This window comes from Chlorocebus sabaeus, chromosome 3 (assembly GCF_047675955.1).
Source record: "Chlorocebus sabaeus isolate Y175 chromosome 3, mChlSab1.0.hap1, whole genome shotgun sequence".
Lineage (NCBI taxonomy): Eukaryota > Metazoa > Chordata > Mammalia > Primates > Cercopithecidae > Chlorocebus > Chlorocebus sabaeus.
The window spans coordinates 92,168,985-92,456,642 of record NC_132906.1 but is presented as its reverse complement, the minus strand read 5'-3'; the positions used below and the strand labels follow the sequence as shown (position 1 = coordinate 92,456,642).

The 287,658-nt window shown below is 46.9% G+C and overlaps 4 protein-coding genes and 2 long non-coding RNA genes across 26 annotated transcripts; 2 read left to right on the top strand and 4 right to left on the bottom strand.

The window, feature by feature from the left end:
* Positions 1 to 60,250: 60,250 nt before the first annotated feature.
* LOC140711432 (uncharacterized) lies at positions 60,251 to 74,529 on the bottom strand. 3 transcript variants are annotated; one of them, XR_012092624.1, is made up of 4 exons: positions 72,612 to 74,529; positions 70,284 to 70,394; positions 65,064 to 65,159; positions 60,251 to 63,334 (listed from the first exon to the last, which is right to left on the bottom strand). It is a non-coding gene; the product is annotated as an uncharacterized lncRNA (long non-coding RNA). The 3 variants fall into 3 exon arrangements; XR_012092623.1 differs by having other exon boundaries at positions 60,251 to 65,159; positions 72,612 to 72,732; positions 73,437 to 74,529; XR_012092622.1 differs by having other exon boundaries at positions 60,251 to 65,159.
* Positions 74,530 to 102,408: 27,879 nt separating this feature from the next.
* On the bottom strand, positions 102,409 to 109,785 carry ING1 (inhibitor of growth family member 1). 2 transcript variants are annotated; one of them, XM_007960886.3, is made up of 2 exons: positions 109,159 to 109,785; positions 102,409 to 104,248 (listed from the first exon to the last, which is right to left on the bottom strand). In XM_007960886.3, the coding sequence occupies exons 1-2, from the start codon at positions 109,292 to 109,294 to the stop codon at positions 103,545 to 103,547; spliced, it is 840 nt and encodes a 279-aa protein (XP_007959077.1). In that variant the 5' UTR covers positions 109,295 to 109,785; the 3' UTR covers positions 102,409 to 103,544. The 2 variants fall into 2 exon arrangements, with proteins under 2 accessions (XP_007959077.1, XP_007959078.1); XM_007960887.3 differs by lacking the exon at positions 109,159 to 109,785 and adding an exon at positions 107,389 to 107,661.
* Positions 109,786 to 111,002: 1,217 nt separating this feature from the next.
* On the top strand, positions 111,003 to 175,545 carry CARS2 (cysteinyl-tRNA synthetase 2, mitochondrial). 6 transcript variants are annotated; one of them, XM_073014492.1, is made up of 15 exons: positions 111,003 to 111,264; positions 117,739 to 117,789; positions 121,854 to 121,971; positions 132,241 to 132,312; positions 132,434 to 132,539; positions 137,436 to 137,519; positions 143,927 to 144,056; positions 153,493 to 153,626; positions 156,981 to 157,048; positions 166,050 to 166,116; positions 169,849 to 169,987; positions 170,896 to 171,019; positions 172,481 to 172,579; positions 174,430 to 174,636; positions 175,352 to 175,545. In XM_073014492.1, the coding sequence occupies exons 3-15, from the start codon at positions 121,918 to 121,920 to the stop codon at positions 175,421 to 175,423; spliced, it is 1,356 nt and encodes a 451-aa protein (XP_072870593.1). In that variant the 5' UTR covers positions 111,003 to 111,264; positions 117,739 to 117,789; positions 121,854 to 121,917; the 3' UTR covers positions 175,424 to 175,545. The 6 variants fall into 6 exon arrangements, 5 of the variants coding, with proteins under 5 accessions (XP_072870593.1, XP_037863811.2, XP_007959082.3 ...); XM_038007883.2 differs by lacking the exon at positions 111,003 to 111,264 and adding an exon at positions 111,276 to 111,459; XR_012092619.1 differs by lacking the exon at positions 111,003 to 111,264 and adding an exon at positions 116,998 to 117,439 and having other exon boundaries at positions 156,461 to 157,048.
* NAXD (NAD(P)HX dehydratase) lies at positions 173,886 to 202,568 on the bottom strand. Of its 13 annotated transcripts, none has more exons than XM_007960897.3 (11): positions 202,445 to 202,568; positions 195,724 to 195,874; positions 193,822 to 193,867; positions 192,801 to 192,889; positions 190,412 to 190,520; positions 182,340 to 182,390; positions 182,159 to 182,263; positions 181,322 to 181,442; positions 179,692 to 179,812; positions 178,452 to 178,623; positions 173,886 to 178,232 (listed from the first exon to the last, which is right to left on the bottom strand). In XM_007960897.3, exons 1-10 carry the CDS (start codon positions 202,488 to 202,490, stop codon positions 178,473 to 178,475), a joined length of 990 nt encoding a protein of 329 aa, XP_007959088.3. In that variant the 5' UTR covers positions 202,491 to 202,568; the 3' UTR covers positions 173,886 to 178,232; positions 178,452 to 178,472. The 13 variants fall into 13 exon arrangements, 11 of the variants coding, with proteins under 11 accessions (XP_007959088.3, XP_007959087.3, XP_007959085.3 ...); XM_007960896.3 differs by having other exon boundaries at positions 202,318 to 202,481; XM_007960894.3 differs by lacking the exon at positions 202,445 to 202,568 and adding an exon at positions 202,318 to 202,438 and having other exon boundaries at positions 178,452 to 178,759.
* A 4,190-nt stretch (positions 202,569 to 206,758) lies between these two features.
* On the bottom strand, positions 206,759 to 245,043 carry LOC140711431 (uncharacterized). The gene is made up of 3 exons (XR_012092621.1): positions 244,717 to 245,043; positions 208,652 to 208,831; positions 206,759 to 207,603 (listed from the first exon to the last, which is right to left on the bottom strand). It is a non-coding gene; the product is annotated as an uncharacterized lncRNA (long non-coding RNA).
* Positions 245,044 to 245,071: 28 nt separating this feature from the next.
* RAB20 (RAB20, member RAS oncogene family) lies at positions 245,072 to 281,422 on the top strand. Its single transcript, XM_007960880.3, has 2 exons — positions 245,072 to 245,494; positions 280,298 to 281,422. The coding sequence occupies exons 1-2, from the start codon at positions 245,323 to 245,325 to the stop codon at positions 280,828 to 280,830; spliced, it is 705 nt and encodes a 234-aa protein (XP_007959071.3). The 5' UTR covers positions 245,072 to 245,322; the 3' UTR covers positions 280,831 to 281,422.
* Positions 281,423 to 287,658: the final 6,236 nt, after the last annotated feature.

Genomic DNA, 287,658 nt, shown 5'->3' with positions numbered 1-287,658 from the left:
GAAGTGGCCGCACAGACTAGTTCCAAAGTCAACATCAGAGTGAATGGCAGAGGATGGGGCCCCTGCTGTTCGTGCACCAGGGTTGTCTGTGAATCAGAGCTTTGTGGTTTGGGGAGTGAGCCTGCCACACATTTTTGGTGAATTTGACAGTGGAAATGTTCCAGCGTAGACCCATCTTGTTTTTGCATGATTCCCCCTCTTGCCTTGATTAGAAGATGCCCAGCTGGTCCAAAGGCCCCATGACCGCTGCTTCTGGGATGCTATTTAGTCACTTCCCAGAGCAATATTTATTCCTTAAGTACAGAGAAATGGATCCATTTACACGTTTGTAACCACAGGAAAAGGCACCTGTTGCTCAGGAATAGCGCTCTGCCCTCTCTTTTCACCAACAAGGACATAGAAGGGTCACGAAGCCATGAAATGCACTCACCCTTCCTTCTGTCACACCGTTCGGAAAAGCCTTCTTAACCGTAACCTACCCTATAGGCCTCTCAAAAGAAGTCGATGGAAAATCCCGTGCAGGACGCGAGATATTGCCTAATGTTGCAAAAACACACCTACTTCTGAATTATCTGGTTACCAGAAGACTTTTCCCTCTGGAAATTCTCCGAGGCTGCCCGGCCCCCGGGCGGGGGTGAATCGTAAAGTACCAAGGAGCCCAAAGCCTTAGAGCACCTGGCTCAGTGATTAAAGCAAGCAAGATGGAGATGACAGGTTTGAGGCTGGGAAAAAGAGGGAGAAATTAAAACAAACAAACGAACAAAAAACGCAGACGCCAGAAAGGTCAGAGACCTAGGAGCAGCTGACAGAAAAGCAAGCTTCAGATGTGAGCAGCAGGGCAGATGCTTCGCCAGGAAGCCCCTTCTCAGACACAAAGCCCTCCACAAAACGATGCTCTAGGTGGATTTTCTTCTGCAAACCTTACCCCATCCCCAATTAGAAGGATTCAAAGAATTGAATTAAGGGTTTATGAGCAGAGTAATACATTGAATATTTGGAAGAAAACTAATAAAAACTGTCTCTTACTATTATTACCCATCAGAATGAAATGCACATACACCACTGTCATAGCAGGTTCTCTAGAAACAAGCACAAACAAAAAACCAGAACCAACAGGATATGTGTATACGTATGTATAGATTACTTTTAAGGAATTGGCTCAGGTGACTATGGAGGCTGGTAAATTTGAAATCTGCAGGGGGGGCCAGCAGGCTGGAGACCCTGGGAAGACCATGTCTGCAGCTGCCACTTGCTCAGGGAGGTTAGTTTCTGTTCCATTCAGGCCTTCAGCTGACCTACTAGCAAGCCCAACCACTAGCAAGGGTCGCCTGCTTTACTCAAAGTGCATGGGTTTAAATGTTCATCTCATCCAAAAACATCCCGACAGGGTTATCTAGAATGAGGTTTGACTTCACATCTGGGCCCAGCCACGTGGACACATAAAATTAAGCATCAAAACCATGGAGACGTGTGTTGTTGACACTGAGAGGAAGGCAGAGCTTGGCGCACAGCTGTGACTGCTGTTCGTGGATTTAGTGTGCTCCAATGTCATCTAAGCTTCATGAGGACAGAGATTTTTTTTTTCTTCACTATGTTTCCAGTGCCTAGCATTTAATAAATAAAACAAAATAAAATAAAACACTGTTGACCACATGACTGTGTTGCTGTTGTTTGGAATTAGTGTGTTTGGCTGTGCGTGCACTCATTTGGGAATTGGTCCCCCTGCTGGACAGACTAAGGTGGCACCAGGGTCCCCACCTCCTGGCGTGTTCATGTCTTGCTGGAATTCTCTGTCCTTGATGTGGGGGGACCTGTGACTTGCTTCTGACCCACAGAATATGGTAGAGGGATAGCATGTCTCTCCCATGATCCAGGGACCTTCCCTGGCCTCCACCCACAGCCGACTTGCTCTGCTGGCTGATGAAGTAAGAGGCCGCACTGGAAACTTCCATGTGGAGAGAGACTGAGGGCAGCCACTGACAAGCATGGACCTGGGGCCCTCAGAGAGAAAGTGAACTCTGCCAACAGCCTGTGGGAACTTCCAAAGAGGTGGATTCTTCTCCAGCCCATCCTCGGATCCTCCACATGAGAACGCTGCCCAGCGAACACTTGACCCTGCCTAGTGAGAGCCCGGGCAGTGGACCCAGCACAAGTGCCCGGAAACCATGAGTGAACACATGTATGTCTGGCTCCAAGCTTCTCAGCTGGTTACGCAGCTACTGAAAATGGATGCAGCCCCCATACAGTTGCTCCTGTAGGAGTGGGAAGACAGCCGGCTGGTGAAAGAACCCAAAGATCCATGTCTGAGGCCTGGGTTTGCCAATCCGTGTCACCTTGGGCAGTTCCCCGGTTGATTTCTCTGGAGATCTGCCCTCCAGTGGATCTGTCCGAAACCGCCCTCACTTAGCCGGGCAGGAGGCAGCAAGTGCGCACTGTGGGCAGGAGGGAACCTGCCTGAGCTAAACACAGAGAAGACGGCAGGAGGCAGGAGGCGAGACGGGGAAAGGAAGAAAATCCGGAAAGTTCCACTGCAGGAAAGACAGTCCTGGTGGCCAGATGGCCTCTCAGAGGCCCCTTAGTACACTGAGGACCTGAACCCTTACGGAAATGGCATTGAGACAAGCACTAAGCAGAGTGGAACGAAGCAGAACAGGGGAAATGCGGGCACAGGGGAGTGCAGAGGGATCTCTGGGTGCTTAAGGAATGGAGACTGCGGCAGGCCAGTGGGGGCTAAGTCCCGGGGGCGCAGATGCCTGTGTGCGGGGGCAGGTGCTTGCGTGCGAGGCTGACAGAGGCTGCTATCCCGGAGCTCCGTCTCCATGCGTGCTGACTCGTGGCTTAGGCGGAAGCGACCGCCCCAGCCCCTGCTTGGCAGAAAGCCCCAGCATCCAGGGGCCTCTGACCAGAGGTGGTCTCGTCATGTGTCAAAGGACCAAGGCGAGGGCGCTGGGCTTCCCTGTGCTTTGCTGTGGGCCTGGCCATGGAGGGAAGGGCTCGGAGAGTAAGTGCACACTCTGGGCACTGTCATGCATGCAGTGGCCCCAGCACCCGTGAGTGTGTTGGCCAGGCCGTGCGGCAGCAGGGAGCACGTTTGCAGCTCTGGCTTCAACCGACCTAGGCTTCAATTCTGAGTTCCACCTCTTTGGAGCTGTGTGGCCATGAATAATGGCTCGACCTTCCCGAATGATTTTTTTCATCTGCAACTATGGAGAAAATTTTAACAGCCACATGAAAGGATTGTTGAGGGCTTGCAGTGAGTTTTTTCAAAGCACTAAGTAAACATCCTACACAGTTCTCAAGCCCCGGCTAAATGGGAAAAGCCCCTTAAGGATGGGGCCGTGTTAGTAGGTTACTCTCAGTCCTCAGCACTTCCGCATCCATCATTTCTCTTAATGAATATCTGTGAGGCAGGTGTTATATAAATAATATTCCCTAAATGCATTCAAAAGGAGGGCATCCCGGGAATTTCAGGCTTTTGAAGGAGTGTGGCCCTTGTCACCCCGGGTACCAGGGCCGCTGCCGCCAGAGGTGTCAACCAGGGTAAGGATCTCTTTTCTTTGAGATCAGGACTAAACTGACGAGCTGAAGCCAGCTTACCTTGGATGTGGATCATTTTGGCAGTGTTCAACTCAGAGACAAGGAAGTCTGCGACATTGTTGTCAGGGGAGGCTCCAGGCAGAAGGTCACTTCCTGAGATGTCTGGGGAGCACTGTGGCAGGAGACCCCCATTTCCCAGCAAATGCTTCCTTACTCAATCTTTCGGCTACCTGGACTTTACTACATCTACAGAGCCATCATTGGCTTCTAATGATGAGTCTGAGGCACTGGAGCGCCTTCTGAATCATCAGAGCCAGACGAAATTGTGTGTTATTGAGACGTGCTGTTCCCATCTTTGTAAAGAGGCCATGGATGCATGCAATGAAAGCTTTTGCTGAGCCAAATACGCTGTTAGCACGACTATCTTCCCAGCCCTGACATATTGCACCAGACAAACACGAGATGTCAACGACGCTGGGAAAGCACGGACATGTTCAGCCAGGCAGTGTGGGGACAGACCCCTGGTCCCGAGATGAAAATGTCCAGCCAGGAAGCTGGAGAATTTCCCAGCAGGAAGCACAGAACACCATGAGGCCTCAAGATGTTGCTTTCCTAAAACAGACCAGCATGGCTCATGGATTTGGGGCTTTAAGTGCCCCCATTTCCCTTCTCCTAGACCTCATCCCCAGCACCGCGACGCTATTCGGGCTTGAGCACCCAGTTGGGAGGTTAAACTTTCCCAAACTGGGCTCAACCTTGGTTTCGTCTCTCAGTCTTAATTTTGCTTCAGCTTGGTCTGTCTTGCTGGTTTATGCTGTCATCTAATAGACAGCCAGCAATGAAGATGCTTAGTAAAAGCTGTTGAAAAGATAGTTTTTAATTGTTTTATTTTACTATTTTATTTTTGTCATTTCTTGAATACGTAACATGCACTGGCACACCCCTCTATTCCTCCAGCATATTTCTACCATTCAGAGATGAGCACGCTTACCAGTTTCTTGGCAATGCAAGTATTATATAATGCATTATCTGCATAAAAATGTCATATATACACATACATGTGTATACACATATACATTATATGAGTGACAGTATCCTAAATATACTTCACATTGTTTTCGTTCTTCTTTTTTCTTTTTACTTCTTCACATTAGCTTTTTAAACTTTCTATATTGGAAATTGTCTCATTTCAGCACATATATGCTCACTCTTTGAAATGGTTTCATCGCATTTTATCGTATGGCAGAACCAATATTTGTTGAACCATCCCCACTAACAGACATTCAATTATTTCCATTCTCTTGCTTTGACAAATACCACCGTGCTCAGTGCACTTGTGCAGGAGTCGTTCTGCACCCTTGGGGTAGATCCATAGGCTAAACACGTCGAGTTGCCGGATTGAAGACTTCATGCATATTAAATTTTGTTAGCTGTCGTCAAAGAACCTTCCATGGAAATTTTACCTGTTTATAGTTCCAGTAGCAAAGATAAACTGCGATTCCCCTCCCCCTGCCCCAAGCATCTTTACAAATACAGTGCGGGAACAAACTATTTGTACTATTCCTTGCCAATCTGATAAGCAAGCAAAATTATATTTCAGTGTTGTTTTAGTTTGCATCCTTACTGTAAGGAGTTTGAGCATCAAGGAACTGGTTATGTATGTGTGTACAGTCTTCAGGTACTTTTCCCATCTTTTTATTAAGTTATTGTCCTTTTTAAATATTGATTCCTAAAAAATATTGATTTTTAGGAATATTGATTTAAATATTGATTTTTAGGAATCAATATTTAAAACATTTTTAGGATTTTTAGAAATCAATATTTAAAACACACAACACAGTTAACCGTGTTGGCCATTTTCCTCTGATGTGAAGTACATGTATTTTTCCTAATTTATTATCATTTAATTTTGTTTCTGGTGGTGTTTGCCATTCAGGAATACTCAGTTTGAGAGTTTGGGGAGTTGATCAAATTTCTCAATCTTTTCTTTTCTGGCTTCAAGATTTTGTGTCAGAATTAAAAAGGTCCTTTCTGAATCAGAGATCATTTAATAATTCTCCCAGTTTTTTCTGTTACTTTTAAGGTTTCATTTTTTCATGTGTAAATTTTCCATCCATATGAAATTTACTTTGTAAATGTGAGTAGTTGGAATCCAGCTTTCTCTTTCAGATGATCACACACTTCTCCCACCAATTTCAAATGCCACTTTATTACATAATAATATGGCATCATTTTCTGGATTTCCTAGATAGTTCCAGCCTTCTATTCATGAACTAATGCCACATTATGTTTTAATATATGGGACTCTTTATTGTTTTAAGTATTTTCCTGGGTTTTCTTGATTGCTTAATATCTATATTACTATTTTAAATGATTTTCTATTTTCAAAAATTATATACTCATATAGTTCAAAACAAAAATAAATCAAAATGAGAGCCAATGAAATAAACCTCCCAGTCTTTCCCCCAGTCATCCTATTTCATTCCCAGGGAGCAGCCAATGGACTGCATTTCTCCTGCATTTTCCCAGAGACAGTTCATGTAAATCTCATACTTATGTGTCTTACAAAGTTTATCATTGGTTTTTCTCATTTTAAAAAATCCTCAACACTTCTCGTATTTCAAATGGGATCATGCTTAACTTATAAACTACAGAAAAGAGATTTCTGTATGATGAGGTAGATCCCTACCCGTGAACATACTATGTTTATCTTGTTTTATCTATCTTCTTCTTTATCCTGAAGTACTTTGAAGTAGTAGCAGTATCCTGTAGTATCCCGAGTAGTTGCTGTTATTATAAAAGCTGTCCTTTACTCCATCAGGTCTTCTGTTTGTAGTTGGCATAAATGGTTATTAATTTTTCCATATTAATTACACATATAATATATGAGATCCTACTAGCCACCTTATTAAATTCTCTCAATTGCAAGAAATTCTAATTAAAACAAGCTGCCCTTGTAGGGCTCTGATGACTTCTGTGTAGGGTAGCAGGAACAAATAAACAAGGAATGATTACATCTTGGACAATGCAGCACTTTACTGACAGTCATATTCTGAGAACCACACACCACACACAAACCAGGAGACCCCTAGGGACCCCCTGAGATCAAGCCCTCTCTGGCACACACAGCCCACTGCCCACTGTATAACGGGATTTGGTTTTGCAGTTTAACCATGGTGTGTCTAGATTTCTTTGTATTAAGGCTGCTTAGGTCTTGTGGAGTTTCTTAACAGACCTGCAGTGATTACAGCAAGGTTTGAGAAGAAACAGAAACGGGGACTCTGAGTCATTTTGGAAAAGCTTACCAGGATCCTCTAGTTCTTTCCCTAGAAAGGTCTTGAAAAATCAATATAAATTCTTGGCCACGTTTTTGGGTTATTTCCAACTGGAAAATCAGGTACTTTTTCCGGGCTCTACTGACGCTTTGCTTATTTTATGGCAGTTTTTTTGTCTCTCCATCTGAACCTGTGCCAAGCCACCAGGCACCACTGCTCTCCAATGTCCACTTAACGAACCCCCCACAGCTTGGACGAGATTCCACAACCATTTCTTGGAAAGCGTATCATGACTTCTGCCTAAAAGTAACTTTTTTTGTGTGGGGAAAACTTAAGCATATGGCTTGTCATTGGCACAGCTTTCCTTGGTCATGGTCTAATGCAGACCAAACTAGAAATAACCAAAGTTAAATGATTCTATTTGGTCATCCTCAAATGCTCAAGTGAATTAGGTCTTTTAGTGACAAAACTGCCCATGGAGGTAACAGCTACTCGCACATCCTTGACCAACACAGGCTTCCTCTGTCCCTGGCACTGTCATCCTCATTGACTGATTCTCAGCTTCAGGAGAGACTTCGGTAGCAGAAGAGGAGAGGGGGACCAGTCAAGCCAGGGCACGGCATGGGTTGGCAAATGGAGTTGAACTTGGGCTGTCTGTGTGTGGACACTGGCCTCTCCCAGCCACATGCTCACCACCAGTGGCCCAATGCCCCCACCTGCCTGGGCCTAGGTCCCAGGTTCCCCTCCAGGTCCTGATGTAACCACTGTCCAGCACCACGTGGGGCAGCCTCCCCGGATCGGGAGGGGGCTCCACATGCACTTGGGAGCCACACACACTCTGTCCTCCTGGACGGTGTGGGGCTTGTGTGCCAAAGTGCCAGGGCAGGTATGCCTGTGCTTGTATTAGAGTTTCAAAACAGACTTAAATATACTCCCTGAGCTGCTCGGAATGGTAGGCATTCATTTATTTATTTTTGTTTATTTTAATCTAGGACAGCTGCAGAAAAAAAAATATATTCTCAATGCTAAATATACTCTTCCTGTTTAAATATGGGTTAAGTTACAGGAAGCAAACTAAAGTCCTCCTTTATCAGAAAGAAGGGAGAAGAAGAAATGAAAGAATCAAATGGAAATGGGCCCATGTGCTTTAAACACACATATGATCTCATTTAACTCTCTGGATGGCCAAATGAAAATGGCATTTTACTCTATTTTACAAATAAAGAAACCAAGGTCTAGCGTAGTTTAGTGACTTGCCCAAGAAGGTAGGAGAACCAACATATGAGGTCAGGTACATCCAATCACAAAAACTTCCCAAGACTCCGTGATAGCTTTTTAATAAGTACTTTTGCATGTGGGCAGAGAGATAAAGAACAAATACTTCCAAAGCAGAAGCCGTCCCAAGGCACCACTGAGAGTTTGGAAAGGGACCTCCATCCACTTCCCAGGGGAAGTTTGGACCCTGGCACCACTTCACAGGGAGGGTCTGAACGCTGGCTGTGCATCTTGGAGAGGGGGGCTCTGAGCGCCCTGCTGTGTTGTCTGTCGCTGAACCTGGGTGCGGCTTTACATTCTAGGCTCAAATACTCACAAGCACAAGGTCGAGTCATTCTGCATGAATGTCCAGCTGGTCTTTAGGAAGCTGGGCAGGTGCAAGGCAATTCTTCCTGTGTGGAGATGCCTGGCACATTCTAAAACCTCCATCACTTCTAGCCCTGCCCACCAGATATCCTACCTAGATACCAGCAGCACTGCCAATAATCAAGATGGCAAAAGTGTCCCCACAGACACCAAACAGCTCTAAGGAGGCAGAACTACCCCTAGTAAGAGCCACCGAAGTGAGGTATTAGCAACAGAAATGAAAAAGTAGACTGATGGCTGGGCACAGTAGCTCACGCCTATAATCCCAGCACTTTGGGAAGCTGGGGGATCACTTGAGCCTAGGAGTTTGAGACCAGCCTGGGCAACATACTGAGACCCCGGCTGTACAAAAAAAAAAAAAAAAATACAAAAATTAGCTGGGTGTGGTGATGCACGCCTGTGATCCCAGGTACCCAGGAGGTTGAAGCAGGAGGATGCCCTGAGCCCAGGAGGTCGAGGCTCCACTAAGCTGTTATCACACCACTGCACTCCGGCTTGGGTGACAGAGTGAGACTCTGTTCCAAAAGAGAAAAGGGGGAAAAAAAGTAGACTCAATGTTTGTAGGGACCTCTTAAGAGTTGTGTGACCTTGAGAAAGTTACATTAGGTTCCCTTCTGAGCCTCAGTTAATTTATCTGTGAAATGGGGGCCAAGAATCTTCTCCTCCTTCATTAGGTTGGTATAAATACCAAGAGTGACTTTTGAACTTTAAACCCTGCTGCACCCTCCAAATCCCTGCAAGGCCCCTGAGCCCTGGCCCACTTTCCCTCTCTGCCCACAAGATCATAGGCATGGCTGCTGTCCCATTTTCTTTGGCACAAAATTCTATTCATTGGATGATTTGGAAAGCAACCTAATCGGTTAAATAACACTTAGGCATAAATGGATGATGGCCACCATCTCTTCCAAAGTGTACCTGCATTCTAAGAGATGACTCCCAGAGGCAAATCTTCTACACGCAGAAGGAGATTCTCTGAAGTGGCTGCGCAGAAGTAACTAGGTGTCTGCTGCACCTTGGCTCAGGAGATACACCATCCAGTGGGCAGAGGTGAGATCAGGGACAGAGAGCTCTAGGCTTGGCCGCTCAACGGCAGTCAGCTTCTCTGTGCCTGGGTCTCCTCTTCTGTAAAATGAGGGTAAGCAACGTTCCATCTAAGAGTACCTGTGATGAGATGAGCCAGTCATATGAAGGTGCTCTACAAACGTGAAGCAGTAATTAGGATTCATAATGCTCTCCTGCATGAGGAATGAACTACTTCACATGCTAAGAGGAGTGGCCTTGCTTCTCTAGGGAACAGCTCAGAGGAGGATTGTGTGCTGTTTATTTGTTGATGTAAATTTACAAGTACAACTTCTATCTTTTGGACACCCAGCATGTGAAGGCGCATTGGCAAGTATTCCTTTAAGGGTCACTGCTGATTTTACGATTTCAGGCTGCATGTTAAGCAGAAAGTCCTTTTTAGAACACACCGTGAAGCCCTGAGGACGGTCTCCATTCTGAGTCACAACCATGACATGAAAAGAGCCACAAGCTTTGGTTTCCAGTCCTGGCAAATCCCTCACTGCTTTGAAAACATAAATACATTTCTTAACTTCTCTAGGTTTCAGGTTTCCTGAACTAAAAACTAGGCACAACTATTGCCTGAAAAATAGTACCTGCATCTCATTGTTGTGAGAATTAAATGAGATAATGCATGTAAAAATTCACTCTGCGATACAGTCAGATAGTATTTGGTTTACCACCTTCAGTGCAGTGGTTTATCATGTTTTTTTATCTTACACCCCATCTGTGAAAATGTTTGAGCAAACCCACCAGTGCACACATAGGTATCTATAAACTATACGTCCCACCATGCTGGCACATGATGTATATTATAAAACAATAAAAGGTCTAAAGTATGATTTAAAAATTAAACTAACAGTACTCTAAAGTAATTTTAGATTATTGTCATATTAAAACCTTTTACGCTTACTAAAATAGTACTGTTCTTCATATTTTTAGTGGCGAGCAGTGTGATCGAACACACCTCACTATTTTTGAGAATCTTACTTTAACATTTTCTGATACAGCATCTGAAGGTCTGATTCTCAGTTCTGTTCATTTCAGCACTTGATTTTAGTGGCTGTCAAACTGATCTAAAGCACTTCTCCAAGAAGCACAGATCCAGATACTAATGCATCATGGACTTATTGAATCGTGTTACTCATGTTTCAATTTCATCTTCCAATTATGTAAACATTTTTTGTTGAAACTCAGCTAGTAAATGTTTTTCCTGATACCAATTAGCTTTTCTGGCAAACTAATCAGAAGGTTTACATTTCAATATGGTCATGTACCAGCTAATGATGTTCCAGTCAACGACAGACCACATATACCACGGTGGTCCCGTAAGATTATTACACTCTATTTTTCTTATTCCTTTTTCTATGTTTAGGTATGTCTACATACAAACTTACCACTGTATTACAGTTGTCTACAGCATTCAATATAGTCACATGCTGAACAGGTGTGTAGCCTCGGAGCCATAGGCTGTACCATCCATACTATGTCTGGTACATACTAGTGCAGTGATACACAGCCTACTGCACACCTGTTCAGGTTCGTGGCCTAGAAGCCATGGGGGCATACTAGGTGTGCAGTAAGCTGTATCACTAGGTTTTTGTAAGTACACGCTGTCATTTGCACAATGACAAAATCACCTAAGGACACATTTCCCAGAATGTATTTCCATCATTAATGCATGGTTGTATTTTTTAACAAATGGACTTAAACTCGCCGTTGTTGGGAGGATTGTTAGATAAGATAGAAAATGATAACGCTATTTTTTCAAGTATGCAGACAGGAACATTTTCACAGGTGACATCATTTTTGGCAACAATAAAAATTTTAGCCCATCTGCTTTCAAGAGGTTCTCTCGTTTTTGTTTTTTTTTTCCCAAAAGTACTTTCTTACTCATTATTTTTTTTAATCACATATTTTGAAGGAATAAATTAACCATTTATTGTGATTTTTTTTTTTGCATTTGCCAAGAAACATACTTTTAACAAACATTGTTTTCCTAATAATAGGTCACAAATTTTGAACTGGGTTTTTTGTAAAAGGAAACTGTGTAATTCATCTTTAAGTTCAACACCTTTCTAACTACCCTGTTACAATGTATCCAGAATAACTGTGTGTGGTACAAAATATTTTCATGGTCATTCCCACCTCATTACAAAGTATTATAAATATTTTTATACTTTAATATCTGTTTTTTATCTTTAAATCAACATATTGGTGAGCTGTGGCACCTGGCTCACTTCTGCTTGTTGTAACTTCAGGCAGCACACAACGGGTGAGTTTCACGTGTCTTGTAGCAACTGTGATCTCACCCCAGATTCATTGTTTTGTTAACTTCAGTCCATGAGGCTAATAGTTTTTCCATCAAAAACTTGTTGTAATAAATATTGGTAAGAACATATGTTCTATGGCACATCTTTCTTTAGATACACAGGGACAAATATATCTTTCTAAAATTTTGCTTTTTAAACAAAATACAGCAAATATCATGAGTCAAGACACATTGGAGAGATATATATACATATATGGCCTTGATTAGAAACAAGATTATAAGATATTTGCAGTCTCAAAGTGTTTCCCCACAAGATACTTATTAATTACAAAAAGAAAAATATTAACTTTATAGGAGAAATCTGCCAGACAGGCCCTTACCCCAGAGATCAACATCACCAGCAGATCATATCAACCTCATGTACCCGCCACCTCCATGAGAGGAGCTGAGAATGACTGTCCAAGTCGAAGAAGTCAAAGGAAGCCCTATAACCAAACACCATGTGGGATCTGGGATGGGGTCCGGCTGGAAAAGGACTTGAATGGGAACCTGTTAAACTTCAGATAAAGCCTGAAAATTCATTCATAGTGTGGTGTCAGTGTTAATTTCCTTGTTTCAATTGCTGTACTGTGGTTATGTAAGTGTTAACATTAGGGGGACTGGCTGAAGGGTATGTGGGAACTCTCTGTACTCCTGCAATTTTCCTGTAAATCTGAAATTATTTTTAAAATAAGAAGTTAAAAAGGGAACATCTATACTTTGCTCCAAGCATGTGGCCAATCTCCCACACGATGTAGCTTGTTCTATCCTATTTCCTTCAGTCTGCAGCGACGTTTCCGACATGCGTTCCAACAGTATTTTATGACAAGGAAATGCATTTTGGTTTGCCACTCTGTTATTTTCTTTGTATTTCAGCCATTTGAACCACAGCTGGAAGCGTTTCCTCAATAGTATTCGACTAAAATTGCTACTAAGTCCAAAAACTCAAAAGAGGCTTCTGGAAATTTATCACATGCTTCCTGAATTTTTATCATGTACTATAGTGAGGATCTTACAAATGATGAGCTTGTCTCCATCTCCAAGTGTCTAGTACTAGACTGTCTTGTTTATCTTGATTTGAGACAGTTAGTATTTCAAGACACAGCATATAATTACGGAGTGGGTCACCCTTGGCAACTGGGCATGTAAATCCAGAACTCAAATAGTCTTGGTCATTGTGATCTGTGCGGCCTTCTTGTCAGACGTGATGAGATTGTCACCGTTGAAACCTGTAGAGCGGCCATCACCAGCTCGTGGGAGGGGTAGAAAGGCCATCTTTGTCGTCCAACATTGTTTGCTTAAGTTTGCATCTTCACAAACGAGTCGGGCTGTGATTGTATATGCAGGTTTCTGTTTAGGTCAATGCTTCCCTTAGCAAGGATTAGTTTTCCTTAAAACCAGATAATTTGTAAATCCAGTAAAACAAGTACCCTTCAGCTATTTATGAGACCCCAAAAAAAGCCACTAAGGCACCACTGCCCCTCTGTGGCTGGGGACTTTCCCCAGGACACCCGCCCATCCGCATGGCAGTGACCACCGAGACACAAAAGCAGCAAGGGTCCCAGTGTTGCTCTGGACATCACGTATTGGTAAAGTTAATTTCCCCATTTCTTAGATGAAAATAAACATAAATAGTTCAGATTATTTTCTTCCCATTCTCCAAAGCTGTACTTCCAATAAAGTAGCCATCAGACACATGTGGCTATGTAAATGTGACTGTAAATTAATCAAAAATAAATACAATTAGCATTCAGTTCTGCATCCACACAGGCCACATCATGAGTGCCCAACAGCATAGTCCCAACCTGAGGGCCACCACGTTGCAGAGCAGATGTGGAACCTCTCCACTGCTGCAGAATATCCTGCTGGAAACTGAAGCTCCGAAGCTTGTCCTGCGCATCGCCCTCTGTTGCTGTGACTTGATAGTAGCATCCCCTCAGTGGAACACTGGGGTGAGCTGGTGACCACCAAGCACTAGTGCACAGGCTATACCCAAAAGCCCCGGGCTGGGGAGTCTGCCATGGCCAAGGCACTCCTGTCAGCCTCCCTGGGCAAGGTGTTTCATGGCTTTGCTTCTCCCCGCTGCTGGAGAACCCAGGCAGGCCCTAGGATGCCCTTGTCACCCTCTGCTGTGCTTAGCATCATCTGAGAAAAGCATTACCTCAGGCCTAATTCCCCATAAAGGTAAATAATAGCTCAAACTGTCAAAACAGATACAGTATTATTATTTGCCCTGTCTTCTGGGGCAGCTTATAAGAATGTCAAAGAAATACAATTCTGGGTGAAAATCCTTCAGAAGGTGTAACTATGTCCACAAAATGGGAGAGAGAGAGAGTGTGAACACCTTGAAGGAGAGGGGAGGGGCATCCTGGTGGGTGGGAGGAGGGCTGCCATTGTAGGGGACCGGGAGGCGAGGAGTGAGCAAAGCACTGCAGACAGATGCTGCCCACTGCACAGGGGGCCGCCCGGGTGGCTGAAAGCATCGCGTTAGCATCTGCACATCTGTATTTCCAGCAGCAACTCTTGTTTGCCTGGACAAAGAAGCAAATGCCACTTGCCAACACTGGACAAATTACATGGGTGGGAGCTGAGATACAATCAATCAATCAGCCAGCAGCCATGACCCCCTCACATCTAATGACAAAGAAAGTCCTTCTGTGAGGCCGGGCGCGGTGGCTCAAGCCTATAATCCCAGCACTTTCGGAGGTCAAGGCAGGTGGATCGCGAATTTAGGAGTTTGAGACCAGCCTGATCAACATAGTGAAACCCTGTCTCTACTAAAACAAAATACAAAAATTAGCCGGGTGTGGTGGTTCACACCTGTGATCCCAGCTACTCAGGAGGCTGAGGCAGGAGAATCACTTGAATCCGGGAGGCAAAGGTTGCAGTGAGCTGAGACAGTGCTACTGCACTCCAGCCTGGGCAACAGAGCGAGACCCTGTCTCAAAAGAAAAAAAAAAAAGAAAGTCCTTTGGTGAACAGCCTCTCTGTGCTCTCTGAAGCAGAGAGGAGTCTTGGAGGGCACCGGCATGACATTTCCAGCTGCTATGGCGAAGGGAAGGGAAACAATGATGAAATATAGTGCAGCAGGAAAAACATGTTTTCTGTCCACTTCTCACAAGGCGAATGACAGAGAAGATGAAGTTGGAATTCTTTCCATTTGCTTTTGCCTCATGGATTGGATCCTGGAGGGAGAACGAAATGCGTAGGCTGCCAGTGTGTGTGTGGAAGATCTACAGCTCATTTCTGTAACAGGAAACAACATCTGTTTCTACTCAGGGACCAAATCATATTTTTCAAAGTCTGGCTGAGCAACTGGGTTTCCTTTTACTGGCAGACCCAGTGTGGCGCCTCATGCGCTGGAAGCTCAGCCTTTTTCCTAACGTGCCCTTTCTGCTGACCTACCAGGAAACAGGGAGGCTTCTACCCTTCCATCCACTCACGGTCCCGTGGTTTCCTGAGCCCTGGCCGGGACTGCAGTCAGCGCTGGGAGGGAGGACTGGGTGCCTGCCCAGCCGGTCTGCCTCTCATGCTGAGCCCGACAGCGTGATCCACTCTCTGTTCTGACGCTACGCTTCCCTTCCTTGGGTGCCCAAGCTGAAAGAGGTCTTTGTCCATCCAACAGGGAGAGAAAAGTGCGCTAAGTTAGTTTTCTAAACGGAGCGCCAGCACACATACCACACAGTACAGAAGTGCATGAATCTTAAGCGCACAGCTCTGTGACCTTCCCATGTGTGCCTCAGGTCCAGACCCAGGACATGCCCAGGGCCAAGAGCTTCCTCTCATGCATCTCCTCAGCCCATGACCCATCCACCCAGAGGCAACGCAACTGCGATTCCCAAAGAATCCATTCTTCCTACGCAACGTTTTGCATCTGGCCTCTCCATGGACCTCCCGTGCAGCCTGTGGTGTGGGCGACTTGTGAGGCTAAGGAACCTGCTCAATGGACCTCTAGGTGACCCCTGCCAGAGCTGACTAGGAAAACGTTACCAGCTGTCACTTACTGAGTGTCTCTATGCACTGGAAACGGCACTGAGGGCTCTAATCTTTCTAACAGCCCCCCAGGTGGACACCGGCTATTTCTCGTGGCCAGGCTGCGTAGCTAGTGCGTGATGGATTCTGACTTGACCCAGGTCTGTGGCTCTTTACTCTGCCCCACCAGCTCCTGCACTTGCTTTCTCCTTCCCGCCTTCTCCCCGTGCCAGGGCTGACCTGTCCACTGCACTTCGATGGGTGCAGAGTGTTCCCAGGGAAGTGAGAGGTAGACTTGAGAGCCCAAACCCTGCCAGGGCACGCCAGCCACAGTTCCCAGGATGGCTAGAGCTGTTAGCCCCGCCTCCCTACTCCAAGTTCAGTGCCATCAGTTTGGCAGCTTGAAATCAACAAACACTATCCCGCAAGGCTTCTATTTATCTCAGGACAAAGGTGAACCTGAGGCTACGGGATCCCGATGGCCACGAGGGGATGCCCCAGCTTTGTCTGAGGATTTGCAGTGGATGCCTGCTCAGCAGGACTACCCAATCGCAGATTCTTCTTTCTTCCATTTTAAGCCTCTGTTCTATGCTGGGCCACATCCATACAAATGCTTTTCTTCCCTCCACTGGGAAACGTACTAGTATTTGTTCCAGTGCAATCTGATCTCAAGACACGGCCCAGTACTGCATCTTTCTCCAATCTCCTAGGCTGGCTCTGACGCCCCCACCCAAGTCCCAGCCTCAAGGCTCCTAGCGTGGCTCTGGACCCATCGAATCCACTTTGGGCCCCTTCAGTTTTGCAACCCCTCTGGACTCACTTTCAAATGTTTTTCCATCTCAGCACCCACCTCACTCTTCTCATCCGAGAGGTTCCTAGTCCTTAGAAGAGGATTTGGCAGCAGCTCTAGGATGACCCCCAAGCCAGTCTCTGAATCCTCGCCACGGCAAGAGGTCATAGGGCTTGGAACAGCAGAACAGAAAGTGAGTTTGGGAGGCTGGCATGTCACAAGAACAAGCTTGGGAGGCAAGTGCAGGTGGGCTGGGATCCAGGCTCTACCACTTTCCGGCTGTGAGACCATTGGCAACTTATGTAACCTCTCTGAGCTCTAGGGACTTTTTTTTTTAATTTGTTAAAAAAAAATTAGAATAACTGTTTCATTGGATTCTTGAGATGATTAAGATCATCAATAGGATATGTTTAATATATTCTGTATTTTTAGTAAAAGATAGCTATTTTTTCTACCATTGACTTCTCTAAATGTATGTATTTCCTTTCCTATAAGACAGGAATAATACTCTACAAAGAAGTCCCAGATGAGGAGTGAAGTAAGTCTGCAGTGGGTGGGACTGGGTTCTGTGGTGTAAAAAGGATGTCTTCCTCCCCATGTGTGGCTTTCACTGGCACGAGTTTAAACACTCGATCACAGCAATGGACTAGGAGCTAATCTCTCAGGGCAAGCACATGTTAACTAAGTTCATGAGGCAAGTATATGAAACTGTGATGCCAGTTTATTCATTTGCAAATGCAGTTTCCATGAGAACTCGCTCTCCGCTGGCAGAGCCTCTCTCCTGCCTGGAGGACAAGAAATACAGCCCATTTCCTAAGCCGATTCTCCTGAGCAAGGTCAAGGTGAGCATCACTCGCGTTTCTTCAATGATTCTCCTTGTTGTAAGCTTCCCTACCCCAACAGCTCTAAAAATGCAATAAACCCTAAACTAACATAAAAAAGACTGACAGTGCCAAGTGCTGGTGAGGAAGTGAATCAGCTGGAGCTGGCACACGCTGCTGGGGAAGTGCAGATTGGCAAAAGGACTTCGAGAAACTGCGTGGCAGTATCTATAAAACTGAACAAATGCCTATCTATGACAAGCAAACCAGTTCTCACATTTCTGGCTAACAAAAATGTCACATGTTCACCAAAGAACATGGACTAGAATGTTCACAGCAGCTTCATTTGTGATAGCCAAATGCTGGAAATTGCCAAAAGCCCATCAGCAGAAGAATGGATAAATATAATAAAATACTATTCACCAGCAAAGCACCTAGATGACAGTGACACATCTAGCGAGTGGCAGGGCCAGGGTTTGAACCCAGGCACAGCAGGGCCAGAACCTTGCTCTTAACTGTGAGATGACCCCCGCCTCTGGTGCAATGTGCCAGCCACAGTACTTACAGCTGTGAGCAACAGAAACTGAAGCTGGCTCTAATCAGAGTAGAATTTATTCTGAAGAGAAAAAGATAGAAAAAGAAAAGAAAGAAGAAAATTTTAAAAAGAACAGAAAGAAAAAGAAAAAGAAAAGAAAAGAGAAAGCAGGCTGGACCTACTGGGAAGTTGGGTGTGGAAAACCATCCCAGGGACCAAGGAGGTTACTCTGACCACACTGGTCCTTTAGCTCTTCCCCGCTGGCCACTGCTCCCTTTGCCTCTCTGTAGATTCTGTCCCTCCCCTGGTCCTATTTCCTGCTCCCTGCTCACAGGCTCCCAGCAATGCTGGCCCTGGCTCTGAACTTCCATTCATTCAACTAATGGCAGTTCTTAGGACTGACTGGTCTCAGTTATAGTAATTTGTAAATATTAATTTACCCACCTAAATAATTCATACATGCACATGATTTTCTTTAAATCAGAACGGGATACATAAAGTTTCCTATCTGACCCCAAGACACACCTCCCTCCTCCAAGGTCACCCTTACGTTAATGCTTGTTATACCTTTCTACAGGCATTCTGTATATAAAGAGTATTTTTTTAAGCATCCAGGTTGGTGAATAGAAAAAAATCCAGAATAGCCAATGAAAATCCAAAGACGTGCCCAATCTCACCAGTAATCAGGGAATGGTAAATTTAAAATGTAAGAAACCAGGCCGGGTATGATGGCTTACACCTGTAACCCCAGCACTTTGGGAAGCCAAGATAGGAGGATCACTTGAGGCCGGGAGTTCAAAACCAGCCTGGGCAACATAGCAAGACTTCATCTCTATAAAACATTTAAAAATTAGTTGAGTGTGGTGGTACGCACATTCCTGGCTCAAGTGATCCTCCCATATTCAGCTTGGAGGCTGAGTATGGGAGTATGGGAGGATCACCTGAGCCTAAGAGTTTAAGGCTCCAGTGAGCTGTGATCATACCACTGCACTCTAGCCTGGGTGACAGAGCAAGACCCTGTCTCTCTATATATACATACACATATACATATACATATACAAATACATATACATATAATGTCATACCTTAGATTTTTTAATGTCATGCATTTTTTAGTGCCTTGGTCATAAAACCTAGAAGTTTATCCACTAAGATATACTCTGACCAACACTCACAGTTTACACAAGAAACGTGTGCAAGCGCAGTTGTAACAGAAAAAGGGGATAAACTATCACATAATTATAAGATAGAATGCCACACAGCCATTTAAAAAAATAGGTCTACATGTATCTATTCAACATATAAAGAGGTTTCTTTCTTGATCTACGAGTTCTACTCAAAAGCAGAAGTAGATTTCAAAATCCAAACGCCATCCCAGTTTCTACTTGTGGATGTCGAGAGCTGGAAAGAATATTTATTGCTTTCACCCTTATAACAAGAAGAAAGGCGAACTCCAAATTTATGACTCTTCTTGAACCCATAAGAACACTGAAGTCAAAGGACATGGCTTCACTAGGAATTGGAGGAGAAATGGGGGCCCAAGGCAGAGGCAAGAGACAAGATACAGGTACCTGCTTACCAAGGGCAGATGCAGCCAGACACCATGAGGAGAAGCTGGTGGGAGAGCACAAGCCCTTAGGGGCCACAGATGTAGACTGCTCCTACCATTTTGTAGTTTTTCCTACATCAGACCAATCAGACACTCAGGCAGAACAAGGGGAGTCTTGAGCAAACTTCCCTCACGGCATAAGCCTAGAAAACTTGTACTGAAGCATAATCAGAACATCAGCGAACACATGCTCTTGGCCAGCATAGGCTAAAAAAGCGCTAAATAAAGGCCAACACTGGAATACTTCTGGGGAGCGGGGGAGCAGCCTCTGCAGGAGGAACACAAAACTCCACCCAGACCCTTCCTGTCTCCTTTGGAACAAAAGCCTTAATCTGGGGAGGGGAGCACCAAATTAGTTATATTTTAAAGCATTTGTCAAATCCACTGCACCTGGGCTTAGAGGGAGGGAAGAGAAACAAAACAATCTACCTTTGGGAGGACAGGTGTACATTCTGGGTCCAGAACGACACCTGCCGAAGGGCGGAAGCACGTCTGAAAGCCACACCCGTGAGACCCAGGCATGCAGGCTCTGGATTCGGTCCAGCCTAACACTGAGCATGATGAGAACACTGCGGGGCACATTCTTTTCCCTTTCACCAGGTAGCAGGCATCAAGTCAAAGTCACAGTGGGATACTTCCGAGGGAGCTGCAAAGACAGACTCTCACTGAGACCCAGGGCCAAGAAGTCCCGCAGCTGAGGGTATAACAGACACAGACAAAAACCCTCTGGAAAACCAGCCCTACTCTAAAGACAAGCTAATGTCACAAGATCTTTTGGGTGTCACTTTGCCAGCCGGAAACCTCTGTGGCCAGCAGCACCTCTGCTTGGGTTTTGCACACACCAGCTGGGCTTGTCTTACCCACTCAGCCTAGCAAGCTGCGCTCAGCTCATGATACCAGCCCAGATTCCACACCTGCCAAAGGTGAGCCAGGCGCAGAGTGGCGAGGGGTGTGTGGGCGAGCACGTGCAGGGTCCAGCCACTGTACACAGCCAGGCATGTTGGCTGCTGTGGCAAGGCAGGCAGTCCCAGGCGCCGGCACAGGTGCCAGCTCTGTGAGAGGCTGAAACTGGACCAGACGTACCACAAGCAGGTTCCATTGCAGGCACCAACATCTGGACAAGGGGAATGTGATGGCACCTTAGCAGGGACACCAGGAACTCCAGAGCCCCAAAGAGGGTGTTACAGCATATCACAGCCCTCAGTCAGGGAGCCCTGAGGTCTGGGCTCCCAGAAGAGCCACAGCTCTTCTCACCTTCTCTTTGCAACATGGTAAGCCGGGGACATGTTTCAGCCCTGCTTGTGCTACAGCCCATTCAGTCCCGCCATTTGGTTGGTGCTGAGTTCTTGTCTCACATCCAGGAAGAATGAGGTATGAGAATAATTGGAGGGTGAACAAGGCGGGGAGGAGCTTCACTGAGCGACAGGACAGCTCTTAGGAGACGTGGAGTGGGTAGCTGCTATCTGCAGGCAGCTCATCTTGATGAGTGTCCAGCTCTCAGTGGAGAGGAGACCCAGAGTGGACAGCTCCTTTCTGCAAGTGGGTCATCTCAACCAGTGTGTAGCCCTCAGCAGAGAGGAGGCCCACAGAGGGTAGCTCCTTCCCACGGGCCAGTTGTCCTGACTAGTTGAGGAGACCTGAAGTGGGTAGCTCCGTCCCACAGCTGGTAGTCCCAATGTCGCTGAGTCTGGCTGAATCCAGGGTCTTTATGGGCTTCAGAAGGGAGAAAGCACATGCTGATTGGTCTATGGGTGGCCATGGGTGGGCAAGAAAAAGCACCATAAGTTCTCACTCCAGGCTGTGGACTCCACTCAGAACTGACAGCCAGCCCCCATGCTTCAGGCCATCCCTGGCTTGAAGGTAGGGCTTCACCAGGGACCCACCCCTTTCTGCCAAGGAGCCTGTCTGCCTCCTGCCACCATCAACGTGTTGTCCACATGCTCACGCTGTTTGTGCTGAAGGGATGCCCAGAGGCCCATATTGAGGTGCCCTCAGCACCTCCTCAGCCTCCCTCCCATACTCGTTGGCACCCAAAGCTCGGAGGAGGCCAAGACAACAGGGCTGGCATGTCAGCACAGCCCTGAGTGTGTGCAAACCCAACCAGGTTGTAACAGCACCCAGGCTTGGCCACAACTATGCTCCAGCCCCAAGTGGGTGCTGGGAGCAGGGAGAAGCCAGGTGGCAGGAGCAGGAACCTTAGAGCCTGTGGAGGAAGGGGCTTCCTGGGCCCCCAAGAGGTCAGCAATACCTGGGTCTGGAGCCATGGCTGGCAGGTGCAGTTGCGCCCAGGAGTGCAGGGCTCCCACCCTGCCAACTTGGTAGGGGGAAGGGCTCCCGCCAACTTCACAGAACATGCAACCCTGGCCATGCTTACCCCTGTTGCAGGTGGTGTATCTTTGCAGGAGCCACTCCAAATGGGCCACTGCTGCCATCACTAACACTAGACCAATTTGAAGCATGCAGCACACCATGGATAACCATAGCAATGACAAACCTCAACCGCAGCCGAACTACTGACTAGACTAACCCAAACCACCACCCTAAACACCTAGCCAAAGTAAAGACATCGTCATTTTCTAACTTTAAAGTACTTTCCTTAGTTTCTGACCTCCTGTTCAAGATGTCTAGAATTCAATACAAAATTATGAGGAATACAAAAAGGCAAAAAAAAAATACACGCCTAAAAGACAAAGCAGTGAGCAAAACCAAATAATTCAGATATGAGTGTCGTATGTTGGATGGATGTTGGAACTAAATGATGGGGAATTTAAAGTAACTGTGATTAACACGTTAAAGGCCCTGATGAAATAGGAAGACAATGCAAGTTCAGAGAGGTAATGTTATAATCTGGGTGCTTTCATTCCTCCCAAATTTATATGTTGAAGCCCTAACCCTCAATGTGATAACGTTTGGAGAGAAGCCTTTGGGAGATAATTAGAGTGGGGCCCTTGTGAGGGATTATTGTCCTTATATGAAGGGAACAAGATCCCTCCCTCATTTCCTTCCTCTCTCTCCATGTGCATGCACCAAGGAAGGCAATGTGAGAGTGCAGTGAGAAGATGGCCACAGGCAAGCCAGGAAGAGAGCCTTCACCAGGAACAGAACCAGCTGGCATCCTAATCCTTGACTTCCCAGCCTCCTAAACTGTGAGAAATAAAGTTCTGTTGTTCAAGTCATCCAGTCTACGATATTTTGCTATGGCACCCTGAGATGACTAAGACAGGTAATTTTAGCAGAAATAAAGAGGGCTGAAAATTGAATAAGTGAAGGTAAAATAAAATTCATTTTTTCTTGTTTTTGAATGCTCCAAAAGATAATTGATTATCTAAACCAGAAATAGTAGTAGTGTATTGTGTGCTTATTTATGAAATATAATAGCACCAATGGTGGGAGAGAGGAATTTGGGACAAAGAATTACAGATTCTTACACTACACATGAAGTTGTAGACACTATAAGAAAGGATCAATTGGAAATGCTAGATATGAAAAGTGTCATAATAGTGATGACGAATGCCTTTGAGGACCTCAGTAGTAGAACTGACACAGCCAGGGAAAGAATCAGTGAGCTTAAAGACAGGTAGAATTACCCAAACTGAAACACAAAAGAAAAATGAGTAAAAGAAAAAATTGGACAATCTAAGAGCTGTAGGAAAATGTCTAACAAATATATTATTGAAATAGTAGAGGGAAAAGAGAAAGAAAATGAGACAGAAGAAAATTCAAACAAATAATGCTGAATATTCTAAAATTACTGACTGACAGTAAGGCTTAGTTCCAAGAAGCTCAGAGATCACCAAAAAAGATGGAAAACAACAATAACTAGGCATATGCTATCCAAATAGCTGAAAACAAAAGGCAAAGAGAAATTTGCAAAGGCAGTGAGAGAAAAAAGAGCTCTAACATACAGAACAAGCAAAAATGCAGCAGACTTCTCATCAAAAGCCATGTAAGGCAGGAGACAACGGGTGATATTTTTAAGTGCTAAAAGAAAGAAAACTGTAAACCCAGAATTCTATACCCAGCAAAAATATCTTTCAAAATGCAGAATAAACAAAAACTGAGAGAAATCATTGACAGTGGTATACACCACAAGAAATGTTAAAGGAAGTTCTTGAGACAGAAGGACTATGATATCTGTGATTGACAGAATGTCCCCCCACCCAAGATATCCAGGCCTTAATTCCTGAATCTGTGAAGAGGGTACGTTACATGGCAAAAGGGAGTTTGCAGATATAGTTAAGATTGTGAATTTTAAAATAGGAAGATTATACTGCATTATCAGGGTGGCCCAAATCTAATTACAAAACCCTTTAAAAACAGAGAATGTGGCCAGGCATGGTGGCTCACACCTGTAATCCCAGCACTTTAGGAGGTTGAAGTGGGCTTACTGCTTGAGTTCGGGAGTTCCGAACCAGCCTTAGCAACATGGTGAAACCCTGTCTCTACAAACAGTACAAAAAATCAGCCAGACATGGTGGTGTATGCCTGTAGTCCCAGCTACTGGGAGGGCTAAGGTGGGAGGATCGCTTGAGCCCAGGAGGCGGAGGTTGCAGTGAGCTGAGATGGGGCCACTGCACTCCAACCTGGGTGACACAGCAAGACCCTGTCAAAAAAAAAAAATGTAACAGAGAACTCTCTTTAGTTGAGGGCAAAGAGATATGGCAAAAAAAAAAAATAAATAAGGAAGTCAGAAATTCAAAGCATAGGAGGAGCTTGATCTTTTATTGCTGGACAGGCAACTCACGGCAAGCAGGAGAGAGAATGTGGGCAGCCTCCAGAAGCAAAGTCCATCCCCTGCCTGACAGCCCACCGGGATCTGGAACCTCAGTCCTACAACCACAGAAATTACATTTGGCCTGCTACCTGAATGAGCTCAGAAGTGGATTCATATGAACAACAGCCTTCTGAACCTGCATGGAAAGCTGTGAAATGTTACACGAAGCCACACTCTGAGTAACTAGGGATGTGCATCGTAAGCCCTAGGGCAACCAACCACTAAAGATTTTCTTGAGGGTTTATAAATAATAAGTCAACAGTGAAGATATATTGAAATTATAAAAGAGTTAAGACAGAAAGAGAAAAGAAGAAAAGACAGATGGAATGAGTGAGTAGAAAATAGCTAACAAGATGGCGGATTTTAATTCAAATATATCAATAATGATATTCAACATGCACGGTCTAAGCACACCCATTAAAAGACAGAGACTGCCAGCTTGGCTAAGAAGCAAACCACAACTATATGCTGTTTACACGGCCCATTTTAAAAGTAAGAATGTAATGTTGAGAAGGAGAAAAGCTATTGGCAGAGACAAGATACACTTGTTGTAAATTTTTGTGAACACAAAAAGAAGACATATTGTGTGTAATGCTATATGGGCCTGTGTGTTTTTACGCAGTAAAATTATGATAATATTGACTGAACAGAGATACACATGAGGTTCATCATAGTGATTCCCTCCATGGAGAGGCGGAAAATGAGCTTGGAAAAAGTCACTAAGGAGATTTCAACTATATAATTACCAGTAATGTTTTATGTGTTTTATTTTTAAACCAAAGTAAATATGATTCATCATTCACATTTTTTAATATTCAGGGTAGTGAACACAAGAATATTTATTACATTTGTTGTAGGTTAAGTTGTGTTGATATCTTTTATTCATACACATTTTAGTGTATATTTCAAAAAGTAAGAACTCCTAAATATAAAAATATGATCATCAAACTTAAAGTAAGAATTGTTCCTTAGAATCATCAAATATCTAATTAGTGTTTGAATTTTCAGTTGCATCATAAATGTTATAACTTCTTTTAACAGTTTGTTGTTTGTTCGTATTAGGATCTTAATCAATTCCAGATATTCTGAATGGTTCTTAGTCTTTCAATATGTAAATCTTTCAATCTTACAATTTATTTTTTCCAGGAAACTAAGTATGAGTTATAGTTTTGATGTATCTTCACTGCTGACTTATGATTTATAAACCTTCAAAGAAAGTTTTTTAGTGGTTGCCCTAGGACTTAAAAAACACATGTGAGGTTCTAACTCTTGGAACCTCAGAATGTGTCCTTATTTGGAAATAGGTCATTGCAGATAAAGTTAGTTAAGTGAAAATAAGGTCATACCAGAGTAGGGCTATGTCCAACCCAATATGACTGATGCCCTTATGAGAATAAACATGGAAACAGGCAGCACAGAGCAAAGGTTATATGAAGAGACAAGGGAGGAAGCCAAGTGACGGCAGAGGCAGAGACTGGAGTGATGCATTTAAAGCCAAAGAATGCCAAGAGGGGCCATAGCCACAGAAGGTAAAAGAGGTGAAGACAGGGCCTCTGTAGAGCCTTCACAGGGAGCGCAGTCCTGCGACGCTGTGACTTCAGACTCACGGCTTCTAGAGCTGGGAGACAACCCATGCCTGCTGTTTAAATGTTTTTCTCCAAAATAAGAAAACAAAGAAAAACAAATGTTTCTTACTATACATGCTCTTTAGCACTTTTTAACATTGAAGAATGTATGTTGGAAATGTTTCGTAAGTGTGGCTAGAGCTCCATCATGTCCTACCATATGGAAGCACCATAATGATTTAGTCAGTTCCCTATTGGTGGACACATGATTGTTCCCTAGTTGTTGCCATGTGAAGTATTTTTGTACCTCTGGATGGAAGCATGGCTTATTCTTATGTAGCCTTCTCAAAAAATAAAAACCTGCATCTGAATCTAGCTACCAATTTACAGAAAATCCCAGGGACAAAAGAATCCATCAAATGAAAGATGAAGATGCAACAAGCAAAATCTAAACTGTGGGAAACTCCATAGGGCAAATAACTTAGTTTCCTGAAGAAAGTAAAGATTTATGGATTGAAAGACTAAGAACCATTCAAAATATCTGGAACTGATTAGGATCCTGACACAAACAAACAACTGTTTAACAAGTTACAACATTTATGATGCCATTGAAAATTCAGAATCTGATTAGATATTTGATGATACTAAGGGATAACTGTCACTTTAAGTTTGATGATCATATTTTTGTTTTTAGGAGTTCCTACTTTTTTGAAATATATACAAAAACACATGGATAAAAGATGTGAAGTCTGTGATTTGTTTCAAAATATTACGATGCACTAGGAGTAGTGAGGAAATCAACAAACCGAGATTGCCTGCAAGTTGATAATTGCTAAAGTTGGGATACAGATACTCACAAATTCATTATTATTTTTTCTATTTTTGAATAAGGTTAACATTTGCCATAATAAACAGGTTTTAATGTTGTTTCAGTGAACATCCTTGTGTTCATACATCTGTTGCCATTTGTGTGATTAAATCTGTAAGATAAATTTCTGAAAGTGAAAATGACAGGTCACATTAATTTCAATGTTTATAGATTTTGTCAAATTGCCTCCACAAGAGTAAACAAATATGTATTCCCACAAGGCACGGGCATGGGTGAGAATGGCAGGGCATGCAGGAAATCTTTATATATCAGAGACACTAAGCGTTTGTCTGTGACACTACCTTTGTTGTATAGGGGTAAATGCAAAACAAAAAAATATTTAAAAATTAATTTTTCCTGCCACAGAAAGGGATGAGATTCCTCTCTCCCTTTTCTTAAAGCATTCACTTTAGATAATTTGTTATTTTATATTCTGTCTGTTTCAGAAGTGTGTAGCTATTTTTTAAATCTGTGTTAGTCATTTTGCATTGCTATACAGGAACACCTGAGGCTGGGTAATTTATAAAGAGGCTTATTTGGCTCACAGTTCTTCAGGCTGTATAGGAAGCATGGCTCTAGCATCTGCTTCTGGGGAGGCCTCAGCGAGCTTCCAGTCATGGCAGAAGGCAAAACGGAAGCAGGCTCATCACCTGGTGAGAGCGAGGGCAAGAGAGATGCCAGGCTCTTTTAAACAACCAGCTATCATGTGAACTACCAGAGGGAGAACTCATTCAGTACCATGGGGAGAGCACCAAGCCATTCATGAGGGATCTGCCCCTAAGACACAAACACCTCCCACTAGACCACACCTACAACATGGGGGACCATAGTTCAGCATGAGATTTGGTGGGGACAAACATCCAAACTATATCAAACCTAAATAAGCTTCTTGCCAGCATTACAACACAGGAATGTCTTTCCCAAGAACATGGAAGCCATCTCTTTGAAATGCATCAAGGAAGAGAGCAGTCCCTCTCCCAGTTTCCTTGGGAGAGCAGGAGCTGACGGGTGGGTGCCTGGCTCCCAGCTGCAAGCCTCTCTCCTGTCATGAAGATAGTTTTCTTTTTCCTTTGGATAACTACAATTAGCAAACAGTTGGCCACCCGGTTACCAGGTGAGCTGAAGATGAGCTAAGTGTGACAAGTGGTGCTGTCAAATCCTCCTACCTTGTCTCTCCTGTGAACATGAATGTGCAGGTGGTATCGCCTAGAAGGAAAGGGGGAGATTTCTTTCCATCTTTGCCATCTCTTGGCGAAAGCCTGTGATGCACATCACATTATGGTTTCATGCTTATTCAATTAAAAACAGTTTTTCTTCTCTTCTACTTTTGTGGCACAATCTTCTGGGTTGGCAGGATACTTTGTTTTCATTACGTTTTCCCATAAGTTGATGATATTTTTCCATGAAGATCTTTTTAATTTTTTATGAAGTTGACTTATCTATCAAAGCTCCTGCTATCAAATCTTATTTTTAAAGAGAAATTTTTTTCTGTCTCCCCTCAACAATTTTTTTCTACTTACAAAAGTAATATATACTCATGGAAAGTGCAATCAACAGACGTGATATATTGATGAATGATACAACATATGAGGATAGAGGGCATCTGCCTCGTGTCTCAATCCTAGAACCACAATGACCAGCTGGAGGAAAGGCTTCCCATCCTCTGTCCTACACATTTTTGAAAAAAATTGACTGTACTCTTTGTATTATTTAATAATAGCTTTATTGCAATATGCTTTATTGCAATATTATTCACCTATGATAATATTCATTTTAAAGTTTGAAATTCAGTAGCTTTTAGTATATCCAGAGAGTTACGTGATATCCCACTATCTAACTTCAGTACATTTTCACCCCACAAAGAACCCCCTTACCCTGTAGCAGGCATTGCCCTCTCCCCCTCACCATCCCAAGTCCTAGGCAGCCCCTAATCTGCTTTTCTGTGTCTATGTATTTGCCTATTCTGGACATTTCATATGAATGGAGTCATACAACACATAGGCTTTTGCCTCCGGCATCCCTCCCTGAATACAATGTTTTCCAAGCTCCTCCACACCATGGCACGGATCAGTGCTCTATCCCTCTTTGTGGCAGGTAATATTCACCAGATGGACAGACCACACTTCATTTATCCACTCACCAGTTGATATGGTTTGGCACTGTGTCCCCACCTAAATCTCATCTCAAATTGTAATCATGTGTCAAGGGAGGGAGGTGACTGGATCATGGGGGTGGTTTCCCCCATGCTGTTCTCATTATGAGTGAATTATCACAAAATCTGATGGTTTTATAAATAGCAGTTTTTCCTGTGCTGACGCCAACTCACTTTCTTGCCTGCCGCCATGTAAGATGTGCCTGCTTCTCCTTCCATCATAACTATAAGTTTCCTGAGGCCTCCTGAGCCATGGAGAACTGTGAGTTAATTAAACCTCTTTCCTTTATAAATTACCCAGACTGGGGAAGCTCTTTACAGCAGTGTGAGAAAGGGTTAATACACCAGTTAACGGGCATTTGGGTTGTTACCACTGTTATGAATTGGGTTGTATTCCACTGTTACAAATAAGGTTGCTATAAACATTCATGTGCAGGCTTTTGTGGGGACATGTTTTCAATCTTTGTGGGCACCTAGGATTGGAAATGCCGGGTCATATGCACTGTGAGTGTAGCTGTCTGAAAGCTGCCAGCCAGCTTTCACAGCAGCTGCAAACATAATCCTCTCTAGCTTTTTCTCTTCTCACAACTGTTCATGTCAGGGCAGTAGATTCTCCTCAATCTTTTTGACAGCTGAGCTGTATGCCATAGTGTGAATATGCTGTACATTTTTCAACAGTCCTTGAGTCATAGATAGTTTTTTAATTGCTTACTGCTATAAATGATGCCTCAGTGATTTGAATACACATTCTTGGACAGTGGTGCAATGGTTTCAGCAGGACAGAAACCTAGAATTACTGAGTTAAGGGTGCATTTACAATTTTGATAGCTACTGACAGATAGTTTTCAAGTTCCTTATGACTTAAAAGTTTCAGATGGCTTGAAAATTCTCTATGATACAGCCCAGGCTTTAATCCTGAGAGTGCATTCAGATTAATCAATTGTCATGATCTGACCACCATGGTTATTCAGAAACTTTGAATAAGTTCATGAGGAGATCATTCTGATCTGAATACAGGTTTCAAGAAACTCAACCAGAAGCTAAAATGTTATGCAATTCGAATATTTTGATATTAGGCTGTATATTAGGTGAGAAAATAGTTGTTTTTGAAGAGAAGTTACAGTGCTTTGATTCTGAGTTAAAAAGCTAGAGAAACGGTGAGTCCATGACGATGAGCCTCTCAGGCACGGAACATGTGCACCAACAAAACCTGGCTTGCAGGACAATGTCGCTTGTTGTCACACATCATCTGTCTGACAGGCAAGACAGTCACACAGCACTCTGCACTTACACACCCAACCTGCCTGAAGCACATTTGGGATTTTCCACCAGAAACTGTATTTTGGACCCATGAGGTATTCTAATAGTTATAAAGCTTCTTTCTTTGAAATTAAGTTTTAATTTTTCAAAGACTCAAAATAACTAGAAACAAAGACTAATAAAGTCATTTATTGTACAGAATGAGGCATTTTCTTTGGGACAGGGGAGGGACTCTGATAATAGGGGAGGCTGTGCACATGTGTGGGGAGTAATATGGGAATTCTCATATACCCCCAAATACACCTCGATTTTGCTGTAAACCCAAAGTGCTCTAAGAAACTAAAGGTTTTTTTTTTTTAGAATAGTGCTTTGAAGACTGGCCGGAAAAAAATTTTCCAAGAAAGAACTCCAAAAGCATTGATCCTGGCAGCACCATGAGGTAAATATTCACCTTGCAAGCCAACCACCTGGACAAGAACACAGTGACTTGGATGGGTCTGTACCAGTACCTTTGTTCAGAACCACCTTTACTTTGTGATATGGTTTGACTCTGTGTCCCCATCCAAATCTCATCTTGAATTGTAATCCCCATGTGTCAAGGGAGGGACCTGGTGCAGGTGACTGAATCATGGGGGCGATTTTCTTATCATAGTGAGTTCTCATGAAATCTGATTGCTTAAAGTGTGGTATTTTCCCCTATTCTCTCTCACTCTCTCCTGCAACCATGTGAAGAAGGTCCTTACCTTCTTCAAAGTGTGGAAATCACTTTGGAATTGGGTAACAGGTTGGAACAGTTTGGAAGGCTCAGAAGACAGGAAGATGTGGGAAAGTTTGGAACTTCCTAGAGACTTGTTAGATGGTTTTGACAAAACTGACCATAGTAATACGAACAATAAAGTCCAGGAAAGTGGTCTCAGATGGAGATGAGGACTTTCTTGGGAACTGGAGCATATGTCACTCTTGCCAGGCTTCAGCAAAGACACTGGCAGCATATTGCCCCTGTCCTAGAGACTTGTGGAACTATGAACTTGAACAAGACGATTTAGGGTATCTGGCTGATACGTTTCAACTGTGTCTCCACCCAAATCTTATCTTGAATTTCCATGTGTTGTGGGAGGGACCGAGTGAGGGGTAAGTGAATCATGGGGGCAAGTCTTTCCCATGCTGTTCTCATGATAGTGAATAAGCCTCATGAGATCTGCTGGTTTATAAAGATGAGTTCCCCTGCACAAGCTCTCTCTCTGCCTGCTGCCATCCATGTAAGACGTAACTTGCTCCTCCTTGCCTTCTGCCATGATTGTGAGGCCTCCCCAGCCATGTGGAACTGTAAGTCCATGAAACCTGTTTCTTTTGTAAATTGCCCAGTCTCAGGTCCGTCTCTATCAGCAACATGAAAATGGACTAATACACTGGTAGAAGAAACTTTTAAGCAGCAAAGCCCTCAAGATGTTACCTGACTTTTTCTGAAAGCATACGGTCATAGGCATTCAACAAAGCGATGATCTGAAATTGGAACTTACATTTAAAAGGGAAGGGGAGGATAAAAGTTTGAAAAATTTGTAGCCTGACCCTGTGGTGAAAAAGGAAAACCCACTTTCTGGGAAGAAATTCAAGCCACCAGCTACAGAAATTTGTGTAAATAAACGGAAGCCAAATGTTAACAGCCAAGACAATGGGGGAAATGTGTCTAGGGCATTTCAAAAATTTTCAAGGCAGTCCCTCCTATCACAGGCCCAGAGGCCTAGGAGGTAAAAATGGTTTCATGGGCCAGGTCCAGGGCCCTACTGCTGATCTGTCCAGCCTCAGGATTTGGTGCCCTGTGTCCCAGCCACTCCAGCTACAGCCATGGCTAAAAGGGGCCAAGGTACAGCTTGGGCCATTGCTTTGGAGGGTGCAAGTCCCAAGCCTTAGCGGCTTCCACATGGTGTTGGGCCTGTAGGTGCACAGAAGGCAAGAGTTGAGGTTTGGGAGCCTGATGCATGGAAACACCTGGATTTCCATGAAGAATTCTGCTGCTGGAGTGGAGCCCTCATGGAGAACCTCTACTAGGTTAGAGCAGAGGGGAAACATGGAGTTGGAGCCCCCACACAGAGTCCCTACTGTGGCACTGCCTAGTGGAACTGTGAGAAGACAGCCACCATCCTCCACACCCCAGAATGTTAGATCAACCAACAGCTTGCACCGTGTACCTGAAAGAGTCACAAGACACTCAACACCAGCTCATGAAAGCAGCTCCGAGAGTTGTACCCTGCAGAGTCACAGAGGTGGAACTGCCCAAGGTCTTGGGAGTCTACCCCTTGCATCAGCATGCCCCAGATGTGAGACATGGAGTCAAAGGAGATCATTTCAGAGCTTTAAAATTTAATGACAGCCCCACTGAGTTTCAGACTTGGATGGGCCCCACGGCTCCTTTGTTTTGGTCAATTTCCCACTTTTGGAATGGAACCATTTATTCAATACCTGTACCATCATTTCTATCTTAGAAGTAACTAGTTTCTTTATTTTACAGGCTCATAGGCAGAAAGGACTTGTTTCAGATGAGACTTTGGACTTGAAGTTTTGAGTTAACGCTGCAATGAGTTAAGGCTCTGGGGGACTGTTGGGAAGGTATGATTGGTTTTGCAATGTGAGAAAGACATGAAATTTGGAAGGGGCCGGGGTGACATGATATGGTTTGGCTCTGTGTCCCCACCCAAATTTCATCTTGAATTGTAATCCCTGGCCAGGCACAGTGGCTCACACCTGTAATCCTAGCACTTTGGGAAGCCGAAGCAGGTAGATTGCCTGAGCTGAGAAGTTCGAGACCAGCCTGGGGAACATGGTGAAACCCCTGTCTCTACAAAAAAATACAAAAAATTAGCCAGGCGTGGCAGTGTGTACTTGTAATCCCAGTTACTCGGGAGGCCAAGACAGGAGAATTACTTGAACCCAGGAGGTGGAGGTTGCAGTGAGCTGAGATCGTGCCACTGTACTCCAGCCTGGGCAACAAGAGTGAGACTCTTTCTCAAAATAAATAAATAAATAATTTAAAAAATAGAACTGTAATCCCCATATGTTGAGGGAGGGACCTGGTGGGAGGTAATGGCATCATGGGGGCAGTTTCCCCCATGCTGTTCTCATGATAGTAAGTGAATTCTCATGAGCTCTGATGGTTTCAGTGTGGCACTTTTCCCTTCATCCTCTCTCTCTCTCCTGCTACCATGTGAAGAAGGTCCTCACTTCCCCTTTGCCTTCCACTATGATTGTAAATTTCCTGAGGCCTCCCCAGCCATGTGGAACTATGAATCAATTAAACCTTTTTGTTCATAAATTACCCAGTCTCAGGTAGTTCTTTATAGCAATACAAAAATGGACTGACACACTTTGTTCCTTTTTTTATATTGAATATGGACAGTAGAGTCCTAAGTAATGGGGATTTAAAATGTGTAAATGAGTAATTTCTGTTTCCAGTAATGACTGAATGGGTAATTGGGACCAGGCTGTCTGTGGAGCACAACTAGAAAAGCTGGCAAAACATGCAAACATCTGCTTTATGGTTCGGGAGAAGTAACAAGGTGTGCAGAATGGCCAGGCCAATGAGTAGGCCTAGGAAGGGGAAACTGGGGCTCAGGAAGTCGAAAAAACATAAACACAGAAGTTAGATGGAAGAACATAATAAAGACCTTAATAAAAATTAATGAAATATTAACACACAGTAAAGAGAATCAAGAAAACTAAAACCTGGTTCTTGCAGAAGTCTAGTAAAATAAATAATCCTCTGGCAAAAGTGACCAAGAAACAAGTGGCAGGGAAGTAGGGTGGACAGGGCACAAAAAAATACTCAACATCAAGAATGAAAAGGGAGTATTTCTACAAAGCCTGCAGAATTAAACATGGCAACAAGAGGATGTCGTGTGTAATTTTATAATTATTTGAAAATTAAATGAAGTAGACAAGTTCCTATAAAGTTACAAACTACTGTTGGTACAACTTAATCCTTTACCGCTCGTCTGAGAATACTCGCTGGCTATGCTTGCAGCTGCAGCATTTACCCCGAGATAACTCTCCACAAAATATCTCACTTTTACTATGATCTTTCACACCTCGAATACATCAACTTCGGAAACAAAATACATCATTCTACTTATAGCATTCTGCTTTTAGTAGTGGTATTTTCCATTTACAAAATACAGTAATTCTCAATTGCTGAAAATGTCAAATCCTAGAAAATGTAGCATTCCTACACGTGATGTTAACATCGTTCTCAAAGAGTTGTTGCTGAAGATTCATTTGATACATGCGATTTCTCTGAAATAGATTATCCTGATGATTCAGACGATTCTGATGTTAGTTCTGTTTAGAAATAACTCCAAGAACAGTTTTTTTATTTTATTTTCACATTGAAAATCCCTCAGATTTGCTCCAGCTTCAAAGAGCATGTTTACGTAAAAGCAAATGAGTGCTGGCAGTGAGCTGGACTTCATTTTTCTAAATGGGAAAGGGGTTAACTTACTTATGACTTCTACTGAACATTTCAGGAAGAAGCTAAAGCCAATGCTAGGAAAAGAGGGGCCCGATCTCAGCTCATTTTACGAAGCCACAACAGCTTTGTTACTTAGTTCTTACCGTAAACTAAATGTTTGTGTTCCCCCAAAATTCACGTGTTAAACCTAATCACCAGTGTGAGAGATAATGTTCAGAGGTGGGGCTTTTGGGAGGTCCTGAGCTCATGGGGCAGATTCCTCATGAATGGGATGAATGTCCTTATAAAAGAGACCCCAAAGAGCTCCCTCACCCTTCCACCATATGAGCACACAGCAGGAAGGCTCCATCTATGAACCAAGAAGCCCTCACCAGACACCAACTCTGCCAAAATAATTAAACCTCGGTCTGGGACTTTCCAGCCTCCAGAACTGTGAGAAATAAGTTTCTGTTGTAAAAAGACCCAGTGCATGGTATTTTGTTACACCATCTGGAAGACATTTAGACAGTCCTATAAACAGTATTAACAAATTTAACTCAGCAATAAAGAAAAAGCATAACACATTGTGATCAGCCATTGCTTACAGCAGGAATGCAAGGTTGTTTTAGTATTCGGCAATCCAGCTGGGCATAGCGGCTCATGCCTGTAATCCCAAAACTCTGGGAGGCCAAGGTGGGAGCATCACTTGATGTCAGGAATTTGAGACCAGCCCGGGCAACACAGCAAGACCTCATCTCTACGAAATGTTTTTGAAATTAGCCAGGTTCAGGCCCGGTGCAGTGGCTCAGCCCTGTAATCCCAGCATTTTGACACGTCGAGGTGTGAAGATCACCTGAGGTCAGGAGTTCAAGACCAGCCTGACCAACACAGTGAAATCCTGTCTCTACTAAAAATATAAAAATTAGTTGGGCATAGTGGCAGGCACCTGTAATCCCAGCTACTCGGGAGCCTGAGGCAGGAGAATCACTTGAGTGTGGGAGGCAGAGGTTGCAGTGAGCCAAGATCACGCCATTGCACTTTAGCCTGGGCAACAAAAACAAAACTTCATTTCAAAAAAAAAATAGTAATAATAATAATAATAAAATTAGCCAGGTTCAGTGGCATGTGCCTGTAGTCCTAGCTACTCAGGAGACTGAGGTGGGAGCCCATGAGTTCAAGGCTGCAGTGAGCCAGAGAGCTATGACTGCACCACTGCACTATAGCCTGGGTGACAGAGTGAGACTCTGTCTCCAAAAATAAAAAGACAATCAATATAATTTTGTACAGTAACAGAATAAAGGAGAAATATCATATGATTAGCTTAATAGATGTATATATAAATAGATGCCTTTATTAAAAGTCAACATTTATTGATGATTTTTAGAAAATCTCTCAGTAAACTTAAAATGGAAAGAAACTTTTATAATATGACAGTAAGTATTTACAGAAAGAAAGCCTACTGCAGACGTACTCAACTGTGAAATGCTGAGAGCTTTCCCTTGGAGACTGCGAGAAGGTAAGAATGCCTTTTCTCTCTCTTTTCAGCCTTGTTCTGAATGTCCTGCTGGTGCAAGAAGGTGTGAAAAAGATGCTAAATGTGTAAGTACCGGAAAGGAAGAAATAAAACTGCCTTCTTCTCAGGAAATATAATAGTGTGTGTAGACCATCCAAAATCATCTATAAATACATCAGAACCAATAAAGTGGTTTATTAGACATAAGACCAACAGGCAAAAATCAACTATATTTCAGTACATCAACAACAAACAGTAAGAAAATCAGTTTTAGAATAGCTAAAACAAGCTAAAATAGTATTGAAAGAACATTAAAAAGTTAGAAATAAATCTGACTGACACATAGTATCTCTGGACAGAAAACCATAAACTACGAGTGTGACAAATGGAAGAAAACCTAATAAAATGGAGAGTTCAACAAGAGGAAGCCTCATTTTTGTAAAGCTATCAACACTCCCTAAAGTGTTCTACAGATCACTGAAATCCCACAATTCGAACAGATCTATTTGTGGAATGTGACAGCTATTTCAGAAGGCTTATGTGACTCACAGTGCTTGGTTTTCGAACATCATTCTTCACTCTCAGGAACCTGGACTCTGTGGGAAAGGGGCTGACTTTAGGCCAGGTATGGAGAGAGAATAAAGTGGACCTGACACACCCTGGACAAAAATAACAACAAGGCAGGTCCAGGGGACACGGCACCAGTGTGTGGGACTCTCCTGCCTCATCTAGGACAATGCAAGCAGCAAAGTCCCCTAAGTTCACACGGATCAAAGTAACGAAACCAATAAGGGAGGCCGAAGAGCTCTTCCTTATCATAGAAAACTGTTTCCTAGGACAGCTGTAACAAGAGATCACAAACCCAGTGGCCTCAACAACAAAAATGTATTGTCTCACAGCTCTGGAGGCTGGAAGTCCCAGATCAAGGTGTCCATAGGGTTGACTCCTTCTGAGGCTAAGGGATTGTCTGTTCAAGCCTCTCTCCTTGGCTTGTAGATGGCTGCCTTATCCTGGGTCTTCCTATCATCCTCCGTGTGTGTGTCTCTCCACCTAAATCTTCCCTTATTATAAGGACACCTGTCTTATTGGATTGGGGCCCACCCTAATAACCTTATTTTATCTTGATCACCTCTGTAAAGACCAAACTCCAAATCAGGTCACATGTTGAGGTGCTAAGAGTTACGAACTTGGGTGCTGGGGTTATGAACACACAATTCAACCCACAACAGCAACAAATAAATGTAGGAACAATGGGGTTAGCAAAATCATCATTTGAAAACCACCATGTTAACAACCAACTCAGATTAGAATCATCAACAAATGCTAAAACTAATGGATTAAAGAACGATGTGTAACAGGGTATTTACATAGTATCAAAGTATCTCCCCCTCAGAATAAATACTAATTTACAAAAGGAAAAAAATATTACCTGTACAGAAAAGAGGACTGTCAGACATCTCCTTAACTGTGTGGCGCTGGGAAGTATGTGTTCCATAGTACAAAATTCTTTGTACTATTCTTGCAAATTTTCTGTCAGATTGAAATTATTTCAAAGTAAAAATTTACCAAGTTTTTTTAAGTAAGTTATTCAAAAATGCAAAGGACTGGAAGAGCCTTGCAAGATCCAGGCAGGAGCTTGCTCTGCTGGGCAGTCACACTGCTCAGAGCTGAAGGTCACAGATGCCGTGGTGGAGGTGGCAGAGCGTCTCAGTGTGTCCTAGCTGTTATAACACACCACGACAAACTGGGTGGCTTCTAACAACAGAAGTGTGTTTCTCACAGTTCTGGGGACTGGGAAGTGGAAGATCAAGGTGCTAGCAGACTTAGTGTTGAAGCCTGGTTCCTGGTTCAGAGACGCCATCTCTTTGCTGCAACCTCACACGGCAAAAGGGATGTGGGAGCTCTCTGGGGCCTCATTTACAAGGGCACTAATCCCATTTGTGAGGATCTACCCCCATGAGCTCCTCCCTCCCAAAGGCCCCAGCTCCTAATTCTATCACATTGGGAATTAGATTTCAACATATGAAATTTGGGAGGACACAAACATTCAGACCATAGGGCAGACAAATAAAACACTGAAACAGAACAGACTCAAGAAACACGCTGCATGGATGGCCTCCTGCGCTGTGACAAAGGTGACCCCACAGAGTGCAGGAAACGCAGGATTTCTAGTACGTGAGACGGGAAAATTAAGTATTTACAGGAGGTGAAAGGAGAAAGAGAGAAGGAGAGAAAGAGAGAGGAAAGAGGAAGGAAGGATGGAAGGAAGGAAGGACGGACGGACGGACGGACGGAAGGAAGGAAAAGAAGAGGAAGGGAGAAAGATTTAACCTCCACTCACCACCATACACAAAAATCAATACCAGCTTACCAAAATGTGAAAAGTGAAACAACAATGCTTTGGTAAGAAAACATAGCAAAATACCTTCATGACTTCAGAGTAGGGAAAGACACTTTAAGCAGACACAAAAAACTCTACCACAAATGAAAAAGAGTATGTTTTGAATGACATTTTAATGAACAACTCTGTCCATTATAAGAAACCTTAAATGAGCCAAAATCCAAGCCATAGAGTGGGAGAAGATATTTAACTGAGAAAGAGATTGTATCTCAATGATACAAACAACACCTACAGATAAGAAAAAAAAACAGACAACCCCCCAGAAAACCAAGCACCTTAACAGGTGCTTTGCCAAAGAGAGTATCAAAGTTGCCAATAGCATATAAAAAAGTTCTCACCCTCATTAAGATGAAAATGATTACTTTGAGATACTACAACACACAGAATGGAAAACATTAAAAAGAATGACAGTAGTACATTGCTGTGCTCCAAATGTATTTCCCACCAAGTTCATATGTTGAAATCCTAACCACTAATTTGATGGCATCTGGAGGTAGGGCCTTTGGAAGGCGGCTAGGTCATAAGGGTGGAGCCCTCGTGAGTGAGACTAGTGTCCTTATGTAAGGGCCGAGGGCCAGGCACAGTGGCTCACGCCTGCAATCCCAGCACTTTGGGAAGCCAATGTGGGTGGATTGCCTGAGCTCAGGAGTTTGAGGCCAGCCTGGACAACATGGCGAAACCCTGTCTCTACTAAAAATACAAAAATCATCCAGGTATGGTGCCATATGCCTATAATCCCAGCTACTCAGGAGGCTGAGGCGGGAAGATCACTGGAACCCAAGGGGTAGAGGTTGCAGTGAGCCAAGATCATGCTACTGCACTCCAGCTTGGGCAACAGAGCGAGACCCTGTCTCAAACAAAAAAAGGTGGGAGGAGAGTGGGGGTGTGCTTGAGGGAGCCTGTTTGGCCCTTTATCACTCACGCCATGTGAGGACACAGCAGTGAGGCACCATCTGTGGAGCAGAGAGCAGCCCTCACCAAATGGCCTGCTGGTGCCTTGATCTTAGACTTCCCAGCCCTCCAGAACTGTGAGCAATGTTTCCATGGTTATAAATTACCCAGTCCAAGATCCTTTGTGATAGCAGCTTGAATGAGCTATGACACACCTACGGTGAGGTTGGAGGGAAACAGAAGCTTTCAGGCACTGCTGGTGGCCTGTAAATTGGACTACCACCTTGGAAACTATTTGACTCTATCTACAGAAGTTAAAGATACACACACGCACTTTCACAGCAATTTCCCGGCTAGGTAAATGCACAGCCAAGATTCATGAACGTGTGTACCAGAGAAGGACACTTCACCTCTATTGTGTTATTTCCAAGAGCCCAGAACCCCACTTCAGTGGTGAGAAAACAGACAAACCCAGATTGAGGGACATCCTGCAAAATACTGACCTGTTCTCCCAACTGTCAAGGTCACTTAAAAGCAAAGAACATCTAGAAAACTGTCACAGACCAGAGGAGGCTGGGGAGACATGGCAACGATACATGAGGTTTCTGAATGGGACTGTGACACAGATAAAGGATATTTGTAAGAAGCTGACAAAACCCATGTAACGTGCAGAGTGCATAGTCCATAGCAAGGTGCCATTGCCGGTTTCTCAATGCACGATGATAACATAAGATGTTGCCAATAGGGGAAATGGGGTGTGGGCTCTCCATGCGGGAGCGCTCTGTACTATCTTTGCATTCTCTCTGCAAATCTAAATTCATTCAAAACCTAAAAAATTATTTTAAAAACAGGTTAGTGAGCATCCACCTGTGTATAATTGGCTGTTCTCTTTGGGTCTAACTTAAGGAGATACTTTCTTTTCTCTCTCCACCTCCACCAATGTTGTGGATTATCTATTCAATGAAATTTCATGGAAATATATTCCTCATCTCACATTGGAATCTATCCTAAAAGTATGAATCTATAGAAGGGATTTCCTACAGGCTTACATTGAGCTGCCATTTCTGTTTCTCTTACCCTGGTGAACCTTCAGAACTTGAAGGAAAGGGGCAGAAACATTTATGGTGAGACTAGTCGAGCGTGTGGGGATTAGAGAAAGAGTTTTCCAAATGGAAAAGGTCTAAGAATTGATCAGTAAGAAAAAAAAGTAGAATTAAGGATGTGGACTATAAAGAAAGCTATAGCAATCTGAAGGTTTAAGCCATCTAAATTATAATTATTTCCCAAAGCAAAAAATGTAATAGACAGCCCCATCTGTCTGAATCGACTTTTACAAAACCCAGGGAAGGATTTCCGGTCTGGTTTTTTCTGTATGGAATCTCATCCACAGATGCTCAAATAATTGCAGCTCCCAATATTGTAATCCTGCAGGGGGCCATTTGGGAAGTCCCTTCCAGTCACAGAAACAACAAATCGGGCTATATATTGAATCCAATTTGCTTTCATATGTGGTCATTTCCGAAAGGGATCAATCAGGCTCAGAAACGGCCACAGCTGACTGGGCCATGCTGAAGTCTGACCGGTCATCAGCACAAGAAAGGCTCCCTGTGCTCCATCCCCGACCTTGAGTCCCAATCCCCCTCTGGTCCAGCAGCCCCTGTTGGAGGTTTAATAATCAAATCCGACAGATACCGCACCTGAGCAAGCTGGGCAAAGGCGCTATCCCCAGCTCACTTCAGAATGAGGAAACTGAGTTCAATTTTCAGTTCGGGGCCAGACAGAGCAAAGCATAGCCAAGAGGGGCGGAATTCTCTTTCCACTATTACTTGAACTTTTTCACCCAACGAGGAGGATCTGGTAAATTAATTTGCATCACGTGCCCTTGCAGGGGTACAGAAGTGAAGGATTTTCCTTGATTTCTGTCGCCATTGAGATACCTTTCATTAAGTGCTGCTTAAAGATTCACAAATCTTTTACAGTCACACGACAGTGGGTGAGGAGCCTTCTGTGGCTGATGTGACAACTGCACATTCCCGGAGAGGGCAGCTGCAAACCTGAAACTGGACTTGCTCCAGTGGTTCCCAACTGTGTGCTAAGGAACAGTGGTGGGACCACAGACTCCCAGGGGTCCCACAGGACACTTTCTGCTTTCAGAACACACAATCACATTCCCAGAAACTAGTAGATGATGCCATATCTTTGTGGAGTTTTCTTTAGCTGCTACAAAAAAAGCGAGACTCAAGCAAAAGTCAAGGTGGACCAGGAAATGAGGGTGACTGTGTCCAACGATTCCAGAGACGGGGAATTGTGAGTGTCCAGCAGCTGTGCTCACTCATGAGCAAGCGGCCTTCGCTATTCAAGGATGAAACGAAATATTTTATTTTGATGTACGTGTTATTTTCGTAAATTATACCTAGTTGTGAGAACATGGATATTTATTAAGTTGTCTGAGCATTACTACTTAATAAACAAAACTGTTACGTATTACTTTTATCCAAGGGGTGCCACGAAAAAAGCTGCCATGCACTACAAGGGTGCCCTGACTTAAGTAAACTCCGGAACCTCTGGAGCAAGCAATGTTGTCCTCAAACAAAGAGGTGAAATGACTTATTTCCTTTTGAAATTCTTCCTATTATTTTCTACAAGTTGAATGACTCATTGAGCTTTAGCCGTCTGTATCGAAACCTCAAAAACATACTTTAAAATGTTATTAAAGAAAAACATCTTTTTAAAATAGAAAACATTCCCCATGACTAAAGAACGATATTCAGTATCAGATTTGCAATTTCAATTTCCCAGTCCTCTATTAACTGATGGGTGCCTTGGCTGGCCACTTAACCGGAAGTTCCTTTTGCCACAGATCAGCACATCCTTCTCCTTGTCACATTAACACTCCCTTAGATGTCAGGGGCAGCCAGAAACTCCCCTGTACGGGCAAGGTTATAAATGAAAAGCAGGCACACACACACAAAAAAGCAGTCCAATGGCTGGGCACAGTGGCTCATGCCTGTAATCCCAGCACTTTGGGAGGCCGAGGTGGGTGGATCGCTTAAGGCCACCTTGGGCAACACGGCAAATGCCATCTCTACCAAAAATATACAAATTAGCCAGGTGTGGTATCGCGCACCTGTAGTCCCAGCTGCTCAGTAGGCTGAGGCAGGGGGATCGCTTGGGACCACGAGTTTGAGGCTGCAATGAGCCGAGATTGTGCCACTGCACTCCAGCCTGGGTGACAGAGAAAGATACTGTCACAAAAAAAATAAATAAATAAAAAAGCAGCCAGAAACCATTTAGTGACAACTCAATTAATGAACTGTTTGGGGACAAAAATCTACATAAAAACACTGTCTCTGATTTAACAAAAAGAACCAGAGAGGACAGCAGACACCTCATGTCACGTCCACAGTCCTGCAAGTCATGAGAGCTGGGGCTGAGCAGGGGACTGACAGCTCCTCTCCCACCTCTAGCCTCCACACACCCTGAACATGAATGCGAGCAAGACTGTCACCTCACCTGCTGAGCCCGTCCCTGTCAAACTCACACACACATCTGCGCCAACCACGAGAACCTCAATTTTCAGTACCTTCTACTCTACACTACTACTGCCGACTAAAAGCCCTCTGAATTCAGTCATGCAGGCTGATAGATTCTCTCCAATTTTCTAGGCTCTTGTGTTTTTCTTGCCAGAGACATAAGCCAAACTTCTAAACACCTGAGCCGCTCCTCAAACCATCCTGGGAAGGGATGAGAAGCTTCCACAGCCTACCCCTTACCCCTGAGCAGCTCCCCTAACCACCCCCTCTTCCTGAACAGCTCCCCGCTAACCACCCCCTATTCCTGAACAGCTCCCCGCTAACCACCCCCTATTCCTGAACAGCTCCCCTCTAACCACCCCCTATTCCTGAACAGCTCCCCTCTAACCACCCCCTATTCCTGAACAGCTCCCCGCTAACCACCCCCTTATTCCTGAACAGCTCCCCTAACCACCCCCTATTCCTGAACAGCTCCCCTCTAACCACCCCCTATTCCTGAACAGCTCCCCTCTAACCATCCCCTATTCCTGAACAGCTCCCCTAACCATCCCCTTATTCCTGAACAGCTCCCTTCTAACCACCCCTTATTCCTGAGCAGCTCCCCTAACCACCCCTTATTCCTGAACAGCTCCCCTAACCACCCCTTATTCCTGAACAGCTTCCCTAACCACCCCCTATTCCTGAACAGCTCCCCTCTAACCACCCCCTATTCCTGAACAGCTCCCCTCTAACCACCCCCTATTCCTGAACAGCTCCCCTCTAACCACCCCCTAATTCCTGAACAGTTCCCCTCTAACCACCCCTTATTCCTGAACAGCTCCCCTAACCACCCCCTATTCCTGAACAGCTCCCCTCTAACCACCCCTATTCCTGAACAGCTCCCCTCTAACCACCCCCTATTCCTGAACAGCTCCCCTCTAACCACCCCCTATTCCTGAACAGCTCCCCTCTAACCACCCCCTATTCCTGAACAGCTCCCCTCTAACCACCCCCTATTCCTGAACAGCTCCCCTCTAACCACCCCCTAATTCCTGAACAGTTCCCCTCTAACCACCCCTTATTCGTGAGCAGCTCCCCTAACCACCCCCTATTCCTGAACAGCTCCCCTCTAACCACCCCTTATTCCTGAGCTGCTCCCCTAACCACCCCCCTAATTCCTGAACAGCTCCCCTCTAATAACCCCTTATTCCTGAACAGCTCCCCTAACCACCCCCTATTCCTGAACAGCTCCCCTCTAACCACCCCCTATTCCTGAACAGTTCCCCTCTAACCACCCCTTATTCCTAAGCAGCTCCCCTAACCACCCCCTATTCCTGAATAGCTCCCCTCTAACCACCGCTTATTCCTGAGCAGCTCCCCTAACCACCCCCTATTCCTGAACAGCTCCCCTCTAACCACCCCCTATTCCTGAACAGCTCCCCTCTAACCACCCCCTATTCCTGAACAGCTCCCCTCTAACCACCCCCTATTCCTGAATAGCTCCCCTAACCACCCCCTATTCCTGAACAGCTCCCCTCTAACCACCCCCTAATTCCTGAACAGTTCCCCTCTAACCACCCCTTATTCCTGAGCAGCTCCCCTAACCACCCCCTATTCCTGAACAGCTCCCCTCTAACCACCCCCTATTCCTGAACAGCTCCCCTAACCACCCCCTATTCCTGAACAGCTCCCCTCTAACCACCCCCTATTCCTGAACAGCTCCCCTCTAACCACCCCCTAATTCCTGAACAGTTCCCCTCTAACCACCCCTTATTCCTGAGCAGCTCCCCTAACCACCCCCTATTCCTGAACAGCTCCCCTCTAACCACCTCTTATTCCTGAGCAGCTCCCCTAACCACCCCCCTAATTCCTGAACAGCTCCCCTCTAATAACCCCTTATTCCTGAACAGCTCCCCTAACCACCCCCTATTCCTGAACAGCTCCCCTCTAACCACCCCCTATTCCTGAACAGTTCCCCTCTAACCACCCCCTATTCCTGAACAGCTCCCCTCTAACCACCCCCTATTCCTGAACAGCTCCCCTCTAACCACCCTTTATTCCTGAACAGCTCCCCTAACCACCCCCTATTCCTGAACAGCTCCCCTCTAACCACCCCTTACCCCTGAGCAGCTCCTCTAACCAGCCCTTACCCCGATCAGCTCCCCTAATCCAACCCTTACCTCCTGAGCAGTTCCCTAACCTGCTCTCTTAACCCTTGTGTAGGAGTGGCACCTCTTTAATTGTGAAAGGTAAGCAATCTCCCAAAATGAGATTTTCTTTTCCCTAGGGAGATAGACTCTTACGAAGTTTGCAAAGACAGGCGTAAAAGATAGAAGTCAACTACAGAGCAAGGAAAACGTTAAAACAGCAAGATCAGAAAAAAAAAAAAAAAAAAAAAAAAAAAAAAGAGTGATTTGTTAGGCCAGGTATAGTGGCTCAAGGCCTTAATCCCAGTGGTTTGGGAGGCTTGAACAAGAGTTCAAGGCTGCAGTGAGCTATGGTTACACCACTGCACTCCAGCCTGGGTGAGAAAGCTAGACCCTGTTTCTATTTTTATAAAAATAAGTATGGGGGCCTAAGCTATGAGGATGCAAACCATGATGTAATGGACTTTGGGTAATAGGGTGGAAGGGCGGGAGCAAGGCGAGGGCAAAAGACTACACATGGGGTATAATCTACTCTGCTGGGGTGATGGGTGCACCAAAATCTCAGAAATCACCGCCAAAGAACTTTTCCATGCAACCAAACACCACCTGTTCCCTAAAAACTATTGAAATAATAATAAATGTTTTGTTTTAAGCAAAAAAAATTTCAAAGATGAAAAGTTATTAGTCCCTCCCAAGTATAGTATTTACCAAGGGGAAATGAACAACTATGTTCATACAGTAAGTTTTACATGACTGTTCATAGCAGTTTTGTAATACTTATCTCAAATAAATATTTGAAAACCCAAATATCCAACACCAGGTGGTGGATTCAGACAATGGAATACTATTCCACTATAAAAAAAAAGAAATGGACTAGGATGCATGCAGTAACATCGACGGATCGCTGGAGAATCATACTCAGTGAAAACAGCAAAAACGAAGGGCTATGTACCGTGATTCCATTGATGAGAACTCCTAGGTAGGTAGAATTGTAGTGACAAAGTGGATGAGTGATTGCCCACGGCCAGGTGTTGGGGAGAGGGACTCTACCACGGAGAAGTTAACAGGAATTACTCAGAGGCATAGAACCATTCTTTATCTTCACTGGGATGATGGGGACATGACTGTATCCAGCTGCCAAAATTCATTAAACTATTCACCTAAAATAAGTCCATTTTAATGTGTGTAAATTATGCCTCCAAAAATCATTTTTAAAGTAATTGGCTAACATTTGTTAAAAGAAAAACCTTTTTAAGATGATATTTATTATTTTAATTAATAAGCTTTATTTTTAGATTGGCTTTAGGTTCAAGGGTGAACTGAGTGGAAAGTACAGAGTTCCCACATGCCTACCATCTCCGCACACACCCCACCTCCCTGGCATGGTCAAGATCTCGCATCTCCGTGGCATATTTGTTACGATCCATAAATCCACACATCATTAGCACCTGAAGTCCATGGCTTACATTCGGTTTCACTCTTGATGTTGTGCATCTATAGGTTTGGACAAATGTACAATGACATGTACCCGCCATTGCGTATCGTGCAGAACAGTTTCACTGCTCTGAAAGGCATCTGTGCTCGGTCTGCTCACCCCTCTCTCCCCCATAACACCTGGTAACCACAGATCACTTTATTATCTCCATATTTTTCTTTTGCAGAATGTCGTATAATTGGCATCATACAGTCTGCAGCCTCTTCAGATGGGCTTCCTTTTCTTAGTATGCGTTTAACTTTCCTCCATGTCTTTTCAGGGCTTGTCAACTCATTTCCCTTTGGTGCTGAATAGCATCCCATTGCCTAGATGTACTACAGTTCATTCACTCACCTACTGAAGGACATCTTGGTAGCTTCGAAGGTTTGGCGATTATAGATAAAGTTCTATAAATGTAGTGTGCAGGTTTTTGTTTGGACATAAGCTGTCAATTCATTTGAGTAAATACCAACGAGCATGACTACTGGATCCTGTGGTAAGAAATGTTTAGTTTTGTAAAAAAGTGTCAAAGTGTCTTCCAAAGTGGCAGCACCATTTTGCATTTCCACCAGCAATAAATAAGAGTTCCTGTGGCTCCATGTCCTTGCCAATAAAACATAAATAAATATATAAATATATTAAGAATTAAAAAACAAAATAAAAAAAGAGGTAGAAAACTGAACTGGCCATTTTAAACAGAGAAAAAAATGTATCTTAGAGAAAGATATCAAATTTAATTAAAATTAAAAGGAGAAAGTCAAGATAAAACACGTCATGAAATTTATATAAATAGAAAATGAGCCCCTTTGTGTATGCATTTAAAAAAGAATTACATGTAATAGATGAAGAAATGCTGGCATGTAAAGTGAAAAAAAAAAAAAAGTCACTTATAAAGTATTTTAACATTTTATCCCAGATGGTATTATGGAAATAAGCTGAGGGGAAAGAGGCTTAACCTAAAGAACAAAATCAAAATATACAAGGATTGAGCGAAAACAACCAGTGTCCGGGACGTGCAACGGACGCTCACCATCGGCTAGCATTTTGTTGAGGGTTTTTATGTCCCTATTCATAAGAGATACTGGTTTGGAATTTTCTCTTTTTGTAAAATATGTGTTGGTTTGGTATCAGGGTAATGCTGGCCTCAGAAAACGAGTGGCGAGGCATGCCTCTCTTCTATTTTCTGGGAGTGAGTGAAGAATTCATACTAATTCTTCTTTGAATATTAGTACAAGTAAAGGGTGAGCCATCTGAGCTTTTCTTGGGAAGTTCTTAGATTCCTGCTTCCATCTCTTCCTTTGTCCCCTGAAAACCCCCGGACCTCCTAACCCTCCTGTCCTCCATCAGCCAGCCCTGCCCCAGCTCTTCATCCCAGCTTGGGCTATGTCCTTCTCCATTTGTGATGGAAAGCCAGTAATCTGAGTATTCACGTGAGCAGGACTCCGTGCCTTGCTGTCACTCACATTTGCATGCTGCTGTTTCTGGACCCCATACACATAGGGAAAAATTTAGACATCAACACAGAACAGTCCCCAGGGGCATATGCTCCCTGGCTTTTAGCAATGTGCTTATCTGTCAGTGGGCCCTGGAGATGCCGCTTTTTGGTTTGAAAAAGCCAGATGGGCCTTTTCACAAGAACCTTCAAGAAATCAGAACATCCCTGAGGCCGAAACCATAGTGGAGAAACTTAGAATCAGTTCCCATTGTCATCCCTCAAAAACTGATTAGTCAAAGAGACAAAAGACTGCAGGCAACAGAGATGAATCTGTCTCTCCCTAAAGACACAAACTAGACAATATCTGGAAGGACTGCTCTGGTCTCATTCTGGACATCCAGATGGCTCCTGCTTTGGTCACTAGGTTCATAAATGGCTTACACCAGTAATTAGGATGTTAGCCAAAAACACTATGTAAATTAGCAAAATGTTCCTCTCTCTGAAATGCATGCACTGGGCCAACAACATGAGGATTCCATTGCAGAAAAAGTCAAGTAAACACAGTGCAAACTAATGGTTTCACAACTTAAACACTTCAAAGAAAACAAGCCAGGGCAATCTGTTCCCTCCAAACCCCCACAGATAGAGATTCTTGAAGATACTGTACAGAACTGTAGATAATGTAAAGAAAGACTCTGGATTGCCTAGCCTTAAGATGCAAAAAGGAATGTGTCCATCTCCCCACTTTATTTTTTCCATGGGAACTTCCCCTGTGTGTCCACACTAACCAGATGCATGAAAGGAATTCATCAGCCCATTGATGGCCACACACCACCTTCCTTGTGGACTCAGGGGCAATGTTCCACCATGAGTGCCTCTTACTTTCCGACCATGCTTAGAGCACAAAAACCACATTTGGTCATCTCCTACATGACTTGACTTTACCTAAACCTCTTCCTTTCTGACTAGGACCTCTGAGTGCCCACCACAGCTTCCTGCTCAGCTTCACGATCCTGAGCAAACCTTCTGGGAGGAGAGCTACTCCCCAACCTGAATTCCAGTATTCTTGGCGCTGCCAAGGGCCCGCCCCTGAAGTCCCTGACTCCGTGACTGTGCGCCTTTGTCCTTGTGTAACTCTCATTGACCACCTACATTTTCTTGCTCCTGTTCAAAGCCCCTGAACCCCCTTTTAAACTCTCAAATACAGATTATATTCACTGCAGATTATATTCACTACGACACCTGACTTCCTTTGGGCTACTTACTCACCTGATATAGGCCAAATTTGAGAGGCTGAAATAGATCTTTCCATGCCCTCCCAACATGTTTGCATAAATCAAGGCTTCCTTGACCAGGGGCTCTTTGTCCCCATGCCCAATCCCTGGAATAACACCATCTTGGTGAGGGAAACTACCTATTCCCAAACAAAAACAATAAGCAAAATAGTCAAACCCAGAACTCCTCCAGTTCCTAACTTCAACACCACCCTGGCCTCTAGCTCACCTGGCCACTCACTTCAGTCAGTGATACTCTTCTGACTTTTCGGTATACTTCTTCACCTCAGCTTACAAGACTTGCTGTCTTCACATGGAAGAACCAACAATGCAGATGGACTTTCGTGTCTCAGGGGCTTACTGAGCCCTACTTACTTCTCTTGAACCCTAGATGCAAACCTGAGGGATTTAACCTTTCTCTAAAGCCCTGTCCTCATCCAGTGTGTAGATGTCTTAGTCCATTTTGCGTTGCTGTAGAGGAATACCTGAGCCTGGGTAATTGATGAAGAAAAGAGGTTTATTTGGCTCACAGTCCTGCAGCCTGCACAAGAAGTATGGCACCAGCATCAGCTTCTGGGGAGGCCTTGGGAAGCTTCCACTCAAGGTGGAAGGTAAAGGGAACAAGCATCACATGACAAGAGGAAGGGAGCAAGAGAGAGGGGGAAGAAAGGACCAGGTTCTTTTCAATAGCCAGATGTCATGTGAACTAAGAGTGAGCACTCACTCACTACCGGGAGAATGCAACTAGCCATTCGTGAGGCATCCACCTTCATGGCCCAAACACCTCCCCCCACAGGTCCTGCCTCCAACATTGGGGATCACATTTTAACATGATATTTGGAGAAGATAAACATCCAAACTGTATCAGTAGATGACTATCTTCTCTGCTTTCCTGATTTTGGCAGCTTGCAGTTGACACCCAGCATTTACTCCAAGCTCTTACCCACAAGGACCACAAGGTCTTTAAAGACAAAATGCAATCATTCAGCCTCCACTGCATTACCTGGGACACGATATCTTCCCTTCAAGGGAGAGTTTATTCCCTAAAGAAATTAACACTACCACCCACTCCCCTCTTCCTGAGACCAAACAATGACACAGGGGGTTTCTAAAATCGGCTACTGCCAGAATTGGATCCCTGACTTTCCCCCATCTTATCTTCCTTGGATGCCATGACTAAGGAGACTGTCACTGAATCCTGTACCTGGGACTCTCCTTCCATGTCTACATTTCAGACCTCAAATCCTCTCTGCACTAGTCTGTTCTTGCAATGATACAAAGAAATACCTAAGACTGGATGATTTATAAAGAAAAGAGGTTTAGTTGGCTCATGGTTTCACAGGCCGTACAGGAAGATGATGCCGGCATCTCCTCGGCTTCTGGGGAGACCTCAGGAAACACAATCATGGTGGAAGATGAAGGAGGAGCAGGCACATGACACGGCCAGCATAGGAGCAAAAGAAAGAGAGCAGAGAGGAACTATACACTTTTAAATGACCAGATCTCACAAGAACTCATTCGTTATCCCAAGAACAAAGCCAAGAGGATGATGCTAAACCATTCATGAGAAACCCACCACCATGATCCAATCACCTCCCACGAGGCCCCACTCCAACATCGAGGATTACAATTGCATGTGAGATTTGGTGGGGACACAGATCCAAACCATGTCACTCTCCAGACTTTCTTCCCCCAGTTAGACTTCCCATTACCCATGGCCAATCTCCCTTTCTACACATGAAAGGGCACGACCTGCCTCAGTGGTCCTCACTGAAGAATGCAATGGCGGCCCAGGGCTGATTAATCAGGCACTTCAGCCTTGGACTCTGTGGCTCTGGCATCAGCCTCTTGGCTGTGTGCAGTTACCAAAGTCAGTCCAAGCCACTGCTGACCAAGTTCTGAGCCATTTACTTGGCCTCAGCGTTCCCCATGTGGTTCAGACCTGGGAACACCCAACACTTCTGCTTCCAGACTCACTTGCTATGAAATCCCAGTATGCCTCCCTCCTATTGCTGTTCACCACCTTCCCAACCTCAGTGCAGCCCCTCCCTGTCCCCTGAGGGATGGCCTCCCCATGCCTCACCATCCGTCTTCCACTCATCCTCACCCCAGCCTTGCCAAAGTCCTCTCAAACACCACAAGTCGCCCTCTTAGCAGAAGACTCCAACCTCAGGAACACAAAGAGGGAGTGTCAGACAGGACACACCCCACAGCTCCCCACACCCACAGAGGGCCAGTTCCTGAGGCTACATTAGCCTGAATGGCCACAGACACAAGCTCACACCTAGGCATAAGGTGAGAGGGCCAACAGTTACTCAGAGGGCAAGCAGATGCCTGGGCTCCAACTTGATTTGGTATGCTAAGGAAACAAAGTTCAGGACAGTGCCAGGGAGTCCTCGACACAGAGCCCAAAAGGAACCGAGAACAGGACTCAAGCAGGTAACTGCATCCCCACGTCCATAGCAGCGTTGTTCACAAGAGCCAAGAGGTGGAAGCAACCAGTGTTCATCAACAGATGAATGGATCAACAAAACGCAGTGTGTGTGTCAATGGAATATTACTCAGCCTTAAAAAGGAAGAAAATTCTAGTACCTGCTACAACCTGGGTGAAGCTTGAGGACGTTATGCTATGTGAAATAAGTCAGTCACAAAAGAACAAATACTGTCTGATCCCACTTATATGACATCCCTTATGTTGTCAATTCGTAGAGAGAGGAAGTAGAATGGGGCTGTCAGGGGCTGGGGTCAGGGGAGGGAGACAGGAAGTGAGTGTTTCATGGGCACAGAGTTTCACTTTGGAATGGAGAGGTTCTAGACATGAACGTTGGTGCTGGTGGCACAGCAAGGCGAATACATTTAATGCCACTGAAGTATACACTTAAAAATGGTTAAAATCATCAATTTTGGCCTTTATAGCCAGGACCGCCATCTTCCAGTAATTCGCCAAAATGACAAACGCAAAGGGAAAGAGGAGAGGCACCCAATATATGTTCTCAAGGCCTTTTAGAAAACGTGGAGTTGTTCCTTTGGCCAAGTATATACGAATCTGTAAGAGAGGCGATATTGTAGACATCAAGGGAATGGGAACTGTTCAAAAAGGAAGCTCCACAAGTGTTACCATGGCAAAGCTGGAAGAGTCTACAATGTTCCCCAGCATGCTGTTGGCATTGTTGTAAACCAACAAGTTAAGGGCAAGATTCTTGCCAAGAGAATTAATGTGTGTATTGAGCACATGAAGCACTCTAAGAGCCAAGATAGAGATAGCTTCCTGAAACATTTGAGGAAAGTAATGAGAAAAAGAAACAAGCCAAAGAGAAAGGTACCTGGGTTCAACTGAAGTGTAAGCCTGCTCCACCCAGAGAAGCACACTTTGTGAGAACCAATGGGAAGGGCCAGTGCTTCTGGAACCTCTTCCCTATGAATTCATGGCATAATAGGTGTTAAAAAATAAAAAATAAAAGATCTCTGGACTGTAAAAATGTTTCTTTTCATTGAGTAGAAGTGTGGTGTCCTCTCCCCCAAATAAGTATTTAAAGCAAATTTTAACTGTGTCCTAATTCATATGTAATGTCTTTACTACTCACGCTTAATGTATTTCTTGCTGAAAAATGTGATGTAGCTTATTGTGCAACAAATAATTGGTTAGAAAATGGCCAGATATTATTTATGAAATATTTGTACTGGTTTGAAGATAATCCTCTAAATCATCATGGAAGCAATAAAATAATTTATAAAAATTAAAAATAATAAATTTTGTGTTATATGTATTTTGCCACAATAAAAAACAATTTAAAAAATGGAACCCAAGAGGCTAATTTACAAGAGGTTTTACTGTTACTCAAGAGATTAGCTATTCTCAAATGAAAGTTCACACTAACACCCTGAAGCACAAGGAAAGTCCTTGGCTGACAAGTATGCTAAGATAGCCAATTCCTAAGATGACTCTTCCATCAATTCACCACCTGCCTCCACTGCCCAGTCTCCTCTAGGGACAGAAGCCTGGCTTAGGAGACTCAAGGCATAGTGGCTGCTGGCACTGAGGCTGAAAGAGCTCCTGGAAACCAGACTAGGTATTTTATCCACTCAGCTGGGGCTTGGAGATACCCAGATGACTGCTCGGTCCTCTCCCAGGTCCCTCCCCTGAAATACGGTTGTATCAGGTCAGTCTTGCATTGCTATAAATACCTGGGACTGGGTAATTTATAGAGAAAAGAAGTTTAGTCCAGGTATGGTGGTTTAAGCCTCTAATCCACCAATTTGGGAGGCTGAGGCAGGTGGATCACTTGAGGTCAGGAGTTTGAGACCAGCCTGGCCAACATGGTGAGACCCCGTATCTACTAAAAATACAAAAATTAGCCAGGTGTGGTGGCACATGCCTGTAGTTCCAGCTAGTCAGGATGCTGAGGCACAAGAATCACTTGAACCCAGGAGGAAGAGGCTGCAGTGAGCCAAGATCATGCCACTTTACTCCAGCCTAGGCAACAAAGTGAGACTCTGACTCAAAAAAATAAATAAAAACGAAAAAGAAAAGAGGTTGAATTGGCTCATGGTTCCACAGGCTTTACTGCCGGAAGCATGATGCCGGCATCTGCCTGGCTTCTGAGGAGGCCTCAGGAATTGTACAATCATGGCAAAAGGCTAAGGGGGAGCAGGCTTGTCACATGGCCAGAACAGGAGCAAGATGGTGGGTTGGGGAGGTGCAGGAAGTGCCACACTCTTAAACCAGCAGATCTCCCAAGAAGTCATGATCACAGAGACAGCATCAAGCCATGAGGGATCCACTCCCCAGATCCAAACACCTCCCACCAGACCCAGCCTCCACCATCGGGGATGAAAATTCAACAAGAGATCTGGGTGGGGACAACATCTGAACTGTTATCAGCAGTCCAGTGGCCTCCACAACGTTATACATCCCCGCAAAGGAAATCCACAAGTACTGGTGGTCCAGGGAACCTCAACTTGCCCCGACTGCCAGAAACAGTCCTGGTCACAAGCAGAGATGGGGCAAGGGTGAGGGGGACGACAGCCAGTTCTCCAGTCCCTTTCCACTGGCAAATGGATTTGTTCACCTCCCGAAGTTTCCTGGGCATGAACACATTCCAATCTCAGCCTGCACGTTTTCAGATGAGAGGAGCTTTTCCCTGCAAACAAGCTACTGCCATCACTGAAGCCAAGCTGTTGCTGGAGATAATTATCTCCACCAGGGGAATCTCTCCGTTCCTCTCCAGCAAGAGAGACTCGCGTCTCCAATACGGCCATTTGAGTGCTGCCACTCACAAGAGCAGCACTGTCCTCACCCACTCAACCCTCTGGAAGTCTAGAATGAGCCAAGGGAGCTCTTCAGCTCCAAACAGCCAAAATCCCAGGACCTTGGCCCGCCTTAGCCCTCCATCTGCCTCTAGTCCTGAAGATCCCCCAATCCTCCCCTCAGTCAACACTGACGATCCTCTTATGAAATAACTACCACCCACCAGTGCAAGTCTGACTCCTCCTGGACCTTAGGATACCTGAATCTGAACCAGTCGCACCCTCAGTACCACCAACTTCTCATACAGTGCACTCATGCTTGTCCCCCCATGGTCCAGGCTGCCTCTCCCCAGATGTCCCACCACAGCCTTCATACATCTCAAGGTTAGAGACCTGGCCTTTCAGAAAAGACACCAATCAAAGATGAACCTTGAACCCAAATGGAAGGGACCCAGTGCTGTCCTGCTGTACTGGCTTCCTGTGGCTGCTCTCACACAGTCCCACATGCTCTGGATTAAAACAACTCAAGTTTATTTTTGGACACTTCTGGAGGGCAGAAGACTGACGCCGTTTCTTTGGGTGAATGTAAAGGTGTTGGTTCCTCCTGGCGGTTCTGGAAGGAGCTTCTCCTTGCCTCTCTCCAACCATCACCTCCTCCTGCCTGCTGCTTCCTCCTCTGATCTCCTCCTGTCCCTCCCTTGAGGACCCTGATGACTAGGGCCCACCCAGATAATTCATGACAGCCTCCCCATCTCAAGACCTTTAATTTAATCATATCTGCAAGGCCTTTGGCAACGAGTACAGAAACATCCAGTTAAAGGGGATTCGAACTCCCAAGGTCTCCTGGGAATCAATTTATTTCAATCCTAGTCTGCACATTTTCAGAATGGGGGGAGTTTTCCCTGCCGTTGGTAGGAGGCATTACTCAGCCTACTGAGTCACTAATGACACAGCAAAGCTACAAGAAGTGCAACCTTGTGTTCATGTTTCACAATATCAAAAATGCAAGTCTTCCTCCAAGTGGAAATCCACCCCCAGCAGAAAACCTTAAACTGAGGTTCTTGCAAGAGCCTCCAGACACAGATGACAATACGAAGTAAACTGACCTCCAAAGACCGGCAGAAGCCTCAGATGACATGAAGCGGTCAGCTTCCACCCAAGACACTGAAACAAGGCCCTCCAAGATTCCCTACTTAATCCCTAGGTCTCCCTTCCAGTCCTTCAGCCTCTGACCCCACCTTCCCTCAACACCCTGCACCCTAAGATGATGTTGCCCTGTACGGGCCTCGGTGTCTTATCTCCCAGGCAATCCCACCCACGCAAAGAGGAAACAGGCCAGGTGCAGTGGCTCACGCCTGTAATTCCAGCACTTTAGGAGGTCCAGGCGGGCACATCATCTGAGCTCATTGAGTTTGAGATCAACCTGGCCAACTTGGTGAAACCCCGCCTCTACTAAAAATACAAGAATCAGCCGGGTTTGGTGGCAGGTGCCTGCAATCCCAGCTACGTGGGAGGCTGAGGCAGCAGAATCGCTTGCAGCCGAGAAGTAGAGGTTTCAGCGAGCCGAGATGATGCCACTGCACTCCAGGTAGGGCAACAAGAGTGAAACTGCGTCTCAAAAAAAAAAAAAAAAAAAGAGGTGAAACCCCCGGCTTCAGATTCGCCGAAGTTGCGCCTCTCATCTCCTGTCGCTGGATGCACTCCCCATCCCCCTCAGCGTATTCCAGGCAGACTTGCTCCTTAGCGTCCCCCACTGGCTTCTAAACTACCCCAGATCAAACACTCACGGAGCCTGAAGTCCAACATAATTCACTTCTCTTGAAGTCTGCAGGGTCCCCGACCCCACATCCTCCGGATTGGGTGTAGAAGGCAGGGGCGCTTTGATGCATGATAACCACCACTTTCTCCTCCACAATTCTCTGTCCCGCTCATAGACTAAGTCCACACACAGACTCTGCCCTCCAAAGGGTCCACCATCGGACCTGCCTTCCACCGTGGTGGGCCGCGTGGAATCATAAGTCTAGGAAGAAAAGGGCAGGGACCTTCGGCCTCCTTTTGCCCGTCCTGAGGCCTCGGCGGTGACAGCACCAGGTCATCACAAGAAACCGTGGCCCAGGAGTGCCAGGAAGCAAGGTGCAGGGGGCTGGATGGGGGGTGGGAGGGGGGTCTGGGGCATGGGTGAGACAGCCCTCCTAGCTCCACAGGTACCCTGGGGAGAGGCGATTTAGCATGGGTGGGAGAATATCGATATTGGAGTAATGACAAAAAGAGACCGAGACTTACCATTTTTTCGTCCCTCCAGGCTATGGGAGACCAATTCGCTGGTGGTGATGTGTCCGGAATGGGTGGGTTCTTGGTCTCACTGATTTCAAGAATGAAGCCGCGGGCTCTCGTGGTGAGTGTTACAGTTCTTAAAGATGGTGTGCCTGGAGTTTGTTCCTTCAGACTTTCATAAGTGTCTGGAGCTTCTTCCTTCTGGTGGGTTCGCGGTCTCACTGTCAAGAGTGAAGCTGCAGACCTTCATGGTTACAGCTCTTAAAGACAGCGCGTCTAGAGTTGTTCTTTCTTCCCAGTGGGTTCGTGGTCTATGCTGGCTCCAAAAGTGAAGCTTGCTAGACCTTTGCGGTGAGGGTTAAAGCTTATAAAGAGAGTCTAGACTCAAAGAGTGAGTAGCAACAAGACTTATTGCAAAGAGCAAGAACAAAGCTCCACAACCTGAAAGCCAACCGGAGTTATTTACCGCTGGCTCGGGCAGCCTGCTTTTATTCCCTTACCTGGCCCCACCCATATCCTGCTGATTGGTCCATTTTACAGAGCGCTAATCGGTCTGTTTTACAGAGAGCTGATTGGTCCGTTTTGACAGAGTGCTGATTGGTGCGTTTACAATCTTTGAGCTAGACATAGAGTCACAGAGTGGTAGTTAGCTAGAAACAGAGTACCAAGTAAGTGTATTCACAAACCCTGAGCTAGACACAGAGTACAGATTGGTGTATTTACAAACGCTGAGCTAGACACAGAGTGCTGATTGGTGTATTTACAAACGCTGAGCTAGACACAGAGTGCTGATTGGTGCACATTCGATCCTCCAGCTAGATAATAAAAGTTCTCCAAGTCCCCATCCAGTTCTGGAGCCCAGCTGGCTTCACCCAGTGGATCCTGCACGAGGGCTGCAGGCGGAGCTGCCCGTCAGTCCCGAGCTGTGACTGCACTCCTCAGCCCGTGGGCTGTCCATGAGACCCGGCGCCACGAGGCAGGGGGCGGCGCCCGTCGGGGAGGCTCAGGCCGCGCGGGAGCCCACTACAGGGGGAGGAGCTGCAGGTCCCAAGTCCTGCCCCCGCCGGGAGGCAGCTAAACCCGGCGAGAACTTGAGTGCGGCGCGGCGGGCCGGCACTGCTAGGGGACCCGGAGCAACCCCCGCAGCTGCTGGCCCGGGGCTAAGCCCCTCACTGCCCTGGGCCGGCGGTGCCTGCCGGCCGCTCCGTGTGCGGGGCCCGCCGAGCCGCGCCCGCGCCCGCTGGAACTCACACGGGCCCACGAACGCAGCCCTGGTTCCCGCCCGCGCCTCTCCCTCCACACCTCCCTGTAAGCAGAGGGAGGAGGCTCCGGCCTCAGCCAGCCCAGACAGGTGCTCCCACAGTGCCATGGCGGGCTGAAGGGCTCCTCAAGCCCTCGGCCAGAGTGGACGCCGAGGCCGGAGGCCGGGGAGGCGCTGAGAGTGAGGGCTGCTAGCACATTGTCACCTCTCAGTGAGATCAGTCAAGTTCCCTGAGTGCCAGGGCTTAGTGGGCACGTGTGCATTCCAACAAGGCCACTGTCAGCCAAAGGCGGGAGCAAGCTTGGATCGCCCCAGAGGGACTCTCTCCCTTGCTGTCCTAGTGCACGAGCAGGGCTCTATGAGAAGGAGATTAGGCCACCTGAGGAGCTCAGTGTTCCTGACGAAAGGTGATCAATACAGAAGCATCAGAGGGGACTGGGCTACTAGGTGAAGGCAGTAGTCACAACCCCTCCTGCTGAGCTGACCTTCAGGTCTTGGGGTCTAGTTATGCATGGACAGTCTGCCTCTGGTTTTCAGGGGTATGTGTCCATTCACTTCTCCTCTGTCATGTTCAGCATGTTTGATGGCACCCAGGGAACACAGAGGGTCTTCCACGGCGACATTCCTATCTCTGAGCTTGGACTGCTCCTAACCTAAGACTCTGTGGTCTTAAGGGAAAAGGCTTTGCGTCAAAATTCAAAGCCATTGAGTTCCAATCCCGTCAAAGTCAACTTTTTCATTAAAAGTTCTATTAATCTTTTCCCATAAGAGTAACTTTAAATTGATTCTTAACCCATTTTGAAATATTGAAAAAGTACGAATTTGAGCCAAGGTGTTTCACGTACGTGAGGCCATCCCTGCTACTCTCAAACCCTATCCTAAGGAGCAGTTTCCTCTGCAGAGAAGCCTGCAAGCGCGTTTTAAGAAATGGGAAGCAACTTTGAGCATGGAGGAGCAACAAGAGTCAGACAGATCACTCCTACTTCTACTACTTACAAGAAAAATCTTGCTTACAAAACCGATTTTGTTCAAATCATTTCATCTCACTGTCCCTGAGGTTTTCTGCAAATTGCGTTGTACTGATGAACTTACAAAAGGTTAAGGTAATAACTTAAAAATATAATATTGATTGTTTCTCTCTGATTATAAAAGTAACATACATTTATTTTATAGGCAGTTTACCTGTAGAAATGACAAGGAAGACTTTTACTTTTTATAGAAAATTTGTGGATATTGTATTTAAATTTTTTCAGCTGAAAGAACCGCTAATACACCTTTTAAAAACTCATAAAAGCAGCCACAATTGAAACATTAACACACAAATGCAAATGAAAACGAATGATAGTTAGATTTGCCAGCATGGTGGCATGGTACTTAATGTGACATTTTCTCTGAGAACAATCTGACACTTTACACCAACAAAAATCTGAAGAGCAGCTTGAAATAAAATGACTTTTGGATAAACATGTGGCTACCCATCTCCACATTATTTCAGAGACAAAATACGTTTCATTATTTCAGAGGCAAAAAACGTCTGTGGCCCAGAAACAAGTTGCCCAAACTGGCTGGTAGAACGGATCTTGTATGTGTATGCTGACACACCGATGTTTCCTGGCTTTGCTTGCTAAGAGGGCCTGGAAACAGTGATTACCAACAGCAACAGGCACACCCAGCACCCAGATCTTGGTTTCTAAACATCACTCTCAAATAAAAGGAAGCAGGCCCACAAAGTGAGACTCCCTGTGCCCAGGACACCAGAGTGGGAGAATGTGAGAGGAGCACTGGCGCCAGCCCCCAGGAGCAATGGGTGGTCAACACGGGAGCGATTTGAGCAGTAAATAAACAGCATAGTCTTGGGATACAACCGGGAGTATACAATATTTACATGCTAACATCTCTAGGCTTCCAGTTTTTTCTCTGCACACAAACACTTCCATGACACACAAACACAAACACACACGCACCACAGATTGGTTTTTATAGATTTGGAATAACACACAGTATTCTGCAATGTATCTTTGAGATTCATTTTGCAATTTATCTCTGAGATCTTTCCATATCAGTAAACAAAGATTCCTTGCATTCTTTTAATATGTCTGCATATTATTTCAATGTATGGACATTCATATTGCATTAAATATTTTGTTATTGCAAATAATGTACATGTACATCTACATGGTAAATTCCTAGAAGTGGGATTGCTGGCTCATATTTCATTTGAGACTGTCATGGTGATTTTTTTTTTTTTTTTTTTTGTAACTACTTGCTTTTGTTAAATTTAGCATAAAAAGGCTGGGCACGGTGGCACACACCTGTGGTTCCAGCACTTTGGGAGGCCAAGGCGGGAGGATCACTTGAGCCCAGGAGTTTAAGACCAGCCTGTGCGACATGGCAAAACTTCGTGTCTTCCAAAAGTACAAAAATTAGCCAGGTGTGGTGGCTTGCCCCTATAATCCCAGCTACTCGGGAGGCTGAGGTGGGAAGATCGCTTGAGCCTGGGAGTCAGAGGTTGCAGTGAGCCAAGATTGCGCCACTGCACTCCAGCCTGTACGATAGAGTCAGACTCTGTTTCAAAAATAAATAAACAAACAAACAGCATTAAAACAAATCTTTTCCTGTGTCCCTGAAAATACTAATTTGAGTTTGTACAGATTCTCTGCTGGATTAATGCTTCGCGCAGCTGTGGCCTCTGCTCGCTTGCCTGTTCCCTGAATGTCTGCCTGATGGTTCATCTCACACAGCCAGCACTCTCTCATTGTCCGGTCACTTTCACACATGAAGGCTACAATTCTATTTTAATTTTTCTTTGGTCATTTAAACTGGTTTTCCAGAGAAAAGAAAGAGATATACAAACCAAAAATTCCATCTTGGAACTGAAATGTTTACATATACTTTTGCCATTAAAAAAGCCTGTAAACAGGCCGGGCGCGGTGGCTCAAGCCTGTAATCCCAGCACTTTGGGAGGCCGAGACGGGCAGATCACGAGGTCAGGAGATCGAGACCATCTTGGCTAACACGGTGAAACCCCATCTCTACTAAAAATACAAAAAAAAAAAAAAAAACTAGCCGGGCCAGGTGGCGGGCACCTGTAGTCCGAGCTACTCGGGAGGCTGAGGCAGGAGAATGGCGTAAACCCGGGAGGCGGAACATGCAGTGAGCTGAGATCGTGCCACTGCACTCCAGCCTGGGCGACAGAGCGAGACTCCGTCTCAAAAAAAAAAAAAAAAAACCTGTAAATTATGTATATTTGCGTATGTATAGTATTCCCATTATCCTGCTAAGCATAAATTTTTACATCATTTTCCTATTATTATTTGGTTGCTAATTTTTATTTAAAATAATTATCAATAGTAGTATAAATTATAAATAAAACTACAATGTAAACATCTCTGATTATTTTCCTACGAAAAACTTTTGGAAGTGATATTGTAGGGACAAACAGGAAGTGCATCCTAAGGGTTTGAAACACAACAGCAAATCGTCTTCTCCATTGATTACATCCATTTACAGCCCACCCCTCTCCATCAGAGCAGAAGGTGGAACCTAGAAGTTTCTCTAAGCTTGTTAAAATAGGATTCTAGCAAAAGATTTGGCTAACAATGGGTCCTGGTGATCCAGAGGGGCTTCTCGGAGTCCAAGGTCTAAGGAAGCTGACGTAGAGCCACTGAAAGGCCAATGAAAGGTCACACTCTCTCCCTCACACTCATCTGTCTTTCCCGATCTGGAACTCTATTGCATTTAAGCTATGCTTTGGGTGAAAAATCTGAAAATAAGACTAGAGGGTAAAGATATTGAGAATGACAAGTTTCTCGGGGTGGGGAGATGCTAGTTGGGAGGAGGAAGAGGGTCTGTGGGGTGGACCTTGCTACTTGGAGAGGGCAGATTTGGGTGAACAATAACACAGTGACCCAGGAACTTGGAATTCCCTGCTGAGGGAATTCCCTGGGAAAACTAGGAGATAGTGAGGAAATGAGAGCTCTGAGGCTTGTCAGCTTCATGAAACTGCCTGAGGTTAGGTGCCACCCAAGCAACTGAGCATTAGAATTTTTTTTTTTTAATGATCTTGATGTTTTAGAATTATTTGTGCTTGATTGTGATCCAGCACACAACTGATTTTCATAAACATTTCACACATACTTGAAAGGAATCCAAAGCCAGGCATGATGACTCATGCCTGTAATCTTACTATTTTGGGAGGCCAAGGTGGGGGGGATTGCTTGGAACCAGTAGTTTGAGACCAGCCTGGGCAACATAGCAAGACCCCTGTCTCTACAAAAAAATGAAAATATTAGCCTGACATTGCAGCATGTGGCTGTGGTCCTATCTACTCAGGAGGCTGAGGTGGGAGGACCATTTGAGCCCAGGAGGTTGAAGCTGCAGTGAGCTGTGATCGTGCCACTGCACTCCAGCCTGGGTGTCAAAGACCCTATCTTAAAAAATATATATGTATGTATGAGTATGTCATTGTTGAGTATAGTTTTCTATGAATGTCAGGTCAAATTAGTTAATTATCATATTATGATCTTCTATTTTTTTTAGATTTTAGGGGTACATGTGCACATTTGTTACATGAATATATTGCGTGATGCTGAATTTTGGGCCAAGTATTCAAATTTAACAAAAAATTAGCTGGGAAAAGGCATCTAACTTGAAGTACAATAAATAGCAACTTGAGATTATAAACTTTATAACATACAATGTTTGTTTACACCTTTGTCATTTAGTTTTCATAACAACCCCATTAGATTAAGCATGGTGGGTATTCTTAGTCATTATTTAACCCATTGTCAGGTTAAAACACAAAGTCTTTGGCAAGAAGCCCCTCTGGGAAGTGGCAGAGACCCAATCCCATCAGTTGGTTTCAGACTTCACGCTGTGATTCTTCACAGAAGGGCGACTGCTTCAGAAAACTGTTCTGAGTAGATCTGATGGAGACTCACAGCCTGACTAGTTACAGCGACTGGTGGCCAGCATCTCCAGGCTCCTGCATCCCACTGTCAGGACCAGCCCCTCCTACCCAAAGGTCAGGCCTCATGGCTGAGCCATAAAGAGACACTCATGGGTTGACTGAAAAACTGCTCTGGCTTCACTGAAGGACCTAGCAATGGTGAAATGAGGAGAGATTCACAGGCGATGAAAGCCAAGCAGCTCCTTCCTGGAGGCGCACTGGCACCTGCAGGTGTTAGCAAGGAGTTGGGGATCAGGCAAGAAGATGAAGGGGCATGGGGCAGAGGAACCAGGCAGTCACAGGGCCCATAAAGTTTGCCACGTCCTGGGGTGGCCACACTTTCTTACCTGTAAAATAAAAAATGTGGAAATACGCAAGTTACGTTTGAAAGATCAAAAACCTTATTCAGGAATGACTTGTGTTAGAAAGGCACCTGAACCTAGCTAACTTTCCTTAATTTGACGCAGATTCCAAATCATAAATTATCAAAGGGCCAAGATTCCAAGACGTCTTTTCCTCGGAACAGCAGTGTAATGGGCTTCGGCAGACGTTTCAGTGTTTAGCCCATTTTAAAATGTGATAAGAGAACTTCACAAGAAACACAAGAGACCTGTGACCCTTTGGATGAAGTGAGCCTCCATCACCCATGCTGGAATCTATAAGGAGCCACAAAACTCATTCTGAATTCTGAATAAGGTACATGTAATACAAAAAATTAAACTGGACATTAAACTTGTAAAATGTAGTTCATTTCCCACTGAATTGGCAAAGAAAAGCAAACTAGGCTTTAAAATTGTTCAAACTTTTTTGTAAGTAGAGGTGGGATTTTAAAACTTCTAAGCCCATGAAATGATGGTGTAGGCATTTGTGAGGTTTTCAAAGAGGCACTTGATTAACTCGAACTAATTATCAGGGCAGAAAAAGGCTTCACCCCCGAGGTCTGTTAGTCAGGAAAGACCCTTCAGCTCCAAGGCAACAAGGAGTCCACATCAATAAATGCTCAGATGACGTGATTTGAGGAAGGAACTGCCAATTCATGCTTTTCTCAAAGTATCTGCCCCACCACCTCTCAGGAACCTCCATCCTTACTAAGCAGCTCAGAAATTCTTGGCATTAGAAAACACATTCAGAAAGACAGCAAAACTCTTATCACTGAACAAAACATTAGCAAGATAAAGCTATGTTTATGATTCAGATTTTTCACCCTTTTAAATCTTATGTTAGGCAGAGCTGCTGAGGGGATTACGGAATGGGGGCAGTTGCCTGGTGGAACAGTCTCTAAAACCAGAGGCATTTGGCTTGAGAACAGGATTCAACAAACCAGTCCACCCCACAGCAAGTAATGTCTGGGCACGCACCCTAGCTTAGCATATTCGCTTATAAATTATGCCCATGAACTATACTAACATATATCAGAAAACATGCACAATAGCCATTCTAAAAGGATAAGATTAAAAAACTACTTTATAAATATTAGTTCTAATATTTTCTTCCTGCACGCAAATGTATAATTTTGGAGGGTCTACCAAAATACTATAGGAATTAATGGAAAAATATATGCAACCTGCGTTTTAATTCAGAATATAAGAAATGCAAGTTGAAGAGAGGATGGGTAAGTGAAAACAGGAAGCATGCTCTTGAGGGACTAGAAACATGTTTCTAGCTGGGGACACTGTAGACTGGACATTCATATTGTGTTTTCTCTTGGTTTGTATTAAATTTTATCACTTATGTTTCTTAATTGAGACAGGGCAATTTGAATTTACATTTATTTAAAATATTACGTTTCGACTTAGCTCTCATAAGAAGAGAGCTATAGCAAAGGATAAATTAAAATTCCATATGATATTAAGAGAGAAACGGAGGGAGGAAGAAGTAGGAGAAGAAAGGACACCAAGGCCAGAGGTATGTGAAAATGCACACTATCTAGGAAGAGCGAAGACAGGAGGCAGGCCATCTGTTAAGCAACTGTCACCTTAGAAGAGCCAGTGAACACAGTCCTGGGAAATTTTCAAGAAAAATTAGGACTTCTTGAGTGGTCGACAACATGGGAGCACTGGCCGGGCGCAGTCATACCTGTAATTCCAGCACTTTGGGAGGCTGAAGCGAGCCGATCACTTGAGCTCAGGAGTTCAAGACCAGCGTGGGCGACATAGTGAAACCCCATCTCTACTAAAAATACAAAAATTGGGTGAGTGTGGTAGCATACACCTGTGGTCCCAGCTACTTGAGAGGCTGAGATAGGAAGATTGCTTGAGCCTGGGAGGCAGAGGGTGCAGTGAGCCGAGATCACACCACTACACTCCAGCCTTAGTGACAAAGTGAGACCCCCATCTCAAATAAATTTAGAAAAAGAACATCTGGGCATGCATGAGCATTAAGCAGCTTTGTCCGTCACAGGAAGGCAACTTGGGACCCCTAATGGGGAGACTGGGCCAGACACTGCTTCCTGCCTCCCTGGTTTCACATTTCTCCAGCTTCAACAAAGGACTCTCCTCTCCAGGGAAACCTTCCCAGCTGCTCCTAAATACAGTAGCTCACTCTCTCCTTTGTGCCACTGTTGTGCCCAATATGTACTTCTACTGTTGTTTTTTTAATGGTATTGCGATTATTAACATGAGCCTCTGACTGGAAGAACATTGAAGGCAGGGAATATGCATGACCTTTGTAGGCCCAGTGTTTAGCACAGTACATGTGATGCACGCTGCATAAAAGTTGATTGAAGAAATGAACACTGAATTATGAAGGAATGGACCAATGGGATAATCCAATGATCATGGCAAATATCAACACCAAGGATGAAATGTAAAATATCATTGGAAAGTAGAAGAAGTAAAAAAAAAAAAAAATTATGCCACGAATACTTTTCTAACCTTTGCAATCTGATTCATGTAATTGGGCAATTTAGCTACAACATAAACTTTTCTACTGTCCTATTGGAGTGAATCCATGTGATTCAAATTGAAGTACAAATTGGGCATATTCCCAGTTAATTTAACTAAAACAGATAGCTCATAAGGATAACCAACTTCCCAAGGAATTCTGTAATCTACATTATGGTGTAGAGTTAAAGCCTTGAGAGTTTTCAGAAAGGAAATTGCTTTGATTGTGTTTAGAATTTCAAACCAATGGCCGGGTGTGGTGGCTCACACCTGTAATCCCAGCACTTTGGGAGGCCAGGGCGGGTGAATCACCTGAGGTCAAGAGTTCGAGACCAGCCTGACCAACATAGTGAAACTCAGTCTCTACTAAAAATGCAAAAATTAGCCAGGAGTGGTGGCACATGCCTGTAATCCTAGCTACTTGGAAGACTGAGGCAGGAGAATCACCTGAACCTGGGAGGCAGACATTGCAGTGAGCCAAGAATGTGCCATCGTACTCCAGTCTGGGCAACAAGAGCGAAACTCTCTCGGAAAAATAAAATAAAATAAAATAAAATAATTCAAACCAATTTCTTGAACTTGAAATGATTGGTTTTGGCATTTATTCAAATAATACCTGTGCATCCACTAATGTGTGTCAGGTCCTAGGGTATAAAGATGAATCAACCACAGTCCCTCGTCTCTAGGAACTCAACATTTATTGGGCAGGAGGGAGTTGATAAAAGACTTCTATATACAGCAATATAGCAGGCTACATATCCTGAACAACTCTCAGACTAAAGTGCTTAATATGCTAAAATATGTTTTTTTCATGCATTGCTGAAATGGCAGGAGGTTAAAAAAATCCATAGGGCTGAAACTTTAATGAAAACAGAAATTCTTGTTAGTACCAAAAGTATCTTTCATCTTAGGCCAAAGTCAGAGCTCCTGGGCTCCTTCCTGGATGGCTATGCAGGGCCCAAGGTGCCAAGGGGAATGGAGAAGAGGTCGAACCCCAGGCAGAGCTTCCCACCCTTTCTCATGGCTCACAAAGGCTGAGGAATATCACTTGCAAGGCTCTGGCACAGATCCTGCATCAGTTGGAAAGTCTATGGTAGCCCATGCTCACAAAGCTAGAACTTTACTCCAATATAAGGAAAATGAGAATAAATTTGCCATGCAGAAAAGAACAATAAGGAAGCTTTGTCTTTTTCAACCTCATCACAACATACTGTGTGATGTGGAAAATTTTAAGACACAGCCAACTTTTATGTGTGTTTACAGTCTGCATTTATACTACTTACTGAAAAACCCCAAGCTGAGATTTTAACTTGGTTTCCAGATTGTTAGTGACCTCAATCAGTTGGTAGAATAAAAGCAAATCCCCAGTGAAGAAATTCACTTTCAACTGAGACAATAATAATCCCTACAGGTGAAATTCCAAAGATATTAGGTTCTCACAATACAAATAAATAAGTAAATACATTTTAAAAATTGCAAAGCATACAAGGGAACAAGGTACTACAGCTGAGAACCAGACAGACAGTAAAGTAAAATCCTCAAAGACTTCAGAAATTAGAACTAGCAAGGATTATAGAATAACATTTTAAATAGGATTTTTAAATACTAGAAGCTCAACAACATGATCAAAGAAGCAGGAAATCTTAAAAATAACCAAGTAAGCTTTAGAAATAAAAAACATAATTGAAAATTTTAAATTGGTCGGGCCCAGTGGCTCACGCCTGTAGTCTCAGCACTTTGGGAGGCCAAGGCAGGTGGATGAGTATTTTCTAATGCTGTTGACAGCTTCCAATCTTCAGATCAATGAAGCTCAGTGGATCCTTAGAAAAATTTTTTTAAAAAATAGAGCAATCAAAGTAAAATTACAGAATTCAAAAGGTAAATAGTTCTCAAAAGCTAGCAGAAAGAAAAAAATAGATCAGCATAAAGGAAGAGCAATTGAATGAACTATTGACTTCTGTACAGTGGCAATGGAAGTCAAAAGCCAGTGGAAGACTCTCTAAAAGTGTTGAAAGAAATAAAATATGTCACTCTGGAAATCTTTGCCACAAGCAACTGCCTTATAAAAATGAGGGTTTTATATATATATATATATTTTAGACTGAATCTTAAAGGGTAAACTGATAGATTTTCATTAAAGAAAATCCTGAAGTCAGTACTTAAGGCAAAAAAAGCACTTCTGAGATGCAAGAAGGCATGCTAAACAAAGATGTTATTATAATAAGTTTTAATGAAAGCCAAAAAAATTGGCTCTATAAAACAATGTCTGATTTATGAGAAAAAAATATCAAAATACTGGATAACAATGCATATAAATTGCTCTTTATATTATTGGGGAGCGTAAAGATATTAATTTCAGGTCTTGCAAGGTCAATGGCTACAGTAACTTCCAAAAAAACAGAGAGTATGTATGACTTCTAAACAATAAAAATTGAATAATAAAATATTTTTAATTTTTTGAAAGAAAGCAGGAGTGATGGATAATATTTGTTTAGCAACATTTTTTTCTTCCATACTCCTCTCTGAGTATAGAAGTGGGAAGCCAGGCTCCTTGTTATCTGGCTTTCTGCTAAATTTTGCCAAAGGAAAGCACTTTTGGGGATTGAAGAATAGGAGGGAAAATTCATTTTCCCCCTAGTGTTTGGTGGCAACAAGAGTGGCAACTGTCAGCTGGGTGGCTCACACCTGTAATTCCAGCACTTTGGGAGGCCAAGGTGGGTGGATCACCAGAGGTCAGGAGTTTGAGACCAGCCTGGCCAACATGGTGGAACCCCATCTCTACTAAAAACGCAAAAATTAGCCAGGTATGGTGGTGCATACCTGTAGTCCCAGCTACTTTGGAGGCTGAGGTGGGAGAATCGCTTGAACACAGGAGGAGAAGGTTGGAGTGAGGAGATGGAGCCACTGTACTCCAGCCTTGGCAACAGAACAAGACCCTGTCTTAAAAAAAAAAAAAAAAAAAAAAAAAGAGTGGCAACTGTCAAGTGTAGCAGGCAGCATGGTTTCAACTTCATTTTCTCTTTGGCCTCTTTAGCTCTAGGAATAACAATAATCATTTTTAGTTACTAATTTTGGGGTAACCTCATACTCCCTTTCTGCTCCAGTACTTCTAATACTTTTATAATAATTTCCCTTTATGTGAAATATGTATGGTATTTTCTGTTTTCCTGACAGGACATTTAAATGATATAGTAAGAAAGAAAAAAATAAACAGAACAGAAAGAGCAGGATAAATAGCACATAAGCAGATGGCATACATAAATACAAATCAGAAATCACAACAAATATAAATGGACTAAACTCTCAAGTTAAAAGACAATGCTAGACTGGATTTTTAAAAAATAAAGAACATGTAGCTATATGCTGTTAAGCAGAGACATACCTAAAACAAGAAAAGGCTGGGCGTGGTGGCTCACACCTGTAATCCCAGCACTTTGGGAAGTCAAAATGGGAGAATCACTGGAGCCCAGGAGGTCGAGACCAGCCTGGGCAACATAGTGAGAGCCTGTCTCTCCAAAAAATAAACATTATTTAAAAAACTAACCAGGCATGGTAGTGCATGCCTATAGTCTCAGCTACTCAGGAAGCTGAGGTAGGAGGTTCACCTGAGTTCCAGAGGTCAAGGCTGCACTGAGCCATGATTGTGCCACTGCACTCCAGCCTGGGAGGCAAAGCAAGATCCTATCTCAAAAAATAAATGAATCTCAAAAACTAAAACAAGAAGATAGAGAAATATTAATAAGTGTAGGATGGTAAATCATATAATAGAAAAACAGAAATTGAAAGAAAGTCAGCTACTTGTATTAATATCAGAGAAAATTGATTTCAAGGCAATAAAAGTACGGAGATGGATAGGGTTGACACCTAATGATAAAAGTTTCCATTGAGGCTGGGTGCAGTGACTCATGCCTGTAATCCCAGCACTTTGGGAGGCCAAAGCGGGTGGATCACAAGATCAGGAGATCGAGACCATTCTGGCTAACACGGTGAAACCCCATCTCTACTAAAAACACAAAAAAATTAGCCAGGCATGGTGGCACACTCCTGTAATTCCAGCTACTCAGGAGGCTGAGGCAGGAGAATTGCTTGAACTCAGGAGGCGGAAGTTGCAGTGAGCCAAGATCACGCCACTGCACTCCAGCCTGGGCGACAGAGCGAGACTCCATCTCAAAAAAAAAAAAAAAAAAAAAGTAAAAAGCATAATTTAAAAACAAAATAGAAATAAACTAATCCACAAACATAGCGAGGAATTTTTCTATCTCTTAGTAAATGATAAGCCCCCCCCCCAAAATAGTAATGATATAAAATAACTGAACAGCTTAAATAACAAATTTAATCCAGTGGATTTATGAGAAAGTTGCACACTTGCTGGTTATTCTGTGTTCTTCAATCTCAGATCTGTTGTCTGCCCTACCTTCCATGCTCTGTGTCCTGGGGGTGCTAACTCCACAGACGGCATCACCCTGATTTCATTAAGCTCCGCTTCCATATTGAAATCCATGTTGAAATCAGCCAAGGGGAGTCACTAGTAGATGGTCAGAGAATGGAGAAATAGAGGCCGGGCGCGGTGGCTCAAGCCTGTAATCCCAGCACTTTGGGAGGCCGAGACGGGCGGATCATGAGGTCAGGAGATCGAGACCATCCTGGCTAACACGGTGAAACCCCGTCTCTACTAAAAAATACAAAAAAACTAGCCGGGCGAGGTGGCGGGCGCCTGTAGTCCCAGCTACTCGGGAGGCTGAGGCAGGAGAATGGCGTGAACCCGGGAGGTGGAGCAGTGAGCCGAGATCCGGCCACTGCACTCCAGCATGGGCGGCAGAGCGAGACTCCGTCTCAAAAAAAAAAAAAAAAAAAAGAGAATGGAGAAATAGAAAGGTCAAAATACATCCTCCATTTCCGGCCTACTTCAGCAACACAATTCTGGCAATGTAATGTCTCTATAACAATGGTTCCATCCTTTCACCTCAGCCTTGCACGTAGCTGGGACCACAGGCATGTGCCACCATACCTGGCTAATTTTTGTGTTTTGTGGGTTTTTTTTTTTTTTTTTTTTTGTGGAGATGGGTTTTTGCCATGTTGCACAGGCTGGTCTTGAACTCCTGAGCTCAAGCGATCCACCCATCTCGGCCTCCCAAAGTGTTGGGATTACAGGCATGAGTCACCACTCCATGTATTAATTCTGAAAAGGCAAAACATAAGACTCTAGGAACAAAGCTAACAAAATATGTACTAGTCTATTGCAGGGGTGGGGGAGGGGGGAACTAGAAAATTAATAGAAGACCAAAGTAAATTAACAAACATTATAGGTTAAGAATGTTTGTCCAATTTATGTATACACTGAATGCAATTGCAGGTAAAATCTCGACAGGGCTTTTCATGGACTATGATAAGAGATTCGAAAATATATATAAAACAGTCAATAACCAGGTGACATAGCAAGCCCTGAAAGACAGAAAAGAAAAGAGAGAAAGAAAGGAAAGGAAGAAATGAAGGAAGGAAGGAAAGAAAGAAAAGACAATAAAATATCTAAATATCAAGATTTTTTTTTTGAATGTGGAAAAAAAAATTTCTCATGTAAGACAAAAGAGAACAAACTATAAATAAATTTGACCACATTAAATCTGTAAACTTGTATTTCTGAGTTAGGTGGAAGACATATGCTGTTTTAACACATTACTTCCTCTACCTCTGATATGTTTCAATTAATTCATAGAAAAAAGTGAGGCACCTGTATGCGGAGACGCATAGTGTGGGTGCAGGATCTTAACAGAGAACAAATAAAGGCTGTTAACTTCAAACACCTACAAAGGAACATACCCAAGGCAAGATCAGAAAGACACCAGATTTCTCCCCAAAACTCCTCAAATACATCTCTCATTACATTTATAATGTAATATATAATAATAAATCCCTTATTACATTTACATCATTAAAAATGTAAAAGCTAGCCAGGTGCAGCCATTTTACGTTTTACATTAAAAATGTAAATGCTGCCGGGCATGGTGGCTCATGCCTATAATCCCAGCACTTTGGGAAGCCGAGGCTGGCAGATCACTTGAGGTCAGGGGTTCGAGACCAGCCTGGTCAACATGGCGAAACCCTGTCTACTAAAAATAGAAAAATTAGTGGGTGTGGTGGCACATGCCTGTAGTCCCAGCTACTTGGGAGGCTGAGGCAGGAAAATCGCTTGAACCCAGGGAGCAAAGGTTGCAGTGAGCCAAGACTGGCCACTGCACTCCAGCCTGAGTGACAGAGCAAGACTCCATTAAAAAATAAAATAAAAGTAAAAGCTGGCCAGGTGCAGTGGCTCATGCCTGTAATATCAGCATTTTGGGAGGCCAAGGTGGAAAGATCACCTGAGGCCAAGAGTTTGAGACCAGCCTGGGCAACATAGTGAAACCCTGTCTCTACAAAAGATTTAAAAATAAAAAATTGGCCGAGCATGGTGGCATATGCCAGCTACTTGAGAGGCTGAGGTGGAAGGATTGCTTAAGCCCAGGAGTTCAAGGCTGCAATGAGCTATGATCACACCATTGCACTCCAGCCTGGACAAAAGAGCGAGATCCTGTCTCTATTTATTATTTTTTTAAAAAATTTTAAGTTACAATATTACGGTAGGTAATGGTAAAGAACAAGTAGGGGATATGGAAAATATAATTGGAGAAATCTTCCAGAATATATAGAGCAGAAATAAGAGAAAATATAAAAGATAAGTTAAATAAAAAAGAATTATTATTATTACTGGCTTCTGATAACAGTAGATTAGGTAATGCAGATCAGGTCTCCAACTCCCAGGCTGGATGAAATATAAAACAACATCCACTCGAAGCCTTGAGAGAGGCCTAAAGAATTACAGGACCAACCTGGAAGAAGTAAAAAAAAACAACATAAAATATATATGAAACATAACCGGGTAACATAGCAAGCCCTGAAAGAAAGAAAATAGGAATTAAACAAGAAAATAGGAATAGGAATTCCAGAAGGAATAATTTTTTTTTTAATGGAGGAGAATAAACAATTTCAGACATGCAAGAAATTGAACCACCCAGCAATCATCTATTCTGAATTAACAAATGCAACTGGGAAAGTCAATCGTATGAATTGGGTTATTCCTGTCATGCCCAACTAACCCAGAGTCAAGAAGCCCGGGGTGGGCAGCTCTAAGCACACATGACATTGTTCCAAGAACGGAACTCTTCTCACGCCTGGCTGCTGAACTTCTGCTGTAACCTGAAACCAGTTTTGCCTAATAGCTTCTGAAACAACATGCTGCCCCTCTAAGACTAGTTTTACCCACTTCTGTCACTCACCAATCAGAACTTGCCAGCTCCCCAAAGCTTAACTAGTGACAATAATCGAAGGTAATACATAGCATTTCTCCTTTTCATAAAATCTCCAACCTCAACTTTATTCTTCAGACATACCAAAGATCATGTGGTCTGTGTGTATGCCCCAAATTGCAATTCCCATATCCCAAATAAAATGTTAAATTTACAGATTTTTCTCTACATGCTTTATCTGACTTTATCATACACAACGTCATCAGTAAAATCCAAAGCTGACTCACCTCAGCAAGAATTACTGTCTTGGAACAGCGGCGTGAGGTACCCACAATGGAGCCTTTTGAACCCTGCTGCATCTGCAGGTGGCCTCTTCTCCCCCACGATTTTGTTTGAGTTCCGTTTTCTTCGTGATTTGGTTGAGAAGGTTTGTCCCACTCCTGTTTGAAAGATCTCCTGTTGGGGAAAGTTATTTTCTTCCTTGACCTAAGCTCCAAAGTTTGGATGAGAGGATTTTCTCCTTCATTTGGAGAAGGCCTATCGTCCTTCCTGGGAAGTACATACTTTATTTTCCATCTGCACTTGCCTTTTTTTGGCCTCTGCATATTCAGTGCTTGCATTTAATTGGCTTTGTGTATTTGGCATTAAACTAGAGCACCCATAAAATGAGCTCTCAAAGTGCAAAGGCATGCCAAGATATTTTCTGAGGTTCCAGCTGGTAACATGTTCAAACATTATAGGGATCATTCAAACAGTCTGTTGTTCTTAAAATTAAACTAAAAGACTATGGATATATGATCATACACTACAAATAGGATATGCATATTTCATTGATATCTTGAGGCTAAAAGAAATTCAGGACTCAAAGATTCCCTTGCTACAAAATACTATCAAAGCTAGCTGAGGCTCTTTCCAGAGCTGTCTTTTTCCCTTCTTATAATTCCTCCTCTTAGAGAATTTACCTTCTCTAAGCTAAAAGCTTTTCTTTTTTTTCAAAATTCCTCAGCTATTCTGGCATATTGACTATTTAAGTAAAAACACTTAAAAATCTGCAGATATAAAAGAAAATCATTTTGACCTTCATGCTGTTTCTTAAAAGCAAAAGATGAAATTCCCATCTAAAAGACACCTTCCCTACACTAACATGATTGTCAACATTCTTATCTTCAAGGACAGGGAATTTACTCCAAGAACACACTGTACAAACCTTGTTAGAATTAATCTTATCTTGTGGGCCTCCTTACACAACTCAGTCACATTTTCTCAGTTAACTATTCTTTCTCCGATTCAGTATATTGGTAACTGACTCAAACTGCTTTACCTAAATTTGGTCACAGCCTTTATAAGATTGCCTATTTTGAAAAATCTTAAACTGAGAATCAATTGAGACCAGGAGTTTCAGACCAGCCTGGGCAACATAGCAAGTCCTCCCTTCTATAAAAAATAAATAAATAAGAATAAAAATCTTAATATTTAGCCTTATCTCATTTTGTTAGAAAAATAATTTGGATCCAATTGTCTTTTATAAACTGATGAACTTATATGTTTTACTATCTTATGATTAAAATTCTAAAATAAAAACTACAAAATCTTCATGTGTGTTTAGACATGTTTACGCATATATATGTATTATATTGCATGTTGTGTCTATGTAATAAAATACGGGTCAGATGCAGTAGCTCATGCCTGTAATCCCAACACTTTGGGAGGCCAAGGTGAGAAGATGGCTTGAGCCCAGGAGTTCAAGAGCAGCCTGGACAAGATCTCTACAAAAATTGTTTTTAAATACCTGGGCATGGTGGCATTTGCCTGTAGTCCCAGCAACTTGGGAGGATGAGGCAGGAGGATCACTTGAGCACAGGAGTTCAAGGTTGCAGTGAGCTGTGATCATGCCACTGTACTCAAGCCTGGGCAAGAGAGGGAGACCTTGTCTTTATAATTAATTAATTAATAAAAATCTGTTGTCAGAAATGTCTCAAGAAATTTTATTCTGATTAGTTTAAGGAAATGAGCACTCATATAAAACATATAGTAATTAACCCAAATGGTTTTCTTTTTTTTCATTCATGTGACTTAAGTAAATATTTGATAGATTAATTGGTTTTAAAATTGTCAGTAAAATAAGATTAGAAATGTCTTCAAAATTGTCAATATACATTTTTTTGCTTGGGTTTATTAATCAGACAGTTTTACATTTGCCTCTACTAGGTGTTTTAAGGACAAAAAGCTATAAACTCAGCCTAAAATAAATGGTCTTTGTTTATATAATTATTTAATAAGTAAGATTAATTTAATATTGTTGATATGATTAAAATGGCTGCAGTTGTCAACAGGATACCCTTATTTTTAATCTTAAGGTTTTTATCTAGGTAAACACCTGATATTAACAGGTAATCTAGGTGTAACTGTTAAAAAATAAAGAAATTAGATAATTATAAATAAAAATAAATATTTATAAATAAACTTTTCATGTAAATGTTAAAATTATGTTATCTAAAATTAAATAATACTCATTAAATATCTGGATTATAGCTAAACAAGATTTTTTAAAACGGAAACCAATTGCCAAAGAAACATAACGTCATTTTTGGCTTCTTAAATTTTATAAAAAGAGTAAACATATTTAGATCTATTAATTAAAATATGAATTTAGGAAAAAATAATTTTGCGTGAGAATTTTATGTGGCAAATCTTTGTCCTATGACAAAATAATTTGTTGTTTAAAAATAAAATTATGAGACTAAGACTGGAAGTTTTAAGAAAAATGATAAAAGGTCTAAACAAGTCAGAGGATTTATAAAAGATGGGCCTAATGCAGTAAGTTACATGTATAATCAGGTTGTCTGGGATTGGAAATAAATTAGGTATTTTTCTAAAAATTAAACATTGGTGTCAGTGGTACAGTGACACAGGACCAGAGTCTGTACCTCTATATTTAAAATGAAAGTTTTCTTAAAGTATTGATCTGCTCTGAATTAAATTTCAAGAGATTTTGATTTTTAATTTTAAAAATCTGTTTCTTTAACAGCCATCTGCTTTTTGAGATTAATTTCCCTAGTTTTAGATTTAAAAGGCTGTCCTCTTCATTTCACATAATTTTTTCATGAGCTAGAGTTTTGTTTTTGAAATTTTTCAAATTTGTATCTCAGAAGTCTAACTTTTGCTGTATTTGCTGCACATAATTTGCAGTCACACATCATTGCCTCCAACTTACTCTCCTCTTGAAAAGTCCTAGGATTATAACTCTTTCCTTCAACTTTCTTGCCAACTCCTGTAACTTTTCCCCCTCTGTTCTAACTCTGTTGCTATGGCCTGACACTGAAATGTTTATCCTGAAGACCCAGACAAGCAATGTTTTGTTTAGCATAACTTGATTCTGTACTCCTGGCTTTTCTTGATATGTCTGAATTGTTCCATTCAACCAAAAAACTTCTCATGCTGTTACTAAAAGCCTTATATTCCTCTGCTTAAGCTTCTGGTTTTCTTGTTTACATTCCTGCATGATGTAGTGTACACTCATAATCTTGGACACATTTTTCCTCTGTCTAATTAAATTCAAGTACCCTTTTTTTCTTTTTTTTTAGTCAAGTTTGACTTCCAGGTTATCTAAATGAGCTTTCCACAAGGAGAAATCATCACACTGTACAAGGTTCTTTGTCTTTTTGGTAGCTGACCTAAGAAACAAAGACTTTGTGCTTTACCAAGATAATTTCCTGTGTTGCCTTTAGTAGGTTTTTGATTACTTAGGAAAAGTAAGCTTGGAAGTGTTAATATTTTTACATTCATGTAACTTTCCATATTGCTTTTGAAGTCTTTCAATTGTCACTCTGGTTAAATGAATGACTATTATTTTATAGTGACCTCTGATTCTGTTTTGATCAAGTGTTTTGAGCCTTTTTTTTTTTTTTTCCTTTTTGAGACAGGGTCCCACTTTGTCGCCCAGGCCAGAGTGCAGTGGCACAATCATAGCTCAATGTAGCCTCAAATTCCTGGGCTCAAATGATCCTCACACTTCGGCCTCCCTAGTAGCTGGGACCACAGGTATGTACCACCACACCAGGCTAATGTTTTAGTTATTTGTAGAGACAGGGTTTCATTATGTTGCCCAAGCTGGTCTCAAACTCCTAGGCTCAAGTGATCTGCCCGCCTTGGCCTCCCAAAATGCTTGGATTACAGGCGTGAGCCACTACACATGACCTGTTTTGCACCTTTTGACATCTTTGACAAATGTCCCTAATATCAAATACTAAATTAAGGTTTTTTTCACCTTGAATTAACTCTGAGATTTTCCAGTCAGACCTGTGGAAAGCTTCGAAAGATATACTTCTCATCTTCTAGAGATATTAAATGATTAGGCTTATTTGGGAAATTGTGTGAAAAACATTGTCAAATGATAAATGATACCAGATCTTTTAGTTACATTTATGGGTATGCTGTTTTTATGTTTCTAAAATTATATAGTCATAGAAATCTAATATGCTATCAGTCAGAATTCTGGTTATCTTAAAATATTATATGTAATAGAAATAACTAAATTTCCTTGTTGATTATAAATGTTTATCAGATTTTTAGCCATGACTACTCTAAGTTTTTGTCATCCACAGTTATTCTTTAAAATTCTTCTCGGCCAGGCGAGGTGGCTCACACCTGTAATCCCAGCACTTTGGGAGGCCAAGGTGGGCGGATCACCTGAGGTCAGGAGTTCAAGACCAACCTGGCCAACATGGCAAAACCCCATCTCTACTAAAAATAGAAAAGTTAGCCAGGTGTGGTGGCACACACCTGCAATCCCAGCTACTCAAGAGGCTGAGGCTGGAGAATCGCATGAACCCAGGAGGCAAAGGTTGCAGTGAACTGATACCATGCTGCTGCACTCTAGCCTGGGAGACAGAGCAAGACTCTGTCTCAAAAAAAATAAAATAATACAATTCTTCTCAAAAAATATTTATAATCAGATTCGTGGAAAAGACTCCAGCAAGTACTGTTAAATATAGGTTTCTGACACACCTAAGATGAAGATTTCCAGAACTTTAATAAAGAGATGGAGAACTCACGATACTACTAATGGAGATCAAGCAGAACAAAAATTGACTACGTGAGATTGAATAACTGATGAAGATAATGCTTTTATGAGTGTTATTTGAAACACTGTTCTCTACTTAAATGTTTTCATTTACGGATTTAAGAAAATTTTCTTTCTTAAACCATCTATAATTTATAGGAATTTGGTGAAGTATTGATATGATTTGGCTGTGTCCTCACTCGAATTTCATTTTGAATTTTAGTTTCCATAATCCCCACAGGTCATGGGAGGGACCCAGTGGAAGGTAATTGAATCATAGGGGCAGTTACCCTCATGCTGTTCTCATGATAGTGAGTTATCACAAGATCTGATGGTTTTATAAGGGGCTTTTTCCCCACTTCGCTCTGCGCTTCTTCTTGCCACCACATAAAGAAGGGTGTGTTTGTTTCCCCTTCGCCATGATTGCGTTTTCTGAGGCCTCCCCAGCCATGCTGAACTGTGAGTCAATTAAACCTCTTTCTTTTATAAATTACCCCGTCTCAGGCATGCCTTTATTAGCAGCATGAGAATGGACTAATACAGTAAATTGGTGCTGGGTAGTGGGGCACTGCTATAAAGATACCCGAAAATATGGAAATGACTTCGAAACTGGGTAACAGGCAGAGGCTGGAACAGTTTGGACGGCTCAGATGAAGAAAAGAAGATATGGAAAAGTTTAGAACTTCCTAGAGACTTGGTGGATGGCTTTGACCAAAATGCTGATAGTGATATGGCAATAAAGTCCAGACTAAGGTGGTCTCTAATGGAGATGAGGAACTTTTTCGGAACTGAAATAAAGGTGACTCATGCTATGTTTGAGCAAAGAGACTGGCAGCATTTTGCCCCTGCCATAGAGATCTGTGGAACTTTGAACTTGAGAGAGATGATTTTGGGTATCTGGCAGAAGAAATTCCTAAGCAGCAAAGCACCCAAAAGGAAGCAGAGCATAAAAGTTTGGAAAATTTGCAGCCTGATGATGTGCTGGAAAAGAAAAACCGATTTTCTGGGGCGAAATTCAAGCCAGCTGCAGAAATTTGCATAAGTAATGAGGAGCTGAATGTTAATCACCAAGACAATGCGGAAAATGCTTCCATGGCATGTCAGAGACATTCACAGCAGTCCCTCTCATCACAGGCCTCAAGGCCTAGGAGGGAAAAATGGTTTCATGGGCTGGGCCCAGGGCCCGTCTGCTCTGTGCAGCCTAGGGACTTGGTGCCCTGAGTCCCAGCTGCTTCAGCTCCTGCCGTGGCTAAAAGGGGACAATGTACAGCTTGGGCCATTGCTTCAGAGGATGTAAGCTCCAAGCCTGGGTGGCTCACATATGGTGTTGGGCCTGTGGATACACAAAAGTCAAGAACTGAGGTTTGGGAACCTCCACCTAGATGTCAAAGGATGTATGGAGACACCTTAATGTCCAGGCAGAAGTTTGCTGCAGGAGTGAAGCTCTCATAGAGAACCTCTGCTAGAGCAGTGCAGATGGGAAATGTGAAGCTGGAGTCCCCACACAGAGTCCCCACTGGGGCACTGCCTAATGGAGCTGTGAGAAGAGGACCACTGTCCTCCAGACCCTGGAATAGTAGATCCACCAACAGTTTGCACCATGTACCTGGAAAAGCCACAGACACTCAACATCAGCTCATGAAAGCAGCTAGGAGGGGAGCTGTACCCTGTGAAGCCACTGAGGCAGAGTCACCCAAGGCCATTGGAGCCTACCTCTTGCATCAGCGGGGTCTGGATATGAGACATGGAATCAAAGGAGATCATTTTGGACTTTAAGGTTTAATGACTGCCCAATTAGATTTCGGACTTGCATGGGGCCTGTAGCCCCTTTGTTTTGGCCAATTTCTCCCTTTGGAATGGATGTATCTTCCTAATGCGTATACCCTCACTGTGTCTAGGAAGTAACTAAATTGCTTTTGATTTTACAAGCTCATAGGTAGAAGGGACATGCCTTGTCTTAGATGAGACTGGACTTGGACTTTTGGGGTAATGCTGGAATGAGCTAAGACTTTGGGGGACTGTTGGGAAGGCATGATTGTGTTTTGAAATGTGAGGACATGAGATTTGGGAGGGGCAAGGAGCAGAATGATATGGTTTGGCTATGTCCCCACCCAAATCTCATCTTGTAGTTCCCATAATTCCCATGTGTAGTGGGAGAGACCTGCTGAGAGGTAACTCAATCATGAAGGTTGTTACCCTCATGCTGTTCTTGTGAAAGTGAGTGAGTTCTCATGAGCTCTGATGGTTTTTATAAGGGGCTTTCCCCCAACCTTGGCTCTGCATTTCTCCATCCTGCTAGAAGGGCATGTTTGCTTCCCCTTCTGCCATGATTGTAAGTTTCCTGAGGCCTCCCCAGCAATGTGGAACTATGAGTCAATAAAACCCTTTCCTTTATAAATTACCCAGTCTCAGGTATGTCTTTATTAGCAACATAAGAATGGACTAATACATGTGTACTTTTGTAAACACAGATAAAAGCATTTGTTTTTGTTTCCTTCTTACTTGATTCCCAGAATTCAAAAACTATTTCTGGGTATTTTTATGGCAATATGATTATTTACCTAACTCCAAGAAAAATCTGCTCTCTCATTATAGCAGAATACAATAAAGAATATTTGTTATATTGCCAAGGCTTCAACTGAAATGTCATATTTGAAAATATAGGTCAGTTGTGGTGGCTTATATCTGTAATCCCAGCATTTTGGGAAACTGAAGTGGGAGGATAACTTGAAGCCTGGAGTTCAAGACCAACCTGAGCAACACAGCTAGATACTGTCTCTAAATAATAATAATAAGAAGAAGAAGAAGAAGAAGAAGAAGCTAGGCGTGGTGGCGCACACCTATAATCTTATCTACTTCAGATTCTGAGGTGGCAGGATCACTTGAGCACAGGAATTCAAAGCTTCAGTGAGCTATGACTGTGTCACTGTACTCCATCCTAGGTGACAGAGTGAGCCTCTGTCTCTAAAAAAATAAATAAAAACAAAATATGCATACACCATCTGACTTCGATGGTTCTCAGCCCTACAGTGAGTAAATAAAAACAATCACTCACTTCCCGGCAGGCCCAGGAACCTTAAGACTATAAGTAAAATCTAAAGTTTGCCTCTGTTTGGCTTCCTAATTTCAAGAGGTTTTTAAATCTGAGATTCCCATAAGATCAACGTGGGGGGAAAAAGTCATGTCTCTTAAGGAGAGCTATAATACAACTGTGATTAAATTGTAGCTCTGAACATTTTCGAAATTCTGTTATGTTCATCTATTCCAACTTTCCTCTATAAAAATAGTAAAATGGGAACTTCTCTGTTCCTAAAGCCCTATTAGCTAAAACAAGATGAATTTTAAGGAACAAGTCTCATGCCTGATGTATGAGCCACGAAGAAAGTTCACCAAACTGTCAATGCTATACCAAGAGACATTCAAACTGCAAATCAGAGTGAGAAGTTGACATTTTCCACACTGCAAACAGCTCTTCCTAAAACTTCAGAACAAGACTCTGTATCATAATGAGACTTTTACCCACCTTAATACTATCTTTTTCATTTGACAGGATAATGGTATAATTAAAAGTTCACAATCAGTAGCTTCTGCTGGTAACTTGACAAAATCTGACCTAAAAAATTATTATGCTTGGTGTGGTGGCTCATGCCTGTAATTCCAGGACTTTAGGAGGCCAAAGCAGACAGATCACTTGAGGCCAGGAGTTAGAGACCAGCCTGCCCAATATGGCGAAACCTCATCTCTACCAAAACATATCAGTTAGCTGGGTGTAGTGGCACACACCTGTAATCCCAGCTACTTGGGAGGCTGAGGCACAAGAATTGCTTGAACCTAGGAGGTAGGGGTTGCAGTGAGCCGAGCTTGCACCACTGCACCCTAGTCTGGGTGACTGAGCAAGACTAAGACTCTATCTCCAAAATATACACACACACACACACACACACACACACACACACATATATATGTCCATATAGTGGGAAACTTTAAAAATATCCCTAACACAACTTTTTGTTCTAATTATACTGGTGGTCTCTTTTGTAATTTGGCATTCTCTGCATTGATTCAACCCAGTCATAAAATGCTACTGAGTAGCTACAGCAAGTCTCACCAGATATGCCTGGACTTTTTAATCTTTACAGTTGGTTACCTTCAAAATTAGATTCATGACTTTGAACCATTATACAAACTGGATTTATTATATAGTTGCTGATTATTTTTTGTAGCATAGTCTTTAAGCTTTACTCTTATAGCCTGTCTAATCCTTGTAAAGCCAACTCTCTTAATAGAATAACATTGGCCCAGTGCTTCAAGATGATTGCTGATGCCTATGGAACTGACCATATGGAACTTGATGCTGGATTCCAAACAAATCTGTCCTGAGAGTTTTCCTTCTGGCCTCTTTGCTATTCAAATGTGGCCTGGGACCCTCATATAGACCTCCCTATATTCCCCCTGACATGGGACAGAGACAATTGTGACAGGTCCATCCTGGCACTGAAGGAAAATTAAGCCTAACTTCAAAATGCTTGATCAGTGCTGCATTCAGAGAAAGATTTTGATCAAAAGGGGGAAGTGTGAAAGTTGATCATATGAATTGGGTCATTCTTGTCATAACCAACTAAAACAAATCAAGAAGCCAGAGGAAAAGACACCCAGGGCACATAACATTGCTCCAAGAATGTAATTTTCTGCAAGCTTGCCTGCTGAAGCTGCCTGCCATAGCCTGAGACCAGTTTTATCTAACTGCTACTGAAACAACCTGCTACAACTGTAAGGCTAATGACTACCATTTTCACTCACCAATCAGAGCTTGCCAGCTGCCCCAAACTTTGCTAGTGCCAATGAACTTTCTCAAAGAGGAATACACAACATTTCTCCTTTTTAAAAAACCTCCAATCTCGTTTTTATTCTTCAGCTATGCGGAGGACCACCCATCTGTGTGTATGTCCCAAATTGCGATGCTTGTATCCCAAGTAAAACATTAAATAAGATTTGTCACTATACATTTTATTTAACTTCAACAGAACCCAGAACAGAGCAACCATTTAGAATGAAGTCTAAATAATTTTTATGGATATTTGCCTATGGAGAAAAAGTTACAATCTCTCAAAAAGATAAAACAATAATGAGCAATTAAGCATCTTGCACACACACACACACATTTTACATTTTATAAATATATGTGTGTGTGTACACCATATACATATATACACCATTGTATTAGTCCATTTTCACACTGCTATAGAGAACTACCTGAGATTGGGTAATTTATGAAGTAAAGAGGTTTAATTGACTCACAGTTCCACAGGCTTAACAGAAAGCACGGCTAGGAGGCCTCAGGAAACTTACAATCATGGCAGAAGACAAAGAGGAGGCAGGCACATCTTACCATGGAAGAGCAAGAGAGAGAGAGAGAACAAAGGGTGAAGTGCCACACACTTTCAAACAACCAAATCTTGTGAGAACTCAGCACTATCAGGAGAACAGCAAGGAGGAAATCTACCCCCATGATCCAATCTCCTCCCACCAGACCCCTCTCCTGACACATGGAGATTACAATTCAAGATGAGATTTGGGTGGTGACACAGAGCCAAACCATATCATTCTGCCCCTTGCCCCTCCCAAATCACATGTCCTTGTCACATTTCAAAACCAATTATGTCTCCCCAACAGTTCCCTAAAAAGTCTTAATTCATTCCATTGTTAACTTAATAGTCCAAGTCCAAAGTCTCATCTGAGACAAGGCAAGTCCCTTCTGTCTATGAGCCTGTGAAATCAAAAGCAAGTTAGTACTTCCAAGATAGAATGCGGGTACAGGCATTGCATCAATGCTCCTATTCCAAAAGGGAGAAATTGGCCAAAACAAAGGGGCTACAGGCCCCATACAAGTCTGAAATCCAGCAGGATAGTCATTAAATCTCAAAGCTCCAAAATAATCTCCTTTGACTCCATGTCTCACATTCAGGGCATGCTGATGCAACAGGTGGGTCCAAAGACCTTGAACAGCTCCTCCCCTGTGGCTCTGCAGGATACAGCCACCTTGGCTGCCTTCACAGGCTGGTGTGTAATGCCTGTGGCTTTTCCAGGCACATGGTACAAACTGTTGGTGGATCCACCATTCTGGGGTCTGGAGGACAGTGTCCTTCTCCTCATAGCTCCACTAGACAGTGCCCCAGTGGGGACTTTTTGTGGGGATTCCAGCCCCATGTTTCCCCTCAAAGTTCTCCATGAGGCCTCTGTCCCTGCCACAGACTTCTGCCTGGACATTCAGACATTTCCATACATCCTCTGAAATCTAAACAGAGATTCCCAAGCCTCAGTTCTTGCCTTCTTCTCATCCGCAGGCCCAACATCACATAGAAACCACCAAGGCTTGGGACTTGCACCCTCTGAAGCCACAGCCCAAGCTGTACCTTGGCCCCTTTTAGCCACAGATGGAGGTGGAGAGGCTGAGACACAGGATGCTATGCCCCAAGGCTGCACAGATCAGTGGGACCCTGGTCTCAGCCCATGAAATCATTTTTTCCTTCTAGGTCTCTGGACCTGTGATGGGAGGTGCTGCCATGAAGCTCTCTGAAATCCCTTGCAGACATTTTCCCCATTGTCTTGGCTATTAACATTTGGCTTCTCTTTACTTACATAAATTTCTGCAGCTGGCTTGAATTTCTCCCCAGAAAATAGATTTTTCTTTTCTACCACATTGCACAGGCTGTAAATTTTCCAAACATTTTATGCTTTGCTTCCCTTTTAAACAAAAGTTCCAATTTCAGACCATGTCTCTGTGAACACATATGACTACTGTTAGAAGCAGCCAGGTTATTTCTTGAATGCTTTGCTGCTTAGGAATTTCTTCTGCCAGATACCCTAAATCATCTCTCTCAAGTTCAAAGTTCTACAGATCTCTAAGGCAGAGGCACAATGCCACCAGTCTCTACTAAAGCATAGCAAGAGTGAGCTGTACTCCAGTTCCCAATAAGTTCCTCATCTCCATCTGAGACTACCTCAGCCTGGACTTCATTATCCATATCACTATCAGCGTTTTGGTCAAAACCATTCAATGAGTCTCTAGGAAGTTCTAAACTTACCCACATCTTTCTGTCTTCTTCTGAGCCCTCCAAACTATTCAAACTGCCCATTACCCAGTTCCAAAGTAACCTCCACATTTTCAAGTGTCTTTATAGCAGTACCCCACTCTGGGTACCATAATCCGTATTAGTCCATTTTCACAGGGTTATAAAGAATTACCTGAGGCTGGGTAATATATGAAGAAAGAGGTTTAGTTGACTCACAGCTCAGCACGACTGAGGAGGTCTCAGGAAACTTACAATCATGGCAGAAGGTGAAGGGGAACCAAGCATGTCTTATATGAGGGAGCAGGAGAGAGAGTGAGCAATGGGGGAAATGCCACACATTTTCAAACGACCTGATCTTGTGAGAACTCACTATCATGAGAAGAGCAAGGGGAAGTTTGCCCCATCATTCAATCACTTCCCGCCAGGCCCCTTCCCAAACACATGGGAATTACAGTTAGAGATAAGATTTGGGTGGGTACAGAGCCAAACTATATCCACCATATACATATAGCATATACATATATACACATATATACACACCATATACCATATATATACACAGGTGCATACACATACATACATGTGTAAAATGTGGCTATATATGCATATGTATATATACATATATATGTATACGCATATAGCACATATATACACATAGAGTAATATATATGTACGTGTATATATATAGGACACACACAAAAGTGAAAACTTGTAGAAATAAAAGAAACAAATCCACAACCATAGTAAATTACATGAATACACTTTTCTTAGAAATTGACAGATTAAATAAATGTGGCTATACAATGTCTAAATAATAGGAGATTGACCATGTGCAAGAATATCAGAGGAACAAAAAGATTTCTAAAAAGCAGAAATCAAGCCAGGTATGGTGGCTTATGCCTGTAATCCCAGCACTTTGGGAGGCCAAGGGGGGCAGATCACGAGGTCAAGAGATCGAGACCATCCTGGCCAACATGGTGAAACGCCGTCTCTACTAAAAATACAAAAATTAGCTGGGTGTGGTGGCACGTGCCTGTAGTCCCAGCTACTCTGGAGGCTGAAGTAGGAGAATCACTTGAACCCAGGAGGCGGAGGTTGCATTGAGCTGAGATCATGCCACTGTACTCCAGCCTGGTGACAGAGTGAGACTCCATCTCAGAAAAAAAAAAAAAAAAGCAGAAATCATGAGGACCAGAGAATGTCTGGCCACAGCATCATAAAATCAGCGACAAAATTAATAGGATAGCTAGAGGAGAGTATTATACCTATGAAAAATTTAAAACATGCTTCTAAGTAACTTCTGAATCACAGAAAATATAAAATTTAAAATATGGGCTATTAGAAACAAATGACATTATAAATATGCAGGATGCAAACAAAGGAGTATTTGGATGAAATTTCATGGTGTTAAATTCATGTATTGGAAAACCAGAAAGATTGAAAATACAAGAGGCTTTTAACTCAAGAAGCTATGAAAAAAGTGAAAGAAAGATAAAAATCAGGCTGATGATATAATAAATCAGTAAAAGAAAAATAATAACAAGCCGGGCACAGTGGCTCACGCCTGTAATCCCAGCACTTTGGAGGCCAAGGCAGGTGGATCACCTCAGGTCAGGAGTTCGAGACCAACCTGGCCAACATGGTGAAATCCCATCTCTACTAAAAATACAAAAATTAGCCAGGGGTGGTGGCATGTGCCTGCAATCCCAGCTACTTGGGAGGCTGAGGCAGGAGAATTGCTTGAGCCTGGGAGGTGGAGGCTGCAGTGAGCCAAGAGCTCACCATCACACTCCAGCCTGGGCGACAGAGCAAGACTCTGTCTCCAAAAAAAAAAAAAAAGAAAGAAAGAAAGAAAAAAAAGAAAAAGAATAGATTTAATCAATAAAACCAAATACTGGTTTACTGTAAAGATCAATTAAATGGACTAGTATATGACAAGCCAATTCAAGAAATAAGAGAGAAGATACAATCGATAATATTAGAAATGAGAAAGGTGATACAACCAGAGTCATCAAGGTGATGAAAAAGTAAGTTATATGTTCAATAGTATGCCAATGCATTTTAAGACCTAGATGAAATAGAACATTTTCATGAAAAATATAATATGGAATAAAGAAAATAGAAAGTGATAACACTGAGTCAAGAAGAGATAGAGGCCAGGCACAGTGGCTCATGCCTGTAATCCCAGCACTTTAGGAGGCTGAGGCAGGCGGATCATCTGAGGCCAGGAGTTCAAGACCAGCCTGGTCAACCTGGCGAAACTGTGTCTCTACTAAAAATACAAACATTAGCCGGGTAGTGTGGCACACACCCATAATCCCAGCTACAGGGGAGGCTGAGGCAGGAGAATCATTTGAACCTGGGAGGTGGAGGTTGTAGTGAGCTGAGATCGAGCCATTGTACTCCAGCCTGGGCGACAGAGCAAGACTCTTGTCTCAAAAAAAAAAAAAGAAAGGAAAAAAAAAAAAAAAAAAAGAGAGATAGATAGAGACCCTGAAGAGAAGAAATTGAAAAGGTAGTCAATGACTTACTGCTAAAGTTATTGTTTGCCTGTTATTTCCAACAAATCTTCAAGGGACAAATAATTCCTTGAAGAAGAATTTACCCTTGAAGGATAAATAAATGCTTCCAGGGCATTAAAAAAAAAAAAAAAAAGGTAAACCACCTACATTCATTCCAGAAGGTTAATATACTTCTGACACTGACACACACAAACACACTCTACAAGAATAGTTTTTTTAAAAGCCCCATCTCAGACACACAAACTTACTAATAAAATATCAAATCAGGCCGGGTGTGGTGGCTCATGCCTGTCATACCAGCACTTTGGGAGGCTGAGGGGGGGGCAGATCACTTGAGGTCAGGAGTTCAAGACCAGCCTGGCCAACATGGCGAAACTTCGTCTCTACTAAAAATACAAAAATTAGCCGGGTATGGTGGTGGGCAACTACAATCCCAGTTACTTGGGAGACTGAGGCAGAAGAATCACTTGAACCCGGGAGGTGGAGGTTGCAGTGAGTCAAGATTGTGTCACTGCACTCCAGCCTGGGTGACAGAGCAAGACTCCGTCTCGAAAAATTATCAATTCAAATACAGTAGTGACTAAAAAAAAAAATCTATCACAGCCATGAAGAGTCCATCCCAATAATGCCAAGATTTTTCAAAATTCATTTATTATTATTATTATTTGTTAAAGTTACACCTGCTGGAATGGGATCAAAATTTATTGAATTCAAAAAAAAAAAAAAGGCCAGTATGGTGTCCCACGTCTGTAATCCCAACTACGCGGGAGGCTGAGGCAGGAGGATTGCTTAAGTCCAGGAGTTCAAGGCTGCCGTGAGTTTTGATCATAACACTGCACTCCAGCCTGGGTAACACAATGAGACCCTGTCTCTAAAATAAATAAATAGAGAAGATCTGCACACATAGCTATCCCCAGCCTCAACCCCAAAAAAGTATTTGATGGAATTCAGCATTAACTTCTGGTAATACTCTAAAAATACCAAAAATAATAAAAGAAACTTGCCTGCACCTGACAAAGCAATATTTATTGGAAATACCTGGCACATCAGAATAATGGTGACATATTCAAAGCATTTCCATGTGAATCAGAACAAGACTCTGATGCCTGCTACTGCCAACTGTACTTAACTTTTCATTGAAGTCCCAGCTCATTCAGTAAGAGGGAATTAAAGGAGGAAAGGAAAGGAAGCAGGAATGGCCACTATCGGTCATGGGTATGGCACTGGCAGTGTTGTACTGACAGTCCTTTACCTGGAAACTCTACAAGAGTCAACTGACAAACTTCTAGAACAAATGAGAAATATCAGCAAGGGGGCCAGATCTGAGATCAACCTACAAAAATTAGCTTGTTATTACATGTAAATAGGAACCAATAGAACAAAGTCATGGAAAAAATGATCCATGTGCGGTAGCAACTAAAACATAATATACCAGAAAGAAATGTGAAGAAAACTGTAAAGTATAACTGAAGGCTATCATAGATAGCATGAATAAATGGAAATACCTCATATCCTGAATGAGAAGATTCATCTTCCAAACGTATAGGTGTTCTCCAAGTTAATCTATAAATGTTAATGAAAGTGATATGGTTAGGATCTGTGTCCCTGCCCAAATCGCAGGTCAAATTGTAATCTCCATTGTTGGAGGAGGGGCCTGGTAGGAGGTGACTGGATCACGGGGGTGGATTTCCCCCCTTGCTGTTCTTGTGATAGTGAATTCTCATGAGATCTGGTTGTTTAAAAGTGTGTAGCACCTCCCCCTTCACTCTCTTTCTCCTTCTCCAACCATGTAGGACATACCTGCTTCCCCTTTGACTTTTACCATGATTGTAAGTTTCCTGAGACCTCCCCAGCCATGCTTCCTGTACAGCCTGCAGAACAATAGGCCAATTAAACCTCTTTTCACAAATTACCCAGTCTCATGTTGTTCTTTATAGCAATGCAAAAATGAACTAATACAGGAAGCAAACAGAGTGCTTGCCTTATTAAATATTAAAAAATACTATAAAGCTAGTAAAATGAAAACAGCAAAGATTTTTCACTGGAATAAATGAATAAATCAGTGGAAACTAATTGAGATGCCCATGTGTCTATGAAAATTTAATATATCATAGAGTTGACATTTCATGAGTGAGAAGGTAATGGAGTATTCAATATTGGGTTGAGACAATGACCATCTATTTGAGGAAATACTTAGAGGAGTTAATATACATCATTAAGTTACGGCCATTTTTACATATGTCATCTGATATGGTTTGGCTCTGTGTCCCCACCCAAATCTCATCTCTAATTGTAATCCCCACATGTCAAGGGAGGGACCTGGGTGAGTCATGGAGGTGGATTTTCCCCATGCTGTTCTGTTATAGTAAGTGAGTTCTGATGAGCTCTGATGGTTTAAAAGTGTGGCACTTACCCTTTGCTCTCTCTTTCTCTCTCCTGCAACCAAATAAGATGTGCCTTGCTTCCCCTTCATCTTCTGCCATGACACCATGATTGTAAGTTTCCTGAGGCCTCCCCAGTCATGCAGAACTGTGAGTCAACTGACTCTCTTTTCTTCATGAATTACCCAGTCTCAGGCAGTTCTTTCTAGCAGTGTGAAAATGGACTAATACATTATCTCATTTGAACTTCATATGAATTAACACTCTGAGGGGTAGGCATCATTACTCATTTTATAAATGAGGAACTGAGGGTCAAAGAAATGAAGAAATTCCACCCAGATCACACAGCTGGTACACGCCAGAGACTGAAACCAGGTCCTCTGACTTCAGGGCCAGCACTCTTTTCTTACACCACACGGCATCCCTCACATTCTCCCATTTTGTCAAAGAATTTCAGTGACTCCCCACCCTAAAAACCAAAATAAATTCCAGATAGATAAAAGAGATATTTGAAAAACTGTAAAGACTGTAAGAGAATATTTTATAATTTTGGGGGTGGGGATGACTTTCTCAAGCAAAATATAAATTTTATAAAGAAGAGAGCTCAGAGATGATGATCCCAAAATTTAAAGCTTTGTTATGACAAAGATGCCATAAACAAATATAAAATAACAATAACAGATTTGGAGAAAATATCTGTCTGTAATAAATAGAAAAATGAATCATTTTAGAATAAATACAAATGGCCAATACACACCTGAAAAGTTGTACAAAGGCAACAGAAACAAGGGAAGTGCAAATTATATATTCTTAATACATATGTTTATATACCTAAAATATACAATATGAGCCGGCTGTGGTGGCTCACACCCGTAATCCAGCACTTTGGGAGGCTGAGGCAGGTAGATCACCTGAGGTCAGGAGTTCGAGACCAGCCTGGCCAAAATGGTGAAACCCTGTCTCTACTAAAAATATATATATATACACACAAAATTTAGCCGGGCATGGTGGTGGGCACCCGTAGTCCCAGCTACTCAGGAGGCTGAGGCAAGGGAATTGCTTGAACCTGGGAGGCAGAGGTTGCAATGAGCCAAAGTTGTGCCACTGCACTCCAGCCTCAGCAACAGAGGGAGACTCTGTCTCAAAAAATGATAAAAAAAAATATATATATATACACAACATGGATATATACGTATGTACTATATATGTAATATTTTGATTGTAAATATAATGTATTATATAACTGTGTATAAATGTTTTTTTCTTAAGACAGGAAAAATTCTGTTTGGCTAATATCCAATGACAGCAAAGGTAAGGAGAAGTAAGTACTCACAGATGCTGGTGGGATGTATCTTAAAGTAGATAACATAGAAATCTTAGAACTGGGCTTAATCAGACGTCAACATGGTGGATTAGCGTCTAAGAATAGAGTTGCCTTAGCCTCTACAGATGGTGTGAAAACCTTTTTTGCTAAAATTTTATTTCTATGTATCAATCATAGAGAAATATTCTTGTGCAGGATGAAACCAATACACAGATATTTATCTCAGAATGGTTTGCCATAAAGAAAAATTTGAAACACTCTAATCATTAATCAATAAAGGAATGTTTCAATTACAGCATATCCATAGGACATAATTGTTTGTAATAGTTAATAACATGTCAATTAATTTTTATGTATTGATATGGAATGACCGACAGGGCAAAGTGTTACACAGGAAAAAAAAATTGCTTATTGCAAATCAATACGTAGGGTATGATCTCATTTCTGTAAAACAAAAAGTAAAGCAAAACTGTATCTTTACGTAGGTATTGTTCTGGTTATCTACTGCAACGTAACAATTCACCCCACAGTGTAATGGCTTAACACGATGACATTTAATTTGCTCATGAATCTGCCATTTGGGTGTGGCTGGGAAGGGACAGCTTGTTTCTGCTCCACTGGGTGTCAGCTGGAAGCTGGGGCTGGTAGCGCCTTCAAGCTGGCGTGCCCATGTATCTGATGGTTGGCACTAGCTACCACTTGGGACTTCAGCTGAAGAAGTGGTTGGAACACCTGTGTGCGGCCCTTCCAGAAGGCAGAGTCCCAAGTGTGAGCATCCACAAGAGGAAGGGATCAGTCAGAAACTGTGTCTGATTGTTGCCCTGCCTTAGAAGTCTCACGGTGTCATGTCCCATGCATTCTCCAGGTTAAAGCAGGCATACAGGCTCATCTGCAGTTAAGGGCGGGAAACCAGGCTCTACTCTTTCATGGGAAAAGTGTGAGGTTTGTGCACATTTCAAAACCACCCTAAAAGTGTGTGTATCATTTTGTAGAAAAAGAGCTATAGGTATGGCGGCTCAAGCCTGTAATCCCAGCATTTTGGGAGGCCAAGGTGGGCTGATCACCTGAGGTCAGGAGTTCGAGACCAGCCTGACCAATATGGTGAAATCCCGTTTCTACTAAAAATACAAAAATTAGCTGGGCATGGTGGTGCACGCCCATAATCCCAGCTACTAAGGAGGCTAAGGCAGTAGAAGTGCTTGAACCCAGGAGGCAGAGCTTGCAGCGAGCTGAGATCCAGCCTGGGCAACAGAGTGAGACTCTGCCTCAAAAAAAAAAAAAAAAAGAAAAGAAAAGAAAAAGAAAAGGAACTCTAGAGATAGATGCCCACCAACCGATGATTGTTGACTTGGTGAAGTTGGGAGGATTGGGAAGTAGAGGTGGTGGGTGAATTGGTTAGTATGCAAACCCAGCTTGAACTAGCTTAAGAACAAAAGGATTTATTGACCTCCATAACTGGCAGTTCCAGGGTTCAAGTGACTTCAGGGGTTTCAACAATGCCATCAGGACACTGTATTTCTTTCCATTTTCCAGACTGACTCTGTGTGCTGGGTAAGATGCCACCAGAAGTCCAGGCATACATCTTCACGGTTTAGCAGCAACAGTGAAAAGACAAAAGGTATTTTTGCTGGTGGCTCCAGAAGAAAAGTCCCAGGAAAGATAGGTAGTGATGGATGTGGGCTAACTGCCCATTCATACCCTGGTCACTGTGGTCAGCAGGGCGGGGCACCTTGATGGACACACCTTGGTCACGTCCCCACCTCTTCAGCAACTGCTTGCCATTTTTGCTCTGATTTCTTTTGTTTTGACACATGGAGAATTCTCTTGTGTTTCCTCTTGGGTATGTATTTAAAACCTTTCCCTTCCCCCATATTTCATACAAAATTTGTATGTGTTTGGGGACTAGCGCAGTCCACCATATTGAAAAGACACCCTTCATGGCTTCTATAAAATTGAGCAGACCAGCCTGGGTAACATGGTAAAACCCTGTCTCTACAAAAAATGCAAAAAGACTAATTAGCTTGGCAGGGTGGTGCACGCCTGTGGTGCCAGCTACCAGGGAAGCTGAGGTGAGAGGATCGCCTGAGCCTGGGAAGTGGAAGCTGCAGTGAGCTGAGATCTTGTCACTGTTCTGCAGCTTGGGTGACAGAGCGAGACCCTGTCTCCAAAAAAGAAAAAAAAAAGATTGATCATCCCAACTGACTTCCTGCTGTCTGTCTTATAGCCATCGCTCTCCAGATCTTCGTTTCTAGGGTTGACGCTCTGCTTTCTCTGCACTAAAAGAATGTTGGCCTGGCACCCTAAAAAAGATTTCAAGTCACCCCATCACTGAAGAGAGGAACACAACGCCTTTGGTAGTGGAACAATATTTTATCCCATGAACACACTCCAGTGACATAATTTCACAGTAAAGCCAGAAATGCCATTCATTAACTTCTTCCCTATGCTGGATATTAAGAGTACAAATAAAACTGTCGTAAGAGTCATTCTACAAAACAACATTATAGAAATATAAGAGGAAATAAAATTAGTACATCTGTCCATGTATTTTGGTTCCTCAAGAAACAGTAATCCTGGTATTATTCAATTTGTTCTTCTATGGTCTGGTCTTATATTTTTTAAAAATTAGGTTGCACTGCAACCTCAGTGGCAGGAGTTGTAACCTCATGTAAGATCTGCCTCACACCAGTGTCCTGTGAGAGCTTGTTACAGTCCTCCTGTGCTGCTTTCCTTTGACCTTTCTAGATCATTCCTGAAATGTGGAGCCACGTGCAGTAAGCCTCACAAGCTGTTTCCTAATTATCTTTACACATTCTATTCCCATTCCTCCCCCTGCAGTGCAATCTAGTTTTCGCTTCTGTAGACTGGGTTCTCAGCCGCTCATCTTTTTATTCTCCACATCCGGCCTAGCACTTTCTAAAGAATTAAACATCTTGGCCAGGCGCAGTGGCTCACGCCTGTAATCCCAGCACTTTGGGAGGCTGAGGTGGGTGGATTACCTGAGGTCAGGAGTTCGAGGCCAACCTGATCAACATGGCGAAACCCCGTCTCTACTAAAAATACAAAAATTAGCTGGGCGGGGTGGCAGGCACTTGTAATCCCAGCTACTTGGGAGGCTGAGACATGAGAATAGCTTGAACCCAGGAGCTGGAGGTTGCAGCGAGCCAAGATCATGCCATTGCACTCCAGCCTGGGTGACAGAGCAAGACTCCATTTCAAAAAAAAAAAAAAAGAATTAAACTTTTTGGTCAAGTGTAGAAGGTTTCAAACTTTGCAAAGTGAAATGGTCCTTACCAGCCTTCCAAGATGGCAAGGAAGGTCATCCTCATATATCTTGACTTTCAACTACCTCATATTATTGAAGATCTTTGTGTCATAAAAGTATTTCATTGTTAGTTGACTTCTAATTTCTCATGTTTATGGAACAGACTGATGGTGCAAAGAGTCATAAATATTTTGAAAACTGTGTATATTGGCCATGGATAATTATAATTTCCCCTCTTCCATCTAACTTTTACTTACCTTAAAATACAAAAATTAGGCCGGGCGCGGTGGCTCACGCCTGTAATCCCAGCACTTTGGGAGGCCAAGGCGGGTGGATCACAAGGTCAGGAGATCTAGACTATCCTGGCTAACACGGTGAAACCCTGTGTCTACTAAAAATACACAAATTAGCCGGGCACGGCGGCATGCACCTGTAGTCCCAGCTGCTGGGGAGGCTGATGCAGGAGAATGGTGTAAACCCGGGAGGCAGAGCTTGCAGTGACCCAAGATCGTGCCACTGCACTCCAGCCTGGGTGACAGAGACTCCATCTCAAAAAAAAAAAAAATTAATTAATTTCCATTCCCTGAGCACCTCCCAATTAAAGGGAAAGGAATGAAGCCAGAGCCAGTATCGGTCATGGTGGCATAACTGTCCATTCAAACACAGCATCTATCAGGGCAAGTGTTTTTTTTTTGTTTTTGTTTTTGAGATGGAGACTCTATTGCCCAGGTTGGAGTGTGGTGGTGTGATCTCGGCTCACTGCAACCTCTGCCTCCCAGGTTCAAGTGATTCTCCTGCCTCAGCCTCCCGAGTAGCTGGGACTACAGGTGCGTGCCACCACGCCCGGCTAATTCTTTGTATTTTTAGTAGAGACAGGGTTTCACCATGTTGGCCAGGATGGTCTCGATCTCCTGACCTCATGATCCGCCGCACCTGGCCGGGCAAGTGTTTTTAAAATGGAAACATTCGCTCTAACATAGTACCTGACTGTCCACGACAGCCTCCAGCAACTCAGTGTCCACCACACCATCTACCCCTTGGCCACTGCGTGCCTCACGGATCGATCTCCACCTGGTCCACACTGTTTCTGAACACATCTGTGCTGCACAGAAAAATCCTTGCTGCGGTGCCGTCATTGCTCTTCTGATTCCTGAATTTTCTGACACTTCTGTTATCTTTCTTGTCTTTGCTTGAAACATAGTCAATTATTGTTACTTGTAACCAAAAGATGCTCAAATCATATAGAAAATAAGAATTTATCAAACAATTTCTAATGTTAAACAAACACTTTGGGAGACAGCAAACTGTTTCCAGGCATCTTTGTAAATGGATACATTGTTAAACTCTGTGAATGATTATTTACATTTGTTTTTATAAAATTTTATAATAAAAATATTACATGAATTGGGTGATTAACATCTAACCACATTAACGTCTTAAATATTAATCATTTAGAAATACTGCATTTCCAATGGCATACACATTTATCCAAAAATATTCCCTTCACACAGATCAAACTGAAATTCCTTTTAGGTATGTTTTTAGAACTGATTTCCAAGTTAGAAAAGAAAATGTTTCACGTTTAAATGTCAATTATTGGATTCAGTCTTTACTCTGCACGTCTTTATTAAAGGCCTATGGCTTAACATGAGAGACCCACAGTTCCTAACGTCTGCATAAATGAGAACAGGTGCACCCATGAAACGGCAGGAGAACAGGTGCACCCATGAAACGGCAGGGCTGATGGAGCGGGGGAACGGCGCTGGCCTGAGGTAACAACACTTCATCCTGCTGGCAGCCCCGCCGCCAACCCATGGAGCGCCTTTGAGGAAGTGGCTTCATCACCCGTGAGCCTCAGTTTCCTCACCCACACAGTGAAGAGATTGAATGAGATTTTCTGTCTACTCTGAATTCAATCAAGAGGTGAGTCAAAATGAAGTTTAATAGGCTCTGATTGCTGCTAAAAAATAAAAATTTGATGTATTTACTTCTGTGTTCTACAAAGAGAAACTGAATTGTTTACAGAAAAGCAGCCATGGAGGACTTCCTCCTCGTGCAGCAGGGACCTGGCAGTGACCACTAGAAGCTAAGGTGGACTTGTTTCTCTTCAGCTGTAAGGAATCGCAAGTCCATTTTTTAATAATACATGTGGTAAAATAGAATAATTTGACCAAAAATATTACTCAAATTATTATCTGTACGGTGCTCTAGCATTTCCAAAGTATTTTCAGACATTAACAAGTCTGGGCCTCCACTCATGGGATGGGCATTATCACTGTCCTTATTTTGCTTCTGAGGACACTGGGCTGAGAAGAGTGACTTCCTTGAGGTTAGCCTGTGATAAACTAGTCCTGATTCAAATCTGACTTTGACTCTCATGCTGATTCTAGCACCATGCATGGCTCCTGGTGAACTGCTTAAAACCTTGCAGGTAGGCTGGGCACGGTGGCTCACACCTGTAATCCCAGCACTTTGGGAGGCCAAGGCAGGCGGACCACCTGAGGTCAGGAGTTCGAGACCAGCCTCGCCAACATGGAGAAATCCCGTCTCTACTAAAAATACAAAATTAGCCAGGTGTGGCGGCACGTGCCTGTAATCCCAGCTACTCGGGTGGCTAAGGTAGGAGAATTGCTTGAACCTGGGAGGCGGAAGTTGCGGTGAGCAGAGATCATGCCATTGCACTCCAGCCTGGGCAAAACTCAATCTCAAAAAAACAAAACAAAACAAACAAACAAATAAACCCTTGCAGGTAAATTACAATCCTAAAATTCACTGTAAAGCAAAACAAGAAACTTGAAGTTAGCATCCTGGTTTACCTGGAGGAAAATCAGAAGCATGAGAACTCGGTAGTGCAAACATCCGTGGTTCCTGCAGACCCCTTCATTCAGGAAAAGAAGCCCGGCAATTACGACTTTTTCGCTCTCTCCTCCCGTGAGACCATGAGCGCTTCTTTCACCTTCTACACCTTTCTCAGTCGTAAGACCCCCGCAGAGCTGGGAGGACAGCACGCTCCTGGCGTGTTAGGCGTTCAGGGGACACCAGCAGCCACATCAGGTCCTGACCATGAGGAGGCCTCTGGGTGCCGGGTGGTGGTTGAGGATGTTGGTTTTGGAGCCAGATGAAGGGCGTTGGCCTTGTGCAAGTCAGGTCCCTGACCTGAGTCTTGGCACCTTCATCAGGAAAAGCGTCCATTTTTTGGCAGGGTTGTCATAAAATATAAAGTATACAGTGCTAGCAGTGTCTAGCATATAGAAGGCAATAAATGGTGGCTATATTGATATACGTACACCGTGACACTGAGTACCTTAAAGTTGCTTGCTGAAACAAGCATTTTCTTGTTTCGTAGAAAATTCTGCTTTAATATAAAATATGATAGCATTGAAGAGTTTGGATGTGTAACTTGTGATGCCTTAGAAAAATATCCTAAGGGGCTAGGTGCTCATGCCTGTAATCTCAGCACTTTGGGAGACTGAGGCGGGTGGATCACCTGAGGTCGGGAGTTCCAGACCAGCCTGACCAACATAGAGAAATCCCATCTCTACTAAAAATACAAAATTAGTTGGGCGTGGTGTGGTGGCACATGCCTGTAATCCCAGCTACTCGGGAGGCTGAGGCAGGAAAATCTCTTGAACCCAGGAGACGGAGGCTGCAGTGAGCCAAGATTGCACCATTACACTCCAGCCTGGGCAACAACAGCAAAACTCCATCTCAAAAAAAAAAAAAAAAAGAAAGAAAAAGAAAAAGAAAAAAAAAAAAAAATCCGAAGCACAACATAAACTTTTCTAATCACTTCAAAAAAAAAAAAAGAAAATTTCTACCTTAGCCAGGCACAGTGGCTCACTCACGCCTGTAGTCCCAGCACTTTGGGAGGGTGAGGCAGGTGGATCACCAGAGGTCAGGAGTTCGAGACCAGCCTGGCCAACATGGTAAAACCCTGTCTCTACTAAAAATACAAAAATTAGCCGGGCGTGGTGGTGCACGCCTGTAATCCCAGCTACTTGGGAGGCTGCGACAGGAGAATAGCTTCAACCCAGGAGGCGAAGGTTGCAGTGAGCTGAGATCGTGCCATTGCACTCCAGCCTGAGCAACAAGAGCAAGATTCCGTCTCAAAAAAAAAAAAAAAAAAAAAAAAAGAGAAAAGAAAGAAAAAGAAAAAGAAAAAATTTGCTTTAATGGAGCATTGACTGGCTGCAGTCAAGATTTAACCTAGGCTGGGCATGGCGGCTCACACCTGTAATCCCAGCACTTTAGGAGGCCAAGGCAGGCGAATCATGAGGTCAGGAGTTCGTGACCGCCTGGCCAACATGGCGCAACTCCATCTCTACCAAAAATACAAAAAAATTAGCTGGGCATAGTGGTGCATGCCAGTAATCCCAGCAACTCGGGAGGCTGAGGCAAGAGAATCACTGAACCTGGGAAGCAGAGGTTGCAGTCAGTCGAGATCAGGCTACTGCACTCCAGCCTCGGTGACAGAGCAAGACACCGTCTCAGGAAAAAAAAAAAAAAAAAAAAAGATTTAACCTGTTATTCAGTTTGTAGTGACTTCTTTTCAGATTGGGGTTTTTAAGTGGAAAAATACCAACCCCATCTTTATGAAAAAAGTCAGGTAATACATAGTATTGAAGTAAGGAAAGAGAACTGACTTAATGATTTTCTTCATTCCAGTTATAGAATTCCTGTCATTCTTTTGGTGGCACAGGGGGCACAGCTCACTAATGTTTGGTTTGTGAGGAAAAAAAATGTAATAGTTGGATTCTCACTGATGAGCTGCTTAAAAAACGAAGACAAAATAGTTAAAATAAATCCTCTGAAACAAAGCCCCTCATAAAAAAACCTCAGGAGGCAATTTTGACTTAGCAACATAACACACATTTGCTCTCCCACCTCCTTCCCATTAGCCGTGTCTTCCTAAGCCCTCCACATAAATTCAGAATGAGAGCCTGTGCAGAGAACGTGAGTGCCTCAAGAAATGCAGTCATGGACTAACAATGTTTCCAGATTAAAAAAAAACCCAGAAATCTAGCCCCCAAAGTGCTGAGAACTGCCTGGACTCTGCGATGAAAGAGGCACATTCTACACGCTACAACAGAGAGGGAGGCAGACAGTATCAGTAAAACCTTGCTCCATATATGCCAAGGATTCCAGAGCCACAAATTACTTTAGATAGAAGGAAAAAAGCTAAACGTCCTCAAGAGCACATCATGCCTTTAGAAGTGCACAGATGAAGCTCTTAATCGTTTTGCCTAATAAAAAGATTTAATACTTTAATGAAATATTAAAATGTTCAGGTAAGTTCCAGGTAACTTATTTTACCTGGGACACTACATGAACGTGAACTACAAAAGGATATCACAACGAAATGTGTACTCGTTCTAAAATAATATATAATAACAGGAAATGGCTTTTACTTTGATAAATGCTTTATTCAGCATTGGCAACCACCAATAGTCTCAAATATTGACACAACTCGCATAGCTCTAACCACACCAAAAGAAAACCACCAGCCAACATCCCAGTCACCGGCAAGTAAGTGCCTGTAGGTCTGTGACTCCTGAAGCACCTCTCACAGTATGGCTGCTCAACACTTCCTCGAGCATACAACGTTTCCTTAGTCCAGTTTACAATACTAAGTATTACATCATAATGAAAACACTTTTTGGACCCTTTATCCGAACTGTAAATAACCTGGTTATTATACAACAAATATGCATTGAACGTCTACGTAAAAGCAACTGTTCTACATTAGATCGCTTTTCACTAATCTGCTTTTCAAAAAGAATTCAGTACCATTTTTGGTCCTCATGTTGGAATTCCAGGATCTTTCTACTGTATCTAATCATGATCTAAATCCCAAATCTTGAGTGTTTTAAGTACTGATCTGTGATTTTTTTATGTCCACTGGAAATAACGAGTGATTTAAGACTGCCAATCCAACAAAACGTGACTCTGTATTGTATCTAATTTTTAAAAAGAGTAAGTGGCTACCCACCTGTCCTTACGAGAAACTTGAAGAAAGCTAGAGAAAAAATATCCAACATTTGAATATGCCAGTGCCTTACTCACTTAACCTCATGTATTTCTCAGAACCACCATCTGTGAAACAACTGTTAAGTAATTTATTCAAGATCAAGCCCTTAAGGACAGGGCTGGGTTCCTAGATTGCAAGGCTTGGCCTCTGAGCCGTCTCTCTTCACCAGTTGCCCACACCAAAACTGAATATGAAGAAATCCAGTATTAGCAACTGCATTTCATTGAATCTTCATTTCTATAACTTAATTTCCATTATTACCTCCAATTAATATAGAAGTGGAAAATTAGCATAAAATTTTATATAAGCAAAGACTGCAGCTATTTTTATTGTCACTGGATTTTTATTATTTTAATTCTATAACTTATTTTCATAAACTCTTTTTGTTCACTATTTGGGTAAATCTCATCAAATTTAAACACCCAAGACTCTTAAATGTTCTGGAGTTTTGCAGGAAAGTAAACACCTATTTGTAGATATTGATATGTAAAAAGTTCAAATTTCAGTGTATGACCAACTACAGTTTGCATTTCTCTACCGAGTACCCCTCTGTGATGGAATTTCACTGGAAAGTAGTCAGCCACTTATGTCCAGCACAAATAAAGTTCACAATAATTGTTTATCCCAAGTAAACAATCAGCAAACTTAATGTTTTACTTACAATAAATATATGCCGTATACTTAGCTTCTATAATGTCATCACTCACTGCTTCTTCATGGCAGCTTCACAGAGACTGTGAAACAGATCATGGAAAGAAACTGATTTTACCACATACAAAGTTAAAGTGAATCGTGTATCACTTAGGGCGTGGTGGCTCACGCCTGTCATCCCAGCACTTTGGGAGGCCGAGGCGTGTGGATCACAGTCAAGAGATCGAGACCATACTGGCCAACATGGTGAAACCCCATCTGTACTAAAAATACAAAAATTAGCTGGGCATGGTGGCACGCACCTGTAGTCCCAGCTACTCAGGAGACTGAGGCAGGAGAATCACTTGAGCCCGAGAGGCGGAGGTTGCAGAGAGCCAAGATCGCACCATTGCACTCCAGGCTGGAGACGGGGCGAGACTCCATCTCAAAAAATAAAAAGAAAGAAATTAAAACTCCGGCCAGGCGTGGTGGCTCACACCTGTAATCTCAGCACTTTGGAAGGCCGAGGCGAGTGGATCACCTGAGGTCGGGAGTTCGAGACCAGCCATGACCACCATGGAGAAACCGTGTCTCGACTAAAAATACAAAATTAGCCGGGCGTAGTGGCAGGTGCCTGTAATCCCAGCTACTCAGGAGGCTGAGGCAGGAGAATCGCTTGAACCTGGGAGGCGGAGGTTGCGGTGAGCCAAGATCGCGCTATTGCACTCCAGCCTGGAACAAGAGCAAAACTCCGTCTCAAAAAAATAAAAAATAAATGAAAACTCCACTGACCCTTTCAATATGTGAGCAGATCAATGTTAGATGCCAGTTTAAATCAGAGGTCAGCAAACTCTTTCTGCAGAGGGCCAGAAAATAGTTTTGGCTTGTCAACTCAAAAGGTCTCAGTTGCAACTAATGAACTCTGCCATTTTGCAAAAGCATCCACAGACAATACATACGCACATAAGCACAGCTCTGTTCCACTGAAACTTTATTTATGGACACTAGAATTTAAACTCCATATAATGTTCAAACAGGTGGTGGACTGGACTTGACAAGTGGGCAGTAATTTCCTGACCCAGGGTCTGAATACAGATTCTGTTTTGACACGTATTTATTTGCTGGCAATTAGGTAACTTCATTATTAATAATAAGTGAGAACAATAATACAAAATTTACTTAAGGCTTCGTCTAAACTGCTGGTGTATAAATTTTTAAGACAAATTTTAAAAGTTACTTATGTCAAAATTAAATATACTACTAGAGGAACAAACTGGCCAAGTTTCATTTATTTCTTCACGTAACATTTTTACAGCTCACATACAGCAGGAAGCACACCTTTGCACATAATTGTGACATTAGCTTCACAACAGCATCTGCTGACTGCACTTCCAATCATAATATAGCAAGTGCAAGTTCACTTGGAAATGTACATTTATACACCTGATATAAATTAAAGATGGCTACACTATGATTCGTGATAGCAAAAGCATGACTTGAGGTTCCTTGGCTAGACCGCTTGTTTAAGAGAAGTGTACCCAAGCATTTTAAAATGGCCATTTGGGGAACAGGCCAAAATATAAAATATCTATCATGTAAAATTTAACCATTTACCTTTTTAAAAAATAATCTTCAAACTTGAAACCTTTGTTACTGAATTGTTATATGGATATACATCATGGCAGCAAGAACCACATTTACTATAGGCTGTATTTTTGGCGACCGGCCAATTAAAAAATTTGTTCATAAAGTAATATTACTTTTATTAAAATAAAAAAGCTAAATGAAGTATTTTCCTTCCACATTTAATGTGTTAGGTTGAGTTTAGTCCCCCTCCTCCCCCAAGAAATCAGTCTGAGACTTAAGTGTTTAATCAAACCTATATTTGTAGTTTCTAAAATGCTGATCCACAGACCACTTTCTTGTTACACGTGTACCAGTGAAAACAAAAGGCAAACAGAATCACTGCCATCCCTATGAAAGGAATGGTTCCTTTTCTAACATTCTTTAAAAATATACATTTTACACTCCCTGCACCTCAACAAAGGCGGCAATGTAATAAATACACGGTTTATTTTGTCCTCCTCACTACCAGGCGCCTGTCCACAAACTACCTGTTGTAAGCCCTCTCTTTTTTGGATTTCTCCAGGGCTTTGTCCATGGTCTTCTCGTTCTCCCCCCGGCACTTGGGACAGTACCACTTGCCCTTGGGTTTATGATTGAGCCCCACGCACGAGAAGTGGAACCACTCGATGGGACACTCGTCGTTGTCACAGCCGATCATCTCCCCGTAGGAGACCTGGTTGCACAGACAGTACGTGGGTTCGTTGGGGTCGATGGGGAGGTCGGCAGGGGACGCCTCCCGCTCCGCCTTGGCCTTGGAGCGCTTCTTCTTCTTGGAGGTCTTGGCCTTCTTCTCCTTGGGTGTGCCTGAGGCGCCGTCCTCGTGGTCGTGGTTGCTGGACGCGTTCTCGCGGTTCTCGTTGTTGCGCTGCCGCCGCGAGCGCTTACTGTTGGGCTTCTCAGCCTGCGCTGCCGCCTCGCCTTTGGGCCTGTCCGCGCCAGCCTTGCCGCTGTTGCCCGCTGTGTCGCCCAGCTCCTGCTGCGCCTCGAACAGCTCCACGTGGCTGTCCACCTGCCGCGTGCGGTTCTCCACCAGCTCCACCATCTGGCTCACGATCTGGATCTTCTCATCGCCCAGCTCCTGGCTGCGGATCAGCGCGCGCTGTACACAGTGCAGCATCCGCCGCTTCTGCGCCCCGTCCGTCTCGCGGCTAAAGCGCTCGTAGCACTCGTCCAGCTCCTTCAAGATCTCTGGGGGCAAGAAGGACAGGCATCACTCGCGAGCAGGACATCGGGACAACCCACACGGCCCCGGACCCGGGTCTACGGAGAGGGCTGGCAGGGGGCCCAGGGGCCAGCGCACGGCTTGCCCAGCCCACCAGCCACAGGCCCTCCAGGGCCTCTCTGTTCCTGTGCCCTGGAACTAAATGCAAATGCCAGAACAGCTCCCACAGGAAGAGGAGCCGCTCCAGCCATCCCAGAGAGAAGCACAGAACAGATCCCACGCACGGGTGACAATGCCCGAAGCCATTAAGAGGAAACATTTAAATGAGGTGCAGTGCTCGGGACCCAACCTGTATTAATACTTTCTATTAATGATTATGTCCTATACTGCCATCATTTTTACTCAAATGTTTCTATTTGAATACAATTATTAATATACATATAACATTATATATAAACATGGTATTTATTACATTATACACAATATACAAACGATAAAATATAAATTATTTGAATATTTCAAATAAAAAAGGTCTTTATTTTAACATACCAACATCTAGAATATCCTGTTAAATTAGAGAATGTGTATAAATTTATATAATAGCTCTCTATGATTTAAAGAACCGGGTTAACAGCAAAGGTCCAGGCTACTTTGTGACTTAGGTCCTCAGTTTCAGTCCCCACATTTATTCTAGCATGTTATTCCTCTGTATTAGTGAAAGCAAGAACAGTTCTGCCACAATAATCCAGAAAAACCTAGCTTTGCTTTATTATTATTATGACTGTTGTTATTATTATTTTAGGGACAAGGTCTGTCTCTGTCGCCCAAGCTGGAGTGCAGTGGTGCAATCTCGGCTTACTGCAGCCTCGACCTCCCAGGCTCAAGTGACCCTCCCACCTCAGCCTCCTGAGTAGCTAGGACTACAGGAGCACAACTGTGATGGGCCACTATTATTATTTTTTAACTGCAGTGAATGTACTAGCCTTGCTTTAAAACGAAGCTGGTAGATTTTACTTTTGCATCTACTGCTTAAACAAAAACATCTTCATATCTATTAAAGTCAATGGACTTTAAAATGCCATCAAAAAGAAAAGAAAACCTCTTCAGTATTTAAATATAAACCTTCTTGGGCATGTTAGAGGACAGTGCATATGATTTTAAAGTGTAATTAGACAATTTCTCAAGAAACAAAAGCTGTTAAAAAAATCTAGTTGAAATAAGGGAAGTAAACAGTCTTGCCAAAAGGCTACTCAAACACACGGAAATTCCAGAGTTCTTTTTCCTCAAACAATAACCATTAAATTAAACAGTACCAGATTATTCTCCTAAAACCTTTTTGCAGTCTCTTTTAAACAAGGCAACAATACTACTTTTTTTGTTGAGACAGAGTTTCGCTCTTGTTGCCCAGGCTGGAGTGCAATGGCGCGATCTCGGCTCACTGCAACCTTGGCCTCCCAGGTTTAAGCGATTCTCCTGCCTCAGCCTCCTGAGTAGCTGGGATTACAGGCATGCAATACCACGCCCAGCTAATTTTGTATTTTCAGTAGAGACAGGGTTTCTCCATGTTGGTCAGGCTGGTCTCCCAACTCTCGACCTCGTGATCCGCCTGCCTCAGCCTCGGAAAGTGCTGGGATTACAGGAGTGAGCCACCGTGCCAGGCCAACAATACTACTTGTAAACTAGGAAGTGTATGGGAAGGGGCTGGGAGTGGGAGGGATTGTCTAAAATGGTACCCCCTCCCTTTCCAGATCTCATCTCCAAATAGTTATAAGATATATATACTTAACACTAGAGTAAACATAAGAAGTTAGGCCAACACTGAAGCTTCTCTAAATGGTATTATTTTCCAGAGTATATTCTCAAACTAAAGGCAGCTCTGAAGACATTTCCTAGAGGAACAATGCAGGCTGCCTGCCACCAGGAGGAATGCCCTAGTCTCATATAGTCACTAATTATAAAAATAAATAGCTGTGTTCAACGTATCCAAGTAATACCAATTTATCCAACTTATTTATCATAGATGTTAAAATATGAGTGCGTACCATTTATTTTTAAATGGATTTAGGCTTACAAAATGGTATCACTTCTTTTCATCAGTAATCAAAGTTCTGAAAACAATATTGTCATTTGATGGAAAAGAAAACTATCATATAAATTTAAAATTTAATAACATAGAGGTTATTTTACATCACAAGCAAGCTTCCATCCAGGTGAAGCCTAATTTGTGGGGAAGAGAAACAGGTATCCAATTGCAAAATTACCAAGAAGTATTTCTGTTACCTAATATTTCTTTGATACCCCAAACAAAGTATTTTATCAACAAAACCACCAAGTACAAATATTTATAGACAGGAACACCACCATTGCGAAATAGCAAGCCATCCTTCCAGACACTCTGCTCCTTGAATGCCAGCAACTCAGCCTCAGACACACTGCTACCTTTCTTCCAAACATACTCCACACCAACATTACCATGGAAAGCAGCAACACATGGAATTCACAGAGTAAATGAGATTGTAGCAACATTTAAATTGGTTTGTCCAATTATTTTAAATGTATTTTAATTTTACGTAAGGGTTGCCCTGAAATTCTTTATGAAGCGGACTTCCCGGGGGTGGGTAGGTATTTTTATAATAATGTTTGAAAAATAATTCAAGCAATCTCAAACACCATTTTAAATCGATAAACTAATTATAATCCGTTTACGAATTAGCATACAACCGATGCCTACTAAGCAAAAGACGTCTGACTTCCTGCAGAGTAGGTCTGTGCAAACAAGCTTCGTCTTTCAGAACTACGCGGCAGAGCTCAGCATTTACAGCGAAGTCCAAGGAGCTGTGACCCTCGCGACAGATTCTCGCGCTTCTCAGCGCTCCCAGTTGCACGGCTCCAGTACTCCCGCAGGGGCGGGACTGTGATCTTTCCTGAAGCCAAAAAGTTCATCATCCTAGGTGAACCTGAAGCAAGCAGCAAGCCAGGCTCTCCCCAGCAACGACAGGAGAACAAAGTGGCTCCGTGAACTTTGCTGTCTTGACGGCTGGGACCCTGCACCCCGCCCCGCGCTTTTTTCTATCGTCGAACGATCAGGGTGGTCTCAGCCCCTGCCTCCCTTCCGTCCAGAGCCCCAGGGTCACCCCACGGAGCCCGCCCGCCCCGAGGACGGCACCTTCCAGGAAAGTTCCCGCGCCGAGGGTCCCGCTCGTGGACGCAGCCCCAGTCACTCACGTTTCCCCGGCCACGCGCGGCCCCTCCCTCGGGTCAGCAAAGATGCAGCCTGGGACTGTCTGCGGGCCGGTCTCGCGGGTCGCGGGAGGCGGCCCGAACTGCAGCCCCGGCCCCAAGCCCCGAGCCCCGGGGTCCCCGCTACTGCCATAGCTCCGCGCCCAAAAGTGGCGGTGCTGAGTGGGGAGAGGGGCCTGGGCGACACCAGCCGGCCCTCCAGCCAATGGGGAGGAGGCCAGCGGGAGACTCGCCGCGCCCCCCGAGAGCCGCCGCATATGGGAATCGCCGATTTGGAGGGCGGAGGCCAGGAGGAGAACCAACCACACCGCAAGGCGGCAGAGCACAGCCCGCCCCAGCAGCGTCAAGGACCAATCCGAGGCTGGAGGCCGAGCGACCCGAAGACGTTCAAATCAACCACCCTCCACCCCGCTCCTCCCTGAAAAAGAAAAAAGAAGACAGCGGAAACACAGACCCATGCCAGTTATTGCGCTACACCCGCCTTCATCCGCCTCAGCGACCAATCGTTCCGCAGGGGAATGATAAGGACATTCCACGAAGGACGTCACAGCCAACCACTGGGAGGCTGAGGCGGGACGTTCCACAATATGCTAATGAGATTCCTATAAAAGAAGCTGCGAAACTACGTCTTGGATAGAGCGCGCAGGGGCGCCTTCGCGATAGGGGTGTGTGGTACTGTTGGGGATGGCGATGAATTTTTTTTTTTTTTTTTGCCCCCACCTAACTCTTCCGTTTCCCTACTGCGTAGCCTTGTAAACATTAGTAAACTCCGAGTGGTGATCCACATTCAAAACAGAGCCCCCAAAGCCTTGACTGACCTCGCAGAAAACTTTCGCCAACAGCCAACAATTCCCGGCGGACACGAACTCGCCACCTCTCTCGGCCAGGTCTGCAGAGAACGACCCACAGGTCCTTTCATCTTCCACAATCCTCCCCAAGCCAGTGATCTGCCCGCGCCCCCCCGAGCGCAGCGCAGCGCAGATGGGCGCCTTCCCCGCCTCCGCTCCTCCCCTTCCCTTCCCCACGGCACACAGAGAAAAACCCTCGTCCTCCGCAAACTACAACCGGCGGCGTCGCCCCTCGCAGTCGGCCCCTACTCGGTGTCCAGTGCCAAGTGAGGGCCGGAGGGGACTGGGCGGGGGCGACCGAGCTACCCCGGACGGAGTACTACCCGGTACTTTATGTAACACTCGGAATGGGGACTGGGTGGGGGGCGGCGAAGAAGGGCCGGGGGAGCGGCGTTGCTCCGGACCGAGGCACCGGGTCCGCTGGAACCCCGGCCCACAGCCGCCCTCCTCCTGCAGGCACATCTCGGCGTCCTACAGCCCCAGGCGCCGGCACATCCCTCCATCTCGCGCCGTATTCTGCACCCCCTCCTAGAGGACGCGGCTTGGACCCGCCGCCCCCTCCCCCGCAGCACCCGCCTCATCACTTCACTACAAAGAGCGCTTTGGTCGCGCAGCCTTGCAGCGAGACCTCTCGCGCCTCCTTCCTCCTCCGTGTCCCGGGCTTTGCACACAAGGACCTTGGCGAATCAAAGGCGCTCCAGACCTTTTGTTCCTGCCCCTGCCGAGGGCCGCCGCTGCGGAGCCGGCCGCTTCCTCCGCTCCACGGCAGGACCGGGCCGGCTCCGCGGCGCGCCCGGACCCGCCGGGATGGAGGCGGCCGCCCCCGCCCATCCATCACCCGGCCGTACCTTGGTATTTCGCGTCGATCTCCCGCATCAGCGAGACATTTCTCTGCAAGTCGAAAGGCAGGGACTCGATGGAGTCCAGGTAGTCCTCCACATAGTTCACCAGGTGGAGCTGCTCCCCGTTGGCAGGACTCAACATGGTTCACCCCGGAGGTCCCCGGCGACTCGCCGCGGCTTTCCGCTTCCTCCACCCCCCGCCCCCCTGAAAAAATAGCACTGCAAAATGCAAAGCCCTCGCTCTCCCGGCGCCCCCCGCCGGCTCCTGCTCCGGACTGGCGGCTACATCTGCCGAGCCCGTCCGCCGCCTCCGGGTCCGCGGGTACCCCAGCGCCTGGGGGCGCGGGCCGCGGTGGCGGTGGCTCCCGGGCGCACGCCCCGGCCGGCGGCGCAGGCCCCCTCTCAGCGGCGGGGCTGGCGCTGGGGGCCGCGCGTACGAGCGCGCACACACCGGCGGGAGAGGGCCCAGCGCCGCGGCCGCCGCCGCCCACCCGCCCACTGGGCTGGGGAGAAGAGAGGAGCGGAGCGGGCAGCGGGAAGGGGCGCGCTCCGCCGGCCGCCGAGCCGCACTTGTCCAACGTGGAAAACCCAAATACCAGTTTCAAACACTTGGGAAACATTCAGCCCCGCTGCGCAGCGCGCATGCGCCTCGGCCCCCTCCCCCGGCGACGGCCCCGCCCCCCGCCGCATTCACGCCCCTCACCGTCCCGGGCCCCGGGGGCTGCGGGCTAGAGGCCGACCCGCGCGGGGGCGTGGCCTTGCCTGTCACTTCTGCCAGGGGCGAGGGTCGCGGAGGGGACACCGTCAGGGCCGCTGGGGCGGGGACTGCGGGCGAGGCGCAAACTTTACTAGGAGTTTTTGGCACTTGGAGGCAGAGCCCGTTGGGCGGCGCAGCACGCCCGCCGGGAAACGCAGGGGAGCTGCCTGCTTCGCTGAAAACCCGACCAGGACCTAACGGGCCGCGGGACAGCAGCCTCCGAGGCCATGGCACGCAGCGACTAACGGAGTCCGCTCCTCAGCCCAGGCCTGACTCTCTTCGTCCCCGCCCCACAGCGCGGTATAAGTATGGCCCGGAACAGAACTGGCAACCACAGTAGCCAATCCACTTGCCAACCTCACTTTGACAGCCCAATCACGATGAAGAGGAGGCGGGGAGACCGTAATGCCCCCCGGACTCTTACTACTAGAAACCCAAGTCCTCCGGGAGGCGGAAGGAAGAGGAGGACCGGGCACGGGCGGAAGTGGCGGCGCATGCGCGCTGGCAACCTCTCGGTGTCCTCCGAGCTGAGGCCGCGGAGTGCGCGGGAGACCTACCAATTCCGCGGCGGGACCACCACTCCCAGCAGCCTAGGCGGCTCCCGCGCCTGCGCCATCCGTCACCGCCCTCCCTTTGTGTCGCCTCCCGGTACTCAGTTTGGAACGGCTTGGAGACAAAGGGGCACAAAGGGAAGCTGCTTCCTAGTGCCCAGCCCCATAAGAGGTGGATAGGCCCGAGAGGCGCCTTCCCTAGCCTTTATCTCTTCCCGCCCTGTGCCACGAACACCGCTCTCGGAGGCTGCTCCCCACATTTGGAAAGGCCGCCAACAGAATGCAGACATCCAGTCGGCCGGCGTCCTGAGGCCATTCGGCTCCCCAACAGCCCACCCCCCCCCCGCACCCCGTCCCCATCGCCTCTGCCCTCCCGAAGCTCCCGGATTTGGGGCTTTCTGAGAAGCCCGGACGCCAAGCGAGCCCGTTGCCTAGGCGACCGGGCCCGCGCGCCGCCCCGCCCCCTTCCGGCCAAAGGGCCGGCCCCTCCTGGGCGTGGCCTCGCGTCTTTGTGCACTGCCCGCCAGCGCTGCGGTGCCTAAGCGGCCTCGGCCTCGGCTTCCGCCTCCGCACGGCTGCAGTCGCCGCGGGTCCACCCCGGGGTGGACCCGAGAGCTGTGCTCGCCACGCTTGGCTGCCTGCTTTTCGCTAGTTTTCTTCCGCTCTGAACCCTGGTCTGTTTGCATTGGGTGTTTTTCACCAAGTCGGAGAACGGTGCCTTGTCATTTTTCACCTTTCTCACCGGACTTTCTCTTTTCCGGAGAGCCGGGTTGGTGGTGCTGCCTGTGTATTCCACGAACCTAAGTAAGCCCTGTCTCCAGCCCTTGCAGTGTTTCTGTGTCAACTCCACGCCAGCGCGCTTCTCCACTTTTTCTTAGCCTTTTAATTTGGACAGGGTCGGATTTCAGCTTTTATCCACCGGGTTTATCCTGTTGCAAAGCAGAGTGCACAGCTTTAGACACAAAATAACTGCAGTTGAAATGGATACACATTCTCGTGGTAAGATTTGGAAATGTGGTATTTGATGGAACCCTGTTGTGACATCTAAAACTATTTGCATTTTTAAAAGAAGTATTCTGTGTAATCCAGTGAAAATTTGGATTCGTCCAGTATTTATAGAGTAGATTATTAACTGCAGTGGTGCTCATTCCAGCGCCCTGCAGGGTATTTTGTGCTATGGATGTGAGTACGGCGAAGAGACTGAATTGGGCTGTTTTGTACTTGGAATCGGATTGTTCACGTTGGAACGTTGCTGCAATGATAAATGGATAGATACTCTTTACACTTTGAAGTGGGTTTAATCTTCACTTTTAAGCCCCTTCATCTCACCTACACATCAGGAGAGCTTTTGCTTTGATATTTGGGGAAATGGCTGTTATTTTACTTACAGATCACGCTATTCTAGTCTTGGCCCAGTTAAAAGCAAATGAGTACTTTCGTTTCTACAAGATTTATTGGCCACTACTTGGTCTGCACTAAAGACTGTAACACTTGGCCGGACGCGGTGGCTCACGCCTGTAATCCTACCAGTTTGGGAGGCCGGGGTGCGGATTGCCTGAGCTCAGGAGTTCGGGACCAGCTTGGGCAACATAGTGAAACCCTGTCTCTACTAAAAATACAAAAAAATTAGCAGGGCATGGTGGCGTGCCTGTAGTCCCAGCTATTCTGGAGGCTGAGACAGGAGAATCACTTGAACCCAGGAGGTGGATGTGGCAGTGAGCCGAGATTGCTCCACTGCACTTCAGCCTGAGCGACAGAGCAAGACTCTATCTCCAGAAAAAAAGAAAAAAAAGACTATGACAAAATAACATTATGTGGAAACAAACATTATGTCAAATAGAGAGTATAGAGGGAGTACAAAGTTGAATAAGGAAAATTACGCCTTTCCCTCTAAAAGCATATAAGTAATTTAAAAGTACAATAGTAAGAAATAGACCGGTTCTTCTATTCCTAGTAATCATTGGCTCTAGAATGAATAGTGTTTATCTGAACTCAAGAATAAAGTTGGAAGTAATTTACCCCTTACAAAGATAAGATGGACTTTAACCTAGGTTATCTTTTTTTTAAAAAAAAAAAATCACAATACAGTACAATCTGAATAATGAATTTGTTCCTCTCTTGTTATGTATTCTCTTCACATACATATAAACCAAAAAGGCATCTTATGCATTCAACAAGGAATATTGACGAGTGTCTACCACGTGCCAACTACTGGTCCGTGTGCTGGGGATACAGTAGTAAAAAGTTTTTTGGAGCTTTACATTTCATAAAACTTTTAGCCCATCCCTTGGGATAAAAAGTCAAAAAATATTTTGTCTTCTTTGGAACAACCTTAGAAGACCAAGCAATAAAACATAATTAACTGTGATAACGAATTTTAAATGTCATTGAAGAAAGGTGCTTAATTTTGAAGATACGTTGTAGAATCTTGTCTGTTTCAGTTTTGTTTCCTGTGGAGTATTGCAAAAATGGATGCTAAAACTTTTCTGTAGAACAGAAATTTCAAATGGATTTAAAAAATAAACATTTAAAAATTAAATTTTTTTCTAAAATTATATTTCCAGACTAACTGAAAAAGCTCAAACCTATGAGAGTCAGATATAAGAGATGAACATACAATTCTTTTTCTTTTTTTGAGACGGAGTCTTGCTCTTGTCACCCAGGCTGGAGTGCAGTGGCGTGATCTTGGCTCACTGCAACCTCTGCCTCCCGGGTTCAAGCGATTCTCCTGCCTCAGCCTCCTGAGTAGCTGGGATTACAGGTGCCCGACAGCATGCCTAGCTAATTTTTGTATTTTTAGTAGAGACGCAGTTTCGTCATGTTGGCCAGGCTGGTCTCGAACTCTTGACCTCAGGTGATCCACCCACCTTGGCCTCCCAAAGTGTTGGGATTACAGGTGTGAGCCCCTGCGCCTGGCCAAGCATAGAATTCTTTATTTTCAAAGTGCTTAAAAAATAAATGCAAACTCATTTATCTTAAACTTGAAAACCCCTAAACCATATGCTACCATAATCAACTCTACTTCAGATTTACAAGATTTTGCCTTGAAATAAAATGTAATGCCGAGAACTCGATTTTGTTATTGTTGTCATTAAGGACTAAGAAATGGCATTAATGATATTTTGGAATCATTAACACACTTCCTTGTTCTAAGCTAGATTGGAGAGGGAGGTGACTTCAATTAAACGGATCCTCTTTTTAGGTATATATGGTGTATTAGTCACGGTTCTCTAGAGGGACAGAACTAATAGGATGGAGAGAGATATATATATAAGTCTATTAAGTACTAACTTACATGATCACAAGGTCCCACAATAGACTGTCCACAAGCTGAGGAGCAAGGAGAGCCAGTCCGAGTCCCAAAACTGAAGAACTTGGAGTCCGATGTTCAAGGACAGGAAGCACCCAGCATGGGAGAAAGATGTAGGCTGGGAGGTATGGTAATGAAGACCATTAGCAATCTTTTTACTTTACCTTAATATTCAACTTGCAAATATTCAATATGCAAAAAGATCACATTTCTAGCCATCGTTAGGTATTGAGTTATGTTTATCCTTGTTTTGATGATCCCCAAAAGCCTTAAGAAAACAGAATTGGCTGCCGGGCACGGTGGCTCATGCCTATCATCCCAGCACTTTGGGAGGCCGAGGTGGGTGGATCACCTGGGGTCCGGAGTTCAAGACCAGCCTGACCAACATGGAGAAACCCCATCTGTACTAAAAGTACAAAATTAGCTGGGGGTGGTGGCACATGCCTGTAATCCCAGCTACTTGGGAGACTGAGGCAGGAGAATTGCTTGAATCCCGGAGGCGTGAGAGAGAGGCAGGAGAATCGCTTGAACCAAGGAGATCACGCCATTGCACTCCAAGAAAAAAAAAAAAAAAAACAATTGGCCAGGTGTGGTGGCTTAGGCCGGTAATCCCACCACTTTGGGAGGCTGAGGTGGGTGGATCACTTGAGGTAAGGAGTTCCAGAGTCCCTGACCAGCCTGGCCAACATGGTGAAACCCCAACTCTACTAAAAATACAAAAATTAACCGAGTGTGGTGGCACGCCGCTGTAATCCCAGCCACTCGGGAGTCTGAGGCAGGAGAATTGTTTGAACCTGGGAGGTGGAGGTTGCAGTGAGCCGAGATCGCGCCACTGCACTCCAGCCTGGGTGACAGAGCGAGACTCCATCTCAAAAATAAATAGATAAATACATAAAAATAAAAATGCAAAAATTAGCTGGGCAGGGTGGCGCACGCTTGTAATCTCAGCTACTGTGGAGGCTGAAGCAGGAGGACTGCTTGAACCAGGAGGCAGACGTTGCGGTGAACCCAGATCAGGCCACTGCACTCCAGCCTTGGTGACAGAGCAAGGCTGTCTCAAAAAACAAAAAAACAAAAAGGAAAGAAAACATAATAGAATCACTGCCAGTGAGGGGCTAAAAACATTACATGAATTTTATGAAGATAGAAGATACTATTGTTAATTTAAAAATTATGATGTTCTATGAACAATTGAAATATGCCAGATGTCCAGATTCATGTGCAGATTTGATCTTCAGTGTTACTAAGCTGCTTTCAGAATCTGTGCTCCAGTTATTTCCTTGAATCCATGTGTTCTCACAGATTGCAGCTGAGCTTTTGTTAATTTGCTTTATTTACTGGCACATCTAATATCTGAATCAGCTTTATCAGGTATTTTACTATTCAGATTTCTTCCCACCTGCTCCAGTAATCCCTTGCGTAAGGGATTAATTCATCAACATTCAACAAGCCCCTTTCTTTCTTTTTAAATTTTTTTTCCAGCCATAGCAAAACAAAACAACAACAACAACAAAATAAAACCCAAGTCCTTTTCTGAACTTAGTGCAGGGCACAGTGAGAAGTTCAAAATAATGTACAATTTAAGATACTCAGGGAGATAAATATACACACAGCACTAGAAAGTTACAAAATAACATAAGGCAGTGAAGAAGTGATAATATTCAGGAGAATTTAGAGTAGTTAGGTAAGATGAGTGGTTAGCATTGATGTAGGCAATATGGTCTCTTAATTCTAACATTTTAACCTTGTTAAATTAGACCATAGATTACATGAGACTACAGTTAGCTTGAAACAGAATTGCAGAGTTGGACTCCAGGATATTGAGAAACTACTCTAGGTACACACTTGTTTGTCTCTACTTAAACCTTTGCTTTTTAATAAAACACCAAAGCAAACTAAAAAAAACAACAAAACAATAAAAACCAGGAACCTCTCCTGTTTTGAGAACTGGAAAAGCAAAGGGACTTTTTCTTTTTTTGAGACATTGTATTGCAAGACACCAATAGAGGCACCTTTTTTTTTTTTTTTTTCAGATGGAGTCTCCCTCTGTTGCCCAGGTTGGAGTGCAGTGGCGTGATCTCAGCTCACTGCAACCTCCACCTCCCGGCTTCAAGCGATTCTCCTGTCTCAGCCTCCCCAGTAGCTGGGACTACAGGTGCACGCCACCACGCCAGGCTACTTTGTGTATTTTTAGTAGAGACAGGGGTTTCCCCATATTGGTCAGGCTGGTCTCGAACTCCTGACCTCAGGTGATCCGCCCACCTCAGCCTCCCAAAGTGCTGGGATTACAGGCCTGAGCCACTGCGCCTGGCCCAATAGAGGCACATTTGTCCAGATAATGTGAGTAACTTTCAGAATGTTTTTGTTCTCAAGATACCTGATCATGGAACTTTTCACCTTAAGATGAATCACAAGCAGACATTTCTGCTACACATACCTGATGAATGTAGTTTCCTAGCTTTGGTCATTTCATCCAGAGACCCCAGGAGAGTGTTGAAATGCAGACATGCGATGTGTGGTGGGGGGATGCACGCTGTGTACTGGAGTGCAGGTGTAGTGTGTGTTGGAGTACACACTGTGTATTGGGGTGCACACTGTATTGGGGTGTAGATGTGTGGGCCCACACTATATTGAGGTGCACATTGCATTGGGATGCAGATGTGTTTGCTGGGATGCACACGTGCTGTGTTGGGGTGCACACTGTACTGGGGTGCAGACATGGTGTTAGAGTGCACAGTTTATTGGGGTACACACTGTGTATTGGTGTGTATACTGTACTGGGCTGCATCCTGTGTATTGGGGTGCACACTTATTGGGATGCAGACTGTGCCGGGTCGCACACTGTGTATCGGCGTGCACTCTGTTGGGATGCTGACGGTGTGCTGCAGTGCACACTATATTGGGGTGCAGATGTGTGTGCTGGGGTGCACACTGTATTGGGGTGCTCACGTGTGTTATGGGGTGGACCCTGTGTATTAGCGTGTTGACCTGGAGTGTGCTGGGATGCACACGTGCTTCGCTAACAGGCCAGGGCCCAGCAGCAGAAGCTTGCACCGTAAACGCTCCCCCGGCGCCGCGCACACAGGTCCAGGCTGGTACCGGGCGCACACGGACGCCTCGCCGGACCTGGGCGAATAAGGAGAGGAGATCGGCACGGTCCCGCCTCTTCCTACGGCCTCCCGGCGCGGCACCGCCTTCCTCCCTACACCCCTGGCCTTCCCCGCCCCCACCCCGTCCGGCCCTGGTTCTCCACCCTGGCGGCGGGCGACTCGAGCCAGGCCAGAGGCAGGCGCTACCTGAGGACCGCTTCCGGGAGTGGGCGTGGCCCCAAGGGAGTGGGCGTGGCCCCAAGGGAGTGGGCGGGGCGGGGCAGTGCTGCTTTTGCGCGCCGGGCCGCGTCCCCGGTGTGGCTCCTGTCTCCGCCCAGTCGTAGGCTCTGGCCGCTGACATGCTGAGGACGCGCGGTCAAGGCCTGGGCGCCCCGCTGCTCCAGGCCGCGCTGGGCTTTGGGCCGGCTGGGTGGCACTGGCCTGCGGGCCGGGCGGCGAGCGGAGGACGCGGGCGGGCCTGGCTGCAGCCCACGGGCCGGGAGACGGGCGTGCAGGTGTACAACAGCCTCACTGGAAGGAAGGAACCCCTAATCGTGGCGCACGCCGAAGCCGCCTCCTGGTGGGCTGCGCGGGACTGGGGCACGGGCGGGGGCCGAGCGTGGCGGAGACTTCCCACAGCTGAACGGGATCTGGGCTCGGGGAGGGCGTTTAGGAAGCTGCATGGAGGGCGTCGTTCTAGAAGCTGGGAATGCGCAGTGCATTTGCAGCTTTGGGTATGAATTGAGCAAGTATGATAAACCCCGGCTATTCATCCCGCAGAAGTGGTTACTTTAAAAATTATATGATAATTATAACTGAGAATCGAAAGTCCTTTCTTGCAAGTATGTTCCACACGATGGATTTTAACTTTGTTTTCAGGTATAGCTGCGGACCGACTGTATATGATCATGCGCACCTTGGCCATGCTTGGTGAGTTTCCTGGATTTGAATTTTCAAAGGACCATTTATTTTTGAAAGCCTTTTGCTGATTTATTTTATCTCTTAAGTGGCAACTTAGGGATGTAGAATAATTCCTACATTGCAGGTATTGTGGGAAATGTTACAAGCTCGTTTGGTTCTTATAGTGATTCTTAGCACTTACGCTCATTTTACAGGTGAGGAAACTCAGGGAGGCAATGTGGAGCGCTGTAAAATGACCCGTTTTGAAACTAGATGTTTTTTGCTGGGTTTGGTGACATCAAGAGGCCTTTGCGGGGTCCCAGGGTCCTGCTGGTCAGTCATTCCTGGGCCCCACCACTTCTTAGCTTTTCAGCACTGGACAAGTCACTTTATTGCTTTGAGTCCTGGTTTCTTCATCTTTGTGATGGGAATGATAATTTGGATCTTACAACGATTTTAGTAAATAATGCCCATAAAATGCTGCTTAACACAGTACCTCACATGTGAGATGTCACAGGGCTCAGTAGTGATTAACTTTCCTAAGAGTACATGTTGAGGAAGTATTGGAACTGGGGTGAGGCTTGGTTTACCTGACTGCCAAGTAGTTGCTCTCTTAACCATAAGATGTACTGCCTCCTACATTTGCCAAAATTACCACTTTTCCTAATATTTTGTATATTTACAAATATAGTGTACGAAAATTACATATTGTAGATTTTTTAAAACTTAGTGTTGTTTAGTCCTAAACTAAAAGTAAAAAGTTACATTTACTCTGTATACTTTTGTTTTTCTTTTTTTGAGACGGAGTCTCTCTCTGTTGCCCAGGCTGGAGTGCAGTGGTGCAATCTCGGCTCACTGCAGCCTCCACCTCCCAGGTCCAATTGCCACCTCCTGGCAGCAATTCTCTTGCCTCAGCCTCCGGAGTAGCTGGGATTACAGTCATGTACCACCATGCCCAGCTAATTTTTGTGTTTTTAGTAGAGACGGGGTTTCAACATGTCAGCCAGGCTGGTCTTGAACTCCCGACCTCAAATGATTCACGTGCCTTCGCCTCTCAAAGTGTTGGGATTACAGGCATGAACCACCGTGCCCAGCTTACTCTGTATACTTTATATATATATATATATGTGTGTGTGTGTGTGTGTGTGTGTGTGTGTGTATCACGGAGCAAGATCGGAGCCTTTTTTTTGTGTTTTCTTATAACAAAAAATCATCTAGGAGTCATTTTTCCCCTTTACTTTGGGCTAACATACTGTTAATTATCAAAAGCATATTTTGACATCTTTCTTGAATTATAAAATATGTTGGGGAAATGTTAAAAACAAAACCCCCATCCTGGAAAACCTTTCCACAAAGGTAGAAGAGAAAGAAAAGAGAAAGAAAACAGTTCTGTTACTTGAATAAGTCTTAAACCAGAAGGGGATGAGCTAAAATAACTGCAGAGACAGAAAGAAATCTCATCCTTCTATAGAGCTTTGAGGACACAACCTGTCTCAGTCTATGAGTCTGCTATAACAAAATATCCTAAAATGGATGACTTATAAATAATAGAAATTTATTTCTTTCTGGGGCTGAGAAGTCCAAGATGAAGGCACCAGCAAATTTGGTGTCTGGTGAGGGTCTGCCTGCTGTGTCCTCACATGGTAGAAGGTAGAGGGAATTCTCTGAGGTCTCTTCTGTAAGGGAATTAACCCCTGTCATGAGCTCTCTGCCGCCATGACTTCATCACTCCCAGAAGCTCCACCTCCTAAAACCATCACCTTGGGGGTTAGGGTTTCAACCGTGAATTTGGAGTGAAGACAAACATTCAGACCATAGCATAACCCATTACTTCAGGTGAATTACAGTGTGGAGTCAGATGACAAGGTAGGCCCATCTCCTCCCAGGACACTGGGAAATGGGCATTGTCTTCCTTGATTACATTTCAGAGGTGGGTCCCAGGTTTTGAAATTTTCTTGGGTTGTAAAACTGCCAAGAGGTTTATTTAGCCATTTAAAAGACTGACATGTATTTGAAGAGGACTGAGGAAGAAATCCTAAAAGTTGTTGGGGAGAGAATCTCTTCTCATTTCCAACTAGGATAATCAAGTCTTGCAGTTTTAATGTGTAATATTTACCTTTATGAATACAGAAATGAATACACGTCCCAAGTGTGCAACTGAATACCTGTTACAAGCTGTGTCCACACAGGGCCTTCCCAGGGACTGGTGGGAGCTGGGACTCTCCCCTTGACCACCTTCCTGTCAGCCTGGCCAACCCCTCCAGGCCTTCGCTGGGCGGGCCTGCCCCACCTCCCTCTCCCCGTCTCAGCTCTCCTAGCATTGTACTCCTTCAGTGGTTATTTATGCAACCATCTGACGTCGCTAGCATGATCTAATTATTTCAGCTCCAGCAGGGCAGGAATCCACACGGTGCCTGCAGCAGAAAGGTAGTATTTGAGCAATGGGTAGGACTCAGTTCACTGGAAAGAGACACCCTGAAAAATAGCCTCCACCATTTCCAGAAGAGGTCAGAGGGATGGAAACCCTGTTTGGGGAAAACAAATAGACCAGTTTGGTGCCAGTGGGGAGGAGCAGGGGAAGGGATGGGGTGTCAGTTGCAGCCAGACTGGGGAGGGTGCTGCGTGGTCTGGCCCAGAGAGTTTGGATTTCACGCCATGGTAGATGGAGTCACCCTGGAGCATTTTGAGGGAAGACTCTTAGCAAATGAATCATTTCAGCAATCACCCAGATGAGCGCACTCACCCAGTGGATGGAAAAAACGGGGCAGAAAGAGTCAGGCTAATGGTCTCATGGTTCATGGTGGAGTCACAGAAGCAAGTAGAGGTCTCCTGATGCCATGTTCTTCTGACTCGGCTGCCCGGCACTTGCAAGGGGGGTGTGTGTGTGTGTGTGTGTGTAGAGAGTGGCCCTGTGGTCACAGCCTGCCTGCAGCGTCTCAGGGTCTCAGGTTGCTCATGGCCTTGCATTCTGCCAGGTCTGCCAAGCTTTGGAGCCTCTGCCGTCTCCAAGGGCAGTTCCGGGACTCAGCCTGGGCTCCTCTGGGCCAAGCAAGGGACTTGACTCTTGTTTTCATTTGCTTTAGGTTCCTGTAATTTTTTTCTTGTAAATCTTACATCTTTAAGAGTCTTTCCCAACTTGAGGTGAATGAAGAGCATGGTGATGAGAATGGTAATAATAGCTTGTGCTTTTAGAATTCATGCTGCACAGGCAGTAAGACTGGACAGCAGTCCTGTGGGGTAGTGGGATTTTGACCAATTTATAAGCAAGCAGACTGAGCTGTCAGAGGTTAATTATCTTGTTGAGTTTTGGAGATAGTTTTGTCCCTGGAATCAAGATTTGGTCTCAGCTGTGTTTGGGGAGGGGGCGTGTGGGAGGGGAAGGTGATACAATAACATGGCTAGGATTCCCGCACACCACCCTAAGAGAAAACAATTTTATGAACTAAAATTTAGAGAGGCCACATGGGTAGCAGAGGTGAGCGTGACGTTAGATAACCTTGAGATTTAAGGTTACTTTTATGGGAAAACAGATGCTTGAGATACTAAGTAGATTTTAAACCCTTTTAGTTTTACAAGTCTGAGTTACCCCAGTGTAGTATATAAATCAGCTGGCATTTTAAAATACCCTACACTAGTGTATGCATTCTTAGGAGTAATCTTATATGGTTTCAATGGAATTGTACTTGTTTTGATTTGGTATTTGCTTCTGTCTGTTTTGTCATAGTGAAAAATTAGAATTACTCTAGAACATGAACAAGAATGGTGAAAACACTGTCTTAACTGGGAGATTGTATTATGAGTAAATTTTTATACAATTAAATAAACTTAAACTCGCTTAACGACTCCAAAATTAAAAATGCTAATATTGTGTCCTGAAATTAATGCAATACCTTTGTCAGTTTCTCCTGAGAACCCTTGCGGCCCAGGCCCTGGTGTCATCAGTGAGAGAGTTTCCTTGTACCTGCTCCGCTGAGCTGTCTATTGTGTTATACAGTGGAAGTTATGAAGCAGCATGTTAAAATGTAATGGATTTTTTACAAAGATAACTGAGGACTTTGTGTGTGAAAGACATCCTGACACTTTTTTTCTTTCAGCTCATATGTTAGATTTGATATCATTCGAAGGATCCTAACCAAGGTTTTTGGATGCAACATAGTTATGGTGATGGGTATTACAGATGTAGATGATAAAATCATCAAAAGAGCCAATGAGGTAAGTGGAGAAGAGCTACGTTTATTGATAATGCCATTGGTTAGTGTTCTGAGCCCTTCCTGAAAGTGGTTCTTGGCCGGGCGTGGTGGCTTACGCCTGTGATCCCAGCACTTTGGGAGGCCAAGACAGGTGGATCACTTGAGGTCAGGAGTTTGAGACCAGCCTGACCAACATGGTGAAACGCTGCCTCTACTAAAAATACAAAAATTAGCCAGGTGTGGTGGCAGGCTCCTGTAATCCCAGCTCCTCAGGAGGCTGAGGCAGGAGAATCACTTGACCCTGGGAGGCGAGGGTTGCAGTGAGCTGAGATTATGCCACTGCACTCCAGCCTGGGTGACAGAGACTCAGTCTCAAAAAAAAAAAAAAAAAGAAGGTGGTTCTTGTTTGCGTTTTACAAGTAGTTCTCACGTCTTACTGTCCATGTGTGGCCAGCGGGTGTAATCTGAGACGGGAAAGAGTGGTGGCTCACCAGGCATCTTTGGTGTGCTAGTAAAGGAAGTTAACATCTGTCGTATTGTGTATTGTGATCGCTGAAGCCTTTTCTGTGGCCTTGTGTCATTACCTCCTTCTGTGGTCATCTGGCTCAAATCTTACTCCCTCCCCTGGCCCCTCAGCCTCCCAGGGAAATGACCTGACTTTCTCTTTACTGAGGGAACCAGGACCACTGTTTGGGCATATTCATATTTGTGCTAATAATGCCTTTCATGTCTGTGTGTTTATCGTTTAAAAAGTACTTTTTGTGTCTATTACTATTTCAGTCTCAGAACAACCCTGTGTGCTGCGCAGAGCAGACCTTATTGGGCTTTTTTAAACACGTTTTATTCCGTATTAAAAAAATATTTGAAGTGATTTGAGATCTACAGAAGAATGACAAGAATAGTACAGAGATCTCCTGCCGCCACCTGGGTTTCCTCGTGGCCGTTGTTGTGCTGCGTTGGGCCATCATCTCTCTGTTCTAGACTTTTCCCACCAGGCCGCCCTGCCTCTCTGCACACACCATGCAGGCCTTCAGAGCACGGTCACTGGCTCTCGAGGCCCGCACAGCCCTCCCAGCCCTCCCAGTCAGGAACCGGACATTGATGCAGTGTGCTGGTGTGGGTAACATGGATGTCAACCCACGGGTGTAGTCCCTGTCCCCCAGCGCCTCTTTCTTTTCTGTCCCAGAACCCGTTCCAGAGTCCTGTTGTCTCCTCGGTCTCCTGCAGTCTTCAGTGGTTCCCTGTCATGTCCTTGGCAGTGTCAAGGATTATAGGACTTTGATTTTGTAGGTGGCCCTCCACTCAGGTTCACTGGATGTGTCCCCATCTTGAAGAAGAGTCAAGAGATTAAGGTGATTGCATCTTGAGGTTGCACAGACCTTCAGGGGCAGGACTGCTCCTAGGGCTCTGACTTCATCTATCTCCGGGCAAGTCGCCCTGCCAGGTGGGAATGGCCTGCGCACTTGTGGCGGGTAGCAGAAGTCTCTTTCCCGTGCAGGCTGAGGGCCCCACTGGAGTCTGGTCCACACCTGGAGTGTGGCGCCTGGCAGGCTTTGGGAAGACACAGTGGATGAGGTTGTACAGGCAGGTGGGACATTGGAGGCGCCTCCTCAGGCTCTCCCTGATGGCCGGGGGCCAGTGCCCTGCACATCACTTCTACCAGAAGGGCTTTGGTGGGTCCTTTGGCTTTACCTGCTGGCGAGGAAGACTTTTCCTAAAGAAGCCGTTCTAATGAAACGCTGTCGCTGTTTGCCCCACGTGCTGTCTTGTGTCGGCTGTCTCCATTGTGAGTGCTTCTTCTAATCACCATTCTCTCTGGACATTTTTGCCTGTTTTCACAACTCACTGTGGTTTAGCATACAAGACAGTCTATTCACTTGTGTGTTAGGATGACTGGCTGTTTCCTTTTCCTGAATCTGATGAAGGAATTTAAGTAAAGCTGACCTAAATTTGATGTGAACCTAATTTTGATGTGTAGTCTTGTGACACCTTTGCCAGTTAGCACTGCTTCTACCAGCATTTGTTACAGTGGAAATGTTCTAACATACATGAAGTGGAGAGAAGAGCATATGAACCATGCACCTGTCACTGGCGTCCATGATCAGCACCGGTTCCACCCCTGTTCTCTCTGCTTTTTGTGGAGATCACCTGTGGAGTGTCCAGTGGTGGGCTGCTGTTTGGCAGTTTAACACTCCAAGAGCATATTTTGCCATTTCGTTTTCCAATGTGGTGCTTTTCTGAAGTCTGGCTAATTAGACGGTGTTTGTCTTAGTCTGTTGTGTGCTGCTATAACAGGACACCACAGACTGGGTAATTTATAGTGAATAGAAATGTATTTGCTCACTATGCTGGAGGCTGGAACACTAAGATCAAGGTGCCAGCATCTGGCAAGGGCCCTCTTACTGCATCTTCCCATGGTGGAGGGCAGGAGGTCAAGGGGAGAGGAAGAACCCCTGCCAAAGCCCCCCGCCCCCACCCCTCCTTTGTTTTTTCTTTTTTTTCTTTTGGAGACAGGGTCACACTGTCGCCTAGGCTGGAGTGCAGTGGTGTGGTCATAGCACAGTGCAGCTTTGATCTCCTGGGCTCAAGCAATTCTCCCATCTCAGCCCTCCTAGTGGCTGGGACTCAGCTGTGCACCACCACACCTGACTAGTTTTTTTTCTTTTTTTTTTCTTTCTATTTTTAGTAGAGATGAGGTTTCACTGTGTTGCCCAGGCTGGTCTCAAACTCCTGAGCTCAAGCAATCCTCCTGCCTCGGCCTCCCAAAGTGCTAGAATTACAGATAGGAGCCACTGCACCTGGCCGGAAAGCCCTTTTAAGAAGGTATTAAGCCCATCCAAGAGGGTGGGGCCCTCAGGCCTAATCACTTCTTCAAGTTCTCACCTCTTAATACTGTTACAAGGGCAAATCAATTTCAACATGAATGACAAACATTCAAACCATAGTAGTATTTCTGGTGCTTTTTAAAAAGAACTTGCTGGAATTTTTTTTTTTTTTTTTTTTTGAGACAGAATTTTACTCTTGTCGCACAAGCTGGAGTGCAGTGGTGTGATCTCGTCTCACTGCAACCTCCACCTCCTGGGGTCAAGCGACTGTCCTGCCTCAGCCTCCTGAGTAGCTGGGATTACAGACACCCACCACCGCGCCTGGTTAATTTTTGTATTTTTAGTAGAATGGGGTTTTGTTGGCCAAGCTGGTCTCGAACTCCTGACCTCAGGTGATCCGCCCTCCTCAGCCTCCCAAAGTACTGGGATTATAGGTGTGAGCCACCACACCCAGCCTGGATTTCTTTTTTTGAAAAAAAATTTACATATACATACTTTTTAAGTCAATGAGATATGAATTATAGCATTTGTCTGTCTTTGTGGCTTCCCTTCCTCTTTAACCTCCTGTCACACCCATGTGTCTTCCTTTTGTGAAATGGGATGGAACTAGTGACTAAAGATTTGGATTGGAAGTCAGAAGCCACCTTTGGGCTGGGGTGTTTATCTGAAAAGAGGCTGAACTTTGTCATTTGTTGAGTGAACAGAGCCTTCCCTTGTCTCTTAGGCATGAGTCAGAGGAATGGTGTGAGGTCCTTGGGGAACATTTTCACTGAGGTCGCTGTCTTCCTGTTTTCTACTGTTGTGTCTTTCTCATCACTGGGTAGTCTCCCACCGCGTGGGACTGTTTAGCAGTTCCAGCCTTTTCCCAGTTGCTATTTGTATTGCTTCTGGCTGTTCAAAAGAGTGCTGCTATGAACATACATGCTTTTGTTTCATTTTCTTATATTTCCTGTGGCTGGGCGCAGTGGCTCACGCCTGTAATCCCTGTACTTTGGGAGGCTGGATCACTTAAGCTCAGGAGTTTGAGACCAGTCTGGCCAACATGGCAAAACCCTGTCTCTACTAAAATACAAAAAATTAGTTGGGTGTGGAGGTGTGCACCTGTAATCCCAGCTACTCGAGAGGCTGAGACACGAGAATCGCTTGAACCCGGGAGGTGGAGGTTGCAGTGAGCTAAGATCATGCCACTGCACCCCAGCCTGGGCCACAGGGTGAGACTTTGTCTCTAAATAAAAAGTTAATTTTCCAAAGCGGAATTCCTAGGTCAAAGGGGAAATAGTTTATTTGATATGTTGCGACTGAGAGTGAGATCATGTGAGAGACTGGCAGTGCTGGAAATCGGCTCCCACTTTAAACATATTTCTTCACATCCTTACCCCCAGCCTGTAAGAGTCTGGTAGGCTGGATTTAGAAGGCAAGTGCGTGATGTCTAAGGTGTGCGTGAATGCACAGTCACCAGGTAACCCTCAGCAGAGGTGGTGTTTGGAAATGCCCCGCTGGTAAAGGAGGAAGGTCAGTGGTTCAGGGCTTTCACCTGCCGTCGGGGCAGCCAGAGCCTGAAACAAAGGCACTTGGTAGCTTCGTGCCTCTCATGCATCTTCAAGATCGGAAAGAATTGTGTCAGTCCGCATGTCCTGGTGGCAGGGAGCTGGTAGAGGCTGAGACACCGGCTGAGTTCTGGAGGGAGCCCTGTGGGACAGAGAGGGGGCCCCGCAGGGGATGGGAGGAGAGGTGAGGACTCAGTGTACTCGAAGGGTGTCATGGGGGCGATGGGGAAGGTGAGGCAGGAACATTGCCATCAGAGAAGTGGGACAAGAGCCCTGAATCCAGGGAGGAGAGAACTGCAGGAAGGAGGAGGTGGCCAGCATGGTAAAGGGAGGAAGAAGCAAGAGTTAATTTTACAGATGTCATGAAGAGGGATTGGTTGTTAACTTTTTTAAAAATGTTATGATTAGAATATGAAAAACTTGGTAGAATTGGTGTAAACATTCTAACTGTAGAGAGTATTTAATTTTTGAACCAGAGAATTTCCATACTTGGTACACAGCAAGATCCTAAGATGGTATTGAATAGTTTCTTTCCTTAAAATAACGTCTGACTTCAATGTAATAAAACATGTATCTGAAACCCATAGTTATGAAAACATCTGTTTTTTAGTATTCAGTGAAAAGGTAATTCTTTAAGAAATGCAGATCAAAACCACAATGAGATAACACCTCATGCCAGTTAGAATGGCGATCATTAAAAAGTCAGGAAACAACAGATGCTGGCGAGGATGTGGAGAAATAGGAAAGCTTTTACACTGTTGGTGGGAATGTAAATTAGTTCAACCATTGTGGAAGACAGTGTGGCGATTCCTCAGGGATCTAGAACCAGAAATACCATTTAACCCAACAATCCCATTACTGGGTATACCCAAAGGATTATGAATCATTCTACTATAAGGACACATACACATGTATGTCTATTGCAGCACTGTCCACAATAGCAAAGACTTGGAACCAACCCAGATGCCCATCAATGATAGACTGGATGAAGAAAATGTGACACATGGAATACTATGCAGCCATAAAAAAAGGATGGGTTCATGTCCTTTGCAAATAAATAAATAAAGCAAGAATAGGAAAAGTCTATAAAAGAAGAATATTGAGAGGTACTAGCCCTATCAAATATGAAAACTTTTATTTCATTTTATTTATTTATTTTTTTTGAGACGGAGTTTTGCTCTTGTTGCCCAGGCTGGAGTGCAATGGCACGATCTCAGCTCACCGCAACCTCCGCCTCCTGGGTTCAAGCGATTCTCTGCCTCAGCCTCCCGAGTAGCTGGGATTACAGGCATATGTCACCACACCCGGCTAATTTTTGTATTTTTAGTAGAGACGGGGTTTCTGCATGTTGGTCAGGCTGGTCTCGAGCTCCTGACCTCAGATGATCCACCCATCTCGGCCTCCCAAAGTGCTGGGATTAGAGGCGTGAGCCACCGCACCCAGCCACCAAATATGAAAATATTTTAAAAGCTATAGAAGGTTTTTGTTTTCATATATATATGTATATACACATATATGCATATTATATATGATATACTAGGATATATCATATATAATATATAACATGTATCATATATCATAATATACATCACATATATATTATACATTATATTATATATTGCATATATTATATATAATATATATTTTCTGCACAGCTGTTTGTGGTAGGATATTATATATATAATATATAAGGCATATTTATTTTATATTATATATTATATACTATATATTATATATTATGCCTATTATATAATTAATTATATAATTATTATATAATTTATATTATACTATATAACACATATATACTATATATTACATACTATATAAGGTATAATATATATTATATATCGTATACTATGTTATACATTATACATTGTATTACATTATGCATACAATATATTATATATTTTATATATTATATAATACATAGTATATGTTATGTATTATATGTGTTATATATGTAATATATATTTTATATATGTATATATTTTCTGCACAGCTTTATGTGGTAGGATTGACCTACAATAGATGGCATGTAGTATTCAGAAAAGTGCAGTTTGCCAAATGTTGACCTAGGGGTGCCCCTGTGGATGCATCCATCATCCCTGTGTCTGTGCCCCTCGTGATTCCTCCCTGCACCCTGTAACCCCTGGTGCCCAAAAGCCTGCAAAAATTAAACTCCTGTACAGAGTATGCATAAACAGACGATGGAAAACACCAAGAAGTCCAGAACCAGCCTCGATAATTAATGGGAGTTTGTTTTATGATAAAAGATGGCATTTCAAATCAGTGGGAGTGGGAGGTGGATTATTCCATAGCGTGTTGGCAGCTAGGGGTCATCTGGAGAAAAACAAGCCCGAGGTGGATAGAGGCCTCACAGCCACATTCATGGCAGGTCGGAGATTAAAATATGAAAGAGACCCCAAGGCAAATTTGATAGCCTTATATTGGGGAGGGCTTTGTAAGTTTGTTTCCAGATCCAGAAGCGATTTATGAGAAAAGATTCAGAAATATGAAAGATTGCTAAGTATAAGAATGACAGTTTCTACATTTCGTGAAATAACCATAAAGTTGAAAAAAACTGTGGAAAAATGGAAATTATATCACCGATAAAAAGTTAATTTATTTAATATAAAAATACTTCCGGCCTGGCATGGTGGCTCACACCTGTAATTCCAGCACTTTGGGAGGCTGAGGCAGGTGGATCACCTGAGGTCAGGAGTTTGAAACCAGCCTGGCCAACATGACGAAACCCCGTTTCTACTAAAAATACATAAATTAGCCAGGCATGGTGGTGTGTACCTGTAGTCCCAGCTACTTGGGAGGCTGAGACAGGAGAATCGCTTGAGCCTGGGAGGCAGAGGTTGCAGTGAGCTGAGATCGTGCCATTGCACTCCAGCATGGACAACAAGAACAAAACTCTGTCTCAAAAAAAAAAAAAAAGAATTCCTAGCATCCAATGAGAAAAAGACCTATACCACTCAATACAAACACAGGCATGGATAACTACAGGTCATTTAATGCAGACAGTTCCTAAACATGTGAGATGTTCAGATTTACTCAAAATAAAAGAGGTAAAAGCTTAGAGCAAAGCACTTCTCAGCTGTCACGCTGACACCGTCTGCAAGTTGGCTGACCCTGCGGGTGAGGGCAGAGGAAGACAGACACCTCCAGGTGTTGCCAGTCGGGTGTAGCTGGCACAGCTTGGAAGGCAGCTGACATGAGTGGCCCGGTCCATGAGCCTGTGCCCTCTGTCTCCCACCTAGGAGTGTAGCTCAGAAGTGCAGTTGGGCTGCTGCGAAGTGAGCTGTACACGCTCGTGTTTGTCATGGTGAGGATGGGATGTGCATTGGGACAGGACTGGGTAAGCACGTAGCGACACATCTGGAAGGGGGAGTAGAGGCCACCTTGGAAGGAGTGAGGCAGCTCAGCATGTCCAGCACAACGGACCTCCCGGGCTTCTGTGTGCTGCGAGGGAGAGAAGCCAGCAGTGCAGAGCAGAGTGTGGAATGGGCTGCATTTGGGGATTCCAAGAAAAAGACGCAAATGTATATATAACCACGTTCATGCTTGTGAGAAAACTGGTCACAGTATTTTCCTTCTGGGAGGGAAGCCAAGTCTGGGCACCCCTTTATGCCATTTGACTTCTCCTGGCAATAAATTACCTCTGCAGAAAAATATAAATGAAGCAACCTGCTGATTTTTATTATTTTATTTTTTGAGACAGAGTCTCGCTCTGTCACCCAGGCTAGAGTGCAGTGGCGCAGTCTTGGCTCACTGCAACCTCCACCTCCTGGGTTCAAGCGATTCTCCTGCCTCAGCCTCCCGATTAGCTGGGATTACAGGCGCCTGCCACCACGCCCAGCTGATTGCATTTGCAGTAGAGATGGGGTTTCACCATGTTAGCCAGGATGATCTCAATCTCCTGACCTCGTGATCCGCCCACCTCGGCCTCCCAAAGTGCAGGGATTACAGGCGTGAGCCACCGCGCCCGGCCAATCCACTGATCTTTAGGCCCAAAATTGTGTGGAATTTGAGACTTCTGAAGCAGCAAGAAGACACAGTATTTTTGGGCTTTTTCCTTTGATCTTTTATCCCCTGGATAGGCGTGTATTAACTGATTTATTGTTGTAAAGGTCTGCTTTGCCACAAAGCTGTACCTCAAGACAGGGGCTGAAGTGTTTTGGAGTACCCACTATGTGCTGGGTGCTGTGTATTTTCTCTCTTTAATGTGGTGTTTATGTAATGTTTTCTTTTACAAAGCTGTCCTGTCTATATATACACACAGTGGTTCTTCTAGCAGTCTAACGGGGTTATTAGGTAGAGTATCTCCATGCTTTAAAGAAATTGAAGGCTAAGAGGTTTGATTATTGATTTGCCCAAGACCCCAAAGCTTAGCACCTGGGTAGCAATGCAGAGTTTACCAGCTTGCTTTCTTCAGTGAGTATTCATTGGCAGGGGTTTCTGGGTTGACTGTGCCATTCAGAGCCCTGGGCCTCAGGGTGACATGGTTGGGACCTGGCCCCATGTGTGGCATTGTGCTTGAGAAAGTTTCTCAGTATTCTGGAGTGGTAATTCCTTCATCTGTGAAATGGGGAGACTTGGTTCCTGAGGCTGCATGGAGCGGCTCAGGGAGACTAGCAGGTGGCAGGTGCTGGGCTTGGGAGGCTCAAGGGCCACTTGAGCAGGACCAGCAGTTATGATGCCCAGTTCCATTCCAGAGCTTCACAGCGTCTTGTGCATCAGTTCATGTAGAGTTTTTCATTGAAATTATGAAATAACATGAGCACACCTAGTCTTGTGTCCTAGCCTCCTTGGATAATGTGGCAGGGGCTGCAGATGCGTGCCCCCAAGGCACCCACATTCAGAATTGATTGTACTGATTTGGTGGTCTGTCTCCAGAAACCCAGCCATGGGACCTGAGGAATGAATACTCCATTAAATCCCAGTTGTAGGGTGTTAAATTACTTTCAAAATATTTCTTTAGAGGTTCCTTTTTAATCTTTCTCTTTTTTATTGGAACAGAGTCTTGCTCTGTCACCCAGGCTGGAGTGTCATCTTGGCTGACTGCAACCTCCGCCTCCCAGGTTCAAGCGATTCTCCTGCCTCAGCCACCTGAGTAGCTGGGATTACAGGTGTGCACCACCACGCCTGGCTAATTTTCGTATTTTAAGCAGAGACGGGGTTTCACCATGTTGGCCAGGCTGGTCTCGAACTCCTGGCCTCGTGTCATCCACCTGCCTTAGTCTCCCAAAGTGCTGGGATTGCACACGTGACCCACGGTGCCCAGCCGCCTCTTTAGTATATTTTTGACTATTTTTTCTTCTCCTGAGGATTAAGGGATAAAATAGGAACCCAGTTTCTTATCATACAGACTAGACCAAGATGATTTTGCCCTTGTCTTAGAAAAGTGGAGGATCCTTGGTATGTTTTGTTTTCTATTTTACTGTATTTTTATTTTTGTTTCGATGATGGGGTCTTGGTCTGTCGCCAAGGGTGGGGTTGCAGTGGCGCAATCATGGCCGTTTGCAGCTTCAACCTCATGGTCCCAAACAATCCTCCTGTCTTGGCCTCCCAAAGTGTTGGGATTACAGGCGTGAGCCACTGCACCCAGCTGGTTTGTTTTTTACTATGTAATGGAAATTGTGACGTTATTTCTTCTCTAACCAGAAGGCAAGGTCAATAAGCCTTTTTTTCTAGCTAAGCTACTAGTTCAGTACCTGAAATGAGTGCCCCCGCTTTGGTGAGTAGGCAGGGGCAAACTGAGGCCGAGGCACAGTGGGGCCATAGCCCCCCCATTCACTGGGGGTGGCTGGGATACGTTTGCTGTCGTGTTGCGCAGGTGGGCATTCTTGTGTCTGGGTGGTTCTATTGCGAATGCCCCAGCCTCATTAACGTGCACATCTAATCCTTCTGCAGATGAATATTTCCCCCGCTTCCCTCGCCGGTCTTTATGAGGAAGACTTCAAGCGGGACATGGCAGCCCTGAAGGTAAAGTGTGGGGCTGGTTGTTCCTACCATGAGGGTGACAGGCGTGAGCAGTGACAGCTGGTGCTGGCTGACCTGTGCTTCTGCACAACGGAAACACGGTCATGTCTCCACTCTCTTGCAGGTTCTCCCACCCACGGTGTACTTGAGGGTAACCGAAAATATTCCTCAGATAATTTCTTTCATTGAAGGAATCATTGCTCGTGGGCATGCTTATTCAACGGCAAAAGGTAGGGTTTATGTTCTTTTTTTTTTTTTTTTTTTCTGAGACAGTCTCACTCTGTCACCCAGGCTGGAGTACAGTGGTGCGATCTCAGCTCACTGCAGCCTCTGCCTTCCTGGTTCAAGCGATTCTCCTGTCTCAACCTCCTGAGTAGCTGGACTACAGGTGTGCGCCACCATGCCCGGCTACATTTTTTTTTTCTTTTTTTTTTTTTTATTTTTAGTAGAGATGACGTTTCACCATGTTGGCCAAGCTGGTCTTGAACTCCTGACCTTGTGATCCGCCCACCTTGGCCTCCCAAAGTGTTGGGATTACAGATGTGAGCCACTGTGCCCGGCCAGTTTATATTCTTAAAACTAAAACATTACTAGGATTTGGAGAAACTGGACATATTTATGAGTTGCAGGAACATACTAAAATTTACTGTCTGTCTCTATAGGATTCCAACAGCAGAGCTGTTGTGGGGTTTTCTACGATGTTGTATCTCTTTGCAAAATGATTGAATTAATTCTTTCTAAAAATCTTTTCCAGTCACAGGGAGAGGCGAACATCTGGACAGCTAGTCTTGGTAAGAGTCATGGAATCTAGGTGATAGGTGTACAGGTGTTCAGTGTGGTGTTATTTCATCTTTGTTTAGATATTTTCCTAACAAAAAGTTGGGGACAAACACAGTACCTCCAGAGACCTGCTCCCTCTTCTTAAAAGTCAGCCCAGGTCATCCCCCTCTGTTTGGCTATCATTTTTTTCACAGGCCATTAAGAGTGAGTTGCGGGAGTGAGAGGTTGCAGTGAGCCGAGATCACGCCACTGTACTCCAGCCTGGCGACAGAGCAAGACTCCGTCCCCTCTCCCCCTGCAAAAAAAAAGGAAAAAAGAGTGAGTTGCAAGGTCAGGTGTGGCGGCTGACGCCTGTAATCCCAGTACTTTACAGGGGAAATGGAGGCAGGTGGATCACTTGAGGCCAAGAATTTGAGACCAGCCTGGGCAACATGGTAAAACCTTGTTTCTGCTAAGAAGACAAAAAATCAGCCGGGCCTGGTATTGCATGCCTGTGGTGCCAGCTACTCCGGAGGCTGAGGCATGAGAACTGCTTGAACCCAGGAGGCATAGTTTGCAGTGAGCAGAGATCACATCACTGTACTCCCGCCTGGGTGACATTGCGACACTCTGTCTCAAAAAATAAAAATAAAAAAGTGAGTTGCAGGGCTGGGCGTCGTGGCTGATACCTATAATCCCAACACTTTGGGAGGCTAAGGCAGGTGGATCACTTGAGTCCAGGAGTTCAGGACCAGCCTGGGCAACACGGAGAGACCCCTTCTCTACAAAAATAAAATGTAAAAATTAACTAAGCATGGTGGCGTGCTCCTGTAGTCTCAGCTACTCAGGAGACTGAGGTGGGAGGATAGATTGAGCCCATGAAGTTCGAGGCTGCAGTGAACCGTGATTGTCCCACTGCACACCAGCCTGGGAGACAGAGCAAGACCTTATCTGGAAAAAAAAAAAAAAAAAGCGTGAGTTGCAGATGTTCTGATGCGTCAGTCTTGACACTTCAACATGCATCTCTGCATAAAAGGAGTTCAAATGTCAGACCTAAGACAGAGAAGAATTTGCGGCTAGCTTCGTGTGTCCTCTCCATATTAAATGTACTCACTTGTCCCCAGGTTTCTTTTATGCTTGACACCTGCCTCCCCACACCGTCATCTAATGAAGGGCATGTGCTGCGTGTGCATTTGTTGGTTTAGTCTCTTCACTTTTTCCCTTCCTCGTAGACTCTTTCTTTTTTCTATTTTTCTCTTTTTCATTTTTTCTGGGTAAGCACATGTAGACTCTTTTCGAGACTCCGACAGGTCCGTTTTCCTGCGCAGCAGTCTGTTTAGATTGGCATGTTGCTCACTGCGGTGCTTTCCTCGGATGGCGGATGCTAATCTGTCTGGTGGCCCCCAGGCAAGGCTGGCGTCCTGCTGTTTTGCTGCTTCCGTGATGAAGCATCTCCATAAATCTGAACTAAATCCCACCCATCCTGGCCGCAAACCCTGACCACAGTCTTGTCTCTCCATGAAGTTCTCCTTCCCCCAGCACAGCTGAAAGTGAACTTTCTTTCTCAGCCTTGGTATCTCTGCTGTACCATTTGGCAGCCAGTTCTGCGCTGACATAGTTTGTGGTTTAATGTATTCATATTTTGTCCCCGTCTAGATCATAAATTCTCAGACCATAAAAACCTTTTGCTTTATTGAATGACGCCGTAAAGCATCCAGCCCACGGCTGAAGATACTCGGGTATTGAATGTTTGTTGCAGTGACTCAGAAAACATGAAGTGCTGCCCTGGACGTTCCTGTCCTTCCTGGGTCCTGCCTGGAGGCATAAGATGAGCACCTGAGGCCCCGAGGACCCGTTCAGTATGCTCTGCGTATGGAAGTAGCTTTTTACTTGTTCTAATGTGGTATATTTAGAGTTTGTTTCCAAGAAAAACTTTTTTTTTTTTTTTTTTGAGACAGAGTCTTACTCTGTCACCTAGGCTGCAGTGCAGTGGCACAATCTTGGCTCACTGCAACCTCTGCCTCCCAGGTTCAAGCAATTCTCCTGCCTCAGCCTCCCAAGAAAAACTTTTTAAAGGACTTAGGTGGTTGAATTAGATTTTGCATCAGAAAACACAGGAAGTAGTTTTTTGCTTTCGTGTAACTTGAAATGAGATATGTGGGCCTGTGCTTCCATTTTAGGAATAAACTGATAAATATTCATGAGTCTTTAGGGATTCTCGTCTTCACAGGCTTGAGGAATGAATGCTATTTGTTGTTTTATTATTGTGTTTTATTATAAACATTTAATAATAGCATAAATATAATTAATTCAAAATACACTTACATTCACTCAAACCCCAGTAATTTGGACTTTGTGACAATTCCACAAGGGCTTGGTTGTAATTTGATCTTTGAACTCTTGCTGAAAAACAATTTGTTCAGCAAATTGATAACATAAACCAAAGTGAAGGGGGAATGTTTTCCCCGTTTAAGGGAGTGGATTCTCTCCAGTGAAGCACTCCTAAAGCACTGTTTGTATTCTGACTTTATAGAAAGCAGCTCCCAGGGCCTGGATGTCTCCGTACTGTCCTCTGGTTCATCCCCAGCACCGAGTGCCAGCTTAGTGGTCAACCCTGAATGACCAGGGAGGACGCTGCAGAGACAGGGCGGCATTTTCTGTTGAAACGTCTCCTGGCTTTGTTTGCCCAAGCCGCCCTGCCCTTTCCTCCCACCAGTGACCACTGTGCTCGGGGGGCCTGTCCTGTTCCCGTGTGCCGAGGACATGAGGCAGGTCCTGGGTGCAGCTTGTGTTTGCCAGTTGCAAAGTTTCCTTGATCTTACCAAGACCAGTGTCTGCAGTGAGAAGGGCAGTACTGATGCAAATTAGTAACTGCATTAGTAAAGAAGAATGTGAAGGCTCAAACTGTATAAAGGCTAAAAGTTGCACCCACACCTGGGCCCTGAGGACAGCTACATGCTGCTGTGTGGTTCGAGGGTGCTGGATGGTGACTGCAGATCTGTGGTACTGAGAGTGGCCATACTCACAGCCCAGGTGAGCATTGCCTCCTTCCTAGGGAGACACATGGCCTGGAACACACAGCGGCTGCAGCCTGGCAGCTTTGGAGCATGGGTTGGTGGCGCTGGCTTCCTGACAAAGCTCCCACTCCGAGCGCCTCCTCCCCAGCTCTGCTTTCCAAGGCTTTGTGGTGGAAGTGGCAAGGGCAGCCCAGGCTTGCAGGAGGCTCTGGCGAAGGTTACTGACCTCAGTCTGCAAAGTGGACCTTGGCGCTCAGCCTCACAGATGCTTCAGTATGCAGATGATTTTGTTTTGTTTTGTTTTGTTTTGTTTTGTTTTTTGGTAGAGATGGGTTCTCATTATGTTGCCCAGGCTGGTCTCAAACTCGTCAGCTCAAACAATCCTCCTGCCTCGGACTCCCAGAGTTTTGGGATTGGAGGCGTGAGCCACCGTGCCCAGCCAGACGATGTTTTCAATCTGAGTAAAAAGGTAGTTTTGGAAGATGACTGGGTAAAGAAGGAGTGTCTTTGCCAGCTGGTGTGTAACATAAAGAAAGAGTGTCTTTGTTAACTGGCATGGAACACAAAGCCCAAGATCTAAATGAAGGTCAGTGATAACACTTTTCTTTTTTCTAATTAAATAATTGTCTCAGCAGTTTACAGAGAACTACATTTGTGTTTTCACTTTCATATCTGTGTACTCATGATGTGTCCAAATCATGCATTTATCATATAGTATTGTTTTTAATTCTGGTTAAAAAATATATTAAGCCGGCCGGGCGCGGTGGCTCACGCCTGTAATCCCAGCACTTTGGGAGGCCGAGGCGGGCAGATCACGAGGTCAGGAGATCGAGACCATCCTGGCTAACACGGTGAAACCCCGTCTCTACTAAAAATACAAAAAATTAGCTGGGCGAGGTGGCGGGCGCCTGTAGTCCCAGCTACTCGGGAGGCTGAGGCAGGAGAATGGCGTGAACCCAGGAGGCGGAGCTTGCAGTGAGCTGAGATCCGGCCACTGCACTCCAGCCTGGGCGAGAGAGAGACTCCGTCTCAAAAAAATATATATATATATATATATTAAGCCAGGCATGGTGTCCTGCCTGTAGTTCCACCTACTGGGAAGGTTGAGGTGGGAAGACTGCCTGAGCCCAGGAGTTCAAGTCTATAGTGAGCTATGATACAATCCACTGCACTCCAGGCTGAGCAACATAGCAAGACCCTGTCTATAAAAATATAAATACTATATATGTATATTGGGGCCAAATGCTATGTTCTGTATTTAAATTCTAATTACTTGTTAGATGTTAAGCTTGTCTATATGCTGATGTTTAGACTGAGAAGTGATGGATTCATAATTGCCTTTATAAACAGGCAATGTCTACTTCGATCTGACGTCTAGAGGAGACAAGTATGGCAAACTGGTCGGCGTGGTCCCTGGTCCAGTCGGAGAGCCAGGTGGGTTGACCGGGCTCAGCCCTGTGGGTCCCTGACCTCTGCCTCGGGTCCCAGTTCTGGGGAGATGAGATCTGGAGCGCAGACCCCTCCATTTGCTCAGACACTGGCGGTACCCAGGTGCCACCTGTGTTTTAAATTTAATTTGGTTTCTCTGGATGGCTCCAGCTTGTGAGGCATAAAGTTCAAATGGCAAGTAGGGCATCGTCCACCCCCGCCACCAGCGTGCCTGGCTCCACTCCCTGGAGACAGTGCTGGTCTCCTGTTTCCTTCCCAGGATTTTCAGTGCACATGAAAACCTCATACACGTCCGTCATATTTTCGCATTCTTCTGTGTTTTGCTGTTACCGTACATTTAATTCCCATATGTGTCTTAACCATGTGTTAAACTTCCAATCTATTTGAATCTCTTCCTTGCTCTATTCTATTCCAGGGAGTTATTATGTCAAAACCATTTTTATGGAGAAGAAATAGTAAGTGCAGTATATGGAACTAAATTTAAAATAATTTGAAAAGCGTAGTGTTTAGGGAACCAAACAAGAATAACAGGGACAAACCCTAGAGATTGTTCAAGGTGTTTCTGGTTTTAGGCACTGTCTTTCTGCCCCATAAACTGCTGATGAATCCTAATCATCCACAGCACTGACCCCTCAGGTTCGTTCCTTCACCCTCTGTGCTGTCCTGTCCCACTCCCTGTACGGGCCGGAACACAGAAGCCCATGTGTTCCACGTGTGAGGCATGGCTACCAGCAGGCCGTGTGGGCTGTGCTTAACACGTGTGGAGAAGTTTCTGAGAGTTGTACATTCTGGCATCAGGAGGGTTTTTAAAAATTATTTATTTAATAGATTTGTTTTTTAGAGCCATTTTAGCTTCATAGCAAATTTGAGAGTAAGGTACGGAGAATTCCTCTCTACCTGCTACCCTCCACGTCGCCCCCCACACTGTCAGCATCCCCCACCATTGACACATCAGGTTCGCCCAGAGACCGGAGTTGGCGTCAGGGTTCACTCTCGGCGCTGTGTGCTCTGGGTTTGGGTGAATGTATAGTGACATGTTTCCACCGTTACAGCATCACACAGGATACCTGCACTGCCCTGAAAAATCCTTTGTGGTCCGTCTGCTCATCCCTCCCTCTTTCCCATCCCTGGAAATCCCTGGTCTTTCCACAGTCTCCAGTTTTGCCTTTTCTAGATTGTCATATAGTTGGAGTCACATACTGTGCACCCTTCTCAGAACGGCTTCTCTCACTTAGGAATACACAGTAGTTTTCCTCCATGTCTCTTCATGGCTGAGAGCTCGTTTCTCTTTAACACTGAGTCACATCCCAGTGTCTGAATTTACAGCAGCTTACCCACTCACCTACTGAAGGGCATCTTCACTGCTTCTGAGTTTTGGCAATTATGAATAAAGCTGCTGTAAACATCCACGTGCAGGTTTTCAGCTCATCTGGGCAAATACCAAGGAGCACAATTGCTGGGTCCTCTGGGAAGAGCCTTATTTGTGTAAGAAACTGCCCAGCTTCTTCCAGAGCGGCTCCACCATTTTGCATCCCCACCAGTGAGGAATGATTCTGTCATTCCACATCTTCACAGCTGTGCTTTTTAAAATAAAAAAATATTTTCTTCTACAAAAGCAACATATTTATATAATTTATAATGGTACAAAATTAGGAAATAGAATTACACAAAACAAAGATAATAAAATCACCATTTTTACATATGGTGAAAAAAGAGTTTAATGCGTTAGCGTATGTTACTTCCAAAGCAATGGTGTTTTCATTTTAATTTTAAATTTAAATTGTTATAATAACACAATAGAAAACACTATTAAAAAATGTCCAACTTGGTTGAGCATGGTGGCTCACACCTGTAATCCCAGCACTTTAGGAGGCCAAGGTGGGAGGATCACTCGAGGCCGGGAGTTCAAGACCAGCCTGGGTAATGTAGTGAGACCCCTTACTGTCTCTGCCAAACAAACAAAAATGCCCAGCTCAGTGAATTTGTGTTCAGTGGAGACCCCGCGGTCACCACCTAGTGGAAGGAGACCACAATGGCAAGGGAGTGAAGGCACCTGGGTCCTCCGGGTGCCACGCCCTGGCCACCAGCCTCCCTGCCCTGCTTTGGAGGCAACTACTGCCATAACTCTGACAGCGGCCACCTCCTCATCTTTCTGAGTGGGTTTAATTGCTCAAACACGTGTCCCTAAACACGACACTTAGCCTTAGCTGTTTCTTACTTGTGTCTTCTTGTTTTTAGTCCTTACGTCCCTCCCCTGGCTTTTCCTCCTTGCTGCTCGTTTGCGGGATAAACATCATGTGTCTCACGGTTCCCGCAGTGGGATTTCGCCTGCTCTGAGTTTTGGAGTGTCTGTAACATTTCCCTCTGTCCTGTGTGTGTTTTGCAAATTGGTAGTTGAATCTAGAGGCTTAATCCAGTTCTAAATTTCTGGAGAAGGCTACTTTGTAGATGGTGTGTATATTCCTCACTGGGAGACACTAAGGGCTGTACCTCTCTGTGTGTGAGCAGCTCTGGCCGCTCTAGGCTTAGATCCTTCACTGCAAAAGGAGGGTGCATGGTGGCGCAACTCCCATTCCATCATTTCTGCTTTATTTGCTGGAATACCTTTTTGGTTTGTTTTTTGAGATGGAATCTCGCTCTGTTGCCCAGGCTAGAGTGCAGTGGCATGATCTCGGTTCACTGCAACCTCCACCTCCCAGGTTCAAGCAATTCTCCTTGCCTCAGCCTCCAAAGTGTTGGGATTATAGGGGCATGCCATCACACCCAGCTAATGTTTGTATTTTTAGTAGAGATGGGGTTTCGCCATGTTGGCCAGGGTGGTCTTGAACTCCTGACCTCAGGTGATCACTCCCCTCGGCCTCCCAAAGTACTGGGGTTATAGGTGTGAGCCACCGCGCCTGGCCCATTTGCTGGAATACTTTTATATAGGCAGACTGTCGTCTGGTTACTCGGTGGTACAGTTTGTATAAGAAAGGTAGGACCTTTTCCTTAATTGACCAGTTTTCAAAATAAGGAGTTGGCTTCCATATCTTCCTCTGGCGGTGACCAGTTCCTGTTCTTTCATTGTTGAGAGCTCGTGGGCTTCACTGCACGTGCCGTTTTAATCCATTGCTGCCGTCACCTTATTGAGCCTCGGCTTGCCCCCTCTTTTGCTGATGGGAGCAACTCCCAAGTCCCTTACACTCAGCCCTGTTGTAGTTGATAGTTTTGTGGCTGTCCGATAAGATAAGATATTCCTGGCTCATCTTGAAATAAGCTGTTTTTCCTGGGAGCCCCATTTTTCTCTTTTCTTTCTTTCCTTTTCTTCCTTTCCCTTTCCCTTTTTCCTTTTTCCTTTTTCCTTTCCTTTCCTTTCCTTTCCTTTCCCCTTTCCTTTCCTTTCCTTTCCCCTTTCCTTTCCCCTTTCCTTTCCCCTTTCCTTTCCCCTTCCCTTTCCCCTTTCCTTTCCCCTTTCCTTTCCCCTTTCCTTTCCTTTTTTTTTTGAGACAGAGTGTCACTGTTGTTCAGGCTGGAGTCCAATGGCGTGATCTCGGCTCACTGCAACCCCTGCCTTCCGGGCTCAAGCGATTCTCCTGCCTCAGCCTCCAGAGTAGCTGGGATTACAGGCGCCCGCCACCATGCCTGGTTAATTTTTGTATTTTTAGTAGAGACGCGGTTTTGTCATATTGGTCAGGCTGGTCTCGAACTCCTGACCTCAGGTGATCCACCCGCCTCGGCCTCCCAAAGTCCTGAGTTTCTAGGCGTGAGCCACCGCGCCCGGCTCCCGTTTTTCTTTTGATGGGAAGCGGTGTTTTGAGAACACAGCGTGGGCACCGCGCATGCTCGTTGCTGCCGTCTGTCGTTGTTTCCTGGCCTCTCCCGTAGACTGAGGTGATGAACACATGTGCTCCGTAGGTCGCACTGATACTCATATTCCAGGCCGCGGGGTTTCATTAACCCCTCTGTCTGTTCACATGTGTGGTTCCCTTTTCCCCTGTGGCAAATCCTGGCCTTTCAGGACACCAGGTGTGACAGGATACCCAGTGGGCATCCACCTGCTTTAGTCCATCATGGACCAGCCCTGCCCTAGGCTTGACCACGATTATAAGTTTCCCATGCACGTGCCTCCTCCCCACCCCCACGTGTCTGTGTGTCGGAGTGCCCAGCCTCTGCCTGCGCTGCCTCCTGCAGCCCCGCCCACTCTCCCCCGTTCCTGCCATCTCCAGGTCCGCGTTCTCCCTGTTGTTTTTGAAGCTCATTCCCCAGCACTTTCTGAAGGAAGAGCCCTTTTTCGGGAACAGTAGTCCCTGAATTTGTGCCTGTGGATGACAGTGTGCTGCCTTCCACCTCAAAGTCAGTTTGGCTGGAAATACAATCCTTGGCCACATTTTCTGTCCTTAAGTATTTTCCTTCAGCATAGGGTGTTACTGATGCTCTCATTTTCCATGCACTGTGTAGGAATTGTTCTGTTTGCTCGGACAATTCCTATAATAACAGGATGTTGTCCTTACTGAAATGACTAGCCATGAAAACATAGCCTGTCCAGTCCGACCCAGGAAAAGCATCCGTGTCTGCACCAAAACGGTTCAACCTCTCTAAATTCATCAAAGGTGATGGACGCCTGTGTCAGCGCTCCCGGGTGGAAAGGGTGATATCAGGACGTTGTGCACATGGGGGCATGCCTGTCCTGGGCAGATGGGACACTGGGTTTTGGTGAGCATGCACCCCTGGCAGCCTCGCCACACGGTGACGGGCACGTCGCTCAGAGTCTCAGGCCCACCTGACATGATCACACACTTTTCACTCTGTGTGATTAGTATCTTTTTGGGAAAAAACAGCCCTGCAACTCAGTTACTGATAAACAGAGCATTTCTCGTCAGACAGAATAAGGAAAACTGGGAAAACCCCACCCAGTCCACAGTACATTCCTGAGAAATGAGCGCCTGTGGGTTCCTGGCCGCCCACCTCTCCCTGTGCGCTGGGGCATCTGAGATGAAAGCGTTGCCGGTGCTCCTGTTCCTCACGTGGGTGAAACAGGAGTGAGCAAGAAGTGCAGGCCTCCTTCAAAGAGAAACCACCCGGGGCGCGCTGCCCACCGGCAGCTGCAGGGGCTTCCGTCAGGGTGGCTGGCTGGATTTCCCTGGTGAGGGTGACTGGCTGAGTTTCTGTGGTGGGGGGTGACTATCTGGGCTTCTGTGGGGGGGGTGAGGTGGTGGTGACAGCCTCGGCTTCCCTGATGGGGTGACAGTCTGGGCTTCCATGGTAGGGGTGACAGTCTGGGCGTCTGTGGTGGGGTAACTGTCTGGGTTTCTGTGGCAGGGTGACCATCTGGGTTTCTGTGGTGGGGTGACTGGGTGACTGTCTGAGTTTCCATGGTGGGGTGACTGGGTTTCCGTGGTGGGGGTGACTGGGTTTCCGTGGTGGGGGTGACTGGGTTTCCGTGGTGGGGGTAACTGGGTTTCCGTGGTGGGGGTGACTGGGTTTCCGTGGTGGGAGTGACTGTCTGGGTTTCTGTGGTGGGGGTGACTGTTTGGGTTTCTGTGGTGGGGTAACTGGGTTTCCGTGGTGGGGTGACTGGGTTTCCGTGGTGGGAATGACTGTCTGGGTTTCCGTGGTGGGAGTGACTGTCTGGGTTTCTGTGGTGGGGTGACTGTCTGGGTTTCCGTGGTGGGGGTGACTGGGTTTCCGTGGTGGGGTGTCTGGGTTTCCGTGGTGGGGGTGACTGTGGGTTTCTGTGGTGGGGGTGACTATCTGGGTTTCCGTGGTGGGAGTGACTGTTTGGGTTTCCGTGGTGGGGTGACTGGGTTTCTATGGTGGGGGTGACTGTGGGTTTCCGTTGGGGGGGGTGACTGTAGGTTTCCGTGGTGGGGGTGACTGACTGGGTTTCCGTGGTGGGGGTGACTGTGGGTTTCTGTGGTGGGGGTGACTGACTGGGTTTCCGTGGTGGGGGTGACTGTGGGTTTCTGTGGTGGGGGTGACTGTCTGGGTGTCCGTGGTGGGGGTGACTGTCTGAGTTTCCATGGTGGGGGTGACTCTGGGTGTCCGTGGTGGGGTAACTGTCTGGGTGTCTGTGGTGGGGGTGACTGTCTGGGTTTCCGTGGTGGGATGACTGTCTGGGTTTCTGTGGTGGGGGTGACTGTGGGTTTCCATGGTGGGGTGACTGACTGCGTTTCGGTAGTGGGATGATTGAGTTTCCGTGGTGGGGTGACTGGGTTTCCGTGGTGGGGATGACTGTCTGGGTTTCTGTGCTGGGGGTGACTGGGTTTCTGTGGTGGGGTAACTGTCTAGACTCCCATGGTGGGGTGAGTAGGTTTCCGTGGTGGGGTAACTGTCTGGAGGTGAGGTAGGGGGAACGTTATCCATGGTGGGGTGACTGAGCTTCCTTCCGCTGATGCACTGTTTGTCATCTGCAGCGGACTCTGACAAGCGTCATGCCAGTGACTTTGCCCTGTGGAAGGCGGCCAAACCCCAGGAGGTGTTCTGGGCCTCTCCCTGGGGACCCGGGAGGCCGGGCTGGCACATCGAGTGCTCTGCCATCGCTAGGTAAGGTGCCTGCCGCTTCGTGGGGGTTGGGGCTCACGTTTCCCTGGTGTCTGCTTAGGGCAGCAGAGGATGTGCATGGGAACAGGTGCAGCCTGGCATGTGTGCCCACAGGTGGTTTTCTGGGAAGAGATTTTCCTGGAGTGTGACAGGCCATGGGAGGTGGTGAACCAGACCCATGACACATCAAGCTTTCCTGACCTCAGCACCTCCTCCATTTAGTGGAGGGGCTGCGTTTTGGTTCACACTTGCAGCTGCCCTGTTCCCTTACCCTTCTCTGCAGTTGCTGGTCTTCGGGGCCCTGGAGCAGAGTGCTCACACCTACATCCCCCCTCGCTTCACACTTCTCTAGCCCCCAAATCCCTCTCCGCCTTCCCGCCAGCTCTTCTAGCTCAGGCAACTCACAGCCAGGGTGCTCTCCCACCACACTGCTCTCCTGACCCACTGTGGCATCCCCTGCTCTGGAAACACCATCTCTCTCCCTATTTCTGCCTCTCACTGGAGCCTTCTCCGCCTTCTCTCTGGTCCTTTTTGGACACGCCTCAGGTGTCCACACCCTATGGCTCTGCCCGCAGCCAGGGGCCCCTCGGGTGGGGCCTGTGACAGGCAGCATACCACCCGTGCCCTGTGTTACGCAGCTGCCCATGGGGCTTGCCACGGTTAGTTTTCTTTTCTTTTTTTTTTTTTTTTTGAGATAGAGTTTCACTCTTTTTGCCCAGGCTGGAGTGCAATGGCGCGATCTCAGCTCACCGGAACCTCCACCTCCCGGGTTCAAGTGATTCTCCTATCTCAGCCTCCTGAGAAGCTGGGATTACAGGCATGTGCCACCACCCCGGCTAATTTTGTATTTTTATTAGAGACGGGGTTTCTCCATGTTGGTCAGGCTGGTCTTGAACTCCCGACCTCAGGTGATCCGCCCGCCTCAGGCTCCCAAAGTGCTGGAATTAAAGACGTGAGCCACCACACCCAGCCTATAATTAGTTTGTTACGGTGGTGCTGGTTTGTGTGGCCTGACCCTCTGCAGGCAGCCGTTCGTTTAGACTGTTACCAGTGTTTCACTGTTACAGATCTCCCTAGTGAATAACTGCCTGTATGTTTCCTATTTGTAGAAATGGAGTTGGTTTGTTTTGTTTTTCCATTATACTTTAACTTATAGGGTGCAGGTGCACAATGTGCAGGTTTGTTACATTTGTATACATGTGCCATGTTGGTGTGCTGCACCCATTAACTCGTCATTTACGTTAGGTATATTCCCTAATGCTATCTCTCCCCGCTCCCCCCACCCCATGACAGTTCCTGGTGTGTGATGTTCCCCACCCTGTGTCCAAGTGTTCTCATTGTTCAATTCCCACCTATGAGTGAGAACATGCAGTGTTTGGTTTTTTGTCCTTGTGATAGTTTGCTGAGAATGATGGCTTCCAGCTTCATCCATGTCCCTACAAAGGACATGAACTCATCCTTATTTTATAGCTGCATAGTATTCCATGGTGTATATGTGCCACATTTTCTTAATCCAGTCTATCATTGATGGACATTTGGGTTGGTTCCAAGTCTTTGCTATTGTGAATAGTGCTGCAGTAAACATACATGTGCATGTGTCTTTATAGCAGCATGATTTATAATCCTTTGGCTATATATCCAGTAATGGGATGGCTGGGTCAAATTTCTAGTTCTGGATCCTTGAGGAATCGCCACACTGTCTTCTACAATGGTTGAACTACTTTACAGTCCCACCAACAGTGTAAAAGCGTTCCTATTTCTCCACATCCTCTCCAGCACCTGTTGTTTCCTGACTTTTTAATGATCGCCATTCTAACTGGTGTGAGATGGTATATCGTTGTGGTTTTGATTTGCATTTCTCTGATGGCCAGTGATGATGAGCATTTTTTCATGTGTCTGTTGGCTGCATAAATGTCTTCTTTTGCGAAGTGTCGTCTCTTCATATGCTTCACCCACTTTTTGATGGGGTTGATTTTTTCTTGTAAATTTGTTTAAGTTCTTTGTAGATTCTGGATATTAGCTCTTTGTCAGTTGGGTAGATTGTAAAACTTTTCTCCTGTTCTGTAGATTGCCTGTTCACTCTGGTAGTTGTTTCTTTTGCTATGCAGAAGCTCTTTAGTTTAATTAGATCCCTTATGTCAGTTTTGGCTTTTATTGCCATTGCTTTTGGTGTTTTAGTCATGAAGTCCTTGCCCATGCCTATGTCCTGAATGGTATTGTCTAGGTTTTCTTCTAGGGTTTTTATGGTTTTAGGTCTAACATTTAAGTCTCTAATCCATCTTGAACTAATTTTTGTATAAGGTGTAAGGAAGGGATCCAGTTTCAGCTTTCTACATATGGCTAGCCAGTTTTCCCAGCACCATTTATTAAATAGGGAATCCTTTCCCCATTTTTTGTCAGGTTTGTCAAAGTTCAGATGGTTGTAGATGTGTGGTATTATTTCTGAGGGCTCTGTTCTGTTCATTGTTCTATATCTCTGTTTTGGTACCAGTACCATGCTGTTTTGGTTACTGTAGCCTTGTAGTATAGTTTGAGGTCAGGTAGCGTGATGCCTCCAGCTTTGTTCTTTTGGCTTAGGATTGTCTTGGCAATGCAGGCTCTTTTTTGAATTTTAAACCATATGAACTTTAAAGTAGTTTTTTCCAATTCTGTGAAAAAAGTCATTGGTAGCTTAATGGGGATAGCATCAAATCTACAAATTACCTTGGGCAGTATGGCCATGTTCACGATATTGATTCTTCTTATCCATGATCATGGAATGTTCTTCCATTTGTTTGTGTCCTCTTTTATTTCATTGAGCAGTGGTTTGTAGTTCTCCTCGAAGAGGTCCTTCACATCCCTTGTAAGTTGGATTCCAAGGTATTTTATTCTCTTTGAAGCAATTGTGAATGGGAGTTCACTGATGATTTGACTCTCTGATTGTCTATTATTGGTATATAGGAATGATTGTGATTTTTGCACATTGATTTTGTATCCTGAGACTTTGCTGAAGTTGCTTATCAGCTTAAGGAGATTTTGAGCTGAGACGATGGGGTTTTCTAAATATACAATCATGTCATCTGCAAACAGGGACTATTTGACTTCCTCTTTTCCTAATTGAATACCCTTTATTTCTTTCTCCTGCCTGATTGCCCTGGCCAGAACTTCCAACACTATGTTGAATAGGAGTGGTGAGAGAGGGCATCCCTGTCTTGTGCCAGTTTTCAAATGGAATGCTTCTAGTTTTTGCCCATTCAGTATGATTTTGGCTGTGGGTTTGTCATAAATAGCTCTTACTATTTTGAGATACATCCTATCAATACCTATTATTGAGAGTTTTTAGCATGAAGGGCTGTTGAATTTTGTCAAAGTCCTTTTCTGCATCTATTGAGATAATCACGTGGTTTTTGTCTGTGGTTCTGTTTATGTGATGGATTACATTTATTGATTTGCGTGAGTTGAACCAGCCTTGCATTCCAGGGATGAAGCCCACTTGATTGTGGTGGATAAGCTTTTTGTTGTGCTGCTGGATTCGGTTTGCCAGTATTTTACTGAAGATTTTTGCATCGATGTTCATCAGGGGTATTGGTCTAAAATGCTCCTTTTTTATTGTGTCTCTGCCAGGGTTGGGATCAGGATGATGCTGGCCTCATAAAATATGTTAGCGAGGATTCCCTCGTTTTCTATTGATTAGAATAGTTTCAGAAGGAATGGTACCCAGCTCCTCTCTGTACCTCTGGTAGAATTTGGCTGTGAATGTGTCTGGTCCTGGTGTTTTTTTGGTTGGTAGGCTATTATTGCTTCAATTTCAGAGCCTATTATTAGTCTATTCAGGGATTCAACTTCTTCCTGGTTTAGTCTTGGAAGGGTGTATGTGTCCAGGAATTTATCCATTCCTTCTAGGTTTTCTAGTTTATTTGCATAGAGGTGTTTATAGTATTCTTTGATGGTAGTTTGTATTTCTGTGGGGTTGGTGGTGACATCTGCTTTATCATTTTTTATTGCGTCTATTTGATTCTTCTCTCTTGTCTTCTTTATTAGTCTTGCTAGCAGTCTATCAATTTTGTTGAGCTTTTCAAAAAACCAGCTCCTGGATTCATTGATTTTTTTTTGGAGGGTTTTTTGTGTCTCTGTCTCCTTCAGTTCTGCTCTGATCTTAGTTATTTCTTGCCTTCTGCTAGCTTTTGAATGTGTTTACTCTTGCTTCTCTAGTTCTTTTAATTGTGAGGTTAGGGTGTCAATTTTAGATCTTTCCTGCTTTCTCTTGTGAGCATTTAGTGCTATAAGTTTCCCTCTACACACTGCTTTAAATGTGTCCCAGAGATTCTGGTATGTTGTGCCTTTGTTCTCATTGGTTTCAAAGAACATCTTTATTTCTGTCTTCATTTCGTTATGTACCCAGTAGTGCTTCAGGAGCAGGTTGTTAAGTTTCCAAGTAGTTGAGTGATTTCGAGTGAGTTTCTTAATCCTGAGTTCTAGTTTGATTGCACTGTGGTCTGAGAGACAGTTTGTTATAATTTCTGTTCTTTTACATTTGCTGAGGAGTGCTTTACTTCCAACTATGTGGTCAATTTTGGAATAAGTGCGATGTGGTGCTGAAAAGAATGTATATTCTGTTGATTTGGGGTGGAGATTTCTGTAGATGTCTGTTAGGTCCACTTGGTGCAGAACTGAGTTCAAGTCCTGAATATCCTTGTTAACTTTCTGTCTCGTTGATCTGTCTAATGTTGACAGTGGGGTGTTAAAGTCTCCCATTATTATCGTGTGGAAGTCTAAGTCTCTTTGTAGGTCTCTAAGGACTTGCTTTATGATTCTGGGTGCTCCTGTATTGGGTGCATATATATTTAGGATAGTTAGCTCCTCTTGTTGAATTGATCCCTTTACCATTATGTAATGGCTTTGTCTCTTTTGATCTTTGTTGGTTTAAAGTCTGTTTTATCAGAGACTAGGTTTGCAACCCCTGCTTTTTTTTTTGTTTTCCATTCGCTTGGTAGATTTTCCTCCATCCTTTTATTTTGAGCCTATGTTGTGTCTGCACGTGAGATGGGTCTCCTGAATACAGCACACTGATGGGTGTTGACTCTTTATCCAATTTGCCAGTCTGTGTCTTTTAATTGAAGCATTTAGCCCATTTACATTTAAGGTTAATATTGTTATGTGTGAATCTGATCCTGTCATTATGATGTTAACTGGTTATTTTGCTCATTAGTTGATACAGTTTCTTCCTAGCAATGATGGTCTTTAAAATTTGGCATGTTTTTGCAGTGGCTGGTATTGGTTTTTCCTTTCCGTGTTCAGTGCTTCCTTCAGGAGCTCTTGTAAGACAGGCCTGGTGGTGACAGAATCTCTCAGCATTTGCTTGTCTGTAAAGGATTTTATTTTTCCTTCACTTATGAAGATTAGTTTGGCTAGATATGAAATTCTGGGTTGAAAATTCTTTTCTTTAAGAATGTTGAATATTGGTCCCCACCCTCTTCTGGCTTGTAGAATTTCTGCTGAGAGATCCGCTGTTAGTCTGATGGGCTTCCCTATGTGGGTAACCCGACCTTTCTCTCTGGCTGCCCTTAACATTTTTTCCTTAATTTCAACTTTGGTGAATCTGACAGTTACGTGTTTTGGAGTTGCTCTTCTCGAGGAGTGTCTCTTCTCGAGGAGTATCTCTTCTCGAGGAGTATCTCTGTGGCATTCTCTGTATTTCCTGATTGTGAATGTTGGCCTGCCTTGCTAGATTGGGGGAAGTTCTCCTGGATAATATCCTGAAGAGTGTTTTCCAACTTGGTTCCATTCTCCCCGTCACTTTCAGGTACACCAATCAGATGTAGATTTGGTCTTTTCACATAGTTCCATATTTCTTGGAGGCTTTGTTCATTTCTTTTTCCTCTTTTTCCTGTCAACTTCTCTTCTTGCTTCATTTCATTCATTTGATCTTCAATCACTGATACCCTTTCTTCCACTTGATCAAATTGGCTACTGAAGCTTGTGCATGCATCACGTAGATCTTGTGCCATGGTTTTCAGCTCCATCAGGTCATTTAAGGTCTTCTCTATGCTGTTTATTCTAGTTAGCCATTCATCTGATCTTTTTTCAAGGTTTTTAGCTTCTTCGCGATGGGTTCGAACATCCTCCTTTAGCTCGGAGAAGTTTGTTACTACCGATCGTCTGAAAACTTCTCTCAACTCGTCAAAGTCATTCTCCGTCTAGCTTTGTTCCATTGCTGGTGAGGAGCTGCACTCCTTTTGAGGAGAAGAGGTGCTCTGATTTTTAGAATTTTCAGCTTTTCTGCTCTGTTTTCTCCCCATGTTTGTGGTTTTATCTACCTTTGGTCTTTGATGATGGTGACGTACAGATGGGGTTTTGGTGTGAATGTCCTTTGTGTTTGTTAGTTTTCCTTCTAACAGTCAGGACCTTCAGCTGCAGGTCTGTTGGAGTTTTCTGGAGGTCCACTCCACACCCTGTTTACCTGGGTATCACCAGCGGGGGCTGCAGAGCAGCAAATATTGCAGAATGGCAAATGTTGCTGCCTGATCATTCCACTGGAAGCTTTGTCTCAGAGGGGCACCTGGCTATATGAGGTGTCAGTTGGCACATAATGGGAGGTGTCTCCCAGTTAGGCTACTTGGGGGTCAGGGACCCACTTGAGGAGGCAGTCTGTCCGTTCTCAGATCTCAAACTTCGTGCTGGGAGAACCACTGCTCTCTTCAAAGCTGTCAGGCAGGGACGTTTAAGTCTGCAGAAGTTTCTGTTGCCTTTTGTTCAGCTATGCCCTGCCTCCAGAGGTGGAGTCTACAGAAGCATGCAGGCCTCCTTGAGCTGCGGTGGGTTCCACCAGTTCGAGCTTCCTGGCTGCTTTGTTTACCTACTCAAGCCTCAACAATGGCAGTCGCTGAGCCTCCCCCAGCCTCACTGCTGCCTTGCAGTCAGACTGCTGTGCTAGCAGTGAGCGAGGCTGCATGTTCATGGGACCCTCCGAGCTAGGCGTGGGATATAATCTCCTGGTGTGCCGTTTGCTAAGACCATTAGAAAAGCGCAGTATTAGGGTGGGAGTATCCCGATTTTCCAAGTACCGTCTGTCACGACTTCCCTTGGGTAGGAAAGGGAATTCCCTGACCCCTTGTGCTTCCTAGGTGAGGCAATGCCCCACCCTGCTTCAGCTCACACTCCGTGGACTGCACCCACTGTCCAACAAGCCCCAGTGAGATGAACCTGGTACCTCAGTTGGAAATGCAGAAATCACCCTTCTTCTGCGTTGCTCATGCTGGGAGCTGCAGACTGGAGCTGTTCCTATTTGGCCATCTTGGAAGTGACACCAGAAACAGGGTTTAAAAAAAATCACTGTTAACTCATGGATTTTAGTATACTTGATAGCAAATGTTTATTTTAATGAATAGTTTTAAAAAACTTACAAACACAGGAAAGGATGATTAAGGTAAACATTTTAAGCTATTAGCTACATCAAAGATTTTCAGATGGATAAATCCAGTCACCCCGAAACCTGTGGGCATCGTATCGGGGATGTGTTTCCTGGTTGGGTATAGAGGGGGTTGGGTGGGGATAATTATCTCCCATGAGAGGACTTTGCTCCATTCATGGACTCCCAGACTGCTTGAGTGAGTATTCAGCCCAGAGTAGGGTCACCTCATTCCACCAGGAGGGAAGCCTTGTGCCCCACGACCTGCCTGTCTGAATTTTGGTGGGTCTTCTTTAAGACCCAGAAAGAGATTCCCTTTGCTGCTAAGCCCCCACCCCTTGCACTGTGGTTATGCGGCTCATCTGGAAACGCTTCCGTCGTTTCCAGATGAGCTCAAGCTCTGTTGTTAGCAGGAAGCATGGGCCTGACTTTTGATTAAAAAAAATTAAAAATGTCCAGTCACCAGTCACACTTTAACTACTTCTGTGTGTTTATCAATACTGAATAGCAGACCACGGCATATAAACTGGGTTGTAGATCCGTTTTTTAGATACAAATAATTTCTCTAAAGCAGGTAGAAAACATATAGTGAGTTTGACATGTAATGTTACTGTAAAATACCTTATTTTTGTAGAAAGATTAAATAATGAAGAGACCATTGTTGTTCCTTCTGAGCCTCCTCTGATTTTAAAATAGGTGTTAACGTAGATATCAGGAGCGAGACTAACATAGTAAAGGCTGTGGCCCCATCGTTCAGCTTGTGAAACTTTCACGTCGTTGTGTTGGCTTCAGATCTTCGTAAGGGAGAATTGCCCATCCAGATACAAATGAGGCCCCTCCCATCTCCTCCCCAGTCCTGGTCCCACAGTCTCCTTCCCAGCATTTGAACTGCAGGGAATGTTAGAGTTACCCTGAGACGACCCATAGCTAAGATGTAAAAATCTTAGAACGTCACGCTACAACGTGTGTTTCTGTGATGCCCGTTTCCTCAGGCTTGAGACCTGCGTGTGCAGTCCTTCCCCGAGCATGGGGAGCCAGACCAGTGGGAGCAGGAAGGACCTCCACGGGGTGCTGGCACCTTAGAAACTTCTATATCTATCATCTTAAGAAATTCCACCGGCTTGCTGCATCGCCATGCTTCTGCAGCTGGTCCAGGGACACAGCTTCAACTGGGCTGGCCCAGCCTCATTTCCCCCATCAACCCCATTAATTTTAGTGTGTGGGTTTGCAAAAATGTGGTTTTTGTGGATGCATAGCACAGCGCTGTAGGAGAAATGGCAACATGTGTTGCTTTGAACTCTCTTACCTTGTTATTCCTGTGTGACTGTTAGTTACCTTTGCAAAAGCCAGATGAAACATTGTCATGATTTTATAGTTCCATCTCTTGTTAAAGTTGGAAAGTCACTAAACTCTACCTATTGAAAGTAAGTAAAGGTAGGCCAGGTGCCGTGGCTCACGCCTGTAATCCCAACACTTTGGGAGGCCGAGGCAGGCAGATCATGAGGTCAGGAGATCGAGACCACAGTGAAAACCCATCTCTACTAAAAATACAAAAAATTAGCCGGGCACGGTGGCAGGCTCCTGTAGTCTCAGCTACTAGGGAGGCTGAGGCAGGAGAATGGCAGGAACCCGGGAGGCGGAGCTTGCAGTGAGCTGAGATCACACCGCTGCACTCCAGCCTGGGCGACAGAGCGAGACTCCGTCTCAAAAATAAATAAATAAATAAAATAAAGAAAGTAAGTAAAGGTAATTTTTTGAGTTAAAAAAATAGAGAAAGAAAGCAAAGAAAAGAAAGAAAGAAAACAGAAGAAAAGAACGAACCTGGAGCCGAAAGAATGTCCCTTTACTAGGATGAAAAGTCATGAATTATGGGTTTGTGATGACAGGATTTCAGTTTTCATTTGAATCAGTTAAATTATCATGCAAATTGATTTAAAACTGCGATTCATTTATTCATTGAATTAAAAAGGCTGGAAGGAGTCAATAATTGAGGTTAGAAGAAAATGTGCTGCTTGACTGGATGAATTCACTACTTTGTACTGTGTCTTGCAGTATGGTATTTGGAAGTCAACTGGATATCCATTCAGGTGGGATAGATTTAGCTTTTCCACATCATGAAAACGAAATTGCACAGTGTGAAGTCTTTCATCAGTGCGAGCAGTGGGGAAATTATTTTCTGCATTCTGGTAAGTACTAACTTCAGATTTAATTTGTTCTGTTTCAATGCTGGCAGTTCTGCCTTTGTCGGCGGAACAGCTACATTTGGAAATACATAATAGGTCAAGAAATGGATTTGCCTCTTAAATTATTTTTGAGTTTCAATCATTTGGACATGAAATTCCTTGGATTGCAGCAATGATTATACCTTTCTGGAACTGACTAGAATATGGAAAATGTTTGGCAATGCTGTTCTATATATGTTTCTTTCAAGTAAATCTATTAGGAAGGAACTTCAAGTAGTACAATGTAATGATAATTATGAACACTCCTTTCTGAAGCTATAATATTGTCACTAGACATCTCTGCCATCATCTAAAATCATTGCCTTTTCTTCCACTGTTCAAACCCCTCATTGATGAACCCCAGCTGTCTGCTCTCAGAAGTGGATGCTACACCATGAGTTAAGCAACACCTCAAACCCAGCAGTTTTGGAATTCACCTGGATGCACTGGAAGAGTCATATTTCCAAGTTTACAGGGCCAGAATTAGCTAGTCTTACTACCTTTTGGGAATGGCCAGCTAAGGTATTTGAGATGAAGAAATATAAAGAGTGTTTGGTAGTGATAGGATTTGGAGATGCAAACTTTGACATCTAAAATACAGAAAATTAACAAATACTAGTTTTTGAAATCCTTGAAAGGGAAATCAGGATGTCACAGTGAGGTGACGTTAAATGCAGAAGTGTTCCGGTTTTCTGGTCCGCAGCAGGGTTCACTTGGGTTTCTTCATGAAAGTAAATAGATGAGGCTGATTGCCCCAAAGTCACTTCCTCAGTGACTTCGTTCAGGGCTCAGTTCAGCACCTGCTGAACTATCTGAGGAGCTGGCGTTGCTCTCTCCGCAGGCACGTTTCTGTCTGCAGATGTATGTCTGCAGATGTATCCCCTTCAGTAGGTCAGGGTTTGTCATTGACACCACGACCTGCCATGAGCCCTTCAGCGAGTGTGGAGCTGGGGGCAGAAAGGGCAGCCTTAGCTGTGTGACGCTTGGCCCTGTCAGGTAATGAGGAGGGCGGGGGTCTAGAAACGGAGGTCGTGTTCACCTTCTGATGTGGGAATGGGAAAGCATTTGCTGCTGTTGTTGTTGTTGTTGTTGTTGAGACAGTCTTGCTCCATCCCCCAGGCTGGGAGTGCAGTGGCACTATCTGAGCTCACCGCAACCTCTGCCTCCCGGCTTCAAGCAATTCTCTTGCCTCCGCTGTCCTAGTAGCTGGGACTACAGGTGCACACCACCACACCCGGCTAATTTTTGTATTTTTAGTAGAAGCGGGGTTTCACCATGTTGGCCAGGCTGGTCTCAAACCCCCGACCTCAGGTGATCCACCACCTCTGCCTCCCAAAGTGCTGGGATTATAGGCGTGAGCCACCGCACCCCGTGGGAAAGTTTTGTTGCTATTTTTCCAGTGATTTTTTTTTTTTTTTTTTTTTTTTTACCACCTATTAAGATACCAGGAATCTTTTTCTTTTTCTTTTTCTTTTTTTTTGAGACGGAGTCTCGCTCTGTTGCCCAGGCTGGAGTGCAGTGGCCGGATCTCAGCTCACTGCAAGCTCCGCCTCCCGGGTTTACGCCATTCTCCTGCCTCGGCCTCCCGAGTAGCTGGGACTACAGGCGCCCGCCACCTCGCCCGGCTAGTTTTTTGTGTTTTTTTGGTAGAGACGGGGTTTCACCGCATTAGTCAGGATGGTCTCGATCTCCTGACCTCGTGATCCGCCCATCTCGGCCTCCCAAAGTGCTGGGATTACAGGCTTGAGCCACCGCGCCCGGCCCAGGAATCTTTTTCATCCTAGTTTGGCCCCAAACAAAACATCAGTGTCTCCTGACACAGGAGAAGTTACACCTGTTCTCCTGTACCTAGTGGATGGACGAGCTACGTGGGCAGACGCCATCCCAGCCTGTTAGGGCTGCTATAGCCAAATACTAAAAGCGGGCATCTTATGAACAGCAGCAATGAATTCCTCCTGGTTCTGCTGGCTGGAAGGCCTCCGTCTGCGCACTGGCAGATTCGGTGTCCCGGAAGGGCCTGCTTCCCCTTCGTAGATGGCCGTCAGCTCTCCAGGGGCCTCTGTTATAAGAGCACTGATTCCATTCACACTGGCTCTGCCCCCTGTGACCTTATCACCTCCCACAGGCCCTGCCTTCAGTTACCATCACCTGAGGGCTGAGGATTTAGACAGGAATTTGGGAGGACATAAACATTCAGGACTTAGCAAATGTGTTTCATTTTCCAAATATCAGTTTTGGTGTAATCACGTTATATAGAATTACATATTCAAAGTTATATATGTTTTTTTGGAAATCACAGTCTAATCAGTTTGTTTGTTTGTTTGTTTGTTTTTGAGGCAGAGTGTCTCTCTGGCCCAGGCTGGAGTGCAGTGGCATGAACAAAGCTCACTGTAGGCCCAACCTCCCGGGGCTCAGCGATCCTCCCACCTCAGCCTCCTGAGTTGCTGGGATGTTGGGACTGCAGGTGTGCCCCACCACGCCCAGCTAATTTTTAATTTTTTTGTAGAGACCGGGTGTTGCCTTGTTGCCCAGACTGGTCTCCAAACTCCTGGGCTCAAGCGGTCCTTCTGCCTTCGCCTCCCAAAGGGCTGGGATTACGGGTGTGAGCCACCGTGTCCGGCCTGGAGCACTGCTATCTGAGGTTGTGTCAGAAAAAGAGGAACAGTCTTCTGTTAGAAACAGAAAGCACTTCTCTTGGAGATGAGCCTTGTAAAGCTACAGGCCAGGGAGAATTTCAGGGTCAGATTTAGGAGTTCCTTAAATGGGTTTGGTTTTCCTCCTGTCCTTCACATACACAGGGCATGAAATAATACCCGTGTCATCGAAGTCTGTGAAAACAGCTGCACAGAACCTCTGATTCTTCCCACTCGGAGACCCACAAGCACCACTCTGTTTTTGGACGACGGTCAACAAGCTTCACCGCCAAGTGCCTGATTTGCCAAATGAGAGCTCTGTCTTTTCTCCGGATGCTGTCTGTTAAATCAGTATCTCTGAGTTATAGGAAAGGGGAAAATAGATGAAATACCGCTGTCGGCACCACGGTTGCTGGTTCTTATTTAGCTTCTGAGTCAGCTGGGACACCCCTGCCATCTGCCCTTGGTGTGGGGCTGTGTCCCTGAACCATGGAACAAGGGCAGGTTGTGTCTTCCCAGAAGGCCCAGCACGGGTGAAGATTTGGGGGCAGGTTTATACCAACATACACTGGTCTGTACATTGGATACGTGCAGGTTCCCATTCGTTTCCTGGGAAGCCATGTGTCCCTGAAGCCAGAGAGTCTCCTCACTCAGCTCACACTGAATGCTTTTGTTTTTGTTTCAGGGCATTTGCATGTGAAAGGCAAAGAAGAAAAAATGTCCAAATCGTTAAAAAACTACATTACTATTAAGGTAATGTGCTTTTTGTACAGTATCTCTGAGGTGCTGATAGCTCGTGGAACCCATCTCAGAGGCTTCTGTGTCATTTGAGAACCACAGAAATCCATTCCCAGTGCCCTCTGGCCCGTTTCCTAGGACGAGACCTGCCTCACCTCCCTCCCACCTTAAGTGGCTCTCCACCTAATCTCACAACTGTGCGCCTCCTGCGGGTTTCCACAGTCTCTTCTTGGTGGAGCTTACCTTTCTCTTTCCGGGTTTCATGGCTGGCGCCTTCTTCCTTGTCTTTTCCTTTTATAATGGTTGTCTCTCCCTTAGTGCATCTGCTAACTTCCTTCCCTCCCTCATCCACTGCCGCCTCCTAGTGTGGCTTTGGGGTTTGTTTGGGTTTTGCTGTTTGCCTTTAATAGGCTCAGAGCTGGCTGGATCCTTAACCAACCTGAACAATGTCATCGTGCTGTGGTGCTGACACATGGAATGGGAATTTCCGTGTGTGAATGGAAAACAGGCGCACGCACGGAGGGCTCTGGCTGACATAGTTTGAGCTCCTCCTTTGTCTTCTGGCCTGTCTTTAAAGCCAGATTTAATTTAATTGCAAAATAAATGGAGAAGAATAGTATCCAGATCTCACCACCTAAACAGCAAACCAGTGAAAGCTGTACCCATCAGATTTAGGATAAACCAACAGGGACTGCTCCTCACAAAATAATTTGTATGTAGTTTCCTTACGTAGACTTTTTCCACTTTATCCCGGGCAGAATTTCAAACCTACAGAAAAGTGGAAAGAAACGTCACTACGGCTGCACCCAGATTCAATGGTTGTGATTATTTTGCTGTATTTGCTGTGTAGGATCTTTTCCCCCTACCCGGCTTAGATTCTCTCACCAGGGAGCCTAAATTAATTACTAAATTAGACTGGCCAAAGACAGATCATCAAGAGAGGAGAAATGTGTTAGCGCGTGCACAGCACACGTAGAGGTGGAACACGGCGGTTGCATGACGCAGAGTGGCGTCGGAGCCCGGCCACGGGGTTGCATGACGCAGAGGGAGTCCCAAACTGGCCATGGGGTTGCATGACGCAGAGGGAGTCCCAAACTGGCCATGGGGTTGCATGACACAGAGGGACTCCCAAACTGGCCATGGGGTTGCATGACGCAGAGTGGGGTCGGAGCCCAGCCACAGGGTTGCATGACACAGAGGGGCGTCAGAGCCCAGCCACGGGGTTGCATGATGCAGAGGGGGTCCCAAACCGGCCACGGGGTTACATGATGCAGAGGGGGGTCGGAGCCTGGCCACGGGGTTGCATGACGCAGAGTGGGGTTGGAGCCTGGCCACAGGGTTGCATGACACGGGGGGGGTCAGAGCCCAGCCACTGCAGGGACCTTGCTTTATTGAGCTTCACTTTACCACACTTCGCAGATGCCGTGTCTTTACAGATTGAAGGTTTGTGGCAGCCCTGCACCAAGCAAGTCTGTTGGCATGATTTTGCCAACAGCATGTTCTCACTTCGTTTCTGTGTGTCATATTTGGGTAATTCTTGCAATGTTTCAAAGTTTCTCGTTATTAAATCTGTTATGGTGATCTGTGATCAGTGATCTCTGATGTTACTGTTGTAATTGTTTTAGGGCTCCATGAACCACACCCATGGAACTTAGTATGTGTTGTGCGTGTTCTGACTGCTCCACCAACTGTCCATTCCCTTAAATCTGCCCCTCCTTGAGCTCCCCTGAGACACAAGGTTCATGTGTTGCATTTGTGTGTTGTGTCTTTTTAGTTTTTTTTTAATGTGGTTAAAGAAACCACATAGCATAAAAGTTATCGTCTTAACCATTCAGTTCAGTAGTGTTAATATGTTCACATTGTTATGCAACAGATCTCTAGAATTTTTTCATCTTGTAAAACCAAAACTGTGGACTCATTGAACAACTTCCCATTTCCCCTTTCCCCAGGCGTTGGCAACAACCCTTCTACTTTCTGTTTCCATGATTTTGGCTGCTCTAGATCTCATGTAAGTGGAATCATATAGTAATTGTCCTTTTGTGACTGGCTTATTTCAGTTAGCATGGTGTTCTCAAGATTTACCTATGTTATAGTCCAGGTCAAAATTTCCTTCCTTTAGGCTGAATTATATTTCATTGTTCTTTCTAGGTTTCTTATCTAATCTACAGCAGTATCTACTTTTGTTTTCCCTGTGGTGTTGACTTTTTGAATAGATTGGGCCACTTGTCTTGTTGAACATTCCACATTTTAGATTTGTCTGTTTCGTTGTGGTGTCATTTAGCTTATTCTTCTATCTCCTGTAGTTCCTTTCACTGGAAGTGAGGGTTAAAGGGTCAGTTTGACCCAGGTAGAAGCTTTTTGGCAGGAATACATTGTAGTGGATGCTGTGAACTCACAGTGCATTGCCTGGGGGCTGCAAGGTCAGGTTGTCCTATGATTCATGATGGTGAGTTTTACCATTTGTTAAGGAATGACTACCAGATCCCTCTACTGCAGAGTTTATTTTCTTCTTATGAATATTAAGCATCTGAGCAGTGGCATGCTGTGTGGTGTTTTGTACCCTAATAAGCTTCCACCCTATGGTTTTAGAGGCTTCACTTTGATCATGTATTTCATTGGTTATTGCAAAGTCATGACTGTCTAATTGTTCCCTCTTTTACATTTATTAGTTGGCATTCCTCTTAAAGAAAAGGGTTTTGTCTTTCTTTTTGTAGTAGACAGAGTCAATGATTTATATTTATTTAGTGTATTGTCAATTCAGTCGTTATCTTTTTGGCGTTGAAATCATCCTGGATTTAGCCAGGGAGGGTTCTTCTGATTGGCTCCAGCCCCCCAGGGACAGGCCCCTTGGCCTCTCTTGTGCCCTCCTGCACCTGCCTGCCTTTTGCTTTCCTACCCAGACCTGCTGTTTCTCTAAGCAGCCTCCCTGCTTTTGAGGGGAAATGGGATTTTGAAGGCAAGATTTGGGCACTGCGATGTTGATCGCTACCAGAGTGACACTGCATCTAGGCTTTGTCAGGGGTCAGAGCTAGGGGAGAGGAAGATAAACCTGTACATACAAAATAGATTCATTATTTGGGTTACTTTTGATATATCCAAATAAAAGTTAATATCACAGGGCTTTTTAGTTTTAGCTATTTTCCTCTCTTACAGTAAACATCTTATAAGAGCATATCAACTTTTTGTTTTATCTTAAAATACAAAATAAATTTAAAAACTTAATACCAATATTGCTGTTAAAACTATTGAGTAAAACTTAAGGCTTCTTTTTCTTTTTAAACTTATAGCTTTATTGAAATACAACACAGATACTACATAAGTCACCCTTTTAAATTGTGCTGCTTAGTGGTTTGTAGGATATTCACAGTTGTGAAACCATCACTATCTAAGAACGTTTTTATCACCTCAAAAGAAATGCCACACCCATGGGCTGTCACTTTTCACTCCCACCTCCTCCCAGCCCCTGACAACTTTCTGTTTCTGTGATTTGCCTGTTCTGCACTTAAATTTCTTTTTCTTGTAGACTGCATCCCACTAAAGCTCTGTGGTCTGAACATATACTCGCAGCATGTAATGATCTCCTTTCATTAACACAAGAGGTTCACTTGTTCTGTTTGTTTCTGGTGTGATGGTCTCTCTCTTCCCCTTTCCAATTTACTTTTTGTTTTGTTTTGTCTTTTTTTGAGAGAGAGTGTTGCTCTGTCACCCAGGCTGTAGTGCATTAGTGTGATCTCAACTGACTGCAACCTCCACCTCCCAGGTTCAAGCGATTCTCGTGCCTCAGCCTCCCAAGTAGCTGGGATTACAGGCCCACACCACCACACCCAGCTAATTTTTGTATTTTTAGTAGAGATAGGGTTTCACTATGTTGGCCAGGCTGGTTTTGAACTCCTGACCTCAGGTCCACCTGCCTCGGCCTCCCAAAGTGCTGGGATTACAGGTGTGAGCCACTGCATCCGGCCCCAATTTGCTTTTCTTTGTCATATCTGTGAAACATTTGCAGGGTTCAGCATTAACACTAAAGAGAGCATGGAGAAGGCCGGCCTGGTGCCTGCCTGCACCCATTCCCTCCCCAGCAGCCACAGTTGTGTTCTCTGTTTTGGATTCACCTTCTTGTGTTCCGTTGTACACGATAGGCCAATATGCATAAACCTTTCTCTGTCTCATTCATGAGGCAGTGTCGTATGCGTGCCGCCTTTTCCCTAACAATTTAAGTGAGGTTTTAATTTGATTATAGACGTGATGGGTTTAATTGCAGACAGTTTGGAAACTGCAGACAAGACAGAGAAGCAAACGGTAGAAAAATTCAAAGGTACTAAGTAAGGAAAGCGGGCCTCCTGCCTGACCACATTCACTGTTGCCCGGCTTCTCTCCTGAAGCAGCGGTTGGTTTTTTCGGAGCAGGTGTGTGTTCACACATCTCCCCATAGCTGTGCTTCTCATTTTCTCTTCGCACACAGAGGTGTCGTTTTGCGCTTGCTTGATTCATCTCTTGACCTCAGTCGGTTTTCCACCGTGTGGAGTTGGTTCATTCTTTCGAATGGCTGAGTAGTCCAGTGTGTGGGTGCAGCTTAATTTAAAGAATCCCCTATTAATGGTCATTTAAATCCCACTGCATTTTCCACTAGGGTATGTGCATTTTAAATTTTCACAGACATTGCCATGTCTCCATTATTTCTAATCTAGCGGCTACTTAGTGGCTCGTGGCAGTGAGGCACCACGATTTTATTTCCCTGTTGTTGGACTTGTTTGTGAGACCTGTACTCTGCAGGCTACAGTGCTGTGATGAATATCCTTTAGCTAAATATCTGTGCACATCTAATGATTAGTGACTTGAGAAAAGTGCCTTGAGGTAGAAATCACACATCAGAAGATACAGGCACATTCAGAGTGTTTTGGACACAGCCCCTGGTGATTTTATCGAGTGTCATTTACATTCCCAATGGCAGTAGATGAAAATATGTTTCCCAGGTCTCTCCAGCATCAAATTAGAATTGTAATCAGGTTACCTTTTTTCATTTTTTTCTTTTCTTTTTTTTTTTTTTTTTGAGAGAGGGTTTCACTGTCACCCAGGCACCTGGTGCAGTCCCAGCTCACTGCAACCTGAAACTTGTGGGCTCCAGCAAACCTCTCACTTCAGCCTTCCGAGGAGCTGGGACCAGAAGCGTGCACTACCACACCTGCTAATTTTGTATTTTTTGTAGAGACGAAGTCTCACTGTGTTGCCCAGGCTGGTCTCAAACTCCTGGGTTCAGGCAATCCTCCTGCCTTAGCTTCACAAAGTGCTGGGATTACAGGGGTGACCCACGGCACCTGGCCCATTTTTCTTGTTAATTTGTGAAGAACGACAACTGGATTTTAAATTTCCATGCCTTTGTCTATTTGCTGTGTTGATTTGTCTGTATGTATTTACTGATGATTTTTCTTTTATATTTTTGGTAGCTCACACCTACCCTCAGCCCATAGTTCCTTGGGGATGTTAAGTTATTGCCCTATATCTGAAAAACACATGCCACATTCCTGGTTTCTAGCGTAAGACCCTTTTCCTGCCGGTCCTCTTTGTCTTGGAGATAGACCTTTAGAGTAGCCTGGGTGGAAACCCAGTGCTTTCTGCGTAATCGAGGCCACGGTCCACGTAGAAGGAGCTCAACCCTGGAGCTCAGATGATGGTTTAAAACCTGCTTTCTGGTTACTGTACCTCTCAAAGCAAGCTAGGGCCTAGCCCAGTAGAGAGGCTCTGGCGCCCGCTTCTGCCCAGGGGCTCCAGGGGTGTGTGCAGCGCTGGCATCATACGAAGTTCCTCGGCAGCTGGCAGCTGGCATGTGCACCCAGCGGGCTCCCTGGGAGTGTGCATCCTGTGACCTCGTGAGCTCACTGGGGCTCACATGGCTTGTTACCGTCCCCACCTGAAGGCCGATCGGTCCTCTGGCCTGGGCTCTGGGAGTTTGCTTACCTCCTGGAGAGTTCCAGCGCGAGCTTACCCTGCCGTAGCCACATTTTGCCTCTCAGGTAGCCGTGGCAGGTTGCACGGTGGAACCAGAGTAGTGCAGAAACTTGCTGATATCAGCCGGCACAGAGCAGGAACACGCTAAAAAATTAATGTGCATGAGCACCCACAGCATTCAAGAGTTTTCACATCATTGTCAGAATACTGTGTAATGAAGAAGTTATATGTTTCCGCTTTCTGTATTATTAGGAAACAGTCCATAGAAACTCAATGCTCTAGAAAGATTAGATTCCAGATTTCTGTTAGAACTACTGTAGCTTGCTGCAGTAGCGCCTGTCTCCCAAGAGCAGGGAACATAAGCCTTTAATGTTGTTGGGGTTTCAAAGAACTATTAGATTTGTAAAGCACATTGAGGCTAATTCTGCATGTGTTTCCATTCTGAATGAGAGGAAAACCCCTTTGAAAGAAGGCCAGGTGAAATCCTTTTTGGAATGAAGTAGAGAGCATTGAGCCTGCATGTGGAGTGGTGTTTCCACACCGAAACGTGGAGACCTAAATAGGGCGCAGCCTGAACCGAAACCAGCAGGACGTGGCTGTGCGTGTTAATTGGAACCACAACACCTTGGGTGAGGGAGGGTCTCGAGTGAGCCTGTGAGTTGCGAATTAGAGGACCCAGGAATAATACCGCTTTTTTCACAAGTTGGGAAGGAGCACCCAGGAGATGGACAGACGGAAATTGAATTCCAGTGTGATTACTGATGAATTACTGTTGGATTGGACAGGGGCTCTTCACACACACGTGCTCACACACCCCCCAGCCCCCCTCCCCACCCCGGGCCCCTGTGGCTGCCTGGTGAAGTCTGGACCCAGCCTTACAATTTGCTTTAAATACATAAAATAAAATACATAGGATCCCAAAGGCCGTCGATGATACTGAAGTAGAGGAGCATGTGCTCTGCTTGACTCAGTGGTTAGCTCAGTGTGGGTGGGGTCTGATTGCTGCCGTCCTCTCGTGATTCGTGGCGTGTGGTGTCATCCCTGAGGGGTCACCTGTGACGGCTGTGGCCACCGCGCCAGGCACTGTGCTTCGTGATTCGTGGCGTGTGATGTCATCCCTGCAGGGTCATCTGTGACGGCTGTGGCCACCACGCCAGGCACTGTGCTTCGTGATTCGTGGTGTGTGATGTCATTCCTGAGGGGTCACCTGTGACGGCTGTGGCCACCGTGCCAGGCTCTGTGCTTCCCGATGTGTTTGCTGCCTGCACTGACCATCGAAGGAAATGCCCATTTTAGTGCAAGGCCGGCAGAAATAAACACATAACTGTTTAGCCATCCCAGTTCACAGATCTCCCCGCCCGCCCACCTTCTCTCTGTGGGCCCCTAGGAGGTCTGTGGACCCCAGGTTGAGCGCCCCTGTGTTAGGGGATTGGCCCAGCAGCTTTCTCATGCCACCCCACATGAGAATGCCTCTGACTGCCGCAGGCTCAGGCAGACGGGTTGGGCTGTGCGGTGGGGGCTGACCTCCTTCCTGGTGGAAAGCAGACCAGACCCGCTCAGTCCTCTGAAGGGAATGAGCCCCGGAGGCAGGTGGAGCAGTGTCCTCCTCCTTCCAGCTCAGCAGTCCAGGGAGTCCCCTCCTTCCTACCGTGTGGATGGGCGAGGCCGCTGCAGCCTGCCGCAGGGACAGCCCCTTCTACCCCAAGACCTCTTCGGTTGCATTTGTTTTGCTCTCAGTACGGTTGTTGAGCAGCATGGCTTTAGGCCGGTCTTTCATGCCTTATAAAATACCATGTGTTGAGATACAGTATTTTGAGCTGGACTCCGCCGTCTCCAGCTCACTCTCCCCGGCCGGCAGCTCTGTGCTCCCACGACCACGCTGCGGAGGACGCGGGTGTCCGAGCTCTGGCGAGCGGGCGCAGACTGCAGGCTGGAGTCAGCCCCTGTGCTGTGGGCTTGTGTTGCTGCCCATCAGCCTAGAGATGAGGGGATCAGGTTTACCCGAGGGAGGCGGAAACGCAGTCCTCACTCCAGCAAGGCCGGGGACAGCTTCCTGCACAGAGGACGGGCATGGGGTGAGCCAGTTCTGTCTTCTGAGGTGGTGGCAGGAAAGGGGGCTTTGGTCAGAGCTGGCAGCATGTGCTGCTGATCCAGGCAGCGAGCCACTCGGGCTCCCGTTGGAGCGCGTCCCTCGCCAGGGGTGCAGCCAGAGCTCAGCTTGCTTTCTTCGGGCCACGCTGGAAGCCCAAGCTGGGCAGAGCCCTCTTCCTTCTCTCCCCCACCCTGAGTCTCATCTCATCTCTTGAAAGTAGCTGCCAGAGCTGAGCCCTGAGCGCCCCACAGGAGGCTTTGCCGAGTGCTGTGCTGCTTTTGCAGTGCCTCTAATGACCTCTCCTAAGCCTCCTCATGCAGAAAGCTCCACTTCTTTCTGGACAGACGTTTTCTAAATGATCTATAGAACCATACTGGTTGGGTTGTGAGTTTTACTTATGTTTAATCAGAGGCAGGGCGGTTTAGTCTTCAAGAGACAGACTGAGCACATGCTTTAAACTCAGTGTTTACGAGAACTGTGCCACCAAATAGGATGAGTGAGGCTGTCACCCCTTGGCTGGACTGAGCCGGAGGTCAGCTGGGTCTGAGGTTAACTGCAGGCTTCTCCTGGGGGCCTGCAGGCAGCCAGAGCTAGTGTGCCTCCCACCGCCTACCTGGTCTCTTCCTGAGCACAGCATCCCTCCATGCTGTCTGTCCCACGTCCCTGTCGTGTAGAAAGAGAGCCCAGGCTGAGCACAGGACACTCCTCCCGGAGCCTGCGCAGGTGGGGAATTTCAGGCAAACCAGCTTTCTCCTCTTGCTCTTTCCACAAATACTGAGATCGAACATGGAAAGTTCAGTGAGGAAGGAAATCACCAGGAAACAGGTGGTAATTGTGAGTTTGGAGGGCTCATTTTCATCAAGATTCCTGATTTCTTGATAAGTAGAGGTAACTCATGTAATTGTAGTAAATAACATATTCTCTGAACAGTGCAAAGCGTAAAAGCAAAGCCTGGTGACTGCCTGTCTCTCGCTTTACCAGGACTTTCTGAAGACCTTTTCCCCTGACGTCTTCCGGTTCTTCTGCCTGCGGAGCAGCTACCGCTCAGGTGAGCCGGGCGCACGCGGAGTGGACTCCTCCCCCGCTCGGAGACAGTCACTCCGACAGGACTGAGAACAGCCAAATGCAGGCCAGAGAACAGGCAGAACCTTGTGAGTGCAGCTGCTGGGGCCTGGAGGTTCAGGTTGAGAGTGAACCCAGAGGACGAGGGATCCCAGCGCTGGTCCAGGCTCAGCCCGTAGTGGATGTGGGCTTCCTCGTCAAGCTCGAGTCCTCTCCACTCCTTCTCTGTGGGTCTGGACAAGTCGTGAACCCGCAGCACGTCGGCTTCCTGCTCTGTGAACTGGGAAATTGGAAGGGGCCAGCCTGGCACGGCCCCTGAACATGGGAGCCCTCAAACGTGACCCTGCCTGTCCCGCCCAGGGACAGCGCTTCCCTGAACAGTGTGTAGCAGAGCCAGGCCTCCTGGATGGGTGGTGTCGGTTCCTCCCATACTGCACGATTTTGTTGCTGCCCCAGGCTAGGCTTTTGGCCAGGAGTTGTCTAGCACTGGCCTGGCATGGTGGCTCACGTGTATGATCCCAGCACTTTGGGAGGCCAAGGCTGGCAGATGTTTTGAGTTCAGGAGTTTGAGACCCGCCTGGGCAACATAGCAAGATCTCGTCTCTACAAAAAATACAAAAGGCCTGGCGCAATGGCTCGTGCCCCTAATCTCAACACTTTGGGAGGCTGAGGCAGGTGGATCACTTGATGTCAGGAGTTCGAGACCAGTTTGGCCAACATGGTAAAACCCCATCTCTACTAAAAATACAAAAATTAGCCAGGCATGGCGATGTGTGCCTATAATTCCAGCTATTCAGGAGGGTGAGGCAAGAGAATTGCTTGAGCCTGGGAGGCAGAGCTGCAGTGAGCCATGATCATGCCACTGCACTCTAGTCTGGGCGGCTGAGCAAGACTCCATCTGAAAAAAATACAAAAAATTGGCTTGGTGGCAGGCATCTATAATCTCAGCTACTTGGGAGGCTGAGGCAGGAGAATCACTTGAACCCAGGAGGTGGAGGTTACAGTGAGCCGAGAAAGCACCACTGCACTCCAGCCTGGGTGACAGAGCAAGATCCTGTCTCAGAAAAAAAAGTTGTTATCCAGAGCTGGATCCCTGGTGACGGGTGAGGGCTGGGGACAGTGGCACTGCCTGCCTGGCTTGACCACGTAACTGGCAGTAAGGTCCCAGTGTATGGCTAGTGCTGCAGGAGCAGGGCCGGTGTCCTCTGGAGATGGTGACAGTTCCTTGCTGGTGAGCGAGGGTTGCTGCCCTTCTGGCCTCTGGTGTCCCGTCTGCTCCGTTGACACTGGCGTGTCCCTGGGCCACTGCTGTTGCCACACCACCTCGCTCTCCCGCTTCTTGTCCTCCTACATAGCACTCTTGCTCTCAATTGATGATTTCACCTTTTTAATGAAGACGATGGGGGTGGGGACATGCAGCCAAAACATAGTGGATTCTCATTCCCCCACGGGGTGAGTCTATCTGGCCAGATAGATTTTATCTTTATGTCACACACAAAGCTTTGCCGGGTTTGGGTGAGCCCTTGGGCTGGTCCCATCCGTCTCCCTCCCCTGTGCTGTGCCTGCAGAATCTCACCTGGGCCACAGCCTGGCACAGGCTCCACCCGGCCTGCAGCTCTTGTCAACTTGAGTGGGGCACACAGACACCTGCACGTTTGACCACCGAAAGGCTACCTTGGGCCATGTCTTTATCCTGGCTTCGACACCATGTTGGCTTTCTACTGCAAGTTCAGGTTTTCTGAGATGTGGTCTGAACCTGTCCCCTGGGTGGAACTGCAGTGCATCAGCCTAGGGGACCTGTGCTCACAGGCGCGCGAGCCTGAGAGGGAAGTGTCATCAGCCTTGTGCTCACCTGACCTTGTGCAGCATGTGTGTGTGGTGTGCGCTTACACACGATGAACACAGACCAGCCATGCCGTGAGAGGAAGAGTCGGGAGGCGAATGGGCTGGAGAAACTGTTTCTGCCTGGCTCCGTGTTGCTGGAAACGGGCAGAGGCGGTGGGGATGAATCCCGTGTGCAAGTGCAGAGCTTTCTCCCCGGCTTGTGCTTGTTCCCCTTGTGGCTGGGGGCTGTGGTCCTTTCAAAGCTGTTCCCCGTGGATCCCTTCCCAGGGGCTCTTTGCCCTCAGAGGCCCCTGCCCCCCTTCTTCTCGCAGATTGTGGCAGGATTAGGGGCAGCGCCTTGTGTGACTGTCCTAATCGTGTGCAGTTCCTTTTGAGCTTTGAATATGAAGTTTGGTCTGAAAAGCAGCTTTTTCAAGCCTGGGCAGCTCTTTCAGGAACACATTCCCAGTGGGAATTTCGGGTGGGATTCAGGAGGCACCGATCTGCCGGTGAGGGATTTCTAGGAACACAAGGTTAGCAGGACGTGGATCCCCATGGTGGGCACGATGCCCCCTCGAGGTCAGAGGTGTCCATGAGGAGCTGGGCCGTCGCTTGCTGTCTGAGCTTCCCGCCGCAAGTGGTGTGGAAGTTCAGGATCCTCCCAGACATGCTTTCTTCACCTTTGGGAAGATGGAGGGTGACAGTGGTGGCATTCCCGTGCCGTCTGTGCTGTGCTGACACTTTGGAGAGGCGTCTCCCATCTGTAGAGCAGAACCCTTGTTGGAGGAGTGCAGCTGTCCTTGACTTTGAGGCAGAGGGCGTCTCCATGCTGGACATCTGTCTGCCCCTGCCCATCTGGATGCCTCATCGTGCTGTGTCATTAATGGTAATCTTATTCTAACAGCCTCCCATGCATTTTAAATGTTGTTAGATCGCTTTGTGGGTTTCTGGCTTTTTCTCTTCTGTCAAGCTATTCAAAGCAAACACTGAAAGTGAATTTGGAAAAAAAGGAAAAATGTTAAGTGAGATATTAGACAACCCTGGGGGAGATTTTCACTGTGTTGCTTCCAGCTTGAAGCCGTGTCTGACTTTGGAATTCTCGTTTTGAAATCAGGACTTGTAGGCATGTTAGGATGTAATTTTCGGCATATGTGTCCAGATAGGCTCTTTCTATTCCTGTGGTTTTCAAAGAGCTTTTTGAAGCAGCGCTCCTCAAAAGCACGGACTGTGGCCTCAGACAGTCTGGGAAGCAGAGTAGGCACAGAAACGAAAAGAAGGTTTTAGAAATGTGTGGCTGGCTCTGCTGATACCCAAGGATGTGTGATCACTGTGAAGCGATTCATTCCTGTTGTGTCTCACCCATCAGAATGCAGTAGACTAGAAGCCACCAGAAATGAAGATGTAAACAGAAACACTGGCCCCTCATCCAGGTGGCCTAAGCGACACCCACAGACTCTAAAGCTGGGTCTGGGGACTGCTCCTCCCTCCCGCTTTGGGCCGTCCCATCACACACGGGCACTTTCCCTGGGGGCGCCTTCCCTAGAGGTGCCTCTGACCCCAGGGTGGGGTTCCCTCTTTCCAGAGCCAGCTGTTGATCCGCACCTCCATCCATCCGTCACTGGAAATGCGCCTCTCAGCTGGAAGCAGTGGGAGCATTTCTCCACCGCCACCTTGTTCTCCTAGGGCAGGTGACACTGAGCTGGGACGGACCCTGTGGTCTGTGTCCAGTGGGCCTAGGGACTCGCGGTCACTGGAGGGCAGTGAGGGCCGCATGTCCCGCTCTCCATGTGGTCCCCGGGTGGCAGTGCCCTCAGAGAACACTGTGATTCTGCTGGACGAGGGCAGGGGCACAGCATGGTGGGCACCACCTCAGGGACCATCTCTTCCTCCTCAGCCATCGACTACAGCGACAGCGCCATGCTCCAAGCCCAGCAGCAGCTCCTGGGGCTGGGCTCTTTCCTGGAGGACGCACGTGCCTACATGAAGGGGCAGATGGCCTGCGGCTCTGTCAGAGAAGTGATGCTGTGGGAGAGGTAAGAGACCCGCTCAGCACCCGGCGTGGCGCCCCTCCTGCGGCCTGCTAGGTGCTGCTGGTGGGCTCCTGAAGGGGAAGAGCGGCCCCCAGGAGACAGGGCGCTGGCCAGGAGGTTTAGGGCAGGGACTTTGCAGAGAGGCCCCAGGAGACTGGTTGCTGGGCAGGAGGTACAGGGTCAGGGGCTCCCGAGACATCCCAGGGAGACAGGGTACTGGGCAGGAAGTGTGCCTGGGGCCCTCGGGCTCTGAGACCCCTGCTCAGAGTGGCTTTGGGCTTGGATTCCCTGTGCGAGGAGCAGAGCTGCTCATCCCTCCCGGTCCTGACCATGAGGAGCCAAAAGCTGTAAAACACACAGGCCTGGGCCCACAGCATCGCCTCCACTCCCCACCCACGGGTGTCCTGGGCAGTACTGCACATTCATCCCGGTGTGCAGAGTCTTCCAGATGGTCTTGGTGACAACCCACCCCTGCCGCTTCGGCAGGGCAGGCTGCCAGTGGCCACGGGAGGCTGAGATCCAGGAGCCCTGGGCCGGGCCTCCCCAACCTCTCTGAGAGTGGTCGGCCATGCCGTCTATCCCCCACCGAGTCTTCCCTGCCACTCCCCTCAATGTCTATTGATTTTTAAAACCATCATGAAAATGCCCACGTGTATCTTGTGTGTTAAAATACAAGTGTCACAGGTGACCTCTGCTCTGGGACTTTTTCTTGGGGTAACATGACAGTTTGCAGTTGATGTTATGTAATTAAGTTTCTGCTACTCAGGAACTCACAAGTCTGGGAATATGACCTAGACAGAGTCCCCAAATTAGAGCCCCCAGCGTCTCTCCCTGGGGAAGGACTGGCATGGGGGCCTCCTGGGGAGGGTGGGGCTCCCTCTGCCGCGACTATTTCTCTCCTCTTCCCCCAGGCTCACCAGCACCAAGAGGGCCGTGAAGGAGGCCCTGGCAGATGACTTTGACACACCCAGGGTAGTTAATGCCATCCTGGGCCTTGCGCGCCACGGGAACGGACAGCTCAGGGCGGCCTCGAAGGTAGCTCAACGAGCAGGTGGCCTCACGGTCCCGCTGCCAGGGGCATGGGTCGGGTCCTCTGGTGGGTTTTTCTCATGTCGGCTGGGCGGGCTCTCTGCTGATTTTGCCTCCCGCAGCTTGTGTGGAGGAACTCGTGGAACCCGAGTCTGCCGCTGACACGGGATGGCACCCAGCTTGGGGCTTGACCGTCCCAGGCCTCAGGGCCACCTGGAGAACAAGCTCTCAGGAGCCCCTGAAGCTAAGAAATTATGTGTGCGTGATCCTCAGGGGACACATTTCATGTCCCCACTGCATCCATGGCACTTTCCCAGAGAGCTTTTGTGGGGAACTTTTAAAGGAAAGACCCATTTACCCCAATGCACTGTTATGCAGTCTGCACCCCAGTGTGATGACCACACCAAGCACCCAGGGGTCTCAGCCTGGACCTGAGAGTCACTGAAAGCGTTTGGGGGGGTGGGACAAAGACCGTGGAGGCGGCGGCAGGCTTTGGTTCCTGCACTTCTCAGGGTTTCCTCTGCCAGGCTCTGGGAGGCGCAGTGTCAGGAGCCCTGTGACCTTTCATGACCTGGGAAGCCGAGGCCATTCGTGCCTCTCCCATCTCTGGAAACACCTGTGAGTTCTGGCCACGTCCTCTGCTAGCTGAGCATCTCTGTGGAGGTCTCCATCCCTGGCTGCGTGCAGTGTTGGGTTTCAGAGCATCAGCAGGTGGGGCAGGGTGCCATGTGCCTGTGCCAGGTGCCTTTGGTTCAAATACTGCAGACGTGTAGGGCTCACCTCTGAGGGGAGCGGGCATTTGAGTCACAGCTGGGTGCAGGAACAGGCTGCCCCACACTGAAGGCAGCCAGGCCAGGCTGGGGCAGGTCCCGGCCAGGCTGCTCCTGCACGGGAGCTCCTCCTCCTCAGCCGTGTGCCCGCACACTGCACACTGCCGGCACTACCAGGCTGGCCCAGGTCTAGGGCAATAGGGGCCTCTTGTGGCAAGGGGCAGGGACAAGTAAAGAGGCTGGCGCCTGCGCTTTTCCTTCCTAACCTTTGCAATTTTGGGGTACCTGTGAACTAAGGCTAGTGTCACACGGGTCTCTGTGCTTGGTGACTGACGTGAGCCACATGCCAGGATTTCCTTGTTTTCTGAGAAACCCAGCCCAGTGCCCACTCAGCCTCCACCTACCATGCGCCGCCTGCCATACTCCACAGTCATGCTTTACCTGCAAAGCCTGATGGGCTAGTCACCACCCACATGACTGGTGGGTAAACTGAGGCACAAGAGATTCCTCATGCACCTATAGTTGTATGGTCTGCAGTGAGGCAGCCGATGCCAGAGCTGTGTCCTCCCTCCATAGAAGCCAGGAGAAAGGCCAGACTGGTGACCTGCTGAAGCCTTTGTCTTTTGACATTGAATTCCATTTGCCCACTGCCATCAAGACTGCTTTTAAGGAGATTCTGCGGCATGATCTCTTACAGGAACCTGGAGTGCCGAGAAGTCCTGCTGTGTTTGGTGCCATCATCTCTTACTTTGAACAGTTTTTTGAAACTGTTGGAATTTCTCTGGGCAATCAACAGGTATGTCGTATTATTTTAAACGCTTAATTCTGGAATTTTCTCCATTTTTGTCCTAAAAGGGTAAAGGGACAATAACCTTTACCCTTTTAACTTGGAATAGATCATTATGATGCCACACTAATTTATTTACCTGTTTGAAAACATGTTATTTTCCTGGAAAAATAAACACACTCAGAGCCAACACTTACTAATTGGAATTGCACAGTTCTACTTCTGCAGTTGGCAAACTCGTGCGCAGAGCCAGAGATGAGTCCATCTCAGCAACAGTGTCGCCAGCTCTGCACACACGTTTATGCTGAAAGACTCTCAGAATGTGCAGAAGTCACAGGCACACCGCAGTCACATTTTTTCCTGACCCATTTGAGGGCAAGTTGGCGGCCTGAGCCCCCTTGCCTGGCGCATGCTTCCTATGGACAGGACAAGCCCCCCGACAGGTACGAGTTGCACCTGCACCTTCCCAGCGAGGCTCACCCTGGCTGCACAGTGAAGGTGGACATTGCCAGGCTTCTCCACATTCCTCCTCTTCCCTTGTAACTCGAGCATTTTTGCAAAGAGACTTGGATCCTATGAAAATACCCCCTTCCTTACCAGGCTCACCTGGAACTCGATTATTGCATCAGTACGGATTTGAGGTTTCCTGCCTTATTCTTAAGTCCCCCCACCGATCGCTTTTTATGAGTATATGGCTGATGAGGCCCCTTGGAACTGGTGCTGTATCCCTGAACGTCCCTGTCGTTCTCTGGACGCCCTTGGGGAATTCTCAGCACGAGGCGCTCGGGCTGTTGGGGTGTGGCTCGGCTGCTGCTGCCTGGGCGGAGGCTGCCACTCTAGACCAGCTGCCCAGCACCCCAGGGTCCCGCTGCTTGGGACTGGGGCCCGAGCAGGTGTGCTGGAGGCCTGGCTCCGGGCTGGACACGTCTCGCTGGCTCTCAACAGAGAACGATAGTGTCCTTTCCAAGTTTGGCTCATTTATATACCTGATCACCTGGTAGACTTAGTTTCTCTTTCTGGCAGTCCAGCGTCTGTTGCCAATCACGTCAGAGTCTACTGGTGTGAGATGACCAAGTCTTTGCAGTGTACATGTTCGTTTTTAGGGTGGCTTTCCAGAGTCTGTACTGAGTAAGAAAAGTGGGATCTGGCCAAGCTCTGCCTAGTCCTTGTCAAAGATACCTCATTCTCCTTCCTCCGGCCACAGGGGCTAACGTCTGGGCCCACTCTGGGCTCATATTTTTGTAATAACAAAACTTGTCTTTTATCATGGAAGCACTGAGGGGTGTATGCACTTAAGTAGTTTGACACCAAGGTATAAGGTTGTCTGTTTCTTATTTTACACACATGAATTTAACAAACAGGTACAGCTGCCCCTTCCATACTGCCCCAGGATCCCTTCTCAGTGGGAGGACAGCACACAGGCCTTCTGCCCCAATCCCGTCCTCAGCACCCGAGGCTGTGACTCTCAGACCATTTGCCGAAACACATCTGCAAGCGCTCAGCCGCTGCCCCCAGCCTCATCCTCAGGTTGCTCCTGATACCTCGGCCACACTTGTGTGGGGTCTGGAACCCAGGGAGCGCTTGTGTTCAGGGCAGGGTGGTGTGCAGCCCCAGCCCATCCTTCTCACTCCCAAGTGAGCATCAGTCAGCCTTGCTTGATGACAGATGCTCAGAGTTGAGAGTGGAGACTTGCCCAGAGCCCAGCGCTTGTGGGCTGTACCCAGCCCTGCCAGGCCCAGAAAGAGGCCCAGCTGTAGGCAATCAGGGAAGCCCAGGGCTGGGTGGGTCTCAGCCCAGAGCGCAACCACCTGGGGTGTCCACAGTCTCCGGGGGATGTAACCGTGCCCTGCCGGCTTCAGTGTGTTTCAGGAGACGGCAGCGAGGCCACCTTGCGTAGTGTGGTGGAGGAGCTGGTGCGGTTCCGGCAGAAGGTCCGGCAGTTTGCGCTGGCCATGCCCGAGGCCACGGGGGAGGCCCGACGGCAGCAGCTCCTAGAGAGGCAGCCCCTGCTGGAGGCATGCGACACCCTGCGCCAGGACCTGACTGCCCATGGCATCAACATCAAGGTGAGTGCCGCACCCAGGTCAGGCACATCACCCCAGGAGCTAGGTAGGTCAACAGGTGACAGACATGGAGCCATCAGAGGCCCAGACATCCCCCGTGACCATGCTTTTTTTTCTTTTTTTTTTTTTGAGACAGAGTTTTACTCTTGTCACCCAGGCTGGAGTGCAATGGCACGAACTCGGCTCACTGCAACCTCTGCCTCCCAGGTTCAAGCGATTCTCCTGCCTCAGCCTCCCGAGTAGCTGGGATTACAGGCATGTGCTACCATGCCCAGCTAATTTTTTTTAGTAGAGATGGGTTTTCTCCATGTTGGTCAGGCTGTTCTCAAACTCCCGACCTCAGGTGATCCACCTGCCTCGGCCTCCCAAAGTGCTGGGATGACAGGCGTGAGCCACCATGCCAGGCCCATGCTTCTTTCTGAGAAACCCATCCCTGTGATAAATGAGGTGGGAGGGCCATGAGGGAGGGGCCAAGTTGGCTGGAGGGGATGCTGAGCACGGGCACATGGGTCCTGCTCAGCCCCTGCCACCTCCTACAGGTGCTGCACGGCTCCTGGCCTTCTGCTGGAGGCAGTGGGGCCCTTTTCTAAGCGCCCGGCCAGCTTTTTAGGACAGGGCAGTGAGGGAACAGGCACCCTGAACCTGGTCACGCTCGTCAGCCCCCTGTGCCACGTGACGTGGTGTCTGCTCAGAGTTGGACCTCACTTTTCTTCTCCAGGACAGAAACAGTACAACGTCCACGTGGGAACTGCTGGATCAAAGGACAAAAGACCAAAAAGCAGCGGGCTGAGGATGGAGCGCAGCCATGAACCTGCTCAGACAAGATGCGCCTGTGCTTTATGTTAAAGGCTTTATGTTAAAGCTTCCTGTCGGGGCTGCTAGGTCAGCATTAAAGTAAGGCAACCAACAGTGTCCCACTGGCGTCTGTTAGTAACTAAGCCTAAACATTCACTGCGTTCTGTGGCTACAGACCGTCGACTGAGTGGTGTCAAACATTCAGTAGCATCCAGCAGCACATGTGCCTGTGCGTGAGACCCACTGGCCCTGTGCCCAGGGAACAGACAGCACAGGAACAGAAGAGCAGGGACCCAGGGAGGCGGCAGGACACAGCCTGTCTCCTCCTGAGGGAGGGGCTGGGGATGGGTGAGGTGGGTGGGCCACGCAGCAGCAGTCAGGCAGAGCAGGGACGCCAGGCCATGCTAACTCTGGGAACCCCTCCCCCAGCAAGAACACAATCTTAGTTTGTTTCTGTGGTTACAAAAGTAACACATTCACCATAGAAAAAGTGCGGCTGAGAACCTGTCTGCAGTCCCGCTGCAGTTAACGTCCTGACAGCCGCAGGCCATCTGGGTCGTCATGGTCTGAGCACAGCAGCGAGGTGTCGAGCTGGGCCTGGGAAGGGTGGTTCCGGAGGAGGCCGGGCAGCCAGGCTGAGCGCCAGCTGGCGAGGTGTGAGACAGGATTCCTGAGCGGGAGCTGGTGGCGGCCAGTGCACAGCAGGCTGCCTGGGCTGCAGGTGGCCTCCTAAGCACCCGCCTTGCGCTGGACCTCGCCTTTCTGTAGTAAGCCCAGCACCACAGCTGCCAGTGACTCAGCAGGGTGACCCTCTCCACTCTTCCCGCTCGCAGAGCCTGGGCCAGGCCTCTCCCTGTCGCACTGGCATCTCAATCCCACGGGTACAGGCAGCAGCAGGACCTGTGACGGGGGGTGCAGCCTTGCTCATCGTTTAACCTGAGGCACAGGTCTCCTCTCTACAGAGGAGAACGCCAGTTCAGAAGTCACTCACCTAGAAAATCACCCTAGTAAAGCTACCCACATAGAAAAAGTCCCCAGAGGGCTCCTTACAATGAGGCATCTCGACAGAGCTGCTCCGTACTGGGGCACTCTGTCCCCCACAGCCAGGCCACTGCCTCACGGGCCGTCCACCCACCCGCACACACTTCCCCGTTGGCTCTCCTGGTCCAGGGAAGCTCCTGGGAGCCTGTCCGGCTGGAGTGAGTACATGAAATATGTGGGTTTGAGAAAGAACAGGGAAGCAATGAGCTGATCGTAAAAAAAAAACCCATTCTCTCCTTTAAGTAAAGGGATGTTTTACTTAGAACAAAAATTTAGTCATAAAAACCATACAAATAATTCCTGTGACTGCTGAATCGTACTTCCTAAGGAAAGAATGGGCTGCCCTGGGCTTATCCTTCAAGGCGCTTTATCGCAGCCATCATGGGGGAGAGGCGCTGGCGGTGAGGGCAGTCTCACACAGACAGGCTTGTATACTTTTATCTCCCTGGTAGCTCACCATATCCTCACCTAAGAAAGTTGAAAGGGGAGCTTCAGCTGTTTAAGGAAAAAAATACAACGCTCCATTTAAATTAACCAGATCTGTCTTTTAATAGTTACCAGAATCTGGATGTTAATTCCCCAAAGGAAAAATGTCCATGGCATGGTTTTTCTGGAAAAGTTCACATTGGACATGAAGCTTCTGAAGTTAGGTGTCGAATTAGTAGTGACAATCTATTTTTTAATCTTCAAAGTTCCTAGTTTTAAAGAAAGTAGAATCCATCTGGGGCGTGTCTACACGGCAGGGTATCACTCAAGAGTCATCATCAGGCCAAAAAGACTCTGACGGGAACCAGGAGGGTTTGCCCTTGCAGTGGAAAGGGCGTCCCAGAAAGTAGAAGAGAACACCCTAGTGCACGCGTCAGGCACAAAACGGTACCAAGCCCCACTAAGACATAGGACCAGAGAACATGTCACTGTCAGGCCGCTCCAGGAAAACCACCATACAGACAACAGAAGCTAACCCGAGGTCAACACTGCCATGAAGCGTATTAGCTGAAGTGCAGTTACTAGTGTCTTTACTGGACGCGAACATCCCTGAGGACACAGCCGCGCTGCTTCCTAAGCACACATGACCACGACACTGTCTTTCCCCAGGTCTCCTTAGTGCCATCGCTGCACCAGGCCCAGCATGCCCCAAGTCCCCCAGAGCCTTCTCCTGAGACAGCACTAGCGGCCACGTCAGATTCCAGGCTGCAGCCCTCCATGGTGCCCGTCCCCGGTCAAGTCTGCTCTGCTGGGGCTGGTGGGTGTCATGGGGACCTCTGTGCAGACATGGACACTGGAGAGCGTGGGAGAGGAGGCGTCTAAGCTCCCCGCCCACCCACTCAAGGGTCAGCGTCACTCAGGTTTCCTTCTGTTCCCATGGTGCCTCCAAAACGGTTTCCAAACAAAGTGATCACTGATTACCCTGGAGTATGTCAATAAGCCAACCAAATACCAGCAGCCGGACACCACCAAGCTCATCACCACTTGAAAAGACGACGAGCTGCAGAAGGAAGAGCCCTCTGATGGGCCAGTCAGAGGAAACGCAGTCAGTGCAGTCAGGACTCGGAGACACCCGGGGACCCGTGCCCGGCTCCCTGCCGGAGGAACGACTAGGGGAGGGAAGCAGGAGAGAAATGAAGGGCGTTGGCAGAGAGAGAAACAAGTAGAAACTTTGCTGATTTGGGAGCAGGTGGAGAAATAAATTCTGTTGAGCTGCTAAGGAATTCTTCATTCTCGTGATTTTCTTCATTTCCGTCTTCTCGGTTACTACCAAGGAGCTAAGGAGAGTTCAGGAATACTTTGTTTAGTGTCACCATAACATCTCCAACCACGCATTCAGTTTAGCCAAAACCTGCAATATTCCAAATTCTTAAATTCTCAACAGCAACCAATTTATGCTCAAGTTGAAAATCTGGCAAGCACTGCGCGCCTTCAGCACACACGTGGCTCCGGATTTTCCCACCACACACACGCTCTCCCCCGTCCGAGGTGCCTACTTCCTTCTGGTCTGCGTGGGCTCAGGTTTCGAAGAGCTTGCGGAAGGCGGCCCCCACCTCGGCGATCATGTCGGAGGTGGTGGTGGAGCGACCGTGCTTCTGGAAGGCTTGGTGGTTGCACTGCCTGGTGAGAGAGCAGGCGCCGAATGCAGCCACCAGGAGAGGGCTGGACCTGCGGAGAGGGCGACAGCGGGAGGTGTGGGGAAGTGGCCGTCGTGGTCCGGGGGCCGCAGCCAACCTGGGCTCTGGTTTTGACTCCTGTGTCAATCTTGGGACCCCAAATTGTCAATTTCAAGTCTGACACGCCTCTGAGGAGAAAGCAGCTTTATCACAGCGAAAACCACCATTAACCCTCCACTACTCCCTGGCAGGAGGCACACGGGAAATGTCTATGTACTTGGAGGCAGGGCCAGGGCCCGCGGCGCGCCAGGTATTCCTGGGGAAAGCCAGGCGGCACATGCTGCTTAGCCCTGTTTGACTGTGCTCTCAGCGCCTGGGTGTGGAGGGCATCTGAGGTCTGAGAATGTGGATTCCTGCTACCAGGGCTCCATCTCCTGGGAGAGGGGCGGAGGGAACCAGAGTGAACCCAGCAGAACGAACGGGAAGACTCCTGCCCTGCCCACACCCTGACCTCCTCAGCTCTCAAGTTCATGTGGACACACCTAGTTTAGGGGCTGGTCCCAGACTCTGCCATCCCGGCAATGAGGACAGATGAGGCCACTGGATGACAGGCCTGCCCACCCTCCAGAAGCCCAGGTCTGCCACACTTAGCAGCTGCAGCCGCCACCCTGATGGGCTCACAAAAGAGAAACAGAGGTGCTCAGAGGCATGGGAACTGCTTGCATTCATAAAGTCCTAGAATTCTGCTGTCTCTTAAAGAAAATTCATGTCTTTAAGAACAAGTGTCTAAGTAAGCCTTGACCCTGTTTTCTATGTAAACCACTCAACTTCCTAGAACGGCGTGCTGCTGGGCCTTGGTTACACCTCGGAACTCTCTGGAGAGCTCTGAAGACCAACTCTGCCCCGGCCCCATCCACAGTGAACGAGGGACAGGCCCAGGCCAAGTGTGGGGTGGAAGCTTCTGCCAAGAGGGTTCGCCTGTGCCCCAGGATCTCTCCAGTGAAGCCTAGAGTTCATTCTCAGTGTCTCCAGGGCTACTTATTCAACGCATGAGCTACTGAAATAGCTTAGAAAAATCAGACGGTTTCAAAGCAGAATAAATGAAGACATGTGGCCTCACCCGTTTGTCTTCTCCGGTCCAGCAAGGAGCGCCCAGTGCACCAGGACACCCAGGGAGCCCGACAGGAGGTCTCCTTGCCCTCCACACCTGCGGCTGCTGCCTTCCTGGCTGCACACAAGCACTGCACAGGGCGGAAGTGAGAGCAGGTGTCAGCATGGCCATGTGGATGGATGTGACAGTAGCCATGCGTGTGGAAGGCCGCACGGCAGGCAGAGCCACACCCTCCAGGAGCAGCCCGAGGCTCCACTCACATCCTGCCCGCTACGGCTTTTCCCTGTTTGTTCCAAGGGTTGGAGGCAGCCTCTGTTTTACAAAAGAGGAAATCAAGGCACACAGGGGTGAGGGCTGCCCCAGACCCGGCTGTGTAGCACAGCAGGTTGGTGGAGACACCTGCAGCTCAGAACCGCCTCAGACAAGCCCAAGCAGGCAGCTCTGAGCAGGGCGGCACCAGCCTCCAGCTCCTCCTACCAGCTCCTGGAGGACGAGCCCTCGCCTGCAGCCCACACTCCAGAGTGCACCTTAAACCACAGCTCGGTCATAAAGCGCAACACCAAGTAAGGCCTCCACTGGCCTCATAACGTCACCTGTGCCTGTGTATGTGGGAATTCTGTTTCTTTGGAAAATGTTTTGAAAACCAGGTGTTACACTGTCTGAACCTGTTAGACCCAAGAGAGCCTTCCAGTGATTAAAAAACCTTCATCTCAAAGGTGTCAAGAGTCCCTCTGAGAACATCTGCCCTGTGTTCCTTGTGCATAGCTGTGTGTGGATGTGTGTGTAAGGACGTGTGCAAGGCTGCGAGCACGACCGTGCATGTGTGTAAGTGCATGAGTGTGTGAGGGCATGTGTGAGGCTGCGTGAGCATGACTGCATGTGTATAAGTGCATGAGTGTGCAAATGTGTGCATGTGAACGTGAATGTACAAATGTGGATTGGGCACACCCGCCCACAGATGCCTCAGTGTTCTACCCTGATTTTGGTACCTACTCAGCAGCCTCACAGCTCAACAGGTGAGTACATTCGCTATTCATCATCTGTTCAGGCCTGAATGGAGGGGGGCTTCCATTTTCAGAGCTAACAAGGGCATGGCTCCCCGGAGGCCTCGCTGACGCTGGGCCCGGCCTCCGCCCCGCTCTCACTTGGCTCTTGCTGAAGCCTCCCCAGGCTCTGGCTGAGACCCGCCACACTCAGCGCCTGAGATTCCACTACCAGCAGCCCCAGGGCTTTCTGCACTTTCCAGTCATTTTGATAAAAGAGAATGAGACGCAATACAATACAGAGTAACTGCAGGGATCATGGATGCCACAGGTGAGACGAAGGTGGCAGCTGGGGAATGCCCTGCTGTTGCAGGCACCCTCCGCCACACTGCCTCTCATAACTGAGGCGTGGGAATTCAGCCGGCGGGTAAGGCCCACAGCTCGAAAGCCTGCTCTCACCACGGTCACCTCCCCCGGCAAAACAGTGAGAAGTCAAAACATGGACTCCGGAGAAGGTGTGGCTGACAGCACGAATCCCTTTGTGCGAATGCGCATGAACACGTGTGCACGGGAGAGGTCTTCCAGGGCTCGCGCTCAGCGTGGCCACGCTGACTGACCCGGCACCAGCCCACGCACAGAGGGCAGCCGCCACTCACCCTGCTGGCCATTGGAGAGGATGTCGCGCTCTCCTTTCTGGACCACCGTCACATTGCCCAGGGCCTGGCTGAGTCTCAGCACAGATCCATGGCGGTCATTGCTGTCCACAGGGCCTCTGAGCTATGACAACACAGGAAGACACAGAAAAAGCAACGTCTTCCTCAGACACACGACACACGACGTGACGGATAGCCCTGTCCCATCCGCCATGAGACTCACGCTCTCGTGCCTAAAGGGATCACCCAGGCACTTGCTAAAGGCCACGTAGGTGGAAGGAAGCCCAGGATATCGCCTGCAGCGAGTCCTCTGGGCAGATGCCGACACGGTGCCTGCTGCAGTGCCCGTCCTCTACCTGGTCAGAGCAGGCTGAAGGAGGACCACCCAAGGCTGGGTTCTGAGAGCTTTGTAGGAGTAATACAAATTCCAGTTGTACTGGGCGCTAACACTGACGGGACACTCACCGTGTGGGGACTCACGGCTTTACACAGGATTCCTCATCTCATCCTCACAACCCCGTGAAGTAGATGCCATCATCACATCACAGACGAGGCACTCCAGACACAGAAAGTGATCTGTCCACAGTGTGCTGCAGGAGGGGCTGGCTGACCCGAGTCCCTGCCTGTCCCAAGCCCACTACACCATCATTCATCCAATCCAAGAGCACTAATGCCAAGACGGGCCACCCACCGGGAGAGGCACAGCAATTACTTGCAGGTCTGCATCCCTGCAGAGATGTGCCCACAGGGACAGGCTGGGCAGAAGCATGGAGCGCGTCCTTCACCCTCTTCAGGACGAATGGGGCTTGCATCCACCCCCCAGGGAGTCCACTGACTCACCACAGCATCATACAGTCTGCTGAACTCCATGTGGTTGGGGGTGAGGACCGCCTTCTGGTAGCCTTGGATGAGGGCTGGCTGCTGAGCGACCAGCCACAGGCCGTCCTGCACAGAACAAGGAGCCGTGCTCACTGCACAGGCCTTCCGGGAGTCCGAGCCAGGAGGAGAGAGGTCAACTCACCGCGTCGATGATGACAGGGATGTCCCTGGCCTTTGATGCTTCCAAAATGCCCTGCCAGAAGAGAAAACCAGGCTGAGTACCACGCCTGCTGCCTCTGCTATAGTGTGGATAGTGTCTCCTGAAAACTCACGGTGAAACTTAATTGCCAATGGAAGGGTCTTGGGAGGTGGAACTTTTAAAAGGTGACGTGGCAGTGCCCTCATGGGTGGGTTTAATGACCTTTAAAAGGGGCATAAAGGGTCTCTCTCCTGCCCTTCTGCCCTCGCCAGATGGACATCCACCTCCAGAACTACGAGCCAGTAAAACGCCTGTTCATTATCAGTCACCCAGTCTGTGGCACTGCTATAGCAGCACAAAACAGACGAAGACACTTTTCCCAACAGCAGTGAAAGAAAATGGAGCAGACTCTTAATAAAATGCAACACCAGGTCATCAAATGGAAAATAATCAAGTAAATGAATAAAATAGAGAAGCAGAAAGACCCAATGAACTAGCAGAGCCCCTAAATAAGGCAGGACACTGGGAACTCTGAAAGGCGAAGCCCAGTGGAAATGCTATAAACAACAGTTGGGCTCTTAGGCTAACTCATGAAGACACACCTCCCCCGCCCCAGCGAGGGCTTCCAGTTCTCCAACAGATACTAATCTGCAGCATTCGGAGGCAAGAAATCTGAATTCCTGAGAATTCCCCAAATCATTAGTCATTATGTATTTTTCATATCACTTTACTTACATATTTTAAAATAACAAGTGACAATAATAAACGGAATCATTTTTCCCTGATAGGATTACAGTGAAGGTGTCAAAGGTTTTCTATTTAAACAAAAAAAAAAACCTTGATGTGTAGATACATATATATATATGTAATCAATATTTGGTGGCTTTTATTATTATGAACCAATATATTGTGATAAGATTATATGCAGCAGTAACATGTAAAGTGATCTTGACTTGATAGACACCTGATAGTAGAAAACATTAAGATAGAGAACATTAAACAAAATACATGCCAAGTCAGAATAATTTAAGGTATTGAAAACTAACGCCAGGTATGAGAAATGAAATTTGAAAGCTGACAAAGCGTTAGCTGCTCGCCTCACGAAGTGCTCGTTCCAGCTTGTTTGTGACGCCCATTCCAGCTGTGGGGAAGCGTCTACCTGGCTCTGACACGGGTCGGGGCATTAGCAGTGTGTCCTGAAGCCCCTCCAGGGAGGCGGGTACCTGAGACTTCCTGAAGCTGATTTCCTTTATTAACAATAAAAATTCTTTGCTTGCCCTGAGTTTGGCTTCACCGGTAAAGCCGGCAGGCTTCTGCTAGTTCAGATTTTAGATCAGTTTCTGATTTCGTGTTGCAGGATTTGGCAACAATCTGACATTTTCATCTGTTTCTGTGTTTTCTTTTAATGTATTCGCAAAGAGTAGTCAAAAGTGAACATTCAAACCCTGGAAAATGCAGTGTTACATGGGTCTCCTAGAAAGATTCACGCATCAGAGCACCCAGCGCAGCAGGGTGTCCCCACCCGTGGGAAAGCAAACCACGGTACGCTACGGAGAAATCTGGAGGCATCTCTCCAAAACTGAAACGTCCTTACTCTTCGATTCAGCAATGGAACTTCTAAAAATTTATCTTCTAACACCCAAAAGAGTGGACAAAATACATAGGTTCAGGACACTACTGATGTTAACACGAAAAAAGCAGAAAACAGTGTGAATGAACTAGTTAAACACACTGCAGTAGATCCGCAGTAAATTCTGATGTAGCTGTTAAAAATAATGAGGAATATCACATACCCTGCCGTGAAAAAGTCCCCAAAGTGCACAGTGTGAGGACCAGGACACACTGTTAATGCGTGTGGAAAGAGCACAGTGTGAGGACCAGGACACACTGTTAATGAGTGTGAAAAGTGCACAGTGTGAGGACCAGGACACACTGTTAATGCGTGTGGAAAGAGCACAGTGTGAGGACCAGGACACACTGTTAATGCGTGTGAAAAGCGCACAGTGTGAGGACCAGGACACACTGTTAATGAGTGTGAAAAGTGCACAGTGTGAGGACCAGGACACACTGTTAATGCATGTGAAAAGTGCACAGTGTGAGGACCAGGACACACTGTTAATGCGTGTGGAAAGAGCACAGTGTGAGGACCAGGACACACTGTTAATGCGTGTGAAAAGCGCACAGTGTGAGGACCAGGACACACTGTTAATGAGTGTGAAAAGCGCACAGTGTGAGGACCAGGACACACTGTTAATGCGTGTGAAAAGCGCACAGTGTGAGGACCAGGACACACTGTTAATGCGTGTGGAAAGAGCACAGTGTGAGGACCAGGACACACTGTTAATGCGTGTGAAAAGCGCACAGTGTGAGGACCAGGACACACTGTTAATGCGTGTGAAAAGTGCACAGTGTGAGGACCAGGACACACTGTTAATGCGTGTGAAAAGAGCACAGTGTGAGGACCAGGACACACTGTTAATGAGTGTGAAAAGCGCACAGTGTGAGGACCAGGACACACTGTTAATGCGTGTGAAAAGAGCACAGTGTGAGGACCAGGACACACTGTTAATGCGTGTGAAAAGTGCACAGTGTGAGGACCAGGACACACTGTTAATGCGTGTGAAAAGAGCACAGTGTGAGGACCAGGACACACTGTTAATGCGTGTGAAAAGAGCACAGTGTGAGGACCAGGACACACTGTTAATGCGTGTGAAAAGAGCACAGTGTGAGGACCAGGACACACTGTTAATGCGTGTGAAAAGAGCACAGTGTGAGGACCAGGACACACTGTTAATGCGTGTGAAAAGTGCACAGTGTGAGGACCAGGACACACTGTTAATGCGTGTGAAAAGCGCACAGTGTGAGGACCAGGACACACTGTTAATGCGTGTGAAAAGAGCACAGTGTGAGGACCAGGACACACTGTTAATGCGTGTGAAAAGTGCACAGTGTGAGGACCAGGACACACTGTTAATGCGTGTGAAAAGAGCACAGTGTGAGGACCAGGACACACTGTTAATGCGTGTGAAAAGCACACAGTGTGAGGACCAGGACACACTGTTAATGCGTGTGAAAAGAGCACAGTGTGAGGACCAGGACACACTGTTAATGCGTGTGAAAAGCGCACAGTGTGAGGACCAGGACACACTGTTAATGCGTGTGGAAAGAGCACAGTGTGAGGACCAGGACACACTGTTAATGCGTGTGAAAAGTGCACAGTGTGAGGACCAGGACACACTGTTAATGCGTGTGGAAAGAGCACAGTGTGAGGACCAGGACACACTGTTAATGAGTGTGGAAAGCGCACAGTGTGAGGACCAGGACACACTGTTAATGCGTGTGAAAAGCGCACAGTGTGAGGACCAGGACACACTGTTAATGCGTGTGAAAAGAGCACAGTGTGAGGACAGGTGCATTGGTCAAGAGCCTGCGCTCTAGATTCAGACAACGTGGGTTCAAAGTCAGCCCAGGAGCCAGAAAACTTAATGTTGTTAGACATTCCTCAGCTGATCTTCCGTTTCAACATCATCCCTACCAAAATCCCAGCTGCCTGCTCCACCAGTCAGCAAGCTGATCCAAAACTGGAACGCACGGGGCCCGGGAGAGCCAAAACAACCTTGAAAAGAACGAATGTGGAGGATGCGGGCTTTCCAATATCCAGGCTTCCTACACAGCCACAGCAGTCAAGACTGGGCAGTTGCAGGACAGCTGTACAGACCAACAGAACAGAAACAAGAGTCCAGAAATAAGCCCTCACATTAGGGTCAACGGTCTCCCGACAAGACAAGTCAGGAGGAAAGAAGAGTCTCTCCAACACAGGGTGCTGCAACAACGGGACACCCACAAGCAAAAGCCTGACGCCGCAGCCTTCCTTCTACCACACCATCAGCTCAACATGCACCACAGAGCTAAATGTAACAGCCAAAACAATAAGGCTCTTAAAATGTAGGAGTAAACCTTGGGTTAGGCATATGCTTCTTAGATAAGACACCAACAGCACAAGGGACAAAAGAAAAAACAGCTACATTGGACTTCAAAATTACAAATCTGTGCTGTAAACAAAACCATCAAGGAAGCGAAGAGACAACCTACAGAATGAGAGGATATCAGCACATAGTCTGATAAGGAACCTGTGTCTAGAATGTATATGAAGAACTCCTGAAAGTCAATAATAAAAAGGCAAAGAGTTTTCAAAATGGGGAAAGGGTATGAGAACAGACACTTCTCCAAAGAAGATACCCAAACAGGCCACGCATGGTGGCTCACGCCTGTAATCCCAGCACTTTGGGAGGTTGAGGCAGGCAGACACCCGAGGTCAGGAGTTTGAGACCAGCCTGGCTAACATGGTGAAACCCCATCTCTACTAAAAATACAAAAATTAGCTGGGTGTGATGGTGGGTGCCTGTAGTCCAAGCTACTTGGGAGGCCGAGGCAAAGGAATCACTTGAACCCAGGAGGCAGAGATTGCAGTGAGCCGAGATCACACCATTGTATTCCAGCCTGGGTGACAGAGTGAGAATCTGTCTCAAAAAACACAAAACAAAAGAAGATAACCAAATAGCCAATAAGCCCATGCAAAGATGCTCAACAGTATCAGCGGCCAGGAAAACGCAAACCAAACCACAGGGAGGTCACTCCACGCCCACTAGAGTGGCTGCTAATAGACGACAACAGTAACAAGTGCTGGGGACAATGTGGCGAATCAGAGCCCTTGCACACTGCTGGAGGGAATGGAAAATAGCGCAGCCGCTATGGGAGACAGTGGCAGGGCCTCAAACTGTGAAACACTGACACCCGGGAGAGTGAAAACACATCCACACAAAAAGTGGAAACCAATTTCCATAAATTAGTGAACAGATAAAGCAAAGGTGGTATATCCATGCAATGAAATATTAGAGGTAGAAAGAGGAACGAAGTACTGATACGTGCTACTACACAGGGAACTCCAAATATAAAATTATGCAGAGTGACGTAACTCGTCACTAAATAGCACACGTTGCGTAATTCCATTCATACGAAATGTCCTGAACAGGCGAATCCAGAGAGACAGACAGCATACTAGCTGAGTGGCTGCCAGGAGCTGGGGAGACTGGGGAACAGGGAGCAGATGCTAACGGGGATGGGCTGCTTCTGAAGGCAATACACATATTCTAAGGTTGATCATGGTGATGGTTGCACAACTGTGAATATACCTGAAGCTACCGAATAGTTCACTTTAAACGGGTGAAGGGTATGGTAGGTAAATTATCTAAATAAAGTCACTTTTAAAAAACCACCTCTGCCAATTTCCTTGCTACAAGACCCCGCGGGCGTCTTGAACCCTTGCCAGGACTCAATTTGTCATCAGAAGAATGGGGATATGAATAGAAATCGACCTAATGGGGTTGTTTTCAGGCCTACACCAGATGATGACCTCATTCAGGAATGTCGACGAGGTAGGAAGCCTCTGCTCCACGCCAGGCACGAGCTGGAAGCTGACGAGGCGGCGGCAGCCCACACTAGATGACCTGAGGGCTCTCAAGACCACGGTGAGAGTGTACGGGAACCCGAATGCAAGGCCCGGAGTCTGGGCAGCAGGGGCAGTGACGGACACCCTCACCTCCCACCTTTCACACTTCCATGCTGCAGACTGGTTTTCTAAGATACCAGTTTTTACATTATGAACTTAAATTCACAAAGAAAAGAACCTGAAGCAGAGAACTCTGGCTTGTTCACCTTTAATTCATCCGCACCCCCAGGATGCAGAGCGGGACAGGGAGCAGCAGCCGTGCACCGCAGACCCGCAGCTTGCAAATGGGACTCCCCACTGACAGCCTCTCCCCCGGGATGACAGAGGGGCTCTCCTGCTCCTAAACAAGGCCACCTCCTACTTCTCGGTGAGCGGGTGAGACCTTAAAGCTCAAAGTCGGGCTCCGGTGCTAACTCCACGCTGCTTTCCCTGGTCTGTGCAGTGCCAACCTGCGTCTGCCTGCCCCCCAGATGACTCATCCTGCACTGCTTGGCTCCGTCACTCGCCGCCTTCAAGCCCCGCGGCCTCAGAGACCCCTCCGTTAACTAAGCACTCAACAGAGTGCCATGCAGATGGTTGGCACTTTCAGGGTGACTACTGATCTGGGGAACACAGAATGGCCAGGCACTTTCTAAGGGCTTTAAGCATAGTCCCTCACTAATGCCCGGCCTCTGATCCCCATGCAGTCACCACGCCTTGCACATGTGAGCGCCCTGCGGCACCAGGCTGTCTGGCACACTGTGTCTTCCCCCAGGAGCTCTAACAGGGGTCCCCTGGAACTGGAGAAAGGGCCTCAGAGGGCAGTCCCTGAGCTGCATCCCCACAGGAGCACAACCCCTAGCAGAGACACACACCAGCCCAGGGAGCATCAGGGGATGCAGGAAACACAGAGCTGGCAGCCATCCCGTGTTTTTACTGCCCTGATCCCAGGTGGTATTTATTTACAGCAGACACAAAGTGATCAGAATATTTTTCATCTTTTTGGATTCAGGTGGGCATAAGATGAACTTTAAGAAATAAATAGCAGCATCAATGAAGAGTACACGTGCATGCATGTGGGCACGGACAAGCTGGCCGTGTCACCTCACAGCCTGATGTCAGCAGAGCATGGCACCAGGGCTGTGCGGGAACAACAGCCCAGGAGGCTGAGGGAACCCCACGGTCCCCAGCGAGAAGGGGGTGGCCTGGGAGGTACACTCAGGCCTGACCCCAAACCTCTGTCAGCTCCTCAATCCTGCTCGCCCTCTCCTCACATCAGGCAGAAAACATCAGAGCAACTCCACATACACCTCCGGCAGCTGCTCCGTGAGAAAGCAGCTGGGCCCGGAGGGAAGCAGATCTCAGCACAGCTCCTCACCACCTTTGCACTGTTTCTCCTCTGTCCCTCAAATCTTATCTCAATCACGCCATGAAGAGGCGCACAGAACACTGTTGCGGGAAGTCAGGGACCCCGAACGGAGGGACCGGCTGAAGCCGCGGCAGTAGAACATAAATTGTGAAGATTTCATGGACATTTATTCGTTCCCCAAATTAATACTTTTGTAGTTTCTTACACCCGTCTTTACTGTAATCTCTGAACATAAATTGTGAAGATTTCATGGACATTTGTCACTTCCCCAATCAACACCCCTGTGATTTCCTACGCCTGTCTTTACTTACCTCTTAATCCCGTCATCTTCTTGTAAACTGAGGAGGATGAATGTCGCCTCAGGACCCTGTGATTGTGTCAACTGCACAAATTATTTGTAGAGCATGTGTGTTTGAACAATGTGAAATCTGGGCATCTTAAAAAAAGAACAGGCTAACAGCGATGTTCAGGGAACAAGAGAGGTAACTTTGAACTGGCCGCCGGTGAGCCGGACGGAACAGAGCTCTATTCCTCCTCTTTCATAAGCAAATAAGAGAAATATCGCTGAATTCTTTTTCTCAGCAAGGAACACCCCTGAGAAAGAGAATGCGCCCTGAGGGTGGGCCTATAGACGGGCCCTTAAATAAGCCCCGGTCTCCTATAGTGCTCCCAGGCTTACTAGGACGGGAAAATCCCCACCTAATAAATTGTGGTCAGACAGGTTGTCTGCTCTCAAACACTGTTTCCTGATAAGATGTTATCTATGACAATGTGTGCCCGAAACTTCATTAGCAATTTTAATTTCTCCTTATCTGGTGGTCCGGTGATCTCGCCCAGCCTCCATTTGCTTTGTGATATTTTATTACCTTGTGAAGTATGTGATCTCCGTGACCCACACCCTATTCGTGCACTCCCTCTGCTTTTGAAAACTGCTAATAAAGACTTGCTGGTTTTATGGCTAGGGGAACATCACGGATCTTGCCGACATGTGATGTCTCCCCCGGACACCCAGCTTTACATTTCTCTCTCTTGTGCTCTTTCCCTTTATTTCTCAACCCAGCCGAGACACTTGGGAAACAGAAAAGAACCCACGTTAAACATTGGGAGCGGGTTCTCCCGATAGAACACTACACAAAAAGGAATAGAAATGCCTCGGTTCCAACCTCACACCTACGGGCTAAGCCTGTCATGAGGAAAGTGAGTGAGTATACACATTACCTGGACATTTCTGAGAAGCGCATCATCTCTACCCAAGCCAGGTCCTACGACAAGAGCGTGCAGCCGGGGCAGCCACTTCTCCACCTCATGAACAGCACTGGGGCTGTCGCTAAAGAAGGAAAGGAAGGCCAGGACGGTTACCCACAACTCCTCATTTATTTACTGTCATGTATTCGTTTACATTTTATTTTGAAAAAAAAATTTACAAATAGTAATGACTTTTTTTTTTTTTTTTTTTGAGACGGAGTCTCACTGTCACCCAGGCTGGAGTGCGGTGGCCAGATCTCGGCTTACTGCAAGCTCCGCCTCCCGGGTTTACGCCATTCTCCTGGCTACAAATAGTAATGACTTTTAAATAATTTCTGTAATTTAGATTTATTATTTAATCAGTACAGAAGGCTCCCACGTACCCTTTGCCCAGCCTCCCCTGAGGTTAACGCTTCACACACCCACATTCCGGATCAGCATAACTAACTTCACATTGGTTCAATACCATTCATTAAACCACGGCATTTTCCAAATTTCCCGTTTCCTCTTGATGTCCTCTTCCCGTTTCAGGACCCAAACCAGCCCCACACTGCATGTGGCCATTGCCTCTCCCTGATCTATCTTTCAATGCCCAGATTTAGATGCCCAGCTTTCAACAGTTAAGACAAGTCAGAAAAAGAGTGATGGCTATTTTCAAAAGAGCCAGTTTGTTTCCACCACATACACGTGTGGCTGTAAAGCCTACGTTGTGTGCTTACACACCAGGCCCCACACAACGCACTGATCCTGCTGCGGTTTCTCATTCAGGACAAGGCAGGGTTTTGCTTCTTCAGACCTCCTCCCTGTTCGGTGTATCCTCTCCTTGAGCCCACTGTTAAGGCTTCTGTCTCCTTTCCTCCCTGACAAGCTCCCTTCTCAGGGTCACCAAGAACCCCACACTGTGAGATGTACCATCTGTTCTCAGGCCTCATCTCGAACTGACCCAGAGTGGCACACACAGGCCCTTCTAGTACTGTCTGGAAACAGCGGCTTCACTGACTCCTGAAGGCCCTGCCGCCTCCTCCCCAGCCCATGCTCCCAGCATCTGAGTGCCAAGCCCCCTACCCAGCCCCCCTCTGCCTCTTACTCCCTCGTCGTCCAGTTTTAAGCACCGTCCACATGTGCACGCCTCCCAAGTCCATGTCCCCACTGTCCAATGCCCACTAGCCACATCCCCTGGATGTCGAACTGGCAGCCAAACTGTACTCCACACCCAACGCCTCATCTTCATCCCACCCAAGCCCGTTTTTCCACCACGTGGAGCGACACCTCGCTCAGACCAAAACCCTTGGTGGAGTCCGTGCCACCTGCCTTTTCCAATCCAATCTGTCAGCAAATTCCGCCCCCAAACTTTCCAAGCTACCCAGAATCTGACCCCTCTCACCATCTAACCGCACCCTTCCCTCCCACAGGCCCTTAACACAGCCTCCACCCCGGCCACAGGGGCCCAGCCCGACAGCCCCCAAGGAGCCTTTATGAGCCACACTGGCCCTGCCCTGCCCACTCAGTACCACAGCCACAGCCCTGACAGCAGCCCCACACCCTGTGGGGCCCAGCCCTGTACCTCTTGGTCACCCGACACCTCACAGCGCCCCACCTGGAGCTCTGCACCGGCTCCTCCCTGGTGTGGAGAGGCTGGGCTCTACCCAGGCGTCGTCACACTGTGCTGCCGCCCCGACCACCCCCTGCCCACTCTCACAACTCCCCCCTGCTGCCGCTCTCTGCGGTTCCTTCACCACCTGACATCCTGCTCCCTTGTCTGTCTCCAGAGCAGCACAGCCCAATTCACTCTATGTGAACACACACGATTAAAAGTAAACAAGAGCAAAAGCTCCGCTCCTGCACCTCCCAGCTACATTTCAAGCACTCAGTGGCCACAATCCTGGATGGCAGAGAGAACACCTCCACGCAGCAAGCTCTACAGCACAGGCTGTCTGGGGGAGCCTCACAGGGGCAGGTGTTTGCCTGCCCAGTTTGACGCTAACCCATGGAACGCAGGCTACGGCCTGGCACCAGACATACCTGCTGAGTGCACGAAGGGTCTTGTTACTGCTCAGCGGCCCTTCGTTTCCACCTTCTGCCAACCTGTCAGACACAGCCCACAGGGCCTCACTGCCTCTGGAGCTGGGCCCCGGCCATTTCCAACAGGCCCAAGTCCCCCCAACCCACCTCTCACCCCTCCGTGTTTGTCTTACTCTGACCACAGAAGAATGGGCTCTTTCGTTCCCTACTTCCTTTACAGCACCTGCTGACAAACTCAGAGGACGGAAAATCCATCAGACGCTCTCGGTGTCAGTGCAAAAACCCCAAATGATGCAGGAGGGAAAGAGAACCCACGAGAACCCGGCGCAGAGCGACTCACAGAACTGGGTGGACGATCAGCTCCGGGCTGTAGGCCTTAATCACAGGCGCAGCCGCGCTGGCACAGAACACGTGGGACAAATCTGCGCCCTGAAGAAGGAGCACAAGAGGCCGACTCAGGGACCTGGTCCACAGGCCCCGGAAGGCTCCGGCATCGCTGCCCGCCCACCCACCAGACACAGGCGTCCAGTGCCCTGGTGACATGCGCGAGAATCGTACTAGTTCGGGTTACACCCAGCCAGGTGGCTTAGCAAAGGGCCAGGGCGCATAGCACAATACCTAAAAAGAAAGACTTTTGCCGCCACCACAGAGGCAGGGTCAGAGCCACACATGCCAGCACAGCCCAGCTCAGCCTGGTCACCCTCCAGGAGGAAGGGTCACAGAAAAAGGCCGGTCATTAGCACTTGCTCCGTGCATGGGAAACAGAAGGATCAGCTGCTTCAGCTGGGACCTACAAAGGCATCCCAGGTTCACTTTGGTGGAGTACAATATGAATCACACTTTAGGTTTTAAAAAATGGGCTTCAATTGAGGCCAGGTAAAGTGGATCATGCCTGTAATCCCAGCATTTTGGGAGGCCAAGGCAGGCAGATCACGTGAGGTCAGGAGTTTGAGACCAGCCTGACCAACACAGAGAAAACCCATCTCTACTAAAAATACAAAAAAAATTAGCCAGGCGTGGTGGCAGGTGCCTGTAATCCCAGTTACTCGGGAGGCTGAGGCAGGAGAATGGCTTGAACCCAGGATGCGGAGGTTGCTGTGAGCTGAGACTGTGCCACTGCACTCCAGCCTGGGCGACAAGAGCAAAACTCCATCTCAGAAAAAAGAAAAAAACAAAAATGGGCTTCAATTGAAGTGATCTTGTTCATGCACAGGATGTCAGGATAGACTTAAGGGTGTTTTATTACCTATGATTACCTTAAAAAGTTATTTAGATTTCTATCAGAAAACATTTGCTTTAATCATATTTAATCAAACTCTCCACCAGAAAAATCCCAATGCGGAACTTTTAAGTAAACATACCACTTTGAGAGCTGAGATTGCTGCAAAATATGGGGCTCCAGTGTACCTAAAAAGAAGGTATTTAGAGTCAAAAACTTCTGAGAATAAGGTAAGCATACCTTGATCAATAAATAGTTTATCAATAAAAAATAGGCATAAATAATATAGACATGGTTTATCAATAAATAACAGACATGAAGCACAAAGCACAAACCCAGCACCTAGAAGATGCTCAGTAATGTTCAACGAACATGAACTGGGGTAGACTAGAAATGTCTATCTTTTTTTTTTTTTTTTGAGACGGAGTTTTACTCTAGTTGCCCAGACTGGAGTGCAATGGCGCAATCTCGGCTCACTGCAACCTCTGCCTCCTGGGTTCAAGCGATTCTCCTGCCTCAGCGTCCCGAGTAGCTGGGGATTACAGGCATGCAACACCATCCCCAGCTAATTTTGTATTTTTAGTAGAGACGGGGTTTCTCCATGTTGGTCAGGCTGGTCTCAAACTCATCAGGTGATCTACCCGCCTCGGCCTCCCAAAGTGCTGGGATGACAGGCATGAGCCACAGCGCCCAGCCAGCAATGTCGATCTTTTTTACATAAAACCTTCATGCATTTCAGGAGAGTGAATCTCTGGCTTACGTAATGCCTGCAGTCTCTCTGCAATGTGCATGTTCAAGGTAAGGAGCTGACCGCAGGCTTCTGCCCAGAGAGAAGAAAGTGACAACCACATGTTCAGAGCGGTCGGGCACGGAGAGGGTCCCAGATCGGGCAGACACTGTCCTCCAAGAGTAACAGTCAGCAGAGGCCAGACGGGGGCCACTCAGGACAAACAAGAAACAGCACAGCACCCACACTCAGCTGCCTCCACCTCACTGTTCTGGAATCGCTGGCACTCCAGGTCTAAGGGCACTTCAGGCACAGAAAGGAAGAGCCTTGTCCTGGCATCAGATGGGCAAATGCAACCTTTATGCCCATTCCAAGCAGTGAAATGTTTTGCTAACCCAAGAAAAAGAGACCTGGGCAAATGCTGACACAGGTCACCTTACATGGCCTTCTCCTGCAAAGCGGTGTCAACAGAAAGTGTTGTAAATGCAAAAGAAAGGACAGAACAGGCAACATACATGCACACCCTCTTACATCATGTGAAAACCAGCCTCACTAATAAGAGAAATGCATTAACACAAGAAAGTCTCTGGACTTGACTAGCAAAGGTTGTCCTCCACGGGCTGCAGGGCAGGTGCTCTAGGGAAGCAGCACACAGAAACACAACGGAGGTTCCATTCAGCAGCGGCACCAGCATGTAAATGCACGCACACCTGATCCAGTAACAACTCTCAACACACCCGATGGCACGACCAACAGCTGCAGATGGAGGGATGGGCAAAGAGAGATACCACACACATGCAAACAGAAAGCAAGCAGCAAGAGATTTCCGTCAGAGGCAGAAGGTATCCTTCACACCCAAGGACAACTTACAAACAGCTACGTGCCAAACACAGCAGCAAAACAGAACACAGGCAAGCTAGGGATCTGTCAAATTTCATAAATGACTTTCAGTAACATCTTTAAATTGACAAAGTAAACCCACAGGTTGCTGAGTGTTTCTATCCTAAACACAAAAAACATGCTTGTGGTATGAAGTCTGGTTAAATATGGAAAAGCAAAAAGTGGAAAAACAGGCTCATTCCCCCACTACAAGCAAAACTTAACACTGACACACACGAGGGAACACTCCAGGCAGAGCTCCTCAGAGTTGTTTCCTAGTTAATCAAAAAGTGGATCACTGAAAAATACCGAGTGTCCTATCAGGCTGCACTTGGAAATGATTACTGAGGTCAAACTAGACGGCGTGAATGACAGGCAGGTAAGCAGCCAGCCAGCAACTGACTTTTTAAACACCAACACTGCACGTCAGTTACTTACTCCTGACAGCCTCCCACTACGCCTATTCTTCCATCTTGTCCTTTGTGCTTTGTGGAAGACAGAGGAGGGATAATATTTCTCACCAGCTGCAACGTATTTTCCATATCCTTTATTGAATGTACTTTACGTAGCGAAAACGCTCTTTCTAAAACTGAAAGACAAGAAAAATGAATAATTCAGAAAGGTAAACAGATATTGTTAGTACACATCATGGCCCATTAGCCAAAACTCTCTCCAAAGTTAATATGAATGCTATAGATTTTTACCCAGTGGTTTTATTTCTGTAAGCAAATATGATGTTCAAAATTACATTAACACGTCATTTTTTTTTTCTTTTTTGAGACGAACTCTGACTCCGTCACCCAGCCTGGAGTGCAGTGGCGTGATCTCAGCTCACTGCAACCTCTGCCTCCCAGGTTCAAGCAATTCTCCTGCCTCAGCCTCCTGAGTAGGCAGCCACTACCACACCTGGCTAATTTCTGTATTTTTAGTAGAGAGAGTGTTTCACCATGTTGGTCATACTGGTCTAGAACTCCTGAACTCAAGTGATCTGCCAGCTGCAGCCTCTCAAAGTGCTGGGATTACAGGCATGAACCACTGTGCCCAGCCTGAACACATGTAATTAACACACACAGTAACACGTGCTATTTATTTATTTGAGACAGTCTAGCTCTGTCACCTAAGCTGGAGGGCAGTGGCACGATCCTGCTCCCTGCAACCTCCACCTCCTAGGTTCAAGTGATTCTCCTGCCTCAGCCTCCTGAGTAGCTGGGATTACAGGTGCCCACCACTACGCCCAATTAATTTTTTGTATTTTTAGTAGGGACAGGGTTTCACTATGTTGGCCAGGCTGGTCTTGAACTCCTGACCTCACGATTCGTCTACCTCAGCCTCCCACAGTGCTGGGATTACAGGTATGAGCCACCATGCCAGGACAACACATGCTATTTCGATCAGGTTTATTTTTCAAATGTATGAGAAATTTTGGAAGACCATGTAATTTTTCAGAAAGTTTTACCATTTTATCAAGTCAAAAATGCATTACTACTTAATAAACTATCTTACTTCATTTCAATTTCCCTTTAGGATTATTAGGTCTTTTCTCTCCTCACAAACTGGAAAGCAAGTTCCCACCTGTAATCCACTGGGATGCTCGGAAGCCCGCCAGATTCCTCATATTACTCCCAACTGTACTCCAATACTCCACTGGATCCTAATTCAATAACCTAAAAATGGCGTTCTAAATATGACACACTTCTTAAATTGGGTTCAAAGTGGCACTTAAAGTAATTTCATCATCTTGAGTTGTCTCTAAACGGCTACACTTTAATTGGCCTTTCTTGAAGAGCTTCCTGTGTTGTATATTTTACCTTAATATTTAAAACAGCTCGGCTATGAGAGAAATGCTGGTATGTTCTATAGGGCTCAATGAATAGATAATAAAGCATACATTCTCCCTAGAATGAAAGGATCTTTGCAAATATAAACAGTATTTTTTCAAACAAGGCGCTCAGTATTTTTATCCTTCCAATGATCTCAGCAGCAGAGAAAAACCAGAGGTGTCACAAGTTCCACTGACTGCAGCCCAAAGCTGACTGAGCGCTTCATGGCAAAAGAGCTTCGTCTTTTAACTCGTACAGTTTTACTTTGTACTCAACATAATTTTTGAAGGAATTTTCCTTCTGAGTAGATGTAAGTGCCTTAGCTGACAGAGCAGATGCGGAGATCCCCCAAGATAACAAGATCCTACAAATCCCCATCAACCCAAAACCCTTTTTTTTATTTTTTAGTTTTTGAGACAGAGTCTCACTCTGTCACCAGGCTGGAGTGCAGTGGCACGATCTCAGCTCACTGCAACCTGCGACCCCCTGGTCCAAGCAATTCTCCTGTCTCAGCCCCCTGAGTAGCTGGGACTACAGACGCATGCCACCACGCCCAGCTAATTTTTGTATTTTTAGTAGAGACGGGGTTTCACCATGTTGGCCAGGATGGTCTCAATCTCCTGACCTTGTGATCTGCCCATCTCAGCCTCCCAAAGTGCTGGGATTACAGGTGTGAGCCACTGCACCCAGCCCAACCCCAAACCTTTTCACCTTCTTCCAGACCAACACATGCTAAGACCCGGCACAGAATCACTATAATCTGTGGACCTAGAAGAGACACAACGAGGCTTTCTGCGCTACCTGCAGGGGACCGATGCGCCCATCCTTGAAATTCCTCCAGGCAGGCTAAATTATGGTTTTAAAATAATACACTTGTCTAGAAGAGACATTTATGGGGTCGGGCGCGGTGGCTCACAGCTATAATCCCAGCACTTTGGGAGGCGGAGGTGGGTGGATTACCTGAGGTCAGGAGTTCGAGACCAGCCTGGCCAACATGGTGAAACCCCATCTCTACTAAAAATACAAAAATTAGCTGGGCGTGGTGGTGCACACCTGTAATCCCAGCTACTCAGGAGGCTGAGGCAGGAGAACTGTTTGAACCTGGAAGGTGGAGGTTGCAGTGAGCCAAGATTATGCCACTGTGCTCCAGCCTGGGTGACACAGTGAGACACTGTCTCAAAAAAAAAAGACATTCATGTATCTCGATCAGCACCCTGTCTCAGTCATGGGGAGCTGTTCTATGCACTGAAGGATGCTAAGCAGCATCCTTGGCCTCTACCCAGTCAGCAGTGCATGCACACACACCCAATGGTGACAACCAAAAACATCTCAACACTCCCAAACGTCTTCTGTGGGGGGCAAAATGAGCCTGAGTTAAGAACCACTAGTAGAGATGCACGCGTGTAGCTTTAGCACCTTTAAATATACCAGTACTTCAAATTAAATCATATTTAAGCTCATATAAAATATAAATTGTGACTTATCACAGAGAAAAACAATTTAGTCAGACTTCAACTTACAGATATTAAAAGTTAACATCTATATCAATGTACCCTGCCTGATGAAAACAACTCCGAAATGGTAATACTTAATAAATGCGTATTTCTCACAATAAGAAAAGGAATAAAATGGTTACGCCAGATAATACTGTACATTTTCCAGGAAGCTTCTTTCTTCCAATATCCAAGATTCATATCTTATGAACATCTGTATCTTAAATTTCAGATTTAAGTCTTAAAAAAAGTACCAGAGGTGAGGTATGAAATATTTAATGTTTATATCAAAAAGGGCAAATATCATAAACCGACATTTAACTACTCATTTGCACTTTGCCTCATAGTTGAAATAACCCACACATTACCAAAAAGGATTTGACACAAAATTAGGCTGCATCCATGAGTCGAGGTGGAGCACTGTTGGGTGGAGGGGAGCACTGCTGCCCCTGTGCAACCAGTGTCGCCCAACACCCCCCCAGGAGGGCCGGGCCGCCTCAGGGCCACAGCTGCAGCGCCAGAGCTCCCAGGTGTGCTGTGTTCCAAGTGCCTGTCCTCTCCACACCTGCTCCTCAGAGCGGAAAAGCTTCCCTTCTGCACCACACTTTGCTGAAAGTCCTCCCAGTGCTTTGGCACAGGGGTACTGGGATAGTACCTTTTTGATCTTTTTGGTTGTGAAAGAGGAGATGTGCTAGTCCAGGCATGGACATGCTTAAAGCCTGCAGGTTTTAAAGCAAATAATGATTTTTATTGTTATTCAAATAATGACAAGAACACATACGATTTTTCTTCCACTTCAAGGTAAGCCTTATTAAAATGGCAAGATATCAGGGGACTTAAACATCAAATACCATATACAAATATGGGCCACTTTCTAAGGCAGATTTACAGTAGGTTAAGCATTAAAGTCCCATTTAACACAAGCCAAAAATGTCAATTCTGATTTTGTGAAAACACACTACATCCACATAGCAATCTTTATAATACCTAGAAAGAAAACATGGGGGTAAATCCTGTTTTGAGCTATTCTTTCATCTTATATAGAAGGTAGTGTTTTGGAGCCCAAAATGTGCAAATCACCTTCATAGCAACTTGATTAACCCATCAGCGGGAGTCGCCTCCTCCTCCTGTTACGTTGTGAAATCTTAAGACTTTGTCAGATTCCCAGTTCCCTGGCCATGATGCTACTGTAAGGGCTGGGTCTAAGAACCTGGAGAACAAGCATCATCATCCAGAAACTGAATATTTAAAGATTTACATATGAGAACAATGGTTCTCAAATCTAAGCTAGCTTAAAATTATTTTAAAACCATAACATAATTGACAGTAATTTTGCTATATAATTTTAAAAATTCAAAGTGATACCAAAAGTAACTTTTATTACATGTGGGGTTCTGAACCTTTCAAGCACACAGACAACCTACATGGTAGGGGTTGACCTGGACATAAGAAGGAAGTTCTTATGTCTGGACTGGTGGAGAATCACCACCCTACTGTCTGCCCGCAGGAAATGTGGCACCTTCCGCACACGGCAACACTGACTGCTTCCATATGGGACTCTATCACCTCGAACACAGCCTGGCACAGAACAAGACACTTGATAACTATTCGATAAAGTAAAGACATCGCGATTCACCCTCCTCACTCACAGCCAGTTTATCTTTCTTTTACAGATAAGGAAACTGGGGCCCAGAGAGAAACTTGTGCAGATGCTGTGGGTAGTAACAAGCCAGGCCACGAGACACTATTTTACCAAAGTGCTGCCACGCTTTTGTTTTTATTTTTGTGGGCACACAGTAGGCGTAAAGTGCTACCATTTTAAGGCAAAATAAGAAGTACAGCATTTTCACTTAACTCGAATTGTATTAACGCCAAGTAAAATCCAGGCTGCTCACCAGCGTTCACCTAAGATAAACAGCTTCCGTTAGCAAAAGGGCCAAAGCAGGTCAACTACACTTCCCAGCATTTGGCAGTGAAGAAAGTTCCAGCTGGCTTACTGACGTCACCATTTGAACTTATCCACAGAAACATTTACATATAAACATCAAAGGTCTGAACGATAAAAAGGCCTTGACAATAGGTGGCTTAAGATTTATCCCATTCAGTAACTCTTCAGCACAATTCTGAGTCTGGAAGAACAGGTCATATCTGTTTGGCTTTTGTTTTAAGAAAGCATGTCTGGGAAGACTATCATTGCTGCTTTGTGCTAAAAGTGCTTTTAGTACCGGAAAATTCTACCTAAAAAAAAAAAGTGCTTCAAATTAATGTGAATTATAACTAATTCAGAGCATCTAACAACAATCCCTAAGTTAACTGAAATATTCCCAAAGCCTGGATGGGAAGTCAGTAATATACAACTCTACCTGGCTTTTCGTAAATGTTTAGTAACTCAGTCTGATAACAAATCCTCAACCAAGTGCAATGAAAAATCTTGCTACTAATCATGGTGTGTGAATTTAAGGGAAAGAGCTACAAATAAATCTCTAATTAAAGTGGTGTTAAGAAGCCTCCCTGCTGGTGTGACTGAGGTACAGTGTAGGGCACCCTCTCAGCGCCACCCAATGCATTCGGTGTGTGTGATGAAAACAAAAAGCCAAAACTCTCTGATGATGCCCAACATATACACAAGATAAAATCTGTCTAACGACTACAGCAACAAATGGTGCTTTTAACCATTCTGGCCACTTACTGACTGGAGAATCCTGGCTAAGTCACTTTCTCTGAGCTTCTATTTATCTTCTACACCAAGATGGATAACACTAATCTGTCCTTATGAGAAATGAGATATACACGAACTACTTCCTGTATAAAATACGTTAGATACACCAATACCCACAAGGCAAACAGAAAGAGAAAAAGCCCTATGAAAAGATGGGGCTCCAAGCACTTGCTCAGCTCCTGCTTACATTCTGTCTACATAATCCGTTCTATTTGAAAAGGTATCTCAGCGTGCAAGGACCGGCCAAGGCCAGGGCAGGGCCCTCGGGGGCATCTGGTCAGCGCTCCAGGTTCTGGGGATGACTCAGGTGAGCCTCCCTCCCCAAGGGACCTCCTGCACGCACATCCACACCCTGGCACGGGGCGGGCGAAGGAGGCCTGGCTGGTCGAGTCCTTTTCTGCGGTCCTGGCGTCGCAGTATCCAGTCCCTCTCGTCTAAGGACGTGGAGGGTCTGTACTTGCACAGTGGCACTAGGGCTTCAAGATGGGGATGTAGACGCAGCCGTGCTCCTGGTGTGCGCGAAGCCCGCTCAGCCGGGTAGCTCGCCTGCACGCCCGCTGCGTCCCTGGACCCCAGGAGGGCCCCCGTCTCCACCTCGGACCAAACAGCAAGTCCGGAGTTGGCGAGCATCTTTCCCAGACCGGGAGCGGGGACAGAGCAGAGCAGACGGATCCGACCAGAGCCCCATGGCGCCCCAGGGTCCTCCTACCGGCCCTCGGCCCCCCGTTCCCCGGCCACCGCGCGGGCTCCGCCGCTCACGCCCGCTCCCGGGACAGACACTGGCTCCAGCCCCGGTGCCACCTTCTGCCCCTCTGTCACCCCGCGCAGAGGCTCCCGTCACCCTGAGCCGCGCCCAGCCGTCGCAGGGCCGTTCCAGGAGGCCTCCTGCCTTTCCCTACCCCGCCCCGCAGGCCACACGGCGCCCTGGCCCCGCGCGCGGGCTGCCCCTCGGCGGCGCCTCCCCATCGCGAGCCAGCAGAGGCGGTCTGCGGTCGGGTACCTGCGTCCAGTGGTGGCCCGTACAGCGCGAGTGCGGCCGAGACCAACGCGACAACAGCCGTGGCGGCGACTGCAGCCCCGGCCCCCGCCCGTGTGACCATCCGCGGGCCAAATGGAGTCGACCTTACCTCGCCTGCAAGCCCGGATTGCCCCACAGCGAGGACTCAGGGCCATCGGGCAGCATTCTGGATTCCCAGCTGCCCCCGCGCCGCCGCCGGAAACACAGTCATTGGAAGCTTTTTCCGGTTTCCCGACCGCCCCCGCGCCGCTGTCGGAAATGGGATCCCAACTCGCTCAATCACACCCGGTTCTACATGATTGACAAGCGCGACGCCCAACCCGGCCTGGCCCCAGCTCTGGCCTAAGAGAGTTCGGCTGGAAAGCAGGTTGAAGAATTAACAAGGGTCTGGGTCTGGTTTGTGTTTATTGGCCCATTTTTAGGCATGCGGCGTTATAGAAAATGATTTTGCCGGCAGGTGGAGTGCAGAGGCCCACTATTTGCCCCCAGTGTGGCGGTCAGGTGCCTTTCTGCTCCAGGCGCAGCTTCTGCCTTGAACCTCAAACCAGCTCACCGTGAGGCCCCCTCGCTTTCCACCCTCTCAGGTCATGGCAGCTCCATCACTCCGGCGCTGAGGCCCAAACCCCTGGAAGGCATCCTGACCTCTCCTGTTCTCACACCCACGCTCCTCCTGTGGCTGATGGCCTCTCACCTCCACTGCCACCCTATTTGAAGCCACCCTCATGGTGCTAAAGGAAACTTGTGGGGCCAGGCGCGGTGGCTTGCGCGTGTGATCCCAACGCTTTGGGAGGCCAATGTGGAAAGATCATTTGAGCCCAGGAGTTCAAGACCAGCCTGGGCAACATAACCTAAGGAGACCCCCTTCTCTACCAAAATTTTTTTTAAAAATTAGCAGGAGATGGTGACGTGCACCTGTAGTCCCAGCTACCTGGGAGGCTGAGGTGGGAGGATGGCTTAACATATCAGAGGCCTTTGAACCACAGTGATTCCATCTTGAATAGGAGCTGGGTAAAATGAGGGTGAGACCTACTGGGTTGCATTCCCAGGAGGTTAGACATTCTTAGCCACAGGATGAGATAGGTGGTGGGCACAAGATACAGGTCACAAAGACCCCACTGATAAGATGACACAGTAAAGAAACCGGCCCAAAGCCCACCAAAACCACGATGAACACAAAAGTGACCTCTGATGTCCTCACTGCTCATTATTTGCTGATTATAATGCATTAGCATGCTAAAAGACACTCCCACCAGCGCCCTGACAGTTTACAAATGCTACGACAACATCAGGAAATTATATGGTCTGAAAAAGGGAGGAACCCTCAGTTCCAGGAATTGCCAACCCCTTTCCCAGAAAACTCATGAATAATCTTCTCCTTATTCAGCCTATAATCAAAAGATAACTAAGTGTGTCCGGAGTTGGTTCCTGCTGGGGGGTTCATGGTCTCACTGACTTCAAGAATGAAGCCACGTACCTTCACAGTGAGTGTTACAGCTCTTAAAGGTGGCACGGACCCAAAGAGTGAGCAGCAGCAAGATTAATTATGAAGAGGCCAGGCGTGGTGGCTCAGGCCTGTAATCCCAGCACTTTGGGAGGCCGAGGTGGGTGGATCACAAATTCAGGAGATCAAGACCATCCTGGCTAACATGGTGAAACCACGTCTCTACTAAAAATACAAAAAATTAGCCAGACGTGGTGGCAGGCACCTGTAGTCCCAGCTACTCAGGAGGCTGAGGCAGGAGAATGGCGTGAAGCCAGGAGGGGGAGCTTGCAGTGAGCTGAGATCACATCACTGCACTCCAGCTTGGGGGCGAAGCAAGACTCCGTCTCAAAAATAAAAAAAAAAAGATTTATTATGAACAGCAAAAAAACAAAGCTTCCACAGCATGGAAGGGGACCCAAGCAGGTTGCTGCTGCTGATTGGTGGTGGAGGAGGGGGAAGGGGAGGGTGGGCGGCAGCTTTTATTCCCTTATTTGTCTCCTCCCATGTTCCATTTCTGCCCTATCAGAATGCCCTTTTTTCAATCCTTCCTGCAATTGGCTACTTTTAGGATCCTGCTGATTGGTGCATTTTACAAAGTGCTGATTGGTGCATTTTACAATCCTCTTGCTAGCTACAGAGCACTGACTGGTGCATTTTACAACCCTAGCTACAGAGTGCTGATTGGTGCATTTTACAATCCTCTCGTAAGACAGAAAAGTTCTCCAAGTCCCCACTCAATCCAGGAAGTCCAGCTGGCTTCACCTCTCATAAGTATACTGAGTCAAGCAGCCAGTGCCACTGCTTTGCCTACGGAGTAGCCATTCTTTTATTTCCCTTTCTTAATAAGTGTGTTTTCAATTTACGGACTCGCCCAGAATTCTTTCTTGCACAAGGTCCAAGAACACTCTTGAGGTCCGGATTGGAACCCGTTTCTGATAATAGAGTGAAACCCTGAACTACACCTACCAGACCGAACCAATAAGTTGTTTAACTACAGTAACTGAGCTTTAGTTAACGGCTGGGGACTCTGTAACCAGCAATGAAGCTATAATCAAAGTTAAGCAATGAAGCTATAATCAAATCAGCTGTCTCTATCACACACTTCTGTTTCCTATAGGTGCTGTCAGATCATGTGCCTGTTTGGAGTTCTCTGGCGTGCTTTGGTTTGGAGGGCTGCCCCATTCAGAAATCTGCTTTGTTGTGCTCAAATATACTCAGTTAAAATATAAATGTGTCTAAGGTTTTTCCATTTAACAGTGTGTAGACTGGATGATGGCAATAGTCCGCTGCATGAGTGTCAATGAAAAGAGTCAAACTCTAAAATATTTGAGATTTATTCTGATCCAAAGATGAGTGACCATGGCCTGTAACATAGCCCCAGCAGACCCTGAGAACATGTGCTCAAGGTAGTTGGGCTACAGCTTGGTTTTATACATGGTAGGGATACAGAAGACATCAATCAGTACATGTAAGAAGTACATTGGTTCAGCCCAGAAAGGTGGGACAACTCAGTCATAGGTGGATTCAAAGATTTTCTGATTGGCAATTGGTTGAAAGTTTACTTAATGACATGGAATCAATAGAAGGAAGTGTCTGGGTTAAGATAAGGGGTTGTGCAGATGAAGCCCCCAGGTAGCCGGCTTCAAAGAGAATGGATTGTAAATGTTTCTTTTTGTTGTTGTTATTTGAGATGGAATCTCACTTTTTTGCCCAGGCTGGAGTCCAATGGCACAATTTTGGCTCACTGCAACCTCCGCCTCCCAGGTTCAAGCAATCCTCCCCGCTCAGCCTCCCAAGTAGTTGGAACTACAGGCGTGCACCACCAGTCCCAGCTAATTTTTGTATTTTTAGTAGAGACAGGGTTTCACTGTGTTGGCCAGGCTGGTCTCAAACTCCTGACCTCATCTGCTGGTCTCAAACTCCTGACCTCAAGTGATCTGCGGCCTTTGTAAATGTTTCTTATCAAAATTAAGGTGCCAGACTCTTAGTAAATTATCTCCTGGATCAAGAAAAAGACCTGGAAAGGGAAGGGGATTCTCTACAGAATGTAGATGTTTTTTCCCACAGAGACAGCTTTGCAAGGCTATTTCCAAATATGCCAAATAAATATATTTGGGGTAAAATACTCCAATTTCTTTCAGGGCCTTCAATCTGTCATGTTGGTATCTTGTTGCTACAAAAAGTCTGCTTTGTCAGTCTTAAGGTCTCTGTTTTAACGTTAATACTGGTCAACTGTGCCTGAATTCCAAAGGGAGGAGGGTAAAATGAGGCATATCCAACCCCCCTTTTCATCTCGGCCTGAACTAGTGTTTCAGTTCTACTGGCATCCTCCCCAATCTCTGCCTCTGTCATCACATGATGGTCCCCTTGTCCTCACATGGGGTTTTCCTCTCCTTTAAGGACACCAGTCATATTGGAGTAGGGCCCACCCTAATGATCTCATCTTAATTCAATAATCTATGAAGACCTCACTTCCAGCTACGGTTATAGTCACAGGTTCTGGGGGTTAGGATTTAACACATTTTGAGGAGACACGACTCAACCCCTAACACCTTCTGTTAATAAATTGACTCCTCCCTGCTTCCCTACAGCAATAGAATGATCTTTCTTAGAAGTCAGATCATGTCACTCCTCTGCATAAAACCATCCAACTATTTTCCATGACACTCAGATTAAAATTAAAGTGCATTCCGTCACCCTCCAACCCCTATGATTGGCGCCTTCAATCACCTACAGCTGTCGGAGGTTTCAGGAGGGTCTCGGGATGCCAGTGAGACCCCAGCCCCAGCCAGTTTCCAGGTTCTTGACACCAGCTTGAGAAAGAATTCAGGGACACATCAGAATGAAACAAAAGGCAAGCAGCTTTTATCGCAAAGCGAAAGCACACACAGAAGAGAGAATTGTGGACGTGCTCAGCAGAGTGAGTCACTCACATCAGAGTTTGAGTTTCTAATTTTATGGGTGTTTTTAAATTAGGGGGCAGAATAATCGTAAGATATTCTGGAAAAGGAGTGATTTCAGGGACTCCCTCCCCTGCTACCACAGACTTTTCCCCTTATTCGAGTTTTCCCAGGATCATGGACGTATCACCCTGACCAGGATTTCACCATTTTCTCTCCCTTATTTTTGGGTTTTCTGTTAACCTGTGGTTTCTTTGCCTCGTTCTTATTCTAGCTGTTGTTTGGGTTTTTTCCATCCTCCTATGACCACCCAGTGCTATTCCCATCTCATTTCCCCCCTCAGAGATTTCCATCCCTTCTTCTTTTATTTATTTTCTTTCTTTATTTTTTTGAGACAGGGTCTCACTCTGTCACCCAGGCTGGGATGCAGTGGCATAATCATGGCTCACTGCAGCCTCCCCTTCCCAGGCTCCAGCGATCCTCCCACTTCAGCTTCCTGAGTGTCTGGGACCACAGGTGTATGCTACCACGCCCGGCTGATTTTTGTATTTTTGGTAGAGATGGGGTTCTGCCACGTTGTGCAGACTGGTCTCAAACTCTTGAGCTCAGGCGATCTGCCCACCTTGGCCTCCCCAAAGTGCTGGGATTACAGACGTGAGTCACCGTGCTCAGCCATTCCATCCCTTCTTCTTGCGGGAGATGAGGGAGGAGGTCAGTCTTCTGTGTCATCTTCCTGCTGATTTAAGAGCGCTGGCCCTGCCCACCGAGGGCATGGGAATCTCCGGCTGCCTGATCTGAGGGTCCCCAGGGCACAGCAGGAGAGTCTGATTCCAAGACAGGAAGCGGCTGGAACCCTAGCTTGAAGATCACCTTTACCGGGATCTGCTGCAACCAGAGACAGGCACTTTACAAGCAAGTTGAATATGCATGGGCCAAATATTAACAATGATGAGTTCACCCTTAATGGGCCCAAAAGTGGTAAAAAAAAAAACAAAAACAAAAAACAAAAAAAACCCCAGGTACTAGAAGGTACAGCAGCCTTAACAGCATTCCACATAAAATCAGCAGGAGGGTTTTTCTTTTCAAGGGTGCAAAGGCATTTTGCCTGGTCAGTTGTGCTTGAATTCCAAGGCATGGGGGAAGGTAGAGTGAGGCATGTCTGATGCCCGGCTTCCCATCATAGCCTGAACTAGTTTTTCAGGTTCTTTTTTTTTTTTTTTCTGGATCCCCTTTGGGCAAGAGGGGATTGTCCATTCTACTGGGGAGGCTGAGGATGTTTTTTAGTTTATAGTCTGCCTTTTTTGTCAAGATATGCCAGAGGCAGTGTCAATGGCCAAGCTTTTATTTTGTCCCATATTGATGCCAGGGTGGTGTGCTACCTGCGCCAGGTCTATCAAGTCCTTTAGTGGGACCCCTAAGGCTAAGGGACTTACAGTCAAAAGACTTACAGCCAATTAAATAGTCTAAGCCAATGGAATGGAAGTGAGCAGGCATTCATTAGCCTTCAAATCTCTTTTAAGCAACATAAGACCCAAAAACCAAAAGCCAAAAGACAAGGTAACAAAATTGACTTATTTATAAATGATGTGCATTGAGCCACCATAATCTGTTTGTAGCAATTAGCTATACAAAACACAAGCATTCTGTTACGCTGCTGAGGCATCTCTGTGCCCGTCCTTGCTTTGGAGGATCTGAATTAATTTTGCTCCTCAGAATTGGCCCTTACAATCTCATGCTGGGTCTGGAGGGACTGTATAGTTCAAATTCTGGAAGTACAACAAACACAAGGAACTAACAATATTTTAAATAAAAAGGTCGCAAGCCCTGCCTAGTTTTGCAAATGATAGAAAAAAATTAAACCTTTAAATTATTTAGTATCTAGGCACAGAATAAGTTACATTATTTCAAATAAAGGCAAAATTATTAAATGAACCTTAATGTTTTTGAATACAGGCCCGTCCTTGTGTTTTATGAAAGCAGTTTACTTTGAGTGTCATCTTTGCCCGGGTCCAAAGGTGAGGCTTTGGTCAACTTCAGTTTGGTGTCAGTTTCTGGTAGGAGTCAGTGCCTTCTTTAGATGTGATATGTGTACCCAGGAGTCAAGGCCCTGCAACTTAACAGCACAAAAATTAGTTAATAGACCCGATAAGTACTCTCTCAAGGGGCTAAGGGAGTTCTTCAGCTGATTTGCTTCCAGTAAATGTAATTATCAGGCCAGAAGTGGTGATATTGGAGCTCATGGTCTGACTGGAAGCTGTAAAAAGGTTCTACAGCTGGGCGTGGCGGCTCGTGCCTGTAATCCCAGCACTTTGGAGGCTGAGGTGGGCGGATCATAGGTCAGGAGTTCAAGACCAGCCTGGCCAATATGGTGAAACCCTGTCTCTACTAAAGATACAAAAAATTAGCCGGAACATGGTGGCACGTGCCTGTAATCCCAGCTACTCGGGAGGCTAAGGCAGGAGAATCACTTGAACCCGGGAGCTGGAGGTTGCAATGAGCCGGGATCTCGCCATTGCACTCCAGGCTGAGCGACAGGGTGAGACTCCATCTCAAAAAAAAAAAAAAAGGTTCTACAACCTTGCAGCAATTAATTTTTATAGTTTTTTTTTTTTTTTTTTTTTGAGACGGAGTCTGGCTCTGTCGCCCAGGCTGGAGTGCAGTGGCCGGATCTCAGCTCACTGCAAGCTCCACCTCCCGGGTTTACGCCATTCTCCTGCCTCAGCCTCCAGAGTAGCTGGGACTACAGGTGCCCGCCACCTCGCCCGGCTAGTTTTTTGTACTTTTTAGTAGAGACGGGGTTTCACCGTGTTAGCCAGGATGGTCTCGATCTCCTGACCTCGTGATCCGCCCGTCTCGGCCTCCCAAAGTGCTGGGATTACAAGCTTGAGCCACCGCGCCCGGCCAATTTTTATAGTTTTAATAAGCCCAGCAATAAGACTACTTCAGAGACTTAATTTAGGATTTTGATTTTGAGGGACGTTTATTAAAGATGTTAAAAGGCTCAAAACATCTGATCCAAACAGAAGCACAGGTTATTGTAAAATAACAGTTACTTACTTAACAAAAGTAATAATCAAAAGACTTGAAAGACAATACAGAAGGTAATATGGATGTAAAAACCTTGACCCTTTGACATCTCAGTTTTTGCATTCAAAAACCTAATAAAGACAGCATCAGAATTATAAAATCTTGTCTCTTAAGCCAGTTACCAAAAAAGCAAAGAAAAATCTTCTGCAGTGACTGCTTCTCCTTATGAGAAGCGCACTTAGATAACCTGGAAGTCAAGTTTGATGAAAAAGTACTGGAATTTAATCAGACACAGGAAGAGTGTGTTCAAGGTTATGAGTATACCAGGGGAATACACGACTCTTAGGAACAGCATGAGAAGTTTCTTGATTACACAGAAAATTTAGACATATCAAAAAAAAAAAGCCTAGAGTACAGAATGGAGGAAAACAATGTTTTCTGTTTTGACCTTCAAGATAAAACATTTCAGCCTTAGGCCATAACAGTCAAATCGAAACCAGAGGAAAAAAGTTACAAGAGCTGACACAAAAGCTGAAGGAGAGAGTTATCATCTCAGGCCTTCTCAAGAGAGAAAAGTCAGAAACAGATTATAGAATTATTATAAAAAGCAAAAATTCAATTAATTTTATTGAGAGCAAATCGATACTTCAAGGAAGCTTTGTTTTAACAAAGGACTATTATAAATGATTTCCTTTTTTAAAACTTCCATTAAAAACAATTTTTAAAAAAGTTTTTTTTCTAAGACAGAGCCTGACTCTGTCACCCAGGCTGGAATGCAGTGGCACAATCTTGGCTTACTGCAACCTTCGTCTCCCAGGTTGAAGCGATCCTCCTGCCTCAGCTTCTTGAGTAGCTTCAATTGCAGGCATGTGCCACCATGCCTGGTTAATTTTTAACTGCTTTTATTTTTTAGAGACAAGGGGCTTGCTATGTTTCCCAGGCTGGTCTCAAACTCCTAGCCTCAAAGGATCGTCCTGCCTCAGCCTCCCAAAGTGCTGGGATTTCAGGCATGAGCTACCACTCCCGGCTGCAAGTTTGATTTTGAGGTAAAAACAAAACGAACCCAAAGCAACAAAGCAACAGGGAAATACTCGCATTTGCTGCAGTTTCATAGCTACTGTTTCTGAAGCTGTATTTTAAAATCTTGCTCTTCTCTCAAAGTGCACCGACTCCTGGGAGGGGAGTACTCTTCCCCTTTGCAAAGCCAGCTATTGCTGGGGCAAAGGACACTGGAGGGTAAAAGCCCTGGGGCTGGCTGGGCGGGAGGGAAGGAGGGCTTCCTGCTGTAATGGTTAATCCTATGTGTCAATTTGTCTGGGACACAGCAACCAGGTATTTGGCCAGACACATATGAAAATTGCTGTGAAGGCATTTTTAAGATGAGATTAACATTTAAATCAGTCGACTTTGAGTAAAGCAAATTATCCTTCACAATGGGGTGGGCCTCATCCAATCCGCTGAAGGTCTTAAGAGAAAAGAACCACTTTTCCTTAGAAGCAGGGAGCTCTGGCTGCAGACTGCTTCAGGCTCCCTGGTCCCCAGCCTGGCCTCTGCCCTACAGACTGTGCATTTGCCAGCCTGCATGATTGCATGAGCCAGTTCCTTAAATCTTTCTCAACACATGCACACACACATGCACTTGCATGCACACACACCCTACTGGTTCTGTTTTTCTGGAGAAGCCTCTCCAATACAGCCACCAAGGGTGAAAAAGGGATAAAAAAGCAGAAGACTGAGTACAGTGGCTCATGCCTGTAATCCCAGCGCTTTGGGAGGCCGAGGCAGGTGGATCACCTGAGATCAGGAGTTTGAAACCACCCTGGCCAACATGCTGAAACCCATATCTACTAAAAATACAAAAATTAGCCAGGCATGGTGGCGGATGCCTGTAGTCCCAGCTACTCAGGAGGCTGAGGCGGGAGAATCACTTAAACCTGGGAGGTGGAGGCTGCAGTGAGCTGAGATCATGCCACTGCACTCCAACCTGGTCGACCGAGTGAGACTCTGTCTCAAAAAAAAAGAAAGAATAAAGAAAAAGTAGATAGGCAGATAGCACCCCAAACAAAAATCCGACAGGTGAGGTCTGGGGTAGAGGAAAGAAGGTCCAACTAGGAATTGGGGGCTGTGGGTTTTAGTTTACGCTCTGCTAACAAAAGGGATATGTGATTATTTTTCTTATTTTTTCTTTCTTTTTTGAGACAGGGTCTCACTCTGTCACCCCTGGCTGGAGTCCAGAGGGGGAATCAAAGCTCACTGTAACCTCAAACTCCTGGGCTCAAGCGATCCTCCCCTCTCAGCCTCCCTCTGCTTTCTCATGTGTAAAGTTAGGAGGCGGGGTTTGGTATCCGGGGCCTTTCTTGCTCCGAATGTTATGACTCAAGCTCTCATTGTTCCTCCCGCGGCCAGTCCTGTGTGTGGCTTCCGCCTGCTCCAGGCTGTGAGGTAGGTCTGGTGCTGGTTGGCCCCTCAGCTTCAGTCTCTGTGTGAAAGGCCTGGCACCTCATTCTTCAGGAACAATATTCAGAAACAGATGGTAGAACTTACATTTTCTTTGTGATTGAAACTTGATCTTGCTATATCCAAGCAGAGGTCACATAGACTAAACATGAGCCATTCGATCACAGATAAGAGAGGACATGTGTGACCAGGCATAACACAAAATTAAAAGCAAAAGTAGCATCTTCTCATCCCAGGGAGTGGGTAGCTGGTGGTGAGGTCCGTGGGTTCGTGATGGAAGTCCAGCTCTGTCTCCAGAACCTTCTCCTAATCCCAGCCCAGTCTCCCCCGAGCTGTGCTCTGTGTACCCGGCCTGAGGCCACATTCTCAAAGTTCCTGAGCACGCTGGACCTAAAACCCTGGCCCCTCTGGGGATCCTGCTTACGTTTTCTGTTTTCCGCGGTGCTCAGGAGTTCCTGTCAGTCCTTTCCCACGGCCTGTGGGAAGATGCCCTCCACAGAAATGGTTCAGGCCAAGTTCCCAAAATTGATCTCTGGGGCCGAGTTTATGGCGAGACATGGCATGCCAGGAGCCTGCTCAGGAAGGGGGACCCTGAGCGACCTCTTTCTGGCCTTGCTTTGCTCCTTTTGTCTAAGCCAGGGGTGTCTGATCTTTTGGCTCTGGGGGCCCCATTGGAAGAATTGTCTCGGGCCACACATAAAATGCACTAACACAAAAGACAGCTGATGAGCTAAAAAACTCAGAACGTTTTAAGAAAGTTTATGAATTTGTGTTGGGCCTCATTCAAAGCCCTCCTGGGCCACATGTGGCCCATGGGCCTCAGGTTGGACAAGCTTGGTCTAAGCGTTTTGGTTCTCAACAGAATTTCTCTGCATTTTCCCTGTCCACGTTTCTGCCAGGCCACCTCTCCTGTCACGTGGGACGCCTCTTACGTATTTATTTGCAGGCCCATGATCTCCAGGTTTCTCATAGTTTTAGACAAGGACAAACCTGGGGAAACGCTTGGCTGCAGCTTGATTCAGCAGAACCGCGGAGCATGTGCCCTGGCAGGTGTCGGCTCCCCGAGTGGAGAGCTGCAAACCAGATCTGCCCCACCTGGTTCTCAGGGCCTGGCAGGGAAGGCACCCGAACCTGCTCAATGTCTTTTGAGCGCGTTTTCTTGTACAAAATAGCCTTTCGGTCTATTTAGTGCAGTTTGATTTTTTTTTTTTAATTTAGAGACGGGGTCTTTCTATGTTGACTGGACTGGTCTTGAACTCTTGGCCTCAAGCAATCCTCCCACCTCGACCTCCCAAAGTTCTAGGATTACAGGCATGAGCCACTGCACCCAGACTGATTTTTTAAAATTATTTTATTATTGTGGTAAAATATACATAAGATAAATGTCAGCATTTTAATCAGTTTTAAGTGTACATACAGTTCAGTGGCATGAACTGCCTTCACGCTGTTGTGCAACCATCACCACCGTCCACCTCTAGAACTTTTCATTATTTTAATCAGAAACCCTGTACCTGTAAAACACCGACTCCCTGGTTCTTCCCTCCCCCAGTCCCTGGTCCCACAGTTTCACTCTCTGTCTCCATGAGTGTGACTGTAGTTTTTCAGAATTAAGGGGAATTACTGAAGAAAAGAAACCAAACATTGAGTAAGCACAAAGGGACTGGAATTAGCAAAACACTGACAAATAATTGCATTCTTGTTAATTTAATTACGTTGGTGGGAGGTGCTGCTTTTCCTGCCTAGTGAAAACCGGGAGACAAGGTCTTCGTTGTCACACCTTACCCATCATTTTCAGCTTTACGATGAAGAGGAATATGGTTGCTGGATACAGCCAGAGGAAAAAACAAAATTTATTTACAGGATCAGGCAAACTTTATCTTTCAGACTTAAGGAAAAACCGGTCTGGCTTGGGTAGACTTCGTTCCCCTGGGGGCTTTTTTGAAAGGCAGAAGCACAAAGGTACATGTTGTTACCCATAAAAATTAAGTCATCTATTTTCTGAGTGATTGCCATGATTCAGCATCTTTTTCAAAAGCACAAATGATCAGCGAAAATGTTGATGCAGTTATGGATCTGCTTGGCCGTGACTGGGATGCTTCTCTCCTCAGCCTTCTCTCTCAGCTGTCAGTTGCAGCAGAGGCAGCACCCTCAGAGGCGGTGGGGGAGACACAGGCAGGGCCCATGGAGGAGCACAGAGCTGCCTCTGCAACTGCACTCCCACTGCAGCTCCACACGTCACTGTCACCGTGCTGGGGCCGGGGAGCAAGCTCGTTATCAGCATCTCAGATGACCACGGCCCTTCCCATGTTCCTCACACGTGCATGTGGTGCTGTCGGGGTATTCTTACTCATTTTCTCCTACATCAAACTGCCACTGCACCTGACCTTCATGTTAATATTTTAATATGTTTTAATTTTTTGTGTGCATGGAGGACTTCACAGGAAAGAGATGAGGATGCACAGGAGCAGTTAAACATGGGGCTGGGAGCCGGGCACGGTGGCTCACACCTGTAATCCCAGCACTTTGTGAGTCTGAGGAGGGCAGATCACCTCAGGTCAGGAGCTTGAGACCAGCCTGGCCAACATGGTGAAATCCCATCTCCACTGAAAATACAAAAATCAGCCAGGCGTGGTGGCATACACCTGTAATCCCAGCTACTCAGGAGACTGAGGCAGGAGAATTGCTCGAACCCAGGAGGCAGAGGTTGCAGTGAGCCAAGATCGTGCCACTGCACTTCAGCCTGGGCGACAGAGCAAGACTCTGTCTCAAAAAAACACAAAAAACAAAAACAAAACAAAACAAAACAAAAAACAACAAAAAAACAAACAACAAAAACCATGGGGCTGGGGTTCTATGCCCTTTTAACAAAGGGCTATAAATTGCTGTGGAAAGGTGAGCATATGAGGAAAACAAACAGAAGGGAAGGGTTATTTAGTAAAAAGCTAGTTTATGCAGATGCATCCTGGTGCTCTCTCCATCGTCATTGATAACGCTGTTCTTCCCTTCCTGGTATGAGAGATGGGGACACCCTCATGAGAGAAATTTATGCCCAGCTTTTAGGCAGAGAGGGGAGGGCAAAGAGCCTTTCTTGTGTCTACTTTTTCTCAATTGCCTTCCAGTTCAAAATCATCTTTACGCCAAAGTGGCATATCTTGAGTTGGCATATTCTAATCCCCTTCTATTGTGATATATAATGGAAACTGAGACTTCAGCAGTGCTCTCTACTAGAACTTTCTGTGATGACAGAAATGTTTTATGCCCGCACCGTCCTATATGGTAGCCACTAGCCACGTATCTAGTGAGCACGAGAAATGTGGCTTACAACTGAAGAGCTGAATTTTAAATTTTATTACATTTTCTTTCATTTAAATTTAAATACACATATGTGGTTGGTGTCTGCCATATTGAATAGTAGAGCTCTAGAACATTAAGAACTTAATCAAAAAACACTCACTCAGCTTTGAGCATGAGAAATTTTACAGCATTGTGTTACCTACGACACCTAATACTCCAGGTTAAGTTTCCTGATGGGACATTTACTTTTTAGTTTAATATTTGCCTGTAGTGCCCTCTACTGTCTCTAGGATCACTGTGTTGGGAAATGTCCCCAACTTGAGTTCCTTCAGATGACATTCGGTTCCGCGAACCCCGCAGCTTAGCCCAGAGCTATCATTATCAGATGGTTTGTATTTAGGTCTGATCTTTCAAACATAACTTCTGATGAAGATAACATTTAAATCAATAAAGAATTATGGGATTCTATCTTATTAATGAAAGGATCATAGACCTTTGGGGATTTTTTTTTTGGAAGGAGTTTCACTCTGTCACCCAGGCTGGAGTGCAGGGGTGCGATCTTGGCTCACTGCAACCTCCACCTCCCGGGATTCAAGCAATTCTCCTGTCTCAGCTTCCTGAGTAGCTGGGATTACAGGCATGTACCACCACGCCCAGCTGATTTTTGTATTTTTTAATAGAGATGGGGTTTTGCCATGTTGGCCAGGCTGGTCTTGAACTCCTGACCTCAGGTGATCTGCCCGCCTCGACCTCCCAGAGTGGTGGCATTACAGGTGTGAGCCACCACGCCCAACCTGGGATTGTTGATTCTCCATTGTTTCGTTCAATCTTTCCTTCTTGACCGAAGTAATAACACTGGGCATTGATAAGGGCTTATGTCTAACATGCACATTTATATTCTGTGTTAGAGTAAAAACAGCCAGGAAATCCAGGACTTGATTTGCACGGGTCTGAGGCATATGTGGGGCAAAACCGCAGGAGGCCGTGGAAATGATGTCAAGGAATTCAAGTCCAATCCAAAAAGTGTGGAAACCCAAGGAGTCATCTTCAGGAGGGGGCTACAACTGCCATTTGTTTTATAGATATATTAATTTTATGAGTCAGAATCATTTCTCATAGTTGACTCAGAGGCAGGGGAAAAAAAAGAGAAGTCAGACTGGGTTCTGCTTAGGGGATATGGAACTATGAAATTCAAAACAGTATTTGGCATAGTTAAACTTTCGTGGAGAGAAAAAATGATGGATTTTAGGGAGGAAGATCATTTTCATACTCAGTATGCCACATGAATCATTAAGTAAAAATTCAAATATCAAAGTTTTATTAACTTCCCTCTAGAAGACGGGAGGACAATTAGAAACATGAATAAACTGAGCATGATGGCTCATGCCTGTAATCCCAGCACTTTGGGAGGCCAAGGCAGGAGGATCACTCGAGGCCAGGATTTAGAGACCAGCCTAGGCAATATAGTGACATCCCATCACTACAAGAAAATTTTAAAAGTTAGCTGAGTGTGGTAGCATGCGCCTTAGTCCCAGCTACTCCAGAGGCTGAAACTGTAGGATTGCCTGCACCCAGGAGTTTGAAGCTGCAGTGACTGCACTCCAGCCTGGGCGACAGAATGAGGCCTCGTTTTTAAAAATAAATAAATAAATAAATAAATACACAAAAGTAAAAACAAAAGAAAACATAAATAAGAGTACAGAAATTCATATAGGTTTAGATGGATCACAAATAAATATTTTTATTTTATTTGTTTTTTTGAGAAATAGGATCTCACTATGTCACCCAGGCTGGAGTGTAGTGGTGTGATCTTGGCTCACTGCAGCCTTGACCTCCAGGGCTCAGGCCATCCTCCCACTGAGCCTCCCAAGTAGCTGGGACCACAGATGGCACTCCACCATTCCTGGCTATTTTATTTTACTTGTTTATTTTATTTATTTATTTATTTGAGACAGAGTGTCACTCTTGTTGCCCAGGCTGGAGTGCAATGGCATGATCTCGGCTCACCGCAGCCGCTGCCTCCCAGGTTCAAGCGATTCTCCTGCCTCAGCCTCCCAAGTAGCTGGGATTATAGGCATATACCACCACACCTGGCTAATTTTTGTATTTGTAGTAGAGTTTCTCCATGTTGGTCAGACTGATCTCGAACTCCCAACTTCAGGTGATCTGCCTACCTCGGCCTCCCAGGGTGCTGGGATTATGGGCATGAGCCACGGCACCCGACCTATTTTATTTGATTTGAAGAGATAGGGTCTCACTATGTTGCCCAGACTGGTCTTGAACTCCTGACCTCAAGCAAGCCTGCCTCGGCCTTCCAAAGTGCTGTGATGACAGGCATGAACCACCACACCCAGCCAGCAAAGAAACATTTTAAAGAAAAGCACAGAGAGCAAACAATAACACTGTCTTGTCTTCACCTCAAAATGCCAGATGAATAAATCAAACGTAGGAGTGCTCAGTAGAGCAAGAAAAATTTGCAGCTCTGCATCTGCGGAAATTAAGAGACACTCTAGGTAGCAGACTTGGCGCCTGATGACGTTTCTAATCTGGACCATCATGATATGGTTATGGGTATAGATTTAATTAGACATCTGAGAGGCAGAATCAATATAATGAAGGCTATTGAATTCAGTTCAACAAATATGTAACCATGCTTCATATGCACAGATCATCTGCAAGATGCTGAGGATAAACACATGAACAAGCACAGTTTCTGATGTTGACCCGCTTAGATCTGGTGGGTCCAGGAAACACAACTCAGGTGCCCAGAGCCACACATGTTAGCCCAGTGGAGTCCCGAGAAAGGAGGAAGAACAGCTCCGGGGGGCCAGCCAGAACCTTCACACTGACTGGTATAGATAGAATTCTGCTACTTGAAGCAGGAAGGCTAGTTTTGCCTCCAGGTCTGGAGGTAAATCCATTTGGACCCAAACTAAGCATTGAGCTCACTTGAGCTCAGGAGTTTGAGACCAGCCTATGCAACATGGTGAAACCCCATCTCTGCAAAGAATACAAAAACTAGCTGAACATGGGAGCGCACACCTGTGGTCCCAGCTACTAGGGAGGCTGAGGTGGGAGAATCACTTCAGCCCTGGAGGCAGAGGTTGCAGTGAGCCGAGATCGCGCCACTGCACTCAAGCGTATGCAACAGAGCAAAACCCTCTCTCAAAAACAACAACAACAAAGAAGTACTTTCATATGCTACAACATGGATGAACCCTGGAAGCATTATGCCACATGGAAGAAGTGTGACACAAAAGTCACATGTTGGTTCAGTTTTTGTGAAGTATCCAGAATAGGCAATGTATAGAAACAACGCTGATGAGTTGTTGCCTAGGGCTGGGAGGCAGTCGCTGCTCATGGTTTCTTTTAGGAGTGATGACAATGTTCTAAAATTAAGAAAACAGTATGAGTGGACTTGCCCTACTTGCTGCTAAGAGCTGTTATCAAGCTATAGCCATTAAAAGAGTGTGTCATTGCCGAGAAGACAGGTATACAAACTGAACTGAATAGAGAGCCCTACACAGACCCATATACCTACAGGAACTCGGTGTCTTCCCTTTCACTCCACGACTTACTTCTTACCTTTCTAACTGCCTGCCTAAACAGGCCTGGGGGCTTCTCAGACATTTTCCAAGTGGTGCCATGATGATGAATTTGACCCTTATGAAAGCTGTATTAGCCTATGCTTACATTGCTATAAAGAAATACCTCAGCGCGGTGGCTCAAGCCTGTAATCCCAGCACTTTGGGAGGCCGAGACGGGCGGATCACGAGGTCAGGAGATCGAGACCAGCCTGGCTAACACGGTGAAACCCCGTCTCTACTAAAAAAATACAAAAAAACTAGCCGGGCAAGGTGGCGGGCGCCTGTAGTCCCAGCTACTTGGGAGGCTGAGGCAGGAGAATGGTGTAGACCCAGGAGGCGGAGCTTGCAGTGAGCTGAGATCTGGCCACTGCGCTCCAGCCTGGGCGACAGAGCGAGACTCCGTCTCAAAAAAAAAAGGAAAAAAAAAAAAAAGGAATACCTCAGGCTGGATAATTTATAAGAAAAGAGGTTTAATTGGCTCATGGTTCTGCAAGCTGTACAAGAAGCATAGAGCCCATATCTTCTAGGGAGGCCTCAGGAAGCTTCCAATCATGGTGGAAGGTGAAGAGAAAGCAGACATGTCACATGTGGAAAAGCAAGAGCAAGAAAGCGAGCGAGCCAGGGTCAGGGACGGGTGGGCGGAGTGGGGGGGCACTCACACAGTTTGCAACAGCCAGATATTGAGAGCATGCTATCATGAGGACAGCACCAAGCCATGAGCGCTCTGCTTTGTAACCCAAACACCTCCTACCAGGTCCCACCTCCCACACTGGGGATTACATCTCAACATGAGATTTGCGGGGGACATCCAAACCATATCAGAGGCGTTTTACTTTTGCAAGGAGAATCAACACTTTGTTCCAGCCACAGATTCTGTAGCTAGCTCACAAATTCTTACTTTTCTCATCTCTACTGAAGAGTGTCCTAACACTGTTGAAGCCTTTCACTGCAACTGCAAACATAATTTGAGAGCCTGGAAGATGTGTGAATTGCATTGTTCTCATACTTGAGAAAGGTGTCAGATGCCTGTGTGTGTGTGTGTGTGTACACGTTTTTCTTTACAAATTTAGAACCAACATGTGACCTTTGTGTCACACTTCTTCCATGTAGCATAATGCTTCCAGGGTTCATCCATGTTGTAGCATATGAAAGTACTTCTTTGTTGTTGTTGTTGTTTTTGAGAGAGGGTTTTGCTCTGTTGCATATGCTTGAGTGCAGTGGTGCGATCTTGGCTCACTGCAACCTCTGCCTCCAGGGCTGAAGTGATCCTCCCACCTACACACCCAGAGGTTGGCTGAACTCAAACACGATAAATCAAAAAAAGAAAAAAACACAGGCCGTAAGACAATGGTGCGATGAGAGGTGGATGGAGAAGGTCTCATCACGATGAATCTTCCCACCCGGTCCACGCGTGTGCTGTGGCTTGGGGTTTGCAAACTCCTGCAGTGAAATGTTGATCCTTGACCTAACTAAATCGCTGTGGTAAATCAGCTCTGATGTGCATACAAAAACGGAGTTAACCAAAAGAAAGAAACATCAGTCTGTAATACTCATCCATTGGTGTGGCCTCCAAAACCTCCCTTCGCTTAATTAATTAACATTTTAGAAAATTATTTGGTTGAGGAAGGTGAGTCCCAGAGGTGTTAAGTGGGATAGACTAACTGGATCAGGAGCAGGGAAGGTCTGCCCTCAGATCCCAGCTCTACCACCTTTTAGCATGATGCGTGATATCCAAGCCTCTAGGACCTCCGAATGTGGCCTTGTTTGGAGATTAGCTCGTTGCAGATGTGACTGGTGAAGCTGAGGTCATGCTGGGGTGGGTGAGCCCCTGACCCCACATGTCCTTACAGGAGGAGCTGGTGAGAGGGTGCAGACAGGGGAGAAGCAGGCGTGGAGACCGCGAGAAGGCAGATGTGAAGGTGGACAGCGGAGGAGTGTGCTACAGGCTGGGAGCATGACCAGGAGCCACCAGGACTAGAAAGAGGCGTGGAATTCCCCTGCAGGCTTCAGAGGGAGCACGGCCCTGCTGCTGCCTTGATTTCAGACCTGCGGGACAATAGATTTCTTGGTTTTAAGTCACGCAGCCTATGGGACTTTGTCACAGTGGCCCCAGCACACATAGATAATAGCATCTATCTCAGAAAGTCACGGTGGCCGAAGATGAAGGGGTTCCACCGAGTCCACCTGCAAGCCTCCTCGGCAAGGCACTCCACAGACAACCAGGCCCTGGAAGCTGGAAAGGAGAAGGCAGCTGCCAGCACTCTGGGGCCGGTCCAGGATGTGCTGGCGACTGCTCTGGGTTTTCTCTTTGCTCCTTGAATCCCAGAGTTGGTGTTGAAGCAGCAGCAATCCAGAGAGGCCAAGGGACACAGTCAATAAGAGCCCCTGAAAGCCAGCTCTGAAACCGAAGCCCCAGGAAAAGGGCACTAGCGGGACAGAAAACGCAGACAATTATTGTTCTCTCGCAGCCAAACACGGCGGAAACCGCGTGGCCCCACCTCCACCTGCGCCAGAGACGGCCAAGAGGTGGGCCGAGGCCTCGAGACCTCCACCCTCACCAGGCTGCGGTGAGGCCCCCAGACCCCCACCCCAACCCCTGACCTGCTGGGGTGGCTTCAGAGAAGGCCGAGCGGGGAGCCGGGACTGTCACCTCTGCCAGGCAGTCATGAGCCAACCCACTGCAGTGTCGGTGGAGACCATGCTGGGAACTGCCACCCACTGGACAGTAACAGGGAGCCGTTTCCTGGGTGTCAGTAGAGCGCAGGTGAGGACCTTGGATTTGTAACCCCCCCTTGGGAGGCACCTGTGTGCCCTCCCTTTGCCCTGAGGGAGCAGCGTCAGGGGAAGCCACAAGACAAGGCTTCATTAACATCCAGACTCTCGTAACATGATGTGCAAGCATACGGCATTTGCCAGACAGCCGCGTACCACACCCAGACCAGGAAGCACAGCATGTTAACGAAGAAAACCATGAACAGGTGCCTGCTCTGGAAGGACAGAGGTTGGACTCCCTGAAAAGGATTTTTTGAAATAAATGAAACATTCGGCTCAGCAAAGAAATAGAAGTTATAAAGAAGAAGCAGATAGAAATTTTAGAACTGAAAGATCCAGTAACCAAAATTCAAAATGTAATTTATGAACTCAATAGCAGAACAGAGGGGCTGGGGGTAGAGGAAAGAATCAGCAAACTTAAAGATAGAAAAATAGAAATTGCCCAATCTGAAAAAAGGAGAAAAACCTACTGGGGGAAAAAAAGAGAGAGAGACAGAAAAATGAACAGCACCTTGGAAACCTGTGGGACTATAAAAAAAAGATGACATTTGAGTGATCAGAGTCCTGGGAGGAGACAGCGGGGCGGAGCTTTAAAGCTACTCAAAAAGTGACTGAAAACATCCCAAATTTGGCTAAAAACATACAAACCCAGAGGTTGGCTGAACCCAAACATGATAAATCAAAAAAAACCCATGCCAAGACACATCATAATTAAACTTCTGGAAACTTAAGACAAGGGAACAATCTTGAAATCAAGGAGAGGGAAAAGAGAAGAACAGTTCCAATAACAGCAGAATTCTCACCAGAAACCTGGGAAGCCAGAAGGAAATGGTGCAACAGGTTTCAAGTGCTGGAAGAAAAGAATCCAGTGTCCTAGATCCAGTAAAAATACCCTCCAGAAATGAAAGAGAAATCAAAACATTCTCACATGAAGGAAGGCAGGAGAGTTTGTTAGTGGCCAAGCGACCCCAAGTAATGGCTAGAGGAAGTTCTCTCCACAGAAATAGTTGTTTAATAAAAGGAATCCTGGAACACCCACAAGGAAACAAGAACACACTGGGCAAAAATCAAGGCAAATGCGACAGACCTGCCTTCCCTTTTTGAGTTTTCTAAACTACATTGGATGTTTGAAGCAAAAATCGTAACACAGTCTGATGTGGTTCTAATTGTATATGTGATTTTAAAGGAAATTGCTGTCTGGGCTTGGTGGCTCATGCCTACAATCCCAGCTCTTTGGCAGGCTAAGGTGGGAGGATTGCTTGAGCCCAGAAGTTGGAGACCAGCCTGGGAAGCATAGTGAGATCCCACCTCTACAAAAAATAAAAAAAATTTAGCTGGGCATGGTGGCACATGCCTGTAGTCCCAGCTACTTGTGAGGCTGACACAGGGAATTGTTTGAGCCTAGGAGGTTGAGGCTTCAGTGAGCTGTGATTGTACCACTGCACTCTAGCCTGGGTGACAGAGCAAGACTCTTTCTCAAAAAAAAAAAAAAAAAAAAAGAAGAAGAAGAAGAAAATTACGAAAGGTGTATAGGAGGACATTATATAATAATAAGAGGGTCAATGAATCAAGAAGACATAGTAATTCTAAATGTATATGCAGCAAACCACAGAGTTGCAAAATATGGGAAGCAATGCCTGAAGGAGCTGAAAGGAGAAATAGACAAATCCATAATTATAGTAGACTTCAATACCCCTCTCTCAACAATTGATAGGATGATTACACAGAAATAAGCAAGGGTACAATAAAAGAATTAAACAATACCATCAACCAACAGGATCTAACGGACATTTACAGAGTAACAGCAGAACACACATTCTTTCCAATTGTCCATGGTTAGACTATATCCTGGACCATAAAAGAAGCTGCAACAATTTAAAATAATCGAAAACATACAGGGTATATTTCTTTGACCATAATGAAATCAAACTAGAAATCAAAAGCAAAAAGATAATAGGAACATCTCCAAACACTTGGTAACGAAACAGTACACTTCTAAATAACACATGGGTCAAGCAGGGAGTCTCAAAGGAAACTAAAAAAGACATTAAATGGCTGGGCAGGGTGCCTCACGCCTGTAATTCCAGTATTTTGGGAGGCTGAGGTGGGTGGATCACTTGAGGTCAGGAGTTCGAGACCAGCCTGGACCACCCAGTGTGGCAAAACCCTGACTCTACAAAACATGCAAAAATTAGTGGTGCGCACCTGTAGTCCCAGCTACTTGGGAAGCTGAGGCAGGGAATCATTTGAGCCTGGGAGGTCAAGGCTGCAGTGAGCCAAGATCACGCCACTGCACTCCAACCTGTGTAACAGAGGTAGAGCAAGACACTGTCTCAAAAAAATACAAAAAATAAATTTCCTCTTTTATACCAGGCATGTTGGACTTAGGGCCCATACTACTCAAGTATCTTAACTACATCTGTAATCCCAGCACTTTGGGAGGGCAAGGTGGGTGGATCACTTGAGATCAGGAGTTCGAGACCAGCCTGAACAACATGACAAAATCGCATCTCTACTAAAAATACAAAAATTAGCCAAGTATGCTGGCATGTTCCTATAATCCCAGCGACTCAGGAGGCTGAGGCAGGAGAATCACTTGAACCTGGAAGGTGGAGGTTGTAGTGAGCTGAGATGGCACCACTGCACTCCAGCCTAGGTGACAGAGCAACACTACATCTCAAAAACGAAACAAAACGAAACAAAACAAAACAAATTAGTTATGTCTGCAACAACTCTCTTTCCAAATGAGGCCACAATCTGAGGCACTAGGGTTAGGACTTCATTGTATCTTCTGAGGGACATGAGCCAGCCCATGGCAGGCGGCCTGGGTATGTGTCTCGCTCTCACTTCTGCCAGGGCAGGGATGAGCAGCTGCCCACGTTGCTCTTCCTTCCTTCACCCAACTGGCCCCATCTCCATGTGCTCCAAACTCCCAGTGTCTATTTCCATGGCTGGTCTACAGCAGCGGGCTGAGGTTATCATGAACTCACGCCCACGAGTGGCTGTAACTCAGACCCAGGGGACCTGGAGTACACAGCACCCAAACATCCAGCCTGGAGGAAGAGGTTAGAATCTTCACCACAGAGTGACCTGAAGGAACCCCTCCCATTCATTCCTTCAGAGATGATGGTTGCTGACAGTTTAGTGTTCACATCCCATACTTTTTCTTTGCGTATCCAAATATACGCCACGTAGAATTAAGAAAAGATTTACTGAATCATCATTGCACAACTTTGGAGAAAATAAAGAATTCAAAAGTTTTCTTTTCTTTTTTGAGACGGAGTCTCGCTCTGTCACCCAGGCTGGAGTGCAGTGGCCTGATCTTGGCTCACTACAACCTCCACTTCCCGGGTTCACGCCATTCTCCTGCCTCAGCCTCCTGAGTAGCTGGGACTACAGGCGCCTGCCACCACGCCCAGCTAATTTTTTGTATTTTTAGTAGAGACGAGGTTTCACTATGTTAGCCAGGATGGTCTCGATCTCCTGACCTTGTGATCCACCTGCCTCGGCCTCCCAATGAACTGGGATTACAGGCATGAGCCACAGCACCCGGCCCAAAAGTTTTCTTTTAAGTGAAAGAAGCCGATCAGAAAAGGATACATACTGTGTGATTCCAACTATACGACATTCTGGAAAAGGCAAAACTATGGAGACAGTAAAAGGATCAGGGGTTGGGGGACGGAGGAAGGATAGGAAGAGCACAGAGGATTTTTAGGGTAAACTATCCTTCATGAGGGCCGGGTGCAGTGGCTCATGCCTGTAATCCCAGTACTTTGGGAAGTCGAGGCAGTTGGATCGCTTGAGCTCCGGAGTTTGAGACCAGCCTGGACAACACAGAAACCTCATGTCTACAAGAAACAAAAAAATTGGTTGGGTGTGGTGGCTCACACCTGTAATCCCAGTACTTTTGTAATCCCAGTACTTTGGGAAGCCAAGGCGGGCAGATCACGAGGTCAGGAGATCGAGGCCATCCTCGCCAACATGGTGAAACCTGTGTCTACTAAAAATGCAAAAATTAGCTGGGTGTGATGGCGCGTGCCTGTAGTCCCAGCTACTCGGGAGGCTGAGGCAGGAGAATTACTTGAACCCAGGAGGCAGAGGTTGCAGTGAGCCGAGATCGTGACACTGCACTCCAGCCTGGTGACAGAGTAAGACTCTGTCTCAAAAAAAAAAAAAAAAAAAAAAAAAAATTAGCCAGGCATGGTGGGCACATGCCCCTGGTCCCAGCTACTTGGGTGGCTGGGGTGGGAAGATCACTTGAGCCCAGGAGGCAGAGATTGCAATGAGCCGAGATGTTACCACCACACTTCAGCCTGCACGGCAGAATGAGACTCTGCCTCAAAAGAAAAAAAAAAAAAAAAGGAAAAAAAGCGGCAGAGTGAGAGTCTGCCTCAAAAGAAAAACAAAAAGGTAAAAAAGAAAAGAAAAAAACAAATTATCCTGCGTGAGACTATAATAGTGGATACAAGTCATTATACAGTTTTCCATACTCACAGAAGATACAACGTGAAGAATGAAGCCTAACTTAAACTGAGGACTTTAGTTTACAATTATGTATCAATATCAATTCTGCCATTGTAATATCTGTGCCAATACTAATGCAATATTGACTCATCCACTGTAACAACTATACCACACTAATGCCACACTGTTATTCACAGGGAAAACCATGACAGAGGGAGTGTGAGGGGGGCACGGGAACGCTGTATTTTCCACTCGATTTTTTTGGAAACCTAAAACTGCTAAAAATCTATTTATTTAAAAAAAATTTTAGTGGCTGTGCATGGTGGCTCATGCCTGTAATCCCAGCACTTTGGGAGGCCAGGGTGGGAGGATCACATGAGGTCAAGAGTTCGAGACCAGCCTGGCCAACATGGCAAAACCCAATCTCTACTAAAAATACAAAAAATTAGCTGGGCGTGGTGCATGCCTGTAGTCCCAGCTACTTGGGAGGCTGAGGCAAGAGAATTGCTTGAACCCGGGAGAGGGAGGTTGCAGTGAGCCGAGATCATGACATCGCAGTGGTGCAATGTTGGCTCACTGTAGCCTCAAACTCAAGGGCTCAAGTGACCGTCCTGCCTCAGCCTCTGGAGTAGCTGGGACCACAGGCATATGCTACCATGCCTGGCTAGTTTTTAAATTTTTTGCAGAGACTGCATCTTGCTACATTGCCCAGGTTAGTTTCAAGTGATTCTCCCCCCTTCAGCCTCCTGAATCACTGGGGGAAATGTGGACAACTTTCTATGTAACCAGCACAGAGATGAAAACTAGCAAGGCACGTGGCAGGTGTCTGTGGAGTTTATTTAAAGAGCAAACCCACTTGATCAAGGGGAGATCCCTAGGGATATAAAGGGCCTTGTGGTCAGGTGGGTTGGGAAGGCCCAGGATCAATTTTCAAAAAGAAGGAAGTGGGGAACAGGGTGCAAGACAAGTAGATTGAAAGGCTAAAGCGACTGCGAGACTGGTCCCTGCCGAGGTCGCAGGTGACGTTGGTTTCAGTGTCTGCTGTGTAGGAGCAGGTCCCCCAGAGCAGGTGGGGGGACGGACAAATGGGCAGCGGGACGCCCAGCTGCTGTGATGACCTCTGGGGCACGTGGGAGGGAGGGAAGGAGAGAGGTGGTTGTGTTGGGGAAGAGGGGCCTCTGTCTGCGAGCCCACAAGTCGCCCTGTGGTGGTTTCGTCTCCACCGTTTCCTTCTGGGTGAACTTTTCTATTTCATATTTGGTGACATTGGGGAACTGACATTGGCCTCCCTGCTCTCATCTGACTCAGCTCTTCCCTGCGGTGAGGGGAGGGCTCAGCTTGGCCGTCTCTGCAGAAGTTCTCCATCCAGCAAGAGAAACTGACCTGCTAACCAACGAAGGCTGAAAGAGGAGCCAGGGCCAGGTGATCCTGCCAGCGGAGGTCACCACGGAGCTTCCCCAGAGGCTGCACAGAATGAAGCGGCTTGCTGGGCAACAAGGCTCTGAGGTCAGGGCTGACATCGGGGGCGGGAGGGTCAGGATCAGAATCAGCATCCGGTGACGTCAGCCTGCATTTGGGAGCCACCCAGAAGTTCCACGAGTGTCAGAGAGAGGCTGGAAGAGCAGATGGTAGCCCCTGGGGAGGGCATCCTGTCCAGCGAAGAAGTGCGTTCCTTCCCCTGCAGGTTGTGAAGAGCAGCAGCAGATTTAAATTTAGTAGCAGCAGATGCATTGCTTCAAATTCTGGTTTTGAGTTGTGCTGAAGCCAGATACACTTTTTGCTCAAAAGTAGAAAAAAATGCCCGTAAGTCCAGCATAACGAATTTGCTGAGTGCACTGCAGCCATCTGAAGATACACGGATGTGTGAAGCACAACCACATTGCACATCTTAGAATGTGGAATGATTTTGCACACCAATTCCTGGTGATTCCACTGAGGAAGTAAAAATAAAGGACTGTGCTGTCTCTTTCCTCTCTGGACTGCTGGGGTCTTTGTCCAGGTATTGGTGGGCAGCTTGGACCAGCGGAGCCTGTGGGAACTGCCACTCAGCTCTGTGGCTCCCGCCTGATGTCCTTGGTGGGAGACGTCACCTCTCATGATTGGTTTCTTCTGTAAAGCTGGAAGACAAAGCTTGCTTCCCAAGTCTATTGTGAGGATTAGGTCTGATAAATGTATCTTCCAATGCTATTGTTGAGTCTTGTTTTTTTTTTCTTCCTAATGTGTAAGTAGTCACTTCAGATCTTGATTAAGGAGTGGTTCCTGTCTGCAGGTTTTGGGGGGGTCTCTGTGCGGTGTGAGCTAGTCTGTGACACCTGTGTGGCTCTACCTAGGAGAAGGGAGTAGATCCCCTCTGCCAAAATTGATTGAAAAATTACAGTGGCTGATTGTTTAGCATCCTTGAAATTTGTAAAATCTGCAGCAAACCTAACTCTGATGTGTCATACTTCACATTGTCAATATTGTCTTCTATTGCCTTCTCAGAGTCCACGTATGGTTAGTGAGGGATTTTGACTTTTCCAACAGGTGAGACTAATTTTGGTGCACAATGAGTATGTGCCACAATGCTTTACTAAATCCTCTGGATCTTTAAGGGTATGTTAGTTCTCAGAGGCTGCTGAAACACGTACCACCAACTGGGTGGCTTAGAACAATGTCAGCGCCTTGTCTCCCAGCCTTGGAGGACAGAAGTCTGAGGTGTCAGCAGGGAGCCAATCTCCTGAGGCCGCGTAGGAGCCTCTGTCCAGCCTCTCTCCCGCTCCCGGCACCTCCGGTGTGCTGGGGCTGGTAGATGGCATCTTCCTCTCAGTGTGGCTGTGTCCAAATCCCTCCCTTTAATCAGGGTGCCCGCCTATTGGATTGAAGCCCACCCTAATGACCTCATTTTAACTTCATTGCCCTGTAAAAACCTTATTTCCAAGTAAGGTCACATTCTGAAGTACGGGGGGTAGGATTTCAAAGTGTCTTTTTTTGTGGGGGCACAATTTAACCCATGATAAAGGGCATCTTTGCTTCTGAACCATTAGCTGATTTAGTCTTGCTACCATTTAATGAAAATTCATTTGTAGTTACAGTTGTGCCATAATTTCATTTTAGTGTTTATCTCTAAAGAAACTAAGTTTGGTTCTTTATTTTCTTTCTTTATTCTTTTGTGATGTGAACATATAATCATTTAATTTTTATATGGCTTTTTAAGTGGATGTGACTCTTGGTTCTTTTCTTCCAGCACTAGATTCACTCTAGAAAATGACATAGAGTGCGTCGCACAGAAGTGGGTACAATCCTAATTGTAGAGGAAGTTTTTCTTAGTAAAGTGCTATATTTTAAAAATAAATGATTAGATCTCTCATAGAGGAATCCTCCCTTACATTCTGGAAAGAGCTGGCAGTCTATCCAGTTGAACTGACCTTCACTGGCGAAATTAAAGTGTAATTCATCTGGAGAGCAAGTACTCAAATGGAGAAGAAGAAAGGCAATCCCTCTGGGCGGGTTTGTGTTTTCAGCTGAGTGTGGGGATTGTCAACAACGGATGTGTCCTCGTGCGGAACATTGGGCCTCTGTTTCTTAGGAGTTACAGGTGTGGGGAGAATTCATCCGTCTTTCACCCAATTATCTATTGTTTGTCTTCAAAAGGTTTCTCTTTTATCTTTTCCTTTTGTTAACCTGAGGTAAGAGTGTCTCTTGTCGGCCGGGCGCGGTGCCTCACACCTGTAATCCCAGAACTTTGGGAGACCAAGGTGGACCTATTACTTAAGGTCAGGATTCGAGACCAGCCTGGCCAACGTGATGAAGCCCCGTCTCTACTGAAAATACAAAAATTAGCTGGGCATGGTGGTGCATGCCTGTAGTCCCAGCTACTCTGGAGGCTGAGGCAGGAGAATCACTTGAACCTGGGAGGTGGAGGTTGCTGTGAGCCGAGATTGCACCACTTCACTCCAACCTGGGTGACAGAGCCAGACTCTTGTGTCCACAAGAACAAAAACTGCCTCTTGTCGATGATTAGGGTCATAAAATCAGACCTGTTTCAATAATTTAGTTATTCAACTGCCTTAAACTAAAAAAGACAGAATCCCTTAGAACCTGGGTTAAGGCCCTGGACAGCTAATAGGAAGTTGTCTCGGATGTCTCGGCATTGCTGTGTTACCCTTTGGGTTTACATCTGACATCAATCACCTTTTCACTTTTTTTTTTTTTTTTTTTTGATGGCTCTTAAGTTAGCTTATCCCTTACTATAGCATGGTCCAGACAGTTAAAGTTCTCAGCGGCTACTTTGAATTCTTCAGCTACTCTGGTAACAAAACCATGAGTGTGCCTTTGAGTGAAGGGCTCTCCACCCTACCTCCCTGCACTTGGGAGAACTTCCTCCGTCTTTGCTGTCCACACTGCAGGAGTAGACCTTGCAATGGAGGGACACCTGGAGGCTTTGCCATCAGCACCCTGCCCAATGCAGGCGACGTGGACTCACAGAACACAGGCAGGGGTTCAGCTCTGTTGGGCATCGCCGTGCACTGCGGCTGGGTAGGGACCCTCTTGCCATCTGCCCTGTCTTTTGCCTGCAGCATCCCTCACTGGTGCAGACGACCTGGTGCAGACACATGGACATCCTCCTACTCTCTTTTGTACAATGTCTTTGGTTCCATCTCTTTAACTGCAGTGATCAGCTCACTCCTTGCCTTGCTTCTTGACTGATTTGCGAGTCCCAAGATCCTCCAGGGTGTGCCTTGGGAGGGGATGTGTCTCAGGAAGGACTTTTGAGGGGCTTCAAGGGACAAAGAAAGAAGGATGCTGGTGTCAGCGTGGCAGCCGGGCATGCTCCTCGTCAGAGGCAGGGTCCAACCTCGGGTTCAGGTTTGGGGCTGCCCTGGCCTCTCTCTGCTCCTTGCTCTCTGCCCTCCTGGTACAAACACCTGTTTTCTTCCTAAGCCCCAGTTGTCACTGGGGTGTCCCTGAACTCACAGGACACCTCTTCAGTTTTCCTTTAAGACTTTGGGTCCTTAGGGTGTGGGCCATTTCTTTCAGAAATCTTCAGGTCTTTATAAACCAGTAATCAGGATGCTTTTCCTCTGGGTTCCTCAGTCTGAGAACATCTTAGAAATGTGAGTTCTCTGACCACAGCCCAGGCCTGTTGAAGCAGCTGTGGGTGGAGCTGGGCTGCCTCTGTTTTAAGGTCAGCTGGGAGCCTCTGCCCTGGGCCAATACCTGCGTTTATCTCACAAATGGTCCCTGGTCCCATCCCCCAGGCTGGGGGCCCTGTTTATCCAGCCATCTCACATCGGCTCCCTCACCAGACATCTTTGCTCTTGTTCCAAGCAGGGCAGGTGTGCTCAGCAGGGGAACCCAGCAATTTCGCTCCCTCAGCCTCACTTATTTCCAATGTTTGAGATGCCCATTGTCCGCATGATGTTTGCCCAGGCTGTGTTCCTGTTTCTGCTTCTCTATCCACGGGCCCTCAGCAAATTTCTTCCAGGAGGCCTGGCTTCCCCTAGTTCTAAGCATCACCGCATCTACAGTGCTTTTGAAAACATTCACAAAGCATAACAGAGTGAGAGAAGGGTCCTCCCCTCACACAAGTCCCAGGTTTCTAGGATTTGAAAGACTTATGTTAAGAAGGTTTTAAAATAGTTATATATTTTCCTCTTTTTGTTCTTCTACCTCCCCTCCAAATGTAGGCAATTCCTTCTTTATTCTTCCCCACAGTTTATTTTTATTTTCTTTTTTTTGAGTCGGAGTCTTGCTGTGCCACCCAGCCTGGAGTGCAGTGGCGCGATCTCGGCTCCGAATGAAGGAAATGAATGAAGGAAAGGAAAAGCATGAAGGGAAGATTATGCTTATCTACATGGATATCTGTGTTTAATAAGCAGAATAACAGCTACCAGATATGAATTGCTGGATAGTGGAAAGTCACAGGACTCAAACAGCTTTCCTAACGGCTTGCTAACTGCAACTTCTATCTCCCGGATTCAAGTGATTCTCCTGCCTCAGCCTCCAGAGTAACTGGTATTATAGGTGCGCCTTGATAATCCGCCTGCCTTGGCCTTCCAAAGTTCTGGGATTACGGGTGTGAGCCACTGTACCTGGCCCTTCCCCATAGTTTAATACTTTAGGCTTAGGTTTTTCTTTTAACAGTTCAAATTCCCCTTGCTAAGCCCTGTGAATAGTCCTTTGCAGACGGAATAAGAAACTATTCCAAAGTACTTGCTGGCCGGACACAGTGGTGCACAACTGTAATCCCAGTACTTTGGGAGATGGAGGCAGGAAGATCTCTTGAGCCCAGGAGTTCGAGACCAGCCTGGGTAACATGATGAAATCCCGTCTTTACAAAAATACAAAACTTAGCCAGGCGTGGTGGTGCACACCCATAGTCCACCCCACTTGTGAGGCTGAGGTGGGAGGATGGTTTCAGCCTGGGAGGCAGAGGTTTCAGAGAGCGGAGATCATACCTCTGCACTCCAGCCTGGCCATAGAGCCAGACCTTGTCTCAAAAAAAAAAAAAAAAAAAATTGTTGAGAGCTACGGTCTCACCGTGTTGCCCAGGCTGGAGTGCAGTGGCTATTCACTGGCATGATCATAACTCACTGCAGCCGAACTCCTGGGCTCAAGCGATCCTTTCACCTCAGCCTCCAGAGTAGCTCAGGCCACCACGCCGGGCTGAATGTTTTTAACATTATACCTACAGGTCTTTTCTAAGTTGTGCAAATTCATCCACTGTTACCTCCTTGACTTGCTTGTCTTACCAGTACTGCAGCCACTGGCTAGATCATCAGATTGTCTCTGACCGAGGAGAGAAGAGAAGATGGTTTGTCTTCTCTGTGAAAGCATCGCCTTTTCTGGTGTTTTGTGGATGTGCCCATGTTGAAATATTTCACTCCTTACTTTGTTTTTGAGACGGAGTCTAACTCTGTCTCACCCAGGCTGGAGTGCAGTGGCGTGATCTCAGCTTAGTCAGCCTCCGCCTCCCGAGTTCAAGCGATTCTCCTGTCTCAGCCTCCTGAGTAGCTGGGAGTACAGCCACCCACAACCACGCCTGGCTAATTTTTGTATTTTTAGTAGAGACGGGTTTCACCAGGTTGGCCAGTCTGGTCTTGAACTCCTGACCTCAGATGATCCACCAACCTTGGCCTCCCAAAGTGCTGGGATTACAGGCGTGAGCCAAGGTGCTTGAACACTTCTTCCTTTTTACATCTCTTGATTTTGTATTCCTCACTGACTCCAGCTCGAGTTTTCAGACTCATTCAGTCCACAGATATTTATTGAGCATAACTGAGTGCTGAGAACGTTGTCCACCCCTTCTCCCTTTTCCCTGACTTCAGCCCCTGGCAGTGTGGACCACATGCGATGCCCATTATGTCTCGATGCTTATCCACACATCTGTCTCATGATGCATGCGGGTCTTTATGTTTGATTTCCCCCAAATGGACGGCCACCTCCTTGGGAACAAGGACAGAGGCCTCTTTTCCCCCTAGTGTGCCTGTGCTGCCACAACAAAGCATCCAGACCTGGTGGCTTTGAAGCATCTACATTGTTGTCTGGGGTATATCCCCTGGGGTTCACTGTCACACACCAGGAAAATTTAGGACATGGACGCACAGGAGGAGTTTAGGAGCGGAAGTTTACTAGGCAGAAGAGAAAGAGAAACAGTTCTCTCCATAGAGAAAGGGTCTCCAATCGGAAAAGACTGGCTGGTGGTGAACGCGCTGGTTTTAGAGTCCAGTTTGAGGAGGCAGTGTCTGATTTACATAGGGCTCACAAAATGGTTTGATCATGTATGGCGTTTACATAGCATACCAGGAAGGCTGGCCACCCCACCCTAATCTTATTATACAAATAGGCTTTTCAGTTGATAGGCGATCGGTGCCATTTTGTCTGCTCCTTTACATTACACGTGGATGGCAGAGAAGGGAAGATGGAGCCGCCATCTTCAACATTTCTAGTCCCTAGTTCCTGCTAGCATTCACCCGTGCACGCTCCCAGCCTGCTTGTCCATGTCTGCAGCTCCACTTTACAGGCTGCTCTTTGTTAGAAAATGATTTGGGGCTTTTCATGAAAAAGAAAAGCCTTATTGAGGACTCTCACACCCTTACTATCTGCCTAAGTGATTTCTTAACTCTTATATCAGCTTCAACAACAGACCTTTGTTTTCTCACAGTTCTGGAGGCTGGAAGTCCAAGATCAAGGTGTCGGCTGGGCTGGGTTCACCTTCCCACCCATGTGAGGCCTCACATGGCTGCCCCTTGGTCCATGTGTCTGTGTCCTAATTACTTCTTATAAAGACACCAGTCACATTAGATTAGGACTCTCTCCAGTGACCTAATTTTAACTTAATCACCCTTTCAAGGCCCCCTCTTCAAGCTCAGGCTCAGTCTGTGGTGCTGAGGGTTAGGGATTCAGCATGAATCTCAGGGGGACTCAATTCAACCCTCAACACCCATATTCTCTAACACACTCGTGCCGTGAATAATAACATGGGCATTTAATTGATTATGCTCTCTCCATTTTTCACTATTTTTAAAAGATGTGTTTATTTGTTATAGTATTCCAAGCCCTGTGCCCAGTGCTGGTGCCATAACAAAAAGACAGACACGCTTCCTCCCACAGAGGGGCTCAGAATTCCTTCAGGCACCGCTCACTTTTGGGATGGGCAGAGCAAGCTAGTGCTGCAGAAGAAAAGATTTTCTAAAACTGTTAAGCAGTATACGAACATACAATTAAACATTATTCACGTCCCACTGAAATACTGAGGGTCACTGCTGTCTCACTGTCCATCACTACGGCTTTGGTGATTTTTAAGCAGGGGAAGTGGTTTCCATACGGTCTCCGTTGATATTCTCCCACCTGTGAGTGGATGTTTATGGCTCTGTGAGTCAGTGTGCCCAGCAGCCCCGTAAAGAAGACAGAGTCCTGGATCCCCCATTTTGATGATTTAATATAAGTTCTTATATAAAATTATAGTTAAAATGTCAGTGAACCCAAAAATATTTTCTTCGCTCCTAGCTGTCCTTGAGGCCATCATGAAGTCCCAGTTCCTAGTGTGGGACCCTCTCTCAGACCCCAGATGTGGGCTCAAGCCTCTAGCACTCGACCGGAGATAATAGCAGATGCTTTCCCCCCACCTCATTCCAGCACCCCTTTGAATAAGACAGAATGTGCGGGCAACCTCCATGAACGAACGTCAGAGGGGGCCATGGCGTCAGGACTGCACCAGTGCTTTCCTTATCTGTGGTTGTCATGCGTTCTACACAGTTCGCTGTGCCTCATTATTGAACAGAGGTGCAGAGAGGAATGTTTCTGTTATCAAGAGAGGAATGTCTCTGTTGTCGGTTCAGTTTAACCTTTTTTGGGGGTGAAATATACATATGGAGGCTAAAGCATCTCCACCTGGGATGCCAGGTTCACTTCTGACTAACCCCAGTTCTGGGAAGGCCTCTAGGATTTCCAGTTTATCTATTGTTCCTTGAGTAACAGCAGGTCCTCATTGTAAATCCTGCCCTTAGGCTGAAACAACCTTGATGTTATCATCCTTCAGTTGCCTTGTACATCCCCTCTGAGTCACCCTTTTGCTGTAGTACAGAAGGCCTGTGTCTGGCAGGTAAGGGCACCCAAGACACAGACACAGCTTCTGTTTGTCAATCTTGATTAAATGTTTCTTTTCTCTTCTCTCCTCTCCTCTCTTCTTTCTGTATCTCTCTCTCCTTCCTTCCTTTCTTCCTTCCTTCTTTTCTTTCTTTCTCCTCCCTTCCTTTCTCTCTTTCTTTTCTTTCTTTCTTTCTTTCTTTCCTTACATGGAGTTTTACTCTTGTCACCCAGGCTGGAGTGCAATGGTGCAATCTGGGCTCACTGGAACCTCCACCTCCCAGGTTCAAGCAATTCTCCTGCCTCAGCCTCCTGAGTAGCTGGGGTTACAGGTGTGCGCCACCAGGCCCAGCTAATTTTTGTATTTTTAGTAGAGATGGGGTTTCACCATGTTGGCCAGGCTGGTCTTGAACTACTGACTTCAGGTGATCCACCCACCTCAGCCTCCCAAAGTGCTGGGATACAGGCATGAGCCTTCCCGCCTGGCCTTAAATGTTTATTTCTAGGAAACTGGGTATGTCAGCCTCTTTCTTCAGCCTGTCAGTTTCCTTGGACTTCAGGGGTAGGTTTGCACAGACCCAGCCACTGCAAAACAACACTAATCTAAAATTCACCACTTTGGCTGGGTGTGGCAGCTCATGCCTGGAATCCCAGCACTTTGCGAGGCCAAGACAGGTGGATCACTTGGTGCTAGGAGTCATGGCAAAACTCCATCTCTACTAAAAATACAAAAATGAGTCAGGCGTGGTGCTGCACACTCGTGGTCCCAGCTACTCAAGAGGCTGAGACACAAGAATCGCTTGAACCTGGGAGGCGGAGGTTGCAGTGAGCCTAGATCGTGCCACTGCACTCCAGCCTGGGGTGACCACATGAGACTCTAAGAAGAAAAAAAAATTATAAGATTGTCTTTATACCCAAAATCCACCTTTTTGAAGCTCATAGTCACTTTATTTCCATTTCTATAAAATTCCATTAAATTAGCTTTGAAGACCTAGGATAATTTTTATGATAAACAGAAAATGAACTGAAGGAAGGCATCAGTGTTAAATCAAATGAAAACAATTTCTGAAATCTAAGAAAAAATGGTGCGGGCAGATTGTTGATGTAAGTCCTTACCTCATTCTAGCACTCACTGAAATTCTATCTTTGTCGACATCCTGTTTAAAATGGAACCCCCTGCCACCGCCTCAGCCTGTATTCCTCCCGTCTCCTCCCTTTTCTTCATCTAGCGTTTAATCAACACCAAGGGTGCTATATCCTGTGTGTTGCTGTGTATTTTGCTGGCTGTCTTTCTCCCAGCAGATACTGAGGCCCAGGATACTGTCAGTTTCCCTCACTGCTCTATTTCTGGGTTAGGACTTAGAGTAGAATGGGTGCTTTTGCTCCTATCTGCTGAATGAGTACATAATGGGGAATACATTTTTTGTTTTTTTTTTTTTTTGAGCCAAAGTCTCGCTCTGTCCACCAGGCTGGAGTGCAGTGGCGTGACCTCGGCTCACTGTAATCTCCGCCTCCCGGATTCAAGCGATTCTCATGCCTCAGCCTCCCAAGTAGCTGGGATTACAGGTGTCCACCATCACGCCCAGCTAATTTTTGTATTTTTAGTACAGATGGGGTTTCATCATGTTGGCCGGGCTGGTCTTGCACTCCTGACCTCAGGTGATCCACCTGCCTCAGCCTCCCACAGTGCTGGGATTACAGGCGTGAGCCACCGTGCCCGACCTACATTTTGTTTTTAAGAAAGAAGAAAATTAGCTTAAAAGATAGTTGTTCTACAACAAAGTACCTAAAAATGCTCTTTAGCCATTTTGCAAAATCTAACAGAAACAATCGTATTTTCTTATTTCTTTTATGAGACTATTAATGGTCACAGAATTTCTCAGTTTGCATCTATTTACAAACAATGAACTACATAATTTTCTTGGCCTCACAGCACATTTCACTGATGAACCTGGAAAATGAATTACCCTGTTAAGCCAGTGGTTTAAACCAGACAGAATAAACATCTAACTTGGTGCTAAGTAGCTGGTTTAAATAGACCCTTAACCCCGTACTACCTCCTTCCTCAACACTGCTTCCTGCATGTGAATATGGTGGTTCACAGTCTTTGAGGCATTTCTGTAAGGAGTGGCTGAAATTCAACATGGAGACATTCTCTTCGTTTAGTTTTTCAAAGTGCTGGAAAATTCCTTTAACTTTTTCAACAGACTTGCTCGGTGAATTCCAGGTGCCAGGCACTGGGGTAGGTGCAGGGAACAGTCCCTCCCTCCACAAACTCTAAAAGCAGCAGTGAGTGTTTCACGTGGTGTTTCAGTGCACTAGTGAATTTATTAAAATGTGTATTGATTGAGCATCAGTTGCTTTCCAGAGCCAGGCACTTGGGAGACATCAGAGAAACAAAACACAAAGATTCCTGCCCTCATGAGGCTTCTTCAAACATTTACTGAGTGGCAGAATGTGCTGAGAAAGGGACAATGCACTCGGTGAGGTGTCGAAAGAGGTTAGGACCTGCTCCCTGACCCTAGAGAAGTTTTAAACTGCTAGAGATGATGGGAGTCAAATGAGTCCGTTAGTCATTGTCAGGGGCTACACTGCACGGAAGAGGCCAGCAGGGTGGCAGAAACTCAGATGAAGGAGCAGGAAAGGGCTCCCCAGAGGGAGAGGCTTAGAAGGGGGTGTGCCTGGGCTGCACCTCATGGAATTCCTGAGTCCTGCACAGAATTCCAAACCTGCACAGATGAGGGGTTGGAGGGCTTTTCAAGTGGGCAAACTCAGTGAGCAATGAAGTGGAGAAATAGCTGGTCATGATATGCTTACGGGATGTTGCTTCTGGCCTCACTAGGGAGGGGAATTCATTCATTCTTCTGCGACTCAGTGCTTTCTTCAGTGCCCATTGTGTGCTAGGTGCAGTGGTGTTCACCAGGCACAGTGGTGAACAACACAGAGGTTTCTCCCCCATGGAGCTAACACCCTAGAGAAGGAAACGGCACCATCAAACCTGTAAATGAGCCACATACAGGGCAACAGGGGGTAAAGGAGGTGGGAGAGCCACTGTAAAGAGTGTGGTGTGTATGAGTGTGTGTGTGTGTGGGGGGCAGGATTTGAACTTGTGGAGATAGAAAGTAAGGAGCTGTGGCAGGTCTCTGGGCAGAGAAAGCAGTGGTTATGAAAGTTAGTGTGACAGTGATTGGGACGGCAGGAGCTTGGCGTTAAGGAGACCAAATAGGAGTGGATTCTAACTATTTCGGTGTAAGAAGGTTCCAGACAAGTGGGTGTCTGTGGGAAAAGAGAGAGAAGATGTTAGAGGGATTTATTTAGAAGGGAAAATCCCTTGGGCTTGGTGATGAATTGGATATGGTTATGAAGATGGTGAAAGAATGAATGACTGCATTTAGAGAAGGGCAGATGAATGATATGGTGGGTTGCCATATTGAGACATCCATGTAGAAAGGCTTAGTAGGTGGATGAAGAAATGGACAAAGAGCTCAGGTGAGAGAAGCAGACAGGGGGTAATATTTGGAGAATCAAAAAGCATGCTCCAGGAAGTGATTAAACTTCCTGATGGCAAAAAAGTAGAAAGAAGTGTAAAAATTCTAGGCGAGCCTTGAACACCTGCTGAATAAATGGAGAGGTATACCATGTCCATAAATGGGACATTTTCATATTATAAAGATATCCACTCTTCCTAAATTTAACTATACATATCATTAATGTGTTTCCTAAGGTTAGATACATTGATTTCAGAATTCAGATGGAAGAGTAAAGGTTCCAGAATAGTCAAAGGGACTTTGTTAAAGAAGGATGAGGGGAACCCGCCCTAAGACAGTGTGGTGCTGTCCAAGGTTAGAAAAATATAGGAGTTGGACAGATAGAGGGTCCAGAAATTGATACTTATGTAACTGACTTTAGCTGATGGTTTAAAAATCAGTGAGAAAGGATGAGCTGTTTAATAAATGGTAACAGGTCAATTTGCTTTCCAAATCCATAACATAAAAATAAAGTCCCTACCTCCTCCCATAGTCAGAATAAAGATGGGTTAAAGCTTCACATATGAACATTAAAACCTCTCATAGATTAAAGATGGCTACAATTCTTTGTCATTCCTCCCATGCGAATAGAGTGGACTTCCGTGGCCCTTGAAGCCGGACCAGCACTACACCTTCTTGACCCACATGGAGAAGTCATGCTGAGACTTCTGGCTAGGCTGTAAGAGGCCTCGTCTCTTCCACTTCATCTCTTGGTACATGCTCTTTGGAGCCCTGAGCTGCCTAGCAAATAGTCCAGCTGCCCTGCCGGAGAGGACATGTAGAGGGTCCTGGGAGCACGGTCTTGTGGGGATGACGACCACATGAAGGAGCATTGGAACAGCAAGTGTGTGAGTGAAGAGTCCACTGGGGTCCTCCAGCTCCACTCACCTCCAGAGACTCAGTCCCAGCTGCTGTCTGCTTGCAGCTACATGAGAGGCCCAAGTGAGATCAGCTGAGCTGCCCAGCCAGACCTAGTTACCAGCTGAACCATAGACAGAATAATTGTTTTAAGTGACTCCATTTGGTGGTGGTTTATTATGCAGCAATGGGCAACTGAGATGACGCCATACATTGTCTATAACTGCTGTTGTGTGCTGAATTGTGACCCCAGAAATATGCTGAAGACCTCACTTGTGATGCTATGTTTTGAATATATGTGCACCTCCAAAATTAAGTTGTGTTGGAACTTAAACAACAAGGTGATGGTATTAAGAGTGGTCTTCTGTCTCTTCTGCCATGAGAGGACACACGGACAGCATCATCTATGAGGAACAGGCCCTCACCAGACACCAAGCCTGCCAGTGCCTTCATCTTGGATTTCTAGCCTCCAGAACTGAATATATTTCTATAAAGTATCCAGTCTCAGGTATTTTATAATAGCAGCACAAATGGACTAAGACACTCAATGTTTCAGAATGTGACCTTATTTGGAAACAGGGTCAATGCAGACGTAATTAGTTAAGACGAGGTCATACTGCAGTAGGGCAAGCCTTAATCAAATACGATTCATGACCTTATAAGAAGACAGAAACTTGGTCATAGAGAAGAGACACACAGAAAGAAGACAGCTACATGAGAACAGAGGCAGAGGTTGGAGCCACAAGCCAAGGAGCTCCTGTGGCTCCCAGAAGCTGGCAAAGGCAGGAAGGACTCTCTGTTACAGTCTTCAGAAACAGCATGGCCCGGCCGAGGCTTTGATTTGGATGCCCAGCCTCAGAACCGTGAGATAATAAACTTCAGTCGTTTAAACCATCCAGTTCATGGTACTTTGTTATGGCAGCCCCAGGAAATGAATAAAGCTATGAGCATACATAGTAAATTACCTTTCAAATGGAACTGAAACGCATGTGCCGAAATCAGGAACGTGATTACCTTCGGAGGAGGATGTTAACCTTCTGACAAAATTGGTTCTTGGAAGGAGGGACACAGCTGGCGTCTTTCATATTATTCTCTACTTTAAATATATTTTCCAAAACAAACAAACAAATCTCCAGGTGAAAGGATGAGAAGATTGAAGCTATGTGAGAACATGGAGGGATGTGAATCCCAAGAGGGAAAGCCAGAGGAACACCGGAGACCCGGAGGGCACAAAAGCACATGAGGATGGAAAGAGCTCGCTGGATTTAGAAACAAGCCAGTCCCGGCTGGTGCAGTGGCTCGTGTCTGTAATCCCAGCACTCTGGGAGGCCGAGGCAGGAGGATCACTTGAGGTCAAGAGTTTGAGACTAGCCTGGGCAACATAGCAAGACCTCATCTACACAGAAAAAAAAAAAAAAAAAGCCAGGCATGGTGGCACACACCTGCAGTCCCAACTACTCAGGAGGCTGAGGTGGGAGGATCACTTAAGCCTGGGAGGTCGAGGCTGCAGCGAGCCATGATTGCACCACTGCACTCCAGGCTGGATGATAGAGTGAGACTCTGTCTCAAAAGAAGGAAACAAGCCAGTCATTGGCGGCCTTAGGAGGCAGCTTCTTTAGAGAGAGCTGGGCACAGAAGTGAGATGGCGCAGGCACAGGAGAAGAGGGTGCTGAGGGAAGTCTGGCCCTGAATGAAAGGTAACAGGGAAGATGGTAGTGAGAGGAGGGTGCAGCAGTAAACACAGGTGCTTCAGCTCCCAGAAGGAACAAGGAGGCAAGGGAGGCGCCAGCTGCACTCCTTCTCAGCGTGTAATGGGCACAGGGCCCCGTGCAAAGGAGAAATCAGCTCCACACAAGTGATTCCAGACCATTATTACCAGTCATACAAGCATGAGAACCCTCTCCTCTCCTGTCACAGACCATCCCTGATGTTTGTTTGGTGCTTTTTACCCTTCCAGCACTTTCCTGGGCAGGACTGCGTTTGCACCTCCAAACACAGGATTGGGCAGGATCGACGGGATGACTGGCAGATGAGGAAACAAAGTCAGAGCTCCAGCCTTCATACCCGCTTCCCTCTCTTGGTCTCAACATTCAAAAAGATGTGTGCGCTTCATGAAATTCCAGGGCTTTGCTTCCTCGCTTTGTGGCCAGTGACTCTGTGGGGCTGGGAGTAGTGCACATTGATCCGTGTTGGAGCACCTGGTCTCCAAGCTCGAGTCCCAGCCCATCCTCATTGTCCCTGTGCAGTCGGCCATTTAGACCTACTCACAACCTTGTGGCCTTGGTTTAGTTTGTTTAAACAAAGCTATTCACGTTCTATTTCATTGTGACCCTCTCCAGGGCAGAAACCAAACTTTTTCTTTTTTTTTTTTTTTTTTTGAGACAGGGTCTTATTGTCTCCCAGGCTGGAGTGCAGTAGTGGCACAATCACGGCTCACTGCACTCTTGACCTCCTGGGCTAACGTGATCCTCCCATTTCAGCTTCCTGAATAGCTAGGACTATAGGTGCACACCACCATACATGGCAAATTTTTTCTGTGTTTTTCGTAGAGACAGGGGCCTGCCTATGTTGCCCAGGCTAATCTTGAACACCTGGGCTCAAAGGATCCATCTGCCTCAGCCTCTCAAAGTGCTGGGATTACAGGTGTGTGCCACTGCGCCTGGCCAACAGGAACCAAACCTGATTCATGTTTGTGTCACCCCAGGCCAGGCACTGTAGCTTGTGTGAAAATTGTCAGAATCGAAATGGAGTCACTAATGTTAAGAAAACCCTGACAAATAGAGCCAGGGAAGGCCATGAAGACAGGGTTGTTTTTTTTTTTTTGAGACGGAGTCTCGCTCTGTCACCCAGACTGGAGTGCAGTGGCACAATCTTGGCTCACTGCAAGCTCCGCCTCCCGGTTCATGCCATTCTCCTGCCTCAGCCTCCCGAGTAGCTGGGATTACAGGCGCCCAGTAGAGACGGGGTTTCACTGTGTAAGCCAGGATGGTCTTGATCTCCTGACCTCGTGATCCACTCGCCTCAGCCTCCCAAAGTGCTGGGATTACAGACGTGAGCCACCGCGCTCGGCAAAGAGAGGGTTCTTGTGCCTGGTAACAAAAAGGACTCTCTGGAAAAACTGCAACCTTGCACAAAGGTCACTGCAATCTCCCACAAAAAACAAGTCCTGCAAGGACATGGCCCAGTCCTAACGAACTGACATTGCCTTCGTTATGGATCTTTGTAGCCACAGATAATTATTTTCAAACAATTGTGCAGTCCGCCTCATTTTTTAAAATCCTTTGCTTTCTTTGCCTCCCTGAATATGCACAAGTTTACTATGGCATGCATATTTCTATTGCAATGCTCTATTGCAAAATAAATATCTTTTTCTTTTAGACATCCTCTCTGTTATTTAGGTTGCCACTTGCATGCAACAAGCACTGAATAAATGCTGAATTGACTTAAATTTGTTCTGAGGATGAAGCAGTGCTGGCTGAGAAGGAGCCGGGGTCTCCTGGTGCACTTTCCATGCCCCAGAAGGTCCACTTCCACCTCAGCCCCACACTGCTCAGTCTCAGCAACCTGACATGCCAGGGCTGAGCAGGTATGATACGCCTTGACATTCCTGCCTTGTCGGAGTCTCAGGGCACCTACTGAAGGAGGCAACGGGCCTATTTCCCTTTACAGGACACCTTCAGGACACCGGTTTTAACCTGCTCAGGGTCTCACCGCCCTTCTCAGCCAGGCCAGCGGCCAGAGCGACACTGTCCCCAGGGTTCAACTTAAAGTCCATTCTACCTCTCATTTTCTCTAAAAAACCCCAACCAACCAACCAACCAACCAACCAAACAACAAACCAAATTCCACACGCTGCATATTTTAAAAGCATTTCAAGGTTTACTCTTTAAAAAGGAAGGAGGACTTGAGAGGCCGAGGTGGGTGGATCACGAGGTCAGGAGTTCGAGACCAGCCTGGCCAACATGGTGAAACCCCGTCTCTACTAAAAATACAAAAATTAGCCGGGCATGGTGGCTCATGCCTGTAATCCCGCCTACTCGAGAGGCTAAGGCAGGAGAATCACTTGAAACCGGAAGGCGGAGGTTGCAGTAAGCCGAGATCGCGCACTGCTCTCCAGCCTGGGCAACAAGAGCAAAACTCCGTGTCAAAAAAAAAAAAAAAAAAAAAAAAAAAAGGAAATATTTCTCAAGTAGCGATTGCAACTTCCATAGTCAAATTTTCATTCCAAGCCATAAATGGAGATGACTGTCCACTTTTCAGGTACAAAATAGGATAAAGGCTTCTTGCAAAAGTCAAAGAGCAAAACCAAAATCCTCCACAAGCAAAACCCTCCACTAGAAAGCGCCCCCATTTCTAATCTCTAACAGTGAGAGCCTCAGGACGGGCTCCGCAGACGCTCATTTAAAGCAAACTTTTTCAATGACCTTGAGGGTCGTTGCACTTACACGCACGCGGAGAAGCAAATCGACCGCAGCTGGAAAGGCGCTGGGTCGAGCGTGAGAGGAACACGCTCTCACGTGTTCCTCTCCTAAAGGAGCGTGGAAGAGAGAAGGGGGTTCCCCAAGGGCCCCGGCCCCTCCACCTCGCTCGGCCCCGCGGCCAGGCTCCTCGCACCGCAGCCCCGACTGTGCGGAAGCGGAGAGGCGGAAGGTGTTCCCAGAACTTTCATTTTCCATCCTGCAGCAGCCCCGAGCCTCGGCTGGAGAACTCCCATTTTTGCGAAAGCGCGAGGTCCAGCGGGGCGGGGTGGGCGCGGTGGGGGGAAGGGGATGGGGCGGGGCCGGGGCGGTGAAAGAGCCCGGGGGGCGGGGCGAGGCCGCCGCGGTCCGGGCCCCCGACGTGCGCTCCGGGCTCCGTAGCCAGCTCCTGCCCGGGCGCGCACACGCGCTTCCTCTCTGGCGCTCCCGGGCGTCCGGAGGCGAAGGTCCCGGAGCGTTCCCGAGAACCGGGTCGCAGCGAGTCCGGGGTCCGCTCCACCAGCTGCGCGTGGGGCGCACGAGCCGGCCAGCCTCGGGGAAAGGGTGCGGGGCGCCGGGGGTTCCTGCGGGAAGATGAGGAAGCCCGACAGCAAGATTGTGCTGCTGGGGGACATGAACGTGGGGAAGACGTCGCTGCTGCAGCGGTATATGGAGCGGCGCTTCCCGGACACGGTCAGCACGGTGGGCGGCGCCTTCTACCTGAAGCAGTGGCGCTCCTACAACATCTCCATCTGGGACACCGCAGGTGAGGCCGGCGCCGCCTGAGCCGCACCGCTCTGGGGCTCCGCCGGGGACCGGGGGCGCGGGGCTTCCAGCAGGGCACCCGGCCGCGCACAGGGTCCCGGCCTCGGACAGCAGATGCCTTCTTCTCGGGGTTTCCCACTCGTCCTCCCTTGCTGGTTGGGCCGAGCTCTGCCTGCCGAGCCACTCAGTGACCTCAGCGACAATCCAGTTTGCAGAGAACCCGCTGGTCACTTGTGTACCTAAGCGGCCTTTGCTCCCGAGCCCCGCGTTCCTGCTCTGCTGCCCTGGGAACCAGAGACGCTCCTCGGTGGCTGCTTTGTTGGGTATTTTCAGTTTTTACGTCCCCGTAGGAACATGATCTCCTTTAAGATTCACTTGAGGGGTGAGCAGAGCTGGTGTTATTAGCCCCTTTTTAAGAAAGAGTAAAATGAGGCACAGAGTGTTCCCCTGCTGGGTTTACTCAGGAGAGAGGAGAGAGAACTGGAGCCTCCGGACCTCTCAGCACGGAGCATATCTGCCTTTTACAGTTAATCTTCTGCTTGATCTTGGCTCAGATACGTCATATGGGTTTGGAGTGACTTCCGGTGGAAGCATTTGTAAGATAGGTAATGAGTTATTTTTAGTGTGTAGTATTTGTGACTTTTCTAAAGTACAACTTAGAGGATCTCAATTCAAGCTTTCTGTTTAACATTGGTAAATAACACTGGTGGTTGTAGCATTGCAATGGAATATATTTCCTTCTCCTTACAAAAGAATAAGATATTGTAAGTGAATGAAGAAACTGGATTCGTGTGACACATTTTCAATGAGTGTGAGTTTTTAGAAGCCTGAAACTCTGAAAGTTCTGACTTCTTTTATGTCAGCATTTTAAAAAGTCATATACCCAAAGGCCCCATCCAGAGTTCTTAAATTGCCATCTTGGGTGCAACAGTATGCTGAATAAACAAGATGATAATTAATTCTCTCTTTAAAACTGAATTAACGAAGCTCACAGAGGTACTTCCAGTTCTCCCCCTCCCTTTTGCCTTCTTTGATGCTTGCTTTTTCATTATTATTATCCCAGTTAACATCGTGACTAGTTTATTGGCAATCATCTTGTGAAAACAATGTCCCCCAGGTAAAGAGGTGCATTTCCCTGATCTTTGCTCCAATTCTGTCTTCCGCCCCAGGCTGCAGGGTGAGGTTTACTGAGCTGACTCCCTCACACTGAGCATTTGTTAACGATGGAACGCATGCTCTAGAAGTCAAATCGAACCCACTTCACGAACCCAATTTGCTTTTGTACAAAGTCAAATGGAACCTAATTTGCTTTTGTACAAAAATTTGCCCCTCTGCTGCTTTCACTGGCTGGCTGGGATTTACTGCTGCCCTTGGTTTACAAGTAGCAAGGGTAATGTAGGAGTGTTATTGGGGGACCCAAACCGACACCCCTGTAGTGGCTGCCGTAGGAGGCAGACTCTTACCACACGGGGTGTTTCTGGAACAAGAGCTGCCCTGCAGTGCTAGAACAGCCCCTGCATTGGAGGGAATGAAGTAGCAGTTTTGTTTCGACTGGCCTCTTGCTTCTTCAGCACCAAGGACATGATGCAGCTGGAATCTTGATCACCAGAGGATTTTGCAATTGTGCTGATGTGATGCCCTAGATGTCTTGAAGCGTTCCTGGGGGCAGCAGCTCATTTCCTGTCATCCGAGGCTGCTGCTGCTTGTTCGCTTGTTCGAAAGATCCTAAGGGTGAATTACTAGAACTCCTCAGAACAGAGGGTGACCAGGCCCCTTCTCCACATTCCTGACTTCCTGTGTACTCAGGCGGCCCTGGCCCAGAGTTGGTAGGGACACAGGCCACCCTTGCCTGCCTCCTCAGCGGGCTGTGGCCTGACTGGGTACTTGAAGGGAAAAGAGAGGTAGGAACAGATACCTTTTCTATAATTATTGGAAATTCAGAATTTAACTTTTAGGGGACCCTATTCTTTTCCTTCTTTTGTTTAGCTCCTAAACTTTCTCTCCATCACACAGACATTGCTTTTCGAGTTGTCTTTGTTGTAATTGTCATAACCGAGGCAGAACGATAAGGACCAGCCGGAGGAGGAACCATTTTCAAAGTTGCTTTTAGCAACACAAGGCAGGGTGGGCTGGGGTGGGGGTGCAGGTGTGCAGAGGGCGACAGGATGCTTAATAGTAAAAACGATTGCACGGGGGTCTGTGTACACCCAGTGCCTGGCTGCTTGTAGCCTGTAAGGCAGGATGGAGCTGAAGAGGGAGAAGAGAGTTGGCAGGGCAGACATACATTACCCTATTCCATTGACATAACAGCCTTCCAGAGGGAGGTGTGATTATTTGCATGTTAAAGATGGGGCCGGGCGTGGTGGCTCACACCTGTAATCCCAGCACTTTGGGAGGCCGAGGTGGGTAGATCATGGGGTCAAGAGATCAAGACCATCCTGGCTAACATGGTGAAACCCCCTCTCTCCTAAACATACAAAAATTATCTGGGTGTGGTGGCGCATACCTGTAGTCCCAGCTACTCGGGAGTCTGAGGCAAGAGAATCACTTGAACCAGGGAGGCGGAGGTTGTGGTGAGCCAAGATTGCGCCACTGTACTCCAGCCTGACGACAGAGCGAGACTCTATCTCAAAAAAAAAAAAAAGAAAAAAAAGATGGGAAGACAGGGCCACGTGGTGGCTCCTGCCTGTAATCCCAGCACTTTGGGAGGCTGAGGTGGGCAGATCACCTAAGGTCAGGAGTTCGAGACCAGCCTGGCCAATGTGGTGAACCCCTGTGTCTGCTAAAAATACAAAAATTAGCTGGGTGTGGTGGCTGGCGCCTGTAATCCTAGCTACTTGGGAGGCTGTGGCAGGAGAATCGCTTGAACCGTGGAGGGGGAGGTTGCAGTGAGCCAAGATCGCGCCATTGCACTCCAGCCTGGGTGACAAGAGTAAGACTCTTCCTCAAAAAAAAAAAAAAAAAAAAAAGATGGGAAGACAGCAGAAGTTAAGTGGGATTTAGACCTTGGTTCATCCAACTCCAACTCACTTGTCTCATTATGCCGTTTTAGGGGTCACTTGTCGCTCCCAGCCCTCGTCTAATTGGGCACACACATGTGGAGTGGTTGCTGTGCATGGGTGGGCACATCCAGGAAGCAAAAGGAGGTTGCCCAGCGAGGAGGCAGAGCCCTAGAAAACATACCCTGTGCTCCCCTCTGTCTGCTGGTTGCTCAGGACAGTCTGAAGTGTTGCCTGTTGTTGGCAAATATAAACTGAGCTTCCCTGGTGCCAGACACTGTTTGGGCCCTTGTTCCACAGCAGTGAGCAGGCTGGCTGGCCGCTGCTCTGCAGGCTCTGGATTCCAGAGGAGGGGGAAAGGCAGGCAAGAAGTGAGTGGTACAGCTTCACATCTGATCATTACTTGGAAGAAAATACGACAGGCTGATGAGAAAGCGGCTGGTGTGCCCAGCACAGACCTGGTCCCCAGAGCCCTGGAGACAGAATGCCCTCCGCATTTGTTTTCCTTCTCTTCTCAAGGCCGTGGCCTGGTGGGTGATGGTGGCGGGGGGCACTACCTGACTCACGTTCGCATCCCCAGCACTTGGCCCTTGAAGAGCCAGCTTGGAAGGCAGCGGGGAGCCCAGACTTGAGCTGCTTCCCTATGCTGGTGTCCAGCTCCAGCTGTGTCTCTGGGGACTGGGTGTTGGAGAGGGTGAGTGCGTTTTGCGTGTGGAATGGATGCATGTCTGTGGGAGCCTGAAGCCAGGCTGTGACAGACAATGGTGGCCACTGCAAACATGAGACATCCTGGTCTCTTGAGAGTCCTCTGGCCTTTGGGTCCTTCTGAGGCACCAGCAGAAGGTTATGTGGCCACGCCAGGGCCTCCTCTCCAGCACAGGTGTTCCGGATGGTGGGCCTCCTAGTGTGTGAGCCTCCCAGCAATCTGCCTGACTGAGGACTTCCCACATCACCAAGTCCTACTCTCTTCCCTCATCCTATCTGTTCTTCCTCATCTTAATATAAACAGCCAGAAAAATCCGCACCTTCAACACTTTGCTTGGAAATCTCCTCAGCTAAATATCCAACTTCATCACACATGGTTATGCTTCCCTCACAGCTGTGGGGCACGACTCAGCTGAGCTCTCTGGCACCACATCCTCACTCCTCCACTTCCCATAACACAGTCCTCATTCCGACCCCAGGCTTCCACCTGTAATTGGCTCCTCCTGGTGGAGGTGTTCACCCTGAGGATGCAGGTTTTCTCTGCTATGCTTCTCGCTTCCTTCTGATTCCTCACCAGCAGGGCTGTTCATGTGCACCTTCCTGCCAACCATCTGTTTAGGCCAATCCAGGCTGCCCTCTCATGAGCCTCAAATCCTCCCAGATCTGCCATTGCCCAGTTCTAAAGCCACTTCCATGTTCGTGACAGCCTCTCTCTGCTCCCAGTTCCAAAATCTGTCTCAGTTTCCTATTGCTGCTATAACAAATTAGTTACTTAAAACAACACAAATTTGCTGGGCATGGTAGCTCCTGCCTGTAATCCTAGCACTTTAGGAGGCTGAGGTGAAAGGATCACTTGAACCCAGGAATTGAAGACCAGCCTGGGCAACACAGGGAGACTGTCTCCACAAAGAATAAAAATGTTAGCCAGGTGTAGTGGGGTGCACCTGTAGTCTCAGCTACGTGGGAGGCTGAGGTAAGAGGATTTCTTGAGCCTGGGAGGTTGAGACTGCAGTGAGCCATGATCCTACCACTGCACTCCAGCCTGGGCAACGGAGCAAGACCCTGTCTCAAATAAATAAATAAATAAATAAAAATTAAAACCATAGATTTATTGTCTTTAAGTAGTCCGGAGGTCAGAAGTCCCAAATGAGTCTCTCACTGGGCTCAAGTCAAAGCTTACAGGATTGCATTCCTTTCTGGAGGCTGAAGGGAGGAACCTGTTTCTTAGACTTTCCTGGCTTCTGGAGCCTGCCTGATTTCCTGGCTTTATCCTCTGTCTGAAAAGGCAGTCCAGTTAGGTCTGTCCTCTACAGCATCTCTCTGAACCAGTCCCTCTGCTTCCCTCTTCTAAGGGTTTAAAGGGTCCCTGTGATTTTGTGGGATCCATCCTGGTCCTCGTTTTCAGGGTGGCTGACTGGCAGGCTCAGCGTCCCTCACCCACGTGACGTGGGCACAGGTTCTGGAGATCAGGGCATCTGCTGACCACAGCTGTGGCCGTGGCTGTGTCACCTCCTTTTGCATCAGGCTCCTCCTGTATAATAAGGGGAGAAAGGGGCACCTGTCTGAGCATTATTAGGAGTCAGCAAGTTAAGACTGGCAAAGTTCTCAGAACAGCGGCCAGAATGAGGAAGCACCATGTGAGTTTTGCTAAACAAACATTTGTCTCCTGGTCTTGGGTGCCTGTCACTGAGATTACACTAGCAGGCATGTTACAAAGGGAGGAAGGAGGCTCAGCTGGGCCCCAGCAAACAAGTCTCTAATAAATGGGGAGGCCACGGCGAGGGGAGGGAAGGTGGGGGACACTCGTGGTGGCCATGGTAAAGAGTGAGAATAAAAGTCGTCGTCCGCCATCCAAGGGCTCAGCAACCTGGGCGACCCGGCCATATTGAATTTCTTCCTTTGCTGTTTGCAGTTGAGCAGGGGGCTGATTGATGACTGGTTTCACCCACAGAAGGCAAAGGCTGATTCACATTTGCACTTCCCTGGCATCCTCTGCCCGAGCTGCGAGGAAACAGTTCCTCTATCTGTCTCAGCTGGAAGTCTGAGCTTTGGTGTGAGCCTTGCAGACCCCAGCGTTCTTGGTGCCAGAACCCAAGGATGGGTGGACGGCAAAGATGTGGAAGAGAGATGGGCCCAGCCTCTGGCCTCTTTAGAGGATGCTGATGGCTGACCCACCTGAGAAGGGATCAGGGTGCGATGGTCCTGGAATCTGTGTCACAGAAGGCAGGACTGAGAAAATGGGGGGATTCTTTGGTGTGGAATAGAGAGGACTGGAGTCGCAGTCCCAGGAACTGTTTGCTGGAAGGTTGTCATATGGAAGAGGAATTCAAGCCTCATTTGAGTTCTACTGGGGCACGTTAGAGTAGTGGGGGGGTGGTTTGTGGCGGGAGAGCAGGTGTGGCCTGTGTGTAACGGCTGCCTCCCAAACTCGCGCTTCCAACACTTATAGTAATTGCCACTGTATGTGGCTTCCTGCCACGTGCCAGGCCCTGTGCAGGCTCCATACTCCTGGGCTACATCCTTTTCTCACGACTCCGCCTGGGAGGCGCCAACGTTGCCGTCCTACAGACTGGGAAGCAGCATCTTACAGAGGGGAGGCGGCTCCCACAGTCGATCCCTGACAGTGCCAGGGCTGCTCAGCTTCACAGCCTGGTCTTCCTGCCCTTGGGAACCCAAGGTCTGGATGCTGCTTGGCTCAGGACCTAGAGTACGGGGTTCTCCGTGGATCAGGTCCCTCCTTCCCAAGCCGAAATGCAAGGATTTTTCAAGGAAAGGCTCATGGTGGATTTAGGATCTCAGGTTCTCCAGGTCCTCTCTGGCCTCAGAGATGCTGTGAACCCAGGCTGGGCTCTGCAGCGAATGAAGATGCTGCTTTGCTCATGCAGGCTCTTTCCTAAGCCCTGGGCGAGATTCTGAGCAATTGGTTTAAGAACTTTCTCTTTACTTGAACAACTGCAGTGCAGCCCAGGAGAGGATGCTGGAGTTTCTGGTTATGGAATCTTGGTGCCTGGAGGAGGGAGAATGTGAGTGCTCGTTCAGGTGAAGTTAGCTAAGAGATTGGCCTGCATCCTGTGAATGCAGACTGCTGTCTGCCCGAGGCAGAGCCCAGGTGGCTTTTGTGAAGGACAAAGGTGGCTTGTGGGTGAAGGTGCCGAATGAGAGGGCATTTCAGCTCTGAGGACCGCGAGCCCCCACCTCTGTCCTTCCAGTCCACATTAGAAGCCTCAGCCCCCAGCCCCATGACAGCTGCTCCTTAGGGAATGGGTGGAGGCTGTGTCGTATGTGTTGCTGCTTCAGGTTGGAATTGTGGTGATGCTGTGGGTGGGCCTGGAGAACAGCTCTCTTTGGCAGGGACCACATGGGTGGCTGAGGGTCCACACTTTTGACTGACGTGAGAGGACTGCACATTTTTTAAAAGCCTTGAGGGATTGGTACAGAAGTGAATGCACAGCCTGCAAAACACGTGCAGCCAGGGGCATTTTCTTTATTTATATAATTATTTAATTTTTTTGAGACAAGGTCTCAGTCTGTTGTCCAGGCTGGAGTGCAGTGGGGTAACCACAGCTCACTGTAACTTCAACCTCCCAGGCTCAAGCAGTCCTCCCACCTCAGCCTCCTGAGTAGCTGGGACCACAGGTGTGCACCACCATGCCTGGTCAATATTTAAAAAAAAAATTTTTTTTTTTGTAGGGATGGGGTCTTGCTACATTGCCCAAGCTGGCCTTGAACTCCTGGGCTAAAGCGATCCTCCTACCTTGGCCTCCCAGAGTGCTGGCATTACAGGCGTGAGCCACTGTGCCTAGTCAGGAGTCAGATTTTAGCTGGCTTTCGTATTATATTAGTTCCTGTTTTAGCCTCACTCAGGAGAGGCTTCTGAGTGGTTTTTGAGGTCTTAATATGGTGACCCTCAACCTGACAATTAGTGTTTGTGTGACTGGAGACTATTTGGTCAATTACATGGTCTTTCTACAGATCCGGGGGCTGACGCAGGCCTGCTGCTGGTTGTTGTAAATAAAGTTTTATTGGCACAGCCACATGCATATGCATACACTTAAATGCATTGTCTATGGCTGCTTTCACCTTGTAATGGCAGAGTTGAGTCATTGCAACAGAGACCAGACAGCACTGAAAGCCAAACATATTTACTGTCTGGCCCTTTGCAGAAAACATTTGCTGATCCCTGGTTTAGGTTGTGTAAAGGAGATACTGCTTCTCTAGCAGTCTGTTCCCATAGGTATAGACACTTCTAAAAAGGTTTAACATTCAGCAATTGTAGGACCCCAAGATTCAGTTCAGCTCAACAAGCAGCTCTCAAGTTTCCACTGTGTGTGTGTGCTGAGCTAGAGTGGAGTGAGGGTGGATTTAAGATGAACATCAGCTCCTACTGAACGAAAGATCTTGGGAGAAATGCCAGTTAAGGTTTGTATCTGGAAGGTCAACCTGCAAAACCCCAGGTGCATGTGGGTCCACATGGCACCTCTACGGAGGACTTTGAACGGGTGCCTTCTGGGTGCAAGGCCTCATTTGTAGAGCTCCTCTGCTTTATTGACCAGCAACAGTGGCCTGAATGTGAATGTGGGGATTAAGATAGGGGAAAGAGAATTGATTGATTGTCCTGGCCTCAGCAGGAGTGGACAAAGCGACATTATACTCGGAGATTTCAGAGCACAGTGGCCGCTTGCGAGCAGTGTGTGCTGGGAGGCTCGGCCCACAGCCTCCTGGAGTGGCGCCTGGGAATCCCGGGGTGCCAGGGGACCTTGCGGGCTCTTTAGTGCGCTGTGGTTCAGGGGAAACTTGATGAAGGTCAACTGTATTTGTTAACGAGCACCTGAGTCGCATTGAATGCCTTTGGGAGACACTTTTACGCTTTGTTATCTCTAAGTTCTCTGGAGAAATAGAAAATTTTATTTATTTATTTATTTATTTAAGATGGAGTCTCGGTCTTTCATCCAGGCTGGAGTGCAGGTCTCGGCTCACTGCAAGCTCCGCCTCCCGGGTTCATACCATTCTCCCACCTCACCATCCCGAGTAGCTGGGATTACAGGCGCCCGCCACCACGCCCGGCTAATGTTTTGTATTTTTAGTAGAGACGGGGTTTCGCTGTGTTAGCCAGGATGGTCTCGATCTCCTGACCTCGTGATCCGCCTGCCTCAGCCTCCCAAAGTGCTGGGGTTACAGGCGTGAGCCACTGCGCCTGGCCCTATTTATTTATTTTTAATTTAATTTTTTTTTTTTTTTTGAGATGGAGTCTTACTCTGTTGCTCAGGCAGGAGTGCACTGGTGCGATCTCAGCTCACTGCAAGCTCTGCCTCCCGGGTTCAACCTGCCTCAGCTTCCTGAGTAGCTGGGATTACGGTCTCCCACCACCATGCCTGGCTAATTTTTGTATTTTTAGTAGAGACAGGGTTTCACCATGTTGGTCAGGCTAGTCTTGAACTCCTGACCTCAAGCAATCTGCCCACCTTGGCCTCCCAAAGTGTTGGGATTACAGGTGTGAGCCACTGTGCCCATCTTGTTTATTTATTTATTTATTTTGAGACAGGGTCGTCTTCTGTCACCCAGACTGGAATGCAGTGGTGTAATCTTGGCTCACTGCAGCTCTGACCTCATGGGCTCAAGCAATCCTCTCACCTCTCGGCTGGGACTACAGCACCACCACCCCTGGCTGATTTTTGTATTTTATTTTATTTTTTATTTTTGTAGAGACACGGGTCTCAGTATGTTGCCCAGGCTGGTCTTGAACTCCTGGGCTCAAGAGATCCTCCCTGCTTGGTCTCCCCAAGTGCTGAGATTACAGGCATGAACTACCATGCCTGGCTGAAAATGTATGATGCCAGATCAAAATTGCTCTTCTTTCTGTATTGAGATTTCATATAACATCCCTCTCCAAGAAAAAGAAATTTTGTACATACACACATGTACACACACACACACACACACACACGCCTAAACAGCTGTTGATTCTTAGGATAATGGATTCATCACTGCGATGACAGAGTTCCGTGGTCCAGCTGGCTGCGAACGCTGGCCCAGGCAGGTTCCAGCTTCGTTTCAACCCTGGCTTCCCTGGTGCTGTCTCCTCTGCACCTCACTGAGGGGTCTTTCTGCCAGGCCTCCTGGACCTGGTCAGCTTCCCTGCCCAGAGCCCCTCCAGCAATCCCCAGCTTATCATTCTTCTTGTCTGGCTGCTAGCACCTGAGCCCTGATGCAAGATTTGCAGTTCGTCCTGTGGGCTCTGTCTTTCCTCTGTTCTCACAGGGGCTTACAGCGTTTCTGTCTCTGGGGCTGTCTCCGCTCCTAGCAGTTCCCAGCTTGAATTTTATCCCATCTTTCAGTGAAGTATTTCTTGGTCTTTGTAGCAGAGGGAAGAATTCCTCCTTTCACCAAACTGCTACAAAGTGACCTTGCACCCATAGTACATACTGCTGGTTGTCTGCTTTTCTGATCTTTTTCTTTCCTTGGATTTATAAACTCCTTGGGTTTTACTCACTTCACATTTTCCATAGAATGTAACATTTTGCTCTGTGATATTTTTGAAACTAAGTTTTTGCTGAAGGAAACTTTTGAAAACAGTGGGAAAAATTCAGAGAGTGACATTAGCAGTTTCATTTTCTTAGGGACGTATTGACCCTGAATGATAAAATTAGTGTGGAAATATAATTGTCCTGAGTGCTGTGACACAATAGGCCATTGTGTGCGTGGTAGGGAACTGTTGGTCCGGGGCATTAATTATATGGTATCCTAAAAAACTTCTTTAGTAGCTCTTGATTTCTTTTGAGTTCAGTATCATTACAAATCTATTAAAAAGACTAACACACCAGGACAGTGCTTCTGGGAAGATGGAAAAGATATATTTTCCCCTACTATTCCCTCTAATTATAGCCAGAAACCTTGGATTTTATATTAAAAGCAAATATAAGACTCTGGCAGGTGGCAAGGAGAAGGCAGATCCACTAGGGACCTCGGGAATGTGTTTCAGGAAAAACTCTAAACCCAAGTTTCTCCTTTGCTCTCAAAGCGCCACAGCAATCATTGACCAGGAAACTCCTGTGACCGAAGGTGTAGGGTTTTTCCCACACACCGCGCAGTGGACACCAGCTGGGTGTCCTCCAGTTTAATTCCAACACTATCCACCTGGAGGTAGCGTCTCATACCACAGGGTGAGGGCTCAGTCCCACAAGACCGCCCCTTCCTTCCCCTCAGTCTCAATTCCAGGCCTCTGGAATTTCTGATCCACCGGCTTCAGGTGGGGGTTCCCACGACCGCCTCTTTGGGTTCAATTACTTTGCTGGGAAATGGTTGCTTATGTTTGTTTACTAGTTATTAGACAGGATATTGCAAAGGATACAAATGAACAGCCACACGAAGAGACACATGGAGCAAGGTCTGGAAGGGGTGCCACGGAGTTGGGGTGAGTTCTTCTTCACCTTCCTGTCGGCCTCCACGTGCTCGGCTTTCCGGGAGCTCCCTGAATCCTGTTTTCAGGGCCTCTTATGGAGACTTCGTTGGTTGTCTGTGATGGAGGCATGGGCATCATGTCAAAATGTGATTGGAAAGGCTGGGCGTGGTGGCTCAGGCCTGTCATCCCAGCATCTTGGGTGGCTGAGGAGGGTAGATCACTTGAGGTCAGGAGTTCGAGACCAGCCTGGCCAACATGGCGAGACTCCGTCTCTACTAAAAATACAAAAACGAGCTGCGCATGGTGGCGCGCGCCTGTCGTCCCAGCTACTCAGGAGGCTGAGGCGAGAGGGTTGTTGGAACCCAGGAGGCAGAGGTAGGAGAGGCAGCAGTGAGCTGAGATTGTGCCACTGCACTGCAGCCTGGGCAGCAGAGCAAGACTCCATCTCAATTAAAAAAATAAAAATTAAAATTAAAAAATGAATTTAAAAAAGCGTGACTGGACAAAAAGGGTGCAATCTAAGACCAGCAAGGCCTGTCTGTTCAGATTCCTCACACCTGTCTGCAGCATTCCTTCCTCTAGGGTATGGGGCAGGCCCTCTCTGGGAGGAGAGTCTAATGACCCACCGGCAGATTAAGTCCTGCCTGGGCCAGGTGAAAGGAGGGCAGGGGAAGGTCAGAGAGAAAGATTTTGTTCCTGAGGCCTAAGGCGCCCAACATTATAACAAAAGACCGTGACAATGGCTGTAAGAATCCTGAGCTAGGTGAGTTCCCTGGATTCCAGATTCGGGGCTGAAGAAGCTAGAAATTCAGAAATGCCAAAGGGCACAGGCAAAATGAATCTGTATTCAGGAATTCAGCTTTTGTCTGAAATATTCCTTCCTGCTTAACCCAAGCTGATACAAATCAACACTTAACTTTTAATAGCTTATATTCTAACACAGACGAAGCTAAGCTTGTAGCTCCAAGCAAAGCATGTCGTAAATGTCAGGCCTCTGAGCCCAAGCCAAGCCATCGCATCCCCTGCGACTTGCACGTATACGCCTAGATGACCTGAAGTAACTGAAGAATCACAAAAGAAGTGAAAATGTCCTGCCCCGCCTTAACCGATGACATTCCACCACAAAAGAAGTGAAAATGGCTGGTGCTTGCCTTAAGTGATGACATTACCTTGTGAAAGTCCTTTTCCTGGCTCATCCTGGCTCAAAAATCTCCCTCACTGTGACTCCCACTCCTGCCCGCCAGAGAACAACCCCCCTTTGACTGTCATTTTCCTTTACCTACCCAAATCCTATAAAACGGCCCCACCCTTATCTCCCTGCACTCTCTTTTCGGACTCAGCCCGCCTGCACCCAGGTGATTAAAAAGCTTTATTGCTCACACAAAACCTGTTTGGTGGTCTCTTCACACGGACGTGCATGACAGTAAATATTTGCTGATTTGTTTTATGGACTCACAAGATGCTGATGGCAATGGATGTGTTTCCCCCCTCTGGCCTGGCCGCTGTCCACACACTGGTCTGAAGCCTCAGCTACCTCGTGCTAGGGTTCTGCAAGGAAGTCAGGGCAGTGTCCTGTGAAAAACTGGCCTGGAAGGTTTTGAATCATCACACACATGTTCAGGCCTCTGGGTTCTGTAGGGACCCAGCCCTTACCTTGCTGGGGCCCCTGGGCTGTGAGAATAACAGGCATTTATCATGCTTCTGGGTGCCAGACATCACACTCAGTGCCTTCTGGCATTGTCTGTTGCTCCGGCATCCACTTTGTGTGCTTGGTGTTATCCTCACCTCTCGGTGCACATGAGGAAGCTGAGGCCCAGCGAGCCTAGGGAGCTTGCCCCAGTTGCATTCCAGGTTGGGGAGTACAGATTTGAGGTGGGTTTTTGTCAAAGTCCACCCTTCCTGGCACTGAGCTGGTTAAGAGGCTGTGATGGAGCCAGGAGCCCTCACATTGGAGCAGTGTACACAGACAACCCCCCCCACCCATAAAACAGGAACAGAACAGACCTAACCAAGAAATCAGGTGTACCCGCCATGCTCCCCTGGTGCCTTCGTGAGGATGGAGGCGGGTGAGACGGAATTGTGGACATTTCTAGAATGACAGGAGTTTTTTGCGGTTTTTTTGTTTTTGTTTTTGTATGATTTTGAGACAGAGTTTCATTCTGTTGCCCAGGCTGGAGTACAGTGGTGTGATCTTGGCTCACTGCAACCTCCACCTCCCAGCTTCAAGCAATTCTCCTGCCTCAGCCTCCCGAGTAGCTGGGACTACAGGTGCGCACCACCACACCCGGCTAATTTTTGTATTTTTTGTAGAGATGGGGTTTCACCATGTTGGCCAGGCTGGTCTTGAACTCCTGACCTCAAGTGATCTGCCCACCTGGGCCTCCCAAAGTGCTGGAATGACAGGCGCGAGCCACCGTACCCAGCCGAATCATGGTGTTTTCTAATCTATCATTCTGCCTTGCATTATTTAAAATTAAAAAAAAAAATTGTTGGATCAAAAAGATGTAGCATTCTAACTGAAGTTGCCTTGAGGATACAGCCTCTTTTATTTTTGTACTCTGTTGACCAGGTTTCCTATTTATATTTTGAAAGTTCTTAATTTTATTACTAAGAGCCTTCACGGGCATAAAGAGTTGCTCTGGTGGTAGATACACAGTTACAGAATACCTGCTACAGGAAACTCTTTTTGCTCCAGGTTATATCTGAAATGCTTACCTATATTTGAAAGTAAGTGTTTAGATACAAAGAAGAAATGGGACGGCCTATTTGCAATATTGTTGTGTGGGCTGATTAGCCAGCATTAGCCTGTGGGGTCACGCAGTCTTCCCAAGACTGAGGTTCCAGTCTGCAGACTTTGGCCTTATATTATAGCTTTGGCCTTAAATTATAGCTGATGCTTCCACAACACTTAGTGTGTGCCAGAAGCTATGCAAAACGCTCCCCCATTTTAGCTCCTTTAATCCTCTCTGGGACCGTGGTAGGTAGCAAGGTTTTTCTCCAGGAAGTGGTGGAATGGGATCTGATCTGGGCAGACCTGCCCGAGGGCTTATGCACTTAATCTCACCACGCCTGCTGTGTCCGTCATAGAAGTGACTTCTGTCCTAAAGTGAGAGTGAAACCGGAAAAGAATTGCTCCAGGTATGCATTGACTCACACAATGTAATAAATGTAGGTCGGGCTACATTCTGTTTTGTGCATGGGGTGCCTGTGAACTAGAAAAGTCCTGCTGCACCCAACGGTGGTAAATGAAAAATAGTTTCAACCTGTGGCCTGTCTCATCACTAACAAGATCAATGTATTAAGATTCCTGTTAACACTTTCCCCAGGTGAATTACACGCGCTTCATTCACGTAGGAAGCTTGCTGCACCTCGTGTCTGAGACGCGCTTTCTCATTTATGCAGAGCCAGCTGGTTCAGTGAGTTTGAGGCAGGGGTCCGTTCCTTCCCTGACCTTGGCTGCTCTAGCTCAGGACAGTCTGGTTAGAGGAGGCGCCGTGTAGACCGCTGTGATTTGGCACAATAGTCAGCTTCCTGGCCTTGACTGGTGGCATTCCAGGTTTCTGACATATGAGTCCTTGAGAAGGAAGAACACTTTCTATTGTTTGTGGTACAAAAGTTCAGCTTGGCCAGGCGTGATGACTCACGCCTGGAATCCCAGCGCTGTGGGAGACTCAGACAGGAGGATCCCTTGAGGCCAGAAGATAGATACTAGCCAAGGCAACATAGCGAGACCCTGTCTCTACTAAAAATTGAAAAAAAAATAGCCAGGCATGGTGGTGCACGCCTGTAGGTTCAGCTACTGGGGAGACTGAGGTGGGAGGATCACTTGAATCTGGGAGTTTGAAACTGCAGTGAGCCGTAACTGCACCACTGCACTCCAGCCTGGGCAACAGAGTGAGACCCTGTCTCAAAAACACATAGACAGACAAACAACCCAAAAAACAAAAAACAGAAGTTCAGCTTATACTGTTCACAAATGCTTCAGGTCAGTTAAGATTTGTGAGCCTGTCTGTCACCCAATGCCATGCATGACACATGCTTAGCCCTGTCACACAGACCAAGGGTGGCCTGCAGAGCTGCTGAGGGCATCAATAAAAAGTGAGGCATATCTACTTAAAAATGGAAGACTCGTGTAACCGTGCTTCCGTGTGGGCTGGAACTGCCTTTCGGGACGCTACCATGTTGTGGCATAACTTGAAATGACTTACGTTGCCCAGATAGGTGAATTCAGGGCTTGTACCTTTCCCTCACAGCTGTATTTGGGATCAGCAGGTTTTCTTTTTAGATGAATCAGTTGGAGCACTTATAGAAAACATAATGAAGATATGATCCTGTCTCTGAGTCTCAGTGATCTCGTCTTAAAACTGTAGTAGTCAACTTTATTTCCAGGGACAGCTTAAATAAGATGACAGATGTACAGGGGCCCAGCATGGTTCTCGGCTCTCAGTAATACAATGTCATCTTCTTTCTCCTGGCACATGATAGGCTCCCTTAACCTTTGTAAAGGGTGATAAGGATTGAATGGCTGAGGCTTTTTTTTTTTTTGGTGCCTATCTCATGGGGTTTCTCTGCTATGTGAAGGAATCACTTTCAGAATTATGGATTGGAACGGCTCTGGTTGGACATTGACTTTTCGTCTGCTTTGCTGTATGCTTGGTCCTGGTTTCTGAGTGAAGACTACAGGATCCACAGTGTTTCTGTGGAGTCAGATCATGAAACAGGAATGTAGAGCTCAGAAGTAAATGCAACATTTTCCCCCACATCAAGGCTCTGTAGTGATTAATTGCTTAATAATAGAGAATGAAGGACTGTAAAGAGGTCCTTAACATTACAGGGCGTATTTTATAGACTCCTGTTGTGTCCTTTTAATATGTTGCTTTGTATGTCCTTCTTTTTGCGGGGGAGTGCAGGAATTTTATCGTCTTCCCGAGGTGGCACTGATGCACTTCTCTAGACTTGTCCAAGCTCCAGGGGGCCCACGTGTCCACCTCAGTCACTACCTCAGCACAAGGAACTTCAAGCTCCTTCTAGTTTTAATATCCTGATGTGTGTAGAGTGAACACTCAGTGAGTGTGAACTTGCTCATTCGTTTATTCAGCACTTTTTGGAGGACTGCCCATAAATCAGATGCTCTGCTAAGCGTGGGCAAGTGGCAGCAGATAGAATACACAGCCCAGCTGGGGAGACTGACCGCAGACAAAGAACATTCACAGTACAATTTCTAACACGGGCTGTGACGAAGAGTAGGGGGTGCTAGGATGGGACTAATTTGGGAGATCTAATTTATTTAATAATTTTTAAATTTTTGTGAGTACATAGTAGGTGTATATATTTATGGGGTACATGAGATGTGTTGATATAGGCATGCAATGCATGATAATTGCATTGTGGAAAATGGGGTATCCATCCCTCAAATATTTATCCCTTGTGTTACAAACAACCCAGTTACACTCTTAGGTATTTTTTAATGGAAACTGTGTTAGTCCGTTTTCATGCTGCTGATAAAGACATACCTGAGACTGGGAAGAAAAAGAGGTTTAATTGGACTTACAGTTCCACATGGCTGGGGAGGCCTCAGAATCATGGCGGGAGGCAAAAGGCACTTCTTACATGGTGGCGGCAAGAGAAAATGAGAAAGAGGCAAAAGCAGAAATCCCTGATAAAACCATCAGCTCTCGTGAGACTTATTCACTACAAGAGTAGTGTGGAAAAGACTATGCCCCCATGATTCAATTGCCTCCCCCTGGGTCCCTCTCACAACATGTGGGAATTCTGGGAGATACAATTCAAGTTGAGATTTGAATGGAGACACAGCCAAACCATATCTAAGACCAACTTGAGTTTGAGGGTGTGTAGTGCGTCACTTTCCCTCAGTGAGGCACTTTGCCTGTGTTTCCACTCTCACTGTGGCACTCCTCTCTGGTTCTGCATGTGTCTTCTTAGATGTCACCCTCCACAGGCTCTGGTATTCCTGTTTGTCTGTGCCACACGTCTCCATGCCTTCTTGACTTCTTTGAGCTGGTTATGACGTAGGCCTGGCTCCTTCATTGAATGAGTTAAATGAGATCTTTAATGTGTCTTTAGTTTTACATCTGTATTAGAGTCATGATTTTGCCCTTGTTGGAAAATTATTTTTTAACATGTGTCAAAGTAGAATTGCTTTAAAATCCCACTCATAGATTCAATGCAATCACTATCATAATTCCAATGGCATTTTTTACAGAAATGGAAAAAAAATTTCTAAAATTTATGTGAAACACAAAAGACCCAAAATAGCCAGCAAAATTCTTGCTCAATTTTGAGCAATAATAAAGCTGGCAGCATCACACTGCCTGACTTCAAAATATGCTACAAAGCTATAGTAATCAAAACAGCATGACCCCAGCATGAAAACAGACACATTGACCAATGGAACAGGGTAGAGTGCCCAGAAACAAATCCACATGTTTACTGTCAGTTGATCTTTGACAAAGATGCCAAGAACCTTTGGGGAAAGGACAGCCTCTTCAATAAATGGTACTAGGGAAACTGGATATCCATATGCATGACGAAACCAGATCCTTGTCTTACACCATATACAAAAATCAGGCTGGGTGCCTGTAATCCCAGCACTTTGGGAGGCTGAGGCAGGTGGATCACTTGAGGTCAGGAGTTTGAGACCAGCCTGGCCAACATGGTGAAACCGCATCTCTATTAAAAATTAAGAAATTGGCCTGGTGTGGTGGCAGGTGCCTGTAATAGTAGTTACTTAGGAGGCCAAGGCAGGAGAATCACTTGAACCTGGGAGGCGGAGGAGGTTGCAGTGAGCCGAGGTGGCACCACTGCACTCCAGCCTGGGTGACAGAGTAAGACTCCGTCTCAAAAAAAAAAAATCCACGTTTGATTAAAGATTCAAGCATAAGACCTGAAACTATAAAACTATTAGAAGAAAACATAAGAAAAAAGCTTTGCAGTATTGGAGTATTGGTCTGGCTAATGATCCTTTTTTATGTGACTCCAGAAAGTACAGAGAACAAAAGCAAAAATAGACAAATGGGATTGCATCAAACCAAAAAGCTTCTGCAGAACAGAAGAAACAATCAACAGAATAAAGAGAGAACATCCAGAATGGGAGGAGATATTTGGAAAGCATATAGCTGATAAGGGATTAATATCCAAAATATATAAGGAACTCAAACAACTGAGTAACAAGAAAACAACCAGATTAAACAATGAGCAAAGGGCCAGGCACCGTGGCTCACACCTGTAATCCCAGCACTTTGGGAGGCTGAGGTGTCAGAGGATCACTTGAGGCCAGGAGTTCAAGAACAGACTGGGCAACATAGCGAGACCCTGTCTCTACAAAAAAAAAAAAATAAGAAAAAATAGCCAGGTGAGGTGGTGCACGCCTGTAGTCCCACCTACTTGAGAGGCTGAGGCAGGAGGATCGCTGGAGCCCAGGAGTTTGAGGTCACAGTGAGCCGAGATCACACTACTGCACTCCAGCCTGGGTGACAGAGTGAGACTTTGTCTCTAAAATAAAAATTAAAAAAAGTAAAATGAGCAAAGGTCCTGAACTAAATAGACATTTCTCAAAAGAAGACATACAAATGGACAACAGGTATAGGAAAAAAATGTTCAATATGACTAATCAGCCAGGTTAGAAGTACAATGAGCTGTCAGGTCACATCCATTAGAATAGTTGTCATCAGAAAGGCAAAGGGTCAGTGCTAGTGAGGATGTGGAGAAAAGAGAACCCCGCACGCTGCTGGTGGGAATGTGAATGGGTTTGGCATGGTGGAAGACATGATGGTTCCTCAAAACATTAAAACTAGAACTAACAAATGATCCAGCAATCCTACTGCTGGGTATCTATCTAGAAGAAAGGAAATCAGTATTTCTCAGAGACGTCTGCACTCCCGTGTTCACAGTAGCCAAGATACAGAATCAGCCTCAGCTTCCATTGATGTGCACGGATCAAGAAAATGTGGTATATATACACCGTGCAGTACTATTCAAGCTTAAAAACGGGGGAAATCCTGTGGTTTGTGAACCTGGAGGACATCATGGTAAGTGAAATAAGCCAGATACAGAAAGACGAATACCACATGGTCTCACTGGTGCCTGGCATCTGAACAAGTTGAACTCACTGAGGCAGAGTGGAATGGTGGTTACAAGAGGCTGGCAGGTGGGTGGGGAAAGGGAATTGGGGAGCTTTTAATCAAAGGCTACAGAGATTCAGTTCTGCAGGCTGAATCAGTTCTTCAGGTCTAACATAGAGCCCCAGGCAGGTGACTGTAGTTAACAGGACCATGTCACAGGCTTGAAATTGGCTAAGAGGGTGGAGTTGAAATGTTCTCACTGGACACCTATGGTAACTACGTGCAGTGATAGATGTGTTAATTAGCTTAATAGGGGTAATCATTTCATAATACATCAAAATATCATGTTGTACATCTTAAATATGTAGAAATTTTGCTTGTCATTTATACCCCAGAAGAAAATACAGCAAGTGTTCTGATTAAAAAAAACAACAACAACAAAAAACAAAACCAACAAGCACCTTTATTATTTGGCAGTTCCTTCCCCAGGCTGATTGCACCCTGTTCCTGTTGGTGGTGATCACTGGTTACTGTCTCTGTGGGTGAGCATCTGGGGTCTCTCATTCCAGATGTGTAAAATGTGGACACAGATAGTGGGGAGAAAGAAATGCAACTGTGAGTACGTGTATGTGTGCATGGATGTACGTGCATGTGTGTGAGTGTGTGTGTGTGGCTTGACACTCTGCCTGACCCATGAAGTAAACTTGCAGTCAGCTCTTAGGGAAGTCCGTGAAAGGAACACTGACTTGGTTAAAGGAATCAGATCCAGTTGATTCAGGGACACTGAGGAAGCTGAGCCCCAGGCAGGCGAAGGGCTCTGGCCCAGATAATTCCACTTATACCAAGATTAGGGCGGGCAGTTCCCTGCTAACCTGGCTGCTTGTCCTAGAAAATGAGAAGTCAGAAGGAATGGAGGAAGTTTTAAATACTTTCCAAGTTGACATTGTCACTGGAACTCTTCTGGTGAATCTTGTGTGAATGAGAAGATAAGAACCAGGTGAGCTTTCAGTGTGGCAGTTGTATTGCTATTGTGCCTGGGCTGATAACAATTTCTGGATTGTTTGAAGACACTTTGTTCCCATTTGCTAAAGCTGTTGCCCTATTGTTTACTTAGCCAGGCACTTTTCTACAGCAGTTGCAAAAGCACATTCGAAACCTAATTAATTCCAAATCTGATTAACTCTGGCCCTGTTACCCTGTGCCACAGCCCCAGGCGGAAGGGATGTTCCTAAGGCCTGGGGGTCAGCTTTCACTGCTTGAGGAATCTGTTGCTGCGCTGTGACCTGTGACCATGACCAGGTGGACAGTATCAGAGAAAGGCAGGAGAGTGGTGAGGTGTGAAAAGATCAACTGTCAGGTTTTATTTAGAGTGAGGGGTGGTCGACTCTCACCTTGGGTTGATGAGAGGCTGAAGCATGGCCGTCTCCTCCTCTGCAAGGTCCTCAGGCTGGCAGCAGCAGAACCCAGGACCCAACCAGGCCTCCTGAGCCAGATTCTGCACTTTAACCTGATGGCCAAGTGACTCCCATTCCAGGGGCATAGGCAGCTTCGCAGGGCTTGCTGCAGCCCAGCAGAGACGAGCCCCGTGAGGGTTGGGCAGCGGAGAGCATGCTGTTCCAGCTCCTCGCCTTCTTCGTAGACACTATTTTGCATGAGAGAGAGAGATATGTACATATTCCATATATAATGTGGAGGTTTTTATTGTGGTATAATATACATAACAAAATTTACCATTTTAACTTTTTTTTTTTTTTGAGACGGAGTTTCACTCTTGTTGCCCAGGCTGGAGTGCAATGGCGCGATCTCACCTCACTGCAACCTCCGCCTCCTGGGTTCAAGAGAGTCTCTTGCCTCCACCTCCCGAGTAGCTGGGATTAGAGGCACCCACCACTCCGCCTGGCTAATTTTGTATTTTTAGTAGAGACAGGGTTTCACCATGTTGGCCAGGCTGGTCTCCAACTTCTGGCCTCAGGTGATCCACCTGCCTCTGCCTCCCAAAGTACTGGGATTACAGGCATGAGCCACTGCACCTGGCTTCCCTGTTTAGATTTTAAAAGTTTTCTTAATACGATATTTATAATTAAGTCTTGACTTTGAAACAGGTTAGAACGTGCTTTGAAAAGAGCTGAAATAATTTTAGTTTTACTTTATTTGAAGACGTTAGCAAATACCTGCACGTTTGATAATCTCATTCTAAAAATTCATTGTTACAGGATAACAGAGTATCTATGGAAGGTAAAGGAGATTGGATTAGATATGCTGGCATGTGCCAGTGTGTGTTGTAAAGCTAAATCTGTTATGTAAGTGTGTTTTTTGGGACTTGCCTGTTTTTGTTAACATCAGAGTATTAAAGAACATCTCTTTGAGTAATTTGGTTTTGTCATTGAACTATTTTTAGTAAATTCATGTCTGAAGAGTGACGTGATTTGAGAACTAAGCTTCTTATTGCTTTACATTCGTCATTTTTCCAGAAGCCAAGTAATGAGCCACAGGTTTGGAACTACTTTATCTGCAGGTAGTGGTTTGAGTGGTTCATATGGCCTAGGACACTTGCTTTGTTTTTAGTTTATCCTTCAAATCATTGAGCAGAGACAACAGAAATGACACATGCAGGTTTGGGTAAAAATGCATTGATGTGGCCAGGCGCGGTGGCCAGGCGCGGTGGCCAGGCGCGGTGACCAGGCGCGGTGACCAGGCGCGGTGGCCAGGCGCGGTGACCAGGCGCGGTGGCCAGGCGCGGTGGCCAGGCGCAGGTGCTTGATGAAGCATGCCGCTCCGTATGTCTAGGAGATGGTGTTGGTCCCACCCTGAGGTTGGTCTGTCCATGACGAGACATTTCCCTCTTCATGAGTTTAGTGGCAGCTTCCTCTTCAAGGCGCGGACAATTGATGGCTTCTTTGGCTGGACAAATTGTTCGTTTTTCTTTGATAACTTTTTCAGTCGTTACCGCCTCTTTCTTCTCATATTTCTGAAGAAGGACAATGAACTGGACAACTTCTTGTTGTGTAAATTGGGTTAGAGGGCATTGCTTATTCTTATACTAGTGACATTCGGTTGATGTAAAACAGTGAAGCGGCCAGGCGTGGTCGCTCACGCCTGTAATCCCAGCACTTTGGGAGGCCGATGTGGGAGGACTGCTTGAGCACTGGAGTTCAAGACCAGCCTGGGCAATAATAGTGAGACCCTATCTGTACCAAAAAAGTAAAAATAAAAATTACCCAGGTGTAGTGGCACCAGCCTGTAGTCCCAGCTACTTGGGAGTCTAAGGCAGAGGATTGAACCTGGGAGGTCACAGCTGCAATGAGCTACGATTGCACCACTGCACTCTAGCCTGGGTGACAGAGTGAGACCCTGTCTCAAAAAAAAAAAAAAAAGTACAAGTAAACTAAACATAAAAACAACCCCCCCGCCAAAAAAAGCCATTTTAGATATTCCTGTGCATGTGATTTCTGTGAGCTGTAACTTGTTTCCGGAAGCGGGCAGTTCTGCTGATGGGCCTGGAGGTGACCCTGCCTCCTCCTCTCTGAGCTTTGGTTGTCTGAGTTCAGTGTTCTCTGGCCCATCCTCACTGACTTCTCCTTTAGTGGAGTTCACTGAAGTTCATCATCATCTTGATTTTTCCCCCGCTTTCCTCGGGGAGAGGAAGTGGGGAGGCAACGGAAGCAGAAGCTTCTCTTGGCTGCCTGACTCTCACATGGACCTTGGTGAGAGGAGACGTCATTCTTCCTGACTTTCGGTGCCTGTCTAGGGGGAGGCCATCCACCTGCCGCCCAGTCCATGCTTTAGTAGGGATCTGAGTCACCAAGCCCCACAAAGTAGGGGGCTTCAAACAGCAGAAGCTCATCCTCTCCCCATCCTGGAGGTGGGGTCTGAACTGGCATCAGCAGGGCTGTGCGCCTCGGGAGGCTCCAGGGAGAGGCTGTCCCCGCCACTCTCCAGCTCCTGACTCGTGCTGGCCGTCCTTGCCTGCGGAGCTGTGGCTCTCATCTCTGCCTCTGTTTCCCTGTGGTCTCCTCCCTGGGGGTCAGCCTTCACATCGTCTTCGCCCGTGTGTCTCTGTGTGTCTTCTCTAATAAGGACACCAGTTAGATTGGATTAAGGGTCTGCCATACTCCATGGGGTCACATTTTAGCTCATCACTTCTGCAGAGACCCTGTTTCCAAATGAGGCCACATTCACAGGCCTTCATCAGAGATGAAGACTTGAACATGTATTTTTTGAACCCATAATAATACATTTATGATTTCAGTTTTAAACAGAAAGTGGTGTTTCCTGCCCTCTGGCTCACCTTCAAGGAGAGAAATGAAATCCATTTCTGTGTTCGAAGGTCCTGTGCGGCTTCGAACAGGACCCAGAGCTTCGGGCACTGCTGCTGGGCCGAGAGCGCGGTGTGGTCCGTGGGCGCTTAGTAGCGCGGGTCCAGCCCCTGTGTGGAAGGCCTGGGCCCGGCGTGCGGGTGCGTGCGGTGCTTCACGGCTGCCTGTGAAAAGTTAGTCACTGTATGGGCGTTTTGTGGAAGGGCCCAAGCCGTGAGGCACTCAGAGCAGGCAGGAGGAGAGGTGGAATCTAGAGAATGGGCTCCAATCCCGCCAGCAGAGTCTCTGAGCCTTGACTTGCTGATCTGCGAAAATAGCAAACAGAGACTTCCCAGGGTGATCTGAGGATCCACAAAGACGTGACCCACACAGTGGTTGTATGAATTAGCTCCGTGCGTTATATATTCATTTCTGTAACTTCACGTCTCCGTCATGCCTGTTCCGAGTAGCCCGTGAGTGTCTGCTGTGGTCCAGGAGCTGTACCTGGCGTTCAGGGTGGGTTCCGGTCGGGGGTCTCCGGCTCTGAGCAGAGTCTGCTCTGTGCTGTCCAGCATGGTAGCCACTGGCCACATGTGGCTTGGACTTAGAGACGTGGCTAGTTCTAGGTGAGATGTGTGCTTTTCACAACGAGGAAGAATTCTGAATTTAAATTCCTCATTACATTCTCCGTCTCCCTGCCAATAAAAGATGTTCCTGGGCTGGGCACGGTGGCTCAGGCCTGTAATCCCAGCACTTTAGAAGGGTGAAGCGGGTGGATCACTTGAGCTCAGGAGTTTGAGACCAGGCTGGGCAACTTAGTGAGACTACATCTCTACTAAAAGTTAAAAAATTAGCCAGGTGTGGTGGTACATGCCTGTAGTCCCAGCTGCTTGGGGGCTGAGGTGGGAGGATTGCTCGAGCCCAGGAGGATAAGGTTGCAGTGAGCCATGATTGTGCCACTGCACTCCAGCCTCGGTGACAGAGCGAGTCTGTCTCTATTTAAAAAAAAAAAAAAAAGATGTTGCTGGATATGTCTTCTGTTCGTTTTGGAAATCATATTTTTCCGATTTCACTGTGTAGTTGTCGAACAGCCGGCAGGAGAGGACTTGTGCATTTATGGTGAGGTCCGGTCTTGTGGAGTTCACACTCTTTTTGAAACCTGCTAGGAAGTCCCCCCGGGGGTGCACAGTAGGGGAGGTTCCTATTGGATCTGCATTTAGAAAGATAACTGCCTGGGCAAGGAACCCTCAATGAAGAAGTGGCCAGTTTGGGTCAAAGTGATCCTTGCAGTTTTCTGAAAAGCCCCTCTCATGCCACTTCCCCTGCCCTGGACATTTGGCTGAGGGGCAAGGCAGGCATCAGGGCGTGGTCGGCACCCGTGGCCGGCACACCCGTACATCGTGGTGGCAGCACCTCTTTGTTTGTGGGGGGCTTGGCCTTAGGAGACAGCCTGAAAAGTGGGGAGCTGCACGGGCCTCTCTGGAGAGCCTCAGCTTTGCAGACAGCCTCCATCCCAGGGAAGCAGCCAGGCTTCCCCAGAGAAACAGACCCAGCAGGGTGTGTGTGAGCTCAGGCAAGGCTGCTGTGTCGCTGTCTGGGGGCTGAATTCCGTCCTCTCTGGAAGAGCTCAGTCTTTGCTTTTTGGGCCATCAGCTGATTAGACGAGGCCCACCACATCACAGAGGGCCGTCTGCTTTCTCACATCCACTGGTGGAAATGCTGATCCCACCTAAAAAACACCTTCCCGGCCATGTCCAGGTTAGTGCAGGACCAAACTGCTGGGCACCGGGGCCCAAACACATACAGTTCCCCATCACGGTGGCTGGAGACTGGCAAGCCCGTTGGCTCTCTGGAGGCTCTGATGCATGTGCGTTCTTGGGGGAGGGCCTGCCCACTGCATGGGGCCTCTGCCTGCTGGCTCTCCGCTTTCCATGTACTGGCGGGGGCAGGTGTGTCCAGCCAGGCCCTGTGCTGGCTCCAGGCAGCCCAGCTCCATTCATGCACCCAGGGACTCTCATGGGCCCTCCTTCCTATTGCACTAAAATCAACAAGCGATTGAATACAGTGTTGGTTATAGTGATCAATTATTCTGTTCTAATGCTTCTGAGGGGATGGTTACTTCCATATCCCATTCTCTCTTTTTGAGGTAGGGTCTTGCTCTGCTGCCCAGGCTAGAGTGCAGTGGCACTATCACAGCTCACTGCAGCCTCAGCCTCCTGGGCTTAAGCAATCCTCCTGCCTCGGCCTCCTAAGTAGCTGGGACTACAGGCACATACCACCATACCCAGCTAATTAAAAAAATATTTTTGTAGAGATAGGGACTCACTGTGTCACCCGGGCTGGTCTCAAACTCAGGGACTCAAGGGATCCTCCCCCCTTGGCCTTCTGAAGTGCTAGGATTACAGGTATGAACCACTGTGCCTGGCCTCAGCGCACCGTTATTTAACCAAGTTCACTATCAGATAGTTTAAAACAACAAGCCTAGTGGGAACATAGATCATGCCTGTGGAGATGGTCCCATGACTCTAAACTTTAGCCAAAACTCATCAACTTTACAAAATAGAACTAAAATAACCTTTTGGCTCGTGTTTGTGGATGCAACCTGCAAACACTGGAAAAAGCATGTATTTTTGAATAATCTCTGACGGGAAGTACGTCACAGCTACTCTAGGCTGTGCTGCTGCTGATGCCATTGCTGGAGTTGCTTATTTTGCTCCCATCTCTGGTCTGGGAATATTCACTTTTCCTTTCCTCAGGCTGTCACATCGATGTTTTGTGAGCTCCCTGCCAGGGGCCTATCCGATCTGGCAAGGCAGAGAACTCATCTTAAAAGTTTCTGTTCTCCGCTGGGCACAGTGGCTCATGCCTGTGACCCTAGCACTTTGGGAGGCCAAGTTGGGAATATAGCATGAGCCCAGGAGGTCAAGATTAGCCTGAGCAGCATAGTAAGTCCCCATCTCTACACAAACATAAAACAAATTAGCTAGGTGTCGTGGTATGCACCTGTGGTCCCAGCAACTTGGGAGGCTGAGGTGGGAGGAACACTTGAGCCCAGAAGATGGAGGCTACATTGAGCCATGATTGTACCACTGCACTTCAGCCTGGGTGACAGAGCAAGACTCTGTCTCAAAAAAATAATTAAATAAAATAGGCCGGGCGCAGTGACTCACGCCTGTAATGCCAGCATTTCGGGAGGCCAAGGTGGGTGGATCACTTGCGGTCAGGAGTTCGAGACCAGCCTGGCCAACATGGTGAAACCCTGTCCCTACTAATAATACAAAAATTAGCTGGGCGTGGTGGCAGGCGCCTGTAATCCCAGCTACTAGGGAGGCTTAGGCAGGAGAATTGCTTGAACCCGGGAGGTGGAGTTTGCAGTGAGCTGAGATCGCATCGCTGCACTCCAGCCTGGGCAACAGAGGAAGACTCTGTCTCAAAAAAAAAAAAAAAAGTAAATAAATAAATAATAAAAGTTCCTGTTGTCTGAGTGTTTACATTTCGTGGTAGGGCTCACTTTTCAATGAATTGAAATACCAAGCTTTCTAACTCTTACATTTCAATAGCTGCCCTTTGATTTCCCACTTGCACTGGGTAAATTGCTGATTTTCACTCCTGGTGCATGTGGTACTCACCTGGGGCGCTTGTAAAGCTGATACCAGTGCCAGCCCCGCTCCTGGTCCTGGCAGCTGGGTCAGGGTCTGAGCATCAGCATATTTTAAGTCTCCCCACCCCATGCTTAAGATGTGAGCCAGGGCCGGGCGCGGTGGCTCAAGCCTGTAATCCTAGCACTTTGGGAGGCCGAGACGGGCGGATAACGAGGTCAGGAGATCGAGACCATCCTGGCTAACATGGTGAAACCCCGTCTCTGCTAAAAAATAGAAAAAAATTAGCCGGGCGCAGTGGCGGGCGCCTGTAGTCCCAGCTACTCGGGAGGCTGAGGTAGGAGAATGGCGTGAACCCGGGAGGCGGAGCTTGCAGTGAGCCGAGATTGCGCCACTGCACTCCAGCCTGGGCGACAGAGCGAGACTCCGTCTCAAAAAAAAAAAAAAAAAAAAAAAAGATGTGAGCCAAGGGTGTCTGTGGTTTCTGATGGCTGTCTCAACCCACTCTCTTATTTACACCATTAGTAAAAGCGACACAACCCTTGGGGTAGAAGCGTGGCTGTGTTTGGCTTTGGGAAGGCTGAAGAGTGAGGTGGAAAGCACTTGCGCAGTTTTCAGTTCCCCAACAGCGGATCAGGATTACTGTGGCTGCTGACTTCCCTTCCTCTTGTGCCTGAACCCTGGGCCACGTCAGCTCCACTGATCTGGCAACATCCGGAGCACCCCCAGGACCAGAGAGAAGGTCATCATCTGAGAATAAGAAACATAGAAGACTGGTCCACTGCAGAAGTGCCCAGTCGCCCCAGGAGGTAGTGTGTAAATGGAGGGATGACGAGACCCGGGACATGGGCAGCCCTGGGATGGTGGCATCCATCCTTAGGTTTGGGAAGAATCTCACGATTTATGGAACAAACATTTCTATTATAGGGCCTAATATGCTGGGCACAGCTCCCGGCAGTTTACCTGTGTGCAGATTCTGGTTCCTCAGCCACCCTTTGGCAGGTGCGACCCACAGTTTAGTGATGGGGAAACTGAGGTACCGCTTGTCTAAGTGACTTGCCCAAGGTCACGTGGTGCGGATTTGAATGTAGTCTGTCTCTAGAGTGGGGGCCCTTTACTGGAATGCTCTGCAGTTCCTGCGCAGTGAATTAGCCGGCACTTCCAGGATAGTTCTCTGCGTAAAATGTGGCGCTCCCGGGAAGGCAGCTGCGCCCCGCAAATGCCTGTGCTCTGTGGGATCACAGGGTGGAGGGAGGCTTTTCTCCTGCCAGGCAGCCCACCTTCCTCTGCTTCCGGGGGTGGTTAGACCAGACTCCCTGGGGTGCCTGTTGCCAGTGTGCTTGTCAGGACTCCACCCCTCCTGTGTCTGTTGCCTACTTCCTTCTCCATCTGTGCCTCAGTTTCTCCTGTGAAACATGGGAAGGGGAAGCCTGCATGAGCATAATAAACCCTGAGGACTCACACTGTGCTGGCCATGCTTCTTCCCATTGCTGATGCAGCGCTTCCTGTCCTTGATACGGGGACGGGATCGTGGAAGTTAACAGCTCATTCCCTGCTATAAATTACCAAGTCCTGCTCTGGCTTCCATTTCTCTTGTTTAGACAGAACTTAAAACCTCATAAAGTGAGTGGAATTAGCTCTTTAGGTGAACAGACACAATTGTGTTTTTAGATCTGTAAATTCCAGTAACAAACCTGGTGGGACCTGCCTCCCCAGGACCTGTGTCTGTGTAGAGGTGGGGCAAGTGGGACCTGCCTCCCCAGGGCCCTGTCTGCAGTGGGGGTGGCGTCTTCAACTCTGGCCGCTCTGGACTCACCAGTTAAAGTCCTGGTCAGTTTTGCTGCATTTCAATAGTGTTAGTCTGTCTAACAGTGTTAGTCTGTCTAACAGTGTGGCTGATCAGACACTGGAGGCGTTATTACAGATTCAGGCTACCCTCACCACCAGGGGTAACTGACGTCTTCGTCTGTATGTGCTGGTGACATAAAGCTTAGCAGATCACTTATGGATTTGCTACATAGACGAGTAATAATTCCTGTACAAGTCGAACCTAGAGCCCCAGGCTCCTGTGACTCACCCATCTTCCCATCTGCTTGGCCCGAAGACAGCCCAGGCTAAAAGGCGGGAGAGTCTGGCAGAAGGCTGGGCTCCCTCCTTGGGCTCAAACACCTGCCCCCAGCCCTGATGATGTGCTGGACCAGCAGGCCCGTGTTGGTAGTGGCCACGCAGGCTCGGCAGCCTGGCTCCGTTCACCAGACCAGGGTTGGCAGCTCACTGATCCTTGGCTGCATTGGTTGAATTTGAACCCATTTGTGATTTTTCTCTTTTGCCCTGTTTCTGGGGCAGCCCTGAGGCTCTGGCATCCCCAGAATTGGATATGAGGCTGTTTATTTCTCCAGGAAAGTCCAAGTAAACTACCAGAATTCTTAGCGCTTTGGCTTCAGGATTGGTACTGAGGGACTCCAGTCGGGGGGAGAAGGCAAGAGAGAAAGAGATGCCTGATCCTGTTTCCAGGGAGAGGGACTTGGAAGTACCCAGTTTAAGCCCATACTTGTAGACAGGAAATCAACACTCTGAGAGATACAGGGGCTGACATATGTATGGGGTGGGCAGCAGGGGGCTGACGGCCCGGTTCAGAGCACGTTCACAAACTACCAGAAAACGCATGAGGGTCCTTGGATTCAAATACACTGTAAATCCGTCAAAGCCAAGTGCAAAAGGTCAGGTTGTAGTGACACTATCTTATCTTCATTGTCTTATGTTCACTGTCGTGCCTTAAATACCAGAGCCCCTACTCAAATTCAATTAGGATTAAATTCAGAACTTCTGTTCCCCGCCGGACTGGCCCTTCTTGGTGTGGACAATGCGCTCATTGACAGCAGCCTGAATATTCCATTAGCAATCCTAAAAGCTATACATTATCTCCAAAGCAGTATTTTAGAATTTCAGATATAAAAACTGCTTGCTTGTAAATTCTTTAGCTGGGGCAACTGCATTTAATTGGTTTGCATTCATTAATGGGTAGATAACAGATTATAGAGTTCAAGCAACAATTCTTCCTTTTTTCTGGCTAGCATTTGTGATTCTTCAGTTGCCATTTCCTTTCATTACTAAGAACTTTCCTTTTGTATTATCATTTCCTTTTTTAGTTTCTTAAAGGCAAAGCAGACATTTTTATGCGGAATGAAAAACTATTTTCGGCATAGGCATCAACAGTTCTCCCTTTGGCCCTAGTGAACTATGTAACAGAGACTTGAAAAAAATTCTTCCGGGGTAGCTGGAATGTCCCTGACTCCGTGTTCCCGTAGTCACACTCTTGTGAAATCTGGTAGGTAGAAGCTGATGACATTTTTAGCTCACGTAAAAACCTCGTGATGCCTGGACTGTTATCTATGGGATTAGTGTGCCTGAAACAAAAGTCTTAGTACTGTGGCAATTATGGAGAAGCATTTTTCTTTCTTTTCTGTTTTTTTTTTTTTTTTTTTGAGATGGAGTTTCACTCTTGTTGTCCAGGCTGGAGTGCAGTGGCGCTATCTCAGCTCACCGCAACCTCTGCCTCCCAGGTTCAAGCAATTCTCCTGCCTCAGCCTCCCTAGTAGCTGGGATTACAGGCATGCATCACCACGCCCGGCTAATTTTGCATTTTTAGGAGAGATGGGTTTCTCCATGTTGGTCAGGCTGGTCTCAAACTCCCGACCTCAGGTGATCCACCTGCCCTGGCGTCCCAAAGTGCTGGGTTTACGGGCATGAGTCTCTGCCCCCAGCCTTCTTCTTCTTTATTATGACCATTTTAAATTTATTTTAGAGATGGGGTCTCACTCTGTTGCTCAGGCTGGAGTGCAGTGGCATGATCATAGCTCACTGCAGCCTCGAACTCCTTGGCTTAAGTGATCTTCCCTCCTCAGCCTCCCGAGTAGCTGGGAGTACAGGCATGTGTCCCCCTGCCTGGTTAATTAAAAAAAAGAATATATATATACACCTATATCTACACACACACATATAAATTATATATATATATATACATAGAGAGAGAGAGAGATAAGAGCCTTGCTGTGTTGCCCAAGCTGGTCTCCAACTCCTGGCTTCAAGTAATCCTCCTGCCATAGCCTTTTCTTTTTTAAGCTAATGCCTGCTATATTGGAGTTTAAAGGCTCTTGATCATCATCTTCTGTAGTGGGAGAATGACTGGATCTGGGGGACGCTGTTTGGTTTCTGCCTGCTGCGGTCCAGGCCAGCTTGACCGGAAACGGGCTGACTCCTCAGTCTGAAGCTCACCCCGGTAGGCATGTGGAAGGGAGGAATGTTGCCCTTCAGGTGCTGAATTCCAGCGCACAAGCTGCCTGCCAACAGGGTGGCTCTGTCGCCCAAACCACAGCATTCCCAGGCTGGCTTTTCCCAGAAGAGGGAGGTGACCCGGCTAGCTCTGGCACTTTGACCCTTAGACTGGCAGCAGGGCACATTCTTCTGCCTCCTACCAGAGCTGGTCTGGGCTCAGCTCCCAGCTCACTTTCCCGCCCATCCCCAAAGGGCACACTGTCGGCTTCGCTGAAGGGGAGCTGGAACCCACGCTCGGGGCCTGGGAGACCACAGTGGTCAGTAGTCAGGTCCGTCTGGCTCTTCTCACAGGACATGAGCGTGTGTCTCTGTGGGCTCCTCTCCCCAGGGTTGCCCAAAGGGTGACCAGCCTGCTTTAAAATTCAGGCAGCATCGCCTAGCAAGGTTTGAGGACTTGAAGTCATCAGAATGTGACCATTTCAGGAAGACTGGGGATGGAAATCAGACGAAATTTGGTTGTGTTTCTTGGCTTTTTGGCTCTAAGCGGTGGTTTATTGGCAAAGGACAGTCTGCCTTAGAGAGCCACATATGTGCAGGTGATGTGCGTTCAGTCCATGCTCCAAAGCCCCACAGACCAAGCGTCCTTAACTTCATTTGTGTCAAGATCCCCTCGGCCCCCGAGGCGTATGAGCCCAGGACCCCTTCTCAGAACACCGTGCCCAAGTACGTACAGTCACATACAAAGGTAACCAGCTGTCCTTAAGTACAGCCATCCAGAGCCTTTTAAAATTATGATTGATATGTGGTCCATGTTCCACATATTAATGAATGAAGGTGTGGCAGGCCTGAAGGGTTGTGGGCATCGCACTGGAGTGTGGGAGGTGGCTGGCATGCGGATGGAGGCACCTGCTGGCCTTGTTGGTGATGAGTGCCCCTTACCGCCATTTCTGCAGTTTGCTGCCAATATTTATAGTGGAAGGAAGTGGTAAATTTCAGGTAGAGCGTGGTGAAAACAAAGATGACATTTTCTCCCACATTCAAGGTCATGGACCCTATGAATTTGGTTTAGGACCCCAGTGGTTAACAGCCCTTGCTACTGGTCGACGCTGTCCACACACTCAGGGGAAGTTGCCCTCAGAGTGACATGGGACCATTTATCATTTAGAAGCTGCTGATGATGGCCCACTGTTGCATTTTGGTTTGCCTAAATGTGATCTTTAGAACATTTTGAATTAGTTTTGAATGCTTAAAACTTGGGAGATTAAAATCCACATTGTTAGCTTCTTTTTAAAAAATCAAAATCAGGCTTACTTTTCCCAGGGAAGGGATTGGAACAGGGCCTGGACACTCCCCGGGTGCCACCTCTCTCTGCGCCAGCGCCCCAGCAGCCTCATCCTTGTTCAGAGGCACTTGACCTTGCGTTCTGAGCTTGAGAGGGGAGGCCAGTGCTGTTGTCAGTTGTTCCCAGCTCTCCCTCTTCTTAGTCTAAGGGCACGGCCCGGGAGGCCACACATGCCCTGGGGAGGAGGGGAGGAGCTGGCCTGCAGCTTCCAGGCCTGTCTGCAGAGGCACCTTGGGATGGCGTCTGAGCACAGGTCTCAGTCTCATTCCTCTTTGAAAGCGTGCCCCTGGCAGGTGTGGTGGGGAGCAGGTGCTTTGTGGTTAGAAGATCTCACTTAGGGTTTGCTCATTGGTGATTGAAACAGATTCATCACCAGGAGCGCCTGTGAAGCCCCTTCCTGCCTGCAGAGAGGGCCCATGCCACGCACAGCCTGCTCGGTCCGTGAGAGGCAGGTGGGGGCCATGGTGCATGCTGCCGCCTCTCCCACAGCTGCTTCCTGAGAGCTCATCGCCCCAACCTGAGAGCTCATCGCCCCAACGCGCCAGATGTGCCCAACGATGAAAAGCATGCCGAGGCCTGGAGGACATACCAGCAGGCGTGCTCGGCTGGACCCTCCCTGCTGGGGGCTGTCACCTGCTGTGTGCACTGCACCTGTCCCAGGAACACCTGCCTTGGCCAGATCTGCTCCCCTTGTGGGAGTCTGTCCTCCAAATCTGAGTATGCAGAAAGCTTGTGCTACAGGCAGGAGTGTAGAATTCTGCCAGAAAGCTCCTGGGTAGCCCTTGAGTGACTGGCAGGGAGCTGCCTGCCGGTGGGGAGGTGAGCAGGCCCCCTTGGGGATCTGTGCACTGCTGGTGGGATACAAAGGTGGCCCTGGGGCAGATGTCGGGAACAGGACACTATGGATATGCAGGTGTTACCTGTAGGGAGTGTATTCTGACCCGGGTTGGTTTGATTAGATGACTGCATTGTAAAAGTACACAGAGACCAGGACCTTTTCATCCCCCTTTTTAGCCATCAGTTTGGGGGCCTCTGCATTTATATACAGGGTGGTGGCGGGTGTTCCAGTGCCCTGGCCCAGCCTCCCTTGAGCGCTGCTGTGCCTGACTCCCCCACACTTCAGTCTCCTCGTGGAAAGCGTGTGTGCCCTCACCGACCTTGTGAGGCCGAAGTGCTGGGGGCACGGGGAGAGCGGAGGCCCACACTCCAGGCACTGCAGGGTGTGTGCCAGCTGGTCCTGTTCCCTGCCAGACCCAGCGACAGACAGCACCTTGTCAGCAGCCAATGTGTTGGCGTTGAGCCGTGTCCCGAGGGTTTGATCTCGACCTGGAAATGTTTTGGGAGCAGGCTCCCAGCTTGCCTGCAATGGCGCGTACCTCTGTCTGTTTTAAAGCCTGGAGGGCAGGCGGGGCTGCGGCACCCGCAAGAAGTGCAAACGCTGAGGCCTGGCTCCTCAGAAATTCAGATTCCAGTGAGGGAGAGAAGATGTCCACTGTGTCCTAAAAATCCTGTGAACACTGCAAGGTGCTGTGCGATTCTGGGCAGGTAAGTGCAGGTGTGGTTTACAACCCCTGTTGCGAACTCAGAAGCCCTCCCCACAGCGCCTCCTGGGCAGGGCAGCACAGGGCAGCTGGGAGCACCCACGGGGTGTAGAAGGAGGAGGGTGAAGGGACATGGGCACACTTTGCTTCCAGAGCCTACGTTCCTGAGTCAGCTTCTATCTCAGCAAGGGCCTTGGCCGTCGCTGCCTTTTTCTGGACATCAGTTCTTGATTCCTTCCATCTCCAGCCACGGCTGGGGCCATGACTCCATTGGAGTTGAAGGCAGGGAGGGCTGTGTGAATGCCTGAGGCCTGTTCTTCCTGAACATTCTTAGATTCGATTTCCCATCTACTCCGGGCACCCAACAGCTTGTTTTCTCGAGGGGCTGCCTGCTCTGGGGATGGTGCCTATGGGTGGCACGTTCTCCATCAACTATGTTTAAGCATTTCATCCTGTATGTGTTGCCCTAAAAATAAACATCCCTGTGGGACGCTCCCTTGCAGTGTGGCTGGTGGCTGTGTTCTGAGATGAGAGATAACCAGTCTTTCTGTCCCTCTTCTCCCACCAGGGCGGGAACAGTTCCATGGCCTGGGCTCCATGTACTGCCGGGGGGCAGCCGCCATCATCCTCACCTATGATGTGAATCACCCGCAGAGCCTGGTGGAGCTGGAGGACCGGTTCCTGGGCCTGACAGACACGGCCAGCAAAGACTGCCTCTTCGCCATCGTGGGGAACAAAGTGGACCTCACTGAGGAGGGGGCCTTGGCGGGCCAGGAGAAGGAAAAGTGCAGTCCAGATACGGATGCCGGGGACTGTGTCTCCCCCAGGGTGCCTAAGCAGGTGCAGCTGGAGGACGCCGTGGCCCTTTATAAAAAGATCCTCAAGTACAAGATGCTGGATGAGCAGGACGTGCCGGCCGCTGAGCAGATGTGCTTTGAGACCAGCGCCAAGACCGGCTACAATGTGGACCTCCTGTTTGAGACCCTGTTTGACCTGGTGGTGCCAATGATCTTACAGCAGAGAGCCGAGAGGCCGTCACACACAGTGGATATATCCAGTCAGAAGCCACCCAAGAGGACCAGATCTGGGTGTTGTGCCTGACTTTCGAGGGCCTCCTGGACTCAGACTGTGCATGTGGGAAGGGGTCTGACCAGGCAAGCTGTGATCTGAAAGGAGCAAGGAACACCAAGGAATTATTTTCCAGAGTGACACATGCCGCAGAATGTTGGCGTGGAAACGATGGCTGGCTATGAAGAGGAGGTCAATGTGTGTGGTCTCCTCGGTCTCTGTCAGAGGGGTGGGGAGGTGGGGAAACAGGAATCCTCTGCAAAGCCCAATCTGCAGAGTCGAGACCCCTGGCGCTCTCTGCCTCGCTGCCCGGCACTGCTCCTTTGCAGCCAGCCTCCGACGGCCCCTCACCCTTGCACAGGCAGAAGCCTGCGTCTGCACCTGCACCTCTGACCCTTTCGGCACCCTGGGTTGTTACCACGTCCTACAGCTTCGACATTTCTTGTTCCCAAGCGTTTCTCTTCACTGTGAGTTGTCTTTGGTCCTCCCACTTGGTACTTGTATCTTGATGCTTTATAATCCTGACTCTAGACATGCTCATTTGTACAAAATCAGGAATAACTGTTTTTATACTGATTGCAGCAATGTTGGTTTCATGTATTATTAAAGAGGATTTTGGGAAACACTTGGGTATTGAGACTGAACTGACTTCATTTACACCCCCAGTCCCAGGGTCTCTTTGTGGGGTAGGGTGGGGGGCGCTGGGGAGATGGCTGCGAACTTGAGATACGTCTCTCTTTCTGCGGAAGCTGTGTGAAATCCTTACCAACTGCAGAATATTTAGATTGGCCCATCTGCCTAGTTTTCTTGATGACTTGAATTCCAATAATAGTAGCAAAGCTAAAAGCTCTGGTTCTGCTGAAGTGTGGGGCACCTGAGCACCCAGGTCTCTGAGTCAGAAACCCCCTTTGGGTCTGCTGCTGCTGGCCATGGGGTGGCTACTTTATTGGAAGATACCAGACAGAGACGCCAGAGACAGTAGATTTGTTTTCCCAGAAATGTGACTGAACGAAGGCAGGCCGGGGTCGGGGCTCTGTGTTGGGAGGCAACATGGAGTGGATGGCGCTGGGCAGCAGGTTTCATGAGTGCTGTTTTTCTTTCTTCCATCTTTCCCTTCCCTCCCTTCCCTCCCCTCCCTCCCTTCCTCCCTTCCTCCCTTCCTTCCTTCCTTCCTTCCTTCCTTCCCTCTCTTGCTTTCTTTTCTTCTTTTTTTTTGTGATAGGGTCTTGCTCTGTCACCAGGCTGGAGTGCCATGGCGTGATCTTTCACTGCGGCCTGTACCTCCCGGGTTCAAGCAATTCTCCCACCTCAGCCTCCCAAGTAGCTGGGATTACAGGCATGTACCTCCATGTCCCAGTAATTTTTTTTTTTTTTTTTTGTAGAGATGGGGTTTTGCCATGTTGCCCAGGCTGGTCTCAAACCCTTGAACTCAAGCGATCCCAACATGCTGGGATTACAGGGGTGCTTTGTTTTCTGGGGAGCTGTTCATAATTTGCTGAAGGCCTGTGCTTTCCGGTTTCAGAGCTGCTGCAGGCCTAACTTCTCTGCTCCTGTGGAGTGAGTGCTTTTCAGGCAAGGAAGGGAGCTTGGACCCCAGGAGGAAGCACTGAGGCAACCCCTGTGATTGCAGGTCCTCAGCCCCGCTGAGATGCGGTTTCAGATTTAAAACTTCAGTTTCGCAATAGCAGCCCATTGAGAAGTGAACACAGGTCAGCCTGACTCGACTTTTTATTGACTTGGCTGAATATACCACTGTAGGGACAGAAGTTATATTCATTTTCTATAAAGTGCATCTTTACTAGTGACACATCTAGGAAATATGCTAGCCCAAGAGACTTTGGAATCTTTTTTTTTTTTTTTTTTTTTTTTGAGGCAGAGTCTCACTCTGTTGCCCAGGCTGGAGTACAGTGGCACAATCTCAGCTCAGTGCAGCCTCAAACTCCTGAACACAAGTGATCCACCCACCTCAGTCTGAGTAGCTGGGTCTACAGGGCTGTGTCACTACGCCTGGCTAATTTTTTATTTTTATTTTTTGTAGAGATGAGGTCTTGCTGTGTTTCCCAGGCTGGTCTGGAACTCCCGGGCTCACGCAATCCTCTTGCCTCGGCCTCCCAAAATGCTGGGATCATAAGCATGAGCTCTGGCCAGGCCAGAGTCTTTCTTTGAAGGCTATGGAGGGAGAGAAAGTATCATACGGCATTGTTTTTGCAGTTGGTGCTTGAAGGCAGGGAGGGCTGTATGAATGCCTGACGCCTGTTCTTTCTGAACATTCTTGGATTCGATTTCCCATCTGCTCTGGGCACCCGACAGCTTGTTTCCTCGAGGGGCCGTGTGCTCTGGGGACGGTGCCCACGGGTGGCACATTCTCCATCAACTCTGTTTAAGCATTTCATCCTGTACGTGTTGTCCTAAAAATAAACATCCCTGTGGGCTCCTTTTAAACGAGTTCCTCTGAGCAGTTGGCGCTGCAGTCTCTCCTATGCTAGCAACTTCCAGCTGCCCTTACAAGTGCTTTTGTAAGGGCATGAGGGGTTCATTCATTCGGCACATCTCACTGAGCAGTCACTCTCGCCTCAGCCCTTCCTGGAGCTGAGCGATTGGGACAGTTTCAGTGACGGTGTGCCACAGGCACCCTGTGTCCTGGGCTGCATTCCAAGTGGACTTTGGATGCCAGCCTGGCTCCTCGCTGGGGAGCCTGGCCTTGGGTCCTGCTCCCCTACCCTCATCTCATGCGGCCCGTTTCCTTCCAGAGACCACGTCGGTTCTTGGAAAGCTTGAAATCTCTCAGTTGGGCAACTCAGCCGTTGGAGATGGCGCAGATTTCCCCACTGGGTGTGGGTTTGAGCGCGTGACCTCGAGCATCCGTCTTTCCTTTGTGCAGAGCAGCCACTCCAGGGAGGAGAAGAGCAAATGACGGTCCGGGGTTAATGGCGGTGTGTGGTCTCGGAGCTCCCTTCTGCACATTTCCAGCTGTCTGTGTCCCCATGCAGAGGAGAACCCTTTCCTCAATGACACCTCATAATCAGGTATTTCCTGGTGTCCTTGAAGCTTCGTGCCTGGTGATGGTGTCAGGGTGTCTTGGGGTTGGGTATGTGGTAATCTAGGTGCTGTCAGTCAGAATGTCACCTTCCCCAGGCTCCCAGGCCTGGTTTCTTAAAGAGTATGATGTTGCCATTTCTGGACCCAACTTCCTGGTTTAAACAGCCCGTGCTGTGCCAGGAAAACCACCTCACATGAATGTTCCCAGCATACAGATCCCCCCAGCACATGGGTGCCCCCCAGTACATGGGCTCCCCCCAGCACACAGATCCCCCTAGAACACGGGTGCCCCCCAGTACATGGGCTCCCCCCAGCACATGGATCCCCCCAGCACACGGGTGCCCCCCAGTACATGGGCTCCCCCCAGCACATGGGCTCCCCCAGCACATGGATCCCCCAGCACACGGGTGCCCCCCAGTACATGGGCTCCCCCCAGCACATGGGCTCCCCCAGCACATGGATTCCCCCAGCACATGGGTCCCTCCAGCACATGGGTCCCTCTAGCACACGAATCCCCCCCAACACACCGGTGCCCCCCAGTACACGGCCCCCCCAGCACACAGGTCCCCCCAGCACACGGCTCTCCCCAGCACACGGGTCCTCCCAGCACACGGGTCCCTCTGGCACATGGGTTCCCCCAGCACACGGGTCCCTCTAGCACATGGATCCCCCCAGTACACGGATCCCCCCAGCACACGGATCCCCCCAGTAGGTGGATCCCCCCAGCATATAGGTCCTTCCAGTACATGGGTCCCCCCAGCACATGGGTCCCCCCAGCACACAGTTCCCCCCAGCACACGGGTCCCTCCAGTACATGGGTCCCCCCAGCACACAGTTCCCCCCAGCACACGGGTCCCTCCAGTACATGGGTCCCCCCAGCACACAGTTCCCCCCAGCACATGGGTCCCTCCAGTACATGGGCCCCCCCAGCACACAGTTCCCCCCAGCACACGGGTCCCTCCAGTACATGGGTCCCCCCCAGCACTCGGATCCCCATAGCACACGGGTGCTCCCAGCACATGGATCTCTCCAGCAGAGGCGAGCTGCTGCTCAAGGCCCATGAGACAGACCCCATGAGACACGGAAATGGTACTTGTCTTCCAGAGAGAAGGGGCAATGGCTGTGGGCTCGGCCTTCACTCCGTGCTCCTAGGAGACTCTAACCAGGCTGAGTCCCTACTGAGCAATGACCACAAACCTCTGAAGGAGGAAGAAGAGTGGGACCCGGACCCCAGAGACCCTGGTGGAAGTGCAGTAGGGTGGTCTCCGGGTGTTTGGAGGATTTCAAAGGCACAGATCCTCCCAGACCTGGTTGGTGGAGTCCAGCTTATATCTTCCTTTCTGTGGCCAGGCAGGGTGTGCCCCTTGTCCTCTTACGTGCCCTTATTAGGAGCACAGCCTCCTTTCCACAGTGTGCAGTGGTCTCTCATCCTCCCACTTCGCAGAGCTGGATCTTTCGAGCCTCATTGTTGAAACAGGACAGAGGGGCTGGGTGCGGTGGGGTGGATACACAGCTGAGACCCTGCTCACACAGCTGAGACCCTGCACACACAGTGGAGAGACCCTGCACTCACAGCCGAGACGCTGCACACACAGTGGAGAGACCCTGCACTCACAGCCGAGACGCTGCACACACAGTGGAGAGACCCTGCACTCACAGCCGAGACGCTGCACACATGCACAGCCGAGACCCTGCACACACAGCCGAGACCCTGCACACACAGTGGAGAGACCCTGCACACACAGCCGAGACCCTGCACACACAGCCGAGACCCTGCACACACAGTGGAGAGACCCTGCACTCACAGCCGAGACCCTGCACACACAGCCGAGACGCTGCACAGACACACAGCCGAGACCCTGCACACACAGTGGAGAGACCCTGCACACACAGCTGAGACCCTGCACACACAGTGGAGAGACCCTGCACTCACAGCCGAGACCCTGCACACACAGCCGAGACGCTGCACACACGCACAGCTGAGACCCTGCACACACAGCCGAGACCCTGCACACACAGTGGAGAGACCCTGCACACACAGCTGAGACCCTGCACTCACAGCCGAGACCCTGCACTCACAGCCGAGACCCTGCACACACAGTGGAGAGACCCTGCACACACAGCCGAGACGCTGCACACACACACAGCCGAGACGCTGCACACATAGCTGAGACCCTGCACACACAGTGGAGAGACCCTGCACACACAGCCGAGACGCTGCACACACACACAGCCGAGACCCTGCACACACAGCCGAGACCCTGCACACACACACAGCCGAGACCCTGCACACACAGCCGAGACGCTGCACACACAGCCGAGACCCTGCACACACACAGCCGAGACCCTGCACACACAGCCGAGACGCTGCACACACACACAGCCGAGACGCTGCACACACAGCCGAGACCCTGCACACACAGTGGAGAGACCCTGCACACACAGCCGAGACGCTGCACACACACACAGTGGAGAGACCCTGCACACACAGTGGAGAGACCCCGCACACACAGCCGAGACGCTGCACACACACACAGCCAAGACCCTGCACACACAGTGGAGAGACCCTGCACACACAGCCGAGACGCTGCACACACACACAGCCGAGACCCTGCACACACAGTGGAGAGACCCTGCACACACAGTGGAGAGACCCTGCACACACAGCCGAGACGCTGCACACACAGCCGAGACGCTGCACACACAGCCGAGACCCTGCACACACAGTGGAGAGACCCTGCACACACAGCCGAGACCCTGCACACACAGTGGAGAGACCCTGCACACACAGCCGAGACGCTGCACACACACACAGCCAAGACCCTGCACACACAGTGGAGAGACCCTGCACACACAGTGGAGAGACCCTGCACACACAGCCGAGATGCTGCACACACAGCCGAGACCCTGCACACACAGCCGAGACGCTGCACACACAGCCGAGACCCTGCACACACAGCCGAGACCCTGCACACACAGCCGAGACGCTGCACACACACACAGCCGAGACCCTGCACTCACAGCCGAGACCCTGCATACACAGCCGAGACCCTGCACACACAGCCGAGACGCTGCACACACAGCAGAGACGCTGCACACACAGTGGAGAGACCCTGCACACACAGCCGAGACGCTGCACACACACACAGCCGAGACCCTGCACTCACAGCCGAGACCCTGCACACACAGCCGAGACCCTGCACACACAGCCGAGACGCTGCACACACACACAGCCGAGACGCTGCACACACACACAGCCGAGACCCTGCACACACAGTGGAGAGACCCTGCACACACAGCCGAGACGCTGCACACACACACAGCCAAGACCCTGCACTCACAGCCGAGACCCTGCACACACACAGCCGAGACCCTGCACACACAGCCGAGACACTGCACACACAGCCGAGATCCTGCACACACAGTGGAGAGACCCTGCACACACAGCCGAGACGCTGCACACACAGCCGAGATCCTGCACACACAGTGGAGAGACCCTGCACACACAGCCGAGATCCTGCACACACAGTGGAGAGACCCTGCACACACAGCCGAGACGCTGCACACACACACAGCCGAGACGCTGCACACACAGTGGAGAGACCCTGCACACACAGCCGAGACGCTGCACACACACACAGCCGAGACCCTGCACTCACAGCCGAGACCCTGCACACACAGCCGAGACCCTGCACACACAGTGGAGAGACCCTGCACACACAGTGGAGAGACCCTGCACACACAGCTGAGACCCTGCACACACAGTGGAGAGACCCTGCACACACAGCCGAGACCCTGCACACACAGCCGAGACGCTGCACA

Bases quoted from the DNA above. Each gene is read 5' to 3' on its own strand.
- ING1 (XM_007960886.3), bottom strand. From the start codon at position 109,294: ATGTTGAGTCCTGCCAACGGGGAGCAGCTCCACCTGGTGAACTATGTG. The intron at 104,249-109,158 runs GTACGGCCGGGT...TCTTGCCCCCAG, and splicing joins GATCGACGCGAAATACCAAG to AGATCTTGAAGGAGCTGGAC.
- CARS2 (XM_007960891.3), top strand. From the start codon at position 117,219: ATGCTGAGGACGCGCGGTCAAGGCCTGGGCGCCCCGCTGCTCCAGGCC. The intron at 121,972-132,240 runs GTAAGTGGAGAA...ATCCTTCTGCAG, and splicing joins TCATCAAAAGAGCCAATGAG to ATGAATATTTCCCCCGCTTC. The intron at 157,049-166,049 runs GTAATGTGCTTT...TCGCTTTACCAG, and splicing joins AAAACTACATTACTATTAAG to GACTTTCTGAAGACCTTTTC.
- NAXD (XM_073014493.1), bottom strand. From the start codon at position 202,417: ATGGTCACACGGGCGGGGGCCGGGGCTGCAGTCGCCGCCACGGCTGTT. The intron at 182,391-190,411 runs GTAATGTGTATA...CTCTTCTGGCAG, and splicing joins CGCTTCTCAGAAATGTCCAG to GGCATTTTGGAAGCATCAAA. The intron at 181,443-182,158 runs GTGAGTCAGTGG...GTGTTGTCATAG, and splicing joins GCAGACTGTATGATGCTGTG to CTCAGAGGCCCTGTGGACAG.
- RAB20 (XM_007960880.3), top strand. From the start codon at position 245,323: ATGAGGAAGCCCGACAGCAAGATTGTGCTGCTGGGGGACATGAACGTG. The intron at 245,495-280,297 runs GTGAGGCCGGCG...TTCTCCCACCAG, and splicing joins CTCCATCTGGGACACCGCAG to GGCGGGAACAGTTCCATGGC.